The following is a 288358-nucleotide window of genomic DNA, read 5'->3' on the forward strand; positions in this document are numbered from 1 at the left end:
TAAGCGGGGAAAATATCTCATAGTAGATGAATATGCTGATACCAGAAATGCATCAAAGGAAGAAGGTTTGGGTAATAGCTTATAACAAAATCTCCAAGGACTAGGAATTCTCTGTTTTCCTGCAATATTTGCCACCTAAGCAAAACAAGCACTAATTTTATCACAAGAAAAATCTTTCATCATATTAAGAGCCTCCAAGTGTGTACATTTTTTGGACTCTTTTTATGGTACAGTTAAGCAACCAAAGAGTAGTTTGGGCTTTTTTAAGCTTATAGTTTCTCATTGAAGATGTAAATAAATGGCTTTCCTTAAAGTGCGGAAAATAAATCAATGCTTAGAAGTAGTTCGTATACCAGCAGTTTTTATACAGACAAATTAAATGTTTTGTATCAGTATGCAAACAGACATCAAAAACTTACAGCACCTGGTGTCTCATTTGATCAACTGAAAACTGAAAAAAATAAAAGCATTTGGTTTTGAAACCAAATGATCACAGAGAACACAAAAGGTGCTGAGTAAGAGTGTCTATGATGCCATGGTGACCTAGGCTTTGCTGCCTTTCTTCTGCTAATCAGTCTACTGTCATATTTTAGAATCATAGAATCATAGAATAGTTAGGGTTGGAAAGGACCTGAAGATCATCTAGTTCCAACCCCCATGCCATGGGCAGGGACACCTCACACTAAACCATCCCACACAAGGCTTCATCCAACCTGGCCTTGAACACTGCCAGGGATGGAGCACTCACAACCTCCCTGGGCAACCCTTTCCAGTGTCTCACCACCCTAACAGGAAAGAACTTCCTCCTTATATCCAATCTAAACTTTCCCTGTTTAAGTTTTAACCCATTACCCCTTGTCCTGTCACTACAGTCCCTGTCAAAGAGTCCCTCCCCAGCATCACTATAGGCCCCCTTCAGGTACTGGAAGGCTGCTATTAGGTCTCCACGCAGCCTTCTCTTCTCCAGGCTGAAAAGCCCCAACTTCCTCAGCCTGTCTTCATACGGGAGGTGCTCCAGTTCCCTGATCATCCTCGTGGCCTTTCTCTGGACTTGTTCCAGCAGTTCCATGTCCTTTTTATGTTGAGGACACCAGAACTGCACACAATACTCCAGGTGAGGTCTCACAAGAGCAGAGTAGAGGGGCAGGATCACCTCCTTCGACCTGTTGGTCACACTCCTTTTGATGCAGCCCAGGATACGGTTGGCTTTCTGGGCTGTGAGCGCACACTGCCGGCTCATGTTCATTTTTTCATCGACCAGCACCCCCAAGTCCTTCTTTGCAGGGCAGCTCTGAATCTCTTCTTTACCCAGTCTGTAGCCGTGCCTGGGATTGCACAGAAAATTCAATGCACTTTACTTTTATCCTTAGCAGTGGTTGGACTTTAAATTTTTAATATGTTCTAGCTACGATTGTAACCACTTCATGCTCATGCATTGTGAAGTCTGATATAACTGAAATTGGTAGCTAAAGAAAAATAAGGAAATATCCAGACTTTTCTCCTTTTTCTCTAGAGTGCATTTAAAGATTATCTGATGCTCTCTGTTTTCCCTTAAAAGGTTAACAATATTTCTTGTTTTGCTGTTCACACGTCTTCTTTTCTATTTCCTCTTTGAACTCTTATAAATGCTACCACAAAATCACTTACTGTGTCAATAACCTTGGCCAAGCCCTGCTCTTCCATAGACTTATTTGCCTTTCTTTTTCTTTGAGTGAACTGAAAGTTCACATTCTGCCTTTCAGACTGGCATTTACCCCATTTTCTGTCCTTCTTATTTCTCCCTTTCCCAGCTAACATTGGATCCAAGACAGATCCTCCTCTCCTCCCATATGTCCTCCTTCATGAAGTCCTTACAGATACATGCATTTGCACCTTCAACAAAGGTCCATGGACCTGTATCTAAGTGCCCTACAAGTATTCTATTCAGAAGTTCATACTCCAGCACTCCTCGCAGGATAGATACCAGGGAGAAAGAAAGGGAGGAAGAGTACAGAGGGAGAAGTATCATTCACCACAAGCAATTACTGCATTTTTATTAAAGAGTTGCCTGACATTTTTTTACAGTTTGCAATACTTGATTAATTTTATACAAAAGAGAGAAATAAACATGAGATCAAGAAATATCATGATGCCTATAAATACGGTAGAAAACCTGTGAAGATAGCAAAGCAGGTACTAGACTTCATAATGGCCTTGATTATGAGTTCAAGTTCTTGCTCATGTTTCTATATTCTTGTTCAGATCATAAAGTCTTTTAGGTAGGTATTTATATACTAACATCTTTGTAAAGACTGCATAGCCCTTAGCAGACTATTGTATTTGAGACAGATTGGCATATGCTCTGCTCATTTTTACCCTGAAGCAGTGCTTAAGAGATTGTGCTTGAGCTTTGTTTTGTTTTAGATTTTTACTTTTTTATTGCAGAGGGACAAGCAGAATAAATACACAGGTTAGACTTGTTAGATGAGGAGGACAAAAGAGACATTGGAGGGATGCATTTTGTGAAATGGTTATTGATTTGGTAATAACCTATTTTAATTGCATGGTAGAAGGAACACAATTCTTGTTCTTTGGGCAAAGAAATACCTTTTTATATTTGAAAACGATTCCTAACACAGGAAAAAAATATAAAATTTTATGAACATCTCTTCAAGGGATTTAAATGCAAATTAACCCAGATGTCTTCTACATATGTTTCATGTCACATAATAGAACTTACTATTGGAGAAAAATAAAATGCACTAAGAAGAGCTGCTTCAGTCTTCAAAAACTGGCTAATCAGGTATCACAGCAGTAGAGATTAATCAAAGATTCTCTAATTACTAGTTAACTGGACTTTATGTTGTGAAATATATTGTACTACTCAGTCGTAGTAAGCTGACTGAGAAAAAAAGACCACCGGTTTAACAGGATACAGATTTTTTTAATGAGGCTAAAATGAGATGTAAAAAAGATAAATCAGTAGGCTGTGGTTTCAATAGGAGGCAACTTACCTTGCTCCTTTATTTTCTTTTCTTTTCTCTCATTATCCTGAACATTCACACCAGCAGGGTTGCTGTGTGGGTATGGAACAAGATAATTGATCTAAAATAAGGTGGTTCAGTGACTCTTAAAAGCTTCTCTGCAACCAAAACCACCTTAATGCCAGAAAACATTAACATGTATTTCAGAGCTAAACAGAGATTGCAACTCTGAATAAGAACTGGCTGACTCAGTTTTGACAGAAGTGCTGGGAAGATAAGCAGAGCATTTTCTGCAGCAGTTCTTTCAGATGTGATACGGTATCTTTTAGATATTACTGGTTATTTTTTGTTTTGATGTGTTAGGAGATATCTGGATCACTGTCTTTTTCCTTCTTCTGTTACAACACACCTTGCTGAATTTTGACCTTCCATATATTACCTGTAGGCTGCAAGGTATCAAAGGGTGTTTTGTGGTCTCATTTCTTTCCTACTTTCCTATTTAATTGGAAAACAGAAGCTTAATTTATAGTCAATGTGTGCTACCACTAATGGTCTATAATTCATGCAGAATTAACTTCTGGTAGAGTGGTTTCATAAAAAGCTGCCTTGCAATAATTGTTCAAATCACATACGTGTAGGAGTAATATAGAAATGTTACCATTATCTTTTAATTACCTAATATAACGAAGATAGCAAAAGCACAGTCAGTTGCATGTGTTTTGTGTCTCTTACTATTACTGCGATTTTTACTGTAGAAGCGCACTCAAAAGGAGTAGAACACATAAGTTACAGAGCATCACATAGCATAGTCTTTGGAGAATATCTATTTCCTTCCCATCTAAGTGCTGTAGCCTGTCAAGCTTTTTTAAATATTTCTCATTCTAAACTCTTTATAATTTTAAGATCTACAGTGCTGGATTTGCCTTTTCAAAAACATTTTGTACTAAAAAATCATGTCCATTGCTTTTACTCACGTTTTTACCAAATGTTTTAATTTATCCAAGTTACACATTTGGATTCAGATATGTACTAGAATACAATCGCTGTGGTTAAAAGGTAGAAAATTCATGCCTGTATAAGTATTTCCCATTGGTTAACTAAGTTGCATGATTACAAAATATGAATTTCACTGAGGAACAGGAAACAAAAATCATTCCCAGGTTAATAACTAAATAGCCTCAATCTGCTTTATGGTGGTGCATATGGAAATGTGAAGAGTTTATACAAACTGAATGTAGTTATAAGCTTGCCCAGAAAACATCCAGATTTTAATGGAGAAACAAGCAAATGGGCATGGAGGAATCTTAAACAGAAGAAAAGGTGCTGGCTGGGGATTCTAACAGGATTGTGCTGAAGAAATAGGTGGGAAAGAGAGAATCTGATTTTTATGGAGGCTGTGGCTGCTTAAATGAATCAAGTCGGTAAATATTCACCTATTAACTTCTGATGCAAAATTGTTAAAGTGAGCATTAACTTTCTAGAATCAGAAGCATTGCCTACAGACAGCTGAATCCAGAAAGAAGCTGCCGCAATTACTAAGGAAAGCAGTAGAAATTTATAGCACTTTATATTTTCCAGGGTGAATGTGGAAGTATCTTTTAAATTTCTACTGGAAGAAACAAATGGAGGCACAATAACTCCCACTGAGTTCACTGTGCACTCATAAACAATTTCCTGGCTATACTCAACCCAAACTAAAATGCAGAAATTATGGAAACTAAGTACTACTTAGAAACATTACATTTGATGATATATTGTTCAGGGTTTTCTATTTATATTTTACATCCTATTTATATTAAATCTCAATCCTGTTGCATGACCATCAGATTAAAATTTAATAGCATATGACAACACCACTGAGAAGCTGTTTTCAAAATTCTCATGCAGACTCTCTTCTCCCAGTTTCTTAATCCTTATTTCTGATTGGCTGACAGGTTGCAAGCAATCAGTTATCAATATCTTGAAGTATTGCAGACAGCTAATATTTATTACTAGATTGTTGACAATCCAAGGTATTGATATGCTCTTTCAGCAATCATTAGATTAAAAGATGAATTCATGTATAAAATACTGTTCTGGGTTGAGCAGCAGCAGTCATTTTTCTCCTTCTTAGGAGCTAGTACAGTGCTGTGTTTTGATCTTTTGGCCTTGGAGCAGTGGTGATAACGCCGATGTTTTCAGTTGCTGCTCGAATGTTTGGCCTGGCCAAGGACTTTCTGAGCCTCATGCTCTGCCAGGGAGGAGGGGAGGCTGGGAGGGAGCAGAGACAGGACACCTGACCCAAACTGACCAAAGAGGTATTCCATACCACAGCACGTCATGCCCAGGATGTAACGGGGAGTTACCCGGAAGGGTTGGGACTGCAGGGTTGGATGAGGTATCGGTCGGTGCTCTGCTGGGGGGAGTGGGGCGAGTTATTGGTCAACTGGTGTTGAGGTGTTGTATTCTTTCCTCTTGTTATTTCCTTTAGCACTATTATTATTGGTGGCAGCAGTAGTGATTTGTGTTATACCGTAGTTACTAAACTGTTCTTATCTCAACCCGTGGGAGTTGCATTCTTTTTGATTCTCCTCTCCGTCCCTCCAGGAGCAGGGGGAGGGCAAGAAGGGGGGGAGTGAGTGGACGAGGTTTGTGATTGGGTTTAAACCACGACAAATATTCAAAGGAAGTTACTTTAAGCATTCTTCAAACTCAAGGAGAAATATTCCTTTCCCTGGTTATAAGTGTAGGAAACTTACTTTTAAAAAGAACTGAACATTATGTGTATAGTAAGGGATAATCCTCATTTGTTATCCATCAAGTGTCTTTAAGAGCTCAAACACAGCAGATAACACAGTGGTTACTGACTGCTTCTTTATTCTTCTTTCTTATGTTTCAGTATTTCTAGCTCTGCATCTTCACTTTTGCATAAAATAACATTGGTGCTATATAGTCACAGATGGAATGAATTCTTTTTTCTGTTTTGAGTTAATATAATAAATACTTCGGCCTCTAAATTTTGGTAATTGAAGTCTTATTCATGCAACAAGTAAGAATTTTTGTAAATACACCACTGCATTAGCTGAGAACATTAAATATTTCCTGTAGAAATAAACTAAAGGCGATGCAGTCACTTTGCCTGGTGGAAAAGGCACTTTTTTTTATAAAGACAAATTAAATTACTAGAATTATTTCAGTGGATTTCAGCTTCAAATTTTTCTTTTTTGATGGTTCAGTATAAAATTCAAAAATTCTGAAAAGGTCTGTAAGTGAAATTCAGAAAGAAAGGGTTACAGTTTATAATATATTTTAAGACAATGTGCCTGGGTCTTATCTAACGAGCTTTTGATTATTTTCTTTTAAAGCAAAGATATCATAACATTTAAGTTTTAAGAAATCAATATTTTAACATTGAAAAGTATTCCATTGCAGAGTTTATGGATAACTAACTTCAAAATGCTTTTATTGTGTTTCAGGGAAAAAGCAGTGTTTCAAACAGTTCCAAATAAAGTACATGGGAGAAAATGTCTGGGTGGTTTTTAATCCTAAATTTGTGTTTATTGCTGAGATTTTTTTTTATTTTTTTTTTTTTTACTTACAACAGCTACTCTCCTACAACTCAAGCTGAAGCTTTCAAGGGAGAACTTCTAGGAGAAAGACTAATGTGTGGGCTGAGAAATGAAGTCAGAGAGGTAATTGCTTTTGGGTAAGTAGCTCAGATCCTAAAATTATTGCACCGTCTACAATGAAAAACATAAACAGATTTTTAGAACTTAAAGGAGATTCACTTGCGTGGAAGCAAGAGATACAAATGTAGCACGAATAGTGACATGGCAGTCAGTTTTATTTACAATTTAGAATAATCGTGACTAGGTAAAAAACTGAATTACATCTATACAATTTTTTTTCATCTCTGAATCATTCTGTATTGTTAGATTTCGGAGTATCTTTTGACTTTAACAATGAACTGTTACTTTGATTTTGTCTCTTTTCTCTTTCTCTTTCTGTTTGGGCAGAGGAGAAGACAGAATGAAGAAAATAAGTTTATTTGCTTTTCACATTGTTCATTTTGGGGAATTAAACTTTGAAACCTCTTTCTAAAAATCCATTGGAACCGGAACATTTTCTGTTCCAAATCACCTCCCTGTGATTTCCAAAGAGTGGGCTCCTCCACACCTGTAAAACACATAGTTAGGAGGTCTTGAATTTGCAGTTAGAAAGTCTGTGGCCAGTAGACTCTCCCAAAGAACTGAAAACAAGCTGTGCAGCCATGTCATTAACCAGCTACACTGGTGAGACACAGTCTGCTGCTTCTGCCAGCCCGGCCCAGGACACGTCTTGATTGCTGGTCTATTACTTTCCCAGTGGCTCCTTATGTGTCTCTTTCCCATGCTTTATTCACAGGATCCTTTAAATTCTGCTGTTTGCGTTTATGTAAAACTTTATCTTGAACCGCTATCACTCTTCATTTCTTTATAGTCTCCTTTGCAAGAGTCCCTGTGTACGTTTTCCCCCTGTATTTTCTGACTCTCTGGAACCCTCAGTCAAAATTCCCTTCCTTGTGGTTTTGTTTTGTTTTGGTTTAGTTTGGTTTGTTTTATATATATATATATATATTTTTTTTTTTTTTTTCCCTGAATCTCTTTGCTTTTTGAAGCTGGGAATCTGGATTAGCCTGTTTTCATTTTTTTATAGGTCTTCCTTCTGTTGTTTTCCCTCTCCCTTTCTTAAGCTCTCTCATACTCCAAGCATGGGGAAAAAAAAATTCTTAATTTCTCCTTCCTCTTACCTTGTTCTTCTTCCCATTTCAGGATTTGTCATGGACTCTGTGAGAACTTCATGTCCTCTATTCTACTATTATTTCTACATAGGCAGAGGTATTCAGGGTACCAGTGTCTTATATGTGACTGAGAAAATGATGGGGTACTAGAAGGCTCTATGATCTGCAGGTAATTGCAAATATCCCTGCAGGGTGTTAAATCCTTAATGACCATTATGTTTCTTTTTCTGATTTTCTTCTACAGTAATGCAAGAGTACCCATCACTTATCTCTCCACTGGTATTTTGTTCCTTTACTGATGATTAAATACCCTGATCTGCTAAATGTTGTCACTATTTTTTTTCTGTGCTTTATACTCTTCTTCCCCATGTTGTCTTCAGAACTTTCTTTAACTTGATGATTTTTTCCACTGTAACAATGATGGTACAATTAGCATGGAGAGTACAGATATAGTTCTCTACAATAAAATATTTATGCATCACACTAATGTCGGTGTCAGATTCAAACCGGCCATCAACGGCCACTCTCGATCAGTTGCTGAGGTGAGTAGCTTGAGAGAGGACGCCTGCAACACCGGAGCGGAGAGGGGAGAGATCAGCGTCCAGGAGCCTCACCTCAGAGCGACAAGAGCCACTGAGGAGGGAGCCTCAAGTCCTCAACAGGACTTGCCCAGGACTCGGAAGCTCAGCTCCCGCGAGGGGCTGACTCACAGGGGGCGGAGCCAGGAGGAGTGGCACCAGCTGGGAGTGGCTAAAAAACCTTCCCAGGGAGCGCGGCGAACAGAGCCGGCAAACAGAGAGCGTCGAGGCAGAGGGTCGAGGCAGTTTGCGCGGCAGTTCGCGCGGGCAGGCGAGCGGGCAGGGAAGCGTTCCAACCGCCTCATTGAGAGGACTCGCCTGGAGTACAGGAGGGGGAAGGAGTGCTGAGAGACATAGACGGATTGATTGACCAGATAGATCATGGTTACAACACGATCGAAAGCTGTAGTGAGTACTAATGTGGGTATCCAGACTGAGCCTTCCTGCAGACATGCAGCTGTGCAGGTCTCTGGCTGCAGCGAATGCCTGAGCCTGGCACTTGTATTGGAGGGAGCCAGTGACACTGCTTGTGTTCGCTGTGAGCAAATAAATGACCTGTTCAGGCAGGTGGCTGAACTGAGGGAGGAGGTAGAAAGGTTGAGAGCCATTAGAGAGTGTGAAAGTGAACTAGATTGGTGGAACCACACCCTAAGGCAAGGGCAGAGGGAAGTGGTTCAACAAGCTATGGATCCCCTTCCCTCCTACCGTCAGACAGAAGGAGAGAGCTTAATGGACAAGGATGGATGGAGGGAGGTTCCTCCTCAGAGAGGTAAGTGAAAACCCTCACAATCCCTTCCTCCCTCCCAATTGCCCTTGAATAACAGGTACGAGGTCTTGGAAATTCAGGGCCAGGTGAATGGAGATGGTGAGGCAAATCTATCTAGTGAGTCACCCAGGGCTAGTCACTCACCCACATGCCTCAGAACTTCCCCAACCAAGAAGAAAAGAAGAGTAATTGTGGTGGGTGACTCCCTTCTGAGGGGAACAGAAGGGCCCATTTGTCGACCGGATCCACCACACAGGGAGGTCTGCTGCCTGCCTGGGGCTCGGATTAGAGATGTTAAAAAGAAACTCTCTGAACTGGTGCAGCCGTCTGACTACTATCCGCTGCTGGTTTTTCAGGTTGGCAGTGACGAAATTATTACGAGGAACGTAAGGGCAATGAAGACAGACTTCAGGGCCCTGGGACGGCTGGTTAAAGGGTCTGGAGCACAAGTGGTGTTTGCCTCCATACCTGTTGCAAGCGAGGGTGAAGGGATATATAAGAAGACTCTGCAGGTTAATGTATGGCTACGTGACTGGTGCCAAAGGCAGGGGTTTGGGTTTTTCAGTCACGGGCTGCTGTATGGGACACCTGGTTTGCTGGTGACAGGCGGGATACACCAGTCCCAGAGAAGAAAAAGGGTTTTGGGGCAGGAGTTAGCAGGGCTTATTGACAGGGCTTTAAACTAGTTATGAAGGGGGGAGGGGATTTAACTGGGCCTGTTGGGGACAAGCCCAAGAGGAACATGCTAGGGATTGAAGGATGGCGGGCTAAGGAGGACTATCAATCTCTTGTTTCACTTGTGGGAAAGGATAGCTTTTTAGACCCTGTCCCGCAGGGGAAAAAGGGTACTAGGACTGGCTCCCTGAAATGCCTGTACACCAATGCACGCAGCATGGGGAATAAACAGGAGGAGTTAGAAGTCTGTGTGCAGGCTAAAGGTTATGATCTAGTGGCGATTACAGAGACATGGTGGGACAGTTCACATGACTGGAATATGGTCATGGATGGCTATGTCCTTTTTAGGAAAGATAGGTCAGCGAAGCGAGGTGGTGGAGTTGCTCTTTACGTGAGAGAGCAACTAGAATGTATTGAGTTCTGTCCGGGGTCGGATGAGGAGCAAGTGGAATGTCTGTGGGTACGAATCAAGGGGCAGACTGGCACGGGTGATACAGTTGTGGGGGTCTATTACAGACCTCCTGATCAGGACGAAGGAGTTGATGAGGCTTTCTACAGGCAACTGGAAGTAGCCTCGCGACTACATGCCTTAGTCGTCGTGGGAGACTTTAACTACCCCGATATTTGCTGGAAGACTCACACAGCCAGTCATTCACAGTCTAGGAGGTTCCTCGAGTGCATTGATGATAATTTCTTAATGCAAATGGTGGACGTACCAACTAGGAGAGCAGCGCTGCTAGATTTAGTACTCGCCAACAAGGAGGGTTTGGTCGAAGTGGTGACGGTCAATGGCAGCCTTGGCTGCAGTGACCATGAGATGGTGGAGTTTAGGATCCTGTGTGGGAGGAATAGAATACCTAGCAAAGCCACAGTTCTGGATTTCCGAAGGGCCAACTTTGGCCTCTTCAGTCAACTGCTAAGGGAAGTCTCATGGGAAAGTGTACTAGGCGGTAAAGGGGCTCAAGATAGTTGGTTAGCATTCAAGGACCGCTTCTTCCAAGCTCAGGATCGGAGCGACCCAATGAGTAGGAAATCAAGTAAGGGATCTAGGAGACCGGCGTGGTTAAACAAGGAGCTGCTGGGCAAACTCAAGTGGAAAAGGAGAATCTATGGATTATGTAAGGAGGGGCTGGCCGCTTGGGAGGAATATAGGACAATTGTTAGAGGATGTAGGGAGGCAATTAGGACAGCTAAGGCCTCCTTGGAACTCAATCTTGCTAGTCGGGTTAAAGACAATAGAAAGGGCTTCTTCAAATACATAGCAAATAAAACTAACACAAGAGGCAATATAGGCCCACTGCTGAACGAAGTGGGTGCCCTGGGGACAGAGGATATAAAGAAGGCAGAGGTGCTGAATGCCTTCTTTGCCTCTGTCTTTACTCCTGCAGACTCTCCCCGAGGGCCCCGGATTTCTATAGCCCCAGAAGGAGTCAGGACAAAGGAGGAGTTTGCTTTGGTAGATGAGGATTGGGTTAGGGATCAGCTATGCAAACTGGACATCTGTAAATCGATGGGTCCGGATGGAATGCACCCACGGGTGCTGAGGGAGCTGGCGGAGGTCATTGCTAGGCCACTTTCCATCATCTTTGGTAAGTCGTGGGAAACGGGCGAGGTGCCTGAGGATTGGCGGATGGCAAAGGTCACACCAATCTATAAGAAGGGCAAGAAGGAGGACCCGGGTAATTATAGACCGGTCAGCCTTACCTCCATCCCTGGAAAGATGATGGAACAACTTATTCTTGACTCCATCACTAGGCATATCAAGGATGAGGGGGTCATTAAGAACAGCCAACATGGTTTTATGAGGGGGAAGTCATGTATGACCAACCTTATAGCCTTCTATGAGGAAGTGACTAGGTGGAGGGATGATGGTAGAGCGGTAGATGTAGTTTTTCTTGATTTCAGTAAGGCATTTGATACTGTCTCCCACAGCATCCTCATAGATAAGCTAAAGAAGTGTGGGCTTGACGATCAAGTAGTGAGGTGGATCGAGAACTGGTTGAAAGGAAGAAGGCAGAGAGTTGTGGTCAATGGCGCAGAATCTAGCTGGAGGTCTGTGACTAGTGGAGTTCCTCAGGGGTCGGTGCTGGGACCGGTGCTGTTTAATATTTTCATCAATGACCTGGATGAGGGAACTGAGTGCACCCTCAGCAAGTTTGCTGATGACACAAAACTGGGAGGAGTGGCTGACACACCAGAGGACTGTGCTGCCATTCAGCGAGACCTGGACAGGCTGGAGAGTTGGGCGGGGGGAAACTTGATGAAATTTAACAAGGGCAAGTGTAGAGTCTTGCATCTGGGGAAGAACAACCCCATGTACCAGTACAGGTTGGGGGTTGACCTGCTGGAAAGTAGTGAAGGGGAAAGGGACCTGGGGGTCCTGGTGGATAGGAGGATGACCATGAGCTGGCAATGTGCTCTTGTGGCCAAGAAGGCAAATGGCATCTTAGGGTGCATTAGAAAGGGAGTGGTTAGTAGGTCAAGAGAGGTTCTCCTCCCCCTCTACTCAGCCTTGGTGAGGCCGCATCTGGAATATTGCGTCCAGTTCTGGGCCCCTCTGTGCAAGAAGGACAGGGAATTGCTTGAAGGAGTCCAGCACAGAGCCACAAAGATGATTAAGGGAGTGGAACATCTCCCTTATGAGGAGAGGCTGAGGGAGCTGGGTCTCTTTAGCTTGGAGAAGAGGAGACTGAGGGGTGACCTCATCAATGTTTACAAATATGTAAAGGGTAGGTGTCAGGATGATGGAGCTAGGCTTTTTTCAGTGATACCCAGTGATAGGACAAGGGGCAATGGGTGTAAACTGGAGCATAGGAAGTTCCACGTTAACATCAGGAAGAACTTCTTTACTGTAAGAGTGACAGAGCACTGGAACAGGTCGCCCAGGGGGGTTGTGGAGTCTCCTACACTGGAGATATTCAAGGCCCGCCTGGACAAGTTCCTGTGTGATGTACTGTAGGTTACCCTGCTCTTCCGGGGGGTTGGACTAGATGATCTTTTGAGGTCCCTTCCAACCGTTGGGATTCTGTGATTCTGTGATTCTGTTAGTATAAATGCTGTGCCAGCACAACAGCATTCAGTTTGACTTTATTCTGCACTTGTGCTCTTCAGCACAGCTTCACTTAAATGAAAATGCCAACTTCATGCTCAGTTTCAGATTTTTTTTTTATGAGTATTCATCCATGATTAGTCCTTGAACTGCTTCTGGAGTTAAAGGAGATCCATATTTCTCAGCCAGGGAATACCATCAACCTTCAGAACAGCGGGACTATGTTTGACAAAGGAGTCCTGCAGCAGTGTAGGTCACCACACTAAGCCGTGGCATATAGTCATCTCTAAGTAAGCTTTTTTTAGGTTCTAGAAGTACAACACAGGTACGCTTGGGCATGACAACTTCCCATTAAGGATAAATGCTTCTTATTATATGTTTTGACTCAATTTCTAGAACATGAACAAAAGTTGTCTAATTTATTTTTTGTGATTCAGCAAGGATTCATTAAAAATTTCTGTACTTTTGGTTACATATATGAGGAAGAATTGCAGGCATCACTGTTGCAATTCTAGTATTGTCGATATTCATGTCTATAGTTTGGGGTCTTTTGCTTTCAGTGTTCTGGCCCATATCTGAGAGATTAACCATCATATGATTTTGTCTGTGCTCTGTCTTGATCATTGACATAGAGAGCCCATCGATCTCTGTGGAGGTTTTCCGTTATATATTCATTTTCAAAGTGATCTGTCAAGATTTCTGTTGTATTATCCAGAGTATTTTATAGCTACCTAATTGGAAAATACTTAGATTTTTTTTCCCATAAGGCTTCATCACTTTTTGAAATAACGGTGAATTGTTAGAACATGGTTTTCCTACTAACATCCAGAATGAGCTGATAAAATCTCACCACACAGACGACATGTTTGGAGCAGATAATATTAAAGCAAAGCATAGTCTGATCTAATTTAAATAAACATTCAAATGTATTTTATTTCCTTGTTATCACCACAGTTCTTTTATAATTAAAGCTATGTTAAATCTATGTTATAATTGATTCTCTGATTGCATTATGGTTCTGTTTTTCTCTAAGTATGACTGCGGACTTCTACAGGCAATATGAGAATTGGAAAATCAAAAAGACTCTCCGAAAGCACTTAAAAATCTTCACAACAAACCTCCTCTGCTGTTAAACCACCATTACCAAATGTTCTGTCATTAAGAAATTGTCTAAATCCCTTTTTTCGCTCTATCAGAGCAGGAGATGTAAGCACTGCGTCTGCTAGAAAAGCAAGATGTGGGTGTTTTGGTGGGCCCTGCATGTGGGAGTTACTTATCCAGTAGTTTTCTGGTTTTTAGAACACTATTTTAAGGTTGAAAAGTTCACCCAGCATATGTTTAGCAACTTGAAATATAGGCATCACATTTTCTCAAACTTTCTTACTTCTATTACGGAAGCTTTCAAAGTATAAAAGCTTCAGATAACTTTTTTCCTCTTGCAACATTCCTGCAACATAGGAGATGAATTTACTTTCTGCCCCACAAATTCTCTCACATTTTTAATGTTCCCATCTGTCACACTGATGCATGTTTTCTGAAGGTCTTTCGTATGCCTCCTCTGTCTTAAGTAGGAAAATATTGAATTGTTTTCTTTGAAAATCCTGCTTTAGGTATTCCTGCTGTTCTATTGCTGAATTATAGATAGTTTATGGATTGTTTTCAGCATCACCACAGGCTGTGATCTTGTTTCATCTCGCAAGTTAATTGTATAGAGATTTATTATTTTATTTATTAAGTGTTCAAAATGTTGTTACTTGGTTACATACGGTATTTGGGTGGTAAATCTGAAATGACAATCTGTATATAGCACTCACTGGAAGCTGATCTCATGCTCAAAACTAGTTTGGTGCTAGTGAAAAAATTAACATATATGATTTATATAGGTAATCGAGATGTATAGTTTACAATGAACTCAATTTTATGTCTTTGTGTGTGTCTATCCAGATTCTCTAGGGCTGCCATTTTCAGAGGAAAAATATAATTGACACCTTGAGTACCATGGCAACTATAAATCTCCTAAAATGCTAGAGGAACAGGATTATTTACCCTACTTTAATAGACATATCCATTTGCCTGCTTGAATAGACTTTTTAGTATTGTTTATGGTTCCTTCACTTTCTTGTTATTATTAACTGCTGCTTAGCATATTGCTATGCTTTGAGTGTTGTTGGCTTTGAGTGACAGATCATAATTTTAAAATGAAGTAATTCTAAAGGTTTTATTTCATTAAACCATATACATTCAAAATAGCAAGGGTTTAAACAGTCTGTTTTACAGTCTTAAGCATGGCCTTTGCATTTTTATTTAGTTCTTAGAATCATAGAATCATAGAATAGTTAGGGTTGGAAAGGACCTCAAGATCATCTAGTTCCAACCCCCCTGCCATGGGGGGTTACATGGTGTCATCTTCTTATGAAACTGTATATTTTATTTACTTCAGGAATCATAGCAGCTTTCAATAAAACTGCTTTAAGCGAAAAATCTAATAGTGTTCTTGTAGGTGAGTCTTCTCTTCAAAATGCTTTTACTCAGTTTACCTATCGAAATCCCTTTAAATCTAATATTCATTTGCATAACCTTGGACAATTTTTTTTTTTAAATTATGCCACAGTAAGCCATGTGATTCCATAGCTTTATACAAACTTTTGAATCACTAAAAAAAGTGATTCAGAAAAACCCTATTGAATCATTAAAACTAAAAAATGTATGTGCTGACAACTCTTGCTTAAGGTGGTAAGATTTTGCATGTGTTAACAAGCCTCTGTTATAAATCCTTGTGTAATGATAACAGTCTTTGACACTTGTCAAGTCTTGCTCTACAATGCTTGCTCTGTATGCTAACATTGTAGTGGAATTTGCATGATTCTTTAATATTACTATGCATATTTGCTAGAGATAGACTTTGCAGATAAAATAAATTGACAACAACAGTGACTTGAATTGCTTGCTCTTGTTCATGAAATGTTTATGACAATAATATTTTTACCAACATGCATTAATGCAATGATTGTAATTCAAATTTGATCTATGTATGAACATTATTTGTCTCCATTTTACCTGAGAATATTTTACACGCATTGTATTTCTAGTATCATACTAATATGAACAGAAATCTGACACTGGTGTCTAGGACTTAGGCCATGATTTGATAAAGATGTTCTGAGACCATGCGCAAGACAGACTGAGACCTAGAGCCATAGAGTCTGTCACACAAATATTATAAGTCATCCAGTCTGACTTTTTCAGGTAATGGCAATCTCATTAATCCAGATAGACACAACATGCTAATAACATTTCAAGTTGATCACTATGACAGGTTTCCTAATTTTTTATGGACATTGTGAAGCAACCTCAGGCTTTTATTATGATCCTTCTGCCTTTGTGAAGCCACAGGCTTTTAATAATGAGATTAGACACAGCTGTTATGAGAGTTCTGATATAATTTTGGGAGCCCTGTGACTGATTCATCTTCAGAACTATTTTTAAAAGACTGCATTTGAGCTGCATTTGTAAGCCATCTGAATCGTATTATTCTTTATGTATTTTGTCTGCTGTATTTTCACTTTTACAAGATAATGATTATTTTTTTTTTTCAAATGTTAAGTTTAGAGAAACTGTTAGACTCATGGTCACTTAAACTGGTTGTTTAAGGTGGTTGACTCAACATAAGTTATGTGTATTCCATGTGTAGTGGGCAAAAGATATTTCTAATAGTGTAGAGGTGACTTTGTAGCTGTGTATTAGGCATTACAAATTGAAGTCATTATGGGAAAGCCAGAGAATGTTTCTGTGTATTTATGGTGAAAGCTGCTTATTCAACAAGCAAGATAATTTAACCAAAGATCTTATTTGTAAGTTATATGAATACACTTTAGCTTCACAAGGTAAAGTCAATTCCCATTGGTTATGTTTCTCTGTGGCACAGAATATTTACCTTTCCTGGTCAAGCAATAGAAAGAGGCAGTGCCTTTTACAAGCAAGTAACACTTCCATCCCTGACAGTGTTCAAGGCCAGATTGGATGGAGTCCTGGGTGACATGGTTTAGTGACATGGCAGTTGGGTTGGAACTAGATGATCTTAGGTCCTTTCCAACCATAACTATTCTGTGATTCTATGATTCTAAGTATCATTGCCTGGGGCCATGCTAGGCTCACTGATGACATGGGTTTTCCATTACGTTTTCAAAAAAATTGGGACATTTCATGAGCTTGATTCTATACTTCATGAATACCTTCAAGCTTAACATAACTATGATAATATTACAAGCAAATTTTTTACTGTCTGAAGAAGATTTTGTCAATAGAGATTAAATATAATTTGACAGAACAGCTGAAAAATGAGAGCTTTTTTCCTTATCAACTACTTATCATTGATGCTGTAGGGCACAGAGAAGTCTTACTAGCAATAGTGAACTTGACAGCCATGATGAGCAGAACAGAGACAAGAGATATTTAAAAAAAAATTAAAACATGTTTGCTTGTTTTGTTGTTTTGATTTGCTTTGTTGTTTTGATTTGTTTTGTATTGTTTTTAAATTAAAAAGTTATACGATAATGGTTAGACTTGATGATCTTAAAAGGTCTTCTCCAACCTAGTTGATTCTATGATCCTATGATTTTCGATTGTCAGTTGCTGTCACCAACAGTCAATGAGACATCAGTAAATGAAATGTCTCTCACTGACTTAGCTTGTTTTCAGAAATATCTTTTTATTTTCTAGTGAAATACTGATATTTTATGCCAATCTAGGGGAGTGTCTTGAGAATCAAGATTCATCCTAAAATGATTATTCAAATGACACATTTTTCTAGCTTACAGCACTTCATGCCTAAAGTGCAGAGAGCAGCTCCTTCTAGGGCAGTGTAGGAAACTAGGTTCTGAAGCTTTCTACAGGAAAAAAAAACAAACACTTGTGAAAGACAATTGAGTGCTTTTCAACAAAAGAAAAGTGACCTGCAGCTAGAAATGAATCTTTTCTGGTGGTCATTGTCAAGCCCTCTGCTTTTAAAAAGACACACAGAGGAAGAGTGTGTACTCTGGTTAAGGTGTTGGATTCTGCAGGGTAGTAGGGATAAGTGGAATGCTTGCAATCTAACTTGAGAAAGACTGATTTTTTGATGTGACTACAGTTAGGCTTGAAAGACAACAGAAAGTTAAGAAATGGCAGCATTTGGTCTTTATGCCAGTCAGAGTTTCATTGCCTTAAGAGCAAAAAGCAGAAGCAACACATTGCTATTCCTGGGTAACTCCACTAATCATAAAATCATAGAATTACATTCCTCATATTTTCTCTCCTAAAGGCCTTAAGGCCTTTGTTCTCACAGCTGAAGCATTATGTTAATCTCTGGTTGGAGGCAGAAAGGGGGATACAGAGAATTATGAATTCTTACATGAAAAACCATCATAGTTTTGTGATCTTTATCAACTGTCATTAAATTACTGTACAACAGAAAAAATAAATGTCCAACATCAGAACTTAGGCATTTTGTTTCCAGAGTAATCTCATTTCTCTCACTAAGTCATTACAGCTGTTTCTGTCCTATTTTTCTGACTATGTTGAGCTGCATTCTCTTTCTCTTGGTGGTAACAAAAATGGGGAATATAATGGCCTTTCTACCCCCATCATGTTGATGCTTAGAATGGTCATCCCTTCTCTGTTCTAGTTACAACTCTCTATACAGAAATTGTTTTTGGAAAGCCAGCTTTCAGCTGTATCTGTGAGGAACAATAACTAGCCTGCAGTGGTTGCTAACAGGAAGGTAAATACCATACCATATTATAAATTTTGTGCCTTACTGATTGTAGTGACACTATGCTTGAATATTTGGCATTATTTAAAGAGAAAGTATTGAAAAAAGGGTCATGATGGGGTATAAAATCCTCTTGCTGTTAGTATCTGGGAGTATTATATTGGCCTAGTGAGTGGGATGAATATTCTGGAAACCTTGAAGATATGGACAGAAGGGAATGCAAGCAAAGACTCAGAGATACTGAAATAAATATTTATAATGCAAGCATAAACCATTTAAGTTCTTTTCCTGATTATTTTACCAACTGTGCCTGTTAAATTATAGCACAATATTTGGATTTGTTCAGCTCTCCATAATTTAATATTTAGAAGATGCATAGTGTTAAAGCAATAAAAGATTAATTTGAGAAGAGAATTTTAATATTAAATTAACACATAAAATACTATTGCTTTTATTATGTTGCCAGTATTTACTTCTGAGATAATATTTAAAGACTCAAGCTAGTCACAAATCAAAAGAAAATTACATTAAAAATTTTAGAAATAAAAACCTATGCTTTCTATTAGTGGTGTCAAGCTCAACACTTATTACGAAGTTGCTAATGATATTTTTGGAATTTTGGAGGGAAGTTACAGTGTGAATTTAACTTATACTATGGAACAATAGATTCCAATTTGCATTGGAATAATTTTCATATTAAATAAACAACAATATTCTGTTAAACTTTTAGACAACAGTCTACTTACCACCTGTGAAATGTACTGTGTTACAAAGTTTAATGAACTATGAATAATCAGTAATAAAAGACCTGACACATCCAGTTGTGGTATGTCTCACAGGACAAAAAGGAGATGATAAATAAAATGTTATGATATTCATCTGAATTGCATAATATATAGAATAACTGCAGTCACAATGAGAAGCAGGTGTTAAAAAATCATCACAAGATCTTTCTTTTGCTTCAGTGCAGAAAAGGAAAGATTTTAAAAAAGAGAAAAACTTTCACATTCAAGTCCAATACACACACAGACTTTCAGCTGGTCCAGTTCCATCAACAGTTCAAGCTTAATTTTTCTACTGTAAGCCAATGCAGTTGATCAGGTTTTCATAGGCCTGGAACACCTCTCCTGGGAAGACAGGCTGAGAGAGTTGGGGTTGTTCAATCTGGAGAACAGAAGCCTCAGGGGAGACCTTATAACAGTCTTCTGATACCTGAAAGAGGACTGCAAAAAATCTGGAGAGGGACATTTTAAAAAGGCAGGAAGGGATAGGACAAGGGGGAATGGCTGTAAGGTGAAAGAGGGTAGATTTACATTAGATACTGGAAAGAAATTATTTACTATGAGGGTGGTGAGACAGGTTGCCCAGAGAAGCTGTGGGTGCCCCATACCTGGAAGTGTTCAAGGTCAGGTTGAATAGGTCTTGGAGCAACCTGGTATAGTGGAAGGTGTCCTTGGCAGGGGGGTTGGAACTGAATGAACTTTAAAGTTGCTTCCAACCCAAATCATAGAATCATAGAATAGTTAAGGTTGGAAAAGACCTCAAGAACATCTAGTTCCAACCCGCCTGCCATGGGCAGGGACACCTCACAGTAAGCCATCTCACCCAAGGCTTCATTCAACCTGGCCTTGAACACTGCCAGGGATGGAGCACTCACAACCTCCCTGGGCAACCCATTCCAGTGCCTCACCACCCTAACAGGAAAGAATTTCCTCTTTATATCCAATCTAAACTTCCCCTGTTTAAGTTTTAACCCATTACCCCTTGTCCTGTCACTACAGTCCCTGACGAAGAGTCCCTCTCCAGCATCCCTATAGGCCCCCTTCAGATACTGGAAGGCTGCTATGAGGTCTCCACGCAGCCTTCTCTTCTCCAGGCTGAACAGCCCCAACTTCCTCAGCCTGTCTTCATACGGGAGGTGTTCCAGTCCCCTGATCATCCTCGCGGCCTTTCTCTGGACTTGTTCCAGCAGTTCCATGTCCTTTTTATGTTGAGGACACCAGAACTGCGCATAATACTCCAGGTGAGGTCTCACAAGAGCAGAGTAGAGGGGCAGGATCACCTCCTTCGACCTGCTGGTCATGCTCCTTTTGATGCAGCCCAGGATACGGTTGGCTTTCTGGGCTGCGAGCGCACACTGAAGCCGGCTCATGTTCATTTTCTCATCGACCAGCACCCCCAAGTCCTTCTCCGCAGGGCTGCTCTGAATCTTCTCTTTACCCAATCTGTAGCTGTGCCTGGGATTGCTCCGAGCCAGGTGTAGGACCTTGCACTTGTCATGGTTGAACTTCATAAGGTTGGCATCAGCCCACCTCACAAGCGTGTCAAGGTCCCTCTGGATGGCATCCTTTCCCTCCAGTGTATCAACCGGACCACACAGCTTCGTGCCATCGGCAAACTTGCTGAGGGTGCACTCAATCCCACTGTCCATGTCAGCGATGAAGATGTTAAACAAGACCGGTCCCAACACCGATCCCTGAGGGACACCCCTCGTCAATTGCTGAGGTGAGTAGCTCGACAAAGGACACCTTTAACACTGGAGCTGGGGAGAGATCAGCGGCCAGGAGCCTCAACTCAGAGCAGCCAGAGCTACCGAGGGAGCCTCAAGTCCTCAACAGGACCTGCCCAGGAGCCGGCAGCTCCACTGACGTGAGCAGCTTACTCACAGGGGGTGGAGCCAGGAGCAGCGGCACCAACCCTGAGTAGTTAGAAACCTGCCCCAGGGAGCGCGAGCCACCAGGAGTGGGCAAACAGAGCGGGACGAGGCAGTTCACGCGGGCAGGCGAGCAGGATGGTGAGCACCTGTCGTATGGCCAGGCCCTGCTCTGGGAGCTCTGCTCTGGCTGCCCCGGCAGATGAGAGGGGAGGCTGCAGTGCAGAGCTCGGGGTGTAGAGGGTGCCTGCACTGGTCTGGTGAGGGAAAGGAGCACGATGGGCAGGGCTGCGCTCGGTGCTCCCTGGTGGAGGTCCTCCTGCAGCAGGGGCTGAGGTGCGGAATGCTATTAGCGGGCTGAAAGATGTCAGGGTAGCTGAGAGGAAGCAGGGCTGCTTGCTCCAGCCCCATACTGTGCGGGGGCCTCAAGCTTCCCCTCCAGCTCATGAAGAAAAGAAGGAGGCCACCAACCCGGGAAATTGGGAATTAGTGACAAAGAAAAATAACAAAAGAAGGAGGAAAAGGACAATTAAAGGCAAGGGGCTTCCTCCCAGATCTGTTGTCCCCACACAGAACCACTTTGCTGTCCTGCAGGAGACTAACGAGGAAACGCACTTGCACCACAAACAGCCAGATTATGCACGGGTTAAGATCTCTACTGGCGCTACAAAGAAAAAGCGGCGGGTAGTAGTAGTAGGGGACTCGACTTTGAAAGGGACGGAAGCACTCGTCTGTCGGCCTGACCCTGTCTCGAGGGAGGTGTGCTGCCTACCAGGGGCATGGATCAGGGATGTTACAGAGAGGCTGCCTGCTCTAGTAAGTTCCATGGACTATTACCCGCTCCTGGTGATCCATGTGGGCGCTAGGGATATAGGTAGTAGTAGACTGGGGACCATAAAGAAAGACTACAGAGCCCTGGGAGAGGTGGTTAGGGGCTCCGGTGCTCAGATAGTCTTTTCGTCAATTCTCCAGGACACAGGGGAGGACCAAGAAAAAGCTAGGAGGATTGGCCAGGTTAATAAATGGTTAAAATGGTGGTGTCATAGTCAGGGGTTTGGGTGTCTTGAACATGGGACTGAAGTTAGTAGGCCAGGTCTACTGGGGGCTGGTGGAGCTGCTCTGGTAAAGAAGGGGAAGAACAGTTTTGGTAGGAGGCTTGCCAGACTGCTCAAGGAGGCTTTAAACTAGATGTGTTGGGGGAGGGGGGCATCATTCCATCCCAACACACCCAGTCAGTTGCCAACACCTATAATAAATCATTCTATGATTCTTGATTCCAAGATATGTTTTGACATATCTTCCAGGGGGCTTTATTCCATGATCTCACCATGGAGGTGAGGCTGACAGGTCAGTAATTCCCAGGGTCCTCTTTATTACTTTTTTTGAAAATTGGGGTGATATTCGCCTTTCTCCAATTAGTGGGGACTTTGCCAAACTGCCATAACTTTTCAAATATGATCCAGAGTGTCTGAGTGACTACATCAGTCAAATCCCTTAGGACCCTGGGATGCATCTTGTCAGGTCCCATGGACTTATGTATGTTCAAGTTCTTCAGGTGTCTTGAGAATCATATTCTCTTAGGCCGGGAGGGACTACGATCCACCGGCTGCTGCTTTATGGTTCTGGGGCTGGAAAGTGGGAAGAGTGATTATCACTGAAAACTGAAGCAAAAACTCCAACAGTTGAATACCTCTCCATGATTGTTGTTACTAGTTCTCCTCTCTTATTTACTGGAGGGGTGATTTTTCTTTAACATTACATTCTGATTAATGTTCTTGTAGAAGCCCTTCTTATTGTTCTAAATATCCTTTGTCAAATTAAACTCCAACTCTGCCTTGCCTTTTCTGATCCCACCCCTACACATCTGGGTAGTGTCTCTAAATTATTCCCAAGATACATGCCCCTGGTTCTACTGCCTGTGCATTTCCTTCTTGCACTTAATTTGACAAGGAGGTAGTCACTTGGCGATCCTGGTCTACTACCACCCTTTCCTGATTTTTGACACATGGGAACCGAGAACTCATACACTCTAGAAAAAAATGTCTTTAAAGAGTTCCCAGGTTTGTTCAGCAACTTTATCCCACAGGGCAGTGTCGTAGTTTAAGCCCAGCCGGTAACTCAGAACCACGCAGCAACTTGCCCACTCCCTGCTTTTTTCCTGCCCCTGCTCCCAAAAGGATGGGGAGGAGAACCGAGAGAATGTAACTGCCATGGGTTGAGATAAGAAGAGTCCAGTAACTAAGGTGTAACACAAAACCGTTACTGCTACCACCAATAATAATAATGATACGGGAAATAACAAGGGGAGAGAATACAATTGCTCACCACCAGCTGACTGATACCCAGCCCGACCCGAGCAGCAATCTGAGCCTTCCAGATAACTCCTCCCAGTTTACATACTGGGCATGGCATTCTGTGGTATGGAATACCCCTTTGACTAGTTTGGGTCAGGTGTCCTGTTCCAGCTTCCTTCATGCTTCTTGTGCCCCTCCTCACTGGCAAAGCATGAGAAGACTGAAAAGTCCTTGATTGGAGTAAATATTACTTAGAAACAACTCAAAACATTGTTGTGTTATCAGAGTTGTTTTCAGGTTAAAGGTGAAAAAAAAGAACTGCACCAGATACTAAGAAGGAGAAAAATGACTGCTCCTGCTGAACCCAGGACAGGGCAGTTTTCCAGAGGTTTCCATCCACTAATTCCTTAAACAACTGAAAGTTTGGTTTCCTAAAATTCAGGGTCTTGACTTTACTCTTTGCCTGGTCCATATGCATCAAGATCGTGAATTCTACCAGGACATGATCACTGCAGCCCAGGTTGCCACCAATCTTGGCCTCTAATTCCTTCATGCCCATTGGTGGCCAGCAGATCTAGTAGTGCTTCTCCTCTGATTGGGCTATCACCTAAAGAAATTATCCTCGATGTAATCCAGCAGTCTGCTGTACTATTTACAGTTCACTGTGCTGCTTTTCCAGCAGATATAAGGGTGCCTGAAGTCCCATAGCAGGATCAGGGCCTGCAAATGTGATGCTTCCCATAGATGAAGTAAGAACACTCTATCAACAGACTTCCCATGATCAGGCAGCCTTTAGTAAACACCAACTACAACGTTTTTTTTGTCTGCTTGGCTTCTAATTTATATCCATAGCTTTGAACCTGTTCATGGCCTGTCTACTGTAGCTTCTGTACTAGGTGATATTACTGTCCTGAATAACTCCCAAACATCACATACCACATCCTCACAATAAATTATAAATGTTTTTAATTCTCTGCATGCCATTTTAAAGTATTTTGCATCAGTATTAAGAAAAATTTCACTGTTATCAACCATTCATAACTATACTGAAAAATCAAAAAAAATCAAAACCCCAAAATAACACAATTCTCTCTTTTTTTTTTTTTTGTAAGTCCAGAGAATTCTGCAAATGTAACAAATTGAAATACAGTATTCCAGACTAGACACCAGACTATCTTCAGTCATATCAAATTAAAGGTTTGTCTAAATAGTTTATAGATGAGTTTTGGAGCTTTAATTAATTTTATAAGAGATGTCTCTCCTGAATACTGACTGCATTGCTTAGTAACATGCAGACATTCTGCATTCACGTTTGTCATTTTTGGTACACTCTTAGAGATGTGATGAAGAATGCTCACCAAAAAAAATTTAAATTCTCTGAAGATTTCTAGTCAAAGGCATCTCCTTATTCTTCCTGTGTGTTTCCATGTCATGAATAAGCATATAGGATAAAAAAAAGGTTTTGTGTTAGAGTCACGTCTAAATATTAAAGCAGGTGTTGCTGAGATGATTTAAAAGAAATCACACTAAAACTGAACTTCCACATTATTAGAAGTTTTTGGAAGTTTGCTGTACCATTGGACTTTCAAAACTGACATTAAAATATACAGTTGTGGCCAAAGTAAAAGAAAATGCTTTTATTTTTTATCAGCTATATCTTGGTAGTAAAAATTATTAATGTAACACATCAAAAAGTAGCTACCACCTCACAGAGCACAGAATAAACAACTTCTGCAATAGTTTGGAGATTTCTCAGAGGGAAAAATTCTGGAGTCTGTGAGAGCTCAGCGTGCATGGATTCTGTAAGATTGTTTGTTCTAATTGGAGAAAAAAAAAAAAAAAAGGTGAAGTTTCACAGCTATGCCAGCTAACATGGTGCTTTATTAAGATCTTAATTCATTGTATTCTGCCTCCAGTAGTGTTCTTAACTGTTTTACTTGCTGTAGCTTCTGTATAGACCATAGTGCTCAAAGCCCAGTATTATCTATCAGCCAAAGTCGCCTTCAAGGCATGGATAAATTTTCACCCATGTAGCATTAACCAGGCAGTTCCCACAATTTATAACTGCTCTCACATGCCCTGAGGCAGTTGAGGACAGGGGAATGTGATGGACTGAGCTGTAGTAATGAAAGAAGAAAGAAACCTTCCTTTCAGGGTTTCTGCCACCCCTGTATCTTCCTCATGTCCTATATCTGTGCTGACACCTTCCAGTCCTCCCACATCATACTCCTATTTGTCTGTCCCAAAGTCAGCAGGACCAGGGTATAGGAAATGAGCTCTCCTCAGTGGAGTTCATTCATAGAGCCCTGCTTTTCTCTCCTGTGATGTATAAATACAGTGAAACAGAGGTCTCGGCCACCTTTATGTTCAAACTATGAAAGAATTTAGACAGGCTTGTGAAGAATTCAGTTTTAAAGAGTGACGTTCTGTTTTCAGCTATCCTGGAGTCTGCATAGCTTATCTGAATGATAAATTATTAAAAACCTGCTGAAAAGGACAATATACAAGTAGTTCACATTTGTGCAGCACACATAACAGTAATGCAAAAAGCCATTCAGCAATCCTGTATTTTAAAATTTAAAATATGGACGGTTGTAAAAATTTAGCACCTGATGCTTCTTGAGTTCTTGCTGAGACTTTAGATGCAAATTGCTTTTGTGTCAAAGAAAACACAAGCAAAACGGAAAAGGACATGGACATGGTTTTGCTTTTGAAGCCAGTTTTACGTGGAAGAATAATGGTATATGGAAGCAGTCTCCCAGTAGCTTGTTTCTGTGCCTGATCTATGAGTTTATGCTTCCTCTTAATCTGGTTATCAGAATTTTTTCCTTACTCTTACCCTTAACACGACCTCTGAGGTTCTATCAAGCACATACTGAAATTTATTTTAATTATTACAGCGTAATATGGTACAGAGGAGAACATTTTGAGGAGCTGTGGATAAATCCTTCTTTGTTCCTATGAAAGAATACGGTAGTCTGCTTCATTTAATACACTCTGCTTTTCAATAACAGCCTTTTTAAGGCATGTAATTAAGATTAGTGACTAGCTTTTCCTGAAGAAGAAAAAGTAAACTGCACATATATTTGCAGAAAGGGGCAACAAAAAAAGATTTTATTGCCTGGTCTTTTTCTAATTGCAACATTTTATGGGGTTTTGTGTGTTAATATATGGTGTGCTTTCTGTTTCTTCAACATCAACTGTTTTAGAACCCTGCCACAGCAATGGCTGATATGGAAAATGGTAGCATAAGTGAAAACTAAAATAAGGACTACTTTTTTTTTGTTCTGAAACAAAGTTAAAGATATAAGTAAAATAGATAAAAAAAATTAAATCCCCTGATTCCATCGTAAAAGCTTTTATTTTTCATATGTACCTCAAATCTAGACGTTTCACTGGCTGTAGAAACAACGGTCTCATGAATAAGAAGCTTTTTAAAGAGTTCAGTTCCAGGTGAGTCATAGCTCTGAATCATGCAAAATTATAGTGTCAAATAGCTTTCCTCCTACAGCATACATTGGAAAAAAAAGAGAATAAAGAAAGACTATCAACCTTCTCATTTTACTGCATTTGCATATCAGGAAAACAGTAATATCCTGTTACAGTTTTCCTGCCTGTAAGTCTGTAGAAATCCCATAAATGAGATTACTGCTTTTAATCTATGTTAGCAGAAGGCCTAAAGAAAATAGATAAAGAAGAGTCCTTAAAAAAAATTTTGGTTTCTCTCCTCAGTATTTAAGGGAAATGCTCCCCAAACAGCTGTTAGCTAAGAGGAATCCCGGAGATCAAAAGGAACCCCAAAGATGAAACTTAAAAAGCTGATTAGCTGTTGTATAGAATCATAGAATGGTTAGGGCTGGAGAGGACCTTAAGATCATCTAGTTCCACTCCCGATGTCTTGAGCAGTGATTCCTCACCCTAGATCATATCGCTCAATGCTCTGTCCAGTCTGGCCTTGAGCACTGCAGGTATAATAGTCACAAAGATTCTGGGATATCTAAACATCTCAAATGACTTTTGTTGTAGTTTCAGCTGTGGCAGAGTTGTTTTTCTTCATGGTGCAGTGCTGTGTTTTGACTTTAGCATGAGAATAATGCTGGTAGCACTCCAGTGTTTCAGTTGTTCCTAAGTAACACCCTTATCAAGGATTGAAAAGTCTTTCAGTCTCTCATGCTCTGCCAGTGAGAAGGAACACAAGAACTCAGGAGGGAGCAGAGACAGGACACCTAACCCAAACCAGCCAAATGGGTATTCCATACCACAGCACATCATGCCCAGTATATAGACTGGGGGAGTTACCTGGAAGGAACAGATCACTGCTCGGGTCAGAAGGTACTCATGAGAAAGTGCTCCAGCCACACCACCCAAGTTGCAGAAGACAAGAGCAGGGACTGGGAGAACGAGGAACCACCCACTGAAGGAAAATATCAGGTTCAAGACCATCTAAGGAACTTGAGGGTGCATAAGTCTATGAGACCTGCTGAGATGCATCCAGGGGTTCTAAGGGAACTGGCAGATGAAGTCGCCAAACCATTATCTATCATATTTGAGAAATCATGGCAGTCTGGTGAAGTTCGCATTGACTGGAAAAGGAGAAACATAACCCCCATTTTTAAGAAGCAGAAAAAAAAAGGCTTGTGAAGCTACTTGCCAATCAGCCTCACCTCTGTGCCTGGCAAGATCGTGGAGCAGATCCTCCTAGAAACTATTATAAGGCACATGGGGAATAGGGAGGTGACCGGATTCTCTCCCCCATCATGAAGCAGTGAGTGACCTGCTGCATGGTGCTTAATTGCTGGCTGGGGCTGGGGTCAAACCGTGACAGTAGTCTCACCTAAACATACAATACAGACTGACATCCATTACACTAAAGGTATTAAATTCTGTTTTTTGCCTGGAACTCTCTACACATCAGTGATCCTGTATGGAGTTAAAAGCTGTAGTCCAATTTCTTTGACCTCGGATTTTTAAGGAACAAATGAGTCTATGACATCAATTTAAGCTACTATTTACAAAAACAAGTAACGAGTAGAAAGTATTGCTTACAGCTGGGGTCTGAGGGGGAATTTTTTTTTTTGAGAAAACCAATGAAATTTTAATGAGATAAACATATGTAACTGAACTCATCATTTAAAGCAGCTAAAGTCAGAGACACATTTTGTTACACAGTAATCAGGACAAATTGTCTCCAAAATTATCTGAATCCAGTGAAGTCTTTGAAGATGTTGATTTAAATCCACTAGAAGATAAAAAGGGAAGATTAATATTTACTGCTTGAAGTTTCCTTATTTTTTCACGTAAGAAGAAAGCAATGTGACATTTTATTCTTGTTTGGATACCTCTTAAATGAGGAATGAGAGATACCAAGAAAAGAACAAAAAGAATGGAAAGGAGTGGCTGCGGAAATCAGAAAATATTTACTTCACCACCTAGAGCCTCTGATTACATGCCTCTGTGAAAAGGCAGCAGAGTGAAGCAGGATTCCCTGATAAATGGTTTGAAATTTGGGTCCCTAGCAATGTCTATTTGCTAATTCTGGAGCAATGTATGATCATAAGTAGCTTATAAAATTGCATACGGTTTTCATAATTTCTAAAATAACAGAACGAATAAGAACTGCAACACATTAGAATGTTCTGTAACAAGTTGTATTACTTAATCTCATGGGTTTTGTTATTGACCACATACCTTTTAATAGACTTTTTCATTGTAGTATGTCTACTTTGTCATTTAAATATGCCTAAGCAGTCTTCAAATGAAAGTAACAATCTTCTTTATTGAGCATTTTTCAAAGTGGAGAAAGACAACTGCCAATCTCAGGGAAAGGTTGGGTGTTTTTGAGAACAAATTTCTACCATTAAAAAATAAAAGCAGTAGCTTTTTCTTAGATTTTCACAATTTTGTCTTTCTCTTTCGCTGAGTATGTTGCTTTTTATTACTAAAAACTCACAGGGTTTTAAGTTTGTATGCTCTTCGCTTTTGGATAAAAGGTTCTGTAGTGATATGACAAGGGGTAATGGGTTCAAACTAAAACAGGGGAAGTTCAAGTTAGATATAATGAAGAAGTTCTTTACTGTGGGAGTGGTGAGGCGCTGGAATGGGTTGAACAAGTAAGTTGTGAACGCTTCATCTCTGGCAGTGTTCAGGGTCAGGTTGAACAGAGCCTAGCGCAACATGGTCTACTTTGAGGCATCCCTGCCCATAGCAAGAGGGTTGGAACTAGATGATCTTAAGGTCTTTTCCAACCTGAATTATTCCATGATTCTCTGATTCTATGGTATAGCATTTCATATTCTGGACTGAAAACAGGAGACAAATAAAACAAAATATAAGAAAAAGAGAAAAGAGAATCAGTAGATGTGTGTGTACATACATACGTGCATTCAGCACTCAAGAGCATAACCTTTCAAACGTGAAGGTTTTCTTCTTTCCTTCTTTTTACAAGGAACTGTATCAGAAAAAGGCTGTTTTGAAGCTGTTGAAGAGAGATTATCCCACCGCCATTTTCTCTGATAAGGAAAAACCAGTATTTGTAGATAAGTTTGAAACTGAAGCTACCTTCTTTTTTAATTATGACCCTTGTAGGAGGGACTCACCGAACCCATGATGGACTATACAATGCCTGAGGATGTAAAACATATGCCCAGGGGGAGAAAAAAAAATGTTAAAAGCCATGCCCGGGTTAACAAATACAATTTCAAATGCACAATATTTCAGCTGGCATTTACCAAAGTATTTGCAAAGAGGGAAGATGAGATATTTTAAAGACATGTCCCCAAGGCTTCAACACAAAGGGTTGTTTTGTTTTTGTTTTTTATGATATACTAGGTATAACATGCTTTGACAACCTGAAAGCCTTCAGTTGCCATGTAGCTTTATCCCAAATGTTACTTTGACACTTCCCTGGAATTTTTGAGATGTGATCTGAAAGGAATTGCATTTAACCAAACTATCATAATAATGCTGAGTTTGCTTCATTGTCAAAACTACTTGTTTAAAGGAAAACAAAAGCATGTGATGTGTTTACTGTCATTTACTGAAACATGTTACTTAAGGCCTTAATTCCATAACATATTGAAAGATATGGCTTTGAGTTTCAAGCCATGTGAGACAAGAATGGAGACCTGAAGGATTAAAATCAATTACATGCTTAAATGCTCTTCAGGATCAGAGCCAGCATGGTTAGCACTCAGCATCATTCTACAGACAGGTAATTACGTATTGCCTTTGCAAGGTTTGTACTGTTGCATTTTCTTACAAGGCACATTTGACTGTTCTGTGTATCTCTGTCTGATGTGGTTTAGGAAATAATGAAAGCCTCTTTCCAGGTCATTCAACTTGACTACACACTGTTGTGTGGTCATGAAAGCATTTTGTTCTATTTTTCTGAACTGGCTTTAGAAGTTTTTCTGACATTGACTCTCTTGCCAGACTAGATTATTTTTCCTCTGGCACTCCTCTCCTTTTTATACTATCTCATTGTTAGTTAAAAAAGATAGACTGAAGAATTTAATACACCAGGTTATGCTGTGTAACTTGGAACTACCTAATTTTCTAGCAAAATCACATCCACTTTGGGGAAATAAGTATTTTAAGTTTATGACAGTTTCCTTATTAAATTTATGAGAACTCTCTTTATTGCACAATTTTCCACCTGTACCTATTAAAAAATTATTTCTGCAGTTTATTGTTTGCTTCAAAAGGGATGGATACATATTAAAACTTTTATTTAAATTAAATACATCATTACTATAATCCAGAGCACATACCGTTTAATATCGGAATAATGTTAGAATAGGAACAGTTTACCTCAGCTTAGACTTGTTGAAGTTTGGAGTTTTTATATAAACTAGCCTTCTAAACTTCTTCGGTAGTGATTTTTGTCTGTAGTGTTCCTCTGCTGTGCAATTCCTCTCATCTCTCTAAGAAACTTTTGTTCAGACTGTGTGAGTCATATTCTGTACATTCCTGTCTCATATCACTAATTTTCGAGGAAACTTGATTATTAAATTACATTAATATCGTCTAGTCAGCTAACACTAAATGAGCTGAGTCATGCCAACAGTTCATACCATACCTATATTTTGATAATCAGCATTTGATATTCAGCATTTAGTACCTTTTAATGAAAGATTTTGTGCTTTTCTATTTCACTTTTGGATTTCTTTTATACTTGACAAGTTTCAGCAGTTGTAGAAAAGACAGCTGAAAGCAAATTAGGTGTGGTGCAGGGACCTGTACCATAGGCCAGTCATCTGTCTGACATCTCTCACCAGGGGTTAACATGTGCCTTCCCTCTCATGGGATGCTGCAATGCACTCACTGCCAAAGTGAAGGCAGGACTGGTCTCTCAGGGACAGAGAGAGAAGCTTCATTAATCATTCTTCCGTGGCAAGTTCAGATGTGTTTTCAAGCCCTACTGCATTATAGAATCATAGTTAGGGTTGGAAAGGACTTCAAGATCATCTAGTTCCAACCCCCCTGCCATGAGCAGGGACACCTCACACTAAACCATGCCACCTAAGGCTCTGTCCAACCTGGCCTTGAACACCGCCAGGGATGGAGCATTCACAACTTCCCTGGGCAACCCTTTCTGGTGCCTCACCACCATCACATTAAAGAACTTCTTCCTTATATCCAATCTAAACTTTCCCTGTTTAAGTTTTAACCCATTACCCCTTGTCCTATCACTACAGTCCCTAATGAAGAGCCCCTCTCCAGCGTCCTTGTAGGCCCCTTTCAGATACTGGAAGGTTGCTATGAGGTCTCCACGCAGCCTTCTCTTCTCCAGGCTGAAAAGCCCCAACTTTCTCAGCCTGTCTTCATACGAGAGGTGCTCCAGTCCCCTATCATCCTCGTGGCTCTCCTCTGGACTTGTTCCAACAGTTCCATGTCCTTTTTATGTTGAGGACACCAGAACTGCACACAATACTCCAGGTGAGGTCTCACAAGAGCAGAGTAGAGGGGCAGGATCACCTCCTTTGACCTGTTGGTCATGCTCCTTTTGATGCAGCCCGGGATACGGTTGGCTTTCTGGGCTGCAAGAACACACTGCCGGCCCATGTTCATTTTCTCATCGACCAGCACCCCCAAGTCCTTCTCCGCAGGGCTGCTCTGAATCTTTTCTCTGCCCAACCTGTGGCTGTGCCTGGGATTGCTCTGACCCAGGTGTAGGACCTTGCACTTGTCATGGTTGAACTTCATAAGGTTGGCATCAGCCCACCTCACAAGCGTGTCAAGGTCCCTCTGGATGGCATCCCTTCCCTCCAGCATAACAACCGGACCACACATCTTGGTGTCATCAGCTAACTTGCTGAGGGCGCACTCAATAACACTGTCCATGTCAGCGACGAAGATTTTAAACAAGACCGGTCCCAACACCGGTCCCTGAGGGACACCACTCATTACCGGTCTGCAGCTGGACATTGAGCCATTGACCACAACTCTTTGTTTGCGGACATCAAGCCAGTTCTTTATCTACAAAGTGGTCCACCTATCAAATTGATGTCTCTCCAATTCAGAGACAAGGGTGTCGTGTGGGACAGTGGCGAACTCTTTGCACACATCCAGGTAGATGATGTCAGCTGCTCTACCCTTGTCCATCAGTTCTGTAGCCCCATCATAGAAGGATACCACATTGGTCAGGCAGGCATTCCCCTTCGTGAAGCCATGCTGGCTGTCACCAAGCACCTTGTTGCTTTTCATGTGCCTTAGCATGCCATCCAGGATAATCTGCTCCAATATTTTGCCAGGCACAGAGGTGAGACTGACCGGTCTGTAATTCCCCGGGTCTTCCATTTTCCCCTTCTTGAAAACGGGGGTTATATTTCCCTTTTTCCAGTCATCGGGAACTTCACCTGACTGCCATGATTTTTCAAATATGATGGCCAGTGGCTTAGCAACTTCATTCACCAGCTCCTTCAGGACCCGTGGATGGATTTCATCAGGTCCCATGGACTTGTGCAAGTTCAGCTTCTTAAGATGGTGTCAAACCACTGGGCCCAAGGTCTTCATTCTCACAGTCCCTGCGTCTTTCTTCCAAGACTTGGGTAGTGTGGTCAGAGCTTTTGCCAGTGAAGACTGAGGCAAAGAAGTCATTCAGAACCTCAGCCTTCTCCAAATCCTGTGTAGCCAGTTCTCCTGAAAGCTTCCTCAGGGGGCCTACATTGTCCCTAGTTTTTTTTTTTATTCGCTACATACCTATAGAATCCCTTCCTGTTGTCCTTAACATCCCTAGCCAAGTTTAATTCTAACTGGGCCTTAGTTTTCCTAACCTGGTCTCTGGCTTCCCGGACAACATCCCTATATTCTCCCCAGGCCACCTGTCATTGCTTCCACTCTTTATAAGCCTCTTTTTTCCTTTGAATTTTCCTCAGCAGCTCTTTATCCATCCAAGGAGGTCTCCTGGCCCTCCTGCCGCACTTCCTTCTAGTTGGGATGCAACACTCCTGAGCTTGCAGATCCTTGAATATCAACCAACAGTGTTGTGCCCCCCTGCCCTCCAGGGCTATATCCCATGGAACCTTACTAAGCAGGCTCCTGAAGAGGCCAAAGTCTGCTCTTTTGAAGTCCAGGGCAGTGAGCTTGCTACATGCTCTTCTCACTCTCCTGGGGATCTCAAATTCTACCATCTCGTGATCGCTGCAACCAAGGCTGCCCTGGAGCATCACATTTCCAACCAGCCCCTCCCTGTTGGAGAGCACGAGGTCAAGCATGGCACCTCTCCTTGTCGGCTCCTTCATGACTTGCAGAAAGAAGTTGTCTTCCACACAACTGAGGAACCTCCTGGACTGCTTGTGCAGGGCCATACCGGCCCTCCAACAGATATCAGGGTGGTGAAGTCTCCCATGAGAAGAAAGGATCTCTTGGGATTACTCGTTACCTGTAGTAAATACAGTGGTATAAAGAAGTACTTCCAAACAGTGTATTATATATTAATCCAAAAGTTCATATCAGTGTGCAAATGGATTAAAAAAAAAAAAAAAAAATTACCATAAGCATATTGCCATATCCAACAGCTTAAATATGTATTTTTTATACTCTATGTCTCACTATCAGGTGACAGCTTTTAAGTAGTAATCACTGTCTCTTTTCTAAACATCCCCTCAGTCTTATAAGAAATTAGTTTTGCAGTATTTTCCTGTTCTAGTTTCCAGTTTCCTTAAGGTCACAGGTTATGACTTCTCCCCCTCAAAATCATTCAAACTCTAGTGAAACAAAATAACAATTATTTACACAGTAGTGATCTCAAGTTTCTCATACAGTTGCTTTCCATATGCTAACTACTCTACATTGTAACTTCTCTAGGAATTATGTATAGACATAATTTTTTTTTTTTACAATGTTTGTTTGCTTCTTATTAATGGTACCTCAAATATCTTAGTGTTTCCCCAAATACGATTTGTTTAAATTTCCAGTGCAATACAGCAAAATTCTTGAGAACTCAGAGAAAACTAATCCAATAAATTACTTTAGTACAGTCTACTAAAAAAGGACTTTTCTAGGTTGAGTAGTTAAAGTACAAGAAACGTATATAACAGCAAAATATAACTATACATATGATTTGATGTTCCACTGGATACAGTTTTCATTGCATATGTTAATCTATTATTTTAGATCAAATCACATAATTTTATGTTATTCCATATTTTATAACATCTTTTATGAAATGCATATTATAACAGGTTACATATTATACATAAAGTCTGGAGACCTCTTCTGTTTTACAAAGATCCAGGGTGTCAGAAACAAAGGTTTAGACTGTTCATTATTTTCTGAAATTACTACAATCTGTAAATATCTTCCTGGCATAAATATATTAAGTATTTAATCAAGTATTTTGATTCCAATCTCTTCTGTCATTATGGAACAAGACAGTCACCTTCATCTGATAGTGGCAAGGAATGACAGGTAAAACACCTTGAACTAGGAACAAGGCATTTTATGTAGCTGCAAGTCCAGCTTCAAAATGTCTGGCCTTTCTTTTAAAGTATATTAGATTACATGATGATATCTATTCTGCTGTCTGCTGCCTCCCTAAAGAATGTTATGCTTTATTGGTCTTCAAATATGCTTCTTCCTTCTACTAAATAGTTGTATCTGAGTTTATTTTTTTCTCAGACACAGTAACTTGCATTTTCAAAGGTTGAATGAATCCCTTTCGGTTACTTACAGACATTTTAGAATTAAAAACCATCTATCTTGTCAATTTGTGACATACTCACTGGTGTCTGTAATGCCTTCCATTTTGTACTGGTTTAGAATGTAACCTGTTTGTATTTAGCTTTTCATTCACATCATTATTAAAATAATAATTTACATCAAATTATACAGAGGATGTTAAATGACCACCAAAACCAGAGAGCATTTGCCTTCCTCAGTGATGCTGTTAGTAATCATACCTTTCATTTTTCAGAGTCTCCACTTGTGAGTTTCTTTAGATTTTCTTTTAGCAAAACTAAAATACACAATAGTGAAATAACTAAAGGTGGTGATAAAGGGCATTTATCTAGGTTTGAGCCACAAAATCAGAATGTCTGCCTCAGTTTTGGTAGTGATGAAGTTTTGCTTTATAGCCTTAAAATAATTACCTAAATACATATGGAAAATAGAATAGAAGTGCTAGAGAGAAGGGTTACTCCTGGGTTCACCCTGCATTATAAATTTCAGCTACAGTTTTTCAGCCCATTATAGACTATGCACAGGTTGACATTCTCATCTGGGACTAATCCCTGTTGTACATCAAGGTCTTGTTCTCCAAACAATTAATTCTGCATATCTGTAAGACCACTCTTGGGCTTGCATCTGCAGTGAATAGCAAAATCCCATCCTGGACTAACCCTGGGAGGAGTTAGGCATCTCCAAGGACAACTGTAATGGTCGGGATGAGAAGGTTTCTTAGAGGTCATATTGCCAGTGTTTGTGCCAATGTTTCTGCATTTTTCCATGCAGATCTTATACCCTTCTGCTACATCCTCTGTATAAACCTTACAGCTTCTGTGTCGCACTGTAAGAGCACAGCTACTGCAGCCTGTGGGAAACTTCTCATTTTCTTGGGTATGTTATGAACAGAATATAAGTAATCCTAATCAGGTTTATAAAATAAACCTAGTCCAAAGATACCCACATGAAACCTAGAGAAACCATAAACACTTAGGGTTTTAAGCTTCGAGGTATCTTATGCCTTACAGCCAAATTTAAAGTAGTGGCAGGGAAGGGACTGATTTCATGAAAAGAATCTGTGACCACTTAAAGAGCTAAGGCAGAGGGCTTTCCATTGAAGGAGTATTAAATATCCCTTGATATCATGACTTAGAAAGAGGAATCCTGGAATAAATTCATATGAGAAAAATCAGTTTACTCCCATAGTATAAATTAAAAAGGAGAAAAATCTTGCAGAAATAAGTAAGTAGAAAAATGTGTGACCATCAAGAGACCTCCAGATAAGTAGGCCCAGAGGTCAACAGACCAAAAGATTCATAAAAGAAGTTTTGGGGTTTTTTTGTTTGATTTCTTTGTTGTTGTTGTTGTTGTTGGTTTTTTTTTTTTTTTTTTTCCAGTAATACTGTGTTTGCTGCAGAAAAAAAGCTGTCTGAATAGCTTTCAGAGTAACTTAGCAACACTTTCTTTCTTTGGCTTTCCTCTATCTTTTCTACATAATATCTCCTTAAAGAAATATTTTTAGTTAAACTTTCTCATTTGGGCTCAGTTACAATCCCTAGCTTGGGCCATCTGTCATTTACTTACCTGCTGTTACTGATGAAACTGACCCCAGAAGTAACATCTGAAGACTCTTAAACTTTGGGCCATATGGCATCTGAACCTGACTTTTACATCACTAAGCAATCACTACTGGTATCTTCTCTAGGCTGTTTATTGCCCAAAAACCTTGCATTTGTATATATATACTTAAGCACATGAATGCTTCCTCTAAAAAAAATAATCTTAATGTCTACCATACTACCTTAAGGCACTCTTTTTCCTATTTATAATCACTTTGCCCTCATTGACGTCTATGTCTTTAAGAACCCAGGACTCTTCAAACTATTTTACATGAATATGTAGTAATATGGATTTTAAACTTAGTTTCAGCCTTAACTCTGAAATTACTTGCTTTTGCCAAGATCCATAAAAGAATCCAAAGACAGATTTTATGATTTAATATTATAATTATATCAGAAACATTTTATTTTACTTGGCATGACTCTTCTTAAATGTTCCTGTTTTAAAACCACATTTGAACAATAGATTGAACCCAATGGCATTTTAAATCTTTGAGTTATCTATTTCAGGTAAAAATTAAAACACGCTATTATGTATCTACCAAATGGAGTGTAGTGCTTGAGGCATTTCAGCTTTTTGGAAAGTGGCACGAACAATATCTGTTTTGTAAGTGTCTTTTTAATGGTGTGCCAAACAGTGTGTGTAACTTAACATAAAGGAATATAAAGCACATGGAGAATTGTAACAAAATATACATGCAAGTTCATAATAGGTATTTCTACAGGGATTGGTCTTGGAACTGGGAAATGATACATAAACTCCAGTAATTTTTCTATGCCTTTCTTATTTTTTCGTGTTTTGTTATCCTTTTTTTTTTTTTTTTTCAGTTCCACTATTCTGTCCTATTTTTGAGGTGGTTAATGTTCTCATATAATCATATTGCAGTGTTAGCATTTTTAGGGCTTCAGTGCTTAATCTCTTTTCTTGGCTGGACAAATTATCCTCTTGTCCCCTGCAGCCAACTATAGTAATTTCCAGTGAATGCAGTAATGAGGGCAGAACTGATTAAATGTAGGCTTCCCTCGTGATAAACTTAGCCAACAAACTGCCTGCCAGTACCAAGGGAGTTTTTCGAGGTTGGGTTTTCTTTTCCAAAAGCAAAGGAGAATTTTCTGATCAGAGATTTACAGTCCTGCCAGGAATAGATACATGAATAGACAAGTTATGTGCAGCCCTGCTAATTGCACAGTTGGGTTCAGACATAGAATTGTGTCACTGATATCAGGACTCAACCAGAAATATATGCTTCTGTGGTTGTCTTCTCTATCAACTTCACACCATTCTGGTGGCCAGTTGCTCTTTATAAAAAAGATGCTGCAATGCATAGTCTCAGCTTTTACAATGGAACCCTTTAGCACTAGAGGAACTATATATTGTTACAGAAACTGTAAAATCAATATGCTACACTCTGCAGAGAAAAGATAGGAAATACTAGTTTAGACAAACAGTATATTTCCTCTGTGCCATGTGGTATAAATGTTTCTCTTTTCCCTATTTTTTGGAAAACAAGTCCGGAAAAGCTAGACCAGAAATAACACTGTAAGTGTTGCAATGGTAAGAACAAACAGGCTAAAGTCTCTGGTAGAAAAATAGACTACCTCTAAGGATACAGAAGCGTCCATGGACCTACTTGACTAGTATTTGGTTATGCTCAGTATTGCAGCAAATAAAACCAGCCTAATTCTTCTGTGTAGTGCTTGATCACATTCTTCATGTGTATGTGAATAAATTTTATTCCAGTGAATGTTCCTGGGTGGAAGAGGTTCTGTCACCATAAATAAAAAATAATTATGGCAGAACTCTTTCCAGAAATGTTCACAGAAATGTTTGAATAGCCCTTTTTATTATTTTTTCTTTTTTTGTGATAGAATAACCATAATGGATTACTGTGAACATGCATTGACACAGAACTTTTGTACAAAAATTATGCATTTCTGTGAGGCAGAAGTCAATCAATTGATCAATCAACCAATAGTAGTTCAAAATATTGTATGAAAAACAACAATGAATTTTCCAAAAAGCCACAACCCAAAATCTTTCACACAAACTACTCAAATATCTGAATGTAGCACAATTATAAAAATGATATAGTATTGCATTAAATTCTTACTTGTCACAAATGTGCCTAGAACACTCTATGTAGTGTAGACAGGTGTAAAGACATAAATACATGCTAATATGCCTAACATTATATATGCTTTCAAATATCTGTTTACTGGGAAAGTTTCATAAACATTCTCTAAATTCTTGGATGCTTATAAAAGTCCATGAGCTTTACTCATGGTGAACATTTTTGTTCCCAGACTACTACAGATAATCTCTAAGAGAATGATAGTTACCATAAGAGGCAGTAATACTCTAAAGTAAAGCATGCCTAACAATTTCACTGTAATGGTGTGCTCGGTGTTTTCATTCTTTATTACTTAAACTAAAATGTAAGACTGGTTAACAGCTTAAGGACCTTTAGTTGGGTGACTGTTGGATAGCTCCTTCTAGCGAGGAATGCAGTATGCAGTAACCTTCTGTATGACTCCTCAGAGTCTTACTTTCCAAAGGATCTATCTTCATACAGAAAACACATCCTGTTTTCTTGGCAGAAGCCATTCTTGAGAAGCTGCAACACAATATTTTGCTTTGACCCTTGCTTATGAAGCAGCACATAACACCGACAGGGAACTGACTTTTTTGACAAGTTCTTGCTAGTCATTCCTCAAGGATTACAACATGAAAATTGTATGAGAGAGTTTATATTTATATGTGTTTATATATATATATATATGTATCTATGCATATATATACATACATATACAGCTGTGTATATGTATAGGTATATTTAAACATTCTCAACTCTATGTATATGTAGCTGTGCACATACAGATAAATCCGATATCTATTGTCCTGGGTTCAGCAGTAGCAGTCATTTTTTCTCCTTCTTAGTAGCTGGTGCAGCACTGTGGTTTTGACTTTTGGCCTGGGAACAGCACTGATAACACCAGTGGTTTTAGTTAGTTTAGTCTGACCAAGGACTTTCTGAGTCCCACGCTCTGCCAGGGAGGAGGGGAAGCCGGGTGGAAGCAGAGACAGGACACCTGACCCAAACTAGCCAAAGAGGTATTACATACCAAATCACATCATGCCCAGGATGCAACTGAGAGCTACCCAGAAGGGTGAGTTCACTGATCGGTCAGGCTGGGTATTGACGGGTGATATTGTATTCTCTTCACTTGCTATTTCCCTTATCATTATTATTATTGGTGGTAGCAGTAGTGGGTTTGTGTTATACCTCAGTTACTGGGCTGTTCTTATCTCAACCTGTGGGTGTTACATTCTTTTGATTCTCCTCCCCGTCCCCCCGGGGGGGGGGGGTTGGTGGTCAGAGGGGAGAGAGAAAGTGGGGGGAGTGAGCGAGCTGGCTGCTTGGGTTACTGGCTGCACTTAAACCATGACATCTATCTATATGTTAGTACAAGTAGTATAAAGATATATAAACAGAAATTACTGCAATGGCTTTTTCTTCTTTTTTCTTTGCCAAAATGAATGCCAATTGACATCTAAACTGTAGCAGCTTTAAGCAATGGATCTGAAGGTTAAAAAATGCATTCTACATTAGTGAACTTTGACTCCTTGTTTGGATTTGGGGATTCAGTTTCTTTTGAAAAACAAACACTTCTTGGTAAGACTACCAAAAATACCAGCAGTACCAGCATGGGAATACTGCCGGTAGAACCACTGCTTGTAGTGTCTAAAAAAAAAAAAGAAAAGAAAAGTATTAAAAGATCATGGCTTGTTCAGCTTAACAAAATATAGAGTGACAGTAAAGAGGATGTCTCTATACAAACATCTAATAGGCAAACTCTAGGGAAGCAAAGGAGGCATATAATCTAAAAAAGATGTTGACACATGAACAGATGTACAACTATGAACCAGGAATAACTCTGGGTTAAAAATTAGAAGAAAATTTGTAACTTTTGGAGGAATGTGACTCTCCAAAAGAACAGCAAGGAAAAATAATCCTTACCAGTCCTGAAAAGGAATCTAATGTGGGTGTGTCAAACACAATTATAGTAAGTTACACAAGCTAGAAGAAAACCAGAACTTCATGACACAGAATGTTAGTTCTACACATAACTCCAGAAAGTTTTTGTTGTATTTCCATTTTTTTCATATATTGTTAATTTCCACTGCAGAAACAATAAAAAAACACATAATGTCCTGTACACTCTTAATGAAAACGTACCATTTTCGTGGAAATGCCAGGCTGTGCAATCTCTCTAGCCACAATTTTTTCCTTCTTCCAGTAGCACCTCACTAGGTTATGCACTCAGATTAACTATAAACTTAAAGAATAAAGAAAACTTTCCAAAGGAATGTAGCTACGGTATTGATCAGTTCTGCTTGTGTTCTTTGAATCTTGGTTTGCCCTTAAATTCTGACTGTGTTAGTCTCATGCTTCAGACACAAGATTTTTGTGTTAAGATTTACTTTATCCCATTATATGTGTCACTCTCCAATATCAGTGTGTTGTTAATGTTTGCAGAGTCATACTGTTAGGAATGCAGAAGCATAGTTTGCTTAATTACTTTCCCTAAATGGGGTTGAAAATTAGACTCAAATTCTGTATTTTATGCTGCACTTAAGAGTACTATGGATAATGAAGCAGAAAGGAGAAAAAAATCAGCTGGAAAGCAAACAAACAAACAAATGCAAGATGAAAAATGAAATAGAAATCAGAGAGAATTGCAAAACAATATCACTTAGAGATGGATGAGAGTTCAATATGAAACAAATTTAAAAGAAAAACTGCAATGTTTTTGGCTTAAATTTTGCCATCTTGAAAGATATGGTGAACATGTTTCTTGTTTTAGAATAAAAGGACTGTTTCAAGCACAGGAAACATAAAATGTCAGATTTTTAAAAAAACTTGTGATTTTAAAAGTATGAAACAAACTCTTTTTTTTTTTTTTGTGACATTTTTAAGAAACTTCCTGCCTCCCAGGCATTCTCTTTGATGAGAGCAGTTTGTAACATCCTAAAGTTGAAAGTGTATCCTCAATCACCAGTGAAGTGGCAAACAGGCATGTAAAACCTGCTTGTCATAGGTTGTCGAAGCCTGTGACAAAGAAAAAAGTCATCTTTCTTGGCCTTGTTGTGGCTGGTTCATGTTGCACTTTTGGTCTTTTGGATTATATATGAGAAGGACAGATATGTTTTTCTGGGTATAGCAATGACTCTTTAGGATGTTCCCGTAAGAGAGTTTAAGCCTTCTTTCAGAGCATCCCTTTATTCCTTTCTCAGTCTTGTAACTCCTGAAGCAAAAAATTTCCTGTGAATGCTTGTAGCCAAGACATTTCTGCTACTGATTTAAATGCTGCTGAAGAGGACTATTATAAAGCAATATGTATGGCCATGAAGCGTGACTGCTGTAGGATCAAACATTGACGATTGCGCGTGGGTGTTCTTCTGGGAACATGCATTGCTCCAGGTTATATACATACAAAAGCACATCACAGAACCTCTTGTTCTATCGAGATAAGGATGACAAAGAGGTTGCTGATACTTAGATTTTATATACAATGAGGAGGCCTCTTTCCATTTAATAGCATTGACTCTCACAGGCAAGATTTACATTTAATATTAGACTTCAACTGACAAAAGGGCAACAACTAGTAGGGATCATCAGAAAGTCTAGACTGGCACACAGGAAAACTGGTAAGCTCCATGACCCTTTTCAAAATGTCAGATAGAAGGGGACGTGCACAGGGAAATGGTTCAATTATATTGGACACAGAAGAGATGCATGAAAAAAGTGCCCAAATGTTACAGTTAAATTAAGCCACACACATGTACAGACATGCCGAAATATTTGGCATGGTATTCTAAGGCAGACAAACCATATGGCCTCCTTAGCAATGCACAATACTTTTTGATGTGTCCCACTTACAGCAAAAGAAACTGTTGTAATTTTGGGTGTGCCAGATGTCTTGCCAGTCAGCCAGTCTCACATTTAACAGTGTTCTCTGCCTAAAACTGACATAAACACAATGGCACTGCTCGCTGAGTAGCCAGTTCCTTACTCTGAGGGGAAAAAATCATTGTAAGAAAATATACGAAATGGCAGATAACCTTAGGTCATTCCTGGTGGACAGGCTTCCTGTGAAGAAAAACTTCCAAAGGAAAAATGAAGGCTAACTCCCAAAGCAATGAAAAGGAGAAGAAAGAAGGACAAATATACTAACATTTTTGTCTAGCTACCAGTGCATTTACTGGTGCATCTCAAGTGCAGTGGCCGCTCCCAAGGGTTTGCAGTGCTGGGATCAATTCATTTGCCCAAGAAAAGTCATTGCAGGTGAGCAGGATGACAGCTCTAGGTGTAAAGGCTGGGGTGGTGGAGTGTCACCTCAGTACTAAGTTCCATCCTTTATGAAATCACTCTGGAAGCTCCCCAGTATCTGATCAATAGTTTTTGAGGGATCATTGTCTAAATAAAGAAATTTAAAACATCTGCAGATGATTTGCTTTTCAGTAGCTTATTAATCAAGCCTCTGACCTCTCAGATGACAATATTTACCCACTGGAGAAATGTCAAGAAAAGTCAAACCTCATTCATGAAGTAGTTAGGTACTTCTTGTGAGTAAATTCACATATTCTCTAGGTTCTAGTGTTTTCTACAGTTATATTGAGCTATTGCAGTCAGTATAAATGGAAAAAATATCTTCAGTAGACCCACTCACTTTGGAATTATAGTCATAGTTGCAGACACATAACACGTTCCCCACTTTCATTGAAGGTCTTAGCTATGCTCAGATTTAATGGATAAATCTAAATTATCATTAATTTTTCAAAGATAAAACATGACAGCTCAAAACTTATGTGTTTGAAAAGTAATGAGAGTTGAACAAGCTGGATTAACCTGTAGCCTGAAAGATATATTAGCTTCTGAGCATCATGGTTAAAGAAGTGACAAAGAAAGCTCAAGGAACTAGTAAGTTTTCAAAGTAATTTTGTAAAATGAGGATTTTTTTTCTTAAATTCTCAATTATTTTGTTGAGATTAACCCTTCATCCTCCTCTTCTCAAAATAAATGAGAGTGGATAATAATTTCTCATGTCTCTATTTTCTGCTCAGAACAAGTTCTTATTGACTGCTTTCCATCCCTTTACTCACTTAGATGATGACCAGAAAATGCACTTATTGCTCTGTGCCTTCTTTTGTGGTATGTGGCATTCTGTTAAGGAAAATATTGTCAGATTTGCCATGGCATATATATCCTTCAGTGCTGAAGCGTCTATATTCTCTTTTATTGAACATTTTTGAAGTTTTTTTTCCTGCTATTTTTAAAATATAAATTTAAAATTTACTATAATTGTCTCAAGCTGTCAAAATATCTGTTTATTTAGTAAAAGTACGAATAACAGTACCTTTGTACCTACTTGCAGGGCTATTCTTAATCTCTCCCTTAGCTAATCTTCATGTAGGACAATTTTTCTACAGAGAAACTGATTACATATCTCAACAGGTTAACTGGAGAGGTGGTAGAACATAGTCCCTGGACATAATATAGCCTTGGCTGGACATGAACAAGCATCCTTATCCATCTGGCCTTGCTTTGAGCAGGGTATCGGACTAGGTGACCTCTAGATGTCCCTTCCAAGCTATATTTTATCATTTTATGCTTTATTAATTCAACTAAATGTCAGTTAACATAATATAATTTGTAAATTACTTCATACTTTTATTTTCAGGTATGTATTACATGATATACTAAATACTATAAATATCTGTTTCTGTAGCCATCTACCTATCAGTCTATCTGTCTGTCTTTCTACCTACCTACCTCATATATACAAATTAATATTTTGGAAGACTGGTTTGACCTCATCAGAATAAATAATTAATAAATAATACTTTTTTTTACATAATTAATGGAAAAGAACATGATACTGTAAAATATTGCAGTTTTATCTTTATATGTAAATATTATTTTTCCTAGGAAATATTGCTCCTTAAGGAAGTATAGCCAGTTCTAAGGTTGGTTAACTTAGTTGTCCAGGACTCTGAAAATCTTACATCAAACTCTGAAGTTTGAAAATTATTCTGAGTATAAAAATATTTTTTTTGATGAATTTTGTCAAGAACATAAAGAAAATCAGCCTAGTCAAAACAGTATCATGTCCATTACCTTTAATGAGTACCACCCATTGTGCTCCACAGTTACGCTGAACACAGTGACATAATGTAGAATGGCTGAGGAGTTTAAAATTACATGGTTTGTATTCGTAGTACAAAAGTCACCTTGATTTTTTTAGCTCTCCTATGCAATTATATTGCCACTAACAGAGTGGGGAAGGCCTGAGTTGTCATTTGTGCAGACTGAGAAGCACATGATGTACGTGATTCACTGAACCGAAGAACAAGTAGATGCCGCAGTATCACATTAGAATGCAATAGCGTTTGAGAGGACCGTGTTTAGAATATAGCTTGTTTATCTTTATTAATCAACTGGATAATTCCTGTTATTTGTGACTATAAACTATTGTCTCATGAGTACTTCAAAGAGAAGGATGAAATATAATGCTATGATGTAGTGTAAGAAAGAAATAATACAGGGTTATGATATCAAGGAATATTCACTACTGTTCAGCATGTGAATTGAAGCCCTCTGAATCTAATAGAAAGAAACTGATTTAATTGAGACTGGAGATCTAATACCTGTATCTTGTTCTGAAAGTTTAAATAGAACTCAGCTGGTACCTTCCACAAAAGGGTGAAATTCATTTACAGCAAGGCAGTTTATTATCTGAAAAAGAGGAATACTTTTGGTACCTAAAATCCCCCATGGGAATAGGATGTTGCCACCTAAGTTTGTGCTCTACTCAAAGGAAAATATACTTGGAATTTGGCATTTCTTGGATAAAGCAGCAGAGGACATTTGCTGAAATATTGACAAACTCAAAGTGGTGGTAAATTACTGCTTAGACTATTGGAAGAAGTGTTCGAAGCAGGTTTCAGGGAGAAATGATATATGGAAACTGATCTAAACATAGGCATTTTCTTTATATTTGGAAGTTAATAGTAGAATTTTAACTTCTCAGAACCTCATAATGTACTTCCCTTTGGAGAATGCCATTAGGAATTCCTATGCATAACAACTGCTTCAGAATCTCTACTTCTTTTTTTCCTAGGTATGTTTTCAAGCAATGGATATGTTCTGACAGCTGCTACAACAAATAATATAAGAAAGATGTCAGAAATCAGAGAAACTTCCGAATTGTGTTATCTTTAAGGAGGAAATGAGTTAATTCTTATGTTTTTCACATAATACGCATAACATAATACAAGCAGAAAACTGTATATGACTTTGCACAAAGTTAGCTATAAATTTAGCTTTCTCTTTTTACTCTGAAAGTGATACTTCTAACTCTTCCTGAAATATCACTTGATCAATCAAGTACCAAAATGTTATTTCATTATAGGGTACTTATTTTTAGATGTCTTTGTGGGCAGTGCTACCAGGAATTAGGAAAATAAAATAGTCTCTAATAAGAAGTTATTAAAAAGTGTTAAATTAATGTGGGTTTTTTTTTGGCTGGCAAGCCCTGTTCAAAAATTTACTTCACTGGGGACTGCAGTTAGGCAAGTAACTTCTCCCTCTCTCAGTGCTCCTTACTAATGGATGTAGGTATCCCATTGCTCATCATGTCACTGTTATACTGTGCTATGCTATGACTGCTTGTAAGCAAAATGGTTTTGGGTCTACTCTTTGACCTTGAAAAGAAACCAAACCAATAATACACAATTTGCTAAGAATAGCCTCAATTATACTGCCTGTTGGAAACATTCTCTGGGTTGTGGCTGACCAATGTCTGGGAAAGTGCTAAATGGTGTAAGCTGGAAACATGCCAGATTCCAACAGACAATATAAATTGTTATGTGCAGTGCTGGAGAACAAGACTAGTGCTATTTACTTTATTAATGTCAATGTAACACCTGTGCCTCCTGAATGGACACCTGAATTTTTCTACATACTCTCTTTGGATGTATAGATTCTGATTGTGAATCCTTACTACACTGTCAGACATACATTATGTAATGATTAACAGCATAAAGCCTCATGGAAGATCTGCAAACTAATATTTGTTGTCTTGAATCTGCAATGATCCTAGATTTATACAATACTTTGGTCAGCATACGGAGTAACTGATTTTCTTTGGACCCTCGCCAGAGTGGCTGACATGACAATTACTTAATTCAAATATTGCTTGAAATGATTTATATCTTGCCAAAGAAGAATGTGGGAAAGATCACATATGGTTTTACACAGCTGTATATTGTATCATTAGATAGGTACTGTGCTTGAAACATCTTTCCATCTTTTACTTGACTCCAGAAAAACAAAATGAATCATAGAACCATTTACATTGGAAAAGAACCTTAAGAACATCAAATCCAACCAGAAACCTAATCATACCAAATCCAAGTCTAAACCATGTCCTTATGGAGAGTTCCATATTTGCACATCTTTTAAATAGCTCTGGGGATGGCCACTCAGCTACTTCCCTGGGCAACATTTTCCAGTGCTTGACAACATTTTTGGTGACGAAATGATTCCTAATAACTTTTTATTTCTTCTTTTTTTTTTTTTTTAATGAAAGAATATTTTAAGAACAATTTTCATATGATTGTTAAAAGAAAGATTAGTTTACCCACAAATTTTCTCACCTCTGTAATAGTGAAGCAGCAATGAACACAGAGAAAATTTACCGTATTTCAAGACTGTGACTATTTCTCCTTCAGTAAACAGCATGTGCAAGGGATGCCTCAAGGAGACAAAGATACTTCTTGAAAGATCACAAAGCAAGTACTGATTCATGCCGTATTATAAATTCCAAGCCCTATGTCAGTTTCTAAAAAATACTTCCTATGGTATTTCTAAGTAGTCCCTGTGCACAAGCATGACTTACAGAGAAGAGTTAATGACTGCATGCTTTATTGCACATAAAACCATTGCATGGGTTCCTGCAATTTCAATCAGTATTGCTATCTGAATCATTAGTATGCACAAGTTGGTGGGAAAAGTGAGATTAGTTCTAATGATTATAAGATTTCTCAAGCTTTGTCTTAGCTGAAAGAGATCCTTTTCTCCTTTAATAATAACTACATATACAGGACATAAGTTTAATTGTCCATCCATGCAAATGTTGAATTTTTGCCAGAAGAGACCTCTGAGGATGTAACAGTGATATGAGACTGGAGACGATTTGAAATATTGTGCAAATAATGATTTTGAACAAGTCAATATTTAGGTGCCATTGTAGGTACAGGTTTGAAGCTGCTAATGTATAGACTTGTTTCTCAGTACTTGAAATATAAGGAGCATGGAAAGTTAAAATAGTTGAAACACGCCAGATTAATTACTCAGATACTGGAGTGTGAATAATATTGTTCCTCTCTGAATATGTTTGCAATTTTTCTAATAGTTACTTTGCAATCTACTGAGCACTAGCCTTCAACAATGTACTCAATAGCACGTACACTTTAGTGGTCAATATATGTATATGCGTGTGTCGAATTAAGTGCAACATACGTATCCTGTATGGTGTTACTGGTTTACCACATTAATAAGATTCATGTAATGTGATTTGAGGTATTGAAAGTTAGATTTTTAGTGTAAGCCTCCAAATTTAGTAGAGGGAAAGAAATAGATATTTTTTACATAAATTTATTTATTAGATCTTAATATAGACAGACAGATGGTGCCTGTCTCTCTGTTGACTATGGCTAAAGGCTAGCTTGTACTGTGCACCTATATGACCAACACTGTATTAGGCGAGGTTCTAATAAATCACCTTGATTCATTTAAGCTAGACACTTGGTGGTTAATAAATAATATTAAAGTGTGGTGAAGTTAATCTGGCTTTAAAATACACAAAAAATATATCCCATGTATGTGGAAGTTTATATTTTCATAAAAGCTTTAAAGCACATCAGGTCAGAATCTTTGCTCGTATAAATCCATGGAATTAAATTCACTGCTATCCTCGTTATTTACACCAGCTGAAGCTCTATCCCATAGACTTTACTGTCGTGGTTTAAACCCAACTACAAACCTTGTCCACTCACTCCCCCCCTTCTTGCCCTCCCCCTGCTCCTGGGGGGACGGAGAGGAGAATCGAAAAGAATGCAACTCCCACGGGTTGAGATAAGAACAGTTTAGTAACTAAGGTATAACACAAACCACTGCTGCTGCCACCAATAATAATAATGATAAAGGAAATAACAAGAGGAAAGAATACAACACCTCAGACTGATAACTCGCCCCACTCCCCACAGCCAAGCACCGACCGATACCTCGTCCAACCCTGCAGTCCCAGCCCTTCCGGGTAACTCCCAGTTACATCCTGGGCATGACGTGCTGTGGTATGGAATACCTCTTTGGTCAGTTTTGGGTCAGGTGTCCTGTCTCTGCTTCCTCCCAGCTTCTCCTCCTCCTTGGCAGAGCATGAGGCTCAGAAAGTCCTTGGCCAGATCAAACATTTGAGCAGCAACGAAAAACATCGGCGTTATCAGCACTGTTACCAGGCCAAAAAAATGAAAATATAGCACTGCACTAGCTACTAAGAAGGAGAAAAATGACTGCTACTGCTGAACCCAGGACATTTACTTATGTGACATCTTTATGCATATGAACAGTAATTGCAACTAGTGCACAGTTCTGAAGTTTCCTATGCATGACATTGCCAATGAACCCAAAATGATATCTCTGTGTGTAAGGTTCCCTGGTTCTGAGACTTAATCACTACTTTAACGGATCTATTTATTTGTAATTATTGTCTATTTTTTTTTTAGGGAAAATTATACTGGGAACAAATATGGTGTTGTTTGTTTTCATGGTTTTATGAAGGGGAAGTCATGTATGACCAACCTTATAGCCTTCTATGAGGAAGTGACTAGGTGGAGGGATGATGGTAGAGCGGTAGATGTAGTTTTTCTTGATTTCAGTAAGTCATTTGATACTGTCTCCCACAGCATCCTCACAGATAAGCTAAGGAAGTGTGGGCTTGACGATCAAGTAGTGAGGTGGATCGAGAACTGGTTGAAAGGAAGAAGGCAGAGAGTTGTGGTCAATGGCGCAGAATCTAGCTGGAGGTCTGTGACTAGTGGAGTTCCTCAGGGGTCGGTGCTGGGACCGGTGCTGTTTAATATTTTCATCAATGACCTGGATGAGGGAACTGAGTGCACCCTCAGCAAGTTTGCTGATGACACAAAACTGGGAGGAGTGGCTGACACACCAGAGGACTGTGCTGCCATTCAGCGAGACCTGGACAGGCTGGAGAGTTGGGCGGGGAGAAACTTGATGAAATTTAACAAGGGCAAGTGTAGAGTCTTGCATCTGGGGAAGAACAACCCCATGTACCAGTACAGGCTGGGGGTTGACCTGCTGGAAAATAGTGAAGGGGAAAGGGACCTGGGGGTCCTGGTGGATAGGAGGATGACCATGAGCCAGCAATGTGCTCTTGTGGCCAAGAAGGCAAATGGCATCTTAGGGTGCATTAGAAAGGGAGTGGTTAGTAGGTCAAGAAAGGTTCTCCTCCCCCTCTACTCAGCCTTGGTGAGGCCGCATCTGGAATATTGCGTCCAGTTCTGGGCCCCTCTGTGCAAGAAGGACAGGGAATTGCTGGAAGGAGTCCAGTGCAGAGCCACAAAGATGATTAAGGGAGTGGAACATCTCCCTTATGAGGAGAGGCTGAGGGAGCTGGGTCTCTTTAGCTTGGAGAAGAGGAGACTGAGGGGTGACCTCATCAATGTTTACAAATATGTAAAGGGTAGGTGTCAGGATGATGGAGCTAGGCTTTTTTCAGTGATATCCAGTGATAGGACAAGGGGCAATGGGTGTAAACTGGAGCATAGGAAGTTCCACGTTAACATCAGGAAGAACTTCTTTACTGTAAGAGTGACAGAGCACTGGAACAGGTTGCCCAGGGGGGTTGTGGAGTCTCCTACACTGGAGATATTCAAGGCCTGCCTGGACAAGTTCCTGTGTGATGTACTGTAGGTTACCCTGCTCTTGCAGGGGGGTTGGACTAGATGATCTTTTTAGGTCCCTTCCAACCCTTGGGATTCTATGTCTGATTTCTGTCTATATATTAATCAAAATACATCTGGATGGAAATGGGGAAAAAATTGAGATAACTTAGTATTTGCTACATCTGATGATGCAGAGATATTAATGTATTTATTGAAGCTGCTACACTGGGGTTAATCTGATAATGCTCTCAAAATGAGCATGATGTTTATCCTGTTAACAGAGAGCATTAAAAGACCCTAGAATCGTAGAATCATATAATAGGTTTGGAAAGGACCTTAAGGTCATCTAATTCCAACCCCAATGCCACAGGCAGGGACGCTTCACAATAAACCATCTCACCCAAGGCTCTGTCCAACCTGGCCTTGAAAATCGCCAGAGATGGAGCATGCACAACCTCCCTGGGCAACCGTTTCCAGTGCCTCAGCACCCTTACAGTAAAGAACTTCATCCTTATATCCAATCTAAACTTCCCTTGTTTAAGTTTTAACCCGTTACCCTTTGCCTTATCACTACGGTCCCTAATGAAGAGTCCCTACCCAGCACCCCTATAGGCCCCCTTCAGGTACTAGAAGGCTACTATGAGGTCTCCATGCAGTCTTCTCTTCTCCAGGCTGAACAGCCCCAACTTTCTCAGCCTATCTTCATACAGGAGGTGCTCCAGTCCCCTGATCATCCTTGTGGCCCTCCTCTGGACTTGTTCCAACAGTTCCATGTCCTTTTTATGTTGAGGACACCAGAACTGCACACAATACTCCAAGTGAGGTCTCACAAGAGCAGAGTAGAGGGGCAGAATCACCTCTTTAGACCTGCATCACTCCCTGCTTCTGCCAGCTACACAGGAGCTACTGCTGAGGCTCAGAGTAGCAGTAAGAAGGAGCTCACTAAAGTCAACCAAGCAAGAGGCTACACCTAAAGCAGAGAAAGTAATTTAAGATAATGGGCTAATCAGAAGGAGGAGTTTTCATTCCCTGAAGAAATCAAATAATCAGTAATTGATTTTTCTCACTTCTTTCTTTTTTGATAAGGGATGTGGCTTTAGATGTGTCGTGGTTTAAACCCAACCACAAAAGCTCGTTCACTCACCCCCCCGACCCTCCCCGCTCCTGGAGGGATGGGGAGGAGAATCAAGAGAATGTAACTCCCACGGGTTGAGATAAGAACAGCCCAGTAACTAAGGTATAACACAAATCACTGCTGCTACCACCAATGATAATATTGATAAGAGAAAATAACAAGAGAATATGATACCACGGCCAAATGAGTTCGACCCCCCCCCGAAGAGAGAGTGTGCCCCTCCGGGTAACTCCCAGTTACTTCCCTGGGCATGACGTGCTGTGGTATGGAATACTTCTTTGGCTAGTTTGGGTCAGGTGTCCTGTCTCTGCTTCCTCCCGGCCTCCCCTCGTCCCCAGCAGAGCATGAGACTCACAAAGTCCTTGGCCAGAATAAACATTACTTAACAACAAACTAAAAACAATCAGTGTTATCAGCTCTCTGCCCAGGCTGGAAGTCAAAACACAGAGCTTGCACCAGTTACTAAGAAGGAGCAAAACGGCTCCTGGTAAACCCAGGCTAAGATGGTAGGATGAATGTAAGCATAATTTGAAACCATCAGAAGCTTCAATTAAATGAGAAGCAGTGCTAAGTAGTGCATGTGTTTACTCACAGGATATCCACCGATCTTCAGAAAACAGATTTGGCAAGTATGTAGCTACCAGATGTTATCAGATGATGTTTAAATCTCATCTTTCAGTCCTATGGAAAAAGTAATTAATGCTCTGAAAGATGACTGTTCTGGAAAGACTCAGAAAACAGAGAGATTTATTTGACACTTGATTACCTCTTTCCACAAATTTACCTTTAACCTTTTCAAAGCCAGTTTTATCATTCAGCTAAAATTTAGTAGGGCTTTAGGCTCATATAAGTGCTTAAATTTGTGTTTTATGTATAATGATCATAAACATCATTTAGATGGAAGGACTATATTCCCTTGTGAAGTCTATGGGAAAACTTCCTATTGGTTTCAGTGCTGATGGGTCGAGCATACGAATTCACAGTAAGTTCTTAGAAGTGCTGTTTTATTTCTAGGTCTTCAGCCTGCCTAGGAGTGTGACTGAACATCAATGTACAAAGTAAAGAAAAAAAAACACCTTTATTGAATAATTATTATAATTTCAATAATAATTCCTAATCTTTTCTAACTAATGTTGTGTTATGCCCAGCAGCCTGAAGATGCATAATTTCACCAACAACATACAACAGATATAGAAGTTGGATACACGTAAAAATAAAGTACTAAAACAGTGGAAAGATTAGGTGGCCTATAACTAATTTATGCGATAGTGAAGGGCACTGAGACAGATGGTATGCTTATGCAGTGGCAGAGAAAAAGCAGATAATGACCCTGAAAGGCTTTGCATTATGTCTGATGCTCTGGGCTTGGGACAACCCTGCCTTACCCCCATGTGATTAACAGACCTAGGAATCACATCTCAATATGAAACATAGCAGAGTAAGAGCCTGACCTTTCCTTGTGCTGTCACATTTCCAATGTCTGTTCTGGATAAAACAAGGTTTTAGACTCTCACATTATACAAAATTATGATACCTTGTATATCTGTACAAGTGTATTGTGTAGGCTTTTATGAAATGTCACTGAAGGTGTTTTTATGATTTGCACAAACATATATTTACTTTTACTCTCATTAGGATTTTCCTTCTGTGGTAGCTTGTAGAAGCTATCTACAAAACTTAATCATATGGAATAGAAAACAGTACTTCCTGTAAGCAAATTTAAGAACTTTTTCTGTCTTCATTGAATGCCAGAACATACCTTATTTATAACATGCATTCTTCTGTTCATTCTGTCAAGTTCATTGTCTAGCTAATCATGCAGTCTTTTCTGTCTCTCATCATGCTGTAATCTCTTAGTGTATCTTGGCATTGTTTGTTTTATCACTGTAGACAGTCATCACCACTGTAGACAGTGAACTTTTATTGGTTGTTTAGGTGATGCTGAAGAAGCCCTTGTAGTTACACAATACTTAAGTCATGCTGCCATTCACGAGCTGAATGGAAAAAGTACTTTCTCCAACCAGTGGATATGTAGAAGAGGTGGACAACAGAAAGCTTGCATTTAGGCCAAATAATGATTCTGGTCTGTTGGGGCTCAAGTGAGCCCCAACATTAGACTCTAGCCTAGACTCAAGTGAGCCTCATGTCGTTAGACCGTAGCCAACAGGAAGTGGCAGAAACCTATAAATAAGCTTCTAGGGTGCTTTATATTTGATGGACAGATAAATCTTTAAAATAAAAGAAGTACTTGATTAAACATTTTAATCCTTCAAATACAAGGCTGAGAATAAGGACATGCAGTTTTGTGGTTGTTTTTTTTTTTTGTTCTGGTAAATTGTTTTGTTCTTTTGCATTGGATTTGAAAGGACCATGAGCAATTCAGTGTTAAAAGAAAATATTGTTTCAGGAAAAACATATATTCTCATCTTTTCCAACACTTACATTAAAATATATTGTCCAATCAATGCATATAAATATTCATAACAAAGAGCCAAATCCATTGCTCCTGTAGATGCAGGTAGAAAATCTGGCGGCCAGGGTGGTCTCCTTGACCATTTTGTTATTTAGAGCTTCATGTGCTGCTATTTTAGTAACTGGCCAAATCCTTCAGTCATAGTTATTATCAAGATTTTTCATTTGCATGACAGCAGTGTCCAGAAGCCTCATCAAGGATCAATTGTGAAGGGCAGTCTATAAGATACTAAAAAAAATTCCTCAGCATTTAAATTAGTTCCTGTGGTTCAATTAAAATTGGACATTTTAAATGAAAAAGGACAAGAGATAATGAGAAACAAATAAAGAACCTTTTTAGACCAAAATTGCTCCTATCTCACTTTTAGGATAGCATCTTTCTTTACCTTTATTTGCCTAGAGTTATTAGAGAGAGAGGAACTCATCAAGAGTGATTGATCCCATTCAAGAATGAGGAAAAGTTCAATCCTTGTGATGCACCTTTTTAGCATGCCCTTAGTTCTTGGCTATTTGATCTTCTAGACCAGCACCTGTTTACAGTATTTGGTAATTCCTGCCCAACCACACAGCTATGTTTCTTTTATGTGAAACAACCAGGGCACCTGGCAGTGAGTTTTGTGTTTCCATTTCTTCTGGTCCATGGATGTCTAACCAGGCAGAGTTCTCACCCAGAGGCGGTGGGTACTACAGCAAGGTGGAATAAACACGGCTTAGGTCCTACATGAATACAATTAAATTTTGAGCTTTGTTTTCCTCTGATTTTTAGAAACCACTTTTGGTACCATCTGCACCATAGCTAATACAGACTCAGTGAACCTGAAGCTGAAGCTACCCTTACTTTTCCAATGGTTGCCTTGTCACCCCGAAGTTTATTTATTTAAGTGATAAACATATAATAAACAAAGGAAGGGGACAACATATGTAAAGTATGAGTGAACTCCGTATAACTTACATGAGTAAAAACATAACTATTTATTACTGAGGGTAAGCCCAAAAATAGTAAGCATTATCTCCTCATCAAGAAATTAGGATACATCTGTTTAATTCTCTTGAATTCTTACCATTAAAACATTTGGTAAAGCTATAAAAGCCCACGGAGCTCATGTAATCTAGACCACAAAATTGTCAGTAAATTGTACAATATACAGAAAATGTTTAGAATTTAATAATTTGAAAAATAACATGGAGGTTGAACTCCCTGTGTAAATTATTGTTTTTATATGAATATTATAGAACTATACATTTAGTCTGTAAGAAATTAACTTTAAGCTTAATTTTAGTTCAGATTTTATGAGCTAAAACAAAGAAACGGAAAGAAGAGAAATGAAAGCTAAAATAAAGTCCATTTGTCTGTAAATTATTAAATACATATGGGAAGCTCCTACACCACAACAGATGGCCTGCATCTACAAACAAATTAGCTTATAGAAAGACATCATTGAATTCAGTTAAATGTGAATCTAAATATTAATTAGTATTTAAAGATAATATCATAAGCAGAATAAATTACAGTTTTTTGTAGCATAGTGAAATCTGATTACAGAGGATGGGTTCTATTGACAGTTACATTGGAATTTTACACTCTAATTTTTATAGGAGTCACATGTAGCTTTAGAGTGGAGAATATCATATTATGTGTATGCTTTGTACAGGGGTCAGTTCTAATCGACTACACACAGCAGGCATTGGCTGTGGTATGAAATAACAAAGAATTTTCTTTTTCCCTAGAAACTGTCTAGTGTTTTAAATGTATTTCTAAGATTAGTTTCAGCACATTGGTATTGTAAACCATAGATGTAGTGCAAAAACCCCCAAATGTATTTTCTGTCCAAAAAAAAGCTGCCTCTCTGAACAGATGTGCTATTGCTTTACCATATTATTACATTATAGGAGCAAAAGTACATTCCTTCTGCATAGATTGCGACAGTGTAATTTAAAAAACATCTATGAAGACTGTAGGGACATAGGCTATGGTCAAGAAAAAACAGTTATTCTTCTGTAATTAAGTTGGGGAGTGGTAAATAATTTTTACAAAATCAGGAATGAAAGACTAAATTCCAACGCAGTAATTACATTTTGCCTTTATGAATTTTTTGTAGTTACTTAAATTGAATTAACAATTCTTCACTTCACTTTTCAATACAATTTTTTACTAGAAATTGCAACCCCAGGGCCCTGTAATACATAATCTTTGCTCAGGGATGAGGCCTGCCAGGTTTACTCTGTCTGGACTTTTCTTCTCCTGCTTGTAGCTTTGTTTTACTGAACTTGCTGTCAGAGCTACCCAATTAACCAGATGTCTATATCTAACCTGTTCTTAAAAATGAAATAGAAAATCATTGTGTGGTAACAACTATAGTTTGATACACTAGACATTTTACGTTTTACATACTTTTAGCAACCCAAGTGAAAAGTCTTTTTTGTTCCTTTGTATAAACTGACCTGAGCAAAAGAACGATGCTGGAGCTGAATATCTGTTTCAATTTCTGAAGTCATTCATACTGCCACTCTTGGTCCTTAGTGCAGACAGAATACAGAAGTCTCTCCCACAGTGAATACTTTCAATTGCTTGTGAACTAGCCCAAATTAATTTGATTATTTAGTTAAATGTGTGATTACTCAAAGCATGTTTTGTGATATTGAAACATAAACTTTGTGACTGATTTTACTTCAATTACAGACCCCCAAATAGACCCACTGTGTCAATACTTACACTTATCTTCTTAAACAATTTTTTGCATTTAGTTAAAAAGGTTGTTGGACTTAAGTGGAAAATCAATAGGAAGACAGAGAAAGGAGATGGACAGGGCTTTGAAATCAAACAATATACATCATTTTCTTCACTTGTAAAGATTTGAGATTATGTTATTAGCCTGGTGTTAGAACAATTTAGAAAAACCTCCAAATACACTGGTTTTCTTTTTCTTTTTTTTTTTTCTTCCCCAAAACGAATGAATTCATCATAGCAATTTATTTGGTTTCAGACAGCAAAATCTCTAAAAACAAATGCACAAAATGTAGTTCTGAGTTATGAGAATTACTAACATCAATGATACACGATATTTCATTATGAAATAAAATATATATATATATGTGTGTGTGTCTTACCCCAGGTGCCAAGGAAATTCTCTTTCTCAGTTTCGGTGGAGCCAAATTTGACAACCCCTAATACCCAAGTGATTTCTCCTTTCCAAACCTGCCAGATACGTTTGCTGCTGTAGTTTTCTGTACCAAGGTCCAGCCAGTAGTGAAGCTAAGCACACTGTGCACACATGCATACTTATGCTATGCAGATGCTCTCAATTGGCAGACCAACACGAGCACCAGAGCCACATACGTAGCACTCATAAACATGACGATGCAAACAGGCTCATCCTGCTAATGGGGCTGCCAGCTAATGAGGCTGCCAGCTAATGAGGCTCTTAGCTTGCTAGGAGATTTCTCACACACAAACACACAGCTGCAGATCTCTCTAGTAGCTGGCCAACACCTATGGTCCCTCCTGTAGGTGGCTGTCTGTCTTCTGGAGGTACTTGTTGGCTAATATGACTGGATAATTTTCAGAACAAAGAAATACTGAGGTAAGACTTTTCAAGGAATCATTGTGAAAACAAACCCTAATGAGTGATACTCAGACAGAATCCATGATAAAAGCAGGGGTCAGGAATTTTTAAGTAGAACCTGATGAACACGTCTCCTTTCTAGCATGGAGTTTCTAACCCCAAGCTGTTTTATTTTGAAGGCCAGATTATTTTTAAGGAAATTGGCAATGGACAACTTCCAAGTCAACATCTTCCTCAGTATACCTGAAATGATTCTGAAGTGACACCAAAGTTTAGAAATGTGTCCTTAGGTACCTAGGGATGGCAAGTTTTTGGAATCCATAGAATATTATTAAATTAATTCAAAGTGGTTAAAATAAGGTTTTACTCTGCTGTACTTCCAAAAAGTCAGTGAGACCGGAATGGAAACTTGGTACCAAGGTTTCCAGACATTTTGTTGAAACATTACATTAGTAGAGAATAGATTAGAATTTGAACTGTTCAAAAGACAGACAAAAGGGTGATCACAGGTTTAGGAAAGTTTCTGAATGACTGAATGGAATAAAGCTTGTCATCCCGGAACAGAGACGACTATGAGGAAGGAAAAGCCATAACAGACTTATACAGAATAGTAAGTAATATAAGAAAGAGAGATGAAGACTGGTTGCTTACCAACTCTTTCAAGAATGTAGTATACAAAACAAAGCTAGTAAATGGCAAGATTAAAAATAAAAAAAAAAGGAAAAGAGAAAAAAAAGATAGAAGAATGCCACTAAAAATATTGTGGGTGGTCAGAATCTTATATTTAGTGAAGAATGCACAGGTACTTGGATGAGAGATCCATTGAGTCTTGCTGAACAGATCATGTGAAAGTCAGGAAATTCTTTGAGCTGAATGCAGTCAGCAACTGAGAGAGTGCCAACAGGAAAAGTCCTATATGCTTTCCTTGTCATCACAACCAGGAAACTCAATGGACCCAATTTTAAAACATTGAATCTGCTCCGAAGTTTGTTACTACACTGATTTTCATAACATCTAGCATGCTTAGCATGGGAAAACCTAGACCAGTGTCCTGGGTTCAGCAGTAGCAGTCATTTTTCTCCTTCTCAGTAGCTGGTGCAGTGCTGTGGTTTTGACTTACGGCCTGGGAACAGCACAGATAACATCGATGTATTTAGTGGTAGCTAAGTCACGTTTACTCTGACCAAGGACTTTGTGACTCTCACACTCAGCCAGGGAGGAGGGGAAGCCGGGAGGAAGCAGAGACAGGACACCTGACCCAAACTGACCAAAGAGGTGTTCCATACCACAGCACATCATGCCCAGGATGTAAAACTAGGGGCAGTTACCTGGAAGGGTTAGAACACTGTTGAGGTCGGGCTGGGTATCGAGATCACTGCTCAGGTTGGGCTGAGTATCGATCGGTGGGTGGTAAGCGGTCATATTCTCTTCCTGAGAACTGTCGTGGTTTAAACAAAGTCAGCCATAAATCACGCCATCGCTCTCCCACTCCCCCCTTCTTGCCCTCCCCCTACTCCCGGAGGGATGGAGAGAAGAATCAAAATAATGTAAGTCCCACGGGCTGAGATAAGAACAGTCCAGTAACTAAGGTATAATACAAACCACTACTGCTACCACCAATAATAATAATGATAAAGGAAATAACAAGGGAAGAGAATACAACACCTCAGCACCAGCTGACCAATAACTGGTCCAACCCCAACCAACCGATCACCGACTAATACCTCGTCCAGCCCTCCAGTCCCTAGCCCTTCCACGTAACTCTCCATTACATCCTGGGCATGACGTGCTGTGGTATGGAATACCTCTTTGGCTAGTTTGGGTCAGGTGTCCTGTCTCTGCTTCCTCCTGGCTTTCCCTCCTCCCTGGCAGAGCATGAGGCTCAGAAAGTCCTCAGTGAGACTAAAACATTTGTGTTATCAGCTCTGTTCCCAGGCAGGAAGTCAAAACACAGTGCTGCACCAGCTACTAAGAAGGAGAAAAATGACTGCTACTGCTGAAACCAGGACACTTTGTTATTTCCTTTATTATTTATTATTGGTGGTAGCAGTAGTGATTTGTGTTATACCTTAGGTACTGGATTGTTCTTATCTCAACCCATGGGAGTTACATTCTTTTGATTCTCCTCCCCATCCCTCCGGGAGTGAGCGAGCAGGCTCCGTGGTTCTGAGTTACTGACTGAGCTTAACCCATGACAAGACAGATGATTTAGAGAGAAAAGTCTCTGATACTTGCCTGAGCTCAGATTTACTAAGATACATACAGTTACACACTTCAATGAAATAGGATCCATCCTGTGGTATCCTAGTCCTTCTAGCTGGTTATTAATCAAGATTTTTGCTGGGCTGTTTATGTAGTTGATGTTTTGAAGTAGTTGATATAATTAGTTAGCCAATGCATCCAAAACCAGGTATTACTAAGAAGCAGAAGCAAAACTTAGGGTGGAGTTTGTAGTAGGCAGAGTATGACAACATGCTTTGCCCTGCATTTGTATAAAAGCTAAGCCAGGAAAAAAATATTGTCTTTGCTGAATTTGAGTGACATATAAAAGGAACTCATATACCTATATATATATATAAAATAAACATTTGAAAATGGAATATAAAATGGATCTGGGAACATGAGTTTGCTCATATTTTTATGAATATGGGACAATAAAACCCCATATTTTTACATTTCACATAAGTCTTTCCTCAAATTACATTGCTTACTAAGATATGTTACTCCACAGCAATCCTAGTGCAGTTATGAGAAACTGCTGTTCATATTTATTTGTTTGAGCTAATGGTATTTCTTTGTACATTAGCCATAAAGTGGATACACTTGTATATATTTCTCTATCTAAAGTATGGCAGTCAACAGAATATCAATATATAATTTCTTTTAAATATATTTTTTATTTCTTATTTCCAGATAATAAAAGCTTGTGTTGAAATATACAGTTCATACCTGCCATATAAATTCACATGGGAAGGAAATGAGAAAAAGAAAATACATCTATGGAAACAAGGATGCCTTTTAAGATCACCTTCAACATGGAATTTTGTGAATACACAGAACCCTGTTCTTAATACCTCTTAAATCGTAATTATGTTTGTTGTTTTTTTTTTTTAATTCTTAAGAATGACCTTTCTTAAACACTGCTTCTATGATGCTTACTTTTTTAAGACTTAAAATCATTATCGCCTTGGAAATTATGATTTTGATATGTCTATATTTTTAAAAAGCATATTTCTGTGCTATCAATTTTACTATAGTTTATCTTGGCCAGCAAAATCTTTAAAATTACCTTTCATTTGTTGTAAATTGCACTCTAATCTGAATTGTCTAAGTCCATTTAAATTAAATTCTATATTCATTTGAAATGCTACTGTTATTCTTTCAGAAATCTCTTTATACATTTAAAGACCTTTTTGAACGCAGTAATTCTGTTATCAGAAAGATGTAATACGGAACTGAAGAGAAATGGGCCATGAAGTTCAAGGGGCTGGGGGTGGTGTGGGGTAAGAAAATTTGACATTAGGATTTTTCTTTATAAAAAAGAAGGTATCAGTTGTCATTATTTTTTGTCAGGAAATTTACAGTATTAAATTAGCTTGTCTTCATCCAGAAAGTATCAGCTGCAAGCAGTGAAATTCCTAAATAGGATTTTATTTGTATATTATGTTAGTGGGTTTTTTTTGCTAGAAGGATCAACAACAGTTCATTTCCCTAACCAAGCCAGAATGGATTAAATTAAAATCTGAAATTCATTTAAAGAGGAAGATTAACACCTTTGTGCTCCGTGATTTTATAACAGAATCATAAGCACAATGAAGACAAACTCTTTTGTTAAGTTGATACAGGATTATCAGTGAGAGGTTTGGTAGAAATTCGAAACTCAAAGGTTCTGAAAGGATCAGAAGGAAGAAAAATTTAGTTTTATTCTGCATTTTTATGAAGATCACTCTTAATGTGTTTTAACATTTCTTTCTCTTCTCATTTGCTTTTTACCATGACCAATAAGGAAATACCACATGTCTGTAAAGTATATAATTTAAAAATATGTTTCTAACAACTTCATTATATTGAAGTTTAAAAATAGATTTGTGCTAACTGTTTTATAGTGGAATTTTGTAAAGGTAACAACAAAATAAAATCAATATGAAGCCTGCCTAAAAAAAAACCAAACAAATTTGTAAAACTGACTGATAGAATAATAAAAAGGTGATTTTTAAAAAATTCTTCTTAAAATTTACAGACTGGTGTCGTGGTTTAAACCCAACCACAAACCTCGTTCACTCACTCCCCCTCTTCTTGCCCTCCCCCTGCTCCTGGAGGGACGGAGAGGAGAATCGAAAAGAATACAACTCCCACGGGTTGAGATAAGAACAGTTTAGTAACTAAGGTATAACACAAACCACTGCTGCTGCCACCAATAATAATAGTGCTAAAGGAAATAACAAGAGGAAAGAATACAACACCTCAGCACCAGCTGACTGATAACTCTCCCCACTCCCCCCAGCCGAGCACTGACCGATACCTCGTCCAACCCTGCAGTCCCAGCCCTTCCGGGTAACTCTCGGTTACATCCTGGGCATGACGTGCTGTGGTATGGAATACCTCTTTGGTCAGTTTGGGTCAGGTGTCCTGTCTCTGCTTCCTCCCAGCCTCCCCTCCTCCCTGGCAGAACATGAGGCTCAGAAAGTCCTTGGTCAGACCAAACATTCGAGCAGCAACTGAAAACATCGGCGTTATCAGCACTGTTCCAAGGCCAAAAGATCAAAACACAGCACTGTACTAGCTCCTAAGAAGGAGAAAAATGACTGCTGCTGCTGAACCCAGGACAACTGGCTAAAAAAATTTCTGTATTTTAAAAGTGCTGTTTTGTTGATGATCTAGCTTAGACTGAGTAGTTCAGAGAAATCAACCCTAAAGGAAAACAATCACGATAGTTTTGAGAAAAAAAGACCCTGGAAACTTCCAAATATCTTTTACTAAGGTGTGTCTTTTTTTCTGCTAAAAAAAGTGTCATACTATTGACAAAATTGCAATATTTTTGAATAAAAATATTTATATTTTCTTAAAAAATATTTACAGTACATTTTTTGATCAAGTGGGAAAAATAGAAAGTTTGGGGTTCTTTTTGTTTTTATTTTTTTTACTGTTGTGTTTCCTAATTCATGATACTGTTAATGTCATTCTGTCTTGTACAGGATGAATGTACATGAAGGTACATGAAAGTGAATTTCACACATACAGTTAAAATGGTGTATTGCTGATATAAGTTTATTTAACGGTGTGCTGACAGTATCTTGAAAACTGTTGTCAGTTTTTAGTGACTACCAGAATAAGAAAAATCTTGTCATTCTGGAACAGATCATATTTCAGAGATGAAAGACAACATCTCAGGCTGTGAAACAGAAAGCATTATCAGCCACTTCTTCCGTTCCCAAACCTGCACCAGGAGACTCACAGTCAGTGTAAAAATGGAAACTTGAGTACAGTTAAGATGCATCTTTTTATCCCATAGCTATATAAAAAGATTTTCCTTCCAAGCTGAAACTACATTAATTTGGCACAAAAGGTTTCTGTTCTTCAGAACCACCCTTTTTTTAGGCAATTGTAGCAGATACGGCATGCTGAAGCAGCAGGACTTTGATGGTTTGCACTGTCCTGGACCTGATTATAAGAAAAGTACTGGAATTTCGTGTGAGCCTGTGATGCTTAAAATGGTAAATGGTCTTGCCTTGCTAGTGGGTACCACATACTCTATTTTGTGCATACATAGTATTTCACAGGGATGGGGGGCAGCAAGTGCAGGGCAATGTGGAAGCCCTTGGGAGATGGTCCGTGAGGGACATTTCCACAGAGCTTCCAGCACAACATTTCTTCACAAGGTAGAACATGGTTTTGACAGTTTTTTCTCTTCCACTTTTCATCTGAAGTATAAATAAGTTTTTGTAAGCTTTCCTTCATGTGTCTAATCTATATGGTGTGCACGTTTTATTCATTTTCTGAGTGAAAGTTTTGAAAAATGTATGTGGATAGCAGTCCTAGTTGCAATGTACAATCTGCTTGAATTCCCATGAAAACTATTCTTCCATAAATGATGAGGTAGGCAGAGAGAAAAGTATGCACCCCATTGCTGGGAAAATGAGCTAATTTGAGCTGTTTGGTATCTAGTGGTTTGAGTCACTTTGTTGTTTTTCTTTACAGTACTTTGAAACATCAGCCTTACCAATGTGCCTGTGGAGAGAAGTAGAATAAAATTATACAGGCTAGAGCCTCTGAATATTCAGTCTACTGTAGCATAATATGTAGCTATGTTTACAGGTACATGACAGCTTGTATTTTCTTTGATGCAAATTTTAAGAGCCATCAACTGAATTTGTACACTATGCTGTTATTATATGTGATTCTACCATATTATTTATTTTTAGTGTTCAATACAAAAACTTCTTTGAAAATAATAAAAATAAAACAAAGTTAAAAGTAGTTAAACCAAAACAAAAATAATTTCTTCATATTAGGCCCATAGTAACTGAGTATACTGAGCAAATCAAGAATTCAGAACAGATCTGGGCCTCATTCTTAACTGGTAACACTTTGGTAAAGTTTAGACACACAGTCATGTTGGTATTCACAGAATGAATTGTCCAAAATGCTCTCTACTAGTGAATTAGTCCTAGCTATTCAGAAGTATAGGAATATGCAAGGAAATGCAAAGTGAAAAAACACCATATCCTAATAGGCAGAAAATTTGGAAGAATCTGAGAAGTCAGAGATTTTCTCTATTGAGTAATATGAGGAGAGGCAAAAAAAGCTACTATATAGGTTATATTTTTAATCAACTGTTGTGGGAGATTTTATTATCCTGACTGATTTTCTTATGCTCCATGTACAGAAGGAATATAGTAATTTCTGTATGGAAGAATTCAGTTCAAAAAACCCCATCATGTCAGAGCTTGTGAGGACTTGATATTTAGCTGAGAGTAAGTCAGCTTCATGGTCAGTGGTGGAGCTCATAATCAATTTACGCCAGGCAGTAGGTTAACTGGGATATTCTAGAATCCCATATGGCTCTGGGCTCAGTGCTCAGGACTGCTCTGTGGGTAGTAATAAAGGTTCTTGAGTGACATTTGTTCACTGTCTTGTTCCTTGAGCATTTAACAGTTTTCTTGAGCATTAAAGAGTGGAGAAAATCCTTGACATTGTATGAGCGGGAAAATTTGCTAGAAGCCTGTATCATCAGAATTACCATGTTTTTTCTGAAACATGATGGCGTAAGAGCAAGGTAAAAGAAACATACTATAAAACAGAACAGTGAGCATGCATGAAATCTGATTAACTCCCCCTTTTGGGGGACTTATGTAGTAAGAAATAGATGAACAAAGTCTCACAGATGGGCAGAAAAATACCAACAGAAAAACAAAATGCTAGGTGACTGGCTACAGTAAAATGTATTCTACAATACTATGAAAAAATGACACTATCTGTAGATATGAGATCATTGAGTCTGCAAAGCCCTTGGTGAGATAAATGGGGAAATTCATGGCTCTCAGAGATATAATTTCTAATTTTCTTCATCTTGGGAAGACGTTTGGTTACACTCTGCTACCTTTAATTGGTTACAGGCTCTGCTCATGCTTTCAAGGTTATAGCAAGGAAGGCTAGAAACAAAGCTGTGTTTTATTTTGGTTTTAATGAATACTGAAATGCTAGAGTCCCTGTTGGCTGTGAGATGTGCTTTCTACAGCAAAATATGTAGCCATGACATAAACTGGGCCTTGGATTAATTTATTTGCTCACATCTTTTTTCATCTTTATATTCTCCTTTTCACAACTGCCAGGATTTGAAAGATTATTTCTGAAGGATTTTTAGTAAAGTCTCACTTCCATTAGCAAGTAACAAAATAATGTAAAACATATGCAAAATAACTGAAGTGCTGCTTAATTCTGAGTATGCAGGGTTTTATTGCTTCAGATGATGGTATTCCAGAAGAGATAAAGTCCACCCCTTTTACTTTCATGGTGGTGTAACTGGACAGGATCAGCCTACATGTCATCACACAAAACCAAGTATGTTGGCATGTATAGGCTAGTGATCGCCTAGTTTCATCTGTGGTAGAGATTCCCTCCTCTTCATCTAAGGTAGCAATGGGTTAATACAACAGTACAAATTGATAAGTTTAAAAGCAGGGATTCCTATATACTGGATACTTGTGAATAAATTAAAGAAAATACAAAAGGAGAAGTGTAATGAAAGCAATAAAAATTGTATTAAATTGTATTAAAGTATGTGCAGTTTTTGATCCAAAGTTATTCTGTAATCTCTTTCTGTTATGTTACCAATTACTGAAAACAAACAAACAAACAAACAAAAACCCACAACAATTTAGAAGTTCTGGATTCTAAAATATGTGCATTTTTTCCTTACTCATCAAGTTAGCCAGAAATAATGAACCAATTTCCTGAAGAAAAAAGAAATAAAATTATCTCTACAGCAATATCCCAGGTCTGAAGGATATGTAAGAAGTGTATAAATATGTTCTTCTTGTCCAGAGATTGCATATTTTTCTGTTTTCTGTTTTTAAATAGCAGCAGGATGCAATAGGTTCAGTTCTCAGTTATGCTATTATAAATTGAGAAAAACATAGACAGGAAAAAAAACCAAAAACCATAAAAGATTCTATGTAAAAGACGGAATACCATCACAGATCAGAAAAATTATTATATGTACATCACTGTTATAATAAGATTATTTCAGATTATATGAATATCAGATGCATAACAATTACATATTTAAGACATATGCTAATCTATAATGTGTAAGATCAGTAAAGTGGTATTTTTATTTTATGCCTGTTCCAGACCCATTTATTTTTAATAGGATTTTTCCAGACATGCAAAATGAATCCCATTAAGTTTAGAGCATATTGTTCTTGCATATTCTCATGGCAGTTATGTATACACTACTACTACACAATTCTTCTCTCTTTTTTAAATAGAAAAAGAAAAAAGAAAAAGAGACAAAAAGATCATAAAAAACCCCCAACGGAATTCTACCTTTAATAATAAAAGAGAGATAAAATTAATATCTCAAATACAGCAGGCACAAGCTTCAGGTCATAAGCTTTTCTTTCAGCTCCTTTATAAATTTCCTTTTTTTGCCATTTGCCTGGTTTTTGAAATCCTGTGAAAGGTGGTTTTGGTCAAAAGCTGAACACAGCTCTTATAAACAATTTCCTTAGAAGAAGAGAATCTATCAAAGAGTTGCAGTCGTTCAGTTGCTGAATGGAGAATCTCATTTGTAAAGTAAGTGTACTGCAGCTTTTTTGTCAGTTTTAAAAGAATGAGTCGTACTAAATGTGTACCTAAGACAGTCAGAATCATTTTGGACACACTAATGAAATTTATAATAAAAGAAGCAAGACTAGGACATGGTTGTATCCTCTTGTCAGCTAGTGCAAAAATTAGAAGAATGTCCTTCCATTTGCAGTAAAATGTCTAACTGTTTTGATTTCTGAAATTGTTAGTCTGTGTCAAATTAGACTCTACTTCAATTTTTTTTTTTTTTACTTAGAATGAAATATGTTATCAATCACATAGCTTCCATATGTCTCAAAAAAGTTTATAGTCAACCAGTGTTTTGAATATTCTACTAGGTGTTTTACGTCTATTTTTTTGCCAGTCAGTACTGTGTGCATGGTACATACCATTTATATCTTACTTCCCTCACACACTAAGGTATTTCGTTATTATATTATTTCATACCTTTTGAACTTGTCAGTGCATGCTGATGATTTTGCTAGTTTTCCTTTTATAGGCATGACTGTAAAGATTAGTTTCTCTCTGAAAGTCAAAAATACTAAATTAATTATATGTTATTTTATGCCAGCTTTTGTGTTTACTATACAAGGTTGCATCATTTTTAAATGCTGTACTAGGAGAACTATAAGTTGCAGTGGTCTTCACTGGATGCCCATAGAGACAACTGGTCCACTATAGTAACATGACTTTCTCATTTACCATACTTCAAAGGATATATGCCAACTCCTGTGGCGTTACTTAAGAGTTAATTGAAGAAGCTGAAGACTGCAAAAAAATAGGACTCTAAGTCTTCATGGAAATTAAGAAGATGTTCTAGTTCTGAGGCAGAAGTGGAATTGAGAAGTCAAGGACAGAATTTAGGGAACAGAGAACATCTTTTGGTCAAAACTACCTTATCTGAAAACTAAATTGCCCCCAAAAGCAGAGAGAGAAACTATATGTTAGAGAGTGTCTGCTACTGCTAGCCAAAGTGTAGAGTAGAAGTAGAGGTTTACTAAAAAACTTTCTGTGGAAAATATGTCTGAAAATTCAATTTTCTTTTTTTAGGGCATATGTTTTCTTGAGTCTAAAAAATCTGATGACATTGGCAACAAAAATACATCAACTGTACTTTAAAAATAAACGAAAATGCAGCAGGTTTTTATACTTGGCATTCACAGAAGTTTTAAAAAGGTTTTGAAACTTTTTAAAAGGTTTCTAATTTTGAGATCACACATAGAAAATTTCATTCAGTTCCTATCATCTGAATTTCATTTAGTGTTCATTCAGTTTCTATCATCTTGACTTATGTAATCTTTTTTTCATGGTAAGATATATGGAAAAACATAAAAAAGAAAACCAAAATATTTTATGACATAGTTTCCTGTGTCAAATTTTACAAGTCTGAAAGCAAATGAAAAATAAGCGCGTCTTCAGTTTTGATTTCTAGTGAAAACCATGAACTGGCCAGGATGTCTCTAGACATACTGCCTTAGAGAAAAGACCAGTGAATGATACACTGAAGTGCACCCTGAAAACAATCAGAGGACAGAAGAAACTAAGCTGGCAAAGTAATACAGTTAAAAATTAGACAATATTTTATATATCATGATACCTTTATGAAAACAAACTAAAGCCTGATAGGGAAAAAAAAAAGAAAAAAATATAATTTTAGGAATATTTAAGTTTCTATATCCTTTCGACATAGCATGGTGTGTGTATAAAATGAGCAAGACGAAAAATTGCCAATACTTAAAAGAACCTGACCTGATGAAGAAGAATGATCTGATGGACACTCTAACACCCCTGCAAAATTCAGTTCTCTCCCTGCCTGTTTTGTGAAATTACTTTGTAATCTGGGCAAGTGTAGTATTTTTCCTCCTCTGTGTTAAATAAAAGTGCATTGTTTCATTGTATTATAAAGTTTTGAGTATTTGAAGAATGTTGCAAAACCTGTCAGTCCTCTGACCTATCAGGACATAGACAAACTAAGTAACTAAAGCTAGTTACAATAATGACTTTATGATTCAGTGATTATGATACCATCGCCTCACACCACAAATGACATATAAAATCAATAATGACCATTCAGATAATATAGTGATAAAAATCAAATGCTTACAAAAAGTTAATAATTTTGTTCTAAGAGCAAGTTATAAATAGTGTGGTTCTAAACCCCTAAAACTAAATATTGAGCAGTTTCTCATTCTGTAGTTATTCTGTAAGCTTTGACCATTTTGCATTAAGGCAGAATTTTTATGAGAAAAAGTATATATAATCTAATATAATGTATAAGCAGTAATTGCTGACCCTCCATGTCTCATCACAGTACTACTTGCTGGTTCATTTGGTTAATTTCAGCCTTAACTTCAGAGGAACAATGCGATTGTGCTAATATGAATGGGGAAAAGTGAAGTAAGCCAGAAAACAGTGGTTGGAATTTAGTTTGCCTTATTTATGGAGAAATTCTTCTGACTTCACATTAATGTCTCACATGAAGAAGGCAAGATTGAGCTCACAGGCAAAACAAATAAAAAAAAATTAAGAAAAGTTATCACTTATTTCTTGAGTCAACCAGTATTGCAAAGATGACTGCAGTATCGTAGGGCAGATAAAACACAGTGAAGAAGTTACCACATAAGATTTCAACAATAAAGGTTCTTTTTTCCTGTCCTGCAGTTCCAGGAAGATACTGGGTTCCAAAAGGAAAACTCCTACCTAAAGAAGAGTCCCAAGCCACTTTGTGACACCACTTCAAGCAGAAGCTGGCAGTTTTTACTTTATTTCCCTGTTTTTAGGAATAAAATTATATATATTTTGCAACATAAAATAACCAGTATAAATGAACTATAAATACAGGTGTTTGGGTTTTTTTACTAAAGAAACACACTTTCTATGTAAATAAAATATATTATTAATGTGTGTAGGTGCGTTGAAAAAAGGAGACAAACACATTGGGCTTTTTTTCTTATTAGAAAGCTGAAGTGCAGAAATTAATCCTTAGGGATTCAGGCAGACACAACTTTTTGCTCTAGTAGATGACTTATATGACTTCACCTCACTAAAATTACAGATGTCAAATTCCTTAGAGGGTGTATTAATATACTATATCTTAAGCAGAATGTTATCTTAATGATTTTTAGTTGATCTAAATGATCAGACAGCTTTAAAGATGCTTCCTCTGAAAACTGAAGTATTGTAACCAAACCAATAACAAGAAACAATTGAGTAGATCCTGGCAAATATGATCTTGAACACATAATAAAAAAATCATTTATGTTAGAGTAATTTCTATGATTGTGCTGTAGGAATAAGGATTTGTGAAGGAAGAACTGAAGTATGATCCTTTTGAAGAAATGTGAATGAAGAAATTTTGAAGGAATGATCCTTTGAAGAAATGTGACCAGCTACATCCCAAAATCCTTGTATTTCTGTTTGTCTTTCTAAGGCTAGCACGTCTTTTCACTGTTTTATCTGCATTGCGTGTTGGGGAGAGTTGGTATTGTGGATTTGAAGAACTAGAGCAAGAGAGACTGGGAGATGAGAAATAGCCTAAGTAGTATTCGACTCTTACTGCTCTGCTGTGGAAAAAAATTTCACCTTATTTTTCCAGTACTGACATTTATTTTTAATTAAAATAAAAACCACACTTTTTTATCATATTCCAAATAAACACTCTAATGTACATAATAATAGTCTTGCTCATAGGGTAAACCTGGAAACAGTGTTGCTGTGATCAGCATAACTGGAGATGCATTCTTTATTTTCCACAAAGATCATACAACTGTCAGTATGGCCCCCCTGCCTTTTGATTTTTTTTCAGTGATTCACTATTAGTGTTCTCTAGCCTTCAGGGATGTTGTCCGGGAAGCTAGGGACCAGGTTAGGAAGGCTAAGGCCCAGTTAGAATTAAACCTAGCTAGGGATGTTAGGGATAACAGGAAGGGATTCTACAGGTACGTAGCAAACAAAAAACAGAGTAGGGACAACATAGGCTCCCTGAAGAAGCTCTCGGGAGAACTGGCTACACAGGATTTGGAGAAGGCTGAAGTTCTGAATGACTTCTTTGCCTCGGTCTTCACTGGCAAAGGCTCTGACTGCACCACCCAGGTCTTAGAAGGTAGACGCAGGGACTGTGAGAATGAAGACCTTGGGCCCACTGTGGGTGAGGATCTGGTTCGAGACCATCTTAAGAAGCTGAATGAACACAAGTCCATGGGATCTGATGAAATCCATCCGTGGGTCCTGAAGGAGCTGGCAAACGAAGTTGCTAAGCCACTGGCCATTATAAGTGAAAAATCATGGCAGTCAGGTGAAGTTCCTGACAACTGGAAAAAGGGAAATATAACCCCCATTTTCAAGAAAGGGAAAATGGAAGACTCGGGGAATTACAGACCAGCCAGTCTCACCTCTGTGCCTGGCAAAATTTTGGAGCACATTCTCCTGGAAGGCATGCTAAGGCATATGAAAAAGAACAAGGTGCTTGGTGACAGCCATCATGGCTTCACTAAGGGGAAATCCTGCCTGACCAGTTTAGAGGCCTTCTATGATGGGGCTGCAGAATTGATGGACGAGGATACAGCAGTTGATGTCATCTACCCGGACTTGTGCAAAGCGTTTGACACTGTCCCACACAAAATCCTTCTCTCTAAATTGGAGAGATATCAATTTGATGGATGGACCACTCGGTGGATAAAGAACTGGCTGGATGGCCACACACAAAGAGTTGTGGTCGATGGCTTGATGTCTGGTTGGAGACCAGTAACGAGTGGTGGCCCTCAGGGATCGGTGTTGGGACCGGTCTTGTTTAACATCTTCATCGCTGACATGGACAGTGGGATTGAGTGCGCCCTCAGCAAGTTTGCCGATGACACCAAGCTGTGTGGTTCGGTTGATATGCTGGAGGGAAGGGATGGCATCCAGAGGGACTTTGACAAGCTTGTGAGGTGGGCTGATGCCAGCCTTATGAAGTTCAACCATGCCAAGTGCAAGGTCCTACAGCTGGGTCAGAGCAATCCCAGGCACAGCTACAGATTGGGCAAAGAAGAGATTCAGAGCAGCCCTGCGGAGAAGGACTTGGGGGTGCTGGTCGATGAGAAAATGAACACGATCTGGCAGTGTGCGCTCGCAGCCTAGAACGCCAACCATATCCTGGGTTGCATCAAAAGGAGCATGACCAGCATGTCAAACGAGGTGATCCTGCCCCTCTACTCTGCTCTTGTGAGACTTCCCGTGGAGTATTGTGTGCAGTTCTGGTGTCCTCAACATAAAAAGGACATGGAACTGCTGGAACAAGTCCAGAGGAGCGCCACGAGGGTGATCAGGGGACTGGAGCACCTCCCGTATGAAGATAGGCTGAGGAAGTTGGGGCTGTTCAGCCTGGAGAAGAGAAGGCTGTGTGGAGACTTCATAGCAGCCTTCCAGTACCTGAAGGAGGGCCTATATGGATGCTGGAGAGGGACTCGTTGTCAGGGATTGTAGTGACAGGACAAGGGGTAACGGGTTAAAACTTAAACAGGGGAAGTTTAGATTGATATAAGGAAGAAGTTCTTTCCATTAAGAGTGGTGAGGCACTGGAATGGGTTGCCCAGGGAGGTTGTGAGTGCTCCATCCCTAGCATTGCTCAAGGCCAGGCTGGATGAAGCCTTGTGTGGGATGGTTTAGTGTGAGGTGTCCCTGCCCATGGCAGGGGTGTTGGAACTAGATGATCTTGAGGTCCTTTCCAACCCTAACTATTCTATGATTCTATGATTCTATGATTCTGTTGCATTTGCCTCTTTTCAGAATAAGAAATGCATTAAAGCTCTGCAGCTGAAGTGAATGACTTGGTATCCTATATCCTTCTAAAACAAAAGTTTTTCACCTGGGAGCAAATTTTCTTCTGAGGTTCACTGTAAATACCACCTGCCTGGTGTAGACATACTGCTGTGGAATCACTAAATGGAGATTTTGCAGAAGAATTCTATAATAAATCAGTGTCACGTATCACAGAATCATTTAGGTTGGAAAAGACCCTTAAGATTATTGAGTTCAACTGTTAACCTAATACTGCCAAATCCATTGCTAAATCATGCCCCTAAGTGCCATATCTACACATCTTTTGAATTCATCCAGAGATAGTCACTCAGCCACTTCCCTGGGCAGCCTGTTCCAATGCCTGACTACCCTTTCAGTGAAAAACTTTTTCTTAACAGCCAATCTTAACAACCCATGATGCAACTTAGGTGTTTTCCCTTCATTCTATCACTTGCTCTTGGGAAAAGAGACCAACATCCACCTTGTAACAACCACCTTTCGGGTGCTTGAAGGTGAGAAATAAGGTCTTCCTTGAACCTCCTTTTCTCCAGGCTAAACAACCCCAATTCCCTCAGCTGTTTCTCATGAGCCTTGTTCTTTAGACCTTTCATCAGTTTCATTCCCCTTCTTTGGACCTACTCCAGTACCTCGATGTTTTTCCTGTAGCGAGGGGTCCAGAACTGACCACATTATTCTAGATAAAGCTTCACCATTACCAAGTACAGCAGTACAATCACTTCCCTAGCCCTGCTGGCGACACCATCTCTGATACAGGGTAGGATGCTGTTGGCCTTCTTGGCCATGTGCGCACAAGCTGGCTTATATTCGACCAGCTGTCACTCAGCATCCCCAGGTCCTTTTCCGATGGGCAGGCTTCCAGCCACTCTTCTCCAAGCCTGGAGCATTGCATGGGGTTGTTGTGACCCAAATGCAGAGCTGGCACTGAGCCTTGCTGAACCTCATACAATTGGCCTTGGCTCATTGATCCAGTCTGTCCAGATCCCTTTGCAGACCCTTCCTACCCTACAGCAGATCAATGCTTCTGCCCAAGCTGGTGTTCTCTGTAAACTTACTGAGGATGTGCTTGATCCCCTAATCCAAATCATTGATAATGACGGTTCCAGAACTGAGCCCTGGGGAACACCGATTGTGACCCACTGCCAACTGGATTTAGCTCCATTCACTACCACTCTTTGGGCTCTGCCATTCAGTCATTTTTTTTACCCAGTGAAGAGTACACCTGTCCAATCCATGAGCAGTCAGCTTCTCCAGAAAAATGCTGTGGGAAATGGTGTCAAAGGTTTCACTAAAGTCTAAGTAGACAACTAGAGCCTTTCCCTCATCCAATAAGCTGATCAGCTTGTCATAGAAGGAGATCAGATTAGTCACCTGCCTTACATAAACCCATACCAATTGGGCCTGATCATCTAGTTGTCCTGTATGTGTTGCATGGTGACACTCAAGATGATCAGCTCCACAATCTTCCCCATCACCGAAGTCAGACTGACAGGCCTGTAATTCCCCAGATCCTCTTTCCAACTCTTCCTGATGGGCTTCACATTCACTAATATCCAGTCAACAGGGATCTCCCCAGATAGCCAGGGCAGATGATGAATGATTGAAAGTGGCTCAGTGGGCACTTCCTGCAGATCCCTCAGTCCCCCTGGGTAGCTCCCGTCCAGTTCTATAGACCTGTTTGTGTCCAAGTGGTGTAGCAGGTTGCTGACCATTTCCCCTTGGATTATGTTGGCTTCATTCTTCTCCTGATCCCTGCCTTCCAGCTCAGGGGGGCTGGCTACTTGGAGAACAACTGGCCTTACTAGTAAAATTATTTTACGTTGGATAGATAATACTATGAAAAAAGGTATATAGACATAAATATATATGCACATTCTACTAGATTTCTAAAACAAAATCATGGAATCAGAATAAATTGGGAACCTTTGGCATTGATACCAGCTTTACTTTCTGTGTAATAAGTCAGAATCTGGGAACTTGTCTGTAACATAAAAGTATAATTGAATACTAATGCTAGTTATTTTTCTCCTGTGAGTATGTTCACAGACATTATATGTTGTTACATACATATATTCATATATTCACAGAACTATATACACTTTTGTAAGTGGACAACAGTGTTATAAAGTAACTTAATTTCTTCAACAGAAGAATAATGTGTTGTCAAATTTTCTGTCTTATCATGAAAGACATGATGGAAATAATGAAATTATAAAGGCAATTTGGCAAAAAAAAGTCTAAAAAAGCAGATGCCGTATCATTCAAGCTATTTCCAGTAGGCAAATGGAGGTGTGATTGAGTTGTGATTGTGGAAACTTCAGTTGGAATATATATTCTTTTGAACAAAACAAAAATTACATGATTTGTAAGGGAAATTACTATATTATCAGCACTGGAAAACTTATCAAAGGAACAGAAACTGAAAAAACCTTTGGCTTGTCTAGCCTAACCAAATGAATGTTCTCTACAAAACCATGAGGGTAAACACCAAGAAAGCAGAAATTTTAAACAGCAGCATTGTTATAATATTAATATTACCCTCAAACAGAAAAAAAAAAGAAAAAAACAAAAGTAAATGTGCTAGACTGAAAATCAGAAAAAAAGGTTTCTAATAGAAGAGTACAACTTCACCATGTCAGGCCAAGAAGAGCAGATGTACAACTCTGCAGCACTTAGCTTCATAAATGTGTGTGCATTTGTATAATATGGTTTTCTGTCATAATAGATACCTATGAACAGCAGTGCATGAGTCCAATTGAATTCTATGCTCTATGTTCCAAATGTAAAGCTACAAAAAAAAAAAAAAAATCACTTATTGCCTGTCATGCAGCCCATCAGCTGCATGTTCATAGAAATATGTCTCTCAGAAGAGATATGTTGTAGTTTGGAATGACCATGTTTTTACTGTAGTCTTGAGTAGTGAGAGTTAATTTCACACTGTTCAAACGAAATTAAAGAAATTTGGTGAAGAGAAATTGATCCAGAATAAAGATCTGTTCAAATATGTTTGTGGTGTGCAGAATTAACAGGATGTAGTATAAGAGATTCTCTAGTGTTTTTCAAAATCACCTATATCGTTCTGTTTTAGTTCAGGTTTTGTATTAAATTATTTCTATGCATTTCTGTAAATTAGCATGTGTTAATCTTCTCTCACCCTTTCATCCGAAGGAAAATATTGTTAAAACTTTTTTCTTTTTTTTTTTTTTTCAGTTAACATTTCTGTTTTATGTTCACTTATGCATTTTTGCTACTGAGGCCTTAGATCTTCACAATCTTCAACCATGAGCACATAAAATGCTATTTCCCACTTGGGTAATTTTTATTCTTTAACTCTTCCACTGCGTATGAAGAGGGAATCTATAACCACAGACTATGTCTACAAGTGATTTTTTTTTCAGGATGAACACTCCTACAGTTTTTGTATGAAAATTAGAGAGAATTAATCATCTATGACAAAGTGATTGTCTCTTCTATTAATTGGAAGATGTAGAACTTACAAAGGAAGAAAATGAATGTAAATCAGAAACTGAAGAATAGCTCTGATTGTTAGAATTAAACATTTGCTTTCACTCTGGATTTTGGAACTGACTAAACAGTTTGGCATAGCGAAGAAAGCAAAGTACAGGTGACCTACAGAATTTGGAGAATTTAAATATTTCTAAATGTTTTTTCTATTTTTATTCTTTCAAATATAAAGTAAATATTTAATTTTGGGTAATGCAATTTTTTATTCATTATTGATAAACAGTTGTTTATTACTAAAAGAAATATTCTGCATGTCAAAAAAGGTAGCATCTCTTCTCTAAGAAATTTTACACAACTGAAACCAAAACTTTCTTGGCATATTGAACAAAAATAGGAGCTGCTATTTACATATGCGAGACAAAAAAACAGCATGACAAGACACTTACAATATGTTCTTATAGTATAAAAATCTGTATCCTGTGCTTCAGTATTATACTGAACTACATGAATAGAGAATTACGTCTAACAGCACAACAGAAACCTATTACTAGGCAGACTTTATGCTGATGATACTAACTTCAAAAGTGAAATTTGATTGGTTTGCACCTCAGTTTTTTCCAGAAACTTGAGTTAAATGCATGTTTCTAGGCTCTGCCTCCTCCCCATCTATCTGTATGTGCTATTTATCTATAAAGCGCTTGGTGGAGACACTGAAAAGAAGCAAGATTGTTGCTGGTTTAGATGTACTGCTATTTTGTCTGATGCAGAAATACAGCTTTTGACAAGAACTATGCTATCTGTATGTTATACAGTAACCAAAAGATAAGAAATCCGAGTTCTTAACATTATCTTAAGCTTTTTTAAAATGTCTTAGTGATTTTCTTGCTTAGGAATAGGATACATCTCATTATCAGCTCTGACAATGAGCACGGTGATCACAATGGGCACCCTTGTGCTGAAAAGGTGAATTATGTATTTTTTACAACTAAAGCTTATACAGGTATGATTTCTTTTTCTTATTCCCCACTGCTTATCTTATTACATTCTGCTTCTATTCTTCCAGCAGCTATGCATATCTAGTTTTATTAAATTTGTTAAAGCTAGTAACATAATTTTTGAGTGCGATCTGGGGTGTGCTGAAAATGAAATACTATAGATTAAATCAACAATCAGATGTGCTGCCATTTCCTTAGTAAAATAAAGTAGGAGTCATAGAATACATTTATCGCTGCAAGAGAAAGTTTAGGAGACTTGGTATGCAGAGTCAGAAGAAACACATCTTTATTATTAGTACAACTAGGTAAAAATACCTGCTCAGAGAATATTAGAAAAAGCTAAGCAAGAAAGGGAGAAGTAATTGCCCCACTCTAAACAATTGCAAGATGTCCACAGCATGAGTACTGCATCCTATTTTGGGCCCCGCAGTGAGAAGACATTTTTCATATGAAGAAAGGCTAAGAAAGTTGGGGTTGTATAGCTTGAAGAAAAGGCTCTGTGGAAACTATACTGTGGTCTTTCAGTAGTTAAAGAGGGCTTACATGAAAGACAAATTTTTACCAGAGCCTGCACTGACAGGACAAGGGGTAGCGGTTTTAAACTATAAAGGAGGGGATATTTAGGCTGGACATAAAGAAGGAATTCTTTACTACAAGGGTGGTAAGACACTGGAACTGGTTACCCAGAGATGCCGTAGGTGTTCCATCACTGGAAGTGTTCAAGGTCAGGTTAGATGGGCTTTTTACCAACCTAATCCAGTGGAAGATGTCTCTGCCTGCAGCATGGGGCTGGAACTGTGTCTTTGAAGGTCCCTTCCAACCCAACCCATTCTGTGATAAATGGGAGCAAGTTTAGCACACAGTAATGTTTAGGAGCTGAAGCACTTTGCTTGTGAGCAGATGAGGAAGTTGAGCTTGTTCAGCCTGGAGTAGGGTTGGCTTCTGATGGACTGAAAAACAGCCCACCAGAACCAATGGGAAAGTTATAAAGAAGCTGGAGCTAACATCTTCACAGTGAGGCACAGCAGATGGATGAGAAGCAATAGACGTAAACTGAAATAAGAGAGGTTCAGACTGATATAGGGAGAAACTTCTTTCTGATGAGGACATATGGGCAGTGCAACAGGCTGTGCAGAGAGGTGGTGCGGTCTCTCCATTCTTGGAGGTTTTTCAAGATCTGAAAGAAACTCTGAGAAATCTGATCTCATAGCTGATCCTACTTTGAATCTTCTGATGTCTCTTCTAATGAGAATTATTCTATGTTTGCATGAATAAACACGTTTTGTCCAGGAGCAATAGGCAATATAATTTCTAATAATCTATCTTTTCTTTTCCTAACTTCTTTTCCTTTTCCTTGACTCCTAAGACCTGTTCACTGAACAGAATATACTCCTATAAAAGTATAATAGTATGTATAAATAGATATATGTGTGTATGTATAAGTAGATAGTATATATATATTCATACTATTAGAGAACTAAACTTTGTCTTCTACTTGTTCTTAGAAAATACTAGGTGAGATCCAGTTTATCAAATGCTCTGAGAAAAAGAATGAAGATCTCAATCTATATTGAGTATTTGTGAAACCAGTCTAAACATTGGAAGACAAATTAAATATTTCAGTAATCATATGTGTTAACAAGAAGACATGTCTCAGTAGTCCTTTGTAACTGGAATTTTTCCCTTTCTAAATACTTTGTGCCAAAGTATACTTCATCAGTGCTGTCTGACTGGAAAATTAAAAATATATTAATAGAACTATTAATAATGATTGCTTTTAATAAAAATTTACTGACATCAGATAAAGGAAATCCCTAATTGAACTGAATCAGTCACTTCTGGGTGTGTACTTTGTTGTATATTCAACATTTATAATTAATGAGAAGAATGTTCTCAAGGATACTTACTCAGCTTGAATAAATATGCAATCATAGAAGCATGAATGATTTGGATTGGAAGGGACCTTAAAGATCATCTGGTTCGAACCCGCTGCTGTAAGCAGGGATACCTTCTACTAGATCAGGCTTCTCAGAGCCCAGTCCAACCTGGCCTTAAACACTTCCAGGAATGGGGCAGCCACAATTTTGTGGGCAACCTCTTCCACCCTCATAATGAACAATCTTTTCCTTATATCCAATATAAATCTACTCTCTTTCAGCTTTTAGCCCTCCTCCTGCCCCTTGTCCTATCAGTACATGCCCTTGTGAAAAGGCCCTCTCCAAATTTCTTGTAGCTGTAAGGTCTCCCTGGAGTCTTCTCTTCTCCAGGCTCAACAGTCCTAGCTCTCTCATCCTGTCTTCATAAGAGATGTTCTTAGCCCACTGATTATCTTCGTGGCCTCCTCTGGAGTTGCTCCAACAGTTCAATTTCCTTCTTTTGTTGGGGGTCCCATTATCATTAGATTAAGAAATAAGAATTTATGGTCTAAAGAATTTATGGTCTAAAGAGTATAGTCAAGTTAGCTTAGAAAAAAAAGAAGTGTTGATGAGTTTCTTCAAACACATGAGTAGAAACAGAGTCAGTTAGAAAAGAACAAGATCTGCTCTTGTTGGTTTGTTTTTAAAAAAAAAATTGATTCCCTAAATCTGCAAGATCCAACAGATCAATGGGAAGCTGCTGCCAATAAGTCATTCAAAGAAGCAAATACAAATATAACATATGTTGAACTGCATGTTTGCTTAAGCTGCACTCAAAAATAATTATTATTTTAGCCTTTATGTAATTTGCATCAAACTTTTAATATGAACATTGTTGCAGTGTTATCACACTGAGAATTTTGACTATATAATAATTTAATTGTATTCATTGAAGAACATAGCAGTAAGAAAAGTTTTCAGTCAATTTAAATCCAAAACCAGAATGTACTTCTGAACATCAAATAAAATCCAATAAATAAAAGTGATTAAAACTAACAAGAACAAAACCAAAGAAATATCAAAAAATTAGGAACATCTCAGGAATAAATAAAACCACAAAGAAATCAAAGATTTAAGAGAACATATTTGGTGCTGGCATTCAATTGTCAGAACATTCCTATGGAATGGTTGTATAGATGCATTGGTTTGTTGTTGCTATGAGAATAACAAAAATTAAACAAATGCTCTTGCTATCACCATTAGAATCACTGGACTGTGAAACTGGCCAAATTACCTGAGGACAAGATTTAACTGAAGTTCTAATGTTAATTTAAGGAAATCAGTTTTTAATAGGCTTGATAGGTTTGGTCAAGCATACTTTTGTTTGTGGTCAAGCATATTCATGTGTCGGATGAAAAGTGGGAGGAAAGAAATATGCTAATTTAACTGACATTGGAAGTGAGAGGATCAGTATTACAAAATCAAAAGGAGAGGTCAGAAGGATGTTAAATACTAGCAATGTTTTCTAATTAGCTGTGTAAATGTCTCCAAACTGCTTCAGTATACTGTTTCAAATTATCCTAAACAACTTATTGTCAAAAGCAGCTAAAGCAAACCAATTCTGAGAAGTGAACTTTGGCAAAGATAAAGCTACAATATTTCTAATATTTCTAGTGAAATACTGGAAACATCTGAGTTAGCTGGTAACTGAGTAATATGAGCAATGCCCTTCTCTCATGTGCAAGGTATTGTAAAACCAAACCAGGTTAGTCAGGTTTTTCATTGCTTTAGTAACACAACTCCTTCAGTCAGAGCTAGGTAGTTCAGAATGCTTCTGTAGGAGCTGCCACTGCATTGGCATTGTGCCCTAATCCTAAACAAACTAGTCAAGTTGTTAAACAAGTTGCACTTGAGATTTGCACAGCCTATTTCATGGCTCCTTGATGGTGACATCAGTCTGCGACAATAGAGCTGAAATTCAAGCTATATCTTAAAACACTGATGTTTAGGTATTCACAGATAGGTGCATGTATGGTTGCCAAGTGAGCAACTGGAGTCAAGACACCACCAACACAGCCAATGGAGTCAACAGGCCTTCCACTGACCAGACGTAGGTGTCATCAACAGATACATGCATGAAGTAGAATAATATGTTGGAAACTCAGTCTACTGGCTTTCATTAAGGCCAGTCCTGATAGTATCAGCATGTGTATGAACCAGGTACACATCCTGGCAACAAAGAATGGAGAATGATCCTGAGACCACAAAGTCTAGACCCATCTTATTTTTGGCAACCATATCACATGATCCTGTTCATAACCTGCACAGACTATCTGTGTGTTTTGACCCCTTCCCACACTGTTACTATTACTTCTTGTAGAACTATCAGTTTGAATTGTCTGTAGGTGCACTTTCATTTTTCATAGAGACAAAAATACCTTCTTTTCTTTTACTTACAACTGTGAGAAATGAATATTGCAAAAAAGGAAGAATAACATTCTGAATTCAAAATGAGGCTGACATTTATCGTCAAGTACAAATGTTCTTCACTATTGAGAAAGGAGCATTAGAAAAAGTATAATCACAAATTCAGTGTTTCTTCAAAAAACCATGGCTATGCAGCACATCTCAAGGGGAACATATATATTACTGCCTGACAGTGAGGGATCAGAAAATAGGATGTGTAATTTTACTGTTAACTAAGTTGACCAAATTTGTAAATTATAATTTAATTTTTGCATTTAATTAGACAACCAACTATATAATTTTTTCCAAAGTTAGTAATAACAGCAAATGCTAAAATAGTTATTATTTTTTGAGTTTACAAAGAAATATGCAATTTTTCAGTAGAGGGTGTTATTTCATAATATTTTTGGTAGCTATTTAACAGTGATAAATGTTGTTTCAAGCCTTTTGGTTTTCTTTAATGCTTTAAAATAAATATAAATTAAATATCACCCTGGATTCATACTAATTTTGATTGAAATTTTGCATTTCAAGGGGCACAGAATCCATTCTGAATTGTCTGTGGCTCATTAACAAATTCCAGACTGTAATTCCTAGTTAGTTCATTTGATAGGACTTTATTATATTTTAGGGAAACTAATTTGGATAATCGCCAAATCCCTAGTTAGCATCAGCTCTAAAGAAAAGTTAACTTGATTCACAAAGCTGTAAAAAAAAAAAAGGCAAGTTAAACCCCATTATGTCTGAATTATAAGGGTTTATTTGTTTAAAAATCTTCCTCAGTTTATAAATTCAAAGGCAGCATATACATTTTAACTAATAACATTGAAATAGGATCATCACTTGAAGGCAATAATTGACTTGGAAATTAAACACACCAAATTCTAGCTTTGATAGATGGACAGAAAAGCAGATGTAGATATAGATAAACAGTTAGACAATTTGAGTCCCTGAAATCCAGTTTTGTTTCTTTCTGTATGCTAATAGCAGCTGGAGAAAGGAATAAGCCTTTTCAGTTCATGGATTGCTTTTACTTTCCCACTTTGTTGTGTTGGCTTACTGCTTTATAGAAACATAGCCAGTCATTAACAACATAAAACATGCTTTATAAGTGGTTTTCTGGTGAAATAGAAATTTCTAAAAGAATGAAAGATGGGATTTCTTCATTATAAAATTATCCTGATCTTAACATTTTGCAATTACATCATTATGATCACAGAACACACAGAAAAATCAAGTGTAGTGATCTTTACTAACATTTGCTCCTTCAGACCAAAATTGATGAATTACCTATCTATATAAGAAATGTCATTATGTAAAGATCTACTGAAGTAAATTATTGGACAGTAATTCTCCTCATTACCTGTTTAAGTAAGTAAAAAATACATTCAGTAGAGGTAGCTGCTCAGAGAGACTCCATAAACTCAGAGCTCTTGTTCAATTTAACACTTCATATTTGGTAGTAATTAGGACCTTCTGGAGGTGAATAAAGGTATCAAGGTGCAAAATCATCCTCAACTTGCTCTGTGTCCTACAGATCTATATTATACCCATGCAATTCCAGGACCCTAGAGCTACTATGATCAATCCTGTAGAAAACATCATCAAGCATGCTGGCATTTAGATATGTCAGACTCTACTGTCTTTGCTGTTTTAAGTTTTCTACCTTCTTGCTTTGTCTTATGTCCCTAGCAGTCCTGGGATACCCAGTCCTTGAATGAGGTGAGACAAAATGTAACACTTTCTTTTTCTTCTTTGGCTGCCCATCCTGAACCCATGTAGCTGCAAGGAGGATCACACCAGTCTGCTGAAATCATAGAATCATAGAATAGTTAGGGTTGGAAAGGACCTCAAGATCATCTAGTTCCAACGCCCCTGCCATGGGCAGGGACACCTCACACTAAACCATCTCACCCAAGGCTTCATCCAACCTGGCCTTGAACAACACCAGGGATGGAGCACTCACAACCTCCCTGGGCAACCCATTCCAGTGCCTCACCACTCTTAATGGAAAGAACTTCTTCCTTATATCAATCTAAACATCCCCTGTTTAAGTTTGAACCCGTTACCCCTTGTCCTATCACTACAGTCCCTGATGAAGAGTCCATCCCCAGCATCCTATATAGGCCCCCTTCAAATACTGGAAGGGTGCTATGAAGTCTCCATGCAGCCTTCAATTCTCCAGGCTGAACAGCACCAACTTCCTCAGCCTGTCTTCATACGGGAGGTGCTCCAGTCCCCTGATCATCCTCGGGGCCCTCCTCTGGACTTGTTCCAGCAGTTCCATGTCCTTTTTATGTTGAGGGCACCAGAACTGCACACAATACTCCAGGGGAGGTCTCACAAGAGCAGAGTAGAGGGGCAGGATCACCTCGTTTGACATGCTGGCCATGCTCCTTTTGATGCAGCCCAGGATACGGTTGGCTTTCTGGGCTGCGAGTGCACACTGAAGCTGGCTCATGTTAATTTCCTCATCGACCAGCACCCCCAAGTCCCTCTCTGCAGGGCTGCTCTGAATCTCTTCTCTGCCCAACCTGTAGCTGTACCTGGGATTGCTCCGACCCAGGTGTAGGACATTGCACTTGGCATGGTTGAACTTCATAAGGCTGGCATCAGCCCCCCTCACAAGCTTGTCAAGGTCCCTCTGGATGCCATCCCTTCCCTCCAGCATATCAACCGAACCACACAGCTTGGTGTCATCGGCAGACTTGCTGAGGGCGCACTCAATCCCACTGTCCACGTCAGCGACGAAGATGTTAAACAAGACCGGTCCCAACACTGATCCCTGAGGGACACCACTCGTTACTGGTCTCCAACCAGACATCGAGCCATTGACCACAACTCTTTGTGTGTGGCCATCCAGCCAGTTCTTTATCCACCAAGTTGTCCATCCATCAAATTGATATCTCTCTAATTTAGAGAGAAGGATGTTGTGTGGGACAGTGTCAAACGCTTTGCACAAGTCCAGGTAGATGACATCAACTGCTCTACCCTTGTCAATCAGTTCTGTAACCCCATCATAGAAGGCCTCTAAATTGGTCAGGCAGGATTTCCCCTTAGTGAAGCCATGCTGGCTGTCACCAAGCACCTTGTTGTTTTTCATGTGCCTTAGCATGCCTTCCAGGAGAATGTGCTCCAAAATTTTGCCAGGCACAGAGGTGAGACTGGCTGGTCTGTAATATCCCAGGTCTTCCATTTTCCCCTTCTTGAAAATGGGGGTTATATTTCCCTTTTTCCAGTCATCGGGAACTTCACCTGACTGCCATGATTTTTCAAATACGATGGCCAGTGGCTTAGCAACTTCATTTGCCAGTTCCTTCAGGACCCGCGGATGGATTTCATCAGATCCCATGGACTTGTGCACATTCAGATTTTTAAGATGGTCTCGAATGAGATCCTCTCCTACACTGGGCCCAAGGTCTTCATTCTCACAATGAGAAATGATGGAGGCTGTACAATAATGCTGCAGGAGTGATAGCATTTTCCCAGACATCATGCTTAACTAGTTAACAGTATGCCAACAGTAAGACTTAACATGGCTGGCTAGATGCTGATGCTACCTGCAAACATTGTGTTCAGCAGGTAGGAGGTATCCTCGTAACAGTGCAGTTAACCTTTCTATGTTCCATTGTTTTCCTCTCAAGGGCGATGATTCTTTTCCACATCTTTTCAGTAAAATACAATCTGGTAAATTCTGATTACATGTAGCTTTTCATAGTCTGAATTCACATCAACATAATGCCTGAACACACTGCTCCTTGGAAATGACAGATTTTTGTTACTATTCACCTAGCCAGAAAAATGTATGACTTTTACAGGAGCTTAGAAACCCTTATGCTCACTTAGTCTTCTCTGACACATCTGTCTGGCTGCCATGAAGTAGCTGTATATCTCAACAACAAATTTCTGAATCAAATACGTGGATGGGATTTAGTCTGCCATACCTGTAGAGGAGCTGTGTAACGCAAATCATCGATCGTGGGTTTTATTAGGGACGTTCTCAGGTCTGCTCATTGAGGTAAAGAATAGATAGTCTCTCAATTCCCAATTCATCCCTAGAATGTTAACTCATTAAAAAGGAGGATGGGTCATAAAGATCTGAGACCTGCGAGGGATGTACTGTTGCCACTATTGCCCTCTTATTTCAGAACAGTAGCTGATCCTTTTCACAAGTTACTTGTCTTAGAGCAGAGAGAAAGGACGGTATAATGATTGTGATCCTCTCTCTAAAGAACTCCAGTTCCCCTCTCTGTCATAGACTTTCTGTGTGTCTGCAGCAAATCACATATTTTGGCCTCACTTTTCTAGCTAACAAATTGTATATAATAAAATTGCTCAACAGCCAACAAGTATTGCTTTAATACCTATATTAAAATGTTGAGGAACTCCAATGTTGTGATGATGGAAGACTATAAAATAATCAAAGTAGTTGCTTTGTTTTATCACAATCAAATTTAAGGTTTCTTTCAGTGTTCTTCCCAATGTCAACACTTCAAAGCTTGTTAGCTTCACATCCACATCTTTTTTTTTTTTCTCTTGTACAGCATCTTTTATCTCAGTTTTTCTTAGCTTTGATTATTCAATAGAGCAGAAACTGAATGTCTGTAATGAAACCTGAAATCATGAGTACAAGACAGGAAATCAAACTTGACATCATTATATAAGGTACGTAAGAACTGAAGCAAATTTTATGCAGATAGGCAATTCCAGACCAGCAAACTTAAACCACCATTTTAATATTGTAGATATATGTTATTTGGTGCAATACAGACATACAGGGGCTTATTCTTATCCACCCAGAGGTCATCCAGCTTGCTGTTGGAATTGCTACATGAGTACAACTGCAGCAAAATTTTACTCTTTTTTTGTTTTGTTTTGTTTTTTTTCTTTTAGCAGATAGTTACATATATGATACCTATTATCATCATAATAACTAGTTTAACAGCCTTGAGAAATTAACTATGCTGTGTTTGTGGAACGCTGCTGCACTTCAAATATGAAAAAGTGACCTGTGGATTGTTGTGATTACTCCCCACTTAACTCTTAACACAAATTCATTCCTGGTTTATTCTAATTTTAGAATTGTAAAAGATATGACCGCAAAGACTTGCTTTCTACCATCCTCATAGAAGAAATAGTTCTGTCAGACTGTTAATTTTTTTCCTCAAAGCCAGTTAGCTCCTTTTTATTTAACTTTCAGGGCACACGGTACTGTTTGTAGATGTGAATGACTCTGTGGGGTCATGAGTGATATCAATTAACTATGTGATACTGGTTCGTGTGACACTTCTGCAGACTTATTAAGAATGAGCAGCTTCATACTGCAAACCAATAAAAAAATGTCATGCAAATGAGTAAATCCCTGGACATTCTCACAGATGTTTTTGTGTTTATGTTTGAAAAACTGAAAGAAAAATCTCCTTTTACTGTGAGCTTGAAAAAGGCAGCTACATCATCCACTTTGTTCATCCAGCTGTTTATAGAAGTCTTATACTTTTTCATTATAAAATCTTGCTTTCTTTTTCAGTTTTGCTACAACGTGCCTTATATTGGATTATAGAATCATAGAATCATAGAATAGTTAGGGTTGGAAAGGACCTCAAGATCGTCTAGTTCCAACCCCCCTGCCGTGGGCAGGAACACCTCACACTAAACCATCTCACCCAAGGCTCTGTCCAGCCTGGCCTTGAACACTGCCAGGGATAGAGCATTCACAACTTCCCTGGGCAATCCATTCCAGCGCCTCACTACCCTTACAGTAAAGAACTTCTTCCTTATATCCAATCTAATTTCCCGCTGTTTAAGTCTGAACCCATCGCCCCTTGTCCTACCACTACAGTCCCTAATGAAAAGTTCTTCCCCAGCATTCCTATAGGCCCGCTTCAGATACTGGGAGGCTTCTATGAGGTCCCCACGCAGCCTTCTCTTCTCCAGGCTGAACAGCCCCAACTTTCTCAGCCTATCTTCATATGGGAGGTGCTCCAGTCCCCTAATCATCCTTGTGTCACTCCTCTGGACTTGTTCCATTGTCAACAGCCATCTAAATAGCAATCTCTTTTCTTTTTGCAACTAATTTATATGCCCGGTAGAGAAATTCTGCTTAAATACCTACAGAACTTGAGAAGCTTTTCAGTCTGTAACATGACTTTGGCCAATCTCTTGCAAAAACACTGGCTGGGAACTGACTGTCTTGGGAACAGCTTTGCAGAAAAAGCTCTGGGGCCCTGGTTGACAGCAAGCTGGGAATAAGACAGCAGGCAGCATGCCAGCATGCATCCTTCAACTGGCAGCAAGGAAGGTCAGACCTGGGCTGTATTAATAGGAGCAAAGCTAGAAAGTCAGGAGAAATGATTATCCCCTCTAATCACCATCTGTTAGACTATGTCTAGAGTTTTGCACTCTCTTCCCCACCCCAGTACAAGAAAGACATTGATAAATAAGAATGAGCTCAATGAAGGTTCACTAGGACAGGACAGGCAGGGGCAGGAGTACTTTCACCTATGAAGAGAGGTTGAAGGAACTGGACTTGTTCAGCTTAGAGAAGAACCCAACAACCTCCCTAACTATGGGGATGCTATCAAAGAGACAGGAGCAGGCTCTTCACAGTGGTTCACAGTGAGAGGGTGAGAGGCAATAAGCACTCAACAAGGTAAATTCAACCTGATGTAAAGGGAAATTTTTTCCCCGTGAAGACAGACAGTGGAACAGGTTGCCCAGAGAGTTTGTGCAATATCTTCCCATCCTTCAGGGTTTTCAAGACCCAGCTGCAGAGCCCTGAGTAACCTGTCTGACCTCATAGTTGACCCTGCTGTAAGTGAGCAGTTAGCCTAGAGACATCTTCAGGTCCCTCCTGAGTTACCTAGTGATTCTAGAGTAACAACTGCATGGACTGAAAGCAGAGAAGGTAGCTAATGCAGGCTGAACTATTTCGGTAAAAAACAACTTGTGACAGATCCTGGAGACAGAGCACTGACTGGGTGACCATAACTAACTTTCAGCTTGTTCAGTCTGTTTGCACCTGTCCAAGGAGCACATGGGTGCTGGTTTTCCACTCAGGTTAACTGATCTCAGTTTTGTGAACTGTGGAAGTTCAATTCTCATCTACCTCAAGATGTAATCACTTTAAAAGCGATTGCAGATATACCAAGCTCTCTTTTTACACTAAATAAGGGTAGAGAAATTCAGGCAGTACATTTAAGGTCTTCCAGTCCATTGTGATACTTTCAAGAATTGATAGATATTTGTCCAGTGTTTCTCCTGTAACCCTATGTCACTGACAAAACCTTGAAATCAAACTAATGACTTCATTCAATACCATTCAGACTGGTCTTCTAGGTAGGTCCAAAGGACCTTTGCTGAGCAAGTCTGTATGCTTACTCAGAAGAACGATTTACATTAAAGGGAAGGGGAAAAAAAAAAAAAGAAAAAAACCCATCAGAAAGTCTATAATATATTTAGCTTTTAGAAGAAAATAGCTTTGTTATTATGCATGCAGAAAGCTGGTAAAATGGACTGTATGTTAAATATTAAAAAGTAAAGCCATAACCATATATTCTATTCTCCAGCACTTTGGATATTCATTCACAGTGGAAAAATCAATTTAAACTCACAAGACCAAGGACGCTGTCACTATTTCTTAAACATGCCTTTTTTCAATATCTGGGGAACAAAAGATTAACTTTTTGTTATTACATTGCCAGATTTTGTCCTTTGAAATAAATTACACTCAGACAAAAATTACCCAAAACAACATACATGTATAAATTCAGCATGGGTAGTTAGAGATAATGGGATACATAGTGCTTAGAAATGCACAAAATATTCTTGTCAGTGGACAAAACTTTTTCCAGTTGGAGATCAACCGCGTAAAGCAGTATTTATTCAACACAGAACTCATAATGCTTCCTATCATCCAAATCTAGAATTAAAATGTGATTTATAATTTGACTTACTTTCTTCTGATAAATTAGACAAAATAAAAAAAAAAGTATACCGAGATTAAATTGATGTGACTTAGAAAACCCCTGTAGATTCAGGCACGGATCCTCTCCAAATGTTTACATACATATGTGCAAATACATCTAATTAAATCAGAGAAGGAAAGTGGTGGTTTCCATGTCCTCTGATTTTATCACTAGTTAAGTTTACTGGTTTCACTGCATTTAAAACAGTGGAAGCTTGGGCAGACGCTTTCAACAGCAAAATGGTCCAGCACACATTCTTACCTCCCAGGGAAATGCTCTAAAGCTCAAGAGGTAAACTAGATTGGGATATATGAGACCTTCAATACCCTTCTGGGCTCCTTGGTCTTGTTTTTGACCAGATTCCGCAGTGTGTAAAATATTTGTGCTGTGCTGGATATTTGTATGGCTACTGCAAATACATTGCGGCAAATTTATCTACTGTTGATACCTCCTGCTCCAAAATACCTTGCAGCCTGGAATAGTCAGCAGAAGCTTAAGAGGTAAGCAGTAGTCGAAGAAATACAAGTTAAACATGAAGCGTTCCACAAGAAATAGCTGGATTTTTAGGTTTCACTGGTAAATACTTACTACATAATCTTGATGTATTTCTAAGTTTTAACAGCCTTCTGAAATTAATAAATTCATAAACAGACTTATACAACTGAGTAGCCTAAGAGGTGTTTGGATTTAGTGATCAAATATAAACCTACTTGTCCCATCTTCCTAAAAATTCAGATGTCACCAGACAATTGAGTGATTTCTGTTAGAAGAAATTGTGTTTTCTTCTTGTTTACTGAAATCAGACCATTTGCATCTCATTTTCTTTTTTTTTTAAGTGTTTTTTATATTTGATTTACTTCCTACTGTATTTATACATTCTGGGTTTCACATAAATTACTTCTTTAGCTATAAGAATAACATTTCTTATTATTTTAATATATTTTTTAGGATGTGCATAACTAAAACAAATGTAGCCATCAGAACTGTCAGCAAATTGATCTGTATTTAGATATAGGTAATATATATTTACATTATATAATGCACATTTGAATGTCTTAGATAACATTCTCTTCTCTTCATAAGACACTAGAAAAATGAGATGGGCCTTTTCTTCACTAGCATACCCATCATGGATTGCTCCCTCCAGATTATTCAGTGATGTATTCATGGATTATTAAATATGAGTAGCATTTAATTTGTTATGTACAATTCCATCACTAAATAATCAGTCCTCCAATAAACTAGTCCAATTTTAGTAACTGTTCTCAGCCCTGAATATATTTATTTCAAATCATCCTTCCTTCAGTAGTTAAAATAGGTATCCTTATCATGTAACATTTATTTTGTATTTTATGTTCATGTTGGTAACGACAAACAAACATGTTAGCACGGGAAAGAAATTTTCATCTGCTTTCTAAGAGAAGAATCTTGTATTGTGAGTAAAAGATGAACTGTTTGTTTTATGCTCAGAGTAAATATAGAAGAAGAAATATATTTGTGGTAACTTTTTTTTTTTTTTTAAAGTAAAATGATAAAGAATACTTTACTTGATTCTACATAAAGGAAAAGTGAAGGTGCTGTGGTAGCAAGTTTCCAGTTCTTTGCTATGATTCCCTGCTGTAGGTCCAAACCATACTGTGGACTAATGCTGAATACTGGTGAAAGTTCAAAAATTTATGGATGTTTAATTATCAGTGAATAGCAAGGTCTTGAAAATAATAATGGCTGTAATTATTGGCGATAATTTCTTAACTGCCTGCAAATACTTTGGGTGTTTGAGCACAATATTTAAAAATTTTCTAACCTCCAGAAATAGCTTGAACTGAATTGTGCAGCCTTGGAAAATATTGAAAATCGCTTCAGCAAATGTTGGCTTTTTTATAAGTAACATCTTGATCCAGTTGGGTTTGAAACTTGTCAGGCTAATTAAGTGTGAAGAGTACATGTAATCAGTCAAATTTTTAGTCATGAGCTCATCTGAATATGGAGAGTAATGCGGAATGTCAGAAACAATAATAATTACAATCTATCAGACCCAAACACCAATCAAAGTAGTGTACTCACCTGTGCCATTTTAAGGAGCCAGATTTATGTAGTCAGATCTCCCTGTTCTTTAGTAATGGGTGTGCATGAAAAAACAAACTAACCAACCAAACAAACAAACTAAAACTAACAAAAAAACCTGAAACAAAACATCTATTGCTGTTTGTTTCAATCCACTTTAGGATTACCCAGTTGCATAAGCGTACTACAGTCATGAATGGTGACTTTGAAAAGTGCTCACTGCGACAGAAAGAACAAGTAAAGCTGTGTTAAAAATGTGTTTTAAAGATTACAGGGAATTTCAGTCCTTTCCAACCCTAACTATTCTATGATTCTATGATTCTAAAGTGGGAAAATAGGTTATTGATTAGAATGGGGAGGCATCATTTGAGGAAGATCAATGAAGTCATTCAATTCAATTCAGTTCAGTTCATTCTCAAAATAAGTGTGCTTTAATACTACAGCATGAGAAAGTAGATTTAGAGCTTTCTAGATCAGCTTCACTTGAATCACATCATTATATAAAATCAGGATGGAAGCCCAGTTTTAACAAATCAAGAACATGGCTAGATGCTGAAATAGTATAGATCACAAATAGATTGATCATTGTTCAGATATGTAACTGAATCCCATTATCTAACCATGGGAAGCTTTGATAGTGTCAAGTATGTTCTCAAGAGACACCAAAGGTGACAAAATGAGCAGGTAGATAAAATAGATGGCATAGATGAATGTCAGAAACAAAAGCTAGCAAATTAGCTGTGGGAACAGATGGAGCATGAATCATTGCTGTTGTAAGGACTTACATTCTGAGGAAAACATGAGTAAAAATAAAACCAATAAATTTCAGATAAAATTTTACAGCCTACAAAAAAGTGCAAAAAGAACAAAGGAAGATTGTAAAGAAAATGACAAGAAGAAACAGAGAGTGTTGGACATGTGCATAATGACAGGTTGACCATAATATACAGCAAGAATAGAAAAATGTTTATTTTTCTTGTTACTGGTTGAGCAGGCGTCTGAAAAGCTTTTGGCAGCCCGAGCAAATTGTAGGCATCTTTGTGTCACCTTGTTGTAATACTGGAATATGTAGCCATGAAATGTAATAGTTAATATGGAGGGTTTAGGACTAAGTTCATGACCTCATAAAAGAAAATAAGATATTAAATCATAATATTCATAAAAGAAAATAGGATATTGAGAAAAAAATGCTAGTAGCACTTTTTTTAATTGCTGATATTAAGTTTACCAAAACTTAGACTCTAACTTTTTAAAAATCCTTTTTTTTTTTTTTTTTTTACTTTTTTGCTTTTAATAGGTTGATCAAGACAAAAGTTGTCTTTCTTCTGTGTTTTACAGTATAAAATACAAACAGATTCTGCCCTGATGGCAATTTGTGAAATGTGCTATGAATAATATGAAATTCCCTGATGTATCTCATATGGTGAATAACAACTACTAACTACTATAAATGATGGGCAGAAAACCCTTCACTGAAATTTTAAGACAGTACAGTAAACCCAGAAATTATTTGCTGATAGTTTGCTTGCTAAGTATTTGATGAACCATTCGATGGTTCAAGACCATCTTAAGAACCTGAATGTACACAAGTGTGTGGGACCTGATGAAATAAATCTCAGGGTCCTGAAGGAGCTGGCAAATGAAGTTGCTAAGCCACTGGCCATCATATTTGAAAAATCATGGCACTCAGGTGAAGTTCCCAATGACTGGAAAAAGGGAAATATAACCCCCATTTTCAAGAAGGGGAAAATGGAAGACCCGGGGAATTACAGACCAGTCAGTCTCACCTCTGTGCCTGGTAGAATATTGGAGCACATTCTCCTGGAGGGCATGCTAAGGCACATGAAAAAGAACAAGGTGCTTGGTGACAGCCAGCATGGCTTCACTAAGGGGAAAGCCTGCCTGACCAATTTGGTGGCCTTCTATGATGGGGCTGCAGAAATGATAGACAGGGGTAGAACAGTTGATGTCATCTACCTGGATTTGTGCAAAGTGTTTGACGCTGTCCTACACGACATCCTTCTCTCTAAATTGGAGAGACATCAATTTGATGAATGGATCACTCGGTGGATAAAGAACTGGCTGGATGGCCACACACAAAGAGTTGTGGTCAATGGCTCAATGTCCGGCTGGAAACCAGCAGCGAGTGGTGTCCCTCAGGGATCGGTGTTGGGACCGGTCTTGTTTAACATCTTCATCGCTGACATGGACAGTGGGACTGAGTGAGCCCTCAGCAAGTTTGTCGATGACACCAAGCTGTGTGGTTCGGTTGATATTCTGGAGGGAAGGAATGCCATCCAGAGGGACCTTGACACGCTTGAGGTGGGCTGATGCCAGCCTTATGAAGTTTAACCATGCCAAGTGCAAGGCCGTACACCTGGGTCGGAACAATCCTAGGTACAGCTACAGGTTGGGAGGAGACTCTTCTCTCTTACAGGCTGGGAGAAGACACAATTTATGTACTACAAGTAACTAAGGAACCCTTCAGAGAACCCTAGCAGAGAAGGACTTTGGAGCATTGGTGGATGGGAAATTCAACATGTACCATCAGTGTGCGCTCACAGCCTAGAAAGCCCACTGTATCCTGGGCTGCATCAAAAGGAGCATGACCAGCAGGTCAAAGGAGGTGATCCTGTCCTTCTACTCTGCTCTCGTGAGACCTCCCCTGGAGTATTGTGTGCAGTTCTGGTGTCCTCAACATAAAAAGGACATGGAACTGTTGGAACAAGTCCAGAGGAGGGCCACGAGGATGATCAGGGGACTGGAGCACCTCCTGTATGAAGACAGGCTGAGGAAGTTGGGGCTGTTCAGCCTGGAGAAGAGAAGGCTGCATGGGGACCTCATAGCAGCCTTCCAGTACCTGATGGGGGCCTATAGGGATGCTGGGGAGGGTCTCTTCGTCAGGGACTGTAGTGACAGGACAAGGGGTAACGGGTTAAAACTTAAACAGGGGAAGTTTAGGTTGGATATAAGGAGGAAATTCTTTCCTGTGATGGTGGTGAGGCACTGGAATCGGTTGCCCAAGGGGGTTGTGAGTGCTCCATCCCTGTCAGTGTTCAAGGCCAGGTTGGATGAAGCCTTGTGTAGGATGGTTTAGTGTGAGGTGTCCCTGCCTATGGCAGGTGGGTTGGAACTAGATGATCTTGAGGTCCTTTCCAACCCTAACTATTCTATGATTCTATAATTCTGTGTTCCCTTGGCATTTGGTGCTTTTTAGCAACAAAATTTGTTTTCTTCTATGATTTCTTCTGAGTTAAATATTCCAATAATTGTTTTCAGTCATGTCAGCAGCCCTAACATAAAGCAGACTTTTTGATTGCTACCTTCCCTATCAATATCGGTTACAGAGGAGGTACAGTTTGTCCTGAAAAATAAGAGTTACAAATTTCTTTCAATATTGATCCAGTTATGATACTCAAATGATCTGAAAGATTAAAAAGTTTGCTTGATGAGTTCTCACTACTCTACTCTTGATGAGTTCTCTACTATGGGTAATGGGTTAAAACTTAAAAAGGAGAAGTTTAGATTGGATATAAGGAAGAAGTTCTTTCCTGTAAGGGTGGTGAGGCACTGGAATGGGTTGCCCAGGGAGGTTGTGAATGCTCCATCCCTGGTGGTGTTCAAGACCAGGTTGGACAGAGCCTTGTGTGATATAGTTTAGTGTGAGGCGTCCCTGCCCATGGCAGGGGCATTGGAACAAGATGGTCCTTTCCAACCCTAACTATTCTATGATGCTATGATTCTAACCATCCTGTAAAGCATATGGAAAATCACAGGCTGTGGTTGTTCCCTAAACAAGAGTCTGTTTCTAAGGGCAGGAATTCAAGTTATGTTCTACAAGTAACCAAGGAACAGCAGCAACCGTATGCTGGGTTTGTGGTGCTCTGACAAGGTGCCACAAGAGTGATATCTCTTGTAAGCGGAGAGACACCACCTCTGTTGACACTATTTGAAACAGGCTTTCCTAGATTTACAAAAATGTGCCAGGAAAGTCTTCCCAGCATCTTTTCTTTTATTTATAATTTTTTTGAAAGTACTGATACACTATAGTAAAGGCTTATATGGCCCTTGGATACCACAATGATAAGATCCTCAGAAGTAATTGAGACAGAAGGAAGAGACAGATGGATAATTAAACCTCTAATGATTTTTTTTCCCCCTTTTCAGGATTATAAAGAATCTTACTGCTGTATCTGATATGCCCTTTCTCATAAAATTTTGTACATTCTTTGATGTAGTTTTGGTTTTATTTGGTTTAGTTTTAGATTTTATGCAAAAGTAAGGATAGTTTCATATAATTTTTCAGATAATCTTCCAGCAAGGCTATATAAAGTGCAGTAATAACTCATGGATATTAGATCACATTCAAATTATAATGAATTATCAATACTATTGCCCTTTCTATGTCATGTTGCAAACTGTATCTTTATTTTGTTATCATTGACAGACTCTTTTTTATTCTAACTTTCAATTTTCCAAAGTTTCCCTCTGTTCATTTTGTTGCATCTTGTCTCCTATCTTCAGGATTTAAATTTAGCAAGCAATAGTACATTGCATTTTCTTAAATGCAACTATCTATCTCCAAATCACTTGCAACGTGTATCTTATTTTGCATTTGTGGATTTACATGTGTGCTGATGTGTTTCACATATTACAATTCAGTTGTCGTTAACCAATTTAATCAAAGTCAACTTTTTACCCCTGCCTAGATCAATAATGAGAATATCAAATAATCCACATTCCAAAAATTGTCTCCTGAGAATAACACTTCTTTTCCAGTCTTAGAACTCACACAGGAATTATTGTTCTAGTATGAGGCATTTTCTATTTCTCACTGACATTTTTCTCTGATTCATGTTCATTTTCTATGTTACTGGGCAACAATATCAAATGCCTTGTTGCAATCAAAATGTATCTATAGCAAAAAAAGTGCAAACTACAAAGAAACTCACCATTCCAATCTTCATTCTGAAAGTCATTTGCCTTATTGATTACTCATCTGACAGGTTTGACAAAGGTCAAAAAGCGTTAATTTTCTGCAATCATCTGTGTAGAAGTCTATATTTTCTGAATGATCCTGACTTTTTCTTATTTTTAAACTTTTAGAATTAGATTAATTGCTAGCATTGTTTGCATTCTTTATTTTCTCTAGATGTAATTCCCTAAGGAGTCTTTGGGTATATGACATGAATAAGAATTACAGAAATAAGGAATCAAGGAATTGACCACATCAAGGAATGTGGTCAAAATTAATATTACCAGTAGAACAAGATGATGAAAAGTTATCTAATCAAAGATACTATATGTTACATTGACAAGACAAAGTACTGAAGACTAAGGTTTTTAAATAGTACAGGACACATTAAATGGAATGAGATCCTGAAAACTTGTTAAACTTGCAGCTTTCGGCAGCTTTCCACATCTTTTTGTGTTCTGCAAATAAAAAGGCAGCCTCCCGTTTTAACCATACATCATTAATATAATTTGAAATAACACAAGAATGTTTCAGAAAAGGTCATTGGATATCTCTTCATTGCTTTTTCTTTTCTATGTATCACTTTAAATACCTGAGTGTGGGTTACGTAATTTAACTCCAGATGATTAGCAACTAAATTTTGTCTAAACAATTCATTTAGGATCTACTCTAAACATTGTAGAAAAATCAATGTAGACAGATGCTTACGGTTCATCCCCTTATAAGATATCTCTAACGGAAATCATTACCCACAAAGAAGGTCAATTTTCTTCTTCGGACTTTGCCCAATAGCCAAATATTAACTTTTGGCCAGTCTTTCTTGGCTTGATAGTGTGCTTTTAGAACTTTCTTTTAAAAGGAAGCAAAAGAAATCTAAGATGAAGAAACAACGTATGTATTAAAAAAAAAAAAAAAATCAGTGTTCAAATCCAGATTAGATAGAGCCCTGGATGACATGGTTTAGTGTGAAGTGTCCCTGCCCATGGAAGGGGGGTTGGAACTAGATGATCTTAAGGTCCTTTCCAACCCTATTCCATTCCATTCTGCTCTATTCTATTCTATTCTTCCCTGATTTCCAGGAAGCAACAGAATTGTGGATTAAAAACTCTAAGAAGAAGGTAAAGTTCAGGTATCAAGCAATTCAGAAAATGCATTCCAGAACTGCTATTTCACTAAATGTTTTGTAATTCTTATGCTCACACAAGACTTCAAGAAAACAAGTACTTTATTTAAGAAATATAAAATACAATAAAACTGCTAAAAAATATATTTCTGTAGGAATTACCCTAACACATATTTTCCTTAAAAAGCTAATTCTTTCGTATGGATGCTCTACAGAACTTTAGGAAGGCTGTCCTCAGAAACTAGGTTTCATAGATTTGCTTAAACCATGAAATAAGATGTTCCAATTCTCTAACAATAAACTATTTCAAAAAACTATTTCTCTATTTTTGAAGAGCTTGCTACTATTCAATAGCTGTCAGTAACTGTGTCAATTTTCAGAACAAATGGTCAAATATTTCCTGTCATCAGCTTTTTGAACTGTTATTTTTCTTTCCAACAGACTCATATCAAAACTTCAAATGACTAATTTTAAATTATTATTTTTTATTTAAGTTTAAGCTAACTTTTTTAAGCAGTTTCTTTTGGCTTACCAGATGCCAGCCAAAAAAACACAAGGCTTTTAGATATATATGCAGTTGTACAAAAATAGTTTTAAATCACATTTGTTTCCTCAGCTCCCTAACTCATGTTTTGAATGAGGATTTTGGAGCTATTACATGGTAACATATTAGGGTAGATCCAGCTTCTCATCTCAATTAAGCCTCAGATTCTTTATATGATACTTAAAGAAATTTGCATTATGTATTAATTTCCTAATTTGTTTAAATTTCTTGAGCAGTTGAAGACAATGAAAAACTGTCTTGAAATATGTTATAACTGAATCAAAAAATATTCTAAAAAAGTGGTTTGCATACTTGAGAATTTTTTAAAATTAAAGAGTTCATTAATTTTCTTGAATCCTCTAATTAAATTTATGTCAATGCCCAATATTTCAAAAATTATCAAGGCTTTCCATTTGTTTACTTTGGAAAAAAAGTTACTTTGCAAATTCATCTTCCTAATAAGTAATTTCAGTGATCTTTGTACTAAAACTGCTTGAATTATCAGAATTTGTTGATCACAATCTAATGTCCAGGATTCTCTGTGTCCTTACTTATTTCTTAAAACATCTTAGAATCTGGTGGACATGGTACTATATAGAAAGTTATTCCAATATCCTTGATGGCGGTATTGCATTTATTGCTGTACTGATTTTTTTGTTGTTGTTGTTGTTTGTTTTAAATCTGCTATTTTCTGGTATTTGCATCCACTTAAATTTGTCTGATTTTTACGTATGACTTATATTACATATAGTCATGATTGTATTTGAAAGAATACACTCAAAAAAAAGTGTGAGAAACTGAACTGAAGTCAGACTCCACCGTCCATTGTCTCAAAGACTGGTGTGAGGAGTTGAGGTCCACTATCTCCAGGATGGGTGTGAGGAGCTGAGATGGGATTCCACCATCCTTTACCTCAAGGATTTGTTTGGGGAATTGCTCACACCTTTATCTCAAGGATTGCTGACAGACATACCCAGTTGAAGAGCTGGCTACAAGACCAGCGAAACTGGGTGCACGTGATCCACCAGGAATCTTAATGTGACATCAAGAACAGATGTACTTCTGCCTAACTTACTATAAAAGGGGAAGAAAGTAATCGCCAGTGGGGCACTCAACACCAAAGACGACAACTATGGATCCTCAGGACACCGCTGGATCCACAGCCGTGACTATCTCTGCACTCTGAATTCTTGCACGATTTCTATTATTTTTTCCAATCTGTCCTATCACTATATTTTATTATTAATTATATTTTTAATACTAATTATCTTTTTATAATAAACAAACTGACTGATTATGGTACGTGACCTTGTTTGCATCTTAAATTCATTCTAAGGATCATGAACAAAATATGTCTGACACTGAGTTTTATCCAGTTGGACCTTGTCGACAAATAAGTGCACTATGGGAAAAAAAATCCTTTGTATGTTTTAAATATACATGTCAAATGAAAATGTCAAAAAACAAGCTTTTAAGAATTCTTACATTTTAAACAAATTCTATGCTGAAACATAAGACAATATTTTATTTTCTTTTTTTCAGACTGGATTCTAGAATAATAAATCTCAAACTTATTGCACTTAAAACCTTGGTAAGTAGATATTAAGGTTCTAACTCCAATTTCAGGGAAAGACTACCAGTTTCTTAAAAGCAAAACCACTTTTTCCACACAAATGAAATATAATGTTATTTCAAAAATGAATGTAGAAATAAATACATGCAGAAAACTGAATGCTTGTCTCCAGAACAGTTTTTTGGGGGAAAAGATTGTTGTGCAGGATTGAAGCCCAGGAACAGGAGCAAGGATGAATGGTCCTTGTCACTGACATTCAGTGAGAAACTTCAGAGGAACATTACACTAGGTTAGGTAGCAGCCATTGTGTACCCACATGGAGACACAAGCCATGTCAATTTTTAGATGGCCTGGAGGATGTTGAAAGGTACTGATAGAAACATAAAATAGTCTGCGTTGGAAGGGACCTTAAAGATCACCTAGTTCCAGCACCCTTGCCATGGGCAGGGACACCTTCTGATAGATCAGATTGCTCGAAGACCCATCCAACTTGGCCTTGAACATTCCCAAGGATGGGGCATCCACAACTTCTCTGTCTCAATAATCAACTCAAAACCCAAACTCAATTGAGAAATTGTTGAAACAAATTGACTTAATATTTCAGACATATGAATTCTTGATGTATGTATAAATTCTAGATGCATGAATTAGCTTGTGCTAATATTGTATACCAATAGCTAATATTGTATGCAAATTAATCAATCCAAGTTTCTCTGATGATCAGTAAAAAGCTTGGAAACAGCACTATTTTCACTGTTATAAACAACAAGTCAATGTAAACAGCAGTCTGTTGAATTGCATAAAGTTTTGAAGATCCCAGGGACTCATTCTGCCAAGTGGCTGCAGTACACAGAGGGACATTTCTGCTAAAAATTGAACTTAATTTATGAAAATATACCTGCTCCAAGAAGTGAGGTTCAAACTTAAATCTGTTATTTTTTCAGATTCAGTCCTTATCTGAAAAGGATTTCAGGATTGGATCAAATGAAAATAAATATTATTAAATTATTTATCAGTTGAATACAAATTTGAAAGAAGGATCTCAGGAAGCTACCTAATGTATCTATTGCAAATCAGAAACCTTTTGTCTAGGTCCAGTTTGTGTGCTGCTCCATTAATCAGATTTCCTAGTCTGAAATGTAACCCACCCTGTGAAATGCCTTGTATTCCACTTCTAGTCAGTGAAGAGTAGAATATCAATTATGATTATAAATAGACATTTTACTCAAATGTTATAAAATAGTTTAACATGAAGAATCAAGTAAGCCTATTCACGAGGCCACCCAACCATGACCATTTTATATCTGATGAGAAAAGTTTCAGAAGAAAAAAAATGAAAGAAAATCTATGTAATGTCCTGAAAAATTACAAGATTCAGTCTGTTGACAATGTTGATAGTTGTCATCAGGAGTTTTTTGCTGGATATATTTATTTCCACTTATATTTCCTTCAATTCTCTACCATGAGCAGTGAGGGACCACTTAAGTCTTCTATGGCATTGTATTTATGATCATGATTCATGATAATCTTATGTAGAAGCTTTATAAAGAAAACACAGAATCACACAGTAATTTAAGTTGGAAAAGAGTCCTGGTGTCCCACCTGGCTTAAATCCCTGCTCAAAACATGGCCACATTAAAAATAGATCTAACAGAAGGATATGCAATTAAGTAATGGGAGTCCTTATTTGTAGGACCTACATGTGAGACTGGCTTAGTATATAACTATATATATATATACAAGCACATGTCCTGGGTTTACTAGTAGCCATTTTTCTCCTTAGTAACTGGAGCAAGCTCAGTTTTGACTTCCAGCCTGAGAAGAGAGCTGATAACACCAATTCTTTTTGTCGCTAAGTAATGTTTATCTGGCTAAGGACTTTGTGAGTCTCATGCTCTGCCGGGGACGAGGGGAGGTCGGGAGGAAGCAGAGACAGGACACCTGACCTAAGCTAGCCAAAGAGGTATTCCATACCACAGCACGTCATGCCCAGGGAGGTAACGGGGAGTTACCCGGAAGGGCACGATCTCTCTTCAAGGGGGTCTAGCTCATTCGGCAGTGGTATCGTATTCTCTTCTCTTGTTATTTTCTCTTATCAATATTACCATTGGTGGCAGCAGCAGTGATTTGTGTTATACCTTAGTTACTGGGCTGTTCTTATCTCAACCCGTGGGAGTTACAGTCTCTCGATTCTCCTCCCCATCCCTCCAGGAAAGGGGGGGAAGGGGGGAGGGAAGGAAAGAAAGAGGGAGAAAAAGGAAAGGGGGGGCGGGGAGTGAGTAAAAGAATGTCTCCTTCACAGGTTGACCACCTGAGAAGGAGGAAAAAGATGTGCAATTGCTAAGCACCTTTATTATGTACCTCCCAAAGTATAAAGGTGGTGACCACACTGGGAACATAAGACCAATCAGTTTCATAATCAATGATTCTATTGTATTACAAGTCATTATCATAAAGTACAGTGAGACAAAAACCTTAGCCCAAGCCCCACACTTGAAAAACACCAACACAGCAAATACCGGCTCTATGTAATGTACAGCATTCTGAAACTGTGAGATCAAGAGAAACAACTTTGAGAGCCAATAAATCAGCATTGTGACGAGTGACTATTAATCCGGTCAGATCTGTCGTTATCTCAACCCTTCGTGGCCCTGTTTGGGCACCAAAAAGAACTGTTGTAGGTTTGGTCCCGGGTGCAGGGATTTGAGTGAGTGAGTGAGTGCGTGAACGAACTTTCGTGGTTGGGTTTAAACCACAACAGCACACATATTCCAAAGATTCAGTTACATGCATGAAGACATAAACATACAATAAATACAATCAGAATATTCCTCATTGCTCTCAAGTTATAATTTCCAGATACAAGATGACTGTATTTTACTAAATTGTCTCCAAAGGAAAGTTAGCTAATAATGGATTTTGGAGCAAGTGCAAGAAGCAGGAGTTGGGGTTTTTTTATCAGTATATCTTGGTGCAAAATTTGATACAATTATTTGAGTAATGATCTGGGGCAAAAAAAAAATGCTTCCTGCAAAGACAGAGATGGTGCAGCAAATTCACCATCAAGGTCAGACTAAAAACCATGTATAAGCAGTGGGATACAGCAGTCTTGGGCAACAATAACCTGAAGATGGATTTAAACTGGCACGCAGCATGGAGACTATTCCACTCAGTATGCCCTAGCACCTTCCTGATTGCTAGCACTGAAAGCCTGGCCAGCAAAGCTCTGGTAGACATAAGCATCAGGCCACAGGTCAAGAGTGAGTAAATTATTGTAGCAACCTTAAAACAAGAGGAGCCAGAAGAAAAAGATATCATAGAATCATAGAAACATAGAATAGTTAGGGTTGGAAAGGACCTCAAGATCATCTAGTTCCAACCCACCTGCCATAGGCAGGGACACCTCACACTAAGCCATCCTACACAAGGCTTCATCCAGCCTGGCCTTGAACACTGCCAGGGATGGAGCACTCACAACCTCCCTGGGCAACCCATTCCAGTGTCTCACCACCCTAACAGGAAAGAATTTCCTCCTTATATCCAATCTAAACTTCCCCTGTTTAAGTTTGAATCCGTTACCCTTTGTCCTGTCACTACAGTCCCTGACAACGAGTCCATCCTCAGCATCCCTATAGGCCCTCCTTCAGGTACTGGAAGGCTGCTATGAAGTCTCCACGCAGCCTTCTCTTCTCAAGGCTGAACAGCACCAACTTCCTCAGCCTGTCTTCATATGGGAGGTGCTCCAGTCCCCTGATCATCCTCGTGGCCCTCCTCTGGACTTGTTCCAACAGTTCCATGACCTTTTTATGCTGAGGACACCAGAACTGCACACAATACTCCAGGTGAGGTCTCACAAGAACAGAGTAGAGAGGCAGGATCAGCTCTTTCGACATGCTGGTCACGCTCCTTTTGATGCAGCCCAGGATATGGTTGGCTTTCTGGGCTGCGAGCGCACACTGAAGCCGGCTCATGTTCATTTTCTCATCGACCAGTACCCCCAAGTCCTTCTCCACAGGGCCGCTCTGAATCTCTTCTTTGCCCAATCTGTAGCTGTGCCTGGGATTGCTCTGACCCAGCTGTAGGACCTTGCACTTGTCATCCTTAAACTTCATAAGGTTGGCATCAGCCCCCCTCACAAGCGTGTCAAGGTCCCTCTGGATGGCATCCCTTCCCTCCAGCATATCAACTGAACCACACAGCATGGTGTCATCAGCAAACTTGCTGAGGGCTCACTCAATCCCACTGTCCATGTCAGCGATGAAGACATTAAACAAGACCGGTCCCAACACCGATCCCTGAGGGACACCACTCGTTACCCTTGTCCATCAGTTCTGTAGCCCCATCATAGAAGGCCACCAAATTGGTCAGGCAGGATTTCCCCTTAGTGAAGCCATGCTGGCTGTCACCAAGCACCTTGTTGTTCTTTATGTGCCTTAGCATGCTGTCCAGGAGAATGTGCTCCAAGATCTTACCAGGCACAGAGGTGAGACTGACTGGTCTGTAGTTTCCCCTTCTTGAAAATGGGGGTTATATTTCCCTTTTTCCAGTCATCGGGAACTTCACCTGACTGCCATGATTTTTCAAATACGATGGCCAGTGGCTTAGCAACTTCATTTGCCAGCTCCTTCAGGACCCGCGGATGGATTTCATCAGGTCCCACGGACTTGTGCGTGTTCAGATTTTGAAGATGGTCTCGAACCAGATCCTCTTCTACAGTGGGCCCAAGGTCTTCATTCTCACAGTCCCTGCGTCTACCTTCTAAGAACTGGGTGGTGCCGTCAGAGCCTTTGCCAGTGAAGACCGAGGCAAAGAAGTCATTCAGAACCTCAGCCTTCTCCAAATCCTGTGTAGCCAGTTCTCCCGAAAGCTTCCTTAGGGGGCCTATTTTGTCCCTAATCTGTTTTTTGTTTGCTACATACCTGTAGAATCCCTTCCTGTTATCCTTAACATCCCTGGCAAGTTTAATTCTAACTGGGCCTTAGCCTTCCTAACCTTGTCTTCCTAACAGTCTTGGGCCCCCCTGCCGTCCAGGGCTATATCCCATGGAACCTTACTAAGCAGGTTCCTGAAGAGGCCAAAGTCTGCTCTTTTGAAGTCCAGGGCAGTGAGCTTGCTACATGCTCTTCTCACTGTCCTGGGGATCTCAAATTTGACCATCTCATGATCGCTGCATCCAAGGCTGCCCTGGAGTACCACATTCTCAACAAGCCCTTCCCTGTTGGTGAGCACAAGGTCAAGCATGGCACCTCTCCTTGTCAGAGAAGTTGTCTTCCACACAGCTGAGGAACCTCCTGGATTGCTTGTGCCGTGCAGTACCATCGTTCCAACAGATGTCAGGGTGGTTGAAATCCCCCATGAGAACAAGGGCCTGCGAGCGTGAGGCTTTTCCTATCTGTCTGTAGAGTGCTTCATCCACAGGTTCTCCTTGATCAGGCGGCCTGTAACAGATCCCCACATTAATGTCTCCCACAGCTGTTTTCCCTTTAACCCTGACCCACAAACTCTCTGTAAACTGCTCACCTGCCCCCAGACAGAGTTCCATACTCTCCAGCCTATCCCTAACATAAAGGACAACTCCCCCTCCCCGCCTGCCGGGCCTGTCTTTTCTAAAGAGCCTGATTCTGAAATAGATATATCACAGAATCACAGAATCACAGAATCCCAAGGGTTGGAAGGGACCTAAAAAGATCATCTAGTCCAACCCCCCCGCAAGAGCAGGGTAACCTACAGTACATCACACAGGAACTTGTCCAGGCGGGCCTTGAATATCTCCAGTGTAGGAGACTCCACAACCCCCCTGGGCAACCTGTTCCAGTGCTCTGTCACTCTTACAGTAAAGAAGTTCTTCCTGATGTTAACGTGGAACTTCCTATGCTCCAGTTTACACCCATTGCCCCTTGTCCTATCACTGGATATCACTGAAAAAAGCCTAGCTCCATCATCCCGACACCTACCCTTTACATATTTGTAAACATTGATGAGGTCACCCCTCAGTCTCCTCTTCTCCAAGCTAAAGAGACCCAGCTCCCTCAGCCTCTCCTCATAAGGGAGATGTTCCACTCCCTTAATCATCTTTGTGGCTCTGCGCTGGACTCCTTCAAGCAATTCCCTGTCCTTCTTGAATTGATATATATATATATATAAAATATATATATATATATATATAAGATATAGCATATCTATATATCAGATATATATATATATGATTCTTACTCTCAGAAACCACTAACATAACACATATATCCTAGAGAAAATCTGAAGTGACACGACAAAGCAGGTCATAGGACTGAAATTTCTCTCACATTACAATATATTCCAGATTTAGAGTGAAATTCTGATTACTTTCTCTGGTTTTCAGACTCCAAAACAAAAGATGGATTTGAAGGCCAGAAGACAGAACTTCTCATGTACCATTATAGCATGTGCTAAGTAAGTGTAGAACAAAAAAAACCAAACCAAAACAAAAAAAACAAATCAACAAAACAAACCCTACTTTTTCCACAGAGAAAAATATGCTGCAATCTAAATAATGAATATATTTAGACTCAAATGCATGGGTTAAATTTAAGATGAACATTTTCCGTGCTTCAGAATACAGTGTAGGGGAGAGACAGGAGGAAGGTAATACTCTAAAAAAACACAACTATTTTTAAAGAATTCATGCAGCAGTTTCAAAATGCATATGCTTTTCAGCCTAATTAAGCATATGCTTAAGCAATTATTGATTTGATGTGCTCACTCCAGGGCACAGAATGCAGAAAGTATTTTGTGACACTGGGAAATATGTTGCTATGCAATACTAAGAAAATTCTGGGGGTGGCTGAGTAGAGGTTAACTTACTAATGTTGTTTGTAAGAGCAGATTCTTTTCCATCAGATCTACCAAGGGAAAGAGTCCGATCTAGACATATGATAATATATGCATAAACAGAAGAAATTAACAATACATAATACCTAACCCATTCCCCAGACCCTCTATAAACTATCACCTACTCAGTTGTAGTCAATAACCATTGAATCAACTGACCTCAAACCAAGTAACTCAAATCAAGTACCAGCCATTTTAATGTAATTTGTGATTCAATTCCCTTTTAAATTCGCCTTTAGGAGTGAAAAGGCAGTAGGCTTGACCTTCCCAGGATCCTTTGGTTTTTATTTTTCCTGGCTTGATGAAACATCTATTTATCATCTCTGAAGAAATATTTGCAGAGGAATAGATGTTCCAGTGATCATTCTGTGAAGAGTGACTCTTGCACTTCTGAACTGAACCAATTTCTAAATGCTTCATCCACCTTTTGAAATGAAGTCTGGAGTTTTTTTCCCTAACTAAATAGCTTATTGCTACAGTTTGACATATGCAAATAACTCAAGATCATTGTATATTGCATATGCCCAGGAAGCCCAAGCCATTTCAACATTCAAGCTCTTGAAAATACTTATTTTTTATAGTGGTTACAATTCCCACGTTTTGTATTACAGTAGCAATAACAATATTAATCTTTAAGTAAAGATGCTCTTGTTTGACTACCAAAATTTAAATGTGACAATACTAAGAACAAAAGGTTTTTGGAGACCCAGAAATAGTCTTTTACTTCATTTGTGTAGTTTATATTCTGATAATGTGCCGTCTTGAATTCTTTGGGTTATAGCTTGACTTCTTGTAAATTTACACCAGTGATACTGTCTGGCACAGAAATTTTATGTTAGCTATTATCTGTGGAAATAGATTAAAGCATCCTTGAAACTTGTTTTCCTTTGTTTGAAAAGAATTTTCAATCTGCTAAAAACATTCAGAGAAGAGAAAGGAACAGAAAGCAAACTATTTTCTAGTTCAAGCATACTCTGTCTCTTAATTATGGACTCCATATAGATAACAATACAGTATTGATCACTACTGTTTGGGAAAAAAAAAATACATCTTTCCATGAGACTTGATTTTGGAGACAATGAACAGGGAGACACATAAGCACCAGTATCTACTGTTATCAGCGTGTCAGAAGGTGCATTTACAGACAATAGAGAAGGTTAAAATAAATGCCTAGTAGGGATGGTAATCTGTTTAGGCAGCACCTTAGAAGTGATATATTCTGACCATGAGCAGGGGCCTAAATGGTCAAAATGGCATTTGTATTTGTAATTCAAATACAGATAAATAAATTTTGTTTTACTTAACATTGCCATTTTCATATTTGTTCTCTAGTTTCAGGATATCTAAGTGTATAGGCACATAAACAATTTTTTCATGGGCAAGTAGGGCATTAAGTTCACATTTGGAATAATGGAATATTTTCTTCATGATTCTTAAAGGCATAGACCTCCCAGACAAAATGCAGAGTCTGGAGAGTTGCTGGCAAGGACTATCAGACTTCAAAAGGAAATTGAAAAAAAAAAAATAAATTACAGGAAGTCATGAAAATGACAGGGTGACCAAAGAAGCAGCTGAAGGAAACAGCAAAGCTGGGGAGGAGAGAGAAAGAGAGGATGGGAGGCTTAGGAAGGGACAGATCTGACTGGTAATGGGTATATGAAGATGTGGAAGCAGTTAAGAGAAGATTAGTTCCTGTGGGTTAATATGAGAAAATCCCATGAGTCAGAATACTACAGCAGACTGTTTAAGACAATAAGAAGGAAAAATGTAACATTAAACTGCAGCAGAGGAATTGTTTTTTGTATTTTTTCCTTACTTGGTAAAGAAACAGAAACTCAACAGAGATTGGCTCATGTCTGGGATAAAATAGAAGTCAGTGAATTTGAATACACATGATACTCTAGGAAGGGGAATAATTAGGATTCCAAGAACCATCCTCAGAAAGAGAGGGATATATTTTGCATCTCTGGCTGCATGAAGGAATATGTCAGGGTATTCTGAGATGATAAAACAAGGTGTCTGCAATAGAAGGCCTTAAGCTCTGAAGTGTCCCATAATGGCCTAAAGTGGCTCTTTGGCCAGAAAGGGGACAAGTGGGAACAATTACATATATCAACTTTTTAAAACCCCAGATTTTAAAAACACATATTTTGCAGACTTAAGTACAAGTTCTCTGAACCTAGTGAATTTAAAATATTTTCACTTAATAAATCCTGTCCAGTATCTTTAGGATATGTATTTTATGATTTTCACATGGTAAAAGTACATAACAGCTTTTTAAAATACAGAATGTACATATTTTTTTTTGAGAACTTTTTCCTTCTGCAGGCCTCATTATTAGCAATTTGATGATTCCTACGAGTTAAAACAAGCATTACATCCCCTGATGACTCATAATCTCTCAATTTATATTTCAAAGACATTTCAGAATCTCCTAAATCTCTAAAGGAAAATCATCTAAAATCCTTGATCCTCTGGGAAGCTAAAGATATCTGGTAATGAAAAAACTCTCTTTCTCAGTCAGATATTTCAGAATCCCAGAAAACATTGTATTACACACTTGTAGCAGGAGAGGACATTTTGCTATTGGATTCTTACCAAAGCTGTGAACAAAAGGACTTTCCATTTCCTCTCTTGATTGCTCAAACTGTACTTCTGACAACATGAAATATGACTGGCTTTTTGTCAAGACCATTCTCTAAGCACACAATCTTTACAGAATCACAGAATCACAGAATCACAGAATCCCAAGGGTTGGAAGGGACCTAAAAAGATCATCTAGTCCAACCCCCCTGCAAGAGCAGGGTAACCTACAGTACATCACACAGTAACTTGTCCAGGCAGGCCTTGAATATCTCCAGTGTAGGAGACTCCACAACCCCCCTGGGCAACCTGTTCCAGTGCTCTGTCACTCTTACAGTAAAGAAGTTCTTCCTGATGTTGAATCACAGAATCACAGAATTATAGAATAGTTAGGGTTGGAAAGGACCTCAAGATCATCTAGTTCCAACCCCCCTGCCATGGGCAGGGACACCTCACACTAAACCATGTCACCCAAGGCATTGTCCAACCTGGACTTGAACACTGCCAGGGACGGAGCATTCACAACCTCCCTGGGCAGCCCATTTCAGTGCCTCACCACCCTAACAGGAAAGAACTTCCTCCTTATAGCCAATCTAAACTTCCCCTGTTTCTTCCCCCCGCTCCAGAAGAGATGGCAAGGAGAATTGAAAGAATGTAACTCCCACAGTTTGAGGTAAGAACAGTTTAGTAACTAAGGTATAACACAAACCGCTACTGCTATCACCAATAATAATCATGGTAAGGGAATAACAAGGGAAGAGAATACAACCACTCACCACTAGCCGACTGATACCCAGCCCAACCCAATCAATGATCTAACCCTTCTGGGTAACTGCCCCCAGTTTCTATACTGGGCATGACGTACTGTGGTATGGAATACCTCTTTGGCTAGTTTGGGTCAGGTGTCCGGTCTCTGCTTCCTTCTGGCTTCCCCTCCTCCCTGGCAGAGCATGAGGCTCAGAAAGTCCTTGGTCAGAGTAGACATTCTGACCAGCAACTAAAGACATCGGTGCTACCATTGCTGTTCCCAGGCAGAAAGTCAAAAACACAGCACTGCACCAGCTACTAAGAAGGAGAAAAAATGACTGCTACTGCTGAACCCAGGACAAGTCACACATTTATCTTTTAAAAATACTTTTTTTCTGCAGTTTTAAACTTTTATGTTTAAGGAGTGCCCATGTGCTTCCATTTTCCTAATATTAACTTAAAATATATTGCAACTGATACTTTACAATATGTATTATTTCAGGCACAAAATATGGATCTTTTATGTGTTCTGTTACTTTTGAGGGAAAATCACATGCTTAATTTTGGATTTAGCTACCTCACTAGTTCCAGTAGGAAAAACTATATGTTAATCAGCATCAAGATGTCACTTTCCATGAATATTAATACTATCATTCATAAAGTAAAAATGGAAGATCTTTAATATTCAGTTGAAAAGTACCTATGAGGTATCCACTATACCAGTATATATGAGCTTATGCAAAATCACATCGATTCAGCATTAAAACAACATTAATTTGCAAACCCTATTGTATGTTTAATGGAACTGTGCATGCTAAGAAAAAACAGCAGATAAAAAAATGCATACTGGGAGTAATCTTATATTACCTCATGGGCTATAGGTAACTCCTTATAGGAGTCCAGGAATAGTTAAATCCCTTTAAGAATTCTACAGAAATAGAAATAAGAGATTGAAATAAAACTACATCTATGCTACATGGTGAATCAGTTCTTGTGGGGACACTCTTTGATCTCCAGAGAAATCACCTCCTCTCTTGGAAAGGGGGGAAAACTAGTCCACAAAAAGTATGTGTGGCAAGGCTTGCAGGAGCTTCATAAAACAACAATGAAGAGGTAGAAAGATTGGCTTTTTTCAGAGTGATTTTTGCCAGTGAACCAGTTGCTATTTAACAGCTGTAGGAAGAGGCAGTGTTTTTATTCATTTTCGTCCCATTTTCCTTAATCAATTTAGAAATGGCAGTGAACTGTAAAGAGTCTGTAGATAATACAAAGTGTTCAGGACAGTTGGATCTAAAACGTCCCATGCAGAATGACTAGCAGTAAAATGATGGATGTAACACTTTCAGCAATACAAAGTAATGCACGGGGGAAAGTCAACCTTAACCATGTTCACACATCAACAGTCTCTAAATTAACTATTACCTCTTGGGAACAAGGTCTTTCAGCCACTGTGAATGCTTCCCTGAAAACATCTGTTTTCTGAACATTAACAGTTGAAAATGGCAGAGAGATTTCAAATTACTAGGAAAAAAAAAATGGCTACAAACTAAGTTGTTTTATTTTACCACATAAATCCCTGAAACACTTACAGACAACTTAATGGCGTGCAGTTCTGGTCACTCTGTTTAAACGAATTAGAACACGCATATGTCCTAGCTCCCTATCCCTAGAGCCTGTTCACTCCCACAGGCAGTGAGGGCACCAAGCGAAATAATTATAGCAGAAGTTCTCATGAAAAGTGGAAGAATTTTTAAGTGAGGGAGCTTTGATTTTGTTTGTTTTATCTTCTGGGCTTGGTTTTCTTTTTTTCTAGTTTATTTGTGTAATACGGTGTTTCAGGCTGCTCTGGAAACCAAAAAATCAGAAAGGGATGACATACATTCATGCAGGATGGTTTCATTTATGCCCATCTTGAAGACTAACTTAGCACTGCAGTCCTCTACCAGATGATAGCAGGAGTCCCAAAAGCACTTTTTGACAACTCAGATGCCTCAGGATCTTACAAAAATAACCCTAGATTTATAGGTATTGCCTGGGCTTCCCTTTCCATCCTCTATTACCAGTGGGGAGTGCTAAGAATTTCTTTTAAAAAATGGCTCAGACTAAGGTGAATTACATCCAAAATTAAATGGCTATGGCAAAAGTCTGGATAGCTAGTTCAGATGCATATCTCTGCACTGTATATCCATAAATAGAGAATGTTTAGGACCACAGGGTGTTTAGGCAAAACATTAAAAAAGGGGATTGAATGTATTTATAGCAAGTAGACTGCTTAGTGGCCTTCTCAGTTCAGCATATCTACGTAACTGATATTTAGTTTCGATATTATATGTCCTAGTAGTGATGTCTTGGCAAGTTGAGTAAGAAATTGGATCATGTATGGTTGTCATATAACTAGGTAACTGACAACTGAAGACAGCTGGTTTGAATATGCTGCAAAATTAGCACTTTCTAGAAGGCAGATAACTGACCTGGAGACATAACACGTTTTAATGCTGGACTGACTTTTAACCACAACTACTGTGGCAGATTTGGTTGATAATCTTGTAGAAGAGTTTGGGGGGCGTGGGGGGTGGGGGTTGGTGTTTTTTTGTTTGGTTTTTTTTTAAGTAAAAGCAAGGGCTTCAAGATAGAGAACAGAGCTTGAAGGTTTTCTCCTTACAGAAACCTCAGAAAACAGCAACAGTTGTGTATTTTGCCGTATCTGTCCAGCCCCCTCCCTCCTTTTCACTGTGCAAGACGCCTCCATGTAACCTAGAGTCACATCTGAGTCTGTTGCTTTTTGGTGGTTAAATTAGAGGCTCTTTGTTCACTGCTATTCGTCAGACAGACGTGTTCCCCTGACTTGCATCAGTCATCTGCTACTACAAAATTACTTAGTTCTAATCAAACGATAGGTCTTATCCACACCTGAATGCCTCTAATACAGTTAATAGGACTTGAAGCTTTAAAGTTACTTCAGTTTTATGTTTTACTTTGCGTTACTTCTGGGGTGATATCTTCACATAACCATTGAGGTATGTTTGAAGTTTCTGCTACCGATTTCTGCTACTAAAATGCTGTAGCATTTTAGTAGCAGAAACTTTAAACACGCATGGATATCTCGCCTCCAAAAATCCATCTTGGATGCTTTCTCCAGCTTCTCCAGCCCTAATGTAAACTTTCAAAACAAGAGGAGACTTACTTCATTACTGCAGAATTGCTTCACTGGGCTTTGGTGCCTTGCGTGTTAAAGCAGGTTAGTGTGCTGAATTGAAATCTTAGCAAACAAAAGTACGTTTCTTTGAAGTTTTGCCACCATTCCCCATACCTTGCTATCAGTCTTTTTAAAGATAATTTGTCCTCTTATATTTTCAAGATTGAGATATAGAAGGAAGTATTGTTCCTTCCTTTAACTATTCTGCTACTACAGGCTGGGATTTGGTTTTTGCTGTTTGTTTGGGTTTTGCTTGTTGTTTTGTTGGTTTTTTTTTTTTTCTTTATTATTGTTAAAAGAGAGACTGAGCCCTTATGGTCAAACATTGTTCATGAAATGCAATCACCTTGAAACTGGTGAAAGTTCTGAAAAAACAGGCAGAAAAATTCCAATTTTCACATATTTTGAACTGTTATAAGAAATAACTGTTCCTAACAACTGAATGAACTATAATAAACCTAGCAAGTAGCAAACAGTATGCAAGATCCTGTCAGATATACAGAATAAAGAATGGAAGAGAATATTGAGAATTTAAAAACATATATTTTGAAAACTTCCCTCCTTGCACATTTGTCAAATGTTAAAATTGACTGCATCTCGTGCTGTGTTTTTGATTTCTTCCTATTGGCAGATGATTTGAAAACTGATCATAAAGCCAAATTGTGCTGCAATTAAAAAACCCCAACAAATATTTATGTAAGCCAAAGAAAACATTAGCATAACTCAAATATATATTCATGTGACAAGGTTGGTCCCAGCCCGTAATAAAGCAAGTAAAACAGTAATATTGTATTCAAATATGATTACATCCTATTATACATATGCAAGATCCTAAGCACATTTTAAAATACTTAAATTTCAAAAAATAGCTGCTTTTATTTTGGGAGTCAATATGATTAGATTACATTTTTTGTGACTTTTCCTCATAACCTGAATGATAAGAATATTTTCTGAGAACTTGCTTTAATTTGTTTATGTTAATCAGAAGCAGCAGGAGAATGATATTACTACTTCTACAAGAAGAAGCTATCAATGAAATCAGACGAAGCCCTTATGATGATTAAATTTGGAGTTATATTGACATCTAATTTAGATTTAGATTTAACATGCTAATACGTTACAGTGTAATGGGATAAGTTCAAAATGTTGATGATAATTACTTTGAGAGCTTCAGTATAATGTTGCATTTGACTAGTTCCCATGGCTTGTAGATGACAGAGGGAGATTTCTTCTGAAACAATTTACAAATAAAATAATCAGCAAGCTTACTTCACTTGTTAAATGAGACTAGACATGGAATAATGGCATACAGACTGCAAGTAAACAGGCTTCAAATAAACTGAAATATCTTATTTAGACAATTTTAATCGGATTAAATATTATTCCTCTTGAATTGGGCACAAGAGTAACCATTATTTTGTTATGCCTTTTTTTTGTTTTGGGTTTTGATTTTGGTTTGCTTTCTTTTCTCTTGGAAATTGACACACAGACACAGCAAAGACACCTCCTGCAAGTAGCAAATTCTGCGAGTAGCAATGGCCCTCATTGTAAAGACATCATCATGATCCAGAGGAAGTGACAATCTGACAGGTCCACCATCTGCTTCCTAAAACATAAAATGACAAAGCTTCTATCCCAGGGAGTTTATTGTCTCAATCTGATAATGCAGCAAATAATATAAAACATAATACAGACGTTAGCTGCTCATAGTGAGCAGTGGAGAAAAAAATGTGAACATGGGAACTCTGACTGAAGAAGTTATGTAGTTGTTTACATGTCATTAAATTAGAAAAAAGAATCTTTTTATGTTCAAATAATCAAAAATGTCTTTTAAGAAACTAAATTTTCCTTGGAATGTACATTCTAAGTTTCATATCACCTTAGTCATTCCTTTAGCTCCAACAGAATTTTTTCTTTAGAATTTTTACAAACTTCATTTTAAGACTCATATTAATAAAATAAATAATTTTATAGTTAAAATATCAAATATTTAAAATGTTTAAAATATCAAAATATCAAAAATATTTAAAATTTGATATTAAAATCAAATCTAATTTCAAACATGCTATTATAGTGCCTAAGCTGGAAATACATGCATCTGAGGTTCAGCGACTTATCGAGTGTGATTCTTATTTTAGGCAGAATGAATTGCCTAGTGAAATGTCTGCCTCTCTCCTTTCAATCTAAGAGACACTAACACCCCTATTTCCTACTTAAATGAGGGGATGAACCTGGACATACAATCAGCACTGTTACTACCTTTATGACACCACAGATTAAGATAAATCTAGTCAGACAACAGCGTCAAGGAACAGAGCAGAGAGAAAGATCCATAGGACTGGAGTTTCGATTAAGGTGGGAGAAAGATGAATAAATCTAATTTTTCTGGTCTCTCAAGTAAATTGTGCAAAGAAATGAAAGAATCTACTATTGCTATAATCAAGGAGCAATCTGCTCACAGATGGGAAGGAATGTCTATCCTTTAATTACTCACTTGCCAGAGATTTCATGTTTGGAGGAAATACATAATTGTGTCTTTTGGGTGCTCTTGAATCCAATTGGTAGTGTATTACAAAACTTTTTTAGAGATGGAAATGTTGCCAAAAGTGCCATGGTGCATCTTGTAAATGCTGCTTTATGTCTTTCCTTTATAGACTTTTATAATATGGTGAAAAATCTGTACATGACAGTTAAGCAAGGCTGTGCCCTTCATGTATATTTATTCTGTGAAATATCCTCCTTCCTGTTCCAGTAATTCTCCTAAGGATATGTCTGTACCAAGAAATAAAGAACTGTTCAAGGTCTGTTTAAGCTGGACTAATGTTGTATTGAGATCATTGCTCAGTCATGCAAGAAATAAGGCTGTATCAGAAAAATACAGCATCCAAGTGTTAGCTCAAGTACATCATCCAACTATTTGCTTTCAGTTCTAGAGCTAGTACTATTCTCCATGTTCAGCAGAGAAATGTTCTCAAATATTTTTTCCTGTGGGTGTCAATATCTTTCTATATCTTGGCTTCACTGATGTCTTCTTCTCATATCTGAATGTTTAAATTTGTTTGGATTGCTGAGGCTTGGATAATGGTGAGAAAATGCTTGTTTCATGAATACAGGAAAGTAATATTGGTTGACATAATATTATGATAGTCAAGCAATGCTTCTTCCTGGAAAATGGCAGGATCTCTTCATATTCTGACTGATGTCCAGTTATTCGTTCAGTTCAGATTTTTTGGAAGTTTTTTTACAAATCTGTTGCTCTCAAGTGCTTAAATTACTATATCCTTCCTGCATTTTTGAAATCACACCCACTCCCTGAGCTCTGGCTAGCAACAGGGACAACAACCACAGGCTCATAGTAAGAAGGATATATGTATCCTAGGCATTTCTGTGAACTCCTGAATGGCACAGCTCATCTCTGTAACTTCAGAAATCCCGAGGAATTAAACCAAGTTAAGTCTGAAAGCTGTGTCACCCTTCCACTTCAAAGCAACTTCTGTCACTGAAGACGTGAGAAAATTTTTTATGGAGTTTTAATAAACAGATATTTTAGAAGCTTCACTAATCCCTGTGTCCTCTCTACTGTGTGGAAATGCGTAGGCTATAACACTGAGTGCTAAGTTAGGAGAGTCTGGTGGCCCTGTTTCCAGTACTGAGCTCTCAGTCAGGGTGGCAATATATTAAAAGCTCCATCTGTATTTGTCTTTCTTTACCCTCCTTCCTCTCTGGGCAAAAGATTAGGGGAGGTCTAATAATATAAAATAAAATAATGAAATAATAGAAAATAATGAAATAAAATAAGATTAAATTAAATAAAATTAAATTACATTAAAAAAAAAATCCTTCTCAACAAAAGCATGCTTATCAATAGAGACATTTTTATTATTTAGGCTTGTCATCAGTAGTGGGGAGTGGCTTGGTGTGCAGCTAACTGCAAGAGCAGAACCAGTCATCATAGTGACATAAAGACTAAAGTTAATTTTCTAAGCGTCATATGTGTACCAGTTGGGTATTGATTTCTGTATGGAGATCTGTTCTACTGCACACAAGACACGTACCAGTCAAAGCCCATGTTATGGGGTCCAGGTGTTCCTCTCACCTTTGAGACATGGGAATCACACAGCATCTGTGGCTGTCTCAGCTGTGGTGAGGGTCTCACTACCATCCCACCCCAGAATTGCTGCCTTCAGCCTGATGCAAGGTGACGAAACTCTGTAGATGTGTACCCACTGGGGGACTACTACTGTTTATACTATTGAATTTTAAGTTTAATGCCCAGTAACACCCAGCTATAATCTTGTTAGTCACATATCCTCAGCCTGATTTACTTGCACCTTTTCTAAAGCCTATTAACAGTGGTTGCCTGGGGTAGCATTTTTTTCTGATCTCCGGGCCAAAATGTGTTTCCAGGATGCAATGTGGTTAAAAACTTATCTCTGATTCTTTTCAGTGTACTTCTAAACCATTACAGGAGAGTAGATGTAGTTCAGATCTCATCTAGCAGTGCTTTCATGTAAGCCTCCCTGGTGATAATTATCTGTGATGCTTTGTCATTCTAGTGCATACCAGAATCATTGAATCATTTGGAGCTGGGCAGATATAGAGCTCATTTTATCTGTGCTGTGCTTTCAGGCAGGTTTCATCTTGTAACAAGTTTATCATTTTTTAATGTATAAAAGATTTTAAAATGAAAACCTCAGATAGAGCAACCTATAGATAACACAAATTGCAATGTGTGGTGCATACTTGCTCTATTCCAGAAGCACCTTCTTCTTTCCATCACGATTTAGCAGGGAATATGACAACTAAAAGTGACAAATCCTTACCCTTAGATACAATTTCAGTGCAGCTTGTCAGTTGACTGACTTTTGATTTCCCACTTCTGCTTTCCACTCCTGGGTAAGCAGCACACAGAACCCATTTATTCTGTAATATCTGGACCAACTTTGATATATTTAGGCAGTATAGAGTAAAACAAAAGGTGCATTTCATATAAATAAGACAGCTGATTCATTTGGTCAGGGCAGGAAATACTATTGGGAAGATGCATAGAACTAACCTCTCTTCATTTTTTCCTTTAAGCTTTGAAGACATGGTTTAGATACTATCCCAGAAGAACTTAATAAATGAATCATGTGCAGAGTAGACATCAAGATAAGTGAGAGAAGAATAAGAATGTCTACTCTTAGACATCTTGAGATACCTAGGAAAGGAAGATTAAGATCTCTATGACATCTATGGAGAGTTTTGTCCTCACAATCAAGTGACACTTTTCCTTGCACATCTTGTGAAATATTCCAAATACTATTAGTGTGTCTTCTGTGCTGTTCCCAAAACAAATGCTGGTAGAATACGTGTTGCAATGAACAATGTGAAATATAACACATGGTTGTTCATCTGCTTCCAGTCTTACAACTATAAATTGCAATCACTGTTTTTCATTTATCATTTCATATCGAGATTTGAAGTATCATCTTTGCTAATGCTTGCTGAAATGTATATGCATGTATATCTGAAGTTGTACCTACTTATGGAAAATTATTTTCAATATTTCAATGTGCAAAAAAAAAAAAACTAAGGAAGAAGTTTCCTCTGAAGTTTTATCAATTTTATGATAAAATTATCTCTATGATTCTAAGATAGGTGCTGAAATTTGAGTCATGGAAATGCATGATACTGAAATTATTTAAAACTATTACAGGATGAGAATAATGACAGCATTACAAACAAAACAGATAATCTAATTTCAAACCTAGATAATACCTATCATCAAGGAAAAATATATTCTTAGTTTTCTAGGTAAAAATATCCATAAATGGCTTGTTAAATTTTCATTAGTCTTGCTTAATGCACATATATTTATTTCTACATACTTTTGACTGAATATTCTTCAGTTTGCTTCTTTCTTCAAAAGTTGGTTCCTCATTATCACTCACTATCCCACCTGTGGAAGCACATGGAAAGGCCAAAGCACAAATATTTGCAGGATTTTAATATATTGATATGTTTGTCTCACACAAAATGCTTGGTGATGAAACAGTCCAAATGATGCCACTCAGACAATCTCATCAGAACAGTTGTTTATTCATGGTCACAAATCCCTTGGCACCAGTCTAAACTGAAACAACAGTCTCTAGGCAGGTGTAATTGGCATCAGTCAGTATTTTTATAATGAACTGTAAAACAGCCAAGCACCTCATCATGTCTCCTCAGCAGTTACAACGTGTCATGCATCATAACTCTACAATGAGGACAGGTTAACTTCAAGTTCTTTGTCAGGATGCAAACAGCTAGCTTGTGACACCAAGATGCTGGCAAGCAGATACGTGAGATTATGTTTAAGGCTAACTACAGTGCAAAACCACTGAACCCTATGGAGTTCAAACAAAATTTAACATTACAGTGGAAGTACATTATATGAGGTTGTTGGGATTTTCCTAGGAGTAAATTTCTGCTAATGCTTAAAATGCTGACTGAAGGACATACTGTTTATTAGGATGGAGCTGATCAGTTTGTTTGACAATTATTTCAGGACCTCATACATCAATGCATCAGATTTTTCATTTTCTTTCTCATACAAAACCTTACCCAATAAAATGATGCTTAGCATATTTACCAACTGACTGATGCAAGTTACAAAATTAAAGTTGCAAGTTATTTATTAACTATTATCCGAAAGGCAGAAGAACTTGCAGCACCAAGAAAGCATGAGAGCATTCAAGACATCTTCTTGAGCATGTGAATACAGAAAATTCCATGATTCATCTAAGGTTGAAATGCTTGCCTGCTGCTCTAGGACAGTTCCTGAGATGTCAGATTTTCCCCTACATTCAAGAAGATAGAACACAGCAAGACTCTTCCATAACTATGCTAACAGTCTTCCATAACTTCCATAACAGTCACTAGCAGCAGAAGACTGTTAGAGAGCATGTTCAAAAAATATCTTTGTGCTTTAGGCACTGGTTCAGAAATTTCAGCTACACACGTTCTTTTCCAGCATTAACTATGAAGTCAGACATTAATCACAGATACAAGGCAGTAGGGACTGTCAAATGTCACTGATACCATGTCTTGACTCCCCTCTGTCAAGATTAATTACACACATAGGGAAGTGCTTGTCACACCTCTGCCAACAGCTTACAATGTACTGGAGCAAAGGAAAATGTCTTCCTTGTACAGGGGTCTCAGGTAGTGAAAAAGTGAGCTGAGTAGCACCAAGACATCGTAGCTGTGCTCTCTGCTTCAGCTGAAACAGGTGATTTTCTGGAGAAGACACAGTACTCGTGCTGGGTCTTAGCTGGCATTTGACAGCAGCGGTGAAGCACCAAAAAAGGATTTGCTAAATAGGAAACAGTGTGAGAGACTTCGTTTTAGAACCCAGCCAAGCACATGAATTCAGACTTCAAATAAATAAATTTGATTTTAACTCACCCACTTCATTTGCTCAGGAATGCTCACATTATCAGTTACTGCTGAGGTGTGCTTTGAAAACTGCCTTTCTGCCTGTCAGCCCTTACTTGGTTGGTCATGTGCAAAATGCATAGTCTTCACAGCCTAGCTGTAGCTTGGATTCAGTATTTTCCTCCAAATTGTATGCCCTTATTCTTGAAATCAGAGCTCGAGACCACTCTTATTGTACAATTGCACTGCTGGCTCTTAACTTCATTAAAACATGCAGCAAAGTGGTTTACAAAACTGTGGGAAGGGTGGTAATCTCAAAAAATGAATAAGAAATTTTGGACATAAACTTCAAAACCACGGCACTGCACCAGCTACTGGGAAGAAAAATAACTGTTACAGCTGAAACCAGGATATGCCTATGAACATCTTGACTTGCAAGGACTCAGTTGCAGCAGTGGCAGGAATGTTTTGTAAGGCAAGCCATTCATACCAAGTGGTTTTACAAGTGACTACACCTGCTGGTACACACAGATGCTTGAGCTATCTTTGGGATTTTGAGCACTGGAAGGTGAGATTCAGCATTCTGACACAAGAGAAAGAAAAATTAAAGAGGAAACTGTGACTCTAGAACTTCAAAACCTAACAAATATGAACATAACACCTTAAAATCTAAGTAATTTTCAAAGTGGCTACATTTTTAATTGAGAGCATTATTTTACATAGCAGGCTGACTGTATGATTTATTTAAGAAAGGTGTGCTGTTTTTTTTTTTTTTTTTTTGTAGTGAAGTGGTGCCAAAATGAGTAACTAATTAAACCACAGCTGAAATTTCATTAAGGGGAACAGGAGGAGGGGAAGAGGGAAATGAGGACAGCAGAGAGAATTCATAATTAACATTTATCCCTCTAACAACCATACAGTTAAGATCTGGCAGGAAGGGTCAGGAAAATCCAATCATTACCCAAAAAGTCAGGATCAGATGAAGCAGCAAATTGCAGGTTCTTATTTGGGATCCAGATGAATACACGGGTCACATAAGCCAAATCCTAAACTGAATTTGCCTGCCTGTGTGATGCTCAGTTGGCTGCAGACAAGATTGATACAGTGACATCCTCATTCACCTTTTTTTTTTTTCAACTTTTCCATTTATTTGCTGCCTTTGATGTTGTGCAGCAGGATTATGTCAGGGAAAATTAGCAATTTATGCCCGTCAATAATTGCATTAACTTTCTTGCAAGCTGTACACTATAATCTCCCCTAGGGCTAGATTTAAAAAAAAAAAAAAAAAAAAAAAAAAAAAAAAAAAAGAGAGAGAGAATTCAGACTAGTGATTTGGCACTTAGATAGATGCAAAGTGCTTAAATCAGAAGCTGTAACCCTGAAAATCCCACTTTAGTTGCTATGTCACCCTAGCATAGTCATCTTATTTTTATCTTCTTAGCCCATAAAACTCTATTTTCAGTAGGCAGGCACTTAAGGGGAGAAAGCACCTCACAAGTAATCCTTATGACTGTAATGTGCAGGTTTGAAACCTCAACTGCCCTTACAGTCCAGCCATATCAATGCTTTACTGCATTCAAGAAAATTGAAATCTAGAGCTTTCTAATTAAAAAAGAGGATGAGGAAAATGCAATCACTACATTTAGACTTGAGCAAGTGGTCTGCTCTGTGCTAAACTGTGTCACTGGCTCTTTAGAGACCTAAGTTTCCATGAAGTAGTTGCCTTAGTATTCAATAAGCACTATACGATACAGTCACCTCAGACTGGGTTCTTGGTTCTGCAACAGGGCTGGATACCTAAAACTTTGACACTGCACTCAGTAATTCAAGGAATATTTTCTAATGGTAGGTTTAGGAAATAGGCAGAGAGGAAACGGAGCTAAGTCTGTAAAAAAAAGAATAGTTGAATACCTACCCTCCCTCCCATATTAGTTTTTTACACATCTCCAATAGTGGGTGCAGAGGAAGTTCAGCAGGTTTTGTCTGTAACAATCCCTGAACAAGGAGCTAGGAGGAGTGCAGCGCAAAGACGTTCACTGAATCATGCAAGTCACCTCTGCATGGCAAAGCTCTGTTAAAAGTCCTTGTTTAGGCTTTCCCACTCTCTCAGCCGAATTTCCCTGTGTTTTAAAGGACTATTGGGGCTACCATGGCACTTCCTTACCTTGAACAGGAGAAAGGACTAAGGGTATTCAAATGTAAAATTTGTTCACATTCTACAGTTTTCAGTGTCAAATGGTTAAACAAAAGGAGTCATAGTGCCTAAAATCAGTAAATTTGTTAACTTTAAGTGATTCTATAACATGAAAGGACACATGTAAATTCTGTTAACTTGAGACAAGGACAAGCTGCTGCTGAATCAGGGGGCAGTGCTCCTACCCTTTTCAGCCCTGAATAAAGGACAGACATGGGATCACAGACTTTATTTTAAAAATATTACCTTCAAAGAGCTGCAAGAATGGTTCATTTAGCTATAATGGCAGCTGCAATTTTAACTACATAATACTTGATATGTTTTTCTACATGTTCATTTATCCCAGCTGTTATATAAAGGTTGCACTTGGTTATTAAAAACTAAATGTGACAGACAAGCTGGTATTGGGTGGTGGGGGGAGGTATCTCAAACCAATGAGACATTTTACAGGCTTTAGACTGCTTCAAGAGACTCGATGCCACAAACTTCAACTTAAAAAATGTTTTGACCATACACAATACCAGTCTGATTTACTGGGAACTTCTCCTTCTGAGCACAAGCTCTTGTCAACAGTATATACTTTCCTAGTACAAAAATGAGAGACTAGCTATTTAGAATAACTATAAAAGTTGTTCAAGAAATTCAGACTGAACATAGCATTTTAAAAAAAAAATATGGTAAGAACAGATGAACTCAAGAGATATTTTACATTTCACAGCCTCTGGAGAAGCAGTATTGACACTTTTGCCGTAGTTGAGAGCTTTTATTTGTGCACTTCCCTACATGCTAAGCAGAAGTTAATATATAAGAAGATATTACATACTCGATTTGTTCCAGTCACTTCCCTATTCCATATCCCCTAAAAACTAATACACTATCAATTAGCAGTGTATTATGTTTCATTATTAAAATGAATTGTATCATTGCTTTAACATAAAACAATTGTATTATACAACATGTTTCTAATGTCATCATGGTCGGTTAACAGTCCTGCTTCCTGTTTGCAAAGGCTCATAAAAGCTGCTGGACACTGGGGAGCAGTTTTTGTGGCTTCTGAAGTACAATTTTCATTTAAACTGTTACACACTGCCTAGTTCTCTTACAGCAATATCACTTCTCTGTAAATGGATCAAAATAAGCCTAGTTGATGGCTAAATGTGCCATGGAATTGCATGCGCACAAAGGCTCTCTGTCATGCAAACTGAGAGAAAAATCAAGTATAAAAGATGGCAATATATAAAAAGCAGAAACTGAGCACTGAAAGTACTTCCTTTCTTCTTCCCTTTCATGTGTGAAAATGTTGTTTGTCTAGGTGCTCCTAAAACCTGCCATTACATACAGTAAAACTGCAGATTTTCCCTTCTGGGTGCCACATTACATAGATGTTATTGTTTCACAGTCATTTTCTTAGATTGTAACCTTACTCGATTTCCATTTCCAGCTACGATAGTTTATTTTTCAGCAATGTAAATTCAACATTCAAAACATATGTACACTAGGTAGCTATAAATCATAATATACAGAGAGAGCAGCATCTATCAGCTTCATATATCAATGAAACTTTTGTCTGAATTAATTCCAGTTCTGCGAAGTTTGTTGTTCACTTCTCAGCATATAATAAATCAAAACAGTTCCATAAAAGCTACTTTGTGTCTCCTGACATTCTAGTTTTTGGATAAATGTTCATAGTGTTTTTGCAAATGTACCCATACATTTCTCTGGGCTGTAGGATCTCATGGGAGAACTTGGAAATTTTTTTTCTAAGTAATTTTCAAACGCTTTCTACAAAAACTTAATGCATTGGTCTGGGACCAATGGTCTGAAAATCACTAGTTAAGAAAAAATCAGGGGGGAAACAGCAGGAAAGAACATTATACAGGAAAGATGTTTGCTTCTCCATTATCTGGCATTTTGTCAGGACATCTACCCTTCTGCAATCTAAATCAAGCAGGCAGAAATTACTAGCACTTTCAATCTAAATAGTTTACTCAAACAAAAAGCTGCACAAATTGAAAAGGTGCAGCTTTATAGAATGTTATTCCTCTTTTTCTGTCTGGGAATGAGACTGATGCATAATTGGGATACATAAGAAGTTCAAAAGGGACATCCTTTTATGCATCTCCTAGCACATTATTCTGCAGTACTGGAGCACATCACCATGTGAGCGCTAAGCTTTAAGTTTCTCCCCAAAAAGATTATTTTAATTATTATTATTGTTGTTGTTGTTGTTGCTGTTGCTGTTATTATTAATAATATTATTTTATTGGGTCCTCTATTACTGCAAGTACCAAGTATTAGTAAAAACATATTACATTCAAGGCCAGGCTGGGTATGGTTCTAGGCACCCTGTTCTAGTGGAAGGTGTCCCTGCTCATTGCAGGGGGGTTGGATTAGGTGACCTTTGAAGGTCCCTTCCAACCTAAACTGTTCTATGATTTTATGATTCTATGTCAAAACAAGTCAGTGTGAAAGATAATGTTTACAGTCCTTTCCTGCAGGCTGAGAGTGGTTATAGCTGCTCAGTGCTTTTCCTCCTTTTCATGCAAAAATCCCATCAATTAGCTGAAACCACAGATATTAGCCTAATCTACTTGACTCTGGGGTTGAAAAAAAAAAACCAAAGATGCAAAATACTAGCACATATGGCTGGAACGCATGATGTTAATTAGTATGTCAAGAGCAGTACTGCTTGTGAAACTTTCCCTATTTCCTTCCAAAAACTAAATGGTTTAGCTTAACACCTTTTATTAGCTAAATTATCAGGTGGGTATGGTATAACAATGCCTTTCACTTCACTTTGGGAAAGAAGGGGGAGGAGAAGCAATGCTGTGGGCTTAAAAGCACGACCAACAGTAACTCACTTCCCAGCTGATGGATATTCTTGCATCTGTGCGTCGCAATATTTTTAGTAATCTATCCAGATCAAAGTCCTACATTATGGCCTAAATGACATATGCAGTGCGTTAGAATCAGCTCTAACCTACCCTTTTATACCAAACTAAGCATCACACTCAACGAGAATGTTGTGAAAACGACTAACATGCATGTTCACGGTCTTTTGTAAGTAAACATTTACTTTGTGACATTGTACCTGTAAGAGGTAAAAAAGAACAGAACCCCACAATTAATTAGAAAAATTGAATGATTCTCAAAGTAGAACCTCTTCTATCAAGCCCATATCCTTAGTAGAAAAGTGTGAGCTGGAAGATAACTGGATGATTGAAATCTGACTAAAAGTCTATAACAAAGAGTAATGAATATTAACAATGAAATAAGTAGATGGAAGGTATCTTGTGCTGACTCTAGAGGCCAGAGTTCTGACCTCCATTTAATATGCTAACTGATAAACTGGAAGAGAGTTGAGAATGCTATTAAAACACACATGGTATTAAATGAGAGAATCAGAGATAACTATTCAAGATGTACACCAAATATTCCTGGATAGGTGGGAATTAGGAGACTAAGTGATGCTGATAACCTTTTCAAACTGCTTGTTTGAATATACACCTGATGTGGTTTTCTGCTGCAATCACCTACTCTCTTCACAGCTTATTGGTTTTGTACTTTCCCTTTCAGATTTTACTTTATATAGATGCTTGAAGATAGTGTCAATCTTCATTGACTAGTTCCTGCAAGGATTCCACAGCTGTTTTCAAGATTTCCAGATTATTTTCTTCTACAATTTGGCATTAATTTATAGCATAATAATCCCAAGAACTGTTAATACACAGACAGCTAATAATCAAGGCTATTTTACTCACTGTTTTCAGTGAGCAATGAACATAAATTAGAAGAAACGCATGGAATGTCTAGAGAAAATGCCTCTATTTTTCAGCTTTCACATTTTAACTTCTGTCATTGGGTTTCTTCAAGATTCTGTTTTTTTGAAGACAAAGTTTTGTTTTGATGCTAATCTAATATATATTAAAAAAAGAAAGTGTCCTAGAACAGCCAAAATAAGAGTGATTCACCTAATGAGCTATAAGCATGTACACCTGATGTTTTCATTAATCCTGTTTCTGCAATCAGTGTTAAAAAGTAGAGCTCTCTGAGGCTTCATTCATCTTGTTCTAAATTAGGTGTTTAAAATAAGCCAGAAAAATCTGGATTTCTAAAGTTTTTAATTCTCTATTTTTCAGATAGAAGTATCTCATTCCATAAATACAAAAGCAGAGAATTTTGACATTTTTATAGTATTTCAATCAGGTTCTTTTACTCAAATGAACTTTCATTAGAATAAATAGATTTATCTAAATATTTAGTTGACACATCTTTGGGGAAAATGGTTTTGGTGCAGACTTTCCAGTGCTATCTGGTTATTTCTCATATGCATAATGTTTTAAGGCAGAATCATGTTGTTTCTAATTTCTACCTTCTAAATAATGCACTTATATTCTAAATTAATGTAAAGAAATGCCAGTGTTGATGAATGGCATGGATAACAATTTGTTAAGATCCTTATCTAGTGTCAGAAACAGATCACCTCTCACATCTTAGTCATTAGCTTTGCTGCTGCTATTCACCAAAATTCCTAATAGGATGTTTAAGATTATAGTTTTGATACTGCTTTTCCTTCCCCCCCCCCCCTTTTTCTTTTTTTTCTGTTTATTTGCTTTGCTTTTCAGAGTCACTAGAACTTAAACATTTATATGCTTATTGAATCCCTTGATGTTGAATCACTATCTGGTTCTTGGGTGGGAAATTGATTTGGTACAACTAAACAGAGCAATAAATCATTTCATCCCCTTTGTTTAATGCCTTGAAGCCCTTTTGTTCTTTCTTTTTTTACCATTGGCCTTGAAAAACTTAAAAATAAAATGATAAAAAGCATAATCAGAGCTCTCCACAGATTTCCTAGGTCCTTGAACATCTGAGTGTAAATAATCAGTGCTCAGGTGCTAATACAGTGTTCAAAGGATAGCGAATGTTGAAATTGTGAATTGTTGGCAACAGATGCAAAAGTTTTACAGGTACATCATAATGTCTACATATTTAGATAAGGGGATCTGATGAACTTATAAAACTCTTGAAGGAGTGTTATAAACAAAGATTTTTCTCGGTCACTCTGTGTGCTTAAGGAAATTTTATGGTCCAAAATAAAAAATAAAAAAGAGGAGGAGAAAATTATATTTAATGATAAAATAAAAAGAGGAATTAATCTTCCTCAAATCTATCTATCTAAAATACAATATTCTGATATTCTGGTATGAGCTATTTGACCAAGCTCTCTACAGTTAACAGAGACGTTTGGAAGTACATTTCATATTTGTGGGAGCAGCTGTCTTCCAAATGCACTTATTTCTTTCCTTTCATTAAAGAGGCCATCAAGATGGTTAGGTCAGAACTTGCAAGTGAGTATACAAATACTGCTCAAAAAGATAATTATGTTAGATTGCACTGTGAATAAATTTAGTTGCAGATTCCCTTTACTTTATACCTCCTCAGGAAAAAGCAAAATGCATCTGTCAAAAAGTATTCCAGAAATACCTTGCCATCTCCAGGGATAAAAAAATACTTCAAGATCTGTATTTTATTGCCTTTCTTTATTCTGTCTCTTACTGCCTGGCTGTTCTCAGCTGCTAGGTATTGCAGATGGGAGTCTCTGAATGACATGCAGACATATTCAGTGAAAACAAGTGAACCAGCACTCATGTGCACCCTGCAGGTCTCCCTGGCAAACAGAAAAGAACGGGCATTTCATGGCTGTGATTAATTTCATTCTAAAGCAGACTTCTAAAATAATCTATAGTAATTGTACCCTATTGTCTACATTTGACTGCAAAGACAGCATCAGGTAGCTAGTTCAAATGCAGAGATTTACAGTATAGGCATTTAAAATTAGGCAAAGTTATTCCTTTCCCATGAGACATTATTTCTGATTAATGGTTTATTTAGGATATGCTAAAGATTTATTAAGTCTTGTCTATGTGTATCTAAGACAGGTTTAAACTGGTTGAGTGAAATATTAATAGCTGTGTTCCGATTGCACAGCAGATCTCAGCAGAGAGCAATTTTCCCAGCTTCTAAGGCTGGCTGGGTGGCTTTGAACCCAAGGTCTGCAGTGCTAGGCTGTCAGTGTTGGTTACCTAAAAGTTAGTCTCAGGAGTTTTAATCTTGTCTTAGGCTGTATGTGCACATAAGGCATTAAAGTTAAAAGTGCTTTGGGCAACATCCATTTCAGCAATTCTTGTTTCATGTGAACTTTCTAATAACCAACCATTTTTAATCTCCACCCTCCAGGTTATTTGGTTTGAGGAGTGCCTAAGGCCTACCAGGGTTAGCATTTTCTTTTTTTCTTTTTTTCTTTTTTTCTTCCAGAGCACTGAATTGAAGTAAAAAACGATTTGTAAAAAAGTGAATCTGAGACTTCACATAGAAAATATTTCTGCTGAGCTTCAAGGCTGCAAAAATCATTCTGCTTCCATGGACTTCAAACATTTGTAAACCTCTAACTACTTAACTGATTTTTTTCTTCTGAACAGAAACAAAATGCATTCTGGTAAGAAGTTGAATTAAAAGAGTAATTTTATGCATTTGAATAAACAGCCTTGAAAATTATTCTTAAATTCAACATAAAGTGTAGCATATTAAAAATTCTTACCCATTTACAGTACTGTAATACATCTGTAAGCCTTGAAGTATTTATTTCTGAGAGACACATCATTTGAAATTTCACTGTATCCAAGTAAAAGTCAAAAATCCAAGATCAGAAAAATCAAAAGATCAAATAAATGCTCTTGCCTTATGTAATGACAGTGTTTCCATGGGTACAGACTTCAGGTGCTCTTGTATGTATTCTGAGATGGAGAAGGAGAATGGGTAGTGCCACAGGAATGTGGCTTATTTCCTGTGTAGTACAAGAAAAGCCACTCGTTTTCTTTACCAATGGAGGAAAAGCTTCAGAGCACCTTTTAAATTAGTCCCTTAAGGCTTGAATGGATATTATTCTTGCCCAAACCCTCTAGTCAACACTACTTGAAGACAGAAACAGACTGCCCAGTAAAATGGTTAAAAGTGTATTGCCAGTCCGTGAATTGACCACAGACATACTTGAGACCCTAAAATAATTTTACTTTCCAGAGACAAATCCGCTCACGTGTGTTAGTTTCCAAATGCAAACAAAAGTTATATTTCTGTATATATAAGAACACAGTCATACAAGATAATATTCTGCCCTTCCTTTGCAACAAATGTCAGCAATGGAGTATAGATGCCAAGTGAGAATATTTGGGTTCTGGTAAAGATGTTGGCAGTAAAGCTGTTGCCAAGAGTATGTGGAATAAGAATTTCATAGGTTGTTTTTTCCAGTTGTGTAAATGAATATGTAAGTATCAATGTCTGAAGAACAGAGAAGCAGCAGCATTAGTCCATATTAATCACTCTCTTTTGTGTCATCATTTGTCCATTCATCTATCATCATGGAAGACAGGCAGGAAGGTTCTGAAACTCTGAATAAATACAGTTTTTATGGGCAAATGACAGTGGTGTGATATACATTACAGACTCAGATTCTGTCCATAGAGCTCTGAACCAATCTTTGTGGGTTCAAATGACTGTTTTGAAAAGAATTATCTCATTTAATGTTTATCTGTATAGGTCTTGGCTGCAGGGAGAAAAAAAAATATGTGCACACGGAACTGAAAAATTAAACTCCAGGAATTATCGTAAAGATCAAATCTCAGATCCATTTTGTTCAGAATATTAATTTTCCCAGTGAAAACAGACATTATCAGATCATGCAGAAAGGCATGAGCCTCTGGTTCTAATGACTAGAGACTGGTTTAAACCATGGAAGAGAAGATTTATAATTTCTTCCTTTTTCTTTTTTTTTTTTATTTTTAATTTTTTAATGTAAACTCCAGCTGTCTGCAGTTCGTTGATTATTCTCTTTTTGATAAATGCTGTATTTTAATCCAATGTGAGAGTCTTTCTTTTTAGTGATGAATTTCACATTATTCATAATTGAAAGGAAATTGGTTTAGAAATTAAATTTATATATCAGCTGACCAAAACATTTAAAATCAGACTTGTTCAAAAGTAGCACTTTTGCACTTGAAAGTGTAGGCAACTGCATATGATCACGTTGTGTTTTGGGTTTTTAATACACAGAATAATTTCATACCATGAATGTATAATTTTCTAGATTCATTGCCTATAGTCTTAGAGAAGAAGGATATTTACAGTTATATGGCTATCCTTAGATTTCAGCAATATTAAATTTAGAAGTGACTTCTTTTTACTGAAGACAACTTTAAGTTTGACGTAGTTAAGTATGATTTGGCTCCCATAGGCTGAAACGTTAGTCTTACCCTAAAAAATATCTTTTCTCTGAAACAGATTTTCTGTTCAATAAAAAGATAAAAAGTGTTTTGCAAAATTCAGCTAAAAATCCATCAGATAATGAAAACTCAATCGAAAAACTTGGAGCTAACTCAGAATAAAAGAAATATTGTATACTAATTTTGCTATTTGCTCTTTTTTTCACATTTTTTTCTTTGCATTTTACAAAAACATGCAAGAATTCTGTTACTTTTCTTTCTTGTCGAAAATTTAAAAATAATCTTATAAATAAACAGCTTAATTTGATTTTTTTTTTTTAATGTTGGACCGATGGAGGCAGTGAGAAATTTTATATCCTTTCCTAAATCACTTTAAAATTGTTTTCATCAGAAATCAGGAAAATAAAACAGCCAATTTGGCTTTTTTTTTTTTTTTCCTTGGAAGATGTTTTCATTAAAATAAAATTAAAAAAAGACGTCTCTTTAAAGTTAATGACCTTTGTGAGAATATTCTGGTCAGTTAGCAACCCTCCATCTATTTCTGCTTACCTCAGAACAGGGGAAAAATTATTCTTTAGCTAAGATTTGGGGAACAATTGCTATGGATGCAAGATTTTCAGAATAAACAGGCTTCAAGGTAAGCAGTCTCAGAGCATCATGTTGATTCTTCCCTATGCAAAATCAATTTTTGTATTTTCTTTCCTGTTTTGAAAAACCAATATTTTCCCACTCCACATGAAAAAAAAAATGGTTTTCAAAAATTACACTTTTTGGTAGGATAAAGCATGCCCAGCAAAAAAATGATGAGGTCCATTTCAGCTTTTCTCTGCACCATTTATAATTCCTCTAGTTTTTTAGCTTTTCTGCTGGGTGTCACTGTAACTTCTTCATGTTAAAACATATTATATTGGAACCCCAGCGGATTTAATTTCCCTTAATTTCCCAACAAACTAGCTAACCATGAATCAGCCACATATGTGTTAAATCATAAAGCGTTTAACTATACATAGATGACTGGAATTCCCTGTTCTACAGCCAGGTGAACAATTTGAGGCAAAACTCTGAGTCTAAGTCACCTTAAGGGAGGATGTGAAATCTCAGCTGCACAAGCAGCTGAGTTGATGATGAAAAGGTTGTTTCTGCTCCTTTGTGAGATGCAATATTAATTGCTTTTACTAGCAGCAGACCAGTCATCTTTGTAAAGGCCGGGTTTCACACTTATCCTGCTTTGCTCAGACATGATCCCTTGAGAGCTTCAGGCCATTTTCTATTTTATTAGTATCTAACTCTTGATATTTTAAAATCAGAAATATGAAGTGCTTCAAATAGCTTCTACTTTACTCATAATTGGTATTCAATTTGCAGGAGTTATGTTTTCTTTAACACAGCAGTTTTGAAAAGGAAATCTAGGTTGGGAATGAGAAATAGAAGTAACTAAATTAGGCACTGAGAAATAAATATGATTCTAGGATTCTGGTTTATAGAAGTACTATATTTACTTATAAAATAAAGTTACAGTGAATGCCAAAACTTACTATATTAAAAAAAATGTGAAGTGATTACTATGGATATGACCATCGTATAAGATATTTACCATAGAATAAATATAAAGGAATTAAAACTGACCTGTTTTTCAGATATCTCAAGGTAATCATCATGTAATCTCAGCACAAATCTGAGGGAAATCAACTGAGTATGAGGGGAGGTTGAGCAGCGCTGAATGGGTAACTGACTTTTGTCTGGAGCATCCATTTTCTCTGCCTTATGAGAAATGACATATTTTAATGACTTATTCCAAGGACTGTGGAAATTGCTGACTCTCTCTGGCTTCACAGGCATTGATTAAGTCCTGAACAAATAAGTTGCCCTGTTGTGTTTGGCTAGAGTAAGGGGAAAAGAAGCAGGAGCTGTGCTAAACTACAGTGAATACATTACTGATTCACTGTCAATACGCTTTTGTACTTCGTAATTGATTTAAATACCTGTCAGTGCAGCTCCCACCCCTATGTAATGTAGCCATCTAAGGTCCCTTACACTACTGTTATGTGACATCCATTTATAACCCTCCTTCCTCCTGTTTTATCCATAATCAACAATATAGAAAAAAAGTAGTTATTGACTATTCACATTTGCTTGCTCCACCTGACAGATAATAGTGAAGAGCGAGAGGGAAAGGGCATAAATATATTAGTATAGAAGTAGAGGTTATCTCCCCTTTCATCCTCCTACCATATCCAGTCCAGGCCTCTTCCACATGAATTGTTCAGGGCATTTCTTACCTTTTTTGTTTTTTTGTCCATGAATTGTTTCCCTCCTATCTGTATCACACTTTGTTCTCCAAATCTGTCCCTTTCTCTAGTTCTTAGAGCTTTTTTGTCCTCTCTTAGCCCTTGTCTCAACAATATTTTGAAGCAAATACCAAGACTCAGTGAGCCACTTTTTGCCTCAGAGCCAACAGAATCTACAACACATTGCAAACAGCTCTACATTTTCAGTGTGCGCCTTTCTCCCCTCATTGGTATTCAAAACTCCTCCTAATTCAATGTTGTCTGTTAATTAATCAATATTCAGTTTGATTTCTCTTGTCAGTCATTGATGGAGGTATCAAACAAGGGTTGGAACTGATCCCCAGGGCTGCTCCAATACACACAAGCCTCCTACCACAGGTACTAGAATTGGTTATATCCCTACAGCCTTTCTTGAGGTTTATAGTCCTTAGGACAGCAGCCTTTGTGGAGCAAAGCTTTCCAACTGTTGCAGTTTAAGCTAAACCAGTAACTCAGAACCATGCAGCCATTTGGTCACCCCCTGCCATTTTCCCCCATCCAGGTGGGATTAGGAGGAGAATCGAAAGAATGTAAACATCACGGGTTGAAATAAAAACAGTCCAATAACTAAAGTATAATATAATAATAACTACTAATAATAACAACTAATAATAATGATACTACTAATAATAACAATAAGGGAAATTACAAGGGGAAATAATATAAAATTAAAAAGGGAAAGGGGAAGGGGAAAAAACAATAAACACAAGTGATGCACAATGCAATTGCTCACCATCTGCTGACCAGTACCCAGCCTGACCCTTCCAGGTAACTCCCCACAGTTTATATACTGGGCATGATGTTCTGTGGTATGGAATACCACTCTGGCTGGTTTGAGTCAGGTGTCCTGCCTCTGCTTCCTCCTGGCTTCTTGTGCCCATCCTCACTGGCAGACCCTGAGAGACTGAAAAGTCCTTGATCAGGATAAACATTACTGAGCAACAGCTAAAACATGGGTGTGTTATCACCATTGTTCTCACACTTAAGCCAAAACAGAGCACCGCACCAGCTACTAGGAAGGAGAAAAATAACTGTTACAGCTGAACCCAGGATACCAACTAAGTCTTCATGTCATAATGTGTCATGCTGAAGTTATGCAATTTACTGTTTTCCTAGAAAAAAAAGAATGTATTGAATGTTGAAATATTACAAGACGCATTTTGTTTTCAGAGAAACCTAATATGCTGAAGTAGAACATCCATTTGTTTATCTTTTTTTTACGTATGCATATATATTGTAAGTACTATTATTTCACCTCCTAATTAGCCATATTTCCTTACTTGTTTGTTTGCTGTTCTTCTTTCTCCTTTCCTGCTGCTCATGAGAACACAGAAAGTGCTTATCCAAAGTAGCTCTTAGATTTTAAGAAGCAGGAATAATTATGGTCCATATTCATCATTTGCGGAAACTCCAGAAATTCCGAGTTTACATCCAGAGGCATTCACATTTTTGCAGTTTAGTCATATGTTATTAGGTGAAAGAAGATCCCAGATCATAAGAGAGAAAACTTAAGTCTAACAGGATTTCAGTGTGTTTTATTTGTGCTCACTCTTCTCCTTCAGACTCCTAGAGTCTAAAAATGGCAGTTTGGACTGCAAACTGCAACTTTTTACCATTACAGATATCTAAGAGTGAAAAATGAATGTAGACTATTATATACTTAAAATTTAGACTTTGTATGTTAATTCTCCCTCTTTCTATTATTAGCTCAAACATAATGTTTTAAATCACTGTCATGATCTAAGCCCAGCCAGCCCTATGCAGTTGCTAGCTCGCTGCTAGGGGTGCTAGGGTGGGGGAGAGAACTGGAAGAGTCAAAGTGAGAAAACTCATGGGTTTAGATAAAGAACGTTTAATAGGTAAAGCAAAAGCCACAGGTGGAAGCAAACCAAAACTAGCTACAAAAAAAAAAAAAAAAAACCACAATTATTGTTTGTTTGTTTGTTTGTTTGTTTGTTTTTCCTACAATTGATGAGTGTGCTGGTTTTGGCTGGAGCAGAGTTAATTTTCCTCACATGAGTTTGTATGGAGCCATGTTTTGAATCTGTACTCAAAGCAGTATTGGTAACACAGGGATGTTTCTATTGTTGCTGAGCAGGGGTTACACAGAGCCAAAACCTTTTCTGCTCCTCAAACCACCCCACCAGAGAGCAGGCTGGGAGGGGACACAGCCAGGACAGCTGACTTCAGGGGATATTCCACACCATGTGGTGCCATGCTCAGCATGTACAGCTGGGGGAAGAAGGAGGAAAGGAGGACTTTAAAGTGATGGCATTTGTCTTCCCAAATAATCGTTACATGTGATGGAGCCCTGCTGTCCTGGAAATGGCTGAACACCTGCCTGAACATAGAAGTGGTGAATGAATTCCTTGTTTTGCTTTGCTTGCACACAGCTTTTGTGTTACCTATTAAACTCTATCTCAACACATGAGTTTTCTCACATTTACCTTTCCAATTCTCTCCCTCATCCCACTTTGGGGGGAAGTGAGTGAGCAGCTGTGTGAGGCTTAGTTGCCGGATGAGGTTAAACCAACAACAATTATTTTTTCTGTTCTTATGTATTTCTTTTACATCATTTACACTGTTTGCTGCATGAATATTGAATAGATGTACATGTAAACAGCATATTACTTTCCTTTTCAAATTGTTTTCCCTTTTGACCAAACGACTGCATTGAAATGTTTTTTTATTCCCACAGATATGTACAATAGTGTATGAAAATTAGATAAGGAGTGACTCAGAAAATTCCTGAGTACAACAACCTCCACAGAACTATTTTTGGTTAAAACACCCAGTTCTAACATAAAAACAGAGAGCTGCATAACTTGCCCTGCTCAACGGGGAGGTTCTAAGGTGTTTGGCACAACACATGAAATAAATGTAACAAAGAAATTAGAATATGGGCATGGGAGGCATGGAGGGGTGAAATAGGGTTGAGATTTTATTCAAAAATCCATACCTGTTTCTTCACAGATTAAAAAAATGCCCCAACCCCTCCCACCAAAAAAAAAAAAAAAACCCACAACTCCTCCTCCCCCCCAAAAAACCAAACCTATAAAACAAAACAAAACCACAAAAAAAACCCAAACCAAATCTAACCAAACAAAACCCTGCAACCAAACTTCAACATGTTAACAGCTGTAAAAGGGCTAGTTTGGCTGGGATACACTCAGTTTCTGAGTCATCGTGGAGCATGAAATATGCCCTAGTCCTACTACTCTGCATGCCAGAAAGCAGCAGCTGCACTAAACTGAGATAGTATTTTCCATCTCTCTCTATGTCCCATTACCTGGATTGCCTTGGTGCCAGCAGGAATTGGCTTCAGATTTTCCCTGCTGTGACTTTTACTCAGCTGTTCAGGGTTGAGTTTGGAATTGGCTGCTGTAGAAAGTGGGAAAGACATTCATCAGGGAGCAGGGGAAGCAGCAGCTGAGTGGCTGCTGGAAAGGAGCCTTCATGAGGCTGATGTGCTATTCCCTGAAGGCCAGAAATAGCTGCGGGGAGAAAAAAAGGGGAGGTCATTCCTTATATTTTTTCTTACTCAGAGAAGTATAGGCATTCTGAATATTAGTGACTATGTGAAAATTTAGGATACATCTCCTGTGTTAGTTCCTACCATTCATTTATGCAATAGGCTTTGTATTGAACTGTATCCCAAGAGACAGCGAAGTGAGCTGGCAATTTGTACAGCTTGAAGACTGCAGCATCCAAAGATGACATTGAAGGAGAAGGAAGCCTTGTCATCAACTTGTGGCATTGTCTCTGATGTGAACTGAAGTTTCCCAGGGAGGTCTCTCTTTCCCAGAAAGAACAAATCTACCTGGACTTGTGCAAAGCGTTTGACACTGTCCCACACAACATCCTTCTCTCTAAATTGAAGAGATATCAATTTGATGGATGGACCACTCGGTGGATAAAGAACTGGCTGGATGGACACATGCAAAGAGTTGTGGTCAATGGCTCAATGTCCGGCTGGAGACTGGTAACGAGTGGTGTCCCTCAGGGATCGGTGTTGGGATCGGTCTTGTTCAACATCTTTGTCGGTGACATGGACAGTGGGATTGAGTGCGCCCTGAGCAAGTTTGCTGATGACACCAAGCTGTGTGGTTCGGTTGATACGCTGGAGGGAAGGGATGCCATCCAGAGGGACCTTGACACGCTTGTGAGGTGGGCTGAGGCCAACCTTATGAAGTTCAACCATGACAAGTGCAAGGTTCTACACATGGGTTGGAGCAATCCCAGGCACAACTACAGACTGGGCAAAGAAGAGATTCAGAGCAACCCTGCAGAGAAGGACTTGGGGGTGCTGGTCAATGAGAAAATGAACATGGGCCGGCTTTAGTGTGTGCTCACAGCCCAGAAAGCCAACTGTATCCTGGGCTGCATCAAAAGGAGCGTGACCAGAAGGTCAAAGGAGGCGATCCTGCCCCTCTACTCTGCTCTTGTGAGACCTCACCTGGAGTATTGTGTGCAGTTCTGGTGTCCTCAGCATAAAAAGGACATGGAACTTTTGGAGCAAGTCCAGAGGAGGGCCAGGAGGATGATCAGGGGACTGGAGCACCTCCCGTATGAAGATAGGCTGAGGAAGTTGGGTCTGTTCAGCCTGGAGAAGAGAAGGCTGCGTGGAGACCTAATAGCAGCCTTCCAGTACCTGAAGGGGGCGTATAGGGATGCTGGGGAGGGTCTCTTCGCCAGGGACTGTAGTGACAGGACAAGGGGTAATGGGTTAAAACTTAAACAGGGGAAGTTTAGATTGGATATAAGGAGGAAATTCTTTCCTGTTAGGGTGGTGAGGCACTGGAATGGGTTGCCCAGGGGGGTTGCAAGTGCTCCATCCCTGGCATTGCTCAAGGCCAGGCTGGACGAAGCCTTGGGTGGGATGGTTTAGTGTGAGGTGACCCTGCCCATGGCAGGGGGGTTGGAACTAGATGATCTTGAGGTCCTTTCCAACCCTAACTATTCTATGATTCTATGATTCTAACACTGCTAAAAAATATGAAGGGTTTATGGGACTTGCTACCCAGACCTCCAAAGCTATCCTGACCAAAAGCTTAATAGTACTGTAATGGATGTGGCTATGATCCTCCCTTTTGTTATCATGAAAAATTAAAATAACTGTCATCATTAATGTCTCTTTGGGAGAAGGAAATACAGATAGTGACCAAGGGTGGCTGTTAAGCATACAGGGGATGGGGAAGAAGAGTCAAAGTAGAACAGAGAGTTTATATATGTAGGTAACTGTTTAATCTTACCATTTTAAAAATACAATATCACATACCTTGAGCATGTTGCTGCTGAAGTTTAACACGACTGAGGGAGTAGGTAACGGCTGCAGTTACTAGGATGAAACTGTGGACACAAAGAAGCGAAGTTGGAACTTTATTATCTTTCAGCTGCAGTCTTTCTTCTTCCCATTCCCAAAGAACATCTGCATTTCTGGAACTGCCTTTTTTGAACTGCACATTTCCAATTCTTTTGATGGCATGAAAAGGTTATTTTAACAGTCACTGACTGAACTTAGAATGATAGGGGCAGAAATGAAAGACAAATATTTTGTTTTCCTTCATCCTGTGTAACACAAGACAAGCAGCCAACTTAAATATCAGAATATCTTCAGTATGGAACTAATGGGCAGGGGTAGAGCAGTTGATGTCATCTACCTGGACTTGTGCAAAGCCTTCAACACTGTCCCACACGACATCCTTCTCTCTAAATTGGAGAGACAACGATTTGATAATTGGACCACTCAGTGGATAAAGAACTGGCTGGATGGACACATGCAAAGAGTTGTGGTCGATGGCTCGATATCCGGCTGGAGACCGGTAACGAGTGGTGTCCCTCAGGGATCGGTGTTGGGATCGGTCTTGTTCAACATCTTTGTCGGTGACATGGACAGTGGGATTGAGTGCACCCTGAGCAAGTTTGCTGATGACACCAAGCTGTGTGGTTCGGTTGTATGCTGGAGGGAAGGGATGCCATCCAGAGGGACCTTGAAATGCTTGTGAGGTGGGCTGATGCCACCCTTACGAAGTTTAACTGTGCCAGGTGCAAGGTCCTACACCTGGGTCGGAGCAATCCCAGGCACAGCTAGAGGCTGGGCAGAGAAAAGATTCAGAGCAGCCCTGCAGAGAAGGACCTGGGTGTATTGGTCTATGAGAAAATTTACATGAGCCAGCAGTGTGCGCTCGCAGCCCAGAAAGCCAACCGTATCCTGGGCTGCATCAAAAGGAGCATGACCAGCATGTCAAAGGAGTGATCCTGCCCCTCTACTCTGCTCTCATGAGACCTTACCTGGAGTATTGTGTGCAGTTCTGGTGTCCTCAACATAAAAGAACATGGAACTGTTGGAACAAGTCCAGAGGAGGGCCACGAGGATGATCAGGGGACTGGAGCACCTCCCGTATGAAGATAGGCTGAGAAAGTTGGGGCTGTTCAGCCTGGAGAAGAGAAGGCTGCTCATAGCAGCCTTCCAGTACCTGAAGGGGGCCTATAGGGATACTGGGGATGGACTCTTCACTAGGAATTGTTGTGACAGGACAAGGGGTAATGGGTTAAAACTTAAACAGGGGATGTTTAGATTGGATATAAGGAAGAAGTTTCTTACTGTAAGGGTGGTGAAATGGTTCAGTGTGAGGTGTCCCTGCAGGGGGTTTGGAACTAGATGATCTTGAGGTCCTTTCCAACCCTAACTATTCTATGATTCTATGATTCTATGTGTCTTAATTCAGCCTAGAAGGAAGAAGGAGGAAAACATAGTCCACGTAACATTTTAACCTCTTATTTGCATTCTTTGTTGCCACTTCTGTCTGACTGCTTGTTTCATCTTCTATGAACCCCTTGTCTAGTAATCCCAGTGAATTCAAGCTCTATGATATGCTAGGAAATCCTCCAGCAAATTTAGCTTTTTTTTCTCTTTCAGTCCCTCAGGAGGGTAGCATAAAACCTTTCACTTCTACTTTTAGCATAACTAATGAGCTAAAGGAACTAGTGATCACCTGAGTTCTTCATAAATGAATTCCTGAAGCAGGCACTCAGGTTATTCGCAATGTTGACTGGAATTTTATTTCAACTTTTTCTGGCTAAAGATCTGAATCCCTATATATTCTCACTTTCTATAAAATGAAATCCCAGAATTATTAGTGGAGTGTTATAGAATCCAATAATTTTTTTTAAGTTATATAAAATAATTAAATATTTTCTAATCTAAAAGAAAATTTCAGTTGTTTTCCACTGTTTTAATGAGTAACTGAAATATTTAACGATTATTTTTTTGCAACATTTTTAAAAAATCACGATAGTGCTATAGTAAGCAATTTTTAAAAAGGAAGTTTAAAAACAGCGATATGAAACATGTCAAAAGTGAGAAAAACATACAATCAGTTAGGAGCAAGAAAAAGTATTTTGAAAGTATAAATATCATAGCAATCTAACGGATTTTATTGATCTTTGTATGTGACAACAATTTACTTTAGTCTCTATTAAGAGGCATTTCTCTTTTTTATCAGGTAGGCATAGTAAACCTAAACTAATGCACATGTGAGCCAGAAACACCTGATAACCACCCCTTTTACCCACTCCCCATCCTCCCCCCCCCAAAAAAAATAAAATCCAAGAACATGCTTTTAGACTAAGGCTGTAATTCATTTCTATCTTGACTTCCCTTGTGACTGGCTTTATTGCAGGATAATATTCACATCAGTAGACATTATTCAACTGTTGTCCATGCATGGAGAAACTAAATGATCTAAAACGGTAAAGGTGTTTAAATTTTTTTTTCATAATTTTCTTTTTATGAGGGAATTTATCGTGCTTTCCTAAGCACAAGAACTGAACAGAAAAGTAATTTAAAGTAGCATAACATTTTGAAATGGATCACATAGTTTCTTCAGGTTTGATTTTATTTAATGATTGTAGGAACAGAAAACTTTACATCTTCTCAAGTGCATTTGCCTTACAGTAGTACTTTTTAAGTACCTCTCAGTGCCTTTTCATCTTCTCACTGATTCAACACTTATCAGTGTTCACTAATTTCTGCCACCTTGCTGGAATTCACTCTCGGCAAACCTTATCTGAATTGATTTCTTAGGGGACATCAAAGACAGAAAATACTGCTTCTGAAATTTGCCAGTAAAACAGCAATAATGGGAAATCTTACCTCTTTATCATCCTATTCAATGTGTTTTTTCCCAGTATCATGTGAAAGAATAGCTCTTGGGCTTTTAAGACTAACATAAGTTATCCTTAGCTCCCCCACAGAGGGGTAGAAGAGTGATCTTTCCAACTGCTATCCTAGATTTGTCAGTAGTACCAGAAGGAAATACTCATCCATACCTTCTAGAAATACTCATCCATACCTTCTAAAAGACTGGATTTATTGTGTTTATTATTCTTCAAAAGTCTTGGTGAAGACTAAGCCATTGTGGTTGAAACAAAATCTATGGTAACTGAAAAAAACCCTCCTTCTGGCCTGTACACATTGTAAAGTGTATTTGAAAGCACACTGGTCACAGGCAAAAATGCACTAAAATAAAGACATAGAATCACAGGAGAGTTGAGGTTGGCAGGGATCTCCAGAAATTCCCTGCTTCAGCCCTCTGGTAAAAGCAAGGCCAGCTAGAGCATGTTGCCTAAGACCATGTCCTGCTGCGTTTTGAATGGCTCCAAAGATGCAGACTCCTGAGCTTCTCTAGACAAGCTCTTCCAGTGTTCAGCTATCCTCAGATTTATTTTTTCATAATGTTTGAAAGGAATTTCCTATGCTTCAATTTCTGCCTATTGCCTACTCTTCTGTCACTGGGTGCCACTGAGAAGAGTCTGGCACTGCCTTCTATAATACCTGCCATCAGGCTTTTACACACATGGCTAACCTCACTCTAAGTCTTCTATTCAACAAACTAAACAACTGCAGCTCTCAGCCCTTCCATGTTGCTCAGATGGTCCAGTTTCTTATTCATGACTCTCTCCACTATGAGTGCTTTTCTGTCTTGTGCTGGGAAGCCCATCGCTGGGCACAGTACTCCAGGTATGGCCCCATCAGTGATGAACAGATGGGAAGGATCACCTTCTTTGACCTGCTGGCAACACTTTTCCTAGTGCACCCAAGAATATTGTTGGCTACCTTTAGATCAACAGCATAATTCTGGGTCATGCTCAACCTGCTATGTACTGGGACTTATAAATCTTTTGCTGCAGAGCGGCTTTCCAGTCCCAGCTTGTACTAGTGCATGAGATTATCCCTTCCCAGGTGAAGGGCTTGGCTTTTCCATTTGCTGAACTTTATAGAGTTCCTGTCTGTTGTGGTTTAAACTCAGTCAGCCACACAGTTTCTCTCTCACTCCCCACCTTTCCTCCCCCAACTCCCGGGGGGGACTGGGAGGAGAATTGAAAGAATGTAACTCCCATGGGTTGAGATAAGAACAGTCCAGTAACTAAGGTATAACACAAATCACTACTGCTACCACCAATGATAATAATGATAAGGAAATAACAAGGGAAGAGAATACAACTGCTCACCACACGCCGACCGATACCCAGCCCAACTGAAAAGTGATCTCACCCTTCTGGGTAACTGCCTCCAGTTTATATAGTGGGCATGACGTGCTGTGGTATGGAATACCTCTTTGGTCAGTTTGGGTCAGGTGCCCTGTCTCTGCTTCCTCCCGGCTTCCTCTCCTCCCTGGCAGAACATGAGACTCAAAAAGTCCATGGTCAGACTAAGCATTACTTAACAACAACTAAAAACATCGGTGTTATCAGCACTGTTCCCAGGATGGAAGTCAAAACCACAGCGCTGCACCAGCTACTAAGAAGGATTAAAAATGACTGCTACTGCTAAACCCAGGACACTGTCATACTACTTCTCCAGTGAATTGAGGTCCCTCTGAACCCCCTGATGTGTTAATAACTGAAGATGGTGCACCCTGTCCCATTGTCCAAGTTATTAATGAAGATATTAAACAGTATTGGTTCCAGTATGGACCCCTGGTTCTGCAACTAGTGACTGACTTCTAACTGGACGTCATGGTCACAGCCCTCTAAGCTGGTCCATTCAATCAGTTTCCAGTTGACCCAGTTTTTCACTTATCTAGAATTCACATCAATTTGTCCATGAGGAATTTACAGAAGACAGTTTCAAAAGCCTCACTAAGGTCAAAGCAAACAGCATTCACTGTTCACACAGTGAACTGCTTGCCTACCTAAACTGCCGATGTTTTTTCTGCATCTCTGCTTTGATATCACTTCTGTGATTTCTTTAGGCAGGGCCTTGCATTGTAGTTCACTGCTAACTCTCCAGAAACATCCCTCTAGGTATTTAGCTTAAGTTAAATCTCATTTGTGTCTACTCCAAGTAAACTAAATCTTTTCCTAGATGTCAGCTGGGAGAGTATAATCCTGGTTGAAATACACAGAAGGCTGTACAGGTACTCTAGGAATTTATTTGTCTCACAAACTTATTTTTATTGCCTTATCACATTTAAAAATGCTGTCAGGTGTGTAATATTGCAAGAAATCTTTGTTTGTTTGTTTGCTTGGGTTGGATTTTTATTGTGGTTCTATGTGGAGCAGTATATGGAGCTATCAACTATGGAAGAATAAAGATTAAACAATTACTTTTGTCAACTACTTTCCAAAAACTACTAATCCCTAATGCCTTTAGTTAGTCAGGACATTTTCACAGTCAAGGTTTGGAAAAATATTCACTTCTAAAGCTCTCTTGGGTCTATTAGGATCCTTCGCTTTGGCTCTGGTCACAGTTCCCAACCAGATGAATAATGTGTAAAATAAAATCCACATTCTGTTCAAAATTTATATTTCCTTTCTAGTTATACTGTAAGAACATACAGTTTACAGAACACAGAAGCTACTTTGTTTTCTTAAACAAAAAGAAAATGATAACATTAAATACAGTAAGAGAATATATGCCAGTTGCTGTGTATGTAAAAATAGTGCAGATTTAGTACTCATGCAATACAATATAATTAAATATTATATTTAATATTTAGCATTGGAATACACAGGAACTCACTGATTTCATTTTGGGTTTTTATTTTTGCTGCTTATACCTGTAAAAAAATCATAGTTCTTACTAATTTCCAACAATGACCCTGCTGTCAAAATCCAACTACATTTCAACAGGACAGACAGTTTGCTTATATTTTTAATAACCCAATGAGCTTTACTTGCCATCTCATAAATGACAAGAGCAGACTTTAAAAAAAATAATAAAAAAAGTAAAGGCTTTTCTTCTCAACACGATTTTTTAAATATCCCTCCCCATGACAGCGAAGTGATGATGTAAGAGGGATGCTTGTAGCACTCATTACATTAAAACCATTCCAGCTTCAAGCTGTGTTCTTTTATATGCTAACTAAATATATTCTAAACTGCTTGCATTCTTCTACCATCCTCGCACATTTTTAGTGCCTCCTTAGCTGCTTGATTTATCTCCAAACCTGCAGATTGCCTTTATAAGAATTCACATTGACTGAAGTGATTCTTATTCATGTGAGCAGAGCTGATAAACTGCAGGCCTCACCATTGCTGAACATAGAGCTGTGCTGATTATGATGCTACAGATTTTGTTTTCGTTCAGTAGGCAAAAAAGGTTTAGAAACACATTTTCCTTTCATCCCTCCAAGGAAGTCATAGCAGAGTGTCTAAGATGAAAAAAAAATGTCTTTTCAGATGACAGTAAATCATTCTGAATGGTTCCTACTTCACCTGACATATTTTGATATAAAAGCCTTTGCCACAGTAATAGATATTTTCAACCCAGAGAGACTTAGGCATCAAGCTCTTGTCTTTTTGTGTAATGTTGAGTGCAACATTTCCTGTCTACCTGGATAGTTTCCCTGAACTACCCTGGGGAAGCATTTATGGAAAAATAGAAGTGTTGTATAACTTACATTTTTAGTAATAAAAACATAACATACCATTCAATGAAGATTCAAGTATATGTAAGCAAATAAAAGTCTTAATTCAAATATTAATTTCCTCCCTTACATAACATAATTCATTTGCAACAGGATTCAGGGGCAGAGGGAAAAAGAGGAAGTACACTTTAGTCAGCTGCTACTCCGTCAGTGTCATGATATTACAACTCCTCAATTAATAGAGCTCAAAAAGAAACTGTGGTCCCCCATGCCAAAAAATACAATGGCTGCCTTGTGTTTTTGCTTCCTCCTCTACACACATATATGCAAGATTTCTGATTTCCATGCTGTCAATTTTTCACACAAAATCTAAATCTGTATGAGAGGGTTTGGATAATTAGCATAAGAAGTAGAAAACAAGTTCTTGAACAGCAAGTCACAATATTGCTTCTATGAATTTTCAGAGAGCTGTTAGCAAAGTTGAAATAAACCTAGTTGCTGATATTAATCTAGTTCTTTCACTATACCTAGGAAATTGAGAATAAGAACAAATGAGGTTCTGCTGACCCAGAGAAATCAGAATTAGGAATGTGTTCAACATTTATATAACTTAAATGCATCAATATATGAAATAAGCACACAAAAAAACCCCAAACAACCCCCCCTCTCCCCCCCCAAAAAAAAAAAAAAAAACCCAACAAAAAAAACACCACCATTTGTTTGTCTTTTTTTTACCTAGGAAGAAACATTCATATTTGGAATCTGAGTTCAAATCTGAAATGAAGATTTGATGAACTGTAAGATAGCTGACCAGAAATTGGAGCCAGCTGCTCAATTCCAGCTGTGTTTATTAATCCCATGGCTCAAATAATGCAGCAAAGAGTCTCACATTGCCCAGTAGCTCCACCTTTTATGGGGAAATTCTTTCTGATATACAGTGAATATATACAGAGGTAAAAGAAAGCACCTGGAGGATAAGTTCATGTTATAATATCTTTGTGAGTCCAAGGGAAGCTAACCAAAATTATTTTGAAAACCACAATAGTGCTTGTTCTTTTCCTCTTTGCTTATTTGTATTTACTTTTGTCCACATCACTGCTTGGGTGTAGCTCAAGTTTTGGGCATTTTTGGTGCATGGCAAATTTAGTTGAATGAATACTTCCCTAAATAACCTGTTTAATTCAGTCATTGGTGTATTTTGTAGTGTAACACTTATATTTTGCTGACCTCATTGACCAAACAGTAAAGCAGTCCACTAGAAAAGGAGCCTATAAAATGGATTTCACTGTTGTTTACAGTATGGCCATATATCTTTATGTGCAACCAGGGAAACCGGATTGTAAAGGAGAAAAGTTTTTCTATCAAAAAATAAATTTCTACGCAGTCTGTTTTTCAGGTTATATGTTTATATTTACAGGTATTATATAATCTTTTGAGAATGGTGTGATTAGTATGAGTTAGCATAGAACTAACTTCAGGTAGATTTAGCTTCCTTTGGAAAATATCTTCACTGGCTGTATTTTAATGCTGATAATACAATATAACAGGAAGATAATAGGTTTTTACAAAAACTACCACTATGAAGACCCTGTCAGTCTTTACTTGATGACCAAGGCATGCTGACTGACTAACACTTTGCACAAAATTAAGAAGTCTGGACTCAGAATAAGTTCAGAAGTAAAAAAAAAACCACAAATCTTTTCAAAACTTATACACCGAACGATGATTACTCTTAGGAAGACAGCTTTCCTTCAAGGTAACTATAAAAATTAAACTGCCTCTAGATTCCTAACAAGTACTATAAGATGCATCAAACTAGGATTTGTGAGTACAGACAACTGTAATTTGTGATATCATTTACAGGCACAGCTGCCATTGTAGTTAAATAATGTTTCACTCTGTGTGGCCATTAGAACATGCAAATAGAGCATGATGAGCACAGTAATATCTTTCAAGTTAAGTGATTACATTCAGGCCCAATTAATGCTTATATTCAAATTTTACATTACTGTTAAATAATTTTTCAGCTAGTTGAATTCTTACTACTTGGTTCAGGCTTTATTCAATAGTGGGCAATAAACAATTACATAATCTAGCAAGAATGGATGTTACATTGATGCTTCCAACTGTTCTAGTAATTCTTATAATATCACTTCCTCATTTACCTTCTTTCATCCAAGTTAACAATGACCAATCCTTCTCATTTCAACAAACAAACAAATGGAAAAAAAGATTGTGAAAATTTGGTTGGTTTTTGTTTTTTTTTTTTAATTTTTGGAAATTACTTAAAACCAAAAACCAGTTCTGCAAGATGAAAGGGTATTCTGTTTACCTCCCACCTAACTCTAAATCATTGAGCTGAGGAGAGCAGCTCCTAAGTGTTAAGTGAACACTTTGATACCCAGGTAACTTAAAATCATAGAATCATAGAATAGTTAGGGTTGGAAAGGACCTTAAGATCATCTAGTTCCAACCCCCCTGCCAGGGGCAGGGACACCTCACAATAAGCCATGTCACCCAAGGCCTCATCCAACCTGACCTTAAACACTGCCAGGGATGGAGCAATCACAACCTCCCTGGGCAAACCACTCCAGTGCCTCACCACCCTAACAGGAAAGAATTTCCTCCTTATATCCAATTTAAACTTCCCCTGTTTAGGTTTTAACCCATTACCCCTTGTCCTGCCACTACAGTCCCTGGCGAAGAGTCCATCCCCAGCATCCCTATACGCCCCCTTCAGGTACTGGAAGGCTGCTATGAGGTCTCCAAGCGGCCTTCTCTTCTCCAGGCTGAACAGCACCAACTTCCTCAGCCTATCTTCATACGGGAGGTGCTCCAGTCCCCTGATCAACCTTGTGGCCCTTCTCTAGACTTGTTCAACACTTCCATATCCTTTTTATGCTGAGGACACCAGAACTGCACACAATACTCCACGGGAGGTCTCACAAGAGCAGAGTAGAGGGGCAGGATCACCTCGTTCGACATGCTGGTTATGCTCCTTTTGATGCAGCCCAGGATATGGTTGGCTTTCTGGGCTTTGAGCGCACACTGAAGGCGGATCATGTTCATTTTCTCATTGACCAGCACCCCCAAGTCCTTCTGCGCAGGACTGCTCTGAATCTATTCTTTGCCCAACCTGTAGCTGTGCCTGGGATTGCTCCGACCCAGGTGTAGGACCCTGTGCTTGTCATGGTTGAACTTCATGAGGTTGGCATCAGCCCTCCTCACAAGCATGTTGAGGTCCCACTGGATGCCATTCCTTCCCTCCAGCGTATCAACCGAACCACACAGCTTGGTGTCATCAGCAAACTTGCTGAGGGCACACTCAATCCCAATGTCCATGTCACCAACAACAGTGTTGCACAAGACCTGTGCCAACACCCATCCCTGAAGGACACCACTTGTTACTAGTCTCCAGCTGGACCTTGAGCCACTGACTACAACTCTTTGCATGAGGCCATCCAACCAGTTATTTATCCACTGAGTGGTCCACCTATCAAATTGATGTCTCTCCAATTTAGAGACAAGGATGTCGTGTGGGACAGTGTTGAACGCTTTGCACAAGTCCAGGTAGAGGACATCAACTGCTTTACTCTTGTCCATCAGTTCTGTAGCTCCATCATAGAAGACCATCAAATTGGTCAGGCAGGCTTTCCCCTTAGTGAAGCCATGCTGGCTGTCACCAAGCACCTTGTTGTTTTTCATGTGCCTTAGCATGCTGTCCAGGAGAATCTGCTCCAAGATTTTACCAGGCACAGAGGTGAGACTGACTGGTCTGTAATTCCCCGGGTCTTCCATTTTCCCCTTCTTGAAAATGTGGGTTATATTTCCTTTTTTCCAGTCATTGGGAACTTCACCTGACTGACATGATGTTTTAAATATGATGGCCAGTGGCTTAGCAACTTCATTTGCCAGCTCCTTCAGGACCCTCAGATTTATTTCATCAGGTCCCATGGACTTGTGTACGTTTAGGTTTTTAAGACGGTCTCAAACCAGATCCTTTCCTACACTGAGCCCAAGGTCTTCATTCTCACAGTCCCTGCGTCTTTCTTCCTAGTCTTTAGTGGTGCAGTCAGAGCATTTGCTAGTGAAGTCCGAGGCAAAGAAGTCATGAAGAACCTCAGCCTTCTCCAAATCCTGTGTAGCCATTTCTCCTGATAGATTCCCGAGGGTGCCTACGTTGTCCCTTGTCTGTTTTTTATTCGCTACATACCTATAGAATCCCTTCCTGTTATCCTTAACATCCCTAGCCAAGGTTAATTCTAACTGGGCCTTAGCTTTCCTAACCTGGTCCCTAGCTTCCTGGACAGCATCCCTGTATTCTTCCCAGGCCGCCTGTCCTTGCTTCCACCTTTTATAAGCCTCTTGTAGAGAAAATCTACCCTCTCCTGAGAGGGGTTCAAATTAACGGTCAATTTAGTGAAGTACAGATAGGCGACTCTATAACAAGCAGATAAGAACAAAGATGAGAGGAATGCAATTGACTGGGCACAGGAGTATTCAGAGGCAACAGTGGAAGTTTGCTTCACTTTTTTGTGTATGTGTCTGAGCTGGAGAGAAAGCTTAAGGGTGGCTGCACATCTTATGGGTTAGGCCACTCACTTAAGACTTAGAACATCCAGATTCGACTTTGTTTCACTCTTCTCTGTTTCATTACAGTTCTTGCGCTGCTCTCAAGTGATTTATGCAAAGCACCTAGAGTCAGCAAAGGAGAATGAACAAGGCTATCTCTTTTAAACTAAACTGTTTTCCCATTAGCAAGCTGCCAGGTGATTCACTTGATTAGAGACTGGTAGCACAACTGATTCTTTCCTGGCTAACTAGAAATAAAAGAGGGAGATAATGGAGGAGTTCTAATTTGTGATTTGAATAAAGAAGAGAGTGAACTGTAAAAGTCTTTTCTTTAAATTTATAAATTGAGGAGGTTGGCCAGTGTCCAAAATAACTCTCCTGTAATGCTATTCTGTATTTTTACCACTCAAAAGAAAAAGGAGAGAAAATAAGAAAATGGAAAGCCTCTTCAACTTAAATGGGCTTCACTTTTACATCAGCTACTGGTCACAGAGTGGCTATCATGTTGTTGTCATGCTCCAGACTTAATCTCATTGCTTTTTTGTAAGGCTCACCAGAATCTTCCCACTTCAGCTGCCTTTATCTCCCTTCCTATGGTTTTAGACAGTGAGTCATATTTGCAAAATAATGTGGATTTCACTAATCACCCATTAGTCAGTTTCTAAACCTGTCTCACACCATTCACCAGGCACAGTTGAAGTCATACATCACATCAGACTTATATATGCAGGTAAATTTTAAGTATATACATATATATATATGTGCGTATCTATATGACCAGCTGTATCAATATATATATGTACACATAGATTTGTAAATATAAATGTATACCCATGCCCCCTACAAGGTAAAGAAATCAAAGAATGAGTCATTCCAGCAACTTGTAGTTCATTTCAAGGGCCAGGAGGGACACATGTTCTTACTCCTGTAAACAAGCATGACAAAGGATTGTGGATGCACAAATAGATCCCTGAAAGAAAATCGTGAAATCCTTCAAGCACAGTGCCTCCACATGTTTTGTCTCGACTCTCCCCCTGCAAGTAGAATCTCTGAAGTTTGCGTGTCAGGATTCATGTTTTAGTGCCCATCTTAATGAATCCAAAGGAGCCCAGAAGAACAGTTACAGGTCCGGGAACTCCAACAACCTCATTCAGAGCAAGAGGAACCCCTGAGCTGGCTTCTCTCCAGATGATTGCTGGGAAGCCTCAGACCACTGCCCTGGAGCGATACTTGCCAACCTAAGCCAACACAAAACACTCCCTCCATCACCTCTCATTATGAGAAAGGATAGCGGGGACTTTTATAGGAAGAAAATTTTGGGATTGCACAAGACTCGTAGTGTGGAGAAGGACCAAAAGTATGAGAAACAAGCATGGGAAATAGAAAAAAGGGGATAAACCACTGTATTTAAACAGGTTGTTAGACAGTGTACCTGCTCCTAATTAATGCAGTCTGTACTATTTAAAGTCTATTTTTGTTTTACTGGGTGAAGGACTTGCTATTCTGTGTCCGTGTGTGTGTATAGAGGACTGAATCCTGACAGCTTGAGTAGGACACAGGCAGATGGGTCTGGGATGTCAGTACCTGGAGAAACTGGAGTGTGTGCATACTACGGGGGTTGTGCATATCAGCATTTAACAGCTAGCAAACATCAAGCCAGACTAGCTTTAAAGCAGAACAAAAGGCCTGGGGGCCAAGTTTTGAAGTAGACACAAATCTGAATAGGATCCTGGAAACCCTGGGGGAATCAGAGTTGGCTACTAGAAGGACCAGGATGTTCAAGCCAGCTGCTGGAGAGAGCGCAAGGTCTGGGGGTTTGCTACTGGTAAGGCCAGAATTTGCGACCAGTTACAGAGAGGGGCATTTGTATGTGTGTGTCTGTCCTTGTGACAGCTGGGACATCCAGTGGCCAGTGAACAGACTATATACTCAGGCCAGTTACTGAAGTGATGTAGCTCACGATTGTATTTGGTGTTTCTGAGTGCTCCGTTTTTTGCGTTGATCTGTGTAGCTGGCATGGTATATGTTAAATATTTTGTGGATGTGTGTGCCTGCTGGGAATGCACGCTCAGCCTCTGTCCTGGCTGGACCTGGGAGCATGGGCCAGCCACAATCCCACATCAGTTGGGCTGCTGGATTCAGCAACTTCTAGCAGTGTTAGAAATAGTTGAAGTCTCAGGAAATATAGTTGTAGGCCTACCTCAGGTTTTTAGGTAGGTGATGTACTCCTTGTAACCCTTTACTGAACCAAGAAAAACTTTTGAAACACTCAACAAATTGCAGAGTGCTAAGTGCCTGCACATACGTCCATGATTAAAATCCTTCCAGTGTTTCTTCTTTCCCTGCGGTCAGTGATGCACCTCGTCAAAAGCAACCATGAGTCTTCATTTTGTTTCTTTTTACAAAGGCTTTTTTTCTCAAACAATTACAGAAAAGAGGAAAAACTTGCCTGAATTTGTTAACTTTTCATAACGATGACGATTAAACAAACGTGGCAACATTGGGATGAGAAGGCAGAATCTTTACTTGATTTGAAGTAAGTTCTGTTAACACTTTTTTTTTTCCCCCAAAAAGCAGTGCTTTACAGTTAACTAAGTTAAATAAAAAATTAGATCCTGAGCCATTCATTACCAGTGGTTATTCATGCGAAATGTTGTCAATGAGTAGTTATTCGTATACACATGTATGTTTATGTATGTAATATTACATATAACAAAGATATATAATACATATAATGATGTTTCTAAACACTTTCTAACATTCACTCTTATAATGTGCACAGATATATTACAAAAATACTATATTATTAGAAAATGCATAGTAAAAATTTCTAATAATTATTTCTTTCATTTTAAATAATGGAAAATTAAAATAAAGAAAAAAATAGAAGTTACAATCACAGCAATAATATTTTAAGTTGAGATGGAGGCACTATCAGTTTGCCAAAAAAAATATATTTCTTGGAATGGCATTTCCAGGTGACCAAAAGGCAAAGCAGAATCTGACATTGAATACCTAGCTGATAATGTGAGACTTTCTGTAGTGTAGTTTTCTTCTCTAAATTATTGAAGATTTATTTTTCGTTTGTTGCTGTTAATGTTGCTATTTCTTTTATGGTTCATAGAGTTTGGAAGAAAATATTTCATCTGTCCTGAATTTGATTATAAAATGTCTCAGGTGAAATAAATTAAATTTTCAATCTTTCTAACCATTTGAGTACAAGATCTCTGTTACCCGCCTTGTGACTTTTTATTAGGACTTGCTCTTGATTATGCAGCTATTGTTGCCTCATGCATTCTTAAGATTTTGCACAAAAAGATTATTTTTCTTTCTTTAAATGTAGATATAATTTCTCAACCTCTGTAGATTATGTTCAAAGAGGCCTTTCATGCTGGTCTCAAGCATGCATTATTGATTTATTTTCTTGATAGTACATGCTACCCTCTATGACCAAATAAAAGCTGTTTTCTACATGGCATGACATTCCTTCTTATTTGTTAAATATGCAGAAAAAACAGCAAGACATTGCAATAGCTGCTGTTTTAACAACTTTCTGCATAAAAAAAGCCAAAACTAATCCTGGTTACATTTATATGCTAAAATACCCTAAAATATTTATAAATTAACTGCTGATGGTGGCCAGACAACAGATATGATAACAAATGAACATGGCTAAAATAAACCATTATCTGCTCTGCAAAAATAAATGTCATAGCTTTCTGAATATGCATTGCATTTTTTGGATGTTTATGACACAAACATTCCATGAAAAGCTTGATTTTTATTTATAAATTCAGCTTCAGTCTCTTAAGTGGCTTAAATGAATCTTCAGGGCATAATTGACTGAACCTTTTTCATCTGGATGAGAACAATAATTTTGTGGAAGAATCTATTTTTCTTTATTTTGCCACTTATAGGACTACATCATATATGAACGTGTGCATTTTCTCAAATTAATAGCACTACTTGTATCTCCAGCTGCCTACTTCAAATATTGTGTGACTGAAGGTGGCTACTGTTGCCCAATTTTTTAATGACTTAGTAATCCTAAAACATTGGTAAGCAAATGACATGTACATATCATGCAAAGCTTCTGCAGAATTGCTACTGCTGGCAGGCAATCAGTGGGGGCCATGTAGTATTTCAATGAGGATTCAGCTGGGGACTCAGATTATTCAGATCATAGATAAACCTGTTGAAAGCACACTTTGTGAGTCACTCACAAAGCTGTTGATGAGTTTTAGAGAATCACCATTTGCACTATCCATGTCGTTGCTCTCTGTAGTGGAAAAGGAGAGTATCAGTCTATAATTGTAATTACAGCACTATTCATGAATACTACAAAACCTGGTTGAGTGCTCATCTTTTCTCAGAATATTTTTATTAGCAATCCTTTGTTAGCTTCAGTTAAATGACACTGATTGAAAACAAATTACAGTCCTGTCTATATAGTATATGTTATATTTCAACCAAACAAGCTGATTACTCCTGATTACAAGCATAATAGCAAATAATGAAAAAGAAAGAATGGATCATAGGATTGTGATAATATCAATTTTTTTCTAATCAGCTGTGATGACTATTAAATCTATTTTTTGTCTTCCATGTTTTTATTATGGATTCCACAGTAAGACTCCATGTTTGAGGCTGAAAACGATTTCTATCCTTTTACTCCAGCAGTCAGCATTTACTTTCTAATAAAAAATGCCTTTTGGGAACATTTCCAATATACAAGAATACTTTGGTTATACTTTAAAAAATAGAAAAAGATGTAGCATGAAACTTTGTAATTTTTTTTTTCCTTGACTGATCAACTCTCAATAAAAGACCCTGGTAGATCTGTACTGGCAGATTCTTTAGGTTGACAATTAACTAATTCTTTAAACCCTGCACAAATGTAGGTTCAAATGCATCATTCAGCTGTGTGCACCAGTTAATATTTAGGTAATATTTATCACATGAGAACTAAAATAGGGAGTAGCTACAGTAATATCCCCAAATAGCCAGCACTCTAGTGATTACAGCATAAGACTATTTCCAAATAAAAAGTTTTAGGGTTTAAGCGATTTGTTCTGTGATTGAAAACATTCTGTTTTCATGAAAGACTGAAATTTTCCACCAGACAGAAACATTTCTTACATGAAAAGTTAATTTATTTGGCAAATCATATGCATTATTGAAAAAAATTCACAGAAATATACACTTACTATCACCATGACATGGTGGCATTTTGGAAATGCTCTCTGATTCTGCAGAAAAATCAACAGATAATCTTGTCTACTGATTCTTGTGCTGGATTAGAGAGAGAATGGCAATGGAGAAGAGCTATGCATTTGCCTTAGTATTATAAGAAACAGGTGCATATAATTTCTGGAGTATTTACTGACCTGTCGTCCTAGCTATCAAAAGTTTTTTGGCTTTGATTTTTCCTAATTGTTTCAAGAGGAATATTTCAACCTTTTCTTCTCAGTAGTTACTGTTTTATTTTAAATTGACTTCTTCACATCTGTTGAGTTTCTGCTGACATGAAAAAGACAGGTGGAATCTTTTTTCTCTATGTACAAACTGGTACAACAATGAAAGCCGTAGACATCGTACATACATAATTCATGCAGACAGTTTCTATTAAGCAAAATCTTTTCACAGTGACAGTTTCTGGTTTCATTAAATGTATAAGACAGGATAAGGAACTGTCTTGATAATTGCTCTCTCAAAAAATATTTTTTTAAAAAACACTGCAGAGTTCATGGACTGAAAGTACCCTTCATTTCTTATAAAGAGAGTGAAATGAACCATTGTGACCATTATGTGTCTGAGCGTGACAAAATGTTTTTAATCTGCAGTTCCCAATGTTTTCCCATTCACTTAGTTTCATTCTTTGCATATGTTTTAAATTTCTTAAACATTTAAAAGGCAGAATAAATTTTGGATTCCTTTGCAGAGATTGAGTAGTTCCTATCATGTTAAAGCCAGAGAAGTCCATTGTCCTTTTTTTCCTACTTTTGTTGTCAGTACCAACAATTTATCCAGATGCTAGCAATCTCAAGTCCTGTAAACATGCATATGGGCTGTACAGATCTACACCCAGAAAGGTGTTCAAAAGTAATTGTTAGAGTATAGTGAACAGCCACATGAAGAGAAATTGCATGTGTACATCTCATTTATTATTTACAAGACTCATGCATTTATTTGATGTAATGAACTTTGACCTTTGCTTATTTCTTCTTTTTAAAAAGTTGGTATATCAATACATAAGTGAATCAGCTAACTGAATTACAAACGGTATAAATTCTCCACTCTATAGGTCTAATCCAAAATTAAGACAGCAATCACATGAAGTGGCAGTTCTGAGAATCTCAATCTCGTTCATCACAGACTTAATGAAAACTGAGACAACTGAGTGTCCTTTCATGAATATTTTTCCATTATTATTCAAGTCATGATTTAATTCCACTTTTTCTGGAACAACTTCCCTTACCACCTCACTCAAGTCAAGACATTTGTTATTAATTTCAAAGCAACTTAATTGGTTTTAATTTTTTTCATCTTCTCTGAAAATAATGTATATTTTGAAATACTCATATGATCAAGAGCAAAATCTTTTCTATATCACACTTTATCAAACAGATAAGATGTGATGTTTCAGCATGTCAAAAGCAACCTAAGAAGAAAATCGGAATAGAGAATTCACAAAATCAAATTTTCCCTCACAAATGATATGGGTTTTGACAAACTGACATTTTCTGAGGAAAAAAAAGTCTACTGAAAACTTCCTGACCTTTTTCAATCCACTTTACTGCACTTTCTGGTGTGTGCAGTGTGACTGTATGTCTATTCAGAGGAAGATTATTTCCCTGCTCATGCTGACACATTGACACTAAATTGGTGGGCAGCCAATTCTTCTGATTGCTTATCTTACCCTTGTATAGGCACTCATAGTGCTCAGAGTACTTTTATGAGTGGATTCCAAGATTACCTTTTTTAGTCCCATAAAATTTATTAGGTTTTTAACTATCCTCAGGTTATTTTCATCATCTTTTTTACAAGATGCATTTAATTGTTTTTCAGCTCGGGCTCAAAGCCCCATCCAGCCTGACTTTGAACACTTCCAGGGATAGGACATTTGTAATTAAACATAAAATAAATAACAAAATAAAATTTGTTAAACAGAATAGAATCCAAACCTGCACTTCCATTCCTGCATCTGAACAATAAGGAGTGTACATTTGTAGCTATTTTATGGTTTGGGTTATGTTTTTTTTCTGTTTTTTTTTTTTTTCAGAGAAAATCTTTATTACTGCATAGTAGTGAAGAATGTATTATTAACATCTCAGAAGTCCTGACAAACTAGTAAGCAGAAAAACCACAACAAACCCCAAGCCTCCTAAATTAGTACACTACAAATAAAACTGTGTTTTGCTTTTAAATATTAGGTTTAAATGGTTTTGGTGTTCAATATTAAAGTATGTTAATATAGGAAGTATAATGTAAGTAGGAAGCTTAATATATGCGATGTCAGTGCTATTAAATGCAAAGTTTGAAGCTGGACACTAGTCTTAGAAATACTTTTTCTTCAAGGTTTGAAATAATTTTGTAAAGAAAAATTAGATGCATTGCCTTGCTTGCCTTCTGACTAAATATTTAGTCTTACTCATATTTTTTAGTTAACTCAGTTACAAAATTTTCACTCTGTAGATTTGAGGGGGATGTGTTCAAGTTAAATTTTGTCTATTTTCAGAAAATTATTTGTTTTTATGGGTCATATAGATGTCAAGTAATTATGGTTTTTCTATGTTAAATATTGCCATTTTCATAATATAAGAGCATGTTTTTATTTAGAAATCTATTTTTCCACATAGGAATTATTCTAGAGAAGCTTTAAACAGGCTTGTATGCAAAGCAGCAAGTTTTATTTGATGGGCTTTTTTGATTTTCAAAATCAGACAAAAAGATTCTTATAAAAGGTTTTAACTGTATAGCTGTTACCACCACCCTCAGTCTCAGATGATTTTTAGTGGCAGTGTGAAATAATACTCATGAAATAGTGCTCCTTTAGAAAAATCTAGACAAGCATTCTCCTAATTTGTCACCATTCTAACTATTTTTGACTGCTTATCTGCTAGAGAGAAAGAAAACAGCACAGCAAAAAGGAAATTCTTCGTAATGTACTGCTCATATGCTACCATAATTGTAGTTCTAGAATTAAAGGCTGTGTAGTTTTTTTGTACTAACTACGTCAGTGTCAGGCTCACTGTGAATTTCAGTTTGAGCATCCTGCTGAGAAGAAGAAATCACAAAATCTCAAAAAGAAGACTCACACAGTCATGTTCTTTAATGTCTTCAGAAACAGCATGTGACTGAAGGGGTTTTGTTTAAAGGTAATTCATGCCTGAATAGGGTCATTAGAAATTATAACAACTTTATAGCTCTCTTCCTCCTACTAGCTATGGTATGTAGTGTCTGTTAACTGCAAATGTCATATTTTGTAACTGTATTTTCTCTTTTTACTCTCCTTAATAAAAAGATGTTCCAAATATAATGTTTAAATTGTCTGATAACTTTCCAGTCTTTTGTAGCAGTCAGTAATTGGCTTGGAAGAAAATAAAACAAATTAAAAAAAAAAGCATGCTAAGGGGTGTTTTGAAAGAAATCATTACTACTTATGTGTTCAGTACATTAAGAAAATATGAATGTATAATTAGGTTACTAATAACATTGAAAATACAGCTGCCTGCTCAAATGGAATAACCTGCCCCTGGCCACATCCAGCCATTCCCCTGCTCTGTACTAGATACACAGTAATTTATTTAGCAGTAGTTACTGGTGAATGAGACTCTCTTAATCTCTTTTATAAAAATAATTGCTGTAGTTGGCAAATGGAAAAGATGTTCTTTCTTACCTGCCAATGGCAGATAACACCCAACGGGATGAGTCCGAACTGGGCATATGTGATTACAGAAATCAGTTCTGAGGTCCAACTGGCTTGAAATCACTTTTGCATCTTTCTAACCCTGTTGCTGCACATACATAATTCAGACAGGCCTGAGAATCAGTTTCAGTGCCTCTGACTTCCTGGAGTGCAGAACAGCTTAAGGTAGACTTAGGTATCTACAATCAATGCTATGCAAAGAGGTCTAAACAATCTCTAAATGATTCAAGCGGGATACCAGAAATAGTTTCCCTATAATGGCTGTCTTCCTGAGTCAATTAATGCTGTTGAACATCTCACTACCTGCAGTGACTTCAAAGATATGGTAGTGTGATTTTATGTTCAAGTCTTCAGTTATTGTTTTTTTCTGCCATATGAAACTGGTAAACTGCTTCTGACATTATCTACCTGCCTTTCTAAAACATTAGCTGTTGAAAAGGAGTGCGGTTGTAGCCCACAGTGTCTGAATTCCCTCTTGATAACAGGAGCTTACTTTTACTCATATTGGGAAAGAGATTTTTTTTTCCTGGGACATCAGACTAATAGAATATGTCCAGAAGAGGGTGACCAAAATGGTGAAAGGTTTTGAGGGCAAGACATGAGGAGTGGCTGATATCACTTGATTTGTTCAGCTTGGAAAAGAGAAGGCTGAAGGGGGACTTCATCGTGGTCTACAACTTCCCAAAGGGGGGTGGTGGAGTGGAAGGCACTGATGTCCTATCTCTGGGACCAGAGATATGCTGAAGCTGAGAAGCCGAGTCAGAGGAAGTTCAGATTGGACCTTAGGGAAAGATTCTTCACTGAGACAGTGGTCAGTCACTGGAACAGGCTCTCTAGGTTATTTCACCAAACCTGTCAGAGTTCAAGGAGCACCTGTACCATGTTCTTAGTCATATGATTATGTAATCCTGCTAGGAATAGGGAGTTGGACTTGATAATCCTTATGGGTCCCTTCCAGCTTGAGATATTCCATGATTCTATGATTATCCTCAATGTACTCTAAGGATAGGGATGCTGCACAGATGTATAGGGATGGGATGAGAAGAGTTAGGGCACAGCTGGAGTTGAATTTATCAAGAGATATGGAGAATAAGAAAGGCTTCTGCAGGTATGATCATCAGAAAAGTAAGGAAAACACACCCTCCCAATAAATAAGACAGGAGTTAGTGACAATGGGCATGAAGAAAGCTGATGTACTCAACAATTTTTCTTTTCCTCAGTCTTCAACATTAATCTCTCTTCCCACACTTCTCCATCCCCAGAATCTCAAGGTAGGGGCTTGAAAGCCCTCTTACTGTAAGTGAAGATCTGGTTTGAGGCCACCTGAGGAATTTGAACATATGCAAGTGCATGGGATCCAGTGAGGTGCATCCAAGGGTCCCAACGGAATTGACTGCTGCAATTTCCAAGTCTATTTATCTCCACCATATTTGAAAAGCCATGGCAGTTTGGCAAGTCCCCAGTGACTGGATAAAAGGGAATATCACCCATTTTCAAAAACAATACTATGGAGGACCCCAGGAAATACCGACCAGTCAGCCTCATCTCCATAACTAGTGAGATCATAGAACAGATCCTCCTGGAAGATACATCAAAACGCATGGAAGAAAGTGAGATGATTAAATACTTGCCTTCACCAAGGGCAAATGCTGCCTGACTTATCTATTGGCCTTCAACAGTAGAGTGATTGCAGAGTGGTCAAGGGAATAACTGTGTATGTCATCTACCTGGAATTCTTGTAATGACTTTGATATGAGCCCCGACAACATTCTTGCTACTAAATTGAAGAGGTATGATGAATGAGCTGTTAGACAGACAAGAAATTGGCTAGATGGTCATGTCTAAAGTGTTGCAGTCAGTGGCTCAATGTCGAAGAGGAAACCTGTAGCAAGTAATGTCCCTCGAGGGTCTGTAGTGGGACCAATACTATTTAATGTCTTCATTACTGACATATAGAGTGAGACTGAGTGCAATCTCATCAAGTTTACAGATGATACCAAGGCAAGTAGTGCAGGTGATTTTCTGGAGGGAAAGAATGCCATCTAGAGGGACCTTGACAGGCTTGAGAAGTGGGCCATTTTGAACCTTGTGGAGTTCAATAAGGCCAAGTGCAAGGTTCTGTGCCTGGGCTAGGGCAATTTCCAATATCAATACAGCCTGGGGAATGAATGAGTGGAAATCAGCCCTGTGGAAAAGGACTTGGCGATACTGATGGATGAAAAATTGAACATAGCTACTAATGTGCACTTGCAGCCCAGAAAGGCAATTGCATCCTCGGCTGCATAAAAATAATATAGGGTAAGCAGGTTGAGAGAGGTGATTCTCCCCTCTGTTCTGCTCTCAAGAGACCCCACCTGAAGTATTACATCCAGCTCTAGCATGCCCAGTACAAGACATGGACCTGTTAAATTGAGTCCAAAGGAGGGCTATGAAAATTAGAGTGTGTGATCATTTTCTGGGTCATCATGATCATTCATGCAAGCAGGCACATGTTCTTTTTGAGTGACAGAGGCAATGAAGAGCTTTTTGTGGCATAGAGGGTACAGGCCTTTCCAATCTAGAAAAGGCAGTGTTAGAAAGAGATATGAATGCTGAAAAAAATATGCATTATTTCATCATATGCCTTGAGAATTAAGCTGAGAATTACATTTATATTTAAAAAAAAATTGTGTTTATTTTTAAATTAAATATATACCAGCAAAAGCATAGAAGCATATAAAAAGATGACACATAAATTTAATTAAGGACAGTGAAAAAGCCTTTGACTTACTTAAGCAGAGAGTATCTGTACCAGTGTTTTGGGGGAAAAAAATTGTATTTTTGCTTTTAAGATGAGGTACCAGCCATGTATAAAAGAAATTATGTAATAAAGTGTTAGAAGTAAGAAAAATAACAGAACTCAGTAAAGCACAAGGTCTTTCATTTTTACAGTCCTTGACGCTAAATGCTGTTTCAGGAAACTGTAGTCTGGTGATAATTGCAAGCTATGATGATTTTTTCTAATACTTGTACATTTACAGCTCAATGGAGCAGAGCAGATGAACTTTAAGATGAGAGGAGAGACTGGCACAAGTTATGCAATACCAGACGCAAGTACCAAAAGTGAAATCAGGTGATCCCAGAACAGACTATTTAATAAAAATTCTGAATTTCTCCCCATTCTATACTGTGCATATTTCAATTTATAAAGTCTCAGAACTTAAAAAAAATAAAAAAAAGAAAAAAGATATAAACTAATGATTTCTAGTGTTTGCTGTTCAGTAATATCTTGGCCATCATAAGCAAATTGTTTATTATATTCAAGTTTTTATTGTTTAAATGGCTTCCTGCTTTGTTTTGACTTCTCCCTAACTACTAGCCTTCAGGATTCTATTTTAAGGCTTATCAGCTGCAAATCTCATTATCTGATCTACACTTCGATAGTCATAACAGCAATGTTATAATGCTGTAGTATTTCAATGGTAAGTAAAGTATTATAGCTTGCCAGTGACTATCTAGTTCCCAAAAAACGTAGATCGCGTGGATCATGTGTATTTGCACTGTCCCAGTTTTGTAGGCATAAAGTTAAGTGATGCCAGTAGCATTGTGGTAAACAACAATCTTTGCAAACTCAACCTTTAGCCCTTCCATATACAGTACCATAAGTGCTGCTCATCATGTTACTACACTTGAAATCAGTTCATTTCCTGAAAAATACTGTATCCAAAAATTATCTCCACTCAGCTCAAAATTGGATGTGTTTGCTGTGTTCAATTCACACTTGAACACTCAGCTCAATTTTGAGCTGAGTGTTCAAGTGTGAATTGAACACAGCAAACACATCCAATCGATAAAGCTAATGTTCCATCTAAATAAAGTAACACACAAGAATAAGGTAACTTGATAAATCTTTAATTTCTGAGGTTGTTAACATACACAGTATTCCTGTTGCTAGACAAGGAAAAATAATTCTTCCCCATCCTCACCGTCCTGAAGCTCAAAGGCTTCCTTCCTTCCTTTCCTTCCTCCCTCCCTCCTTCCCTCCCTCCCTCCCTCATTCCTTCCTTCCTCCCTCCCTCCCTCCCTCCCTCCCTCCCTTCCTTCCTTCCTTTCTCCCTCCCTCCCTCCCTTCCTTCCTTCCTTTCTTCCTTCCTTCCCTCCTTCCTGCCCTCCCTCCCTCCCTTCCTTCCTTCCTTCCTTCCTCCCTCCCTCCCTCCTTCCTGCCCTACCTCCCTCCCTTCCTTCCTTCCTCCCTCCCTCCCTTCCTTCCCTCCCTGCCTCCCCTCCTTCCCTCCTTCCCTTCTGCCTTCCTTCCCTCCTCCCCTCCTCCCTTACTCCCTTCCTCCCTTCCTCTCTCCCTCCATCCCTCCATCCCTCTATCCCTTCCTTCTTTCCTTCCTTCCTTCCTTACAGCCCGCATTTAGTGTCTATTTTACTTTTCTCTGCATTTTAATTATTTTTTCTACCTATTGCAATTTTAAGATCTGTCTACTCTCTATCTCAGTATAGGTGTTGCAAACCATACCTTTAAATTTCCTAATGAATACTTATGGAGAAATGAAGAGGGTCAGTGCATACTAACTTTAACATCATTTATTACAGCAAAAGGTCTTGAAAACCTCTTTGTGACTGACAACATGAATCTTCAATCCTGTATGAATGAAGCTGTCATGGTTATTATAGCCCAGCTTAGAAAGCAGTACCCTTGAAACACTTTGGCTTACTGAAGCTCTAATGAGATCAAAACCCACTGTATATAGGTCTTGATTATACTCAATACATTTTTCTTGGATACATAGGCATGCAGAAAAATCACACCAATTTAACTATTCTCAGAAGGAAATCATTACTTTCTGTGTAAAGTGTTTCCTGCAAATTCATTGGTTCAGCAATTTAGCATATGTCTAATATCTTCCTAGATGTAGTTGAGAGTAAACCGCAACGATTGTTCCAAGAGATATGATTTCAATTTCCTTTAGATGGATGTATGCTTTTTTGCAGATGCTGAATATTTGTAAATGTCAGAAGTAGGCTTTTCTCATCATTTAAGCAATCATTTTTGATTTTTTTTTCCGTTTCACAGAAATAAAAACTACTGTATGTTTAAAGCATCTCTGTTGAGTGGCAGGCTGAATCAATATCCTTACATCAGGAAGTTGTGGCAAACTAGGATGTTTGTGAGATTAGGTATTTAATGTGAAATACAAAATCAGATACAAATGTGAAGTCATATTTTATACTTGAAGTTTTTAAAGGTTAATAATGTAGACACCATTATGGTCAAGAAGGTAGTCTCATAGGAGGAAAGTTATGCCTTGTATATCCTGATATAGAAAGAACATGTCAGTGACTTAACTATTTTTTTTAATCCATATTATTTCCTATTTTGTTGCTAGTTCACATTAAGGATTAATAATCAGAAGATTCACAAAGAAATTATATAAAATTTCTGTTTACACTCCTGTTCCTCATAAAATGGTATTTCAGAGCAATTTTCTGCTATCTTTTCCAAAGCTCACATCTGTTTGCATTAAAATCCACAATTTCGCAAGCTTGTTTACAGCAACCATCTTTACTTTTTTATGAATGGTTTCCTAATTTTATGTTTTTTGCATATACCACTGTGGATGACTACATAACGGAGTGACAATGGTTTTATAACAAGCTAGTACTAAACTTAAGTAAAGGCTGTGAATTACTTGTTTATTACCCCCAGCAAGCAGTTGACATTTGAACTGAAAATCCCAAGCCAAATAGATGTTATTGATGCTAACACCAGTTTTCTTCACACTCAACCTTCTTGAAGGGAATATTCCACATAATGTAGCTACATAGATACAACATTTTGCAAATTCTTTTCACTAAGTACGTTGTTTGTATATGTACAATCCCAGTCAGAAAAAAGCATGGTTGTTCCACAAAGATTTATCTAATGCAGTGTATGTTTAATGACTGTTGTTTTTTTTTTTTTACTGAACGTGTTTCTTTTAGGGTGAACACACTAGCAAATCAATTATGTAGTGAGTTATGTTAAATGTTGTTTTGCCCCCTTCCTCAAGTGGAGTACTGTCCCTTAAACTGATTGCTTTGGTATAAATGAAGAATATGTGGTGAGATTTCACTGCAGTTCTGCACACAGACTGAGCACAATCAAATACTAGTGACAGGTCCCACCAGGTATCCAGAGGAAGACTGGCCTTGCAGGGTGCAGCATGCCTCATTGGCCTTCCCAGAGAAGCTGCTGGCTACAGAATGTCATCCTTGAACAAACAAGGATGCCAGGAAAAGCAACTTTCACTTGTGTTTATTTTAAAAAAAACTAAACCCAACTTTAATAATTAAGGATATTAAATAAATAAGAGAATTATTTAAATTCCTGAAGAGGGTATTTCTGTAAAGTGAGAAAAGATTCCAGAGAAGTGAGACAGATTTTCTAACTAGTGTGTGCTTATGAAACGGAATTCAATAAACACGCTAAAAGAAAGTTACAATGTAAATTTAGCAAGATCTTTAAATAGAAGTGGTTTAGACATTTGCAGGCAACAGGTCTTAAACCCTTAAGGAAAACACTGTTAACACCTTTTTCTGTTCAACTCAGCCTGCACTAAACAGGATTTGTCACAGTAAGGACTTCAGCCATAAAGAGATTGCTTTTAAAAATACAAACCCTGCAATGTTCTTTCTTTTATTTAAGAGCAGAGGGGGACCTGAAGGGGAGAAAGATTTTATATATTTGTTTTTATATTAAGGCTATTTGATTTTATTTTTTAATTTGACCTTGAAATCTGATTTACTCACCCACCCTTTGCTGTGTTTGAACTCCAGAAATGGTCAAACTGTTTATTCTAGATTGTGACAAACTACATCTCAGGGAGGTAGAAGTGACTTGAGACCAATTTTTCCCTCAAAACTTTCTTGAAATAAAAATTAATGCATTATTTACACATTGCTTAATAAAAAAGTCCTCTAATGGCTTTTGGAGGGCATTAAAATTTGAATCTTATTTATAAGAAAGGCACAGAATGTGCATGGCGTTACTACATATTATACACTTACAGAGTAAAAGAAATAAAGACAAAAAAAATTTATTTTAAAACTCACGGCCAGACAGTAGAGTTAATTTAATTTCTACTGAAAGGCTTCTTGTAGCTCCTTAGTGGGTACAGTGTGTATCAATTACACCAAACAATTGAAACATTAATTAATAATTTAAAAGGATGGTATTCCTTGGGTGGGAAATGAAACCACCACTTTCAACACCCTTCTAAAAGCTGAGTTGCACCAAGGCTTTTAAAACACAGTGGGTTTTCTGCTCTCAACTTTTTTAGATCCCTCTTCCTCTGTGCAAGTGAGTCACTGACAATTAAATAATCCAGAAATTAGAAATAATCTCATAAATACAAAATTAAAAATCATATACTACTCATAAGATTTTGTTGAATGTTCTTCCTATCATTAAATCAGTAACGGATGTATAGAAAAATCTTCTTACCTCTATGTCCCCTGCCATTTTTTTTTTTATGAGTAGAAATTATATTTACAACAAAATCTTTCATGGAAATGTTAAGGCAGAATACTCACAGCAAGATTTTTTCTCTCACCATAAGCCCCGCAATCTTATTATTCAAAGCAATCCCTCCACGATATTTCACAATCACATTATAAGCTCAGTGACACGAAGCTATTCTGCTCCCCGCCTTTTTTATTTTTCAGGTGTGCAAAATAAAACAACAGTGGTGTTGGTCAGTTTTGGGGGGTAAGTAATAATTTTTAAGTAATATGGGGGAAATTCACATCTCTAAAATGCCAGAAGATTCTAAAAGTAAGCTAATGAATAATAAAAATTGTTCACTGTATTTAAATAGTGGTAACCAATGGGTAATTTTTGGAACTTAGCAGTGTGCTCTCCAAGATGTCAACCATTCCTCCTTATTAAATCCATATATCATCACAATAATCTATGGCAATATTTGGAAGCACATTAGTTAACATTGTCATTAGTTAACATTAGTTATCATTGGCAGCTGAAAAATCTAATGCTGATTTCTTTTGGCACACAATGAGTTACTTGTATGCAGCTGCACCAAATTTGTGTGATATTATTCAGGAAAGGAGTATAGCCATGACGCATGGTTCTCCCTCTCCACATGCCTCATACCCAGACTCTAGTGCAAGGATTTCAGACAACATTAAAAATGTATTGCTTCTTACCTCTTACAAAGAAGTGCTATATCCATAAACTAGCATATCTATGTGAAAGTGAGATTCTACTTGGAAAGAATGAAAAAGGGGATGTATTCAAGTACAATAATTTAGGCAGCTTGATTTTACTTGGGTTTTAAGTGTTCAAAACCATTTCTCAAACCATTATTTAATTCTATATTTATATTCAAATACTACTACTACTTCAGTAATGTATCCCCAACAGGGAGAAAAATAGCAGGAATAGAAGAAATGTGTTCTAAAGATACACAAGTCCAGGAGCAGGTAAATCACAATTTCATATATTCAAGTAAGACTCTATTTCTCTAGGATTTCTACCAAGAAGAATTAACATTGATTCAAGACTAATGAGTCCAGAGAATATTTACTTGGAAAGGTTTAATATATCCAACGCAATTTCTGCAATGCATAGTAAAGGTAATCCAGTTATATTTTGTAGGCATTGTCTTGAGTCTATGATGGATGTCCTCACGTTTTCCACTCTCTAGGAACTAGTGTGATTATAGAGTATCCTGATTGTTTAACTGTGGTATCTTTTTTTACTTAATAATTCCCAAACATATTCCTCTGACAAATATTTTTCCAGTATTTTCATAGACTCTTGTAAAAATTCTGGCAACCATAATGTCTTCGTAAGTCATTAAAAAAAACCCACCTTTTTTGATTTGTTTGAATCTGCCCAAATTATGTTTTTGGTGGCCTCTATTTTTATATCAAAAATACATTTCTAAGCTGATTCTTATTCTTTATATCCAAGCACTCATGCCCTGCCCTAATGTTTATTGAATTTACTTACTCTAGAAAATTTATTTGAACATGTAACTAGGAAAGAACTACACATTTCAACCAATAATCAACTGATAGAAACAAAGAAAAACAAGAAATGTTACTTCTGTCTACTAAATTAAAGTTGACATTCATAGCAATATTGTAAGATAAATATTTCAGCATTTTGCTGTGTCTACTTACTGCAGTCTGCTAGACAGCAACAGGGCAGACATCTTGTGTCCTAAAAATGACACTTACTGTGTATAATGCACAGATTTGAGAGCAGTCGACCTGCAAATAAACTAAAGTACATTATATAATATTTTTTATTTTTGTTGGTATAAGACACTGTGCTAGAGAATATGGCTTCATTGGTGTTACTGCCAATTCAAACTTCAGTCATATTAAGCAGAGGACAACAGTAAATCCAGGTGTTACAACCACTGACTGTTTTGGCTAAAGAGGGACTAATATGACTAAGGTCACAGCTAAATATATAACTTGTTATAGCTTGATCCAGATACTATAATTCAGGATTGAAAAGACCTATATTCTCTGTGGAATGTATCTAGGATAAAAATATAACATGAAAAGGGGACACAGAACTATGTATACTAAATTTAAGGGTCAGAATTTCTATTACTTTAGTCTTGGGGAAAACTGAATGAAAAATCATCATTAGTGATACTCTATTTCGGCAATGATTTGTGTTTTTTTTGTTATAAATTTTACACCACTGGATACAGTAGCCTAGGTATTTCACTGTCATTTTCAAGTTGTGTTGACATATATTCCACTCTCTAAGACTACTGGCTAACACTTACTTGGTAGTGTATCAGCTCCAACATTCCATAGAAGACAGTCACAACTCATTTCACACATAAGAAATCTCTTATGAAAATATAATTCTGAAAAAAGATCTATAGCAAGTAAGAGTTAAGGCTTCTAACAGAAATGCTTCATCAGCCCAGCACTGGTTTGCATTGTTAGAGCTGTCACTATATGAGCTTATTATCCAGGGAGAATATTTTCAAATCGAATTGTTTACAATCGTTGTAACATTTATCTGGGATTATAATCGGGGAAAATCAACCAAACAAACAAAAAAACCCCAATAAAAGCTATGCTTCCCAAAATAACATGGAGATGGGATGCATTTGATTTCTTTTGTAGCTATAGAAAGAAAAAGGAAAAGCAAATTTTAATTGAATTCAAATGTATGAATTTGTGTACTGCCCCCATGTAAGGGAGAAAACTCCCAGTGATACTACCATCAGCATATTTTGACATGTTATGCCATGTGGTAAGAATGCTCTGTGAATGTTCCTACATCTCTTCCACATATGAAGAGTAATGGTATTTTTGTATACAGACCTCTCAATATGCAATATTAGCTTTGAATGCTATTATCAGTTATATAAACAAACATGCAGCAACCTTGTTCCTCAGCTTTTCATTTTTATTTAATTTTAAAAATAAGCAAAATCCTCAGTACTGAAACAGCTTAAGAGTTAGAATACTTCAGGCAAATATCAAGTTAGATTAATTCAGAGCAGCCCTGCAGAGAAGGATTTGGGGTTGTTGGTCAATGAGAAATGGAACACGAGCCAGCTTCAGTGTGCCCTCGCAGCCCAGAAAGCCAACCGTATCCTGGGCTGCATCAAAAGGAGTGTGACCAGCAGGTCGAAGGAGGTGATCCTGCCCCTCTACTCTGCTCTCATGAGACCTCACTTGGAGTATTGTGTGCAGTTCTGGTGTCCTCAACACAAAAAGGACATGGAACTGTTGGAACAAGTGCAGAGGATGATCAGGGGACTGGACCACCTCCCGTATGAAGACAGGCTGAGGAAGTTGGGTCTGTTCAGCCTGGAGAAGAGAAGGCTGCGTGGAGACCTAATAGCCTTCCAGTATCTGAAGCGGGACTCTTCATTAGGGACTGTAGTGGTAGTTCAAGGGGTAACGGGTGCAGACTTAAACAGGGGAAGTTTAGATTGGATATAAGGAGGAAGTTCTTTACTGTAAGGGTGGTGAGGCACTGGAATGGGTTGCCCAGGGAAGTTGTGAATGCTCCATCCCTGGCAGTTTTCAAGGCCAGGTGACATGGTTTAGTGTGGGGTTTCCCTGCCCATGGCAGGGGGTTTGAACTAGATGATTTTCAAGATCCTTTCCAACCCTTTTTTTTCCTTTTCTATGATTCTATGATTCTATGATTCTATGATTCTGTATAGAAGCGTGTTGATAGCATCAAAAGAAGCGTGACCAACAGGTTGAGGGAGGTGATTCTCACCCACTACTTCACTCTGCTGAGACCCCACCTGCAGTACTGCATTCAGTTCTGGGGCCCCCAACACAAGAGGGATGTGGGCCTGCTTGAGCAAATCCAGAGGGCCACAAAGATAGTCAAAGAGCTGGAGAACCTTTTGTAGGAAGAGAGATCTGGGATTGTTCAGCCTGGAGAAGAAAAGGCTCTTGGGAGACCTTAGATCAGCCTTCCAGTACCTAAGGAGTATAGGCTGGATGTCGTTGTGTATGGCTTTGAGCAGCCAGCTCTATTAGAACTTGGGGTTGGAATTGAATGATCTTTAAGGTCCCTTCCAACCCAAACTATTCTATGCTTCTGTCAATAGCCTAGTTGGAAGTCTCCTCAGATGATCATCTGATCCAACATTTTTGTGGGAAAGGGAGTATAGGGGAGATTATCTGCCCCTTGTCCAATAGCATTTGGAAATGGGACTGTCTAGTCATGGGGACTCTCTGCTCATGGGGACTCTACCATGTCCCTGGGGAGATTGTTCCAGTGAATGATTTTTCTTGCTATATTTTTTTTTAATTATTATGTTGTGATGAAACATCTGTGAGTTCAACTTGTACTCATTACCCTTGTCTACATGGCGCTCTGTGAAGAAAGAGACTCCTGTTTGTAGCCAGCCTTTAAGTACTGGAATACGCTGATGGAGTCCCTTCCAGGCTCTCCGGTGAGAAAAGTCTTCAGTCTCTCCTCATATGGCAGGTCTCCAGTGCTTTAATCATCTTTGCTACATTCCTTTGGACCCTCGCCATTCTGTCCATGCATAACTTTAATTCTGAGGACCAGAACTGAAACAGTACTCCAGGTACAGCTTGACAAGCACTGAGTGGGAAGATCATATCTTTCTGTCTGTTAGTAATACCCCTGCAGATGCAACCCAGGATTTGATTTTTTGATCTAACTGAACCATGTTAGCCTGAAAAAATTCACAAGAAAGCAATCAACTACTTGTTTTCTTTATCTAACATTGGAAATCAGATACAGAGTTATCTATTTTAGTCCACATACTTTACTATCCTAATTTCTATCCCTTTCATTAGTGTAAGAAATTCAGGTTTTTTTACAAATAACAGTTACATCGTTATTCTAGAAGGTCTGTGCAGCTCTTCTGTATTATTATTATTCTCACATTATGAAACTTGGCTGGAAAAGCTGTGACTAAATGTAATTTTCTAGAAGCCAAAATATTTCCTGAGACACATACTGTTTTCAATGAATTTTTCAAAAGAAAGTTTTCTCCAGTCCAGAGCTCACTGGTCACCTCTAGTGAGAAAGAGATTGATTAAAACCTTCAGATCTTACACTGAAAAAAATTTTTTTTGGTCAAAATTCCATTCTCACAAAAACATTTACAACCATTCAAATATGTAACGTAAGCAAAGTTTAAGGGTTTGAAAATTCTTTTTCAGCCAAGCTCTCTACTGCATATGATGATTCTCATTAAGAACCATAATTTCCAGAATGGCGTAAGAGTTTATGGTTCAGTGAAAACAGTCTCTTATGCTGTATGTTGTGTCTTGACGCACAGAATTATCTGTATTTTGATGCCTGTACCAAAACCTAGAAAATAACAGGAGTACAGAACATATACTATGAATTTCATATCACAGGTTCTTAATATACTGTCTGTTAGCAAGGAAAACAGTGTAATAATCCTTATTTGATGCTCCATTCTCTGGTTCACTTCCAACCCTAATGCAAAAACAGTGGCAAACTGACATAGGTTAAGGTTTATGTTCAGAGTTACCTAGAAAAGTGATACAATTTAACATTTCTGAGAAAATATTCAGAAGGATATTTCCACTTCAACATTACAGTAAATGCTTTTGATGGCAAGATTTATATGGATCCTTAGAGGTACATGGGATTTGATGGGCTGTGTCTAAATAAACTGAGAGAATTGAACAAGGTCCTTGTAAGAGCAAACTCTACAGTTTTTGCATGAGATGGGTGTGGAGAATGGGTATGTTTCTGCTGACTGAAGAAAGACAAATGTTTCACCTGTGTTCAAAAAAGACTAGCTGGCCAACATACTGTCCTGGGTTCAGCAGTAGCAGTCAGTTTTTCCTCCTTCTTAGTAGCTGGTGCAGCGCTGTGTTTTGGCTTCCAGCCTGGGAACAGAGCTGATAACACCGATTGTTTTTAATTGTTGCTAAATAATGTTTACCCTGACTAAGGACTTTGTGAGTCTCATGCTCTGCCAGGGACCAGGGGAGGCCTGGAGGAAGCAGAGACAGGACTCCCAACCCAAACTAGCCAAAGGGGTATTCCCTAGCACAGCACGTCATGGCCAGGGAGGTAACTGGGAGTTACCCGGAAGGGCACAGGCTCTCTTCGGAGGGGTCGAACTCATTCCGCAGTGGTATTGTATTCTCTTCTCTTGTTATTTTCTCTTATCATTATTACCACTGGTGGTAGCAGCAGGGATCTGTGTTATACCTTAGTTACTGGGCTGTTCTTATCTCAACCCATGGGAGTTACATTCTCCTCCCCATCCCTCCGGGGGTGGGGGGGTTGGGGGGTAGGCGGGGTGGAGAATGAAAGAAAGAGGGAGAAAAAAGGTGTGTGTGTGTGGGGTGGAGTGAGTGAACGAGCTGTGCGGATCGGTTTAAACCATGACACATGGGAAACCAGACATGGATCAGTTTTATTTCAGTCCTTGGGAATATAATGGACTTTCCAGCAGTAAAATGCACCTGATGAGCATGATTCCTTTCTATGATAAACAGACTGGAACTGTAATTGAAGGGAGACCAGGGGATGTCATTTATCTCAACTTTATAAGTCTTTCAGCAATGGCTCCTACAATATTCTTTTATCCAAGTTAGGATGGCCTGATCAAGGTCTAGATTGATAAACCAGATGGTTGTATTATCCAGCTGTCTAATTGATTGGACTAAAAGGGTAGTGGTTCAAGAGTTCTACTCTATCCAGAGACCAGTAGCAAGGGGAGTAATGCAGGTGTCTAGGCTGGGAGACCAGTCTTGTTTAACAGCTTCATAGTTGGTGATTTGATGGAGCACTCTCATCAAGTTTGCAGATGACATCAAACTGGCTTGACCAGTCAGTACACTAGAAGGGAGAGCAGAGGGACCTAGACAGGCTAGAAGAATGGGCCATGAGGAACCTCAGGAAATACAAGGACAAATTAAAAATGCTGCACCTGGGTGGGAAGAGCTCCTTGCAATGACACAAGCAGAGGACTGCGGGCTGGGGAGCAGCTCTGCAGAAAAGCCTCTCGGGCTCTGGCACACAGCAAGCAAAGCATAAGCCAGAAGTGCTCTAGCAGCAAGGAGAGCCAGCAGCCTCCTGGGCTGTACTAACAGGAGCAGGGCCAGCACACAGAGGGATGTCATCCACTTTTAGTCAGTCCAGTGCAGGCAAGATATTGTTAAATTGGAAGAAGTTCAAAGGTAGAGCAAAACCCTAATGGCCTTCTTGAGTTTCAGAAAGAGCCAAAGGGTAACCTGCAGTGCATGGCTGTCCATCAGCACCAGGGATAATACCACATGCTGTGCCTGATTTACTGTATTGTTCCATAGTCATTGCTTTATAATGAAAGTGTAAGGCCCCTAAATTAATAAGGGTAAAATTGTTCCATAAAATTTATATTGCTGAAAAAGATAACTTTGCCTGGGAAATGGCACTAATGGGACTAATAAAGGAAATTTTTGTGAGAAATTCTTTATTTTATTTCTGTCAAGAAACTGGGACTTGAGTGAGGCTTGTGGCATTGTACAGACTCACCACCACTCCCGCTTGGAAGTGTGTCACAGCTCTCCTCCAGTATGAGGGCTGCAGCAGGATTTGCAAGAAGTGAGGTGCTGGCGCAGTTGGCAAACACAGTTCTTCAGCCACGGAAGAGAAGGAAATGGAAGGGGAGGGGAAGTTGAAGGGAAGGGCAAGGAAAGGGGAGGGGAAGGGAAAGGAAAGGAAAGGAAAGGAAAGGAAAGGAAAGGAAAGGAAAGGAAAGGAAAGGAAAGGAAAGGAAAGGAAAGGAAAGGAAAGGAAAGGAAAGGAAAGGAAAGGAAAGGAAAGGAAAGGAAAGGAAAGGAAAGGAAAGGAAAGGAAAGGAAAGGAAAGGAAAGGAAAGGAAAGGAAAGGAAAGGAAAGGAAAGGAAAGGAAAGGAAAGGAAAGGAAAGGAAGGGAAAGAAGGGAAAGGAAAGGAAGGGAAAGGAAGGAAGAATGCTTAAGCACATACTCTGAAATAAAGTTGTTTTGATGTGAATGTATACTGCCAGGGAATCTCAACTTTGTGTAAGACAGTAAGGAATTAATGAAAAACAAAACTGACATGAAAACTTATTATAGTGTAATTACGTTAATGCATAACTTCAAAGGCCTGTTTGGAAGTTTATGTAGAACGGTTATGAAGTATGCAAAAATAAATGGGAAGTTAGCTGCTTCTTTCTCTTCTCTGTGAAAATGCTTGTTTCATTATCAACTTTTTTCCCTCCACAGCACATTTTATAGCCAAAGTGTCATTGCATTAAGAATTTTAACCTCATTTGCATAATGCTAATAGCACAAAGGCAGGTTTGCTTAACTACCCATACAGGAACAGGATTGCTACAGCTCTGGAAGAAATGGATCCACTTGCTAAAAAAAAAAATAATAAAATTGTAGCTAATACTAAGCTATCAGCCAGAAACTGATTTTGCTGCTAATGCAAAGAGTTTTATTATCTCAACTAAGCAGACATGTGTCATTAACTCAAAAGGAGACATCCTAACAAACCTCTACTTTACAATGCTCATATTGTGCAGTGGCATGTGGGTACTTGTTGAAATAGTATAACAGGACTTAAGACAAAGGGAAACCAAAAAAATCCAAAGTTAGGGCACACTCTATGGCATTATTATTTTTTCCCTTTTTGAAGGCAAAATAAAAAAAGTCTTCACTGGCATTCAAATAGTATTTCAAACTCTTTTCAATTAAGGTTACACCAGAAGAAGTACAGCACGCTTTTAATATCCTTATTGCTGATAGTAGGAATTCAAGACACGGAGTAAGGCAATGAAGATTTTCTTAATGTTATTGTAATGGTTTCTTTTCACCAGGTCCAAACGGTTAAAACACTCCTAACTGCACTAACTGCCTTTAGCTCTGGATCTTGTCGGTGAGGAGAATTTTAATCTTTTTAAGTTGCATAGATTGCTTTTCGTCTAAACAAATAAACAAACCAACAAACAGTCATTCAACAAAATCATGAAACAGTTCTATTTACTAGAAAGAAATATCCAAAATTTTCTGGATATTTTCTGACTTTATGTTAGTGATATAAACTGTACTCCAAGGGATAAAAGAGAAAGGTCCCTTCTTACCTATAAAAAAAGAAAATATATTTTTGAAACCTGGTACATAGTTTTAACAAGCACTTGAAGCTTTCAAACAAAAATGAGATCAAAGTGAACAAGTCAATATGTAGATCTATAAAACAGAAAAACTTGTATTTACCATTAAGAAAATTCTGGTCATCCAGTGAAGGATATCTTTTGGGCTTGTTGGTGTTTACAGTTCCTAATAACATTTTAGAAAAAAAAAATAATACAAAACATACCCCACACTTGGTTCTCAGAAGAAGTAATCCACAGGAAAGAAAGTATTTTTATCAGTATGTGAATATGGTGAAATCATATAGAATACTCTTTCAGGTGCACAAAGAGAAAATGATCCTATTAGTGGTCATAAAAGGACTTTTATTCTTTTTTAAAAGCATCTGCTAATTTTAGACAGATCTTAAAGGTGGATGAAACATGTAAATTACAATTGTGTTTATTGGTTTAGAACTATGGGATCAGGTACAGGCCATGAAAGAAGGATTGATATCCCTTAGTAAACAAGCCTAACTGTGAACTGATCATCATGATGGGAGCTCAGGAACATGGTATAACAGGAGATTGGGAAAGAAAGGCTACAATAGCCAGTAGTCTCAGAAGAATTTTATAGAAGGACTAGGAATAAACTCCCTGAATTAATGATATTTTCTGTAGGGGAGGGTCAATTCTTGTTCAAAACAATATAAGTTACTTTCAATCAGAAATTACAAGAGAGAATTGAAAGAACATATGTGAATTCTAATAACACCATGTGGTCCAAACCTGCCAGAATTAAAGATATTTGCAGTGGTTAATTATTGAATTGTGTTCAGCTGTGTTTTATGCACTGCCCCCAAGCAAAAGAAAGAAAAGAGATGAGCAAACAGATTTCAAACAGATATTTTTGAGGAATCAGGAGGCTGATATGTTTGTAAAGTTTAAGAACAATCAGAATACAAAAACAAAAATTCCAACAACCAAGCCCATGACTATCAGAAGCTTCAGTAAGAATCATTAGTGTAGGGGTTAGAAAAGGAAAAACAAAGTGAGAGGTAGAGATGGATAAATGAGAAGAGCTGACAATGGTGATGAATGGAATAGTAATGGACAGGCAAAAAAGATAGAGATATCCTTTATTAGAAAACATAAACCACATGATCTTTCCCACTACTCCCTGTAGTTGTTCACTGTCAGTTACTGCTGGAGGCAAAGATTAATTCTGGTTTTGTAATTGATGTTACAGTAGAGTCAAGATAGCAGACTTTGTTCTAGAATAATAACTTGACAATCGGTGGGACTTAAAGATAGGTTTATCTTTCTAATCCATACTTCGCTTGAAACTTGTTTTTATATTATACATCCCAAAAACTGTACATAAGAAGTGTTTGTTGAGAAAAGGGATTACAGCGGATTATTACAGGTGTTGAATTTGTCTCTATAGGATTTAAATCTATTGCTTTCAGTGTTAGAATCTCTTGTAAGATTTTTTTTTTTTAAATGAATGTTTCCTATAATTTGGTATATAATTTGTTAACTGTTTTGATTATGGAAATATCGTTTGATTTAGCAAAATTATTGAGAAGGAAACAACTGAGTTATTATTGGAGGATTACACTTGACAAACCATACATGATCATAGAATCACAGAATTATTTGAGTCGGAGGGTACCTTAAAGTTCATCTAGTTCCAACCAGAGACAGATGTTACTAGGCCAGATTGCTCAAAGACCCATCCAGCCTAGCCTTGAGCACTGCCAGGGATGGGGCATCCAAAACTTCTCTGGGCAACCTGTTCCAGTGCCTCACCACCCTCACAGTAAAGAATTTCTTCCTAATCTAATTCTAATTCTTCCTATTCTAATTTCTATCTAATCTAAATCTCACCTCTTTCAGCTTAAAGCCATTCCCCTTTGCCCTATTCCTACATGCTCTTGTAAAAAGTCCTTCTCCAGATTTCTTGTAGGCTCTGGAAGCTGCTCTAAGGTCTCCCTGGAGCCTTCTCTTCTCCTGGCTGAACAAGACCAATTCTCAGCCTGTCTTCACAGGGGAGGTTCTCCAGCCCTCTGATCATCTTCGCAACCCTCCTTTGACTCACTCTAACAGGTCTAACAGGCTATGTTGGAGGACCCCAAGCTGAACTCAGTTCTCCAGGTGAGGTCTCAGCAGAGTGGAGTAGAGGGGGAGAATCATCTCCCTCGGCCATGCTCCTTTTGATTCATCTTGGGATATGGCTGGCTTTCTGGGATGCAAGTGCACACTGCTAGCTCATGTTGAGCTTCTAAACGACCAACACCCCCGAAACCTTCTCCTCAGGGCTGCTGTCAATCCAGTCTCTGCCCAGCCTGTAGTTATCCTTAGGGTTGCCCCGACCCAGATGCAGGACCTTGCACTTGTCCTTGTTGAATTTCTTAAGGTCTGCAGACGCCCACCTCTCGAGCCTTGTCAAAGCTCCTCTGAATAGCATTCCTTCCCTCCAGCACGTCAACTGCATCACACAACTTGGTGTCATCAGCATGTTTCAAGGTAACGTGATGTTGCAAGTTAACAGGATGCTCTTAAACATTTCCATTGAAGTGGAATGAAATTTGGTAATCAAATTGGCTGGGTTAAAGTTTATACATTTGCAGTTAGAGCATGAAGACTTCTGTTCACTGCTTGATTTAGCTGAATTTCTTGAGTACAGGCCATGGATTGCTGGTCTATCGGAAATGAAACATCTGTGTATTCAATAAAACAGTAGCAAGTTGGAAAAAATATGAAAGCATCTCTGTAGTAAGATAGGTCAGGTATGACATAGTACACAAATGGAATAACCAAAATCAACCATCTGGTGTTTTTCTGAATATCTATAAACAACAGAATACAAGTGTTATTTGGCATTGTAGAATTATTTAAAAGATCTTCACAGTTAGCTGTAATGAGTGAAATGAGGTCAAGAATAAAATAAGCTGGTGTTAGAGTAGAAAGATAATATCAGTGAGGTAAAAAAAAAAGACTATCTAGGAGTTCTGTTCTTGGTGTATGAACCACATATTGAGGAAGTAATGTGACATTGGTAGTTTCACAGTTCTCTTTCCCTGCTCTGGTTTTAGCTTCATTTCTTGTGCTAACAGCAATGCCAGAAAGTCATAAATGCTACATTTTATAGTTAAGTATAGCAAGAAAGATATCACTTAGAAGCAGTCTGTTCTGTTTCTTTTGGCAGCACCAATTTTAATTGTACTGACAAATTTTAAGTATTATTAAGGGAATGGGCACATAAACAAATTACATCATGATCAAGAAGATTAGCAGTTTGAAACACATCAGCCAGTCTATAGGAACTATATGCAATTGCCTCACAGTAAAATAGTTCATCAGAAAAAGAACTTTCTACTTTTACTGCAAGACACCATTGCAACCTGTTATTGCAGGCTAGCTACCAAACTGCAATTTTGCAATTTGCCTAAGGTGGCACACTTGTTTGTGTGTTTCTAACAATTACGCTATTATGAGTAAATGGTTTAATCTCACCTGGCTTGCATATGTGACCACAGCAAATTCATGCAAAGGTAAGTTTACAATTTGAAAATGAAATTTCATTGAGTGTGCACAATATATGTACATACGGCTGGAGCTAGAGAAACCACATCAGGAAAGGAGACAGACATGCTTGGCAAAAGGCAAACTTACAACAGCTATAAAAGAGGTGAGTCTTCCTTAATGCTGACTGTACATATCCAGCTCCTGGGGAAGATCTCTGGAATCTTTTTGAATATATTGATTGTACCTCAGCTTTTCTTACTTGGTGTCTCATTTCCTAACCAAACAGAAATTACTTAGTAAAAAATCCAATCTTTGATCTAAACAGAGATACAATTATACTTTATAACTCTTTGGACTGCATATGACTGTAAGACAAGAAAGATTTTTTTCTGGCATGTTCGAAGGGTCACTTTCTGTAGTCAACACATTATTCCATGCTACTTCTTGAACAGCTGAAGACAGATTTTTCAGGGAAGAAGTAGCCATGACTACTCATGGAGTGGGGGGAGGGGCGTGGGGAAGGTGGTACTTACCCCACGGGTACCTATTCCATAACTACTTAGGGAGCTCTGGCTCAAATTCATCAAATTCACCTTGTCTAAATGTAGCCTTTTAACTGCAAGAAATTATCAAAGACCCTAGTCATCAAGGGGAAGAGCTAACATGTTTCAGACTTCAGGTGACCTAAATCTCCTCCAGATTGCCTCTTTTGTAGGCTGCATAGCCTCTTAACTTTATACTATGCTTAAGCTTCTCAAGCCAGATAGAGTGATCTAAACTCTGTATTACCAGTCGGTCTACAGCAAGGACGTTAAATAATGCAAAAGACCATCAGGTAAACTGGATTTCTTTTGTTTTTAGTGGACTTTTTAATTCGTGAGGCAGCAGTCTTGCACTACAGTATAATTTATTATTGCAAACAGTTTTTTGTGTGTTTCAGATTGTTTTATTCTTTCTACTGTTATTTCATAATTTCAGTAGTCTCATTGAGCTTTTAATTCATGAAGAATAAACAGCGGTAGATATTGAAAGCTGGCAACTTCACCCACACTGACCTTAGAAAAAATACATTCAGACAAATGTAGGATAATCTGCTCTAGCATATTCTGAAAATTTTGCATGACAGAAATTTTGAAAAAAAAAAAGTATTATTTATCTGTCAAATATAACTAAATATCCATTTAGAATATTACAGCCAATCTCACTTATAATGCCTATCAAGTACAATGTACTGAAATTACAGTTTCAGCAGGTGGTCTTTAGTTAATTAATAGGAAAAGTATAGTAGTGCTTTATTTTTTATTAATTTCTTTACGTTTTAACTTGAAATAATAATGTCATCTTCCAAAACTATAGGTGGAATTGCTACTATATTTACAGAACTCAAAAATATTTAGATTTTGTAAACACATGGTACTTTCAAGGTGTTATCCTAAAGGACACAAAGGCTGATGATGACATTTGCAGCTAAGTTCCACAGACTGTAGCTTTTGACATTTGATTTGCTAAGGCACAAAAGTCCTGTTCCTGCAGATGCTTAAAGGAGTAATCTTTCTCTACACATGCCTGAGAGGTTGTTCTCTGCACAGAATTCAAGAAGAGAGTGTATTTTTTTCTTTTTTTTTCTTTTTTTTTTTTTTTTCCACAGGTTAAATGAAACAATTTCTGCTTTTCTTTCTCAGTAGCTGAAAACCTTGACCAATTAGCAAGGATGTTAGAAATCAAGATTCAAATACTTTTTCCATGTTTGGGTCTTTGAAACCATGTGCTTTTATTTTACAGAGGTGTCTAAGCTAAACTCTATCCCAAACGAATCATTATAAGCGCATGATTCTCAATAAATTTTGTTGGAAATATTATCTTTATTCTGTTAGTTATTAATATAAAATATATAAACATACAGCTTATTTTATAGAAAACAGTGATTTTTATTTCACTTTCAAAATAAAAGTAGGCACACAGTAGTAGAATAATACTGTAGACTTTGAGTCTGGAATAATTTTGAGTGTACAATCCTGTCTGAACAGAAGAGATTTCACTTTTTGACAATATCCAGCTCTAGCTTCCCACACATGGCTTTTTGTGCTTCATTTTTGAAGCATTCTCTTCTTGCCACAAAAATCTTGACACTTAGTGCATTGATCTGCCTTTCACTATGGAGAGAAACATTTCAATAGTTAGATCACATCTTGCTCTTTTTCCTACTCGTCTCATGTACAGCCAAAAGTTAGTAGAGTAACAGAAAATGATTATGTTTCTCAAAATCTATACCTGCTTTATAATTGGGACATTTTCCCTCATTTCTTCATTGTAGTAACTTGGTCGTTCTCATTTTTGTTCTGTGTACATTTTACTTGTATTCCATGTGCTATGGGATTTGTGTAAGTTTTTATTGAGTATTCACGATAAGTGACAAGAATTGTGTAAAAGCTGTTTCAAGAAATTAAAATTTAGCTTTTGATAGAGGCAATGTATCTAAGCCATTTAAAATATATACGTGAAATAACTGGCAAGTTGAAAAACAATACTGCTAAATAATAGATTTACTCATTTGCAAACGCTTAGAAAAAAAGACTTGCTGGAGCAACCTTTAGTCAATTGAAATGGCCTTAAGTCAGCTAAACACTGTCTCCACAGAGAAAAAGACAAATCTTTAAATTATGACCAATTGAAAACAGAGGTGTCTCATTATATTTTCATTTTGTAACATAACTGCTACTTTAATGGTGTTCCAAGTCTTTCCCAGGCACTTAAAAGTATGTGCTTGAACTACACTTTATTTTTCACGTATTTTGAGAAATAAATTATTCCCCCTTCAGGTTAACAAGTTTCTGACAAACTGTTAGCCGCAAAGGTTCATGATTTTTATTTTCACAAGGATTCTAGCAAAGCACCAAAATCATATACACAAACTTGGGTAACAGTCTGTTGGTAATTTTTAAGTTTGAATATCTAAGTATACAGAAATCAATAGCAAGGGAGACATCTATTTCTTGATCTCTATTATTAAAACTCCAGTTTCTAAGCATTAGACAGTTTACAGCCTAAATGCAAAGTCTGCTTGAAGAAGAGAATTTAGCATAATGCAGATAATTTAAAATTTGTGTCCCTAGATGTGCAAGATTACAAAATTTATCATCTTTCTAAAATCTGCTTCACAAAGATTTTTCTTGTTGATGATAGAAGTGAGAGTCTACACAAAGAACATATTGATATTTAATTAAGAGTAATTCACTGAATAGACCTTCAGGTTGTCACAACTTATCGTTCTTAATGCAGCTAAGCATGCTATGTTTAACTGGTTCGTGAGCTGTATTGTATGAAATGTTTCAGCAGTATTTGGGTCCACTATTTAGATACACATCGTAAGAAGATTATCTCTAGATGACCCTCGAGTAAAATTTTAGTATTGACTGATGAACAGAAATTCAAGCCCAGATTTCACCTACAGTTTGGAGAGTGCCATTTTATATTAATGGCAGACTGATTTAATACATGCACTCTGATTTTAATTTTGAACAGTTTAACACTTTTTCAAGTATTTTTCAAGACAAGAGAAATATACAAATGATTTAATGATTGCCATGAAACCTCTGGGTAATATTTTGGTGATACATATAGCAGCAGTGACTAGATTTAGAACTGTCTGGGAAAGCTAGTTTGTTTGTTTGTTTCTTATGTAAAATGTTTCTTATGTTTATTATGTAAATAATCTACAACTTCAAAATCAAAAAATATGAAAAATGTATAGAGTTGGTGAAGACTGGCAGGAGCATCATTTGAAGCCCATAAAAATGTTTTGGTTATATGGCATACAATAAAAAAAAAAAAAATTTCTATATTGTTCTGTTGTAATCAATGGGGGAAAAAAAAAAGATGCAGAAAGGGAGAATCTAGAGATAATTTTCCTCCAAAAGGCTGAAACAAATTTTGCTTTTTTCTCTTTATCATACTTTAAATCAGTTTTACTTTCTGAAAGCTGCAATCTCGAAATCTGTACACCTATGTGAAAGTCAGCGTCTTTGGAGAATCATCACTTTGCGTCAGGAAAAGAATTCTCTCTGACCTGCACTTTGGGTCTTTTTTATCCCAGTCATGTCTATCATGCTCACAGTAGTTTTCATTCTCTCATACCATGTCTTACCTATCTTGTCTTACTTCAGCCTGAGTATTCCCTGTTGGCAATGCTAATTTTTCACATCTCTTGGATGATGGATGCTTGCCAGAACATCATTGGTGAAAAACCTTCATACACATCTCTGTACACATCTTTGTGTTGTCACAGTCTGAATGTCCCTTCTTTTCTCAGCACCCAACCACAGTGCAACTTTTTACCTCATATTACAATGACAGTGCATAGTGGCACCTGTTTCTTTTCATCACTCTTCATGCTTTGTGATAGCTTGTCTATGTCTAGGTTTTTTTTTTTTTTTTCCACAAAATACATGAAAGCAGTATACAAAGCAACTATCTGGGCAGAAATTCTTCGCAGAAAAATGTCTGTTTACACATAGTTCTGCTGTTATTTAAATACATCAGCCTGTAGAACTTTAAATTTTCTGAAGAACAGAAAAAGAAATAAGATTTTACCCACACATACAAACTTTGGGGTACATTTCAAGGGAAATATTCTGAAGTCATTGGTTAGGGTAGGTAATTTCGATGTTTACGTAGTTAGCATGTTATCAAGACCATGACACAGTTTTCTGCTATTCTCACAGTGTTTGCTAAAAATATTTTACCTTTCCATCCAGCAAAATAATGTTCTTTCTGATAGCATTCAGATGCATTATCATGCTGATTTATTGGAGTATCTCCTGAATTAAAATGCTTACTTAGGTCATTAAGGAAATGAGATTATGATAAAATGAGGTGCTAATGATCAATATCTCAGTCTTGTAGAATCTTCCACTCCTGCAGAAGGCATTTATACGTGCCAATTACAACCTCTTAAGATGTCATTTCAAGCTAGTTTATTGCAAATTCATTGTTAGCCATTTCAGAGGTTTTAGTGCAAAAGGAGAAATACGTCAATTTCAAAAAGTGAGATACTGAATTATTAGTGAAATAACATGCATGACACATAGTGTTAAAAAAACCCAAACAAAACACCTACATATTGTTACTGTTGGTTGAACAATAGATTTTATGAAAGTTATGACGTGTATGCTAACAAGAATACACACAGGCTACATTAAGTTTGCAGACAGAGAGAAAAAATATGAGCTTTTAAAGAGAGGATTTTTATCCTTCATAGACCTAATTAGCATGTTTTTTTCATTGGAGAAAGAAGGTCATGTTGTGACACAACCCAGTTATCAGACTAGCTAGTGGAAGCATCTGTGACAGCTGAGTTTAGCACCTGAGACTATTACAGAGAGTCTAATAAATAGTTTTACAGAGTGATTTCAAAGAGAACATGGTTGATTGATGAATTTTATAAACTTGAGAAATACTTTCATAAGGTCATGCTGTGATGCTGTTTTCCTTCTGTTACAAAGGGTATAAAATGACACAGTTCAAGTTCAGTTGCATAGAATTGACTACATTAATAACAAAGGAAAAATTTCTCTATTCAATCTTAACAGGGAATAGAAAAAATGAAATGGTGAAAAATGTTTTGTAAGAAGTAATTCTTTTAAATTACATCCTTTTTATCATGATTAATTTTTAAGATTTAAACTCCATCCGTCTATCCATACAGCAATTTTAATTATTATTCTTATTTTAACTTTTGTCCATTACTATTTAAATGCAGTTATTGTCCTAGCAAGTCACTCATCCACCTGTTAGCTGAGACAATAGTACTCTTAGCAAAGTGGTTATACATTGGCTGGTTGTGTCTTTGTAATGCTAAGATTAAAGGCCCCAGAAATACTGTAACTGTTAATATCTATAGGAGGCAGATCTGAGATGAAAGACAAAAAATATGCACAGTGCAGGTTGAGACATAACATTTTGATTTTGGAGAACAGAGACTGTCAGTAAACAATGGCTGACTAATGAGGGCTTTATAATATTGCATTCTCGTCTTTAAGCTATTTTGCAGGGTTTTACAATTTTATAGAGTGCTTTGATGGCTTAGTATGTATTATTCCAGTTAGGCCAACATTTTCAGCTACATATGGTACACACAGGTTTGTCTTGACAGCAGTGCTTCTCAAATATCATTTATAAAGTCTTTTATTTCTAGAAACTGAGCTTCTATTTGTTTCAGAAATCTTCAAACTTACATTCTTGTAGGGAAAGTTTTCTCTTTAATTTACCCTTAGGCCAAACTGTGTTTCTGTGGTTAGTTTTATTGATTTTAGGATACTGGCATATCTGAAGTCCTACAGAAACAATTGCTGTATAATACTGAAAAATTAACACAAGATACCAGTGCAGCCCTTTTTTGCTGTGTCCTACATTGCCTGCTTTTTCGTGACACTAATTCCTCAAATTCATACTGCTAGCTAAAGAGCAAAAATCTGTTTTGAGTTTTCTGTGTCAGATAGCTACAGAAAAATGCACAGGACTGCAGATTACAGAGCAAGTATAAATTCTAATTGCCCTAGGGTAGGCTGAGAAAAGGAATCCGTCAGAGATTGAGACAGAATCTGCAGCACAGATTTCAGATATGTTTTCATGCTCATTGCTCTGTCTTTTATCTTCTCTCCTCCTATTTCTATGGGTTTTCCTCATTTATTTGTTGGCAGTTTTACTGTGCAGGACACTAATAAAGCTATTTAATGAAATATCGGAAGTCTTTGGAAGTGATGCATTGGCAACCTGGGTTACTCTTACAAATGCTGATCCCAAAATGTAGAGATTGAGAGCTAAAATGAAAACCAACAGCTTTTCAATTTCTGTCCTGTTAAATATATCATTGTTTTTGTTATCTTGTATATATACGGTATCAGTTAAGCAAGTAACTCATGTTTAAGAGTGTGTTAAGGATAAATTTAAAGAACCATTCATAAAGATACGCTTCCCAACCTTAATGCTTTCTTTTCTTCACTTTTGGGTTTTTTTTTTTTCCAAAACACCAAAAAGTTTAAGAATTCCTTTATCTGAGAATACTGACTTTCCATCCATAAACATTTAATTCTCAAATATTATGGTGTGATCCTTGTAGTCTGAACTGACTCTTTCAATGTGTTGGCTACTTGAATTGTAAAATATAATTCTGAGGCTCAGTTCTTCTTCTTGGCTGTTAAAGGATTATGAGAATATCTCCATGTCATTTGCTAAATGTAGTGTACATTTTTTTAAGGAATTATAAGTAGTAAATATAGAATAAAAGTCATGAAACAAACTCCAGTGGTAGTTTGCAATGTCAATGTGTAAGAATATTAAGTAGGAAAAGCTAAAATTAGAGAGAGTTAGCCAGAAAATCCTGTTTTAAGTGAAAAGAGCACATAAAGATTTGAAGACATATACATGTATACTGTATACACACAAGTCTGCTTTGAGTAAGAGAGATATTCAGTTGCTGGAGAAGGTCCAGAGAAAGGCAGCAAAGCTGGTGAAGGGCCTGAAGCACAGCATATTCTTAACAAAGGCAAGAAAGGACTGACGTAGAATTACTTGTCTTCTGGACTAAAGATGTCAAAAACAAATGAAAAGAAGTGGATGGATATGCATGGTTGGCAATTATGTTAATTCTTCTGTTTGATAAGAAGGGAAGAAGGAAGCAAAGAAGTAAACTGACAAAAAAGAGTATTCCAGGAAGACTGATAAGGGGGCATTACAACTACAGCTTCAAATCACTGAAGAGAAGCTAATAATAAAGAATCATAATAATGCAGGAAGAAATGTGGTGAACCAAACCAGCGGAGAAACAAACAAATAAGCTTACAAACTAAACCAAAAAAACACAACAAACAGAAACACAACAAACAAACACACAAGAAAACCAACAAAATAGCACCTGGATTGAAGAAGAAAAAGGATTCTGAAGAAAGAGGAGTGGAGAAAAAAGGACTGAACATGAACAGGAGAAACAAGAGAGAGGTGAAATACCAGCATGTCTCACAGAGAAGCGGGCAGCAAAAAGACAAAAGTTTTGCATAGCATATTTTCACTGAAAATAATGGAATGAAAAAGAACAGAACAATACAAATCAGTGTCTTAGAAACTGTGTAAAGTAAGAATGAAAAATAAAGGCAGGTGGTTGCCATAGATCCGTATCTTGCTCAGGCACACAAAACGGAAGAGATTGTAGTTGACATCACCTTTGAGGCTCCATGTTTAGAACAGAGACTGGGTTAACACTTTGATGACAAATTATGCTTAAGCACTGTAACTGATAGGAACATTTATGATCTTTTAGTAGACAGGTATTTCAAAGCACACATTGACATTTACTATCCTGGCTTACAGATTTTTAATCTCTTTTTCATATTAGCTTTGCTAGACTGCTTGATATCTACACAAGAGATAAAGTTAAATGCCTGTCTGCACAGGACAGACCATCTTATGCTTTTACCAAATACTTAACCGTGCACACAGATACCATGTGTAGTTAACAAACTTCATATACTTGAACAGGAAGGTATTAATGAAGTACGGAAATCTTGAGAAATAGTATTTTTGTGCTAGTGATACCTTCTCTTCAATATTAGGTGTTTAATTAAGTATTTTTTTTGGACTGAATTGCATCGGATGTTTCCTTCTTTTTATGTGAATCCTAATCCATCTATTAATGACAATTAAAAATTCTGTTTGGCCAGCAAGATGCAGACATTAATACAGTGTATTTCTGTTGCTGAAGTGCTATCAAGTTAGCCAACAGTAACTGATCTTTCCACTCTTGCTATTGCAGATGTCATTACGCTTTGTTTCAGCTTGTAGACCAGTTTGAATTGACTGTATATTTCCGTCTCAGTGCCAATTAAGAACTCTGTATAACATCAATATTGAAGAGAAAAAAATATTTAAATAAGAAAGATGTGGGCATCTGCAGACCTTATGAAGTTCAACAAGGCCAAGTGCAAGGTCCTGCATCTGGGAGTAGACAACCCCAAGCAAAAATACAGTCTGGGCACAGACTGGATTGGGGGAAGCCTGGAGGAGGACTTGGGGGTGTTGGTTGATGAGCAGCTCAAGATGAGCTGGCAGTGTGTGCTTGCAGCCCAGAAAGTCAAAGGTATTCTGGGCTACATCAAACGTGAACAGCAAGTCAACTATATTAACATTTCTACTGAGAAATAATCCAAAGATCTCAGCTGTTATTAGCTGTGGGTAGATGGTTGGTGGTCTCTGCCAGAATACTGGCTGACCAGTTAGCTCACGCATGTCTCCACAGGAGCTGTACCACATTTCTTTACCTCTTCTTCACTAAAACAAAGGACAGACACAGAGGACTAAGGAATATGGGACAAAGAGAAATTAAGTCTGGGTTGAAGGAGGGTGTGGAAATACCTTATAAGTCAGAGATTTAGAAAAAATCTTAGAAGATAGAGCATGTGGATGTTGTGATTCAATGGGATGGAAAAAGACCTAGATAAATAAATAATTTGTGCTTTTCTACTTAGAGTACTTATTGAAAACTTTTTATAATCACCAAAATGGTATTCCAGAATCAGTGATCAGACAATGGTCATTTGGAAAATTCACATCTACACACAGTAAATTCAGATTTATATAGCACAAAACAATTTTGGTTGTGATGACATTAACATTTTATGTAAAAATGTTAACGACTTATTTAATGAAAGTCTAAAAGTGAAAAGTAATTTTAAGTAGATTCTGGTATTAGTGTTAGCATTGTATTAACATTAACTTATGTTCCTCTATATAAGGATTGGAAAACCATAGAAAACAAGGGTACAATAGGGGTATGAAATCTCTCTTCATCAAGTTCATTACAGTCGCTACTTACTTAATAATTGCCTGTGAAGAGGAAAGGAGATAAATCTTTCCTGTTGTAATCTTCACTTTTTTGAATAGCCTATATATCTATAGATAGGACTCTAATCTTGGAATTGAAATAGATTTCTCTCCATTGGGGGATTAACTTTGCTTGTTCCAAATAAAATTAGTTTCCATATAACCTGGCTAAAAGCCTAGTTAAAATCAGGAACCAAGGATGTTCATTTTATTTTAACTAGGCTTCTAATGTGCACATTGATGAAAGGGTTCACTTTGCTTTCTTTTGGCACCATTACTTTTTATATAATGATCTTTACTCTGTAATTTAGCTCCTACAGGACTCGTGATGAAGGACACACCATTCCTTTACCACTGTGTAGAGATAAAATAGGACACAGTCCTGCGTGTAAGGAGCTAGACTGCATCAGATATTGAAACAGCTCTTGGTAAAACCAGAAACTTCCTTGTTTAGGGTAAATCACTCAATGCAATGCATCCCAATTAATGATTACTATTTAAAAATAAGATATGTAATCGAAGTTGTCTAGAGTCAATGGAGAAAGAAAAGCATCTGAAAAAGGGGATTCATTATTTCTATCTCAAATGCCAGAATTTTTTTTTCTCAGCTTTAGCTCAAATAATTTAAACATGAATAATAATTCTCTCTTTTTTCTATCTCTTGTCTTCTTTTACCAGTTACATTTTTAAATTTTGGTGAGGAAGATAACTCTACTGGCATTATTTAATGCTTTATACTCAATGTCAACAAATCTTAACTGGTAAATAGTAAATATGAGGAGCTCATAAAGTAGCTGTATCTCCCAGTCTCCTACAGGATCGGTTCAGGAGATTAGGGAAGTATAAAAATTCAATTCTGGAAAATACAGTGCATGGTATTTGAGAAATAGCATCTAGTGATTTAACTGTAGTGTGTGTTTATCATAATGCATTCTATGGTCTGCTGCATTTCATGAGAAATCATAATATAATGTAGTCTGAATTATTAATTTTCCAAATAGTAGCAAACCAACAAAACAGTTTGTACAATATTATATTTTACAGTCTTACACATAAAATATTAAGAATAGGATTCCTAGACTTGTTTATTGAGCAAGTCTTTAGATTCCTTTGCAAAAACATGGATATAATTTCCTCCTACTTACCGTAGTCTAGTTATTATCAATGTACGTGACCAACCAGCATACTCTACTTGACCTTTCCTTCTTCCTTGATAACTGTAGTTTATAATTGCATCTTGTTCTTCTACACGGTGCTTAAACAGTTAAAGCAAAAGTGTTTTTTCTTGTTGCTCACAACAGAGCCCAAAAGTTCAAAAGATAACAAAAACTTCTTGCTATTAAGGAATTATAAACTGTATTTGCAAATATGTGTCTAATGGCAGTTGTCAGAAGCAATTAGTTTCAAATACATTTCACAGTTTAATCATGCTGAGAGATGCTTCTGAACTTAAAGGATCCAAACTGAGTAATATGGATACAGTTTCTTGCTAAAAAGCATGAAAAATATTGGAGGAAGATAATTGCCATAGATTAAACAGTGTATAATATTTATGTCTCATTCATTAGTTTATAAACTCTGACTCTTTAAAAGAGTATCAAGTGTGTTCAAATAATGAGCACAACTCCTAGCATTTTCAACGAGAGAGGCTTTAATTTAACAGAAGACATGTGGAATGTTTTTATGTTTCACAGCTTCAGATGGATCAGGGGTCAAGTAGTTTTTGGTCAGGCAAAAATTACCATCTACATTAGTGTTCACTTATGAACAGAGCTCATAAGGATTCTACAACATAATGCAGCCTTTGATTTTTGTCCTTACATATCATCATGGCTGTTAAGAGTCATAAAGAATAGATCCTGGGAAAACATGTAGATTCCATGAGTTTCCTGGAAAAAAAAAAAAAAAAAGGTAGCAAAAAGAAAAATACTGGTTTACTGGTTTGCTCATTTGCAAAATGCAATTAAGGGAAGCTACTAATAGCAAATGGAAAAGTGATGCTGGAGACTAGAGACATTGAAATGAATGCATAAAATGTGAGAGGAAGTGTTTTATAATCAACAGTCAGATAATGGAATGGACCTAGTATTAATAGGGACAGATATAAAAATAAGAGAAGAAAAGAAAAATAAAAAGAGAAATGGGCTCACATCTTATGTACTTAAAACCAGCCAATACTTTAAAGACAAACTACACAGAAAATAGTTAGAGATTTATCTGACGTGTATTACTTAACTGTAATATATAGGAGAACATTGTGTGGGTGCACAAGAAGATGTTCCCTAAAAGATTGAAGAAGTTTTCTTCTTGCCTTTTACTGATTCAAACTATCAGGTCATGTTGCTAGTGATTTCTCTTCAGGACATTCTTCCCATTTTCAGAGCCTGAGGACTGCTCACAAGCAAAAGATGGAAACTGTTCCAAGAGTTTTTAATGTCTGCTTAAAAAGCTATGGTACAAGTAAGATACTGAGCTACGGGAGAGACTCCAATGAAGGGCCACTACTGTGATGAAGGGACAGGAACATTGTGTACATAAGGAAAGACTGAGAGTGCTTGGGCTGTTTCATCTGGAGGAGGCTTAGGGAGGGTCTCAGCAGCCTATAGAAATACCTGAAGGGAATGTGTAAAAAAGATGAAGCCAGCCTCTCTTCAGTGCTGCCCAGTGACAGGCAAGAAGCAATGGGCACAAACTGAAACACAGCAGCTTCCCTATCATCAGGAAAAATGTTACTACTGTGAGGATGACTGAGCACTGGCATAAGTTGCCAGTAGTGGAAGGTAGTGGAGATATGTGAAAGTTGTTTGCGCATAATCTTGAGAAATTGACCACAGGTGGCCCTGCTTGAGCAGAAGATTTGGACCAGATGACCTCCAGGGGTTCCTTTCAACCTCAACCTTTGTCTGGTTCTCTGTGTGGTAGATGCCAATTTACATACAGACATTTCCTTTTCCATTCGGTAATTTCTGATGTCATAAAGCATTTTATAAATCTTAATATATTGTGGCACTTGACCTTGGCTGGATGCCAGCTGCCCACCAAGCTGCACTATCACTCACCTTCCTCAACAAGGACAGGGGGAGAAAATATAACGAAAAGATTATGGGTCAAGATAAGGACAGGGATTGATCGCTTACCGATCACTATCACGGGAAAAATAGACCTTGGTTTGGGGAAATTAATTTAATTTAATTTACTGCCAATGAGCAAAGCAGGGTAATGAGAAATAAGAACAAATTTTAAAGCACCTTCCCTCCACCCCTCCCTTCTTCCGAGGCTCAACTTCACTCTCCACTTCTCTACTTCCTTCCCTCAAGCAGCCCAAGTGGGATGGGAAACGGGGGTTGTTCATCAGGTCAGTTCATCACAAGTGGTCTCTGCTGCTCCTTCCTCCTCACACTCTTTCCTTACATGGGGTCCTTCACAAACTAATTCAATGTAGGTCCTTCAAGAGCTGCTCCAGTGTGGGTCCCTTCCATGGGGTGCAGTCCTTCATGCACAGGCTCCTTCAGTCTGGGTCCCCTGCAGGGTCACAAGTCCTGCCAGCAAAACTGATCCTTTGTGGGCTTTCCACAGGCCACAGTTCCTGTAGACACATACACATGCTCTAGTGTGGAGTCCTCGAAAGCCTGTGGGTGTATATCTGGTCCACTGTGGACCCTCATGGGCTGCAGGGTGACAGCCTGCCTCAGCCTGATGTGCACCATGGGCTGCAGGGGAATCTCTGCTCTGGCACCAGAAGCACTTCTGTCCCCTCCTTCTCCACTGACCTTGTTGACTGCAGGGCTGTTTCTCACATGTATTCACACTTCTCTCTCCCAGCATCTGTTGTGCAATGTCTTTTACTCTTTTATAAATATGTTGTCATGGAGGTGCTACTAATGTTGCTGATATGCTCTGCTTTGGCCAGTAACAGGTCCAGCCAGCTCCTGCTGGCTGGAAGTGGCTCTGTCAGACATGGTGGAAGCTTCTAGCAGCTTTTCACAGAATTATTTTTTTCCTGGATGTAAACCCAAAACAGTTTGCTGGGCTATACACCTGAACTTTGGATACCTAAAGCTGGATGAGATAAGTCTTCAGAAGGTTTCTTCCTTAGTCCCCACATTGTCTTGTCATCCTTCCCTGGTTGTTGTTTGCCATCACAAGGGTATAAATGAGTTTGTGTTTTTATTTCATTTATATATACACTGTCTTTTAATGTTTGCCTTTGTCTTCTTTAATAAAGTTTACTTTGAAATAATAGTTGTTGTCATAGAGGAATAGTCCTCCAGGACGTATATATATCCTCTGTCTGCATGGCATATTCTTCTGGTAGATAATTTAATGTCCTTAAAGAAAGAACTCAGCATCATAAGACTAAGATATTCTTGCTGATACTAAATTAAATTACTCTTATATTTTTCAAAAGAAAAAAGATATTTGTTTTTATAACACATCTAGTTTACATTTGTTGGATTATTTATACAATTTTAGAGATTTTAAATAGTAGGCTATATAATTAGGTGCAATTTGTGGTGACAGATTATTCAGCTGAAATTAGTAATACTTTACAAGTGAAAAAAGAAAGTAGAAGTTTCAGGTTTAGCTACATGCTATTTAACTTGAAACATGCTTTACATTTGGGGTAGTGGTTCATCCTCATCCCAAAATCCTTATCCTAAATTCCTTTCTTCAATCTTGTCCTCAAGAAAAAGAGGAAGGCCAGGGGAAGTACAGGCCAGTAAACTTCATCTCAGTCCCTGGGAGAGCAATAGAGCAAATTCACCTGAAAGCAATTTCCAAATATAGTAGGTAGGAGAAGGTGATTTTGAATAGTTAGCATAGATTTGCAAAGATGAAATCATACTTGTCCAACCTGGTAGCTTTCTACAACAAAATTACTAGTTTGGTGGGAAAGGGAAGGGCAGGAGGTGTTGTTTATCTTGACTTTAGACATGGTTTTGTTACTGTCTTCCGTGACATTCTCATGGAAAAACTGATGAAGTGCGGACTAGAGTATTGGACAACGAGCGGACTGAGAACTGGCTGAATTGCCTGTCTGAAAGCATTTTGATCATGAGCAAAAAGCCCAGCTGGAGGACAGTAGCCCCAAGAGTCAGTATTTGATTGAGTCATGTTTGACGTCTTCATTAATTACTTTTCCCTCAAGGGCGAAATCAGAGTACACCCACAGAAGCTCTGCAGACAATACGAAACTGTGAGGAATGGGTGAAAGACGGGATGGTCATGTTACTATTCAGAGGGACCCTGACAGGCTGGAGAATTGGTCTGACAGGAACCTCATGAAGCAGAAGAGAGTCCTGCACCTGCAGAGGGCTTGGACTAGATGATCTCCAGAGGTTCTTTCTAGCCTCGAAAATTTTATGCTTCTGTGATCCATTGAGGTTATTTTCTGAGCGAGGAACTTGCCAAAGCATATGAACATGGTCATGATTTTTTAAATAAATATTTATTTTCAGTTTTCATTGCAGTTAAAAGAAATTTGGGGAGTTTATAAAGATCAATATAGAGTTAAGGGTTCACATATGAGGCGTGACTAAACTGAGCATTGCAGTGCAATGCATAGAACATTGTTTTTTTTTAGTGTTGCACTGGGAGAGAAGTCTGTATGATTTGGCATAACCCTCCTAGCATGGCTCAGATACAAAAATGTGCTGATACAGTCAGGCTTCTTTTAGTCCCAGGATACTTTATATGAACACATTAATCTGCAATGAATTTCCATTACAGGGAAAAGCTCACATATTACCAAGGAAGGAGTTGTCTGTGCCAACAGCACAGACATTAGGACATCACAATTAGGCTTAAATCTATTCTCCATTTAAACTGGTAAAACCTTTGCTATTAATTTTAGTAGGGTCAAGATATTAATCATAACTTCATCAGGGCATACTGCCACACATTAAAAGTGAAGATTTTTAAAGCCATTCTTTCCCATTGCTTTCTGGACACTTTCATTAATATCTCCTCTACCTAATCCTCGCTTTCTTATCACACTCAAAAGTTCATGCCTTTTTACTCACATTATTATATTTCTTCAAGGAAAGCCCTTTCCACTGAAATAAGTATCACCACTAGTTTGTTATTTCTTTCCTCAAAACTACCAGTGATAAAAGATTATTTAAAACAGTTGATTATAAAAATGTTTATAGTCCTAAAAAAGACCAAAACAGAAAAATGAGATCAGTCCTAAAACTTGGAATGTTCTGTTTTCTTTTGGAAAATGAGTTCCTTAGATTTTATTTATAATTAAATAATTGGCATTACATTATTTAAAAGAAGAGCAAAGTATCCATTAAAGTATGGACTGAAATAAAATATTTCACTTTAATATTTTCCACAGTTTAGGCTAAGGTTCCAGCCAGCCACATTTTAGTTACAGAAAGTCAAACAAATGAGGAGGAAAAGCAGACATTTCTACAACTGAAATAAATAAATAAATAAATAAATAAATAAATAAATAAAATAAAATAATAAATAAAATAAAATAAAATAAATAAAATAAAATAAAATAAAATAAAATAAAATAAAATAAAATAAAAGTAAATAAAATTAAATAAAAATAAATAAAAATACATTATTGCAAAGCAAACTCTTGTTATGAACTTCTTAGCAGTGTCAGAGCTTCAATTTTTTTGGCATGGCCAAGTGTCGTGGTTTAAACCGATCCACACAGCTCGTGCACTCACTCCCCCCCTTTCTTGCCCTCCCCCTGCTCCCAGAGGGACGGAGAGGAGAATCTAAAAGAATGCAACTCCCACGGGTTGAGATAAGAACAGTTTAGTAACTAAGGTATAACACAAAACACTAGTGGTACCACCAGTAATAATAATGATAAAGGAAATAACAAGAGGAAAGAATACAACACCTCAGCACCAGCTGACTGATAACTTGCCCCATTCCCCCCAGCCGAGCACCGACCGATACCTCGTCCAACCCTGCAGTCCCAGCCCTTCCGGGTAACTCTCGGTTACATCCTGGGCATGATGTGCTGTGGTATGGAATACCTCTTTGGTCAGTTTGGGTCAGGTGTCCTGTTTCTGCTTCCTCCCAGCTTTCCCTCCTCCCTGGCAGAACATGAGGCTCTGAAAGTCCTTGGGCAGACCAAATATTTGAGCAGCAACTAAAAACATCAGCGTTATCAACACTGTTCCCAGGCCAAAAAACCAAAACACAGCACTGCACTAGCTACTAAGAAGGAGAAAAAATAACTGCTACTGCTGAAATCAGGACACCAAGGAAAATGTTTAACCACTTTAAAAGGCAAATTTTCAGGAAGGCTCTAAAGAGAAATTGTTTGTATATACCCTTTTGTAACCTTCATCACCCAATCCACATCATCATTTAGGTTTAAAGTAGTTATATTATCTCAGAATGGGGTACCTTTGTATCTATCTTATGCATTCAATTGGACATATTAGGTCAGACCAAAGTTCCAGTTAACGTAATCTCTCCTCTTCATCTGTAATTATTCTATAGTGCTTATAAAAAGTGTTTTAAAAAAGCACAGATAGTAATACTTCTTTGGTATAACCTCCCAGCTCTAAGCTGTCTGACTTCTTGAGTCAGAATTGATATCTTTGTGTTTAATAGCCCTTGATATATTTGTCTTTCATGAATTCATCTAATTTACATCACTTCCATATCTACATCCATCTTTAGGATCACTGTTCCTTCATAAATATCTTGCTAAAATTCTTCAGTGTCCTGGTGACCTTAAAAATATTCAATCACAATCACTGGTGTCAAAAATACCCAACCTCATAAATATTTCATCAAAATCTTGTTATCACTCACTGTCAAAACATCATTATTACTTACCACTTTCATATTCTAATCCAATAAATTAACATATGACAAAGCCTTCATTTTGTGTAGTCGAATGACTAGAATTTGCTGTCATTAGCTTTACAACTTTCTTGTCTGTTTTTAACTATGTGTTCTAAAGATATTTAGATTACAAAATCTTTGTAATGATTAAATGAAAGGAAACTCAAGTAAAATTAAATAGTCAACATGGATATTAAAGAAATATACCTCCCAGTACATGATAGGACACCACTGCTTGGTCCCCCTGAAGCTGTCTTTTCAGGTTGAACAAGCCCAGCTCCCTTAGCCTTTCTTCATGGGAAGAATGCTCCAACATAAAGCTACTGTCATGGCCCTAAACTGAACTGTGTCCGGTTAAGTGTAGTTTGGTACTGGGAGCTCAAAACTGGATGCAATATTTGAGACACTGTCCAAAATGTGCTGACTAGAAGAGGATAATCTGTGACCTTGATGGACAGGTTCTGCTCCTGTTAACACCTCTTTGCTGCTAGGTGACTACCAGTTTATGTTCAGCGTACTGTCTGCCAGAGCCCCAGGAGCTTTTCTACAGGGATGCTCCCCAGCCAGTCAAGCCACAACCTGTATCTGTTGCAAGGGGTTCTTCGTCTGCTAGTAAAGTGATCTGCATCTTACCTTCCTGAATTTAATGAGTGTTGGCCCATTACACCCATCTGTTTATATCCCTTTGGATGGCAGCACAACTCTCTTCACATACCAGCTGCTTCCTCATTTCGCATCATCTGCAGGTCTGACTAGTATGCTCCATCATCTTCCCCATTGATAAAGATGATAAGAAAGACAGTTCCTAAGACAGACTCTTGCATTATTCCACGTTAGTGGCCAGATTGTGACCTATTAACCATGCCTGCCTGAGCCCAAAAATCGATCAGTTTTTTACCCATGTAGGTGTTCACATATCCAGACAGTAGTGTTCTACCTAAGAGATAAGAATATTGTAGAAGTCAGCATTTAAAGCCCTGGTGAAATCAAGGTGAATGGCATTCCCTGCTCTTCCCTCAATCACAGATCCTGGAGTGCTGGCCTTTTTGGAAGATGGGTGGGACATTTGCTTTCCCCAGTCATCCAGGAGCTCTCCTGATCTCCATGACCTTTCTAAGATGATAGAAAGCAGCCTTACAATAATAATTTCTCTTAGCTTCCTTAAATACAGCATGTGGATTGGTATGAGTCAAGTAACTTATCTTAATCCACTTCTGTGTATTCTTCTCCTGGAACCCTGCTTCTAAACAGAGAGTTCTGGGAGACCTTATTGGTGAAGTCAGAGACAAAGAAGGCAAGGAGTACCTCAGGCTTATCTGCATCTGCTGTTGTATCTATCTATTCTGAAGTTGCCCTGCTTTCATCTCAAAATTAAAAAAAGAGTCTTGATATCTGTTATATCTGAGATGAATTTCTCTGAACTACCTAATGCTGAATCACCGTAGGTCATTCAGCCCATATGTAAATTTTTTTAAAGCTATTTTAAATACATAGGGCCATAAGAAAGCTCTAGATTCTTCTAATGCTGATATTCCTTAAAGTTTATTCAAACTTTACAAAACTTATAAATCAATACTAAAATACAGCTTTAACTAGCAGAGAATTAATCTTCTTTCATAACATTTTTTTTCTGAAAGCTGTTAGTGTAATTTATTGTCTAGTGAAGAAAGTTTTTGAGAAGCAATTAAGAATATACCCCTGAGTCGGAGCAATCCCAGGCACAGCTACAGATTGGCCAAAGAAGAGATTCAGAGCAGCTCTGCGGAGAAGGACTTGGGGGTGCTGGTCGATGAGAAAATGAACATGAGCCAGCTTCAGTGTGTGCTCGCAGCCCAGAAAGCCAGCCGTATCCTGGGCTGCATCAAAAGGAGCATGACCAGCAGGTCGAAGGAGGTGATCCTGCCCCTCTACTCTGCTCTTGTGAGACCTCCCCTGGAGTATTGTGTGCAGTTCTGGTGTCCTCAACATAAAAAGGACATGGAACTGTTGGAACAAGTGCAGAGGAGGGCCATGAGGATGATCAGGGGACTGGAGCACCTCCCTTATGAAGACAGGCTGAGGAAGTTGGGACTGTTCAGCCTGAAGAAGAGAAGGCTGCATGGAGACCTCATAGCATCCTTCCAGTACCTGAAGGGGGCCTACAGGGATGCTGGGGAGGGTCTCTTCGTCAGGGACTGTAATGACAGGACAAGGGGTAACGGGATGGTTTAGTGTGAGGTGTCCCTGCCCATGGCAGGGGGGTTGGAACTAGATGATCTTGAGGTCCTTTCCAACCCTAACTATTCTATGATTCTATGATTCTGTGTTCACTTGGCATTTGGTGCTTTTTAGCAACAAAATTTGTTTTCTCCTATGATTTCTTCTGAGTTAAATATTCCAATAATTGTTTTCAGTCATGTCAGCAGCCCTAACATAAAGCAGATTTTTTTGATTGCTACCTTCCCTATCAATATCAGTTACAGAGGAGGTACAGTTTGTCCTGAAAAATAAGAGTTAAAAATTTCTTTCAATATTGATCCATTTATGATACTCAAATGATCTGAAAGATTAAAAAGTTTGCTTGATGAGTTCTCACTAGCCAAAAGAAAATACATAAATATGCTGACATACCCAATAATAACTTTCCCTTACTATTTCTTTCATGTATTAGCAGATGCTGGGTGCTGAGTAATTTAAGAACTATTAAGAACGATTAAGAATTTAAGAACTTATTCCAGAACTGGGACATCACTAAATACCTTAAATAAATAAATTTTCAGACAGCCAAGGTCTTGTGCTGTAGTGCAATAGAGCCTAGTAAACCACCCTCTGCAGCCCACAGGATTATGATTTTACAGTGAAAGTTCTGTAATCAGAAAAGTGTGGAAGAATCTCAAGTAAGTGTGAAATCAGAACTTCATGGTGCATTTTGAAATTTATCCCCTCAGCCTTCAACTTCATAGGTATGACTGTATTCTGCTGTATAGAGTCTCTCTATGTTGGGGGCAAGGGTACAAATTACAATTCTAACCAAGGCCTATACCTAAAGGAACCTTCATACTCATCATAAATGATAAGCATGTAGGAATACCTCAGGCACTACAAGATTTCACTAGAATGACTGACTGACTTACAGTGAATTCTCTATACAAGTTTGGTTTCTTTTTTATACCTGTCCTGGTTTCAGCTGAGACAGGGTTTATTTTCTTCCTAGTACTTGGTGCAGTGCTGCGTTTTGGCTTTAGTTCGAGAATGTGCTGTTAACACGCAGATGTTTTAGTTGTCACCAAGTAAAACTTAGCTTACCCTGATCAAGGACTTTTCAGTTTCGTGCTCTGTCAGTGAGGAGGGGCACAAGAAGCTGTGAGGCAGCAGAGACACGACACCTGACCCAACCTGAGGGTGAGGACAGGAGACAGGATGCCTGAGCCAAAGGCATATTCCATACCACAGCATATCATGTGGAGACCTCATAGCAGCCTTCCAGTATCTGAAGGGGGCCTATAGGGATGCTGGGGAGGGACTCTTCATTAGGGACTGTAGTGACAGGACAAGGCGTAACGGGTTCAAACTTAAACAGGGGAAGTTTGGATTGGATATAAGGAGGAAGTTCTTTCCTGTTAGGGTGGTGAGGCACTGGAATGGGTTGCCTAGGGAGGCTGTGAATGCTCCATCCCTGTCAGTGTTCAAGGCCAGGTTGGATGAAGCTTTGGGTGAGATGGTTTAGTGTGAGGTGTCCCTGCCCATGTCAGGGGGGTTGGAACTAGATGATCTTGAGGTCCTTTCCAACCCTAACTATTCTATGATTCTATGATTCTATGTCCAGTCTATAAGCTGGGGGGAGTTACCTGGAAGGCCCAGATCGCTGTTCGGGTCAGTCTGAGTGTCGGTCAACAGGTGGTGAAAGATTATATTATACATCACTGTTGTTTGTTTGTTTGTTTGTTTTCTTTTCCCCTTTTTAGTTTTATATTCTGGTGGTTTGGGTAAGCAGACAGCTTTGGAATCTCAAAGCAAACAATCAAGCAAAAAGCAGAGCCCACAGTTAATAAAATGCATAAGTAGCAAAGAAGAAAAGCAAATATAGATTAAAAAAAAAAAAGAAAGAAAACCAATAAAATATTACAACTGGTAAGAGGAAAAAATATAGAAGCTTGTGAAGTAGTGTTAAATAAGCTGGAAAATTTTTCCTTTAACTGAGTTTGTACTTTGGCAAATCTGTCTTATATCAAATCTAAGATTGTCTTTCAATAGTTCAAGCCCATTACTACTTTTCTGTTCTCTGATGTCCTTGTACATATTTCCAAGGAGAGTTATCACATCCGCTGTTGATTATCATTTTGGAAAAATGCTCTTGGCTTTCTTACACTTTCTACTTCAAAGGTTTCTCAATTTAAAGCGCTAACTCCCCCCCCCCCCCCCCCCGCCAGCCCCCATACTGTAGTGCTGGTTCCTGATTTAATGTTTCACTTCAGGGCTGAAGTAGAGCAGGATAACTGTTTTCTGTACTTTATATTAACTTCTATTAAGACTAGCCATTGTGGCAGTTTCTTTTTCTGCAGTAGTTGCACAACTAACTCATACTGGATCTTTAATTTGCTTTAATTTCCACCAGCTGAAACAATTGCATCTTCCTTATGAGCCAGCTGAATTTTGAAAAAGAAGTCACTGATCTTGCCTGTGTATAATTACCTTACTGAAAAAAAAAACAAGCACCAAGATTCTTGTAAAACTTCTTTTTCAGGAAATGAGCAGCAGCAGGAATTTCCTAAGGAGTAGGACCAGTGATCTTTGCTCTGATTCAGTATTGCTGATCCATTACTTCATGGCTCTTGAAATAGAAAGAACCTTATTTCTGTGTTATTCATTTTGTAATTGAGCTCATTCAGAGGATGATTTTACCTTCTCTACCTTTTCTTCTTATGTTGTATGGTTTTTCTAATAGCAATTGAGGCAATAAAGAAGCACACAGTAGGAAAGAATACTACTACAAATCTTTATCCATAATGAGCACTTTTGCCACCTCAGAGAAGCAGTCTTCCTTCCTGTAGCTCTTACCTGGAATGGCTTCCCTGTCTCTCTTCCTTGCTGAACATTTGTGACATATCATCTTGTGGCAGAGCTGCAGTCTATACCTATGCTATGCCAGGATCCTGATTCAATTTTCTTTCCAACTTTTGTTCCATTTAATGGCACTGGCTAGAACTTGTATTCCTTGCCAATATAATGTACTTTGCAGACTTCCATACCAATGTCTGGGGAAAGTATCACCTTACAATTGATTTGTGATCATAAGCGTATCACCAAATAGAGTGTGACACAGCAACAAAGTAACACAAAGTAACACAAAGTAACACAAAGAAGGAATGAGGAAGCTTCTGAAAATTCTTGGAGCACATCAATTCCTGAAGTTTTCATAATATGCTGCAATAGTTATTAATGCTTTCAGTCTACTACTGGCCTTGGGTCCATAAGCCACAATTACTGATTGTCAGTAGGACACAGGAATTTTGCATCACTCTTCCTTACATTCTTGCTCAAGGCATGGACCATCTGTCACTGAGCAAACTTCACACACCCCTGAGTGTTATGATTATGAGGAACTGCTGTGTTTAATTCTAAACCACTCACAAAGAAGGTAGAGTCCTAACCTATTTCCCCACATAACTATCCCAAGGCTAGGCACAGCCTAACTGTTAATTGTGGGGAACTATTGAGTCATGCTTGAATTCAGCCTCCTGATACAGCTGAGGTGAGTGTGTAACTCTTCAATAAAATGTGAATAAATTTTTTGCAACTGTGTGAAACAAAAGGGTGACAACGAAGCATGAGCAGATGCAGAGAGTGTAGTCAGTGCAGCTTTTTATTCATTATAAACTCAGCATCCTTTTTAGAAAAATAAGAGAAAATACTATAAATCTCTTGAATTTAAGTTAACAATCACATGAAGAAAAAAAAGAAGTAAGTTTGATTCAGGAATCCGTCTAATCACTGATTAGTTTTCATGCACAAGAACAGGACTTTAAATTTACAAAGTTAATTAGCTGTTTCATGATTCCCTAATGTTTTATGTGTTTATTAGGCACATAAACAAGTCTTTTTATTAGAAATTGATGAGTGTTGAAGTAGTTGCATAACAAAAGTAGAGCACACTAGAAAATCTAGGACCTGAATCACAGGTAAAGCTAACCCAGGTATGAAGGCAAGTCTTCATTGATACATCGAGTTCTTCATGGCTGTTATAAAAACAAATAGTCTGACAAAGAAGCCAATGAATAGGATTGACGTTGATAAGTGTAACACACAGTAGTTCATATAAATTAAAAAGACACAAACAAAATAATTAGTACTTATGCACTTAATGATTGACAGATTGAATGTGAATTCTTATCCTGTCTTAAATGAAACACAAATTATTTTCCATTTACAAGTTTATTTCCATTTAAATGTCTTTGAATATTTGTTGATCTGCATCTAAACATTCATCAGATGGCTATGTCCTACAGTATCTGGCTACTTCTTCCTCCCTGTTTCTAAATAATTCCTGTTTAGTAGTCATCCCAAATGCACATTGGTAGGATTTGACCACTGATAGATGAAATGCACTGCAGCATTGAGGCTCTTTTCTTTCTCCCCATGATTCACACATTCTTTTCTAAACAGTACACAAATTTTATCAAGAAGGCTACACAGCATGTTCTACTATTGTATAGTGTATTGTATGCTCTCTTACCACCAAGACATAGGTTGACTGTGAAGACAAGAAGGAGTTGGGATGTGGTTCTGAGTCCTTGAGAAAAGCTGCAGCTCTCTGGTACTTATGAAGAATAGGAAGAAGGCACATAAATAATTTCTTCTGGCTGTGTTTTAGAAGGAAACTGCTAGACTTCATTAGTTCTTTGGAAATATAGTTACTAAAATAATTATCAGTTTCTGTACATAATTGTTAGTGTCACTTAGATGTAAAATATAATTTCAGCTCTAAAAACCATTAGAGAGGGTTGCTACTCAACCATTCAAGTGTTAATATACTTAGAAATCTTTTCTCCTACTAGCAATGGACAGTAAAGAAAACATAAGGCAACTTTAAGAGTAAAGTTATGGTGTCTGTATCCTTCTTGCACAGCTGCACAACGGTGTAAAAGATTCTTAACAGAAGCCTAAGTGAGCAGAGCAGCCCAGCTTGGTTCAGTCTCTTAAACAGAACTGTAATACTCAAAACTTGCATATAATGTGGCCCTGCATGAATCAGGATAGGTGTTCTTTGTGCTACTGAACATCTCAAAAAGCACTCAAAATTGCTTCCTGCAGGTAGCTGAATGTACTTTTATATTTTTCCTTTAATGAACCAGGTATGTCCCTCCTACACTGTGACAGAATCTAATGGCACAGAGCTATCTTAGCATCACTTTTTCTTTTCTGTCAAAGGAAGTGTATCCCAAAGTCAGGAGACATAATGAGGGGTTAAGCCAACACCAGTTGATCTTGTCAGGCAGCAAATTTCCATTCATGTTGTAGTTCAAACATGTCTGATTCAAACCTAGGCATATGGGGAGAGTTTGCTACCATGTTGCAGCTTGTTGTTTTGAAATTTAAACTGAGCATGGATACTTTTTTCTGCAGTGGTTTCTATGAGGGTTCTGGTTAAAATGTCTAAAGAAATCTAGAAATTGTACTCACACATTTTCACTGATAACAAACAGGAAAAATAAAGAAAATAAGAAAGAAATAGACACTACAATTGCAGCTGTGAAATTACTGAGTTGTTTAATATGACACAAGACACTAGATATGCAAGATGTCACTGATTAACTATTACTTAACTATTACTAGACTCAAAGGTCTCTACTGGAATGGTTATATGCTTCAGGTTGAAATACAATAATTTTTTATATCCAATTGATGTTACACTATAATGTTTTGTTGGCTTTTGCTTGTTTGTAATTTTTTTTTTTTTTTAATTTTAAAGCAAACAGGAATAGCTTTTGAGACAACCTACTATAATTATACCGTTTTTTAAAAAAACTCGTACTCTACATATGCTAATCCTTAGTGTAAAATATTACTGCCTTTGTGCCCAGGAATATTGTCTCATGTGTTAGTGGTGAATGTGTGTGTTAATTACTTCTTTATTTGGTAGGAATGCCTGGACCTGAAAGTACATTAATCACAGAGTAGCTGAGATACTACAAAACATGTTATCCTTCTTGTTTACAGTTTTGCACAACAGTAGATATGGATAGATAATACAGTGAAAAGATATAGCCCTAGAGGACAGGGGGACCCAAGACTGTTGGTTGATATTCAAGGATCACCTACTACAAGCTCAGGAGTGTTGCATCCCAACTAGAAGGAAGTGCAGCAGGAGTGACAGGAGACATCCTTGGATGGATAAGGAGCTGCTGAGGAAACTTCGAAGGAAAAAAGAGGCTTATGAAAAGTGGAAGCAATAACAGGAGGCCTGGGAAGAATACAGGGATGTTGTCTGGGAAACTAGGGACCAGGTTAGGAAAGCTAAGGCCCAGTTAGAATTAAAATTGGCTAGGGATGTGAAAGATAACAGGAAGGGATTCTATAGGTACATTGCAAATAACAGACTAAGGACAATGTGAGACCTCTCCGGAAGCTATCAGGAGAACTGGCTACCCTGGATTTGGAGAAGGTTGACGCTCTTTGACTTCTTTGCCATGGTCTTCACTGGCAAAGGCTCTGACTGCACCACCCAAATCTTGGAAGGCAGACAAAGAGACTGTGAGAATGAAGACTTTGAGCCCACTGTAGGAGAGGATCTGGTTTGAGACCATTTTAAGAACCTGAACTTGCACAAGTCCATGGGACCTGATGAAATCCGTCTGCGGGTCCTGAAGGAGCTGGCGAATGAAGTTGCTAAGCCACTGGCCGTCATATTTGAAAAATCATCGCAGTCAGGTGAAGTTCCCGATGACTGGAAAAAGGGAAATATAACCCCCATTTTCAAGAAGGGGAAAATGGAAGACCCGGGGAATTACAGACCAGTCAGTTTCACCTCTGTGCCTGGCAAAATCTTGGAGCAGATTCTCCTGGAAGGCATGCTAAGGCACATGAAAAACAACAAGGTGCTTGGTGACAGCCAGCATGGCTTCACTAAGGGGAAATCCTGCCTGACCAATTTGGTGGCCTTCTATGAAGGGGCTATGGAACTGATGGACAAGAGTAAAGCAGCTGATGTCATCTACCTGGACTTGTGCAAAGCATTTGACACTGTCCCACACGACATCCCTGTCTCTAAATTCAAGAAACATCAATTTGATAGGTGGACCACTTTGTGGATAAAGAACTGGCTGTACGGCCGCATGGAAAGTGTTGTAGTCAGTGGCTCTAGGTCTGGCTGGAGACTGGTAACGAGTGGTGTCCCTCAGGGATTAGTGTTTGGACCGGTCTTATTCAACATCTTCGTCGCTGACATGGACAGTGGGATTTAGTGCGCCCTCAGCAGGTTTACCGATGACACCAAGCTGTGTGGTTCAGTTGATACGCTGGAGGGAAGGGATGCCATCCAGAGGGACCCTGACACGCTTGTGAGGTGGGCTGATGCCAGCCTCATGAAGTTTAACCATGCCAAGTGCAAGGTCCTTCACCTGGGTCAGAGCAATCCCAGGCACAGCTACAGACTGGGTAAAGAAGAGATTCAGAGCGGCCCTGTGGAAAAGGACTTGGGGGTGTTGGTCGATGAGAAAATGAACATGATCCGCTTTCAGTGTGTGCTCGCAGCCCAGAAAGCCAACCGTATCCTGGGCTGCCTCAAAAGGAGCATGAGCAGCATGTCGAAGGAGGTGATCCTGCCCCTCTACTCAGCTCTCGTGAGACCTCACTTGGAATATTGCATACAGTTCTGGTGTCCTCAACATGAAAAGGACATGGAACTGTTGGAACAAGTGCAGAGGAGGGCCAGGAGGATGATCAGGGGACTGGAGCACCTCCCTGTGGGGAATGTTACACCAGAAGCTGCTCCATCAGAGCCGAGCGAGAGCACGAAGTTCCTGACCCTCATCAGCTGCAAACCGTGGGAGTCAAGAGGAATCGCAGTTAAAACACCGAGATAATCTCTAAGAACTGTAGATATTGAAACAAAGAAGTTACTGAAGACAAAGATATAATGTTGTACCTGGGACTTTCCCAGGTGCTACTGAAAGTCTCCAATGTGGACTAAGGGGACAAAAAAAGAATGCCTGTTCAAGGAAAATGGAAAGTAACAATGTAGCAGAAAGTGGTAACAGAAAAATGTGCTTATCCACCTGGGAGCAAATAAGTTGTTCAAGCAAAGGTGCGTGAACAATAATGTGATTGGTTGGGAAAAACTTATGCTTTTGCAGGAAGTACCGAAAAGAAACTGATACTAACAATTACTAACCGCTAAGCAGGGGTCTATAAAAAGCCTGTAAGATCACTCAATAAACGATTTTGGTTGCACCACAACTGGAGTCAGTGCCTCCATTCCCACACCTCCTGTGTGAAGATAGGCTGAGGAAGTTGGGGCTGTTCAGCCTGGAGAAGAGAAGGCTGTGTGGAGACCTCATAGCAGCCTTCCAGTATCTGAAGGCGGCCTACAGGGATGCTGGGGAGGGACTATTCATTAAGTACTGTAGTGACAGGACAAGGGATAATGGGTTAAAACTTAGGGGAAGTTTAGATTGGATATAAGGAAGACGTTCTTTCCTGTTAGGGTGGTGATGTACTGGAATGGGTTGCCCAAGGAAGTTGTGAATGCTCTATCTGTGGTGGTGTTCAAGGCCAGGTTGGACAGAGCCTTGGGTGACATGGTTTAGTGTGAGGCATCCCTGCCCATGGCAGGGGGTTGGAACTAGGTGATCTTAAGCTCCTTTCCAACCCTAACTATTCTATGATTCTATGCTAAGATATCAGGATGAATTTAGAAAGCAATATCTGTCACTGTCACATGTGAAAAATTCCTTATAGAGGTTCCTTTAATGTTTCTTGTTAAAGAAAATTCAGACAAGAATCAGTGTTTTTTCTCATTCTTAAATATTTGTATATATATATATACACACACACAACTATAGATGTGTTTCCTATGTATATACATATTGATAGGTAAGCATCAGACATGCATGCAAAAAAATACACACACATACGGTCTTTTTGTATGCTATTATTATATCTGAACTACTGCTTCTGCCTTTTGTATCTTTCTTATCAAAACACAACATGGAGTGCAAGTATCCTTCGGCTTTAGTAAAGCACTCAAAATGTGATCCTACTAGCGGTGATGTAGTTGCTTATTTGCAAATAAGAAAAAAGCTGTCCCTTTTGACATTAGCTGCTGTTTCCCTAACACATTTGGAAAAGCAGATCTCCCTGTGACAATTGTACTTCAGCTTAATTAGGCAAAATTGTCACTGAGCCCGGAAGAGGCATCCGGCATCATTTATGTAGAGTCAGGAGATTTAAAAGGATGCTCAACATGATTATTTCTTCACTCCTTACACATTCATATACTGCCTTCCTACTCAGGTCTAGTTTAAATAAAAGTGTGATCCAAACAAGATAACAGGGTCACAAAAGTGCACAGAATTCCAAATTTTGGAGCACTATGATATATTTGAAAGGGCCTCAATAACTAAATTTGACAAATGCCTGCAGCCTCTTTATCTGCCCTTTCTTCAATAGTTGCCACTTTTTTTTTTTTTTTCTCCTCTTTTACTATTTCAAGATGTGACATTTCCTTTGGTCATTTCTCATACATTTTTATGTTTTATTTTGGTGCAAAATTAGAAACCTTATAGCTGTAAGATAAAATAATGAACCTTTACATTAGAAAAAATCTTTATAGATTTTCTAAAATAAACAATTATACTGTATGTGTTACATACATATTATATAGTACATCATTGCATCAGATAATGCTTTCACTGTCACTTGTTTGATATCTAGATGACATATCTGCCCAAATTTTTATTGTATTGCTTTACATTAACTACTAACTATTTATAAATATACTATGCTTAGAGTATTTCCTGTCTGTTTTTTATATTTATGTACTATGTATATGAAAAATTCCACTGATGCAGACAAGCAACACACCTTTTTAAGAGGACAAGAAATTCATGAGTAATAAGCATTTGATGAAATGGAAAAGGAAAGTTTGTGCCTACCTACATGAGGAAAACAGAGCCTGGCAATCACTGTGCCCATGTTCTAGGTCAGAAATTACTTTACTCCAGTACAGAAGCAGTATAATTCCTACTTAGGCAGCATTTGCCTGGGCTTCCTCTGAAGTTTATAGATTTTTATGACTTGTAGATTGGTGTCAATTCCTGGGAGTTTGATTTAGAACCAAGACAGAAGAAAAATTACTTTCTGAATCCATTCACAGAAACACATCCTCGGTCAGCCAAAAGCTTTGCATGTTTCCTAGTGGAATTCCAAACATTAAACTTGTTGTCTTGGTAATGCCTGAAAAGGATAAGGCGTTTAAAAAAAAAAAAAAAAAACATATAAAGAAAGTTTGCCTTGCATGAAGGGTCCTAGAACTAACCAACAGAGATGTATTAAAACCTAAGTGTTAAGAGCAGAAACATTGCAATAAGGTTGCAAGCAATTGTCTCTATGCATGTTACAGCAGCATCCACAATCTTTCCTCAAAATAAATCCCTTTACAGTTTCACTAAGTGGCTACCTGCAGATCATGCTTTTCATCTGCGTCCATAGCCAAATCAGAGAAACAATGCCACTGGCCAGTTTTTACATAATGTTTTGGCTATTAGAGCATTCATTTAAAATATAGATTTTCTAGTGTAATGGAATTAAAATATACATATTTTACTTCTCTAGGAAGAGCAAATCACCAGTCACAGACTATTTTACATGATAGAGCCCTTTATATGATAGAGTCCTTCCTATCTCCTGTTAACTGTAGGCTGTGCACCAGAAATAACTCAAGATGTAATGAGTCCCAAAAAACATTCCAGAAGAAATGTGTTCTAAGGTTTAATGATTAAAACATTCAAAGGAGGGTAGAATTCGTCATTCTTCCAAATGGCTTGCATTTCTCTGCATGTCACTTTTGTATTCTACATCGTGATTTTATTTAACACAGAAGTAATTAAACTGCTCAAAACAAAGCCAAAAAACCCTCAACAATAAAGGTGGGTCTTACATTCGGGATGGTGGTGCCCATTATAGGTCTCAATAAAATGTTTAAACAACTGTGAGAATGGAAACTCCCAAACCCAAAATCCGAACACCTTTGACCAACATTTTAAAATGTTTGGTCACCCTCAAAGTAAAGCTTTTCTATAGGTTCCCTCTTGTTCTTTCATTGGACACCACTGAGAAGTCTGACTCCACCTTCTTTGCTGACCCCTAATCAGACATTCACACAGATGGCTAAATTGTCACTGCCACTGTCACTGTTGCTGTCCTTCCTCAGCCCCCATCTTCTTGAGGCTAGTTCAGATGCACATCTTAGACAATTCTTTTTTGCATCACACACAGTATTTATTTATGAAACTGTTTTTGTTGCCTCAAAACTTAACATTGCATGTCTCTACTGAAGACTAAATAGAAGAATGGCAAGTTAAAAGAAAAATCCTCTTCCAGTATTCACTGATAAAATTATGTTCTATAAATGCATTCATATCACATACTTAGGAGTCATTTGGCAGTTTTATTTCCCTCATGAAAAGGAAGAGCAACAGACTGTGATTGAACAAAATTGCCTTTGTTTGCAAAGTAAAGTCTTCTTCCTATTCTTGTGTGTCCACATGAACTACTGCTCTGCTTTCAAAACCTTTTGATATTTGAGTAAACGTTTCTATATTTTTAACTTTCGGTGGTGAAATCAATGCAGTCTATTTGTCCACCTCAATTTGAGAAGCTCAGTAATCCTTCAAACTAAGCCCAGTGAAATTGCTCCTGTGTTTTAGTAATGCATTAAAAAAGAGAGAGAGAAAAAAAAAATAATTCAGTTTGCTCAAATCCTATTGGGGTTGTACAGTGAAGCTGGGCAAACGCTGCAAAAAGCATTGGCAGAAATATCAAGTACATAAAAACTCAGTCACAAACTAGACATCAGTCATTCCAATTTCATCACTAGATATGAAATTATTTCACATTATTGCCATTGATTGGAGGAATAAAATGTTTTCTACATTTAATTTTGCATTTATACAAAACATGAAATTTATAGTATATTGTCCTGGGTTGAGCAGCAGCAGTCATTTTTCTCCTTCTTAGGAGCTAGTACAGTGCAGAGGAGGAAGAGCTGCACCCAGGGAAAGAGAAGCAGGTGGTGGGAGAGCCGGCAAGCACGGCAGCTGCACCAGCCCCAGGGACAAGCACAGCAGCGTCATTGGAGAGTTCTGAAGGGTTCGAATGGCCTTTGGGTACCCTTGGGACCTGCCTGCTGGTTGTGATGGGGATCAGCATGTTGGCACACACACAGAGGGTATTCTACCCACGGCCATTTTGTCTGATCTCAGAAGTTAAGCAGAGTCAGGTTTGCTTCTTGTCTGGGGTTAGACAACAATATGGGAGGACCAAGAGATCTTCCCCAAGGCTGGACAGCCATGAGTGGCAGGGTGTGGGGGGCAGTATGAGTGAGTATCTGGTCCACTGGGCCCCTCCAGTGCTTTGGAAGCATCGGAGATGGAAGGCAGCTGTATGGAGTCCCCAGCAACAAGCTGCAGAAACTGCTGAGGAGGACAGTGAATTATTTTGAGCCTGGTGGGCCCATGACACTTCAGGCCATCAGGGCAGAGATGCAACATAGAGATGGACTCATGATCGAGGGGTGGACTTAGCAATGGACACTATTGCCCAGGTTATTCATGAGTGTGAACACTGCACACAGCCTCTCCTGCTCTGAGAGACTGTAACAGGAGATGGAGCCTGACATCATGGACCAGATGGACTCAGCAGCTTTATAGGTCCATCCACTAAGAAATGATCTTTTTCTCTGTGTATATGTAGATGTATATATATATATATATGTAAGAGTGATGGCATATTGAAGATGTGGGATCTGAGCATGACGTGAATGGTATGGAATAAGGGGTGGATAATGTCCTGGGTTGAGCAGCAGCAGTCATTTTTCTCCTTCTTAGGAGCTAGTACAGTGCTGTGTTTTGATCTTTTGGCCTTGGAACAGTGGTGATAACGCCGATGTTTTCAGTTGCTGCTCGAATGTTTGGTCTGGCCAAGGACTTTCTGAGCCTCATGCTCTGCCAGGGAGGAGGGGAGGCCGGGAGGAAGCAGAGACAGGACACCTGACCCAAACTAGCCAAAGAGGTATTCCATACCACAGCACGTCATGCCCAGGATGTAACTTGGAGTGACCCGGAAGGGGTAGAGGGACTGCAGGGTTGGAGGAGGTATCGGTCGGTGCTTGGCTGGGGGGAGTGGGGTGAGTTACTGGTCGGCTGGTGTTGAGGTATTGTAGTCTTTCCTCTTGTTATTTCCTTTAGCACCATTATTATTGGTGTTAGCAGTAGTGGTTTGTGTTATACCTTAGTTACTGGGCTGTTCTTATCTCAAGCCGTGGGAGTTGTATTCTTTTTGATTCTCCTCTCCGTCCCTCCAGGAGCAGGGGGAGGGCAAGAAGGGGGGGAGTGAGCAAAAGAGGTTTGTAGTTGGGTTTAAACCACGACATATATATTGACTCTCTTTACATAAGACTATGTATGAATTTTTAAAAGAAAAAGCAGTATGATGAAATAGTATGGGGTAAGGAAGCAGACAGCCAGTCTCAAAATTTGATATATGAGAAATTCAGGACTGAAAATTCCCCAAACAGGACAATTATCTTCAGCTAAGCAGTTGATACAGACAGTAACAGTTATTAATCTATGTCATGAAAAGAATGAAAATATTGAGAACAAGTCAAGAAGTGTTAGAATTCCTATGGAGTCTAACTTCACTGTAAAGTACGCTAAAATTTTGTATTCAGGCTATTATTCCCTCTTAACATAAACTGTTAGTCTGCAGTATTGTAACATGCAGTATTGTAACATATAGTATCCATGAAGCAATATTGCCAAAAACCTCAGAGGGGTTATGCCCACCTCTAAATGGGCTGAGGAGGATTGCCCCAGTTTTTCATTTCCTTCCCGTGTGAGTTTGCCATATACTTCCTCTTGTTTCAAACGGATTCTTTAGCATCAGAGTCAAATCCCCTCATGTTGCCCGTAATTCTGGGACTAGAAGTTCTAGTTCAGGTCAAGGTGGGGTGTCAAACATTCAAAGAGTGCCTGTTGCTGCTAAGTCATATTTTGAAGGCAATATTCTACTGCAGTGTGATATACTAGGCAAAAAACTCTTCAAATATTGTTCCGTAATAAGGAAATGTAACTATAGTTTGTTTTTCCCAAATGAATGTTACTTTTAGTGGAACTGCCTGGAAACTCTACAAGGCAGATATTCTTTGAAACTAACTTTTCATGAAAATGAATCTGCTTCAACTGAATTTTCCTGTCTCCACAAATAATTTGAGCATTAAAAAGCAAAAGTCCCTCCTTTGTCAATTGAGAAACATGGCTAACTTTTCTTGCTCCCAGCACCTTCCCCAGGTGTCGTGGTTTAAACCCAACCACAAACCTCTTTTACTCACTCCCCCCCTTCTTGCCCTCCCCCTGCTTCTGGAGGGACGGAGAGGAGAATCAAAAAGAATGCAACTCCCACAGGTTGAGATAAGAACAGTTTAGTAACTAAGGTATAACACAAACCACCACTGCTACCACCAATAATAATAGTGCTAAAGGAAATAACAAGAGGAAAGAATACAACACCTCAACACCAGCCGACCAATAACTCACCCCACTCCCCCCAGCCAAGCACCGACCGATACCTCCTCCAACCCTGCAGTCCCTCTACCCCTTCCGGGTCACTCCAAGTTACATCCTGGGCATGACGTGCTGTGGTATGGAATACCTCTTTGGCTAGTTTGGGTCAGGTGTCCTGTCTCTGCTTTCTCCCGGCCTCCCCTCCTCCCTGGCAGAGCATGAGGCTCAGAAAGTCCTTGGCCAGACCAAACATTCGAGCAGCAACTGAAAACATCGGCGTTATCACCACTGTTCCAAGGCCAAAAGATCAAAACACAGCACTGTATTAGCTACTAAGAAGGAGAAAAATGACTGCTGCTGCTCAACCCAGGACACCAGGCTGCCAGACTACAGTTACCGCAGTTTGTATTGCTCCTTCAGATGCCAAAAATATCTTTGCTCCAAAGTGCTAGTCAAGCTATGGTTAGGTCAGCATTCTGGCAACTTAATTTTTTCTTGCAATTTTGACTTAATGCGTTATTCACCAGCTCCCATTTATATAACTCGTGTAATGCTGTTACTCAAAAAGTGGCTGAGTACATTTCAGCAGGACGAACAGGGCCTCAAAGTGAATTATGGTCTCACTAACGACAGCAACATATAAATCCAGGATAGACAGCTCTGACTGAAGAGGTAATTCAAACCTCTCCCCAATATATTTCTATGATTCTATGATTCTATTTTTCAAAAGAACTGTGAATTTACTGTCAATAAACCACTTATGTTCTTGTGCTTTATTATTTTAAAGTTGAGTAACAAATTGGTTCTCAGCAAGGTCTTTCCTCTGAGAAAAATATTTTATTCTAGGAAAATTGCTGTTGCTAGGGGTTCCCTGTGGGAATCGCCAGGAGACGAGCTCATCAGATGATGACCGACTAGTCTTGTTTATTGCTAAGCAGATGGACACTTATATACTTTGCATACAGAGATCATTGGCTCATAGCTTTTACATGTTACAAGATCATTGGTTTATAGCTTCTACATTTTTGCAGCTACACCATGCACCACCACCCCCCCCCCCCCCCCCCCCATCCCCCATCCTCCTTCTCATGCACTTATCACTTAGTGGCCTTGGCTGTGATTGGTCATAGTTTGTTGCTGTTTGCCGGTGTCCTTCATTTCCTCATTATCTGGCGTGAGAGGTTTGCACCATGTTCTACACAGATGTCTTGTTTCAGCTCGTTGATGGGAGCGTGACCTTTTGACCTTTTTCGACAAGCCAATCCTCCACAGTTCCCTGTCAAAAGCCATGGTCATCTGCCCTGAATTATGAAGAAATGTCCCTGAAGGTGCAAAAATACAACTGAAGAAATTGGCAATCTGATTTTTCCCTCTTTAGGCGTGGATACATGTGAGTATCTTTACCATCAGATCAGTGAAGACAAAAGAAAAAAAACAGTAGTCTTTTATTTTCTTGGATGGTTCTGCTTTGCCAGCTGTCCCTATTCCAGGCCAGTCCAGTTTCTGGCTTGAATGTCATTTCAAACCTCAGCAGCTACTGATGAATATTTAATTTATTCTGCCAGTAAACTGCATTCTTCCTTTGTGCTCTTCTGATAGCCTCTTTTTTTAAGTTCCTTTCAATCTGTGTTGTGACCTCTGTATGGTTTGGTTAGGTTTTTTGCACACCTGAGCGAAAACTTCTGTGCATCTCCATGATATACAAGATCAGGGCCTGAAGGAATCAAGCATTTTCTTGCACTTCCATTGCTAACCGTATAGAAGATACAATCAAGTGTTGTTGAGATATTTTAGATGGAGTTTTTTATCACTGAACAATGAACAAATCTGTAGAAGTATCTAACTGGAACATAGTTCAGTAATTATTTTCAATGAGGAAATCTGAATTTATTATTTAAATATTTTTTGACTAATTTTATTCAGATATTTGTATTAAATAAACATAAAAATCAAAGTAAAATTAGTATTATGCATGTGCTATGCTGACAGTTATTCTGTCTTTTTATCATACTGTCCATATTTAATTTTCTCAGGAAATTTGTAATTCTTATTCCATGTCAAGGACTTTTTGTTTTCGTCTTTGGGGTTTGGGAGTTTTTTTGGGTTTTTTTTTTTTTTTGTTTGTGCCTGTGTGATTTTGTTGTTGTTGTTTTTAGTTTCATTTTTGTTTTTGGTTTTGTTTTTGAAATGTCAGTATTTCCTAAAGGGAAATTATAACCCCTCACATCCTTCTAAATTTACTAGCAAGTTATGGAAGCAGAAGAAGAGGGATGGATGAGTATTTTCATTTGTGAATGAGTTGTAAATATTCCAAAAGACAATAAAACTTATTTTTAGAATGTAGATAAAGGCCACTATAACATTGTTGGAATCTTAGTATTACTCTCTTCATAGTTGAAAGTAATTAAGACTGTATTTGAAAAGTATTTTCTTTCCAGTAGAGGGACAATCAGAGTTAAATACGAGTGAGTTAACCTAATTATCTACACGAAAATAAGCATCTATCAGATTTAAAAATAACCGTAAATGTCAGTGAATTAAAACATCTAAAGAATAGAATAGGTGCTTGGAAAGTTTATGACCTTAACAAATGAAGCAAATAAGGTAACAACAAGAGACACTCAGAGATTGCCTTGGGTTATAATGGAAGCAAAAGGTAAGATCTGTGAACTTTGCTGAAAACATTTCCATGAGAATGCCAAGTTATCAGCACTTTGTATTGTAAACAGATGGCCACATACACTGTAAAATGACCGTAGTTATATAAGTGATATTGCAATGGTACACCTTTTTTTAAGTGAGAACTTTTTTTTTACACCAACATGATCATTAAACAGCAACAGGATGATTGCTTTAGGAAGATTCAAACGTTTACTTGAGCATTTAAGTCAGTAGAACAGTGCAGCCTGCTCCATTTATATGAGTAGGTGCTCCTTTAGATACAGTGCTATGTCTTCATTCCTTTCTTCCTTCTTGGAATACCTTCCTTCTTGGAGCAGCCTTTGTGTTCAAAAATTATGGCACTAGGAAAGAGTTTTCCTTCCGTTCATTGTACTAGGCAATTGCATTATCTTTTATGTCATCATGAACACAGCCCTTTCAGTGCTCATTAGAGTGAAATTCGATAGGTAAAGTCCAAACATCTTCATTCAGATCATGTAAGCTAGGATTTTGATTTTGTATAGCAAATCATTGTTTTTATATGAGAAGGCCTTTTCTCCCACTAATTGCTATGCAAAATCATTGCATGCAAAGTATTTTTCCATACCCAAGTGTGCTGAGATAAATACTTATGTGCCCTGGTATCTCAAGACAGTAGGGAACAAAGACCTTTGGATTTGTTCAGACCACTCAGGAGCCTGCTGTGAAGAAAGAAAGGAAAGAAAGGGAGAGAAAAGATCACTCCTTTGTATTGTGCCTTAATCAAGAATACTGTTTCCAGCTGTGCCTGATCAAATTGAGAGAAATACATGGCACTGTTTGTGAGCAGAATACACACATGCTACGAGACACAGTATAAGACATAATAGCTGCTGTCAGACATTCTCCCCTCTGCAGTGTATTATATTTTAAAATCAATTTTATCATACACAGATTTTGTTAGTGATGTCTTTTTTCTTTTTTTTTTTTTTTTTTTTGTTTAAACTGAATTCAACTGGTCATGTTTTAAACATCCATTAAACAGACAAGGCTTGCTTTCTGTCTCAGGGATGAAGCACAAAGATGACAGTCAGGAGACAATTATTTCTTTCCCTATCTCTGATGTCAAATGAGTATGTTACCTTGGAGTGATATAGGGTTAATGAAATGTACAATGTATATCAAAATCACTTTGTAAATCGATAGAAAGAACATGGATAACTCTGTCATAAATAATATAGTAAAAGAATTTACTTACTTTATAGAAAAGGGGGGATTGATACAGGGTTAATGAAATGTACAAAGGAAAAATACAGGGGATTGTATAAGAGAGTTAGAAGAATCCCTTGCTTAAACAAAAGTATTGTCTACTGTAAACACCTATCATGCTTACTACTGATAAAGGGAGGAGACAGAGGCCTGATTCTACTGATAAGCAACTATTGACAAGGAAATGCTAATGTCTGGGCCTATTGATAAGGGGGAGAAGCTGATGATTTATGGATGAGGTACCGACTAAACCCTAAAGTCATGCGCAAAGATTAAAAGGTGAAAAGTTTAAGAAGAGGAAGACTCATTTACTTCATCTTGAGGACCCCTGCCCACAGGAGGAAGACTCATTTACTTCATCTTGAGACCCCTGCCCATGACCAGAGGGGGCACTGCGCAGACGCAAAGGACCTTCTAGCTCATTATAATACGAAGCGGGGACAGATACTAAATATGTATAGGCGTAAGGGAATAAATGTAAAGGAAAAACGACCCTGGGTGTGCATACTTTGGAGGAACGATCCCCATGCACCTCAGCGCTGAATAAAGCATACCTACTTTACAACTTTAACGAGTTGTGGAGTCAATCCGCATATCAGGAGAATTCATCTTTTCTCTATGGCCTCAGTTTCTAACATAAAAAACAAAAAATACCAAAACCGAAACACGGCTGTAGGCAGGCATTTATGTGAGATATTGAAAAGAACATGAAAACACAACTAGGTTATATCACTGCCTCCTACAGTTTCCAGTGATGTACCATATTCAGCAAGACAAGATGGCTAAGCCTATTCTGAACAAGACGGAAATCTGTTTTTAATAATCCTCAGTTGTTTTTTGTGTTGTTTTTTTTTTGTTTGTTTGTTTGTTTTCTTATTCTGTGAATTCACACAGTTCATGCTTGAACTTACTCCTGTAAGTTTTCAACATCAACAGCATTCTGTGCCAAATGCATACACTAAATGAAGGCATTGTTTATGTACTACCTTTTTTTTTTTAATATATATTTTTTAATTCTTATAATATTAATCTCCTATGCATTTTCTTCATGACATACATGACTTTATATATCTTTACATAACCCACCCCCACTTGCCTGTTATCTGTAACCTATTCAATAGTCCTTTCTACATTTTGATATGTTTAAGAACTTTTGTCATACATCTCCAGAACTTTTCCAGTTCTAATATTTTCACCAGTAAGAATTGTACTCAATATTCAAATGTACATGTACCATGGATTTCTACAAAAAGGGCATAATGAAGTTTTCTATTTTGTTTCCTATTTCTTTCATAATACTCCATAAAATTACATTTTGTTTTCTTGACCGCTGCTGCACTGACCTGACATTTTCATAGAGTTATCTGTTATGACCAAGAGATCTTGTTTCTCAGTAACGATTGTTAGTTGTCAGCTCATCACTGTACACTCAAAGATTTTTCATTGCTTTTCACTAATCATGTTCAGTTCCAGTTGCGGCTGATCCATAATCTCTGAGAAGATACCAAGATTCTTCTACCCCAGCAACTTTCTTATTCTTGATGGGGGGTTTATTGTATTTATTATCCCCCCAATGACTTCTCTTGCACCCATTCCACGCTATATAAAATAGTCATTAGGAAAAGATTTGAATATTTAAGCCCCTCCATGTTACCCTGGGAAATACTAATTATTTGTACAAAATGAAATAGTTTCACGGGAAACAAGATGGACTGAAAAGAGGTTAATTTTCATAAAATTCCTCTATATTCAAGGGAAAGAAATTTGTGTAAAGGACTACCTGCAGTGCCCTAAATTTGTCTCCGCTGCCTATTAAGGACTCTTTTCTTCTTGTATAAACTCAACTCAGTGAACAGTGAACAGGGCATTCATCTGCACATTTACAGAGAAAATGCAAGGATTCCAGCAAGATTATTCATCATTAAAGGTAAATTCCCCTGTTACTGGGAAAGTCACCCTTTTAAGAAGAGTCTTGTTCTTTTTCTTGTTTGAACAATGAACTCTTTACTGAATACAAGAAAATATTTTTGATGAAAGTTATGGGATATTAAGTTAAAATGTACTATCACAAAGGAGTACTGAATAATAAGAAAGTAAATGAGCAGATAAGATTTCCCTTTCAACTCTTCTGGAGTTGAAAGGGAACTAAATAAGACACCATAACTGAAAAGGTAAAGGTTTGAGACAAAACAAGCTCAGGTTTTTTTGTAATTTTTAAGCTTACTTACAGCCACCAATGATGTGGAGAGCTTTGCAAAGGACTGGCTGTGTGGCAGAGGCCATGCAGATGGTGATACGCTGCACCTGGTGCAAATCTCAGATGGAAAAGTACAAGGGAGCAAGATGAGCGTGCCCTGGAGATAAACCGCGGCAGAAGCAGAACGATAATTAAGTTTGTGACCTTCAAGTTGCTTAATGTTTATCTTACTGACCAGACTCTATCCCTGATCCTATTTTGTATCCTGTTTTGCTGAATTCCTTTACTGTATCTTTAACCAATAATCTTGTAACATGTAAAAGCTATAAACCAATGATCTTGTAACATGCAAAAGCTATAAGCCAATAATCTCTCTGTAACCAAACTATAAACATGCAAGCAAGGTATATAAGTATCCATATGCTTAGCAATAAATGAGACTTCTAAAGCAAGTTATGCTCATGTCTCCCAGCTCTTTGCGACACAATGAGGAAAATGCAACATTAAATTTGAATTTTAGGTTTTCATTTCTGTGTTTTAGATTGGATTCACAATCAAGTCTTCGTAGTAAATACAACCCTGGCCCAAGGCGTTGGACACCTACCCCAGCCCTCAGCCTGGGATGATGGCCTGCAGGTAGTTGTAGCTCAGTGGACCCATGACCAGGCACATGGCTGCAGAATGGCAGGAGTTGTAGCTCTACCAAGACCAAGGTGAAAGCCTCAATGGGAATAATTTTCCCTGGTCAGGGTTTAGCACCATGGCACCTGAGCATCTCTCCCTGGGGTCACCACTGGGAAGGGGCCACTTTTTTGACTGCACTGGCTCTGAATTTGCCCAGAGCCCTGTCAGACAAATCTCCAGAAACCTCAAGGGGTTCTCTAGTGGCTCCCATGAAATCTTCTACTCGGAGGTCACTGTCATTGTGCTGGATATGGACTGTAATGTATACAAAATATTCTGAGATTATCCACATGATGAAGCTCATTAAAAGTCATGGGCAAGGACCAGCTAATTTCTAAGTAGTCATTGGGTGTTGACATGGTTTAGGCAGGGATTTATTTAAAACTGTTCAAGCTGAAGCATATCTTGGGTGCCTCATAAGCAGAACTTCAGGTGTGAGGGAACTCCTAATGTTGAAAATGTAAAAGATGAGAGATTTTGTCCGGCTTGGAACGAACCTTAGATGAGACAGAAGAGCTGTACTGTCATAACTGAGAAATGAAGTAATCAAAATCCACTTCAGTCATCTGAGGTGCCTCGTTCATCTTCTGGACCACAGTTCTTTGGATCCTGAATAAAAAAATGAGCTACGGTTAGTATTGCAGGCAACAACTTGTCTATGTGAACAGTCTCTTCCTACAATAATATTTTTATGTTTTGTGTCAAATCTGGATAAAACTCCAGAATGTTGGGAATAGGGGTCTTTCCCCTGAACACTTGCTCTTGAAATTTTGCATCTTTGCTTGATTTCCCCCATCAGCAAGGTTATGTTCTTTGTTATGTGATGACAGCTTTCATGGGCTTGAGAAAGAGATCTAGGTGTTATCACACTCAACAGCACAGCAGCTGGTGTTTGCTGTCAGGCAGGAGTGCTGTCAGGCTGAGAAGAGTACTGAGACGTGGTTGTTCAGCATCCTGGAGAAGTCAGTGCCTCTTTTGTTATGGGCAGTGTCCTCTTCTCATGACTGTATAAACAAAAAGAAGCTGGTTGCAATTGCTTTTCATGATAGTTCCAGTCTCAACAATTTAGACAGAAGTATCTTGCACAAATTCAGGCACATTAGATTTTATTACAAGTTAGAATAATCAACAACCTGCAGAAGAGCTGGATACTGGGATTTCTTTAAGAATCTTCACTACTAGCACTTTTATCCTGTTTGATTACACACTCACTCACTTGCTCCGCAAAAGTTCTATGCGCACTAGGTCTCAATTTCCCTTGTACACAGGGAGGTCCCTGCTGCCCAGGAAGGTTGGGCAGAAAGTCATGTCAGTTTGTGCTGCACAGCTTCTTGAATCTACCAGTTTCAGCCCCCAGGTCCTTGGGTATCCCTAGCATTCAACTCCACTCAGATCTTTGATCTCCAGGATCATGGCCCACTTTCAATTTATTTTCTCCAATCAGGACATTCTTTTCAACTTTGCAGATCATCTTTTTCTTTGCAAGATCATTTTTCTGTCTTTTGGCCACTATTTTTCTTTGCAGAAACCCAAACCCTGAGCTTTCCCACCTAAATAGTGTGCACTCACACACTTAGCTTCCTAATTGGTGATTCCTCTTATTGTCTCTCTATTAATTATAGGATTCAGATGTTTCACTTTTGTTCAACCCAAGTGTTATAAAAATTTACATCTAGTCCACACTGATTTCAGCTAGCAAAAAACAAGTTTCTCCTTGAAAATACAAAAGCTCAATTGCAGATATTTGCCTATAGACACACACACATACTGAATTATCTGCTGCCTGTTAGCATTTACAATTAAAACTGTTTTTATCAACTGCTACAGGTATAGACATCTTCATCTATACTGGTCATGGCAGCGTGCCTTTAAAGGCAGTAGAGGGGAAAAGACATTTTCAGGGTATCTCATCTGCTTTAAAAGTGCCATTTAAAGATAACACGGACTAAGATATTGAAATGCCAGTTGTCTTCATCTATAAAAATAAAGGAATCATTGGGGTCTGACCTCCAGCTTACCTGATCAGGTGGCTCTTACTTTTCACAGCTGATTACAATATAAAGATGCAAATATTACTCTGCCAATTTTTTGAAGCCAAAGGGCTGGAGTCTGAGCAGGTCTGATCAGGTGAACACAGTGCAGCATTGCAGATGCTGAGGATGCTGGTAAAGAGGGGAGCATTCTAGGTGGCTTAGGCTTCTTTACAGTCAGGCAATGGCTAAGAGAGATTGTTCTGGATACCAGTTTTACATTTGAGCATGTAAGATCCTTACTTAATTCCTCTTGGTCCTTAAGTCACCTTTCAGAACTGGCTTACCTGTCGTTTTAATACTGTGTTTTGTTGTGGTGTTGTTTTTCTCTGTTGTTCTTAGTTCTTTAATAAAAAAATGACAACAGAATTAAAACAAGAAAAAAGTGCTACCTTTCCTATTCTTTATAATCAAGCCCTGAACACATAACTGTTGTATTCATGCATATCTATTTTAAGTTGGAGATTGTTTTTTCTTCTATATTTTCACACTAGTACTGAAAGTGAATAATTTGTGTTACATTTTAAGTACGTAATGCAGCATAATGAAGTGGGGAGCTAAAATCCTTTTAGTGCAATAGGCTTATTCAAATAATTATGTCTATGCTTTTGGCAGGTAGTTTCATGTATAGAGATATAAGGAGACACACACTCCAGTACAGGTAATTTGTTATTCCGGTTGAAATTCATACTAGACATCAAAGTAGCTTAAAATCAGAGTGAACTTTCCTACTGGCTTTAGGGAACGGCATATGCATTTTTTTTTCCCCCTTTTCTTCTTTGGTTACTACTCAAATGTCTGTTTATTTAAAATTCAAGGTGCATTTACTATTCATTGCCAGAGGCATTGTAATCTTAATAGGTCATAATAGGCAATATATGTCATTCCATTTTATATGCACACAGGAATCTCATTACAGTACATAAAAATGAGATTAATGAGATTCTTTTTTTATGTCAAAGTTGATAACAGGTAGAACTGCTTATACCTATGACTTAAACATTAGAACATGTGTCACATAGAAGCCTTATGTGAGCCCATTAGTATAAGCAGTTGATGCTTATACTAAATAGGGGTCTCTAATAGGGACTAAATAGCAGTCCCAAGGGAACAGCTTAGTATTCTGTTTTCCTATGCCTGTCATAGCAAATTCACTTCAGCATATTTAATCAGGGATTTTGTACCGGAGATTTTATTTCCTGAATGTCTTTTGGATGGTATGGCTTTAGAATATAGAAAACAATAGAATATAGAAAACAGACTTAAAATGACAAAATGGTACTTATTCTAATGCTGTAAAATTATTTGGAAAAGAGGAATGAGAAAGTACAGTGGCATGCAATTTTTGTACTACAGAAATGTATTAATTTGCATGTGTTACTAACATAAGACACAGCCTCACTATCTTTGTAAATATAAAAACTCATTTATTGGAAGCAATGGATCAGTCCAGCTACCACTTTAGCACTGCTGGGGGAAAATGTGTACTGTAAGTCGGCAGAAGGGGGTCATGTGGAATGATAGTACTTCCTCCCCTGAGACTCTATTTATTTCAGATGCTTAATGCATGTGCACTTGTGAGTTTGAGAGATGATAGAATATTTGTTAATTTGAGAGCAGATGCTCCTGACATAGAGTGACATGTGCCAAGACAATGGCTTTAGCCTTTTTCTTACTTTTGTCTATGGTTTATTTTTTTTTTTTTGTGAATAGCCCATTTTGCAAGGAAGGGAACCCATGGTATTTGCTGTGTGTAGTAGAGGGTTCCTGAGAAGTGAGCACATGAGTACTGCGGCTTTTCAAAGTTTATAATGTAGCTGTATAAAGACAGATTTTATGTGCCTGGCAAAATACATGTTACTTTATAAATATGACCTCTCTGTCAAATTGTCCGGGCACCACCTCAAAAGAAGGTTCAAAGAAATGACCTCTGCACATATTTTAACATTGATAACACCACATTCCTCTGGAATTTATTGTTAAAGTGCTAAACATGTTGGCTAAAATGTTTCAGAAATGTACCCTGACTCAAGGTCTGAAAACCATTACTGTAAGCATTAAAAAAAATCTACACACCAGAGGCAACTTTATTTTGCCATTTTGCAGAATCTTCAGAGGGATGAGCCATGTTAGGTGTTCCAGAAAATATTTCTTCTAAAGCAGAAATTCTTCTTCCACTAAGCTATCCAACTCTAACTGTACACTACATCCACTCCTGTTTAAATATCTCAAGAGACAGTGTCTACTTATAGTCTAATCTATGTCACATTCTCACCTCTGCTTGTTATAGTAGTGTGCAGTGAAGAGAAATCCCATAAAGACCTCAAAATAATTATTAGTTCTTTCATGGGAGATAATAAATGAAATTTTCCCTAATTTACTATTGGGTATATTGGCGTAGTGAAAAGTGCATATTTCAAATGCAATTTTTAAAGGAAAAGAAGCTGGGAGAAGATTTTATGTTTATTTTTAAGAAGCTTGCATGATTCTGGAGGTAATGCATTTTTGACTGTTCATTATATTAGTTCTTTATAAAAAGCGGTTAAAACCCCCACAATTACTTCTGGTACTAGATAAATAATTATGTTCTCAAAGATTAAAAGCCTAGATATCTTCTTTTAACCAACGGAAAAGGCATTAATGGGAAAATAATTAGAAATTCATAACAAAAGGTAAAAATTATAGGGAGGAAAGAAAAATGCTTCTGGGGAAGCTTTTCAGAATTTTTTGGCTTACAGTTTTAAGAAATAAAAACTCTTCTGAAGTTCATTTCCCTGCAGGTACTGATAATTGTTTCACTGCTATATACTTCTGTGCAGAAATAGAAATACAGAATCAGTGTATTACAGTAAAGCAGATGCCAAACTCAATTACGTCCCCAGCTATGCCACTGTAACTGGCTTCAGCGCAGCACAAGTAGTCAAAATTGTGCTTGTGCAAATAAGACAATTTTGGCTCAATCGCTTCAAAGAAATAAATCCCAGAATCATAGAATAGTTAGGGCTGGAAAGGACCTTAAGATCATCTAGTTCCAACCACCCTGACATGGGCAGCGATACCTCACACTAAACCATGTCACACAAGGCTCTGTCCAACCCGGCGTTAAAAAACACCAGGGATGGGGCATTCACAACTTTGTTGGGCAACCTATTCCAGTGCTTCACCACCCTTACTGTAAAGAACTTCTCCCTCATACCGAATCTAAACTTTCCTTTTTAAGTTTTAACCCATTACCCCTTGTCCCGTCACTACAGTCCCAAACGCAGAGTCCATCTCCAGCATCCCTGTAGGCCCTCCTTCAGATACTGGAAGGCTGCCATAAGGTCTCCACACAGCCTTCTCCAGGCTGAACAGCCCCAACTTCCTCAGACTATCTTCATACGGGAGGTGCTCCAGTCCCCTGATCATCCTCGTGGCCCTCCTCTGCACTTGTTCCAACAGTTCCATGTCCTTTTTATATTGAGGACACCAGAACTGCACACAATACTCCAGGGGAGGTCTCACAAGAGCAGAGTAGAGGGGCAGGATCACCTCTTTTGACCTGCTGCTCATGCTCCTTTTGATGCAGCCCAGGATATGGTTGGCTTTCTGGGCTGCAAGAACACACTGCCGGCCCATGTTCATTTTCTCATTGACCAGCACCCCCAAGTCCTTCTGCGCAGGGTTGCTCTGAATCTCTTCTTTGCCCAGTCTGTAGCTGAGCCTGGCATTGCTCTGACCCAGGTGTAGGACATACGCTTGGCATGGTTAAACTTCATGAGGTTGGCATCAGCCCACCTCACAAGCGTGTCAAGGTCCCTTGGATGGCATCCCTTTCCTCCAGCGTATCAACCGAACAACACAGCTTGGTGTCATCGGCAAACCTGCTGAGGGCGCACTCAATCCCTCCGTCCATGTCAGCGACGAAGATGTTGAGTAAGACCGGTCCCAACACCAATCCCTGAGGGACACCACTCGTTACCGGTCTCCAGCCGGACATCGAGCCATTGACCACAACTCTTTGTGTGCGGCCATCCAGACAGTTCTTTATCCACAGAGTGGTCCGTCCATCAAATTGATGTCTCTCCAATTTAGAGAGAAGGATGTCGTGTGGACAGTGTCAAACGCTTTGCACAACTCCAGGTAGATGACATCAACTGCTTTACTTTTGTCCATCAGTTCCATAGCCCCTTCATAGAAGGCCACCAAATTGGTCAGGCAGGATTTCCCCTTAGTGAAGCCATGCTGGCTGTCACCAAGCACCTTGTTTTTCATGTGCCTTAGCATGCCATCCAGGAGAATGTGCTCCAAGATTTTACCAGGCACAGAGGTGAGTCTGACTGGTCTGTAATTCCCCGGGTCTTCCATTTTCCCCTTCTTGAAAAAGGGGCTATATTTCCCTTTTTCCAGTCGTCGGGAACTTCACCTGACTGCCATGATTTTTCAAATATGATGGCCAGTGGCTTAGCAACTTCATTCACCAGCTCCTTCAGGACCCGCGGATAGATTCCATCAGGTCCCATGGACTTGTGTGTGTTCAGATTTTGAAGATGGTCTCGAACCAGATCCTCTCCTACAGTGGGCCCAAGGTCTTCATTCTCACAGTCCCTGCATCTACCTTCTAAGACCTGGGTGGTGCAGTCAGAGCCTTTGCCAGTGAAGACCGAGGCAAAGAAGTTATTCAGAACCTCAGCCTTCTCCAAATCCTGTGTAGCCATCTCAACTTAGGGGGCCTACATTGTCCTTGGTCTGTTTGTTATTTGCTATGTACCTATAGAATTCCTTCCTGTTATCTTTCACATCCCTAGCCAAGTTTAATTCTAAATGAGCCTTAGCTTTCCTAACCTGGTCCCTAGCTTCCCAGACAACATACTTGTACTCTACCCAGGCCGCCTGTCCTTGCTTCCACTTTTTATAAGCCTCTTTTTTCCTTTGAATTTTCCTCAGCATCTCCTTATCCGTCCAAGGAGGTCTCCTGGCCCTCCTGCTGCACTTCCTTCTATTTGGGATGCAACACTCCTGAGTTGTAGCAGGTGATCGTTGAATATCAACCAACAGTCCTGGGCCCCCCTGCCCTCCAGGGCTATATCCCATGGAACCTTACTAAGCAGATTCCTGAAGAGGCCAAAGTCTGCTCTTTTGAAGTCCAGAGCAGTGAACTTGCTGCACGCTCTTCTCACTCTCCTGAGGATCTCAAATTCAACCATGTTGTGATTGCTGCATCCAAGGCTGCCCTGGAGAGTCACATTTCCAACAAGCCCTTCCCTGTTGGTGAGCATGAAGTCAAGCATGGCACCTCTCCTTGTCGGCTCCTCTATTACTTGCAGAAGGAAGTTGTCTTCCACACAATCGAGGAACCTCCTCGAATGATTCTGCCGGGCTGTACCGTCGTTCCAATAGATATCAGGGTGGTTTAAGTCCCCCATGAGAACAAGTGCCTGTGAGCATGAGGCTTTTCCTATCTGTCTGTAGAGTGCTTCATCCACAGGTTCTCCTTGATCAGGCAGTCTGTAACAGATCCCCACAGTAATGTCTCCCATAGCTGTTTTCCTTTTAACCCTGACCCACAAACTCTCTGTTAACTGCTCACCTCTCCCCAGACAGAGTTCCATACTCTCCAGCCCATCTTTAACGTAAAGGGCAACTACCCGTCCCCGCCTGCCAGGCCTATCTTTTCTAAAGAGCCTGTAACCTTCCATTCCAACACTCCAGCCATAGGAGCCATCCCACCTTGTTTCTGTGATGCCTATTATATCACACCCCCATAGATGTACACACATCTCTAATTCCTCTTGTTTGTTCCCCATGCTACTGGCGTTTGTATAGAGGCATCTGAGACGAGCTCCAATTGAAGCCGACTCGTTGGCTGGAGCAGCTGGAATATATCTACATTTCTCCGAGCATTTTTTATAGGTTCTGGCAACTGACTGGGTGTGTTGGGATGGAATGATGCCCCCCTCCCCCAACGCATCTAGTTTAAAGCCTCCTTGACCCGTCTGCCAAGCCTCCTACCAAAACCGCTCTTCCCCTTTATCATCAGACCAGCTCCACCAGCCCCCAGTAGACCTGGCCTACAAACTTCAGTCCCATGTTCAAGACACCCAAACCCCTGACTATGACACCATCCTTTTAACCATTTATTAACCTGGCTAATCCTCTTATCTTTTTTTAGGTCCTCCCCTGTATGCTGGAGAATTGGTGAAGACTGTCTGAGCTCCAGAGCCCCTAACCACCTCTCCCAGGGCTCTATAGTCTTTCTTTATGTTCTCCAGGCTCCTGCTATCTATGTCATTAGCACCCATGGCTCACTAGAAGTCGGTAATAGTCCATGGGACTTACTAGAACAGGCAGCCTCTCTGTAACATCCCTGATCTGTGCCCCAGGTAGGCAGCACACCTCTCTCAAGACCATGTCAGGCCAACAGACAGGTGTTTCTGTCCCTTTCAAAGTAGAGTCCCCTACTACTACTATCCGCCGCTTTTTCCTGGCAGCACCAGTAGAGATCTTTATCCACACATCAGCCAGCTGTTTCTGGTGCAGGCGTGTTTCCTCATTAGCCTCCTGCAGGGCAGCAAAGTGTTTCTGCGTAGGGACAACAGATTTAGGAGGAAGCCCCTTTCTTTTAGTTGTCCTTTTCCTCCTTTTTTTTTTTGTTACTAATTCCCAGCTTTACGGGTTAATGGCCTCCTTTACTTCATGAGCTAGAGCAGAAGCTTGAGGCCCCTGCATGGTTTGGGCCTGGAGCAAGCAGCCCTACTTCCTCTCAGCTACCCTGACATTTTGCAGCCTATTAATAGCATCCCGCAGCTCAGCCACCTGCTGCAGGAGGGCCTCCACCAGGGAGCACCGAGTGCAGCCCTGCCCATTGTGCTCCTTTCCCTCACAAGCCCAGTGCAGGCACCCTCTACACTCCGAGCTCTGCACTGCAGCCTCCCCTCTCATCTGCTCTGTCTGGGTGCCTACGCTGGCCACCGCCGGGGCAGCCAGAACAGAGCTCCCAGACCTGGCCCTGGTCATACCACAGGTGCTCACCATCGCGCTCTCCTGTCCACGCAAACTGCCTCACTGTGCTCCTGGTCGCTCACGCTCCCTGGGGCAGGTTTTTAACCACTCAGGGATGGTACCGCTCCTCCTGGCTTGCCCCCTGTGAGTCAGATGCTCGCGTCAGCTGCTCGCGTCAGCTGAGCTGCCGGCTCCTGGGCAGGTCCTGTCGAGGACTTGAAGCTCTGTAGCTTCAAGTAGCTCTGGCCACTCTGAGTTGAGGCTCCTGGACGTTGATCTCTCCCCAGCTCCGGTGTTGGAGGCGTCATCTCTCAAGCTATTCACTCCAGCAATTCGCTACTCACCTCATCAAAAATGAGACTAATAAAAGTAACATAATCTTTATAACTATCTAAAAAGACTTTTGTCTTCTGTTAATATACTTTCTCTACCACGATAGATACAATCCACCATCGTTTCATTGTCTGTCTTCCCCTGGTTTTTGAAGTTACAACATTGATCTGGAGGTCTATACTTCCACTCCTTCCTGAAAACTTTATATTGCCATCTTAAAGGAAATTTTCCCATTTTTATATCCATCCCTGGACATGACAATGAATGGTTTATCTTTTTTTAGTCTTTATATTAATGTTATTCATTTGAAATCAGTTCCAATTACATCAATTAGAATACTTTGCCTTAATTTAACTTTATGATGAATCACCAGAGCAAAAGGTTATTTTTTTCTTAAAAACTCAGTTTGAAATATTCTTCCTATTTTGATACCTGGTGTAGAGGGTTTCTAAACTTCACCAGGCTCTTTCTGGATGTACATTGATGTACAGCTCTTTGTGTCATCATGTTCACTGATGCTTTTAGACCTACATTTAATTTAGGAATAGCCAATACAGGTATCTCAGCATATGTCATGCAAAACAGATTAGTGATAGGAGGAACTGTACACACTTGGTGCCTTTTATTGTATCATACAAGATCAGACTCAAAGCATACACATTAGTGGTTAAAGGACTTGCCTTGATTGCTTTAAAGGCTCTACAAGGCTGAAGGTCAGTCTGAGCTCAGCCTGCGAAAGCTGTCTATTTTGATAGTGCCTACTACCAGGCCTTGCTTAGAAAGGTGTGTCAGACAGCTGTGTCTGACTGGCCACATTTCATTTGACACTTATTGCATGATAGTAGATGAGAGACATGAGCCTTTTGTAAGCATGTGCCTGCCTAAGGAAGATCTCATTATTTTTCTGTCAACCACCACCCGAGAGTGGCTTCTGTTTGCACATCATGGATTGGCTGAAATTCAGACTTTTTTGTGGTCCTGGTCCTTTGCTGAAAGTACAGCACTGAATCACATTGGTGTTCTGTCAAGTCCAGTCGTGGGAGCACAGAGCAGGGAAGTCACTGCAAGAAACAATGATGGAGCTTTTGCAACAGGAAATTAATATGTCAAGTTCTTCATAAATCCCAAGCTTTAAAGCTTTGGGGAGTCCTGATTATATGGGATTTGCAGCTATCATTATTGTTCTGGAGTGAATTCTTAAGAGAATATATTAATCTACACAAAAACTATTACATTCATATGTGGTGTTTCCCTCTGTTTCACCATTACTGTCAAGTGTACTTTAGATTTATATGTGTATAGTCTTTAATTGTATGTATTTCCTTCCATAAAGACATTGTGTCTTACCTCTTTTTCTGTGTCTTTCTCAGGCAATTTATTGCATCCTTGGTTGGTTCTTCCTTTTGCCCATAAGGAAAGAAATTTTAGATAAGAATACAGTAACAGAGACTAAGAAGACAGAGATATAATGTATAAAAATCACATTATAAGTTCATAGATTCTTTAAACCACCACATATGGAATAATCAGTTTTCCTTAAAAGGACTTTATTTTAAAGGACTGAGTATGCTTGACATTAAAAGATTTGACTCCCCATTATGAAATCAAAGCTATCTTTCATTAGTAATTATATCAATTTATATTAATTTTATTCGTTTTTATTATATATTGTATTGTTTAGCTTTTGAAAACTATTTTATTCTATGGCAGTAAGTGACGCATGTTCCTTTATATTGTGATGAAAAGCACTGGTTAAATAATTTCTATGTCTATTTGCCTTTCATTTTATCTTCTCATTTTTCTCAAGAAAGTTTAAAAATAAACCCTCTGTATAACCCTCTCTCCTTCAGCAATTTTACTTCTTAATCATGTGTGGGTTTTTTAAGCTAAACATTAAAAATCTCTTTAGTTTCTTGTCGTATAAAAATACATACATGTTTCCAGACCCAAGTGCTTTAGGTCCATGTTGCACTTTGGAAGGAGGTGAATCAAGTGAGGAATATGTCCTTTGCACTTGAGATCTCTGAATTTTACAGAGTGTGATTAACATGAGCCTTAAAACAGATGGCCATTAAACATCATGGATAAAGGCATGGAGGTCATCATGTGCTAATTTAATATATTTGCTGAATTAATAGCTTTTGCGGAGATGCAGTTTGTGGTGTAAGTAAAATCACCTAATTCATTAAGAGACCTGGTTTAAGATCATCTTATTTGGCTTAAATGTAACAATAATTTTATTCTCACTAGGATTTGTACCACAGAGGTGCCTAAGAACTAAGATAAAAATCTTAGAATCATAGAATCATAGAGTAGTTAGGGTTGGAAAGGACCTCAAGATCATCTAGTTCCAACCCCCCTGCCATGGGCAGGGACACCTCACACTCGACCATCCCACACAAGGTTCTGTCCAACCCCGCCATGAACACCACCAGGGATGGAACATTCACAACTTCCCTGGGCAGCCCTTTCCAGTGCGTCACCGCCCTCACAGTAAAGGACTTCTCCCTCATACCCAATCTAAACTTCCCCTGTTGCAGTTTTAACCTATTACGCCTTGTCCTGCCACTACAGTCCCTAATGAAGAGTCCATCCCCAGCATCCCTATAGGCCCCCTTCAGATACTGGAAGGCTGCTATGAGGTCGCCACGCAGCCTTCTCTTCTCCAGGCTGAACAGCATGAACTTTCTCAGCCTGTCTTCACGCGGGAGGTGCTCCAGTTCCCTGATCATCCTCGTGACCCTCCTCTGGACTTGTTCCAACAGTTCCATGTTTTTTTTATGTTGAGGACACCAGAACTGCACACAATACTCCAGGGGAGGTCTCACGAGAGCAGAGTAGAGGGGCAGGATCACCTCCTTCGACCTGCTGGTCACGCTCCTTTTGATGCAGCCCAGGATACGGTTGACTTTCTGGGCTGCGAGCGCACACTGCCGGCTCATGTTCATTTTCTCATTGACCAGCACCCCCAAGCCCTTCTGCGCAGGGCTGCTCTGAATCTCTTCTCTGGTGCTTACAGCTATTCAAACACAAAGTAATGGATTATCTGTATACTGAAGATCCTGTGTTTTAAGTAGATGATAAAGTGAAAAGAATATGCCATAAAACCCAGATAAGAAAATAATCTTGGTTTCAAAATGCCTTATTAATAAGGACTGATTTTCACACTTTATTGAGTTAACTACACTGGTATAGAAGATGTTACTGAAAACTCTTTGAAGCCCCGTAAAAGGTTTTGCCATTACATCTACATTTAATGGAGGTTTCACAAAATGTGGAGCAGCCCTCCAAAGGTTAGAGTGTGAGGATTCCTTCCCTAAGGAGGAAGGAGCAACAGAGACAGCATGCGATGAACTAATAGCACCCCCCATTATGGGATCCCTTGCACCACTGGAGGGGAGGAGGTAGTGTATTCAAGAGTGAAGTTAACCCACGAAGAAGAGAGATGGGAAGGAGTTCTTAAAATTTGGTTTTATTTCTCATTATCCTACTCAGATTTGATTGGTAATAAATTGAACTAATTTCCCAAGTCAAGTCTGTTTTCCCCATGTACTGTAATAGCTTTATTTCAAGTGCATCATGAAGTGGCGTATGTAAGATTGCTTTGTGTCTTTACTTTGATGTGTTTTTCCCCATATACACTATTTACATTTCAACTGGAACTCCCACTCATGCAATATTGTGACGTCAATTACAATTAAATCCTTCTACCAAGTCTTTATAGTCAGCCTTTGTTTTTAGAGATCTGAGCATTTTTGTATCATTGTCATATCTAAATACAGATTCACTAATTAAACTATTTCTACACTATTTATAAATATGTTGAATATCACAAATCTCACAGAAGGGTATGGTGGTATTTATGTCCTGCATTTGTCAACTGACAAATGCTATTCTAGATCTTTTATGTTATCTCTTTAAACACAATGATGGCAATTACTCCAAAAGTCTTATTTCCCAGCAGTTTATGTTATTATTAACATTAAATGAAATTGAAGGGGACAATCTGTAGATTAAGACACAGAAATTCGCAGAACTATATGACACGAGTGTGAAATCTTCCATTATAGTCAGTGAAGTGCAAATCCTACAGTTTGAAGGGCTTTTTGTTTTACCCTAAACTAGACATTTATGTATGGTTCCAAAATAATGGGATCTTTTTTTGTTTACAGTATCATTGTGTTCTTAAAAGAAATACAGGATTTTTTAAAAATAGCTCTTTCTATAAGACCGTTCTTGACTCTTATTATAAAGCTTCTTTTATTATTTTACATACTTTGTACTAATTTCCCTAATACAGAAAGCTAACTTCTTGGTCTGTAGTTTTCCAGATTCCACTAAGCCCACATTTCATTCTACCGATAATGAGTTTGATTAAATGATAGGTTATGGGATTAGTAATTCTACAGTTTCATTTCTTAGTCCTTTCTGAGCAAGTGCATGAATACTTGACAATTTCTTTCTATTCATCTTCCATATTGTTCTAAAATATGTTCTGGTGATATTGTTCTAAAATATGTTCTGGTGATGTTAGTCTGCAAGAGTTTCTTTAATTTACCTCATGTAAAGAGCAATTCCAGGAAGAACACCCTGTAGCTCCTTTGTGGTGAACACCAATGCAAAAAATGCTTTTAATTCTTATCTTTCTTGATCATTCCTATCACAACTTTCTCATCTATTGACCTTACAGACTTACTGGCAATCTTCCTGCTTCTGTTGTATTTAAAAAAGAGAGAAGGTTTTATTAGTGCTTTCCATGTCTTTTTAGCAAGCTGTTTTCCAAAACATTTATGGGCCCACCTTTTTATAATTTCATATTTATATTTCTATGAGCCAGTACTGTGCCCAGGTAGCCAAGAAGGCCAACAACATCCTGGCTTGTATCAGAGAGTGTGGCCAGCAGTTCTAGAGCAGTGATCATCCCCTTGTAGTAGGCGCTGGTGCAGCCACACCTCGAGCACAGTGTTCAGTTTAGGGCCCCTCACTACAAGACAAGACATTCAGGGAATGAAGCATCCAAAGAAGAGCAATAAAGATGGCAATAAAGATGAAGGGTCAGTAGAGCAAACCCTGTGAGGAACAGCTGAGGGAACTGAGATTGTTTACTGTTGAGAAAAGAAGGTTCAGGGGAGACCTTACTGCTCTCTACAACCACTGAAAGCACGTTGTAGTGAGGTGGGTGTCGGCCTCTTCTCTCAAGTGAGAAGTGATAGGACAAGAGGAAATGGACTCAAGCTGCATTAGGGGAGGTTTAGATTGGATATTAGCAAAAAGTTCATCACAGAAAGGGTTGTCAAGCACTGGAATAGGCTGCCCAGTGAAGTGATTGAGTCACCATACCTGGAGGCATAGCAGTTGGACTTGATGATCTTTTCCAGCCAAAATGATTCCATGATTCTACATTTAACATGCCAGAATTGCTATTATTGTTTTTTTTTCATTTTATATTATTTCTATTTTTTTTTTTAAAGGAAGTAGTTTTAATTATAACAATGTCTTTTAACTTGTCTTACAGTCAAAATGCCTTTTGGGGAGTTAGGGTAGTTGTCATTTTGAAGTCCATTTTAGTTAGTCATATTTATATATGCTGGGTAATGTAGTAATTTTGAAGAGTGTCCAGACTGATGGCAAGCTTTTTAATCTTTAACATCCTTTTTTTAAAGTATTATTCAGTTATTTTTCTCATTCATTGTAGATACTCTTTTTGAATTTAAGAATTACAGTGCTGGATTTTCTGAATTTGTTTTTTGCTTCTAAATACATTGAGGTGAGCAGACCTTCTCCCCTCTCATTAGTTGTTCCGTAATGAAATCTTTTATTATTTATGATTAATCTGTTCAGTAAGTCTCATTGTGAGATTACCACATCTCTATGGAAACACTGAAATTTCCTATTACCACTGTGCTTGCTGCTGTTGCAGTGTCTGCAATTTGCTTAGCACGTCAAAGACACGTGTAGGTACCTGTCAGTGAAGTTGTCCACTTGTTCTCTTCCTATCTATGTGTACAGTGTTTGTGTTACTTACTGATTCATTAAGGAATTTTCTTGTTAACCCTGTTTTACTGATATGTGACACTATGCAACTCAATGATCTAGTGAAATGTGTCAGTCTTCTACTGAAATGAAACACTGTGTCCTTGAAAAAGAATTCTGTATGATCCACATCCATTCTATGAGTCTCCTCCTTCTGTGTTTCTGATAATATCCTTTTTTTTTTTCTTTTTTTTTTTTTTTTTGTACTTCTGGCATCTTATGGATGAAAGAAATCATGTCATTTCCTGCTGTATTAGTTGAGTATCCAGAGGTTACATTTTCTGTGCTAAAGGATGAGTCATCACAGCTGGATCAGGAGGCATATTAACCATAGTTTCTGTTATGAAGATGACTGAAAAGACAAAACACTTGGAATCCAAAATAAATAGCTACACTCCAGTCTTTTTTTCTTATTCAGTCTGGAACATAGAGGAAGAGTCCACTGTTAGAACCAAGTTAAAGTAATCCAGAAATTTGGACTGAAACGTCAAAATGGCAATATAAAAATCTATATGGAGGAACCACTGTTTTTTGGTGGTGGCTGAAGACTAGGTATTAACGATTTTCATCTAGTCCCAGTCTTTCATTTCCATGCCTGAATGGTTAAACATTAAACCCCCCGCACCCAACCAACCAAAAGCCGTTCCTTCCCCTTCCAAACAAAATACCACAATTAAGCAAACAAACAAAAAGAAGAAGGAAAGGAAGAGAAAGAGAAAAATTACTGTTTAATTTCTTTTATCTATTCTGTCCTCATATGGGAAAGTTTCTCACATCCAACCAGCAAGCAGTATTTATCAGCTTAGCTTTAGAAACACAAGCTCAGCATTTCCCTGGACTTAGGAGCAAGATATTTCAAAGTAGTTGGCCTTCCATTTCCTAAATATAACTTTAATCTCCCCATTGTAACAACAGCTACAAGCCAGTTAGTAAATTTTATCATAATTTTCAGAAAAGTATCATAAATGCAGCTCTAAGATTAAAGTATCTTCTTGTGAATTTAAGGGATTTTTTGAACAGATCATAATTCAGTCGCATTGTTTAGTGTGGGGTGTCCCTGTCCATGGCGGGGGGTTTGGAACTAGATGATCTTAAGGTCCTTTCCAACCCTAACTATTCTATGATTCTATGATTCTATAATTCTTTATTTCTACTTTTGCATTTCACATATGTATGGTTACTAAATCCATAGCAAGCAGCATCTGTGGCCATAAAAATAAGGCAATTAAGAGAGGAAAGAAGAATGAATGTTGATATTCATGCACGTTTTGATTTTTAACCCATGAAATTCAAGACATTTTGTAGTCCTTTTATGTATAAAGTTGGAACAGTCTCAGGCACAGCTACAGGTTGAGCAGAGAAGAGATTCAGAGCAGCCCTGTGGAGAAGGACTTGGGGGTGTTGGTCGACGAGAAAATGAACATGAGCTGGCAGTGTGCGCTCGCAGCCCAGAAACCCAACCGTATCCTGGGCTGCATCAAAAGGAGCATGACCAGCAGGTCAAAGGAGGTGATCCTGCCCCTCTACTCTGCTCTCGTGAGACCTCCCCTGGAGTATTGTGTGCAGTTCTGGTGTCCTCAACATAAAAAAAACATGGAACTGTTGGAGCAAGTCCAGAAGAGGACCACGAGGATGATCAGGGGACTGGAGCACCTCCCGTATGAAGACAGGCTGAGAAAGTTCATGCTGTTCAGCCTGGAGAAGAGAAGGCTGCGTGGCGACCTCATAGCAGCCTTCCAGTATCTGAAGGGGGCCTATAGGGATGCTGGGGATGGACTCCTCATTAGGAGCTGTAGTGACAGGACAAGGGGTAACGGGTTCAAACTTAAACAGGGGAAGTTTAGGTTGGATATAAGGAGGAAGTTCTTTACTGTGAGGGTGGTGAGGCACTGGACAGAGCCTTGTGTGGGATGGTTTAGTGTGAGGTGTCGGGGTTGGAACTAGGTGATCTTAAGGTCCTTTCCAACCCTAACTATTCTATGATTCTATGATTCTATAAAGTACCATGCCCAAAAGAGAAAAATACCTTAGGGGTTCAGATACTTTGTCGACAATAGTCCTGAGTGGAATGGATTAAGATAGATAGCTTTATTTATAAGAAAGTATGGGTTTTTCTTTTAATGTATGGATGTACCATAGAATTAAACCTGGAAGTGTGTGTTAAATCTAGCTCATAAAATGAGATAATGGAATCACAATTTTATTTAAAGTGGAGGCATAGGTTATTACCTTGGCTGCCATTTGAGGACACCATAATAGAATCAGATTTGGTTTTAGTTACGGTATTCCTTGAGGCCAATGACTTTCAGCAACTGATGAAAAATAACCACAAAATGCAGCATTGTATTGTGCGGATATTCTGTGCCAGTACTGTAAATGCAACATGAAGTGGAAAATAAGTACCAGAAACTTTGATGTGTCCACGATAAGCATGTAGACCTTTCTGTATGAAAACTGGGATTGATTTGAGAGGGGAATTTTTACGACCATAAACAGCAATGTAAAGCAGAACAAACAGCAGGGATTTGATGGGCTATGAAAACTTATTCTGACTTAGGATCTGCCTGAAATTTCTGTCTTCTCATTTCAGTAAAATACAGCAAAACCAAATAAAAATAGAAATTTGCCTCCAATACCAGAGTGAGATATAGGCCTGCATTTTTAGATCTACAAGTGGTCATATATTAAGTAAGGTTGGTCCATGTGAGGCCTAAGAACTGCCTCAGGGTATTGCAAGGGTCAAACTGAAAAAGAACTCCATACATAATCGAGGAGTTTTGGTTAGGTTAATAGCAGCCTTTGCAGATGAAAAACTAGATTGTGGTTACTCATTGCCATCATAGCCTGACTTGAGAAATTGGGCAATATGCAGAAGGGATTAAAATAAGGAGAAGTAAACACTCTAGCAAATGCAACTACTTTTTTTACCATGATTCATAGTCAGATGAATTCTTCAGTTAGGTCAAATTAAGAGTTTAACAGTTTTACAAATATAAATGGTACCTCAAAAATCCATTAATCTTGCTAACATCCATCCTAGCACATTCATATGATGAGCTTAAAAGCAAATAGGTTTAGGTGCATCAACTTTCTAATGACTGTAAAATAATTTTAAGATTCTTATATTCAAGTGCTATCAATGAGTTCATAATTTTCTTAAGAAGTGTTTCAGGCTGTAGACATGTTGCAGGTCTTTCTGAGCCCCTACAGTTGTTATTAACTTCAGCTGCTGGTGTGTATGAACATGCTTCTGGAAAGAAGGCAAAGGCATAAACATCAGTGAATGGGAGGTGTTATTGTAGGTTATTCTGAAGTTTTGGGTATTATATCTTACAAGTGTCATGTGCATTTCCTTGACAAGAACACAGGTGAATGTATCCTTGTCTTCTCCATCATAAACACTGATTTAGGAGTGTTGTTTGGGCTTTTCCACAAGGCAACAGACAGGAATGCAGCATGCATGATAGAAACCAGGAATGGATATTTGCACAAAAAGAAGATAAATGCTAAACATCTTTTTGGCTAATTCTCAATTTACGGTATGATACAAAGCATAAAATAAATCTGTATCATATCTAAGCCCTAAATAAGCAGAAGGGAAGCTGAAGCTCTGTTATTTAATTAATTCAAGGATCACCTGCTACAAGCTCAGGAGTGCTACATCCCAACTAGAAGGAAGTGCGGCAGAAGGGCCAGGAGACCTCCTTGGATGGATAAGGAGCTGCTGAGGAAAATTCAAAGGAAAAAAGAGGCTTATAAAAAATGGAAGCAAGGGCAGGCAGCCTAGGTAGAGTACAGGGATGTTGCCCGGGAAGCTAGGGACCAGGTTAGGAAGGCTAAGGCCCAGTTAGAATTAAACCTAGCCAGGGATGTTAAGATAACAGGAAGGGATTCTACAGGTATGTAGCAAACAAAAAACAGACTAGAGACAAAATAAGCCCCCTGAGGAAGCTCTCAGGAGAAGTGGCTACACAGGATTTGGAGAAGGCTGAGGTTCTGAATGACTTCTTTGCCTCGGTCTTCACTGGCAAAGGCTCTGACTGCACCACCCAGGTCTTAGAAGGTAGACGCAAGGACTGTGAGAATGAAGACCTTGGGCCCACTGTACGAGAGGATCTGGTTTGAGACCATCTTCAAAATCTGAACGCGCACAAGTCCATGGGACCTGATGGAATCCATCCGGAGGTCCTGAAGGAGCTGGCAAATGAAGTTGCTAAGCCACTGGCCATCATAACTGAAAAATCATGGCAGTCAGGTGAAGTTCCTGACGACTGGAAAAAGGGAAATATAACCCCTTTTTCAAGAAGGGGAAAATGGAAGACCCGGGGAATTACAGACCAGTCAGTCTCACCTCTGTGCCTGGTAAAATCTTGGAGCACATTCTCCCGGAAGGCATGCTAAGGCACATGAAAAACAACAAGGTGCTTGGTGACAGCCAGCATGGCTTCATAAGGGGAAATCCTGCCTGACCAATTTGGTGGCCTTCTATGAAGGGGCTATGGAACTGATGGACAAGAGTAAAGCAGTTGATGTCATCTACCTGGACTTGTGCAAAACGTTTGACACTGTCCACACGACATCCTACTCTCTAAATTGGAGAGATATCAATTTGACGGATGGCCCACTCTGTGGATAAAGAACTGGCTGGATGGCCGCACACAAAGAGTTGTGGTCAATGGCTCGATGTCTGGCTGGAGACCAGTAACGAGTGGTGTCCCTCAGGGATCGGTGTTGGGACCGGTCTTGTTTAACATCTTCATTGATGACATGGACGGAGGGATTGAGTGCACCCTCAGCAAGTTAGCTGATGCCACCAAGCTGTGTGGTCCGGTTGATACGCTGGAGGGAAGAGATGCCATCCAGAGAGACCTTAACACGCTTGTGAGGTGGACTGATGCCAACCTTATGAAGTTCAACCACGACAAGTGCAAGGTCCTACACCTGGGTCAGAGCAATCCCAGGGACAGCTACAGACTGGGCAAAGAAGAGATTCAGAGCAGCCCTGCAGAGAAGGACTCGGGGGTGCTGGTCGATGAGAAAATGAACATGGGCCGGCAGTGTGTGCTCGCAGCCCAGAAAGCCAACTGTATCCTGGGCTGCATCAAAAGGAGTGTGACCAGCAGGTTGAAGGAGGTGATCCTGCCCCTCTACTCTGCTCTCGTGAGACCTCCCCTGGAGTATTGTGTGCAGTTCTGGTGTCCTCAATATAAAAAGGGCATGGAACTGCTGGAACAAGTACAGAGGAGGGCCACGAGGATGATCAGGGGACTGGAGCACCTCCCATACAAAGACAGGTTGAGAAAGTTCATGCTGTTCAGCCTGGAGAAGAGAAGGCTGCGTAGGGACCCAATAGCAGCCTTCCAGTATCTGAATGGGGCCTATAGGAATGCTGGGGAGGGACTCTTTGTCAGGGACTGTAGTGACAGGACAAGGGGTAACAGGTTAAAACTTAAACAAGGGAAGTTTAGATTGGATATATGGAGGAAATTCTTTCCTGTTAGGGTGCTGAGGCACTGGAATCGGTTGCCGAGGAAGGTTGTGAGTGCTCCATCCCTGGCGGTGTTCAAGGCCAGGTTGGATGATGCCTTGTGTGGGATGGTTTAGTGTGAGGTGTCCCTGCCCATGGCAGGGGGGTTGGAACTAGATGATCTTGAGGTCCTTTCCAACCCTAACTGTTCTACGATTCTATGATTCTATGAAATGTAACTTCTTAATTGAATGCAACTTTAATAATGTGGGACATTCAATCCTCCATACAATAACAATTCTAACTGTTATACTAAAAAGTAAATAGGAAAAAGGATGTACTTAGTACAGGCTATTGGTAATAAACTATCCTTACAAGCAATTTAGAATCCTTTAAAAATAAGTATTCAAAATTAAATACAGCCAAAAGATACTCATTTGGACTTTTTATAATCGTAATAATACTTCTTCCCCACACCTTTGGAAGATGGTCTGAGAAGCAAAATAGTATATTATGTATAGAGACCCCATATTTTCTTGGTGGTGTTGGGAGACATCAATCCCACCTCTATAGCCCCTATAGCATCTGCCATCAGGATATCTGTCAGGGAACACGGCTTTCTCCCAGGAAAGTAATTATAACAAAGCCAGAAATGTTTCCAGTCTGTGAAATAAATGCAGAATTCAACTCATTGCAATTAAAAAATACTACATGCAGGTCTACATGCCCCTCCATCTGAATAGTCTAATTAAATCTCAAGAGAAAATTAAAACATACCTACAGGTTCATGATCTTCTAATTTCAGATTAACTCTACATTAAATTAAATGCAGCTCTAACAATCTACACATAGTTGTTTTCTAGATTTTTCCTGAATGTTATAGAATCACAGAATGGGTTGGGTTGGAAGGACTTTAAAGATCATCCAGTTCCAACCCCCCTGCCGTGGGCAGAGACACATTCCACTAGACCAGGTTGCTCAAAGCTTCATTTAACCTGCCCTTGAACAATTCCAGGGATGGGGCAGACACAGCTTCTCTGGGCACTCTGTGCCAGTGTCTCACCCCCCTCATACTAAAGTACTAAAGACTTTCTTTCTAATATCTAATCTAAATCTACCCTCTTCTAGCTTAAAGCAATTTTCCCTTGTCCTGCCCCTGCATGCTCTTGTAAAAAGTCCCATGTAAGATTTCTTGTGGGCCTCCTTTAGGTGTTGGAAGACTGCTGCAAGGTCTCCCCAGAGCCTTCTCTTCTCCAGGCTGTATAACTCCAAATCTCTCAGCTTGTCTTCACAGTAGAGGTGCTCCAGCCCCTGATCATCTTTGTAGGCCTCCTCTAGACTAGGTCAACCAAGGCCAATTGCCTCGTGTTGGGGGCCCCAGAGCTGAATACAGAATTGCAGGTGGGGTCTCAGGAGAGCAGAGGAGGAGAATCACTTCCCTCAACCTGTTGGCCACGCTTGTTTTGATGCAGCCCAGGTCATGGTTAGCTTTTTGGGTTGCAAGCGCACACTGACGGCTCATATTGAGCTTCTTGTCAACCAACATCCCCAAGTTCTTCACCTCAGGGCTACTCTCAATCCATTTTCTGCACAACCTGTACTTGGGATTGCCCTGGTGCAGGTGCAGGACCTTGAACTTGGCCTTGTTGAACTTCATAAGGTTTGCAGACACCCACTTCTTGAGCCTTGCCAAGATTCCTCTGGATGGCATCGCTGTCTAGTGGGTTGACCATTCCACACAGGTTGGTGTCATCAGCAAACTTGCTGGGGATGCACTCAATCCCAATGTCCATGTCGCCTACAAAAATGTTAAACAATGCCAGTCCCAGTACTGGTCCCTGAGGAACACCGCTCTTCACTGATCTCCACTTGGACATCTATCTGTTGACAGCTCTTTGAGTGCAAATGTCTTAAAAACTTCTAAATAAAAATCAAGGTTTAATTATGGCCTGGGTTTTTGGGGGGGTTTCTTTGTTTGGTTGGTTGTTTTTTTTTGTTTTTGTTTTCATCTGTAATTTGTAATAGGAAACAAATCGAGATAGCAAGCAGATAATAATTATAGATACATAATAGCAAATAATAATAATAATAGAAAGCAGAAAATCTCATCTGAAATAGATTAAGTTAATATCAGACCTCTACTCAGCTGACATAGATGCTCCATTCTAGGTCTTCAAAACCATCTGGCCCAAAAAAACATCTGGGTTCATTCTCACAAACTGCCTCAGAAAATCAGAATTTTTGCTTAAAATCAATTTGGCACTCTCTAAAAAGAATATACTGTGATGACAGGAGCCAAGATCAAGTCATTGTTCTTCAGTTGTTCACAGGATTTATATATATTATTATAAACTATTCTGCAAATTATTCAGACACCATGCCTTCTTTTCCCTCTTTCACCCTCATGAAGACTGTTGCTTTTCGTTCCCTCTGTATTGCCTTTTGTGTCTTTCATTTGCAGGGATTTTACATAACACATTTTCATCAACTCTGATAGCTGAGCTGACAAGTACAAATCTTAGTTTTGATTTTATATGTCCAGCACCTTAGTGAATCTCTGCTATTGGGAGGTGGATTCTACTTCTGAGTGACAAGAAACTGTATATTTGATATTACAATACATACTAATTCACTCATATTCACTCCTAGCTAGTTTCTTGGCAAAATTTCCCATCGTAAACTTTTTGTCAGAAGCAACAGACTGGCCTAAGGCTTTTGGTAAATGACAGCAAATTGTATTCCCTATTGTATAGGCTTGTATAGGTAACTGTAGACAATTGGATTTGCTTGCGTGGTGTATGACTGGAAACGACAATAGCATTTTTCTAGCTGAAGCACAGTTCTGGATCAATCTTTAACTAAAACAAAAAGTCAGCACTTTCCCATGCAGATTACAACAAATGTAAAAGCCGGTTTAGTAGAGCTTTCATGTTACCATATTAAGGAGGCTTTACTCCCATGACTTTATAAGCCCAATTTTATATCAAATTTATTAAACAGGAAAGTTTCTGTAACATCAGTACACTATGGTCATAATTTTCTAGCTGCTATATTTATTGTGAAGACAAATTCAATGTACTGAAACAGCTTTCAGTTATAATTAGCTTGCTATTGTAGATCTATGAAATACTCATTCATTTTAATAGATTTTTACATTTTAATAAGTTTTTTCTACCTCTCTAAACCACTTAAAATTTTATCTTGCAGTAAATCAAACCATTATTTATCTGCTGCATATACAGATATTTTACTACCGTTTTTAATCTATAAATCAACAGAAATCAGCTACTCCATTCTGTACTCCATTTATTCCAGACCCTTGATACTGAAGTTTTACAGAATATTGGTATGTGAATTCTTTCACTAACCCTTTCTCTTTCTTCTCCCCTCCATCTGTTTATATATGGTATGCCAGTTTAAAGAAAAGATAATGCAATACTTTTGCAAATAGTTGCAATTTCCAAAAACTGCTGTCAAAAGAGGGAATTATTAACTATAATTTTTTAATGACCTAGAAGCTTAAATAGTTCTATACTTGCATGTGGAATGTGATGTTCTTCTGTGACTTACATCAGAACTAACCAGTAAATATTAAACAGAGAGTAGATTTCTGAAATCAAGGAAATTGATCTGTAATGCAAAGGAAAAAAATTGTAATTCAATGGGAAAAATGGAATCTGTAATGTAGATGAAACAACCTTTGCAGATCATAGATAGCAATCTGATTTGATTTGTCATGTTGCAATTTTTTGTTGGGTTTTTTTCTCACCCTTTCATTCAATTGCCATTCTATAACCTGTTTTGATTCTGAAGGGATTTTCCACATTCTTATAAAAAATGTGGCACTTCATCCATGCAATGAAGGTGCAAAGGTGTGAATTTCAATAAATGAAGATGGCTAAATGCTAATGAGGGTCTGTTTGCATGATTTGTAGCATATCAAGTTTAATAGAAGTTTCATTAGATTTAAACAAAGTGATCACATGTAGTGAAAAGGTCCTGTAACAAAATTAGTTATATGCCCTGAAAGCACCAAAGCAGGTTCTGAATTAACTTGAAAGGAATAAACTCAAGTAAATACTTTAAAAAAGAAAAAAAATTACAAAAAAATAATTTTCTGGACTTTATAAAAACACTTGCCTTTTGGTCTATGTATGTTCATGAGGCAGCAAACCTGGACTCTTATGACAGATTTTTATTAAAAGGTTATTTGGGGTGTTGGATTAAGTTTCAGGTATTTTTTGCTTGTATTTGGATTGATGTGTGAGTTTTGGGTTTTTGAGGGATTTTTTTAGGGTTTTTTGGTGGTTTTTTTTTTTAATTGGTTTGTTGGTTGGTTTAGTTTGGTTTCTTTTTTTGTTTGGTTTGGTTTGCTTTGCTTTTTCCCCTCAACTTCTTTTCTGTGCAGATTTTGGAGAAACTGGAGAGAAGAACAAAACTTATATAGTTCAGTGTCTGCCTGTGTGTCACATTTGATTTTGTGGATGTCAGCAAGGTCTCTACAAATTCATCAGTTTGATGAATTTTTTCTGATATTTTTTTTCGTCAAGTAGTGTGTTAGCTGCCTTCGAACCAGGCATGGCTGCATCAATGGTAGCCATTGGAAGGCATGCTTTTTCCCACAGAAGCTCAGTGATAGTTTGACAGGTATTTTATATTTGTTATGCTATTTATATATTTCATATTTACCACAAATTTTGCAGTGCATTTTGTAAAGGTCAGAGCAACAGATGTCCAACAGCTTTACTTAAAAGATTTCCAATACCTTTTTCTCATAGACAAGGTGAATAATATCATCATTCTGTGACTTTATGTATTGCAATAGACAAAGCTAAAATAACTGCCCTTCTGACTGCATCAGCATTAAATGCACCGTGAACTGTGGATTATGAATTTTCAGTTCTCCACTCAACTAAATTGTTGACTAATTCCTTTACAACAGTAAAATATACCTCTGGGAACTCAGAGCACCAAAGAGTAAATGCTGGCACAGTTCAGCACTATTTTGAAAAGCACTAGATTTTCCCTTTTTTGGAAAGTCTGATTAATTGATCCAGATTTGATATTTTTGCAGTGATTTAACTTTACTATAGATAATAAAAAGTTTATTATATGTGCTTTTTTCTGAATGCCTATATATATATACACACATATATATAATATAATGAAGATTAAAGTTGTATAGCTTCCCATGTCTTTCTTTGAAACATTATTAACTAATGCCAGTGGTTAGGGAACAGGCTCCAGACATGACAGCAGTTAACGTGATTATCAACATATCTGTGATTGAACATCAGCCTTTTCTAATTAGAATGGTCTTCATCAGCTGAGATGAACACATTAATAGTCTGTAACAAAGGTTTTCAGGGTTTGCTGTTTGGTTGGGTTTTTTCATGTGCCCGTGTGTTGTAGACATCCTCTCTGAAGTGACAGTTAAACCTTTTTGTTTATCACAACCTAGACTTACAAAAGTATGCTCAGCACAACTGAGGTTGAATTTATAATGGTACTGTTTTTTAATGAAGTAATTATGCTGACAATCCTTTCTCTTTGGAAATGTAGTTTCTAGACCATGACTTCTCAGATAATCACATAATACCACTTTTCTATTATTCTAATACTCCGAGATGTAACTTAACAAGGTAGCTTAAGGAAATCACCAAAACTATTTTGAAGAATTTTTTCAGAACAACAACTTTCTTAAAAAAAAACCCTAAACAAATAAGGAAAAAAAAAAACTATTTCAATACATTTCTTTTACAGAATGCACATGTTATTTAAAATTTCATTTTTCATTTCACAATCACCTTTCACTTTTAAACATAAATTGTGGTAGCAATCACACAAGACTCTAAGTGAAACCCAGCTGAGTGGATCACAGAATCACAGAATCACAGAATCCCAAGGGTTGGAAGGGACCTCAAAAAGATCATCTAGTCCAACCCCCCTGCAAGAGCAGGGTAACCTACAGTACATCACACAGGAACTTGTCCAGGCGGGCCTTGAATATCTCCAGTGTAGGAGACTCCACAACCCCCCTGGGCAACCTGTTCCAGTGCTCTGTCACTCTTACAGTAAAGAAGTTCTTCCTGATGTTAACGTGGAACTTCCTATGTTCCATCTGAAAAAAGCCTAGCTCCATCATCCTGACACCTACCCTTTACATATTTGTAAACATTGATGAGGTCACCCCTCAGTCTCCTCTTCTCCAAGCTAAAGAGACCCAGCTCCCTCAGCCTCTCCTCATAAGGGAGATGTTCCACTCCCTTAATCATCTTTGTGGCTCTGTGCTGGACTCCTTCAAGCAATTCCCTGTCCTTCTTGAACAGAGGGGCCCAGAACTGGACGCAATATTCCAGATGCAGCCTCACCAAGGCTGAGTAGAGGGGGAGGAGAACCTCTCTTGACCTACTAACCACTCCCTTTCTAATGCACCCTAAGATGCCATTTGCCTTCTTGGCCACAAGAGCACATTGCTGGCTCATGGTCATCCTCCTATCCACCAGGACCCCCAGGTCCCTTTCCCCTTCACTACTTTCCAGCAGGTCAACCCCCAACCTGTACTGGTACATGGGGTTGTTCTTCCCCAGATGCAAGACTCTACACTTGCCCTTGTTAAATTTCATCAAGTTTCTCCCCGCCCAACTCTCCAGCCTGTCCAGGTCTCGCTGAATGGCAGCACAGTCCTCTGGTATGTCAGCCACTCCTCCCAGTTTTGTGTCATCAGCAAACTTGCTGAGGGTGCACTCAGTTCCCTCATCCAGGTCATTGATGAAAATATTAAACAGCACCGGTCCCAGCACCGACCCCTGAGGAACTCCACTAGTCACAGACCTCCAGCTAGATTCTGCGCCATTGACCACAACTCTCCATTGGACTCACTAATTAAAATGAAATTTTACACTGTCTGCTGTCTTGGGATGTTTTTCACATTTTTTTTTTCAATATGTTTTTATATTTTAACATTAACCTTATTCTTAATTGGGAATAAAATTTTTACTTTTTTTTTTTTTTTAGAAATCTCAGCTAATTCGAGGAGTAATCTTATTTTAAAAAAATGGCATTTTAAATCAATTTACAGTTTAGTGTGCAAATTCCTTCTCCACTGTATCAATAATAGGAACATTTGAGGGTTCTTTGTAAACAAAGCAGTACACTGTCACTCACCAAAGGCAGTACCTTAGATAAATACTGATTGAGTAAGGAGAGAAAAATATACAGCCTCCCCATACAAATTCTTCATACATGAACCAATTAAACAGCTCTTCTATAAATATGTGGCAATTCCAGGCTAGAACATTTAACAGTCTTTCTTTGTAAAAGCTTTGCAAAAGAAAAATTGAAGTCGCTATGTCTAAACCAGAAATATTTGAGATACCGCAGTCATAGAATCATAGAATAGTTAGGGTTGGAAAGGACCTCAAGATAATCTAGTTCCAAACCCCTGCCATGGGCAGGGACACCTCACACTAAACCATCCCACACAAGGCTTCATCCAACTTGGCCTTGAACACCGCCAGGGATGGAGCACTCACAACCTCCCTCGGCAACACATTCCAGTGTCTCACCAGCCTAACAGGAAAGAATTTACTCCTTATATCCAATTTAAACTTCCCTTGTTAAAGTTTTAACCCATTACCCCTTGTCCTGTCATTACAGTCCCTGACGAAAAGTCCCTCCCAGCATCCCTATAGGCCCCCTTCAGATACTGGAAGGCTGCTATTAGGTCCCCACGCAGCCTTCTCTACTCCAGGCTGAACAGCCCCAACTTTCTCAGCCTGTCTTCATACAGGAGGTGCTCCAGTCCCCTGATCATCCTCGTGGCCCTCCTCTGGACTTGTTCCAGCAGTTCCATGTCCTTTTTATGTTGAGGACACCAGAACTGCACACAATACTCCAGGTGAGGTCTCACAAGAGCAGAGTAGAGGGGCAGGATCACCTCCTTCGACATGCTGGTCATGCTCCTTTTGATGCAGCCCACGATACGGTTGGCTTTCTGGGCTGCGAGCGCACACTGAAGCCGGCTCATGTTCATTTTCTCATCGACCAGCACCCCCAAGTCCTTCTCTGCAGGGCTGCTCTGAATCTCTTCTTTGCCCAGTCTGTAGCTGTGCCTGGGATTGCTCCAACCCAGGTGTAGGACCTTGCACTTGTCATGCTTAAACTTCATAAGGTTGGCATCAGCCCACCTCATAAGCGTGTCAAGGTCCCTCTGGATGGCATTCCTTCCCTCCAGCGTATCAACCGAACCACACAGCTTGGTGTCATCGGCAAACTTGCTGAGGGCGCACTCAATCCCACTGTCCATTTTTCATACTGAAGACATCATGTGTTTGATATCTCTCTTTAAAGAAAGAACCTCTACAGAAGAAAAATACAGAAGAACATATAATGTGCAGCCTAAAGATTTTTGTTCTGATCGACTCTTATTTCTGGTCATACAACTGAGCTGAATCTTGTTTTTTTTCTTGTTTTTATTATGTACCTCAGTGTCACTGACTAGCAAAGCACAAAAGGGCAGACTAGGGTTTGATTTGTTGCAAAACTATAGCCACAGAGAATTTGCCTACTCATAATGTGTTTGCTACATGTGCTTGCCTTGAAAACAAAGTATGCAACACCTGCAGCTTCTAGACACATGCTTTCATGGTAAGTATGCATTGCCTAAAAAAAAAAGTTAAAATTTTTCCTGACAAAATTACTCACATTTTTTAATTACTGGTCTTCCCAAAATGCTAGAGAAATCATGTATCTTTTTATATAATGACACTTTACCTTTTACTTGGGACAAGAAAGAATGAAGATGTAAGCAAAGGATGTGAGTGCTCCATCCCTGGCGGTGCTCAAGGCCAGGTTGGATGAAGCCTTGTGTGGGATGGTTTAGTGTGAGGTGTCCCTGCCCATGGCAGGGGGGTTGGAACTAGATGATCTTGAGGTCCTTTCCAACCCTAACTGTTCTACGATTCTATGATTCTATGAATAAATGTTACTCCTGAGCTCATATTCTTTATAATTATTTAGTGTTATGACTGGAGTAAAATATCTCCCATAATTTTCTGAACTTTAGGGGAGATTCAAGATAAATTTTTGGTTACAATGACTTTTTTCCTCATTTTAATCATTCTTGAAGGACTACATAACAGAAACTTGCTCTCATTTCTTTCTCCTTGATTGTCTGCAAAATGAAGATTGATTAGTGTAGATCAAACAACTTTTTTTTTTTTTCTAAGAGTGATTCAGGAATGTTCAGCATGAGCAAAAATGTGTGCTTAAAAAAAAATTCTGTAGTACATGCTGATACCATCTGAAGAAGAATAGATAATGTTTCTGATGTGATTATTACTAGATCTTCCCATATGATCTTGATAAAAATACAGTATATTGACTTCAGTAGATGAAATGTGAAACCAAACACTGACAAATATAGATGCTTATATAGATGGGTCTTTCTCTGATGCTTGCTTTAGTACAGTTTGTTCATATGTTAAAAATATCTTTGCTCATTCTCCACAGATCCTTTTCCCTAACTACATCTTCAGTCTCCATTAATTTTCTGTAGTCACTAGTAGTAATGCCTATTACTTCAACACTCATTGAAAATTAAAATTATGTCCAAAATCTAAATTTTCAGTACTGCAGACTAAGAAGAAATTAGATTTCTTAAAAACATGGGGAAAGGAAAACTCTTTATATACAATGAAAATTTTGAAATCAAATAATGTAGCTAATCTCCTCACTTACCTCTCCTCTCTTCATTCATGAGTTTACACCAAATAAACAAAATATTCTCATTTTATTTGAGCCATTAAGAAAACACTAGAAACACCATAAAATTAATGTCAGTCTAGACTTTCCCTTTACATTTTTATGAGGATCAAATAAAAGAAAACAAGCTCATTTTCAGGGAAAAAAGAAAACAGTGCACACAGCTACATCACAGAGAGATGGTAGGACAGCTCTGCAGGCAACTCCAAAGATGCTGCTACACTGCTTCCTTGGGTATATGCCAAGGAACCAAATGCTAAAAACTGGAAAGGATTTGTATAGCTTAACATATGGCCCTCATCATGGCCAGTAAAAGCTTCTGGGTGTCCTCAGGTGCTGCCCCGTCTGCAAAAAAGGGAGGAATGGAAAGGAATCATGGCAAAAAGAGGATGACTTATTTCATTATGACATAAAAGCTATTAAAAATAACTCTGAAGGTGATCTCTCAAGGAACGGTAGAAATGATCTGCAAGATCTTCACTTAGGTATTCTTCACTTACTTTAGATAAAGCAAAACTATTTCTGCTTGTCTGAAATTCACTGATTGTAGCTGATAATATCAAAGAGATATTATAATATCAAAGAAATATTATATAGTTCTTTTCTACAAGACCAAAATTGTGAGCAATATTTTATCCCAGATAGTTTACTAACCATTTTATTCTAAAGTACTTGCAGCATATTTTGTATTTAATGGAATTTATCATATAGTTCTACATTAAAGAATCCTTAGAATTGTCTTCCTTAATTCTATAGTTCAAAGTTTCAATTCCATTTTAGGTATCAACCATCCCCTTTCAGATACACACAATGAATGTCCCAAAGCACTTTTCTCAAATATGTTCCACTTTTCAGCTTTTATTCATCATTTTCATAGTAAAATGAGATTATCTGTAATTAGAGAACTTGGAAAAAAAGATATCATAGGAATGTTTAGAAGTTAAAAGAAATGTAGGAAGAAATGTTTCTGCTGTTGAAATGTCTTTACAAGGCCGGGAGTAGAAGTAGTATTTGGCCAATTTTAAAAATTTTTTTTTTTTTTTAACATCATCCATAAATTCATACTTTGCTGGCTCATGGGTTTCAGTGGACATTCACATTCAATGAACCGAATAACTTCGCCTACCTATGTCAACAGGTTTTAGACTAACCCATCCTGCTATCCCTAGAGATATAGCCTTTGAAAGCTGATTATTGTATACTATCAGTTGCCATCTAAAAGCAGTGGCTTTTAGTTCATTTAAACTTTCTTTGAACACAAATTTTCTTCTCAGATGACTTCAAAGATTGCTGTGTTAAACATGAAGTAGCATTGTGTGAGGAAGAGTTTAGCTGCAATATATCAACCTTATGTGCAAGAATACCCAGCAGTTCTCAAACTTAATTTTGCCAAAAAAATCAAATGAGAATGAACCATACAATGAAATGTGATTTATCTTCAAACAAACAAACAATACCTATGTATTACAACAAAAATATTTTTCTATATAATGTTAAAAATGTCCTGAAAAAATACAGCCAAATTGCTGGCAGCTGCAGTGCATGAGCATAAGACACAAATCAAGTTCTCCACTGTATATCAATTTATATTTGGTAGTAACTGCTAATTCACTATGGATTTTATAGCCACTTTTATGACATACTCACATTGCAACAAAGAAACAGTGTTGTTCCTCTACACAATATCTAAGGAAGAAATGAAAATGAGTAATCAGTCTCATGGCAGTAGACATCAGTAATTTATAATTTAGATACTCCATGTGAACCTATTTTATTTTAATTTTCTTGTGGTTATAAACACCAGTGTAGCAGGGCAAGGTACAGGATAAGGTGATAAAATGAGAGCTCGGTTCAATGTTTAAATATTTTGCCTTAAATCTATTATAATGAATGTCCATTAACTGCTACCTATTTTATACAATCTCTTCACAATTCAAAAAAATAACTTGAATTTTTTATAAGTCCATATTTTATGCTTTATTCCTCCATAAGATCATAAGGAATCTGTTCCTATGCTGTTCCACAATGTGCTGCATGCTATCCAAACCATTTTTTCTGATTTAGATAATGAGAAGCTCAGTTTGCAGTTATGAAAATTGAATCCTTTACCTGTATGTTTTCTCCCCCAAAGTAAGATGTTCTGAAAGATTTTTACATCTAGTCTTTTCTTCCCCGATTTGTACTTCCCTTCACCTGAGAGAATATTTCTTATACTTCAGTGTGGAGTTAATTAGATCTGGTCTTACCTTGAAGCAACAAAACTACTTGTGTGTCGGCATGCGGATTTAGGTGTCAGTCATTAAGGAGATTCAAAGCAGAACCCTGTTGAATTGTCACCATTCTAACTCTCGGGAATGATGACACTACTCATAATTGTCAAAACCTGAAACAGATTATGCATTCCATGATTATGTTTGATATGTAGTAAAGATCATAAGGAAGACCTATAATTTTTGAACACAAAAGTAAGAAGAAAGGAATAGCAGAGAGATAAGAAAAAAATCTCCTTTTTTTTCTTTTTTTGTTTGTTTTTCTGCATGAAAATGCAAGTTTCTAAGTTCACTAATTATAAATTTACCATAAAGTCAAGAATTATTCTGTTATATAAAGGGCATGTGAGAAACATCACAGAGTAAAATATCCGGGGTGAAATGTTACTAACTTCAGAAAAAAACCACAAAGTTATTTAAGTACCTAACCCCCACTGATTTCAATGGTGCCTAGTACTTCTTGGATCTGGTCCCAGATCTTTAGCTGCAACTGAAAGATGCTCATTTTGTGGAGTTCTGTTATATCTGTTCGCATTTTACCATTCTTAAGCACTTAGGGAAGGATGATATCAAGCATAATTTTAAGAAATTGAAAGCCTGGTTTGTACTATGTGTGTATGTCCTAACACTTAAGGTACTTATTTGATAGCTCCTGAGGATGTAGTAAGAAGACATTACCCTCTTCCTCCTGGGACCTACTTATCCACTAATGGTCTTGGAAATTAAGTACTGTAAAGCTACACTGCCAGCTTTATGTTGCTGGAGGAACTTCCTGTACAAAAGTATTTCTCAGGAAAGCAGTTAATCTAGCGTCCTAACTTCATTTTAATGTAACACTTGTGTGAACAACTACAATGATCCAATGATAAAACTGGTTTAAAACTCTTATAATGTTTAGGAAGTAAGAATGTGAAAGGATAACTTTAGCTTTTCTAAATCATTACTTTTTTCTGAAGTGAAATGGTCTATAGATTTTGTAAAAAGAACATTAAAGATAGAAACATCTTTATAATGCTTTTTGTAATTATATCAATTTGATATCTCAAATTTCATATTAAAATGCCTTTCACATTCACTGCTTATTTTATACCATATGGCGTAAAATACCATTAACTGCTGTCCTGGTTTTGGCTGGGATAGAATTAATTTTCTCCCTAGTAGCTGCAGTGTTATGTTTTGGCTTCTGTCTGTGCTGATAGCACACTGATGTTTTAGTTGTTGCTTGGTAGCACTTACCTTGATCAAGGAGTTTTCAGTCTCTTGTGCTCTTCATGAGAGGGGCAAAAGGAACTGGGAGGGAGCAGAGACAGGGACATCTGACCAAAACCAGCCAAAGGCATATTCCATACCACAATATGTCATGCCTAGTATATAAACAAGAACCCTAGCCCAAGCTCCCCAGCCGATAAACATTAACACAGCAATACCAGCTGTAAGTACGATATGCTGAAACTGTGAGATCAAGAGCAACAACTTTGAAAGCCAATAAATCAGCATTGTGATGAATGACTATTAATCCAAAACAATAAGTGTTTATCACAAATACGATTAGACACACTCTGGTCAGATCTGTCATTATCTCAAATCTTCATGCTCCACATTGGGTGCCAAAAAAGAACTGTTGTTGTTTAAGGCCAGCCTGTCACTCAGAAACCACGCAGCCGTTCGCTCACTCCACCCCACTTCCTCCCACGGCTGGGAGGGATGGAGAGGAGAATCGAAAGAATGTAACTGCCACAGGTTGAGATAAGAACAGTCCAGTAGCTAAGGTATAACACAAATCACTACTGCTGCCACCAATAATAATAATGATAAGGGAAATAACAAGGGAAGAGAATACAGCTGCTCACTACCTGCTGACCGATAGCCAGCCTGACCCATGCAGTAATCTAGCCCTGATGACACAAAACTGGGAGGAGTGGCTGACACACCAGAAGGCTGTGCTGCCATTCAGCGAGACCTGGACAGGCTGGAGAGTTGGGCGGGGAGAAACTTGATGAAATTTAACAAGGGCAAGTGTAGAGTCTTGCATCTGGGGAAGAACAACCCCATGTACCAGTACAGGTTGGGGGGTGACCTGCTGGAAAGTAGTGAAGGGGAAAGGGACCTGGGGGTCCTGGTGGATAGGAGGATGACCATGAGCCAGCAATGTGCTCTTGTGGCCAAGAAGGCAAATGGCATCTTAGGGTGCATTAGAAAGGGAGTGGTTAGTAGGTCAAGAGAGGTTCTCCTCCCCCTCTACTCAGCCTTGGTGAGGCCGCATCTGGAATATTGTGTCCAGTTCTGGGCCCCTCAATTCAAGAAGGACAGGGAATTGCTTGAAGGAGTCCAGCGCAGAGCCACAAAGATGATTAAGGGAGTGGAACATCTCCCTTATGAGGAGAGGCTGAGGGAGCTGGGTCTCTTTAGCTTGGAGAAGAGGAGACTGAGGGGTGACCTCATCAATGTTTACAAATATGTAAAGGGTAGGTGTCAGGATGATGGAGCTAGGCTTTTTTCAGTGATATCCAGTGATAGGACAAGGGGCAATGGGTGTAAACTGGAGCATAGGAAGTTCCACGTTAACATCAGGAAGAACTTCTTTACTGTAAGAGTGACAGAGCACTGGAACAGGTTGCCCAGGGGGGTTGTGGAGTCTCCTACACTGGAGATATTCAAGGCCCGCCTGGACAAGTTCCTGTGTGATGTACTGTAGGTTACCCTGCTCTTGCAGGGGGGTTGGACTAGATGATCTTTTTAGGTCCCTTCCAACCCTTGGGATTCTGTGATTCTGTGATTCTGTGATTCTGTGATTCTACATCCTGGGCATGACGTGCTGTGGTATGTAATACCTCTTTGGTTAGTTTGGGTCAGGTGTCCTGTCTCTGCTTCCTTCCTCCCGGCTTCCCCTCCTCCCTGGCAGAGCATGAGACTCAGAAAGTCCTTGGTCAGACTGAACATTACTTAGCAACAGCTAGAAGCATCAGTGTTATCAGCTCTGTTCCCAGGCTGCAAGTCAAAAACACAGCACTGCACCAGCTACTAAGATGGAGAAAAATGACTGCTATTGCTGAACCCAGGACAGTATTGAAATAAATGTTACAGCTTTCACTTACTGTAAAAATATTTCACATTTCAAAACACATACAAATCTTTCAGGTATGATCTGCGTGTTTTCAGATCTCCTATGGTTTATTTTGACTTTTCAGTTTGATCAAATGTGCATTAAATATGTAACTTACAAACACTGAGTTGCTTTTTTTCAACATCAAATGTCTGGACCTCCGTTAAATTTAAATATCTTCAAAGCCAAATTCTGTGCACTTACCAGTTAACTTTGTATTTAGTGAAAATATTGCAAAAATAGTTAAATTAAATTGCTAATAGCTCAGGGTTTTGCATAGTATTTTTCTACACATTTCTTCCTCAAGTCATTATTTTGTATTATGCTAAGAGGAGCAAACATATCCCCAAAAGTGTTAAATTTACAAGAAAAAATATTTTCTACGATGTGAAGACACATCATAAGAGACATGCAGCAATGCTAAAGAAGAGAATAAATTTATTGGATATTTATAATTGTCTACTGTTGCCTCCCCTCAAATAATCTTCACAGTATCATTTTTCTTTAAATCTGCTTTGAGAAACTGGTTAAAAAATTAAATAATATTTTCTAATTACTGAAAGCATATCTCTGGCAATAATTACTCATTTATCTTGTATCTACAAAATAAGTATTTAGTGATCAGTTTAGCAGAGTAAAAGGAAATGTGCTTTGAGTGGTTCCTTTAAAGGGTGAAAAAACTGAGAGCTTTAAGTGTCCAGAGATGATTAAATGGGCTGAAACATATACATTGGCTGCATAGTAGATAACTTATCTCCTAGAAGTCAAGGTTCATGCATTATCAGGAAAGAATTTACTCTCATATATATCTTATTTTATAGTCAAAACGATACAAACATCTTCGAATGCTACAAAACAGCCTTGTGTGTCATTCTGTGATATAGTGTGGCTATGCACTAAGTTCATCTCAGACAATGGAAATAAATATACAGAGTGCAGGTATCTCAGAAATCTTTCTCTTAGTGTGATGTATGGAAATCTAACCTTGTCTTTTGTTAGGAACATGAAAAATTGTTTGAGCATAGTATAACACAATTCGGGGTTCATAAAAATGAAGTCACTTTAGACTTCTGAATGCAGGAATAAATGAAGACTGGACGAAAATGGGAAGGAAATCAAGGAGTCAATGAAGCAAACAAGAAAAGTAGTATGTAAGACCAATAAACACCAAAAATCTTGCCACTATTTTTTTTTTCCCCACAATCTTCATTTCCACCTCTAGATTAATGTGTTAAAAAATAACATTTCAAAATATATTTTAGATAAACACCACACCTTGTGGTGACACCTAGAAGATAGATAAATGACAAACATTCCCACAAAATCAGTAATAAAAAGTTTACACACATTTCTTCTGAACAGTATTTATATTTAGAGTTTGATTACTCTCTTCTAACTTTAGTTCCCTAAAAGGCACCTTAGTTTAGTCACTTGCAAGCCTCCTTTGTTAACAGAGGGAAATAAGTGTCTCCAGAGTATGATCCATTCCATCTCTCTTTGATGTTCCTCTGGATTTTAACTGTGAAGGAGATTTCAACTGAAAACTAGTGCCTAGATTGGACTAATTGCTTATCTTTTAGCTTAACTATCTGTTTCCTAAAGGACAGATCATTTGAATTAATTGCAGGGAGCAAACACTCTAAACCACAAGTTTTCTGATTTACACTGTTTTTCAACGGATTTTGAAGTATGATTTAAGACATTGGCTTGACCGAACCAAAATTATTGTTTGTCTGTACAGCTCAAAGCACTTGTAAGTGCAAGAGTAAATAATATGGAGAAGAAGTTGACCTGAACAATGCCATGAGTATGGAGAAGGGTATTGAGTTGGTGTTAATTTATATCAAGACTATAAAGATAGGCTGTAGAAGACAACGATTTCTATTCTTCCAAGGACTTTATGCGATAGTTTGCTTTGCATCCAAAGTCTTTGACTCACATCCCTTTCCCCTCCTAGGCCTAAGCTAGCTCTGATTTTTTTTATGAAATATAAATTTTAATGTGTTTTTCTGTGTAATGAGATATCAAGGGGATACAACATTCATAGATCTCTGAGAGAGCTCTTTACTGATGGCAGTTTATTTAGTTAAGAAATATATATATGTTTAATATTTATACTTATTTGAATTCAATTTTAACATTAAACAGCTGTTCCTTCTGGCTGACAGACTTAAAGTAATGAAAAAATCTGATCCCAAGAATGGAAATGGAAAAACTTTTCTATTTCATAGATGTTTTTAGAACTAAATGTAGATTCAATTATACACACCTTGGATTAATTTTTTGTCTGATTTTATATCGAAAATTTGTCATGGTTAGCATACAGATGCAGGTGCGTGAACTGTTACATATGATTCAAAGGATAACAGTAATTTATTTGTAAGCATAGGTAGAAACAATAAATCACTGTCAGGACCAATCAGCTTCCACAGAGAAATGACAAAATTTTGGACCAGTAGCAGTTTTATAATGACATTATTTAATCACATGCACAATTTCCCCACAATTCCCACATAAAAGTATCTTTCTTTATCAAATATTAGAGGGAAAAAAATGTAAGAGAAAACTAAATGAATGTTAGTTATTTCTAAAAGCTGTGTACATGTATTTTAATATCATTATAGCATGATGAGCTTCAGGTAAGGGTATCATACTCTTCAAATATTGTTTGATTCTCTTCTACTTTTTGATACTCTGGGTGGCTGATTTTTCCTTATAAATCTGTATCCATTTTGTATTCAGAGATAAAAGGAGACAGCAGTAGTCAGTACACATAAATTACCGGCAAGTTTCCAGTTAGGCTGATTTATGTCCTAAGAAGTAGGAAAGTGTCATCATTTTCTTATTTATGTGTAAATCTCTATTAGTTTTGTAACTTAGGACTTTGAAATGACTAGAGAATAGGATTTTTAAGTAGAACTACTATGAAATGTCAAGTATCTTTTTCAGCAAGATTTCTTGGAGAGATGTTCTAATGTGAAGTGAATCACCATAACTTACAGTAAGCCTGTAACACGTTGGATAAAAACAAATATTGAAGGGTGCATTTCTATTTACACAGTCCCCCAGTATAAACTCCAAGAATATTCATCTGAATAATGAAGTAGTCAGTAATTCTTTTGCTTGTATAAGAGCATGTGCCTTTAATGTGATTTCAGGAATTTGTTAGGCAGGACCTTTACACTCTGAGAACTAGCTGGTAGCTGATGTAACCATCTGCAATCATATTAGCTAACAAAGGTGAAAAAGGGGGAAAATTTCAGAAATCCTAGAAGAATAAAATCTTCAGATGTTCTAATTGTGTTACAAATATAATTTACAGTTTTAGACGTACTTGAAGAAACTGTGGGCTCAGATTTGTAATTATTCAACTTTAAATTGGCATATAATCATGTGTCATATAATCCTGGATAATCTCTTCCTTTGTGTCTTTCATTAGCATACTCACTTGGGGTTTCCAGCAGGTTGAGATTTTCGCCGATGGAAGAAGAGTTAATACCATGGGATTTCTGAGCCCAAGTCTCATTGCAAGCTTCTCATTACCATTTAAGTCATTACATATGTAACTCTTGAAACTGCTTCCCATTCTTGGGGTTTCGGGTATTTTGTTGTGGTTTTTTCTTTTTTCTTTTTTCTTTCTTCTTTTTTTTTTTTGTGTTCATTTAAACCAACTGTTTAGTTTGGCTTTGGTTGGTTTTGGTTTTGTAGTACTATGTGTTATACCTTTCCTTTGTATACTTTCTGAATTGACTTGTTTTCATTTAGATAAGATCCAAAAGTTGCTGTTACTCATCTTACATTTGCTCTTTCTTATTCTAAAAGAATTTTATTCTTTTCCTTTCTTCTCAAATATACCACTTGCTTAAAAATATTTTCTTTCATGTGCGTATATATGAGCACGCATAAACTGTAGTACAAGCTTACAAATGGACTAAAATATCTGTCAGCTGGACAAAATTGTGAAATAAAGCCATATCAGATACTTTTTCTTCTTGTTTTCGACGGTGTTATCTTGACACATTAAATCAGCAATGATTTAAAGCTAATAATTAACACAGTGTTAATCAATGGCAATTGCTCTATTTCTTCTTTCTTCTAAAACCTTTATTCATTATAATTCTGCAACTCATCTTTCTGGCCTTCTGTTCCCAAAAATTGCTTCTGGCTGCTGTGACTATCCAGAGAGTCATGCTACTGAATGACTGTGGAGTGCATCGGCAAAAAATATAAATTCAAGTTCAGGTCAAAAAGCCTTAATTTCCTATTCACTCCAGTTTTCTTCCCTTTCAGAATGCACACTTAGCAAAGTCCTGTTCATAGCTCAGGGTTTTGTTCAGTTTTGCCATTATTACTCAGAGTATGATGGTCTTTTCTCTCTACCAAATGATAGCGAGGACAAGGTAGATGCAAATTTGTGTTTCAGACTGAACAGAAGTAAATCAATTAAGAAAGAAAATAGGAACAAATCAGTATGGGAATCTAAATGTTATACTCATTTCCCCTAACTGAGAATGTTGCTCTTTCAGAATCTTTGTGGCCACGTTTATATAGACTTCTAAACGTCTTATTCTCACTCTCTGTACTTCAGAATTACTTAGCAGAATTATTTTTCCTTCTTCTCATTTCCCAAGGAAAAGACCCTCTGTGCCAGAGATTAGTTTATTGCTTCTGCAAGAAATCTGCTGTTGTGCTAGTTTCAAGATGATCCTCTCTTTCAGGGGAGAAAAATCACAACCCAACAAAACCCCTAAGTGAATTCAAAGTAAATGATACAGCTGAAGAGATTGTCTTATAAGGCCTAGCAGGCACATGAATCATTTAGATTATATATGGGTGGAATTACATAACCACCTTCAGTAAATGTTAACTTTTATCTTCTAAGACACTAAGCTTTTTCTTCCAAGTACTGTGATTGGTTAAGAAGTCTTCCACTCTCCTACTCACCTAAATATTTCTTGTTCTGCCAATGGATGGAGTGAGCTCTTAAGGGGCATGTAATGATGTCTGTAGAAAAGAGGACATGAATACCAGGCTTCATTTACTGTGGTTGCTCATTTAATTTAGGATTAAACTAAATTAAAATGACATCTGCCTTGAAGATTTTTCTTTCATGTGTTTTTCAGTAGCCTAATCTATGTGGCAAATGTAAAACCTGAATGTTTGTTAAAAGCTCAGAAAAAAAAAAATTGAAAATTGTTTAGTGTCTCTCTAGTTTTACAGCAAACATCTGAAGGCTTTATTTCTGCTTATGAAAGTCATTTACAACAATAATCTTACTTGGATTTTAAAATTTCTTTTTTGAATACTTATTCACTATTTTGTTAATATTTGACCTGATTATAGGAGGGTCATGAAGTGCACTGGAATAATCCAGAAGAGTGAATACTAATGCCCTGCCCTGTGGCTTTCTGCAGAGATGCACATTAATGAGGTTGGAGCACACTGTACTGGCTCCCTGAAAAAACTGACACAGCAATCACAGCTTGGGTTGTTCTCAAACTAACAAGAATTTAGTGTTCCAAGACACTACAAGCTAAGAAAGTTCTGGCTGTTCAGCCTAGAGAATAGATGGCTGCATGGTGACCTCACAGCCTTCCAGAATCTGAAGGAAGCCTACAAGGATGCTGGGGAGGGACCGTTCAGCAGCAGCTGTACTGACAGGACAAGGGGGAATAGGCTCAAACTTCAACAGGGGAAGTTCAGGTTAGATATAAGGAAGAAGTTCTTTACTGTGAGGGTGGTGAGGCACTGGAATTGGTTGCCCAAAGAAGTGGTAAATTCTCCATCACTGGCAGTGTTCAAGGCTTGGTTGAAAGAGCCTTGGTGTGAGGTGTCCCTGGCTATGGAAGTGAGGTTGGAATGAGACAATCTTAAGGTCCTTTCCGACCCTAACCATTCTATGATTCTACAATTCTATTGAAGCATACTATTTTCAAGGAGAAACTTTTCAGAGCTACAAATGGAGAACCTATTTTTACTATGTTTGTAGTAGCATCTCTTAAGTCTCTTCAAAATCACTTTGTATTTTTTGTTTCAGCGAGTGATTGTGTAAAAGCAGTCAGAGTCAGCCTTCTGGGATAGGTCAGGTTGGCCAGTGAGCTTCTAACACACTCCTGCTACCAGGACATTCTGGAGACTACAGAAGGGAGGCAAACTGTCTAGGAGTCATTCCATGTTCCCATCTCCAACGAAGACTACTCTTTAAGAGCAGTGTAGACCACACACAGCAACCCTTATTCCTCATCTATTTGTTATCATTCTGTGACTTCCATATACAACATGGTGCTCCTCCAGTCTCCTGTTTTTTCCTGGACAAAATTAATCACTTTCATCCTCAATGTATTTGTTGTTAGCATTGGTCACTGTCATGGTCAACACCTGGCATGGGTAAAGCCATTTGATCAATGAAGTTTTCAGTGTTAACATTTCCTGACAACATTTTGTTTGTTCCTGTTTTCAACTGACTCAATCTTGTATATATCCATTAATCCAAGAACAAGGCATCTTGGTACTGAAGAGGGGATTGCTTTTAAACCACAAATGCACAAAATGCACAAAAATGTCAGTTTGCCCATTTCAAACTGTAAAGCTGCTAAATATACTTTCAGTAAAGTTGCTCAGCTGGATCTGGATAGTGGAGGCTGTATTTAAATGAATGGCAGCAAGTCTGAGTATGGCAGGCACCATTCCTCACAGTCTATTTACCTGCCTTTCCAATGATGTATCTGAAATTATTTTCCTCTGCATTTTCACTCTTTTCAAGAAATTAGTAAGAAAAGCTTAATGTGTATGTACTGGGGGTAGAGGTGAGTGCAGCATATACACGTGTTCCCATAAACCAAAATACAGTTGTTAAATCTAAATATAGGCATACCACCCTTGACCCTGCCTTTTTCAAGTTAAGTTTCACTTTGTCTCTATTATATTAATCCCTTTCTTCCATTAAGTGTTATATTTAGTATCTGTCCCTGAGAGTAACTTGGGCACATTTCTCAGCCACTGAGAAATTCAAAAATATTATTGATCTCATATAAAAACTCTCCTGAGGCACTTGCATGAAACAGTCTTCTGAAGGAGGAGATAAATAATGTACTACATAGTAGACGGCAGGTGTTTTTTTGTCTTGAATCCGCACATACTAAGTGGAAGGGGTGTGAATACTTTTCAAACCAGATTATCTTCTGGAGGAATTATTGGACAACAAATTCTCAAACAGAGCTATTACAAATTCATTGGCTTTGGCTTGCAGCATCCATGCAGAGGATATACTAATTTTCTGTTCTTGTAATATTTGTACCTTATTTTCTTCATTAGAAGCTCACAATTGATCAAAGCCAGCCAAACTGCAGGTTAACTTAGTTTTTCTTTGAATTTAGCCACCCTCTGCATTTGCTGTATTACAAAATGAATCTATAAAATATTGCTTGATTTAAAAATTAATATAAGCTAATTTCAAAAGTTTTGCTGGTAAATGGCATTTATATTACTCCTTAGAGATCCCTTCCAGTGAATTTATGCTGAATTTCCTTTTATTTTTTGTTTTGTTACAAAAACCAGTGTGATGCTAAAAACATTTTAGGGGTTTCACTGTAAGTAACTCTGCCTTGCTACAGAGGCACAGACTTCACTTTGAGTATATCTCAGGTACTGTCAGTATTCTGCCTTTTCCACACCATGGTTTCTAGCAAAGAAATAGAAGTTTCAAATTATGGGCTACCTGACAGGCCTGTACATGACAGCCTAATATCTAGCTTTTGTAAACTTGTAACAAATAGGACATTACAACAAATTAAGCTTTCTAAGGCTTCATGTAAATTATTGTACTCCAGCAGTAGGTACTCCATTTTCTGTGCTGTGTCCATTAAAAAAGGATGATATTTTAAATATCTTTTTTATCTGGCAGGCAAACCTATGACACAGTGATATTGTTTTTTCTTTTATGCATTTCACAGGGAATTTTAAAGGGTTTTTAAACATAATTAACAAAGAATAATTAAAAATTCTATGCATTGCAGATATATAAATCAAGGAGTATCAATAAGAATAACAATAATGTGTTACAATATCACGTTATTCTCCCTGCAGAGGACTCTAATCCAAGCAGACCATGTTGTTAAAGGTTCAATGACTTATGTGAATAGATTTGTTGTATTTTAAACTCCTCTGAAGAATGATGAATGCTCTTTATTTCAGATCTTGATGGAGATGCCTGATGAGATATTTATACTGTACTCATGCCATTGCAAGTTACATATGGGTTTCATCTCACCCAGATTTGGACTTTCAAAATTTAGATCTCAAAGTCTGAGTTAATTACCCTACACTCCCTTTCTGAATGAGAATGGACTGTAATAATTTTAAGTCCTCTTAACTGTTTTAGGGTCCTCTTTTACAAGTGACAGATTATCCATGAGAAATGTATGCTTCTTTTAAGTGCATGTAAAAATAGTTTAGTTTAGAAATAAATCATGGAATCATAGAATCATAGAACAGAATAGTTAGAGTTGGAAAGGACCTTAAGATCATCTAGTTCCAACCCCCCTGCCATGGACAGGGACACCTCACACTAAACTATTTCACCCAAGGCTTTGTCCAACCTGTCCTTGAACACTGCCAGGAACGGAGCATTCACAACCTCCCTGGGCAACCTATTCCTGTGCCTCACCACCCTAACAGGAAAGAACTTCCTCCTTATCTAGTTTCAAAACCCTCAGGTTAAAACAGATGGCTGTTATGCTAAGAATGCTTTTTAAAATGAAAAATGCTAAATTCTTTGCTAAGTATTACAAAGCACACATTATCTGTCCACTAAATGGGGATTTATACAATGGATTAAAGTGTAGTTTAAAACAAAGATATCCTTCTAATATTTTAATGACTGTTAAAAGATTTTTTCTGCATCACAGCACGTGAGCTGATCTAGTTAGATAAGTTATTACTTGCAAGCTCAAGTCACTTTTATAAATTGAGAATGCTTGCATATTTTGAGTGCAGTTAAATTAGTAAAGTAAAATTAGAGCTGAAAAATTAATTCATAACTGTAAATTTATTTCACACATTTTGCCTATTCTTTTGTTTGAAGATTATCCCCCCACAGATGATACTATAAAGCACATACCTTCCATGAATAATTATTGAAGTACAGATAAGCCTAGCAGCAGTTTTTCAAAACCTTTCCTATTTAAAATTCATGATATGTTGGTTAATTTTCATTGCACCTTTGGGTTACCTGCTACTGTTTCTGCAATATTCTTTAGGCCATGCATTGCAAAAGCACTACTTCTATTACTACTGAATTATAACTGAAATGTTACAGGATCAAAACCAGTACTTCTTCTGCTTTTGCTGCTCCAGTTTAAACTCAGTGGTGACAACCATGTTAATGTGACTATATAGGGCAACGTGCAAAAACTTTTAAGAATCTATTTCAGATTATTATAAAGCACTTGTGATTAGCTGTTTTGTTTGATATTGTTTTAATTCACTTTAATTCACTCTTTTCACCCCATGCCAATAATGTTTCGTAAAAAAATACTCCTATTGAAGGGACCATGAAAGTATTTGACTGTTTAACAGAATCACGGTATTGAGAATTGTCAAAACTGATGATTTCTTCTTCATGAGTTATTGATTATTCTGTGAGCTGCAATCACACCTTTTAAAGCAGAATATTTTCTGTAACATCATGACAAAACTCTTCTACTGTTCTTTTTATTGTAATTTAATAAATATTTTAAATATTTTAAAATTTACTGCTTCTAGCTTCAGCTTAATGCCAACAACAAGATATGGTTTACTTTGTGGCAAACCATATAAGTATGTAAGTATGATCAATACAAAAGAATAACAGCTTACAGAGATAGTTTTCAGCTGGATCTGCTCCCTAATGAATTCACTAGGTAGACACTGAAATTCTTGTAACAGTACAGAGAAACAGAAAAAGCAAAAGTATGAACAATTGACTGTCAAAGGTGAGGCAGACTCTTTCTCGTAGTAACAGCATTGTTTCATACCAGTGCCATTTTATACTTAAATTGTTCACTGGATCTCAGTGTGAAATGCCAGTACTGTTACTGAGGAACTGTTGTCTATTGACAGGTTCATATGACCTTAAAGAATTAAGCAATATATTTGGTTTAGTATACTTGGTCATGATATAGGATTCATGTCAATCAGCTTTTGATATCTACCAGGTACAGAATAAGATTCTGCTGAGCTGAAGATACTAGAATTTAGATGTCTACATGTAAATACCCACAGATGTGGTTGGTGACTAAGCTCTCAGCGTCAGCAATGCAAATGAATGGCTTGGGTTTTTTGCCTAACTGTAGACTTCTGAAATGCTACTTGAGATGCCCGAAAGTATTCTGCTGCCACACCAGAAAAGCACAGGATGTCTATAGCTTCCAGGCACGGCAGGGTGTCTCAGATACTGTAGGGAGTTTAAAATTTTCATGTGTGATAGATGTTAATTTTAATGTTGATGTCAGCCTCATCCATGATTACTATATCTATACAAGAATGTTTCTGTTTCTAGTAAATGGGTTTTACTTATAGTGTGATTTATCTCTTGTAAGACAAAATCTACTATGGGTCAAATGAACTGTGCTCTCCACTGATTGCAAAAGAATTCTAGGCAAGTAGCTTGGAGGCTGAGTTGGGTGAGACAAATGTGACATGATATGCCTTCTCAGTTAGAGCGTCCTTGACCTAAATTATAAGACTCAGAGCATAGAAAGCAGTAAAATCACACATTCTTTCTAGGATGTTGGAACATTATTCTTTAGGTTTCAGAAAGCTGTCTCCAAACTCTTTGAAACCAGGTCATTCATACAGGAACAGGTGACTAGCTTCAGGCATGCAAATTTAAACATGTTGGACTTGATATAAGAGAAAAAAGCCTCAAAACCAATCTTTAAATGATCTGAGTACCCAGACACTGACAATTACAGCAGAATAAGTCATCCTGCAATTATTAACCACTTTAGCCTCCACTACATGAGAATGAAAACCTTAGTGACTTCTGGATGTGATGACAATTGTTTCTTTGGAAGCTTACTGTTTGGGAAATAATACTACCCTCACTTCCCACACCTCTTGGCCTAGGAGCAAGACATCAACTTTCAGATCACCTAACAAGTGTAGACATGAAGACTGTCACACACATCTGCAGCTGTAGTAAATCACATAACCAGAGGATTTTACTATAAAACTATGTGATATATGTGACAGTTGTCTTTAAAATGCTTGAAATGTTACAGGGACTCTAAACATTAAATGGTGCCATAAAAACAAAGTAAAAATAGTCAATAAAACTCCTAAAATATACTCTTAACGTAGTCATGCGAATAGCAGACTACTTCACTGGTAGACACAAGACATTTTGCAATAAATATGACTTCGTCCTTTCCACCTCCAACTACCTGTGTCATCACTTACTACCGAACCACATTTTTAACATTCTAGTAATTGCTATTTCAAGGAATGTTACCATCGTTCTCTTACTCTTTCATTTCTTTGTTCAAAAACATATTGGAAAATCCAAAATAATATTTATTGTAGAGGAAAGCTTATAGATCAGAGCAAATATTTCATATATACTTCTCTGAAGTTTGTTTTGTAGAATTTGTTTACTTTTTCATCTGAGAAATAATTCTTTAAATGTTTTATCTTTTTGTGTCAACAAATGTTATCATTTTATAACTGCTCATATATGCTGTGGTTTAATATAAAATAATAGCAGAAACATTACAATGCATTTAATCCTGTAGGGAATACCTGTATTTTGACATTTTTGCTCAACCCCTGGCTTGACAAGGAAATAATAGAAAATAATGAAATCTGAAAAAGGTTCCTGGAACTGAAGAGCTCAAGGAAGAACAGAAGAAAACATGGATTAAGAAATAGTAAAGCACTAAATTTTAAATCAGTTAAACAGTAAAAGACATATCTTTATAGGACCACAGTCTCTTCTGCAAGATACAGGTGAAATACAACTTGCTGTCACTGTTTCTTGAGAATATTGTGGCTGCACAATGATCTGCTGTAGGTAACATTTCAGCCTGAAAAAGGTAGGTTTGCACAATCAGAAGCATAGGTTTCTCTTGGGCTGTAGTGTCTGTACAGTGTGATAACAGTTATGAAGGAGTTAAGATCAAACTCAGGAAAAGATTAGTACAAGTAATATGAATGTCTCTGTTTGGATCAAAATGCAATATTTTGCCTATGGTTCCCCAATAATGAAATTTTGAGAAACCTTATCTTTAGTTGAAATTACTGTTTTGATTTTAATTGGAAATCACTGATCACTTCCAACTGCAAAGTTAGCTAACAGGATGATTATTGTGCTGTTGGCATTAATCATTTTCAAGACCCAGCTTTTATACACCTAAATCACATTGCACAGCTTTATTTTTTCCACAAGTACTCTCATGAGTGTTTACACAAGACCTACTCACTGTGAGAAAGGTGTAAAAGTCAGGAAATCAGAAACTAAATTACTATGACATATTCTATGATTTAATAGTGAACTACTATATCTATTTCCATGTGCTACTTTAACCCTATTATGTCTTCAGTGTATGCCCTTTACTGACTGGGACAACATTCATTACAAGAGACAATCTAGTTCATCATCTTTGTTTCTTAGTGGCTGAATTTACTTAATCAGATACAGCTGTCTTCATCTAAACTCATACTTAAGACATCATTTACAGTCCGAGTAGATCAAGGGTGTCCTGAGTTCAGCTGTAGCAGCCATTTTTCTCCCTCTTAGTAGCTTGTACAGTATTGTGCTTACTTAGTATTATCCTAGCAATTGCTATTTCTCTCCATTCACTATATAGTCTGGTATGATAGTTCTACTGATAAAAAGTCACTACTCAGGAGCAAAATTTCTCATACAAATGCCATTCTGCGCATTCATGTGTGTGTTGGTGTGTTCTCTTTATGAAAGGAGGAAAAAAAAAAAGACTCCTAGATCTCTAAAGATTATTTGCAAAAATGCTGCAGTTTAGTCTTCACAGATCAACCACTGCCTTGTCCTCTAAAGATTTGATTCTCTCACTGGCTGCCAATATGAACTATTTAGAATCATGTCAAAATGTTATGGCTACAACAAAGGAAAATGGAAAACAAAACTAAATCACTTCAGCCTCCATTAGACTTGGGATTTGGGGATATGTATTTTCTGCAACACACCAGATTCTGTGTGACTTCTTCCATAAATAACTGCTTAATCTGTCACAGTCTATCTACTCCTACATGTAATGTGCTGAGAAAGAGCACAAAGGACCACAACTGAAGTGCTGCTTGACAATTTACGAGGTTTGCATGTCTTATTATTTAATGTGCACAAGATAATGTAGACTTCCACAGATTATTTTGATATTTTGAATTTGTGGTTTATCTCTATGGTTGTTTAAAAATTCTAGCACTCAGAACTCTGGTTAGCTGTGACTTATCAACTGGAATCACAGTGCATCATTTGTTTCTGGTGTTCATGCCATGTACTGTGATTCTGTGTGTGTTTTTACTGCATAATGTTTCATGTACATGACATTTTAAGTTGCCTTCCTACTAAACATGTTTACCAGAGAACTTCAACTCTTCAAGAATTCATTTAAATCGAAGCTGTTATATACTCTACTTTCTTTATAATATTGATGAAATGCACTTGTTCTGATAGAGCTAGCCATCAGACATGACCCTATGACAAAATACAAGATATAAAATCCCCTCAATGGCCAAATTAATCTCATAAGCAAAATAGGAATTTCTTTCAACACTGTCTACAGCATTCTTTGTAGCCAAGCATTGATCATGTTTTACAGTAGATGCGAGAAGTTTTTCTACCTGTTCTAAAGATAATGTGATACTGTGTGCTCAATGCTTGTCACCTCTCAGCTATCAAATAGGCTCGTTTCATCCTGTGATGACATGAAATGCCTGACTGATTGTATTTAACTCAGTACAAACTTGATTTTAAAGAAAATTTTGCTATGAAAGTGGCCATAGGATTCTCTGCAGAAAACAGGGTTTTTTTTGTTTTCATGAAGGAAAGAAAATCCTGCCAATTGTGATACAGCCTACCTCAAGAGCAGTAAATAATTTTTCTATTTTCATTTCCTTCCATCTTTACATACGTGTTTATTTTAAAAGAAAACCTGCAAAAGCTATTGATGTTTTAAGTCTTCTAGCACTGCAGTTTAGCAATTTTTACTCTGTTAATATTGAAGATATTGCAGAATGTAGATAATTGGTAGCTGTTATATGTAGTTATTACTGTTAATTCTAAGCAATTATTTCAATTGCTGAACTACTTTACTGTGTTGTGTGCTCTACATAAACATTAACACTTTTCAAACACAATGGTTGCTTTGTTAATTTTATTTACAGCTCTTTGCCAATTTTCTCAGGTTGCTTTAGTAAGTGCCTTTGAAATGTTTTGATGGTTTTTACTTCAGTGAATTTGGAAAACTGCCTGGTTTTTTAATGCTGAGAGTGAAGCTTTAAATATTATACATGTCAGGCTTCACCCACTAAAAAGAAAAAAAAATAAAATTGAACTATGAAAACAGTACTGAAGACCTGAAAAATCTCTGTTTATAATATTCTTAAAAGTTTAACCCATACAAGACTTTAAGAGCACTTAGTTCTGTGTTGGATGTACTATTGGCAAGTATCTTGACATTTTCTCATAAGACTGACTATATTTTTAATAATTTCCAGAAAGATTGTAACATGATTTAAGAGTTTGATCTATGTAGTAAGAAAGGGAGAATGAAAAGAACCTTACTCCCAGCCTGTACACAGCTACAGAAGGGTTTACACTACAGCAATCTGTGTTTAAGCATCTCTCTGTAAGGTCTAAACACAAATATAAAAGTAAATTTTTTCCTCTATGTCGTATATATTTTTTCACTCCTTTAGTTTTTTAGGCTAATGTCAGACTTATCGGGTCTGTAAACAATTCAAATTTGCTATAAACAGAACAATTTTTTTTTTTTTTTTTTTTGTTTCACTTCATCACTGTGGCCCCTTAGCAATAATTACTTACAGTGTACTGCCTTAGACCCTAATCTCTCTTTTCCTTCAAAAACACAATATTTTTTTTTCCATAGAAAAACTTGCCTACCCACAGATAGCCAAAGCAATCTACACCCCCATTCACATTTTAAGGACTAAACTCACAGGTTTGTAGACACCTCAAGCTCTAGTCACTTTATGGTTGTATATCCATGCTAGTTACTCCATACTCCTTTTTTGGTCAGCGAAAAATGAACTTTCAGCAGAAATAAACTAGATTAATCTAATCTATTAACAAGAAATTAGGATTAATCTAATCTATTAACAAGAAATTAGGATTAATCTGATCTATTAACACACTATATGATGCTAAGAATTATGATACAGATTTATTTATTTATTTCCATTTACTAGAAGGTTCTACCTGAGTTTCATAAATCTTAATTGGATGAGATTACTATTGCCATTCCTTCTCAGTTTATAATTTTCCGTCTAGTTCTCTTATCCTTCCTCTGCAATTCATATAAAACTAATGAAAAATTTTTAAAGAGAAAACACATTTACTGTTGAATATATTGGATTAAAAATGTTACAAAGGGAAGATTCTGGGTCTAAGGCATTATGTCTGCTCAAATTGATAGAAAAACAGCAGAATTAACCTCTGGATTGTTTATTCATTCTGAGTAAATACATGAATGCAGATATGTATCTCAAAAAAGGGACTTTACTGTCAGTTTTCCTGTCTCTTTCTCAAACTTAATAAGCATGTAACTATTTCCACAAAAGAGAACTTGCAAAAAATGAATGCAAATTCAATTATATAGGAAAAATTCACTTAGCTGAGGGAGATGAAAGACTGGGATATACTCCAGATTCCTCAGTTCAAATCAAGTACTTAACAGAATAGTAGCTTCATTAGAGGAAAAGAACTTAAAAAAAAAAAAACAACAACAGACTTTAATTATTTTATATTGGTTTGTTTTTCAGAAAATTCTAAGCCTCACTGCAAAAAACATAAAAGGACCTTCCTTTTTTCACTTTATAAAACTCTTGGGGTTTTGTCTTAGCCAGACACATTTTAGGAGTCCTAATTGCTGTTAGCAAGTGAGTCAGTGTCCAAGAGACAGCTACAGAACTTATTGAAGCTAATAAGTTTGTCAAACACAGTTTCAGGCTGAATGAAAGGAACAATAAAATCTTTCTATGTAACAGAGGTAGCTGACAGCAATGAAATAATCATCCAAGGCAAATAGCAGATCAGAGTTACTTTGAACACATGCTTTTGACATATGAATAGATTCATTTATATCAGTTCTAGCTGTCCTGATTTTTAAAATAATTGAGAACATGTGACAAATATAAAAAGTTGTCACCACTCCTAGGAAAATGAGAGCTAAACATCCTGGTTTTAAAAGTTTATTTCCTAGGGAATAGTCAGAACACATCTCAAACTTCTCAATGCACTATCTGTTTAGTTTTACATACCTGACATAGTGTAATCTATGTCACTTTAAATGCTGTGATTAATGACTGTCTCTACACCATAAGCATGATTAAGTGTGATACTTGCCTGTTTAGAGGCACTAGGCATTTGGATGGCAAAAAGGGATGAGATGCAGGAAGCTGGGAAAGACCTGAAGAAGTAACTGCCGATGTCAGTGTTCAGAGGTGCCAAAATCTTTGGGTAAACAGTTCTCTATTTCAGATTATAGAACAAAGAAATTGTGCCATCTTTCATTCCAGTTGCAATTAGAAAAAGTGTAACTGGATTCATATTCCTGTTTCAAATAAATAAGCCTATGTATGCAAAGAATGCATCTTTGGTAACCAATTCATCCTCCTAGCAGAAGCAATACTTTCTGACAGAATTTAACCAGATATTCAGACCAGCTAAGTGATCTATCTATAAAGCTGCAGTCAACATTATCTTCCTTGCCTGCTGAATTTTGCTACTCAGTCTTCTCTCAAATCCCCTTACTGGCAAACTTTTACTACTCTACTAAGTTTAATTTTCTCAGATTGTTGCTTTCCAGGTCCCGCACTACTGCCTGAATACTCTATCCTGATATCTTTTCCTTAGTAGATCTGCTTTTCTGGACAGACAGTGTTGAGTCTTGCCACAGCCTGAGATGAGAGCAGGCACAAGTATGCATTTCACTTACATATCAAAATCCTGACAGAAAGGATCATGTTATCTGAAAGCACGAAACAGACAGTGACTGACACATCCAATGTTATGCTATATATGTATGTTTGTGTATTTATTTATCAGTAATATCAACATATTTTCTCTTTCACAGTTTTTCTCCCTGGAACACAGCAGGAACTTGCACATGTATATTTTCAAGCAGGAAATTCAATACTCTAAAGAAAACATTGTTCAACATACTTTTTATATTTTCTGTCATTGCTTCAACTACTGCAGAAATACAAGTAAGTAATCTGAAGAATATTACTCCATGATTGCTGATTTGTGAAATCAATAATTTTACTTGGGCATAAGCCTGTGACCTTTGCACACTAGGATTCAGCATTGCAGGTATTCACCATCCATTAGAAAGCCTCTCAAGAGCTCCAAAATCTGATCATATGTGTGATAATGGACCTTTGATTATATAAAATAACACTTTTGGTTCATTGGTTGGCTGCTTTTTAAAATCTATTATATGATTGAAAGTCTAGATAATGGAAATATGTACAGTATTTTCTTCCTTAACAAAACTGTTCTGACTCCACAATAGCAGTTGGGATGAGTAAGGTAAAAGAGCACATCAATTTCTTAAGGAGAAAGTGAACAGAGAAAGGCTATTCATTTTACACTGAAGAAGCAGAGATGACAAAATTATATTCCCTTTAACATGCTACCTGCTTGCTTTAATCATAAAAATACCTCTAATACAAGAAAAACAGTGTTCATATCCCCTATATGTAGGCTTCTAGCAGTAACATCAGTGCTTTGACCATCTCGATGATGATTGAAAAAGTTTACTTCAGACTGGGGATGCTGTTTGACTTCTTCGAGGAGCCTCCTTCTCTACTGATAACAGAGTAATGTAAAAGACCCTTTGAGCTTGTCACACCTTGAGAAAATGCCTGAAATCAGGTGGTGTGACTGCTCAGATAAGTTTCCTTCACAAATATTGATCTTGCTTGCAACCTTTCTTCAGCTTAGTACTGTATTTAGTTCACTAAGATTAGAATTACTGAAAGGAGGAGATGAAAATCCCAGGTAAGAAATTATGTTGTTATTCCTTGTCTTATTTTATGAAGCTATTTCATGTTTTCTCTGCTTTTTTATTTCCTATATTTGCTTCCCCACACCATGACCAAAGCGCTTATAACTGGTAGGACAGCATTTTAGTTAAATCAAAATAAATCCTTTTTTTCACAGAATTTTTGCACTCGTTACGCAAATAAGAGTTACCACCTTTGCTGCCTCTTAGTCTATCATTGATTTAGTGATGCTAATGGTTAGCTGGTTACATTTGAAAGGTTTTTTGGTTTGGGTTTTGACTTAGTTTCCCTCTAATGGCAATTTCTCACTTATTTTCAATACTGGGATCACAGAGCTTTGTTTCAATTTTATGCCAGCCGACCATTAGTTGGATGACCAATGACAAAAAAAGTATGTATTTAAAAAAAGAAAAAAAAAGGTAGATTTTTTCATTTTCATACAGGTCCCCTTATCAATCTAATAATAATACTTTTTTTCTAATATTCAGTTTAGACTATGACAAACATCATACACACATCATACACATCCTTGACTGTTAAAACACTTCACATACTGGAGTATCTGTGTATCTTGTTTGGAATATAAAAATGGAAGAATACCCTCTCTGCTTTTTTATGTTCTCTCTCCATTAGATGGCCACTGTAATTGGTTTTCTGGCTTTCTTAGGCTAAGTAGACTGTAAATAATTTAAATCTTATCTGAGATTATTACTACCCTAGGTGAATATTTGAAGCCACAACTTTGCTATCAGTACCCATTTTCTCATTACCTAAACCCTCTATTTAATCCAAATAGCTAGCTTTATTCATGGCAGGAAGCAAAACAAAAATACATTTAAGTGATGCTGTTAAGTCTCTGTGACTAGCGAAAAGGAAGTACTGAACTCATTTTAAAAAAGCTTAAGAAGGAGCACCCTGGGAAATACCAACCAGTCAGCCTCACCTCCATTACTGTCAAGATCATCAACAGATCCTCCAGAAGATGTATCAAAACATGTAGAATACAGGGAAGTGATTAGAGGCAACCAACATGGCTTCACCAAGGGCAATTGTGTCTGACTATCTAGTGGCTGATGAAGTAGAAGTGACTATGAAGTGACTAAAGAAGTGATTGAAGAAGTAGACCTGAATTTCTGTAAGGCCTTTGATATAGTCCCAAATAACATTCCTGCTGCTAAATTGGAAAGATATGGGTTTGAGTAAGGAATTGGCTGGATGGTCACTTACTGTCAAAGTCAAAACCAATAATGAGCTTTGTCCCTCAAAAGTTTGTATTAGAACCAACACTATTTACTATCTTCGGCAATGACATAGACAGTGGGATCAAGTGAACCCTCAGCAAGCTTGCAGATGACACCAAGCTGAGTGGTGCAGGTGTTTCACTGGAGGGAAAGGATGCCATCCACAGGGACCTTGGCAGATTCGAGGAGTAGGACCATATGAACCTCATGGAGTTCTACAAGGCCAAGAGAAAAGTCCTGCACTTTGCCTTCCAGAAGAAGGCCATGAAAATGAACAGAGGGCTGGAACACTTTTCCAATGAGGAAAGGCAGAGAGGAGGAATCCTAGAGAAGTCTCCAAGACCCTATTGTAGCCTTTCAGCACTTAGAGAGGATTCATAAGAAAATTGGGAGAGACTTTTAAGGAAGGCCCATAGTGGCAGGACAAGGGACAGTGGCTTTAAACTGAAAAAGGGTAGATTTAAGTGGACATAAGGAAAATTTTGTAATTTCTTTTTTTTTTTTTTTATTTTATTATGAAGAGACAGTAGAACAAAATATAAAAGAAATGTTCTCTTTTCATGCACTACTTAATGATACAGAGAAGGTATAGCCATATTCACCTGAAGTAACTACGGACATAGCTGCCTTTTCTAGAGCTAGTAGCGCCAGTAATGGCTGTGGCTTTGATTCTTTTCTCAGATGCTTTTTCTCAACACTTGCACATTCCTCTATCTTCTCTCTCCATTCCTCACACAATTTTAGTAGTTAGACATGCAAAGAAAACACTGTAGACAATATCCGGTCATTGTGTTTGAGCTCTGAATGAAAGACCTGATACAGTTCTGTGCAAAACAGTAATTATATTTTTTTTTTAGTAATTTAGACATGTAATATGTTATTTGGAAACATTTGATGAGGTAAACCCAAGAAGTCTCCTCCCTCATCTCCACAGCTCCAGAACTGTTCTACTGAACAACACACATGTCAGATGATATCAGATGACAAGGTATGGTGGAGACAGGGGGGTCTTCTGAAATGTGGGAGCCAGCAACTGGCAATCCAATGCAACCTGCAATGCATTCCATGCGTACAAGCAGGAAGCTTGGAATGAGAAGACTCACTCAAAGGGTGGGAATGAAAATGATTATCATACACGTAGCAATCCATATAAAAAGTACATGTGCATATTCTGAAGTACTTAAATCTTGGCAGATATACCTGTGTGCAATGTTCTCTGTAAAACAGAAAACTGTGTGTGATTCAGAAGAATAGAGTAATTTTTATATTCCTCTTTATTATGAGTTTAAAACTGAGCCAAAATCAATTGTGTACCAGTAAATGTAGTAGCTGGATCAGATAGTTAATAGATACTTAATTAGAAAGTGTCAGAGTTCTAATCGAACATAGCATTATTATTGAGCTACTGTGATCGGTCTGCTGCCTGTATGTTACTTCACTTTTAAAGTAATCCAGACTCTGAATCAACACCTAACTGTTTTGGAAATTTCCATATTTTACATGCATATACACATGTGTGTATATATATAATCTGAACTAAATGTTATTGGGATGAATTTGTACTGTCATAATCTTGGAATTGACAGATGTTCTAGATGTGATAGAAATCTACTAGAGAATTTCGCTTGCTAAATTTAGCTTGCTAAATTCTAAGTGAAAAAAAAAAGCAGGAAAAGCTCACACTAAATGAACCTGGCATTACAAAGCATGAACTAGTTAATCTCCATGAGAGAAAATACAAGTACTTTCACATCAGAATCACATAAATAATTAAATCACCTCTCATTCAAGAACATGCTCTGAATGGAAAATATAGGTTAAGTGGTATGTTACCTTTACTTAAAACCACATTTTTTTGCCAGCATGATTTAACCACTGAGCTGTGATCTAAGAAGAGAAACGGCCTCTGTTATTAATATTTAATAAGCTATATCAAACAACAGAGCTGTTATTAACAGTCTACAGAGAATGATTTCACATCAAGCTTGTGAGATAGGCTGATGCCAACCACATGAAGTTTAAGCATGCCAAGTGCAAGGTCCTACACCCGGGTCAGAGCAATCCCAGGGACAGCTACAGGTTGGGCAGAGAAGAGATTCAGAGCAGCCCCGCGGAGAAGGACTTGGGGGTGTTGGTTGATGGGAAAATGAACATGAGCCGGCTTCAGTGTGCACTCACAGGCCAGAAAGCCAACCGTATCGTGGGCTGCGTCAAAAGGAGCGTGACCAGCAGGTCGAAGGAGGTGATCCTGCCCCTCTACTCTGCTCTCATGAGACCTCAACAACATGGAATAATTTCTAGTATCTCCAATATATTTAAAATAAGTGTAAGGCTTTTTATTTAAACAAATTTTGAAGTAAATATAGGGCTTTTATTTAAATCAATTTTATTTCAAATAGATCTCTTAATTGACTTCATATATCTGGACTTGTGCAAAGCGTTCGACACTGTCCCACATGACATACTTGTCTCTAAATTGGAGAGACATCAATTTGATGGATGGACCACCCGGTGGACAAAGAACTGGCTGATGGCTGCATGCAAAGAGTCGTGGTCAACTGCTCAATGTCCGTTTGGAGACCAGTAATAAGAGGTGTCCCTCAGGGGTCAGTGTTGGGGCTGGTCTTGTTCAACATCTTTGTCGGTGACATGAACAGTGGGATTGAGTGCACCCTCAGCAAGTTTGCCAATGACACCAAGCTGTGTGGTTCAGTTGATACACTGGAGGGAAGGAATGCCATCCAGAGGGACCTTGACATGCTTGCGAGATGGGCTGATACCAACCTTACGAAGTTTACCAGGCACAACTACAGGTTGGGCAGAGAAGAGATTCAGAGCAGCCCTGGGGAGAAGGACTTGGGGGTGTTGGTCAATGAGAAAATGAACATGAGCAGGCAGTGTGCGCTCACAGCCCAGAAAGCCAACCGTATCCTGGGCTGCATCAAAAGGAGCGTGACCAGCAGGTCAAAGGAGGCAATCCTGCCCCTCTGCTCTCATGAGACCTCACTTGGAGTATTGTGTGCAGTTCTGGTGTTCATGCTGAACAGTTGGGGCTGTTCAGCCTGGAGAAGAGAAGGCTGCTTGGAGACCCCATAGCAGCCTTCCAGTATCTGAAGAGGACCTATAGGGATGCTGGGGAGGGACTTTTCATTAGGGAATGTAGTGATAGGACAAGGGGCGATGGGTTAAAGCTTAAACAGGGGAAATTTAGATTGGACATAGGAAGGAAGCTCTTTACTGTGAGAGTGGTGAGGCACTGGAATGGGTTGCCCAGGGAAGTTGTGAATGCTCTACCCCTGGCAGTGTTCAAGGCCAGGTTGGACAGAGCCTTGGTTTAGTGTGAGGTGTCCCTGTTCATGGTGGGGGGGGGGGGTGTAACTTGGCGATCTTGAGGTCCTTTCCAACCCTAACTATTCTATGAATCTATGATTCTGTGATAGTGTTATGCCTCTCACAATAGGAGAGTGTATTAGTCACAATATATCAACATTAGAAAAAGGTGATCTCTGCCTCATGAAACAGTTTATTATCCTGATTACTCATACCTTTTTCCCTGTCTTCATTGTTCCTTCATGACCACTGTATAGCCTTTAGTTTGTTGTTTTCACCAGAAAACATGGTACTGTTTTTTACTCAGCTTAAAACATTCTGTGGTCAAATCTGAGCTTGCTGTTTTCTTCACCAAGATCCTACTCCCTTTTTGGATATTGATCTATCCTGGCAATGGAAATATCAACACTGCCACTTGGACCCACAGATCAGGCTCACCTAAGGTGCTTCTTTTGTTTTCCTGTGCATGTCTACTCCAAGATCCTACTTTATCTTCTGCCTTCCTACTTCCTGGTTCTTCTTTATGAAAAGAAGTCCAACCAACCTGTTGTCTTCAGGATCCAGTACAGCTCTACCCCCTGCTGTTCAGTGTCCTGTGTCTTTCAGCACCATAAATATGCTTATCAACTTTTTGTTTATCTTCTCTGATATTCTATCCTGGTTCAAAATCCCTTTCCTAATACCCCACATCTTCTTGATCATTAAAAATAGCTATGACCTTTGGCCACTTGTTCTTGAAATTCTTAGTTCTGAGTTAAGAAGAGCCCTATTGAGCTCACCAGGATTACTTTTAGAACATTTTGAAATAATTCTTGAGAATCATCAGTCTCTTAGTTTGCTTTTCACTGCAAAGACATATAGTGGATCATATTCCAAATATGTGCTATCTTGTTATTCAAATTTTTATGTAGGTCATCATGGGTTTGATAAAAAAAAAAAAAAAAAAAATCCAAGAATTATCTTGTGCATCTTAGTAGTTTTCATTTACTAGAAAATAAAACTTATCATAAACTTGGAGTAATTGTCTATTATAATTGTTTTTCCCCATTTTATGTTATTTTTCTTCATTTTTGTTTAAATGTTTGGTGTTTTGTTCTTTTTCTTTGTGTGTTATCTTTTTACAGATCATCTTATGATGTGTAATAAAACCACTATGGAGATCACTTAGAAACATAACATAAAGTTAATACAACTAGTCAGATGAACTGGAAGGTAGAATGGCTTTTCATTCATTCTTTGTGTTCAAAGGAATAGCAAGCATCATTATGAAGATCTTGATAGATGATAAATGAAAAATAAAGTGTATTTTCTAGCTAACTTATTTGGATTGAAAGATAAATACAAACTCCCATGCTTCATAGCTGGATTTATGCATACATATGGATACCAGTGTAAGGTAAAATGGAAACTGGAGATATGATAATGTACTCAGGAAAAGGAAAAGTGAGGAAATTAAAACTCAAGCAATCAATCTGCTCTGCAAATTCTGCCCTAGGCAATGGTTGTATTCACAGTGATAATCTCAAGCTTTCTTTCAAAACAACCCTAGAAGATGAAGAGATCAGTATTTTCAAATAAAAAAGGAGTGTTTTTCCTAAAATCTTTGAAGAGAAGAAAGTGATCCAAGAAGAATGAGGGGAAATGTAAGAAATGACATGAAGATTTCTTCATTAAAAGTAAGAAATTTTGCTACGTTAAGACACAAAGAACAACTCAGGTATTACTGGCTAGACTACAGCTATGTGGTATAACTATATAAATAGTTGTACTGCTTGGGTACAGTTATTAGACCTAATCAAAATCATGGTGCATTATCATCTACCAAATGGTAAGGAAAAAATCCCACAACATATAACATAACAAAGCAACATTAGAAAACCAGTAACATGGATAGAAAGCTAATTTAAATTGGTTTTGAGGGAATGAACTTGGAAGAAATATACTAAATATGTCCAAGTTAATCACCTGTTTGTTGTGGGTAACCCCAGCAGGCAGCTAAGCACCACCCAGCCTCTTGCTCACCACCACCCCTCTGTGGGGAGAAGGAAATCAATTGAAAGGGTAAAAGTGTGAAAACTCATAGGTTGAAATAATGAGGTAAGCAAAAGCTGTGCATGCAAGCAAAAGCAATTTGAGGAATTCATTCACCACTTCAATGGTCAGGCAGGCTTTCAGCCATCTTCAGGACAGCCAGGCTCCATCATACGTAATGGTTACTTGAGAAGACAAATGCCATCACTCCCAACATCCCCTTTTCCTTCTTCTTCCCCCAGCTTCATGCTGAACATGATGCTATATGGTGTGGAATATCTCTTGCATCAGTTGGGGTCAGCTGTCCCAGCTGTGTCGCTTCCAATTCTTTGTGACCCAGCCTACTTTCTGATGGGGTGGTGTGAGGAGCAGAAAAGACCTTGGCTCTGTGTAAGCACTGCTAAGCAGCAACAAAAATATCTCTATGTTATCAACACCGTTTTGAGCATAAATTCAAAACATGGCCGCATACAAACTTACATGAAGAAAATTAACTGTATCCCAGCCAAACCCAATACATCATCTTAAGGCAGTCATGTAAAACTAAGAAGGAATGTTTTATGTTTTTAGAAAACAGAAGAGGATATTAAATTAAAATATAGAGAAAAAAAGTAATATTTACCAAAGCTGTCACTAAAAGGTAGGTAAAGATAGAGTGACACTTTCTACAAGAAGTTACCGAGGTCCAGAAATAAAAGAGATTACACAGAAGGGTAGTAGACTAATGACACTTACTATGTTTTGTACATCAGCATTTGAACAGAAAGACTGAAGTAGCAAATGCTGGGCCAGATGGTATCCTTACCAAAACCAGAACAGCTCCTGGTAGTTTTATCAGGACTCCATGAATGAATGCTGCATGCCAGGGCAATGCTAATTATCACACTTTTTGAACTGCAAGCCTATCCCATGTTTAACAACCACAAGGAATCTGTGAACACTGTTCGTATCAGAGCATATCTACAACAATATGTTTAGGTGAAGATTTTTCCTGCGAGATGCAAATATAAAACAAGAGATACCAAGGTTCAGATTCTGATTGACAAGCTAGTTATTATAACTGCTTAATCTATGAAGAGGAACCTCTGAGGTAATATGATTAGTTTGTTCTAATTTACAAATTAGAACAAATTTACAAAAGAGATTACAACACTGCATTTCAGGCCTGCGTTTAGAAATATTGAAAATAATGAGACTGTATAATAATGCCGCAAGGGAGTTGCCCTTTATGTTAGGGATAGGCTGGAGAGTATGGAACTCTGTCTGGGGAGAGGTGAGCAGTTTACAGAGAGTTTGTGGGTCAGGGTTAAAGGGAAAACAGTGATGGGAGACATCACTGTGGGGATCTGTTACAGACTGCCTGATCAAGAGGAATCTGTGCATGAAGCACTCCATAGACAGATAGGAACAGCCTCACACTCACAGGCCCTTGTTCTCATGGGGGATTTAAACCACCCTGACACCTGCTGGAGCGACAGTACTGCACAGCACAAGCAATCCAGGAGGTTTCTCAATTGTGTGGAAGGCAGCTTCCTTCTGCAAGTAATAGAGGAGCCGACAAGGAGAGGTGCCATGCTTGACTTCATGCTCACCAACAGGGAAGGGCTTGTTGGAAATGTGACTCTCCAGGGCAACCTTGGATGCAGCAATCACAACATGGTCGAATTCGAGATCCTCAGGAGAGTGAGAAGAGCGTGTAGCAAGCTCACCGCCCTGGACTTCAAGAGAGCAGACTTTGGCCTCTTCAGGAATCTGCTTAGTAAGGTTCCATGGGATATAGCCCTGGAGGGCAGGGGGGCCCAAGGAATGTTGCATCTCACTTAGAAAGAAGTGCAGCAGGAGGACCAGGAGACCTCCTTTGATGGATAAGGAGCTGCTGAGAAAAATTCAAAGGAAAAAAGAGACTTATAAAAGGTGGAAGCAAGGAAAGGAGGCCTGGGAAGAATACAGGGATGTTGTCCGGGAAGCTAGGGACCAGGTTAGGAAAGCTAAGGCCCAGTTAGAATAAAACTTGGCTAGGGATGTTAAGGTTAACAAGATCGGATTCTACAGGTACGCAGAGAACAAAAAACAGACTAGGGACAACATAAGCCCCCTACGGAAACTATTGGGAGAACTGGTTACACAGGATTTGGAGAAAGTTGAGGTTCTGAATGATGTCTTTGCCGTGGTCTTCACTGGCAAATGCTCTGATCACACTACCCAAGTCTTGGAGGGTAGACACAGAGACTGTATGAATGTAGACCTTGGGCCCACTGTAGGAGGGGATCTGGTTCAAGACCATCTTAAAAACCTGAAAGTACACAAGTCCGTGGGACCTGATGAAATCCATCCGCATGTCCTGAAGGAGCTGGCGAATGAAGTTGCTAAGCCACTGGCCGTCCTATTTGAAAAATCATGGCAGTCAGGTGAAGCTCCCAATGACTGGAAAAAGGGAAATATAACCCCCATTTTCAAGAAGGGGAAAATGGATGATCCAGGGAACTACAGACCAGTCAGTCTCACCTCTGTGCCTGGCAGAACCTTGGAGCACATTCTCCTGGAAGGCATGCTAAGGCACATGAAAAACAACAAGGTGCTTGGTGACAGCCAGCATGGCTTCACTAAGGGGAAATCCTGCCTGACCAATTTGGTGGTCTTCTATGATGGGGCTACAGAACTGATGGACAGGGGTAGAGCAGTTGATATGATCAACCTGGACTTGTACAAAGCGTTCAAAACTGTCACGCACAACATCCTTGCCTCTAAATTGGAAAGACATCAATTTGATAGGTGGACCACTCGGTGGATAAAGAACTGGCTGGATGGCCGCACATAAAGTGTTGTGGTCGATGGATCAATGTCCGGCTGGAGACCAGTAACGAGTGGTGTCCCTCAAGGATCGGTGTTGGGACCGGTCTTGTTTAACATCTTCGTTGCTGACATGGACAGTGGGATTGAGTGCGCCCTCAGCAAGTTTGCCGATGACACCAAGCTGTGTGTTTCGGTTGAGATGCTGGAGGGAAGGGATGCCATCCAAGGGACCTTGACACGCTTGTGAGGTGGGCTGATGCCAAGCATATGAAGTTCAACCATGACAAGTGCAAGGTCCTACACCTGGCTCGGAGCAATCCCAGGCACAGCTACAGATTGGGCAAAGAAGAGATTCGGAGCGGCCCTGCGGAGAAGGACTTGGGGGTGTCGGCCAATGAGAAAATGAACATGAGCCGGCAGCGCGTGTCACAGCCCAGAAAGCCTACCATATCCTGGGCTGCATCAAAAGGAGCGTGACCAGCAGGTCGAAGGAGGTATTCCTGCCCCTCTACTCTGCTCTCGTGAGACCTCACTTGGAGTATTTTGTGCAATTCTGGGGTCTTCAACATAAAAAGGACATGGAACTGCTGGAACAAGTGCAGAGGAGGGCCATGAGGATGATCAGGGGACTGGAGCACCTCCCATATGAAGATAGGCTGAGGAAGTTGGGACTGTTCAGCCTGAGAAGAGAAGGCTGCGTGGGGACCTCATTGCAGCCTTCCAGTATCTGAAGGGGGCCTATAGGGATGCTGGGAGGGACTCTTCGTCAGGGACTGTAATGACAGGACGAGGGGTAACGGGTTCAAACTTAAATAGGGGAAGTTTAGATTGGATTTTACCCCTTTACTTTTATTGTGGTGAGGCACTGGAATAGGTTGCCCAGGGAGGATGTGAATGCTTCATCCCTGGTGGTGTTCAAGGCCAGGTTGGACGAAGCCTTGGGTGGTATGGTTTATAGAATCATAGAATCATAGAATAGTTAGGGTTGGAAAGGACCTCAAGATCATCTAGTTCCAACCCCCCTGCCATGGGCAGGGACACCTCACACTAAACCATGTCACCCAAGGCTTCATCCAACCTGGCCTTGAGCACTGCTAGGGATGGAGCACTCACAACCTCCCTGGGCAACAGATTCCAGTGCCTCACCACCCTAACAGGAAAGAATTTCCTCCTTATATCCAATCTAAACTTACCCTGTTTAAGTTTTAACCCGTTACCCCTTGTCCTGTCACTACAGTCCCTGACGAAGAGTCCCTCCCCAGCATCCCTATAGGCCCCCTTCAGATACTGGAAGGCTGCTATTAGGTCCCCACGCAGCCTTCTCTTCTCCAGGCTGAACAGCCCCAAGTTCCTCAGCCTGTCTTCATACAGGAGGTGCTCCAGTCCCCTGATCATCCTCGTGGCCCTCCTCTGCACTTGTTCCAGCAGTTCCATGTCCTTTTTATGTTGAGGACACCAGAACTGCACACAATACTCCAAGTGAGGTCTCACGAGAGCAGAGTAGAGGGGCAGGATCACCTCCTTCGACCTGCTGGCCATGCTCCTTTTGATGCAGCCCAGGATACGGTTGGCTTTCTGGGCTGCGAGCGCACACTGCCAGCTCATGTTCATTTTCTCATCGACCAACACCCCCAAGTCCTTCTCCACAGGGCTGCTCTGAATCTCTTTGCCCAATCTGTAGCTGTGCCTGGGATTGCTCCGACCCAGGTGTAGGACCAGTGTGTGAGGTCCCTGCCCATGGCAGGGGGTTTGAAACTAGATGGTCTTGAGGTCCTTTCCAACCCTAACTATTATGTGATTCTATGAAGTAATAAGTTGTCCATTTTCAGAAAAAAAAAAATAAAAATAAAGACTTTTTTTGGTTTACATTCAGTATTCGACTTACGTTAACACCTTAATTGAACCAGAAGAGCAAACTAATAATTCTTGACAAGGATGAGTGCAGGAACAATTATTTAAAAACTTCCTTATCAGTGCAAAATGAGGGAAAAAAGGCGAGAAAGTTAATGGACCTAATTATCCCCTCTTCTGAAAGTCTGGTACTAGAAAAAATGTAACATATAAAAACACCACAACACAAAGAAGTTTTTGATTATCACAGAGAATTTTAAGTGGAAAGGTATAGGGACTTATTAAAATTCCATTAAGGATATGAAGGATAAAATGAGGCTTCAGGAATTAAAAATATCTTTAGATAAACAGAGCCAATGTACTACAAAACATAATAACTGAAGAAGAAGAGAAAATATGTTAAGAATTTTTAAATTCAGATAAATGTGCAGCAGTTAGACCCTATTTTGATTACAAAAAAAAAAAAGTTCCTTATCTTGAATGAATTGGAAAAATAATGCCTAAGCACATTCCTGTAAAGGATTTTTTACAGAACGTATTTGCTGTTAAAGGTACCATGATTCATAGTTATTAATTTTCCTAAAAAAATCCAAGACTGAAGTGAAAACAAATATCCCATTGATCATTTCAGGTCTGATTACAGCCTCATATACCTATGATAGGGCAAATATCTCCAAAGGTAGTAAAGAGTAGTATTGATAGGAGTTATCAGGAATTTGTTCGTGCCTTTTTACAATCAAAATGAAGGTCATACTTGAAATAATTTGGGGATCTTGGTCTTGGGGACTGGCAATCTTTTAATCTTTAATATAGAAGCTGTGGAAAAAGACTAATGAAGATTAAAGAAAACAAAACAAACCAAAACAAAAAACAACTTAGGAAGATACACAAAAGGGCACTACAGAGAGGAAGATGACTGGGCTTTGGATTGTCTGTGCCTTTTTATCACTGACAGGGAACAGTTGTCGTCAGTTCATCACATATTGTTTCTGCTCTCCTTCCTCTTCAGGGGGAAAACTCTTCAGACTTTTCCTGTGCTTGGGGTTCCTCCCACAGGACCCATTCCTCCATGAACTCCAGTGTGAGTCTTTCCCACAGGCTGCAGTTCTTCATGAACTGCTCCAGTGTTGGTCTATTCCATGAGGTGCAGTCCTTCAGGTACACACTGCTCCAGTGGGGGTCCCTTCCATGAGTGCAGTCCTTCAGGAACAGGTTGCTCCAGTGTGGGTCCCCGCAGGGTCCCAGCTTCTGCAGCAAACCTGCTCCAGCATGGGCTCCTCGCTCCATGGGCCCCAGGTCCTGCCAGGAGCCTACTCCAGTGTAAGCTATCCACAGGGTCACAGCCTCCTTCAGGGAATTTTTACCTGCTCTACATCATGTCCTCCATGAGCTTCAGGTGGAGATCTGCTCCACTGTGGACCTCCATGGGCTGCAGGGGCACAGTTGTCTCACCATGATCTGCACCATGGGCTGCAGTGGAATCTCTGCTCCAGTGCCTGGAGCACCTCCTCACCTCCTTCTTCATTGACCTGGGTGTTTCTTTGCATGTTTTCACTCCTTTCTTTTCTGACTGCTGCTAGTTTTGCGCAGTTCCACTACCACTATCCCCTTCTTAAATAAGTTATCCCAGAGCTGCTGCCACTGTCAGTGATGGGCCTGGCCTTGACCAGCGGTGGGTCCGTCTTGCAGCCAGCTGCCATTGTCTCTACTGGACAGAAGGGAACCTCCCAGCAGCTTCATACAGAAGCCAACCCTATAACCTCTCTGCTACCAAAACCTTTCTACCAAGCTCAATATAGAAGCATTTTGCTTTTGTGACAGATTTTCTGAATCTGTAAATGTACAGTGTGTTCTTATTTTAAAAAGTTGCCCCATTTGTATTTCAAAATTATACTCATTGCAACAGCATTGGTGTAGGAACTGTCAGTTTTGCTAAAGA

General features: G+C 38.4%; 1 long non-coding RNA gene across 1 annotated transcript; it reads right to left on the bottom strand.

The window, feature by feature from the left end:
• Window positions 1-120048: 120048 nt before the first annotated feature.
• Window positions 120049-121648, bottom strand: LOC136007076 (uncharacterized). The gene is made up of 2 exons (XR_010609458.1): window positions 121415-121648; window positions 120049-121322 (listed from the first exon to the last, which is right to left on the bottom strand). It is a non-coding gene; the product is annotated as an uncharacterized LOC136007076 (long non-coding RNA).
• Window positions 121649-288358: the final 166710 nt, after the last annotated feature.

The sequence above is a fragment of the Lathamus discolor genome, chromosome 1, assembly GCF_037157495.1.
Source record: "Lathamus discolor isolate bLatDis1 chromosome 1, bLatDis1.hap1, whole genome shotgun sequence".
Classification (NCBI taxonomy): Eukaryota; Metazoa; Chordata; class Aves; order Psittaciformes; family Psittacidae; genus Lathamus; species Lathamus discolor.